The following is a 243,793-nucleotide window of genomic DNA, read 5'->3' on the forward strand; positions in this document are numbered from 1 at the left end:
AGTTTTTAATGTTTTAATGGTTCAATTAGGTATGAAATTGAATACATTTATTGTATTAGCTTAAACTAGAATATAAACAACATTTTTAACCTATCGTTTAATAGTTAAAGGTATTATGAATAGGTCGGACAAATTGTAATATTATGATATTAATTATCTTGATTTTATTGATACTACCATTTCATTTATATGTATTAAGACGTTGAGGACACTAAGATTAACATTCAATTAATTTTTTTAATTTAATAAAGATATAAATATACTTACCTCGGACGAGAAACCACTGCCAAGTACTGTCCTAACTGGTCTAGGTACGAACGTAATTCATCTGGTGAACCGAAAGTTTTAGGCCGTGTTGGTCGAGCTATGCTTTCCACCTCAGAAGACGTTACGGGATGACAGCAACACGTTGTGGCCAAGGCCATGACATAGACGACAAATCCAATATAGACAACTACTCTGACCATGTTAGAATTGTTATTTTGATGCATGGTTAAAACGCCGGATGTAATTTAAGAACTTATTCACGTCTGAGAAAAAAAACTATAATAGATAAGATAGAAACTATAAGCAAATGTATATTTTATACACTGTGATATAGGCATAATGTCTTGTTATAAAATATAACTTACATTTGTACTGTTAAATGTAAATAACCTTTCATGTTTCATTGATAACATTAATAAAATTAGTGAAAGTTATTAAATTATAACATGGACTATAGACTATATGAGGATAAGATTGAAATTGATTGGTAAGTTACAAAATGCCTATAAGGGGATTCATTAAAAAAAGATCATTTAAAATTGTCTCATAGTTAACTATACAACTCATACAATATAAATAAAATAAATTTATTTATAGATTCTTTTATTTTTTGTAACAAATGAATAAAATCATAAATATTCATAACAGGGTATATTTAGTTAATAATGGTTAAGTTATGTTTGGTTGGTTTCCAATGTATTTGTTTTTATCATATTGTATAATGTTTTATTATATTAAATAAATAAATAAACTATCAAAGTTACTGTTAATTAATTTTAGTAATAATTGTTAGATTGTATTGTTGTTCTACTTTCTATTGACGTATTTGTATTGGCGTAGGTATATAGTCTTATTGTGTGATGTAAATATTTGAACTTCGGTGATGAATGGTTTTGGTAAATATGTATCATTAAAAATTATAAATAAAGATTTCATTTTTATTTTTGCGATAAAATAATAAGCTGTATTGTTGATTTATATTTAAATTTTAAATATAACTAAGAGAACTCAGTAATGTAAAGTAAAGTTAAGTTGTATACAACTTGTAATTAATTAAATAATGAATTATTCCTAATGTTCTTATTTTGATGCTTTCATTTCAGCTCTTTACACGATTACAAAACTATTGTAGTAGAATATATTGTGAGGAACCGAGTTATTTTTACTTTATTTTGAAAGTGGCTAACCCCATTGGAAGTCTTATTAAATTGACATGTGATTTGCTTTCATGAGTATAAAATAACAGTAGGTAGGTGCAAACCAATTTAGTTTATTAACTTCTATTTTGTGAACACTTAGTGCCGGACTTATTTAGTCAACCGTATATTCAAAAGTAAACTGTAATAATCACGAATGTTTTTTTTCAAATTATCTTATTTCTATTTTATTTTATTTAAATACTTAAATATTTATATTGTTAAATCAAATATTATTGCCTCTAAAATTTTGATTATTTTGAATCATAAATGCCACTCATCGTCAAAGAAGCACTAATATATTTTATGATTTTAAATAAGAATTGTTTAATTAACTTATAACTTTAAATGTAAATTTGTTACTATTATTGTAACTTGCAACTAATAACTCAAAATTATGATCAAGTGAATTGTCCATCCTTGATTAGAATCTGATGTAATGTTTTTTAAGGATTTATCATTTTGGTTATACCTTTTAAAGATACTACAAATTAATTTTAAATGGAGGATGGTCTAAACCATTCGAAGAACGCGTTAAGCTTAGAAATCTGCACACGTCCATTGGTTTATATACTGTTTCATTATTAGGAAATAGGAGTAATTTATTTAATTGCATACTAATTGCGCATAACATTAATTAGGTGTGGGTGAAATTATAAAATATTAATAATATATTTATTAAATTAGGTTAGGTTAGGTTAGGTTTTCAAATCGCTATTTATCTAGAAAATGTGTAAAGCTGGTTTGTTAGGTATGATGAAAAATTCACATTTTTTTTTTTAAATTTGGTTTTTTTATTTTATTTTAAAAAGCGTCCACGAAATTAGTGGTCAATAGAACACCAATATAATATGGCAGCGTTCCGTGAAAGTTAAAAATGCGTAGGGGGCGTCATTTGAGACTGTTAAAAGTGTACGTATAGTGATTACATAATAATCCAGAGAAAGAAATACCATTTCAAACATGTCAACAACGACCAATACGTGCTAGAATAACAAATTAGTATGGTGACGCTGCAAACCAGATCAGATTTTTAGTATCGACATAGTTTTTTTTTTTTTAAATGGAAAGTTTTACGTATGAATTAGTATGAGGTGTATAAAAGGAGCTCAATTCAGACTAAAAACATTTATTTTAATTTGTGTTTAAATGATAGTATCACCTGGATAAAAATAATAACAATATATTCCAGGTTGAATTGAAAAATTAGATGATTTCATGTGAGGTGTGAAGTTAACCAAATGTTTATTAAAATAACCAAAAACAACAATAATAAAAAGATAACAGTTATTTTGACAATATGAAATATTTTTTTTTGCATTTTATGTTGTTAAAATAATACATAATCATATTTTATTATTTTTAAACACGAATTATACTATTTTTTATTAATCCCAAGAGTCTCTAAAACGTTGTTTTAGAATATAGGTAAAAATTATGAAAACATTTGAATGAATGAAAAAAATAGTAGAAATAACAAGTTCTATTTACCAGTTATAAATTAAATTTCACGGTAAAATTACTAATTTTATTGAAATAAAATAAAATACCTGTTACTTTTTAGTATGTATGGTAAAAAATAGTTATTTCTTTAAATGGTTTGGTAATACTTATGTACAATATACATTAAAACATTTTAAAACGTAAAATTGTAAGTATTCGAAGATTTATGTGAATTTGTGTTTAACCTTGTTGTCATTTTATTTTCATGCGATTTAACTTTTATGAATTGAAGATTTTACAGACAACTTTTTAAATCGCAAATAGTTATTTTATATTTAGGATAAAATTGTATAAATAAAATAAACTGATATACACGTTAAAATGTGTATTTTTGTATTTTATTACACATATTATATTATTATAGAAAATTATTCTTTAAAGGTAAACATTCATTTCCTGGAAAATAATTTACGTTTTTGATATAAATTATAATATATATTTTATTCTATATTAAGAAGGAGAACAATTTTCTAAAAAAATGTAGTACCTATATACTTATTTAAAAAGTCATTCTAACTGAAAAAGGTTATGTGTGTACATTGTACTTCAATATAGCGTAGGTCCCTGTGATGGATAAGTTTTTAAATTTAAATTTAATGATAAAACATTGCGATGAAAGAGCGTACATCAAAGGATAATTTATAATTTACTGATATTATTAATATTATTAATATTTGTAATTTAATTTTTGTTAGTAATTTGGTAGTTTGAAATGTATTTTAAAAAACCTTGTATATATTTTGGAATAATAAAATTATCATGGTGTAAATTATAATTATTAATTTTTAATACAACCTAACTTAACTTACGAAAAGCGAAGTAGGTACCATGGTAGAACAGTGTGAATAAGTTTGTGTGATAAATAGTTTGAAAAAAGTCTAACCATGTTAACATTTTTACGGGTCGTAGAAAATAATTATAATATACCTATGTAATGGTGAAAGATATCAAGTTCTTACGATAAATACTTTTTAAATTACAATGAAATATCTAAAATCATCGAGGAATGATCGGTATTTTGAGTTTAAATATTTAAGTAAAATTTTGAACTTCAAATATCTATAAAAATGTGTGTACCTATGTAATTTTATACTTTTAGATTACTGTAAGAAAAACATACTAGAAACTTTGTATTAAATTGTTTAGTTTAAAATTGTTTTTTGCTTACAATTAAACATTTTATCAACTAAGACAGAAAAAGTCCTAAAAAATTCAAATGACTAAAAATAGTACAAGAAGAAACAAGATATTTAAAAATGTATTTGTATGTTCATCATATTATGATATAAATATTTGGAGAAAATTTAAATTGTCTACTAGAATAAAAAATAACCAATATATCATCACAAAGCTATTAAAAATATGTTGTAGAAATATATTTATTTTGTAGGTACCCAACATTTTATATAAACGTTTTAATTATGCACAAACAAATATATTCTGACAATATTTTTAATTTTAAGATCGTTTATTATAGGATTGGTTAAAAATAAAAAAAAGAAACTTAAGAAATGCTAAGTTAAGTTATTGAATCGAAAATAACTTGCGTTGAGGTATTAGTTAAAAATAAACATTTTATTTTTATTAAACAATTCTAATTAAAATATAATAAACAGACAAATAATAAGAATTAAAAAACGTTAATTTTTCTATTATAATTAGATGAAGAATAAGCTTTCAAAATTTATATTTAAAATTAATTTAAATAAATGTTCGCAACATTAGCTTTTTTAATAACTTGATTATGTGTTAAAATACACACACACACCACATATAATATTAAGTTTTTACTTATTATTGTTCTTTAAGTGCAGTGCTATAAATTTTAAAATTATAAATTATAAAAATATAAAACAATAAAATTAAACAAATATTATATTTAAGTTGAAGTAAATACTTAAGGTTAATCGTTTATTATAATATATGCACATATTTATTGAAAGTAAGTGAAAATTCGCAATCATAAGTACAATGTATTTTTTAATTTATAAATTTTTTTTATTTTTTGCGCTCAATATGTGCAACATTTATAATGTTTATTATAAATGTACTTATATTTAAAATTTTATTATGGATCAAGGTAATCCACCAACATTTATCATTTTAATCTACCTATAGCATAAAATATACATTCCATCAAATGCATATTATTTAATATTAAAATATCTTACTAGACTTCTAAGACATAGCATTATATACTACCTATTATATAAACTTATAAATATATATACATGAGAACAGCAAAAAAAAACAATTTTTTATATTGTTATTACTTATAAAAGATATGCAATTATAATATATATATATAAATATGAAATAGGTAATGGTCATAATTGTAACGACTTTTTTTTAAAAAAAAAATCTAAAAAGCCATAAAAAATATTTAATTTATATTACATAAATTATTTCAAGTAGTTATACGTAATTTTTTATACTCACATTTTAGTAGACTTTGTATAGGTACCTATTTAGATATTATTGTCAAAACGGTAAATATATATTGAATTTTTGTTAATAAGTACCTATCGGAAGTTTCTACTCTGCTGACGATGGTACAGGAAAAGATGGTTTTCAGTGATGACTTGGGTTTATATACCCTTTTGGGTTCGAGTACACATACACACACGCGCAAACACACATACTCGCACACATACACCCACACACACTAACATACACCCACATACATAAATGGGCGCTCCGAGTGTTCGTTGGCGATTCTATGAGGGGTGTGCAACAAGTCTCTCCACCCATTATAATATGTAATATATATATATATATGTATATATTTGAGTAATATCAAGAGATCGATTTTACTGGAGAAAAAATATAAAATAAAACTAAACCACTTTTTTTTAATACCATATACCATACATACAAAGTAACAAAATAATATATTGTTTATACTATATGATATCATATAAGTATCATATGATACTTGTCTAACAACAATAATTATTCAACTTTTTGGTTTATAGCGTTTATAATGCGGCTCGTAGCATAAAGAAGTTTAGGATGTTTTAATGTTTTATCAGTATTTATATTTGTTTAAGAATTATCGACTTATATTAATGCATATGTAAATGTTTTACATTGATATATTTGGCGTTACTGCAATATTACTTAAGTATATACATTATATCAATTCATATTATGTTAGTACTTGTATATAAAAAAGCTTTATATTGCTTATTGTGAAAACAAAATCTATATAGGCTTAAATCTTTTAGAGTAAATATAAGTATTTTGTAATCTTTACAGTAAGTTCGTATCTAGAGAATTGAAATTTTAGCTGAGATATTTTATAAACAACGGGAAAATTCAAAATATTAAGATAGCTATACAAAAATAATATAATATTATAATGCGCACGTATAATCTATTGGCATTATACACACATTGGATGTATTAGTGTATTACACTAGTGTGTGATTTTATGTATTTATCGTTTCTGAATTTAAAACTTTAGTTAGACAAATCCTATTGTTCTGTGAATGTTTGTGAGGTATTTCATGTAAGCATAATAATATAAATATGGCAGCTGTTGAATAAAAAAATATGGGAGTCAGATTTCATGTTCAGAACGGGCATGCTAATAATTTAATGACTTTATTTTACATTTGATATTTGAATTTTTTCTAGATATATCATATATAAATATTATTATTATTAACTTTAAATCAATACCTATGTACATTATAGAATGGTTTGAATAATATCATATGGTATCAATGGATTAAAATTAGTCAAAATATTTTTAAACCTCCTTTTGTGTAAAGAAAATAATACGAGTGTAAAAAGTTTCAATATTAGCTTAATAACTAAAATCGTTATTTTTCGTATATGTATCCGATATTGTCATTTATCAATATTAGAATTTGATTAAAATTATAAAAAAAATATTGTAATTATATATTTTTAATATTTTTAAATTTTTATTTAAGTATTAAATACAAGTTAAGAGAAACTTCGTAATAAATTGTAAAATTTACCGGATAAGAATTTTTTTTTATCAAAAAAGGATAAATTAAAAATTTTAAAATGAGTTTAAAATTAGTCTAAATAATTTAAAAACTTCACTGGGTAGACAATTGTAGTAAATTATAATAAATAATAGCAAATTTATTCAAATGTCTACGATTAATTTATTAAAATTATAACAAGTAACTAAAATCTTTAAAGGAAATATCATTATTATTTAAATACATGTTCAATTTTATATTATAGATTGGCATTTTATATATTTTTAATTACTGAAAAAAATTTTTTAAGCTTATGAGGAACCTTATTTCAATGTTAAAAATTCCTATTGATTTACACTATCCTATTAATTTTTTTAAATTTCAGTTTAATAATAGCATGCATTGAGGCTATATAATATTATTTGATTTTAAAACATAATATAATATAATATTAATTATTTATTCATTTATCTTTATAGGTAAAATTTTGGAACCACAGTCGGAACCCAGTACACGGGCTCTCTTACTTACAAAACCTACTATGTCATTTGTGATAGATAAATTTGGTGAACGTTACCACTGAGTTCAAACAATTTATGGGCTTAAAATTTATTTAAAATTTGAATTTAAATGGACTAAAAAGTATTTAAAAAAAAATTATTACATTGTATTTTTATATGTTTTAATTAATGAAAGAAAAACTTATGAGGAACGTTGTATTACGATAAATTGTTGAAGTTCAACCAAACATTGTATTCATAAATTGAAAAATCTAAAAAACTTCGACAATATTTTAAATATATTAAATAGCACAAAAAGACAATATATTTTGAAAATTATATTATGTTTAAAAAATGGACATTAAAATTAATATTTTTTCAAAATTTCATGAGTCTATGATTTTTTATTTTTGAATCATTACAAAAAACAAATTGATTTTACTCATCCATATCGTGGGAAAATTTTGCTTCTAAACGTGATATTAAAAATACTGAAAAAATACATAATTGTAAAACTAATTTTCTTTTCTTTCATTTTTAGTGAAAAATCTTATACTAAAAAATAAATAATTATATTTATATATATATATCTTATTATATCAACTGTTTTAATGACATATTGATAGATCAATATTGCAATATTTTAGAAGATAAATTTAATTTTCTTAAGGGTATTGAGTGTATTATGAATTACTTACTAGATATTGCAATTTGTTATGATTGTTTAGAAATTACTATGTTGGGATAGTTAAAAGAGAAATTTTAATTCTTAAATATATTAACATATAATACTAATAAAAAATATTACTTACGAAAATTTACTTCTCGTAGTTATAATTTATACATTTTTTTATTTGTTTATTACTATAATTTCTACTGAGTTCTGTATATTAACTGTTTTTATTTCCTTAAAAAGAATAAAATGTTTATGAAAATATAATTGTGGGATATAAAAATGGTTTCAATAATTCCTTTTAATTGAGTCGTTAATATTATTTGTACATTATTTTAAGGAAATATGTATTTTTACGAGTAAAATTGATTGGTGACATTTAAAAATAAATATTTAATAATTTATCATAATTAAATGAATACACCATAATTTTGTGATGAATTTGAAATTTAAAATCAATCGGAAAATGTTCATGACTAATTGACCTCGTCAAAATCATTCTCAACCATTTCAAATCTCATATTATTGACTGTTTATAATATATATTCAAAAGTTGAGTTTGATATTAATTGTAATATTTATTAAGTTCATCCTTTTAAGTGCCTACATTTTTCTTTAAACTATATATTTATGTTCAAAAAAGTTTATACAAAAATACAATGAATCTCCTCACAAATTATAGTATGTTTCTAGTATATGATAAAAATAAGTAAAAATTCTAAGCTCAGTTTAATTTTGTACATTTATAATTATCATTGTATAAGGTTTAATATTATACTATAAATTATATAGTCTATAGTTTATATAGTATGATTGGTTTTTCTGAAAAATAAAAGTCATGTATATTTCTGTGGAAAATTAATTTGATGCGACTTGAATAAATGACGTATCCGCATGTTATATATTTTTCCAGTTGGTTAACTATGATATGTCATTATTTAAATTTGTATAAAAACTGATATTAGTTTATATTTTTTTAAATTATTACATATGCATGAACATAATGAAGTGAAAAATGTTTTGAAAGTTCATTTTAATTATTGTCTGTTAAAAATAAACACAACATACTCATAAATTATATATTTTTTAAAGTGGTTTATTTTTTTAATGGAATGTCAATCCTAAAAAGTTAATCAACATATTTCAATCTATATCTATTTTTAAAATTATGACGAATATACTAAAATATAACTCTTTAGGAAGACAATTAGATACTAGAATTTGTTGAGTGGTTTTTTCACACGAAATCGTGTTGGAAATGATTGATTGGCGTGTGTCATCCGTTTGTATATAATTTAAGAAATTTATTTTAAAGTTAAGATTTTTTTTTTTAGTTTCAATTCAGTATACTTAAATTTTTTATGTTTGAACTTAATCTCTGTGTTTCGAAAATCTGTTTCAGCTTATAATTAAATATTTAGAAATTTAGAACAACTAAAAACTAAAGGAATCATATTTAGGTCCGTCAGCTTGGCACCTCGAAAGTGAATTTTTGTAATTTTTCTTTTTTAAATGAATAAAAATCCTAATAATTTGTAACTTCTAAATCAGAATTTGTAAACTAAGATGTACCCCATAAATAAATGTTTTCCAATAAAGGATGCTTAGCGAAGTCATGGTTAATTTCTGCGAGACGGGGTTTTTATATTATTTCAAAATTATTTTGATATGGGATATTACTTTGTTTGATATAGAATAGATACACAGAAGTTTTAATAAATCGCTTTCATAATTTATAAACTATGTATATTAAATTTATGAAACTATAGTACTTACTGTTAAACCAATTAATAAACATATGTGTTAAATTTGATGTTATACTAATTATTGTAAAACAATTTTAATGTTAAGTATTTAGTTTCACTGTTTTTCCATTTATTTTTATAATATAATAACTCAACATAAATATTGTTTCCAGATTTTACGGCATAAACTAATTTGATAAATATTGAAGAAGTACTTACTTAAAGTAAAACAAAATTAGGAAGAAAAATTTACAATTATAGTATATAGTGGTTCTGTAGAAAAACATTTTCGATTACCCAATAGTCACTATATTGCTTTTTGTTTGAGATCAAATTATACTTGTGAATTCTACAAATACACAAAAGATCAAATTTTTAGAAAAAATGAAAACCGAAAATTATATTATAATTATTATTATGTATAAAAATTCATTTTTTTTATACCAAAATAAATGATAAGTGTACATTAATCTTGAAAAAGTTGGTTTTAAATTTGACAGACTTATTTTCTAAAATTTAAAGTTTTTTAGTTATACAATTAAATTTAAACGCTCAAGAGTAAAGATGATAAATGCATTTTGTATATCAAGAAACTGATTTATTCAAGGAAGTAAATATTGAATTTGATAATTAGTTAAAAATAATTTAAAAAAAAATGATACATGACATACTATTTTTCTAGTTTGATTAGAAGCCCAAGTTTTGAATTCGGGGTGCTCATTACAGCTGAGCATCTCTTACAGGGAAATATTTATTTAGTGGTTAAGTTTTAGGTTAAAAATTAGTTACTAATTAGTAATTTTTTAATTTGGTTTGAAGTTGAAATTTCACTTTCGGTATGTCAGGCTGACGGAAATCATATAATTAGTGTATTCATTTTTTCTAATAAGCCTAAGTATTAAATTTATATATCCTAAATACTGAGCGAAACTTTGTTGAAGATTCAATGTTTTAGGTAATTAGAAAATTTCATATTAGTATTTTATTTATAATATAATACAATATATACATATATATGTATATATATATATATATATAAATATATACATATATATGTATATATATATATAATAGAAATAATCACATAGGTTAACTTTTGAAGTTCAACTTATTTATTTGTAATTGTTGTTAATCTAAAAAGTAAAAAATAATAACTTAGATTTCTATATTCAATACACCGTACCTAGACAAGTCCTGTTCTTGATAGTATAATTATGACGAGAAAAAGCGTGAAATGTAAACCTAGACTGTGATATAATGTAGACACTATGTATTGTCGTATCGGTGTACATATTCTATGTTTAAATTATTATTATAAAAATATAAAAGTGAAAATTATATTTCCACATGATGGTTAGGTTATTGATGTATACAGACAACTGTATTGTGTGGTCCATAACCGCGGGTGCAGTGTGTCGTATGTGTCATTATTACCACGTTTGGTGCAGACAATGGCTACAATAATTGACGTAATTAGAGTACATCGAATACAATTATCATTAGATAAAGACATACAAGTAAAAAAATGTTTAATATAAAACTGTCTTACCTGCAGTAGCTCAGCATTACATGTCATTCTAAAAATGATATAAGCAGCGTAAAAACAGCAAAGGTGACATCTAAAAGTTCAAAATTATTAAATACGTTTTTTACTCTTAAATAATTTTTTTTTAACTTTTTAATATATATCTTTAAAAATCTTCAAATAAAAAAATGGCTCAATTCAATTTATATATAATAGAAATACCTCTTTAAAAATAAAAAGTCACGGTTTATATATAGAAACTGATAAATTGTTAATATGTTTAATTATTAAATAATAGTAATAATAAAGAACAAAATTAAGTAGTAATTAGTAATTAATAATTAATAATGCAACTGAAGAAAAGAAACTAAGCACTTAAAAAATTATTAAGCTTACCTACACTATTTATTATAATATAATTATTGCATATATGATATATATAAGTATTTGTATAATACGAAAAATATAATTTTTAATAAATTAATTTACTATATTAGTAAAATATTTTACAATTTAATACAGCAATAATTATTGAAAAGAAAAATGACTGGAGTTATTCACTCAATGAAAAATTTCAAGGATATAAAAAAAGAAAATATGATACCAGCTTATCCAACTGTAGAATATTGTAATATTAGACGACAATGTGTATTTTAATTTATATGATTCCAGATTATAATTATGCATAGTTCTTAATCAAATTTTCTTTTTAATTCTTGAGAGACTGTGATTATTCATATTATGCATATTGGTATGTGGGAGTGCATTTTTTTAGCCTTCTACTTTTTTCATTTAAGTTCATTTACAATTCATGGTATTCAGCTACTTAAAGTTTTTACTGTTAGTTTTATATACAACTATATCAACTATCAAATAAAAATGAAATAAAGTGGAATACCTGTAAGAGTTGAATTTTTCTAAAAACTATATGGAAATGACTTCTTTAAAGTATAATGTGTGTTCAATTTTCTATCTATATAATATAGAATTGTTTGCTTGTTGAGTATTTTTATAACACTCCTAAAAAGGGGATCGTGGTGACATTTCTTATAAACATACGCTAATATTATATTATAATACAGTAAATTCATTTTTATCTTTTATCAAAAAATGTATTTATAACATAAAATATATCAATCAATTTATGATTTATAGAATATTATAACTAATTATATAAATTTGATGCAAATTATGCATAAATTGTAATATAATAATTTTAAAATTATATTTAATTTTATTAATTTTATCGTTACTAAGAGATACATATATTTTAATACTTTTGTTTTAGAACTTAAAATAAAAACCTTTCTGTATAGTGTACCACCTGTGTCTAATTCTCAATTGAAACTAAATGGTACTTTTGTTTAGTTTTAGTTTAATCAAAAGTGTTTTTTGAAAAAAAAATAACACTTACCTATTGTTGTAAAGTCCACAAGCTATTCTTAGTAACCACTCGGAACTAAAATATACTTTTTTTTTATTGTCCATCTCCTTATATATTATTATAAGCTTAGTAGCTTTATTTTAAGCTCATGGTAATGGTATTAGAAGCTAACAAGTCAAGGCTTATTTGTTATTTTCTTCTAAGTTGTAAGTGTAAGGTATAATGTTACATAGTTCCTTGAACTGCACACCTTGTTTAGTGTGTGGGTGGAGTTGATGTTAACTGTACGGTGATCAGTGGTGAATCGGCTGAACATTTTATGTAGTTACACTTAGGTGAAATATTTAGATTTACAGTACCTATGTAACTGGTTATGTAAGTACTCTACATCACTTATACTATGATAATGTAATTTTTTGTGAAGTTCCCCCCCCACTATGACATGACCAATTATATAAAATTAAATACTAAAAAGAAAATTATATACTTATTTTGAAAATAATTCGCAAAATGATTTTTAGAATTTGTATCATTATTTCCCACCTCATTATAAAAAAATAAAGTGGAGGTGGTAACTTCACATAGCCTCCTCATTAGTAGCTCTACTAACTAGCGACTTCAAAGTAGTACCAATATTTTGTAAATTAGTTTTTTTAGTTTAACAATTAATTCCTATTCTACTAGCGGCTGGCTAAACTCACGCAGTCACCTTTTTGAGGTCCATTTTTCAAAATGGTTTTAAGTTCTTTTATATTATATATAAATATATGAAAATTATTAGTAAAATTTGGTTAAGCAAAATTTTGCGTTTTTTATAGGACATGAAGTTGTTGATAGGTGAGAGGTGATATTGGGAATATCTTAGCAAATTATTTAATTGCCCCAACGTCGTTAGCTTTTAAATAGAAACAAATATATATTGACATTTTTGATTTCACTTATGATGGAGTATAAATAATTGTATAGGAGTATGAAATATTTGCATATATTCTTATTTTTAATCTATATTTAATGTATTCGTCAACGATGGGATGAAGGATAATCGGGGGTATTAAATATCAATATTTAACTTATACTCGTAATTACGCCTATTGCAGGTTTCAGGTACTTACTTAGTGTACCCGTATTTCAAAGATAATAGAAATATTACGAGACTATGATATTAATTTTGAATGCATTAATATTTGTATATTTTCTGAACAAATACATTAGTATTTGGATATAGCCTTTATAATCTATTTCTGTTCACGAGGTGAGTGTTAGCTTCCACATAACGTAGCTTGCCACTTCAACGAGGAATGTCGTTTTTAATCTGGTTGTATACGTTTATCCATTAACGAATATAGAGTTAATAATGCATGAATATGAAACTGGTCAGTTCTAAATAAATTAGGCTGTTTCTATATGAGTTTTTATAGACTTATATATTTATTTATACATGAATTAGAAAAAAAAATAGAACATAAACCTTATTAAGAAATTTTGTATTAATATATTATGTTACGTTATCAATGTTTATCATCACAGTTCTTCGATTGTAAGTAGGCACTTGTACACACTATTTAATGGTATGAAATATTTTCCTCGAACATGACAAAACCAAAGGAGAAATGCCGATTTTGTATACGTTGAACATACGTACATCCCATTTATTGAGTATCACTTTCACCCGGCAATGGACTGTACGTCAGCCCAGTAAACACATCAACAGCTGATACACATGCTGCAGTACCCGTGTAGTTTATACGCGGGAATGTCTTCTCAACATTATTTATGAGTATATTTTTACATTCGCAGAGCAATTATGCTCGGATATTAATAAGAGTTTAATTTTAATCGAATTACCTACGTATTATGATTGGCTTTTGTTCGACGTAATTAAATCAAGTTATACCAGTGCTATTTTATAATACGTATACATCAACAAATGTCAAATTATTTTATTACAAAAATTATAAACTTAATTATATAGTTCCTTATTTAATGTCATTACTGTCGTGTAAGTACTGTTTATAAAAACTGGTTATCTTAATACTTTCTAACTAAATATTTTAATTAAAAAAACCGGGTAAGTTGTTAAATTAAAAATAATAATGCATAATATTTTGAACAGAGAGCATTGTAACGATAGTTATGATTTACTATTGAGTTCTTTATTATTGTTTTAGTAGGTATGTATTTGTAGTACAGTTTCAATGCATAATTATACGGTCTGATAATTCTCACAATGTGTGCATTATTTTCATGTAAATTACAAATTATATAAACACTTCTTTTTTTTTTTTTTCATATTTTAGGAATTAGAAATAGTTATTTGTGTTTATGTTGTTGTCTTGAAAAACAATAATAAAAATCAAATATTTGTTGTTTTTAAAACTAAATAAATATAGATATACACTTCGATGATATTACGAGTAATTTAATTAAAAAAAAAAAAACAACAAATAATTTATATGCTAATTAAAATTGAATAGCTAAAGTGACATTAAATAAAAAAAAATTATTTGCCTTCGCAAATCGCAATGATTACCTGTAAGGATGTATTATGTGATACATTTTTAATTGATATATTTGATATAAATAAATTAATATCAGTCGTTAAAGAATACTTAATGTATACCTATACTATATAGTGAGTGTAAATAAAGAATAAGTTGTTTATAAATACAACTTTCTTGTTTATTTATATACTATATAGTATTTAAATTAAATACTCTTACATTATACATTATATTTTATTCAACTGACTTCAGATATTATAGACAGTTTCTTAAATCATGATATTTTATTTTGCTCATTACTCATTAGTACCTGTACAAATCGTATTAACATTATATTAATTAGTTTTGTTGTTATTTTAATGGATACTTTATGTGCTTACGACCTATGTATTATTACTAATTATAACCAAGTCTTACTCTTTAAAATGCCATACCAATTGGCAATTTGAAATAATTGTGATGCATTATTATGTTTTAAAGGAAACATTTGATGAAACTAAAACTATCATGCACACCACAATAATTGCAGTAGCTTTAGTTACTTTTATTATTTCAATCATCCGCAATTGCGAATCGGTAGCAGTTAGTCTACCAAAAACACATCGATTTAACAAGAGTAAATAATAATAGAGTTTATTTTTTGTAAAATGTTATTCTTTTGTTAAAAAAAATAATGTATTTTAGTGATGAAATTTGGCGAACATGATGTTATTTCCACATTACAATACAACGATACAGCAACGATTTTAGAATCTAATCATTCTATAACAACCAGACTGAAACAACAAGGAATGCAACATAAGATAAAAAAGAAGAAGGGTCGTTTTTTCGAACAATTTTGTAAGTATATACTTCATTACTCGAACTTATTAGTTATTATATTCACACGATGAAAAATTTGGCAAAAATGTACGATATAAAAATTCCTGATATCAATTTATTATGTATGTATTAAAAATTGATAAATTGCAGCATTATTAGTTATTACTTTAAAAAAGTTTCACTAGAATTTTTCTGAATACTTAGTGTTATTGAAATTGATAGAAAACATGTATTAATTATTGTACTTAATATTTAATGACAATCAATATGAAAAACTTTTCTTTTAATATTTTCCAATAAAATAAATTTTTTAATATAAACTGAAATTTATAATAATTCAAAATACATTTATAATTTGGCAATAGTTAGTACTTAGTAATTTCAAAAAATACTTTCGAAACCAATATTATTTTTATACTTTTGTTGTATCGTTCTGTTCTATATTATCATTATACGCGAAGAAGTTAACTATATCTTAGAATAAAAGGAATTCAACGAATCGTATAGTATTTTTTTCTAATTGACTAATGAGTAAAAAATCAACTTAATAACTCTATTTTTTAAATTCTAGTCGTTTTAATCAATTTATTTATTTAGTTTAAGATTTCGTTTAATTTGCAATTTTGCTAATTAATTATGGAGAAATTTTGAACATTCAATTTCTAAAAGAAATTAACGTATAACACAGACTATATATACATATATATATAAGTATATAACACTAGAACATCATGTTGTATTAAGTTATGTAACTCACTGTCTCACTGCACGGTAAAAATTTAATAACATTAATTATTAATTTCACAAAGTTTAAGTCGACAAAACTTACATATATTGAAAAATAATCTTGAATATTTTTATTTAAAAACGCATTGATTATTAGTTGTAATAAAAAAGTTTTATGTTGTATTTCAGACCGAAAATATTAAAATTATTGGAAACACTATTAATTATTTATAGACGTTGTATTATATAATATATTACCTACACATATATGTTATATATAATACTATAATATTATTATGTTGAGAATCGGTTTGAATTTTCAGTCACGTAAAATGTGCATGAATTTATTATATAGGTTTTACTACAATGGTGTTATCTATTTAATCAATTGGTATTTTGAAAATATATTAATATCCCTATAACATAGTATACGATATACGAATACCTATACATTATACACGCCTAAGAATCGTATGCAACAATATAGTAAAAGCACAGTTACGGCGTTTGAAAGAGTGCGATTCCTATTTTTAATCGTGGAGGGGTAAACGTCAAGTATACACTGAATAACAGCAAACCGATTAAGAGAAAGTTCGCGGTAAAAGAGCGGTTAGGCGGAGACACTTGAATATGATGATGGTGGTCGCTACGTTTTGTAGCAACTAGTCTTTTGTGTGCTGCTGCGGCTCTCAGTCGGTTTACTTTCTTAATATTTGTCTTTATTGTTAATATTGTTTCGGAGAAGAAAGAATACTTCGTTATTTATCTGTGGTGTATTGATAGTCGTGATGATAAAAATGTAAAAAAAAAAAAAAAAAAATAACCACCAATGTGATCTGCCGTTTTATCTGTCACTATATATCATCGTATTAAGTTATACAAAAGGACAATTTTCTCGCTTGCTTCTTTTGTTATCATATTTTTTTTTCATAAAGAAAATTTCTCATCTACGTATATATATATATATATCTATATTTATATATTATATTCTGTTGAAATCTGCTTTTATTTAACTATTTCAATAATAATAATAGTAATAGAATTATAACTGCGTGTTATTGGTTTTTTTTCACAATCATCGATAATACATTAAATACGACTGGAGACGTGGTAAGTCAAAAGTTACTGTACACCGGTTTTTTCTATAGACGGCTAGTCGTTTTTAAAAATATATGTTTTCAGTGCGATCGAAAATTACCGCGTAAGGTTAGATTTCAATTGTAAATCAGTTTCCGTTTAATTTTGACATTAAATATATTTTTTCGAAGTTACCACGTGTGGAAGGTACGTCTTTAAACATTAACGATACTAATATGTAATGATATCATATTGTTATTGTCGTAATTTTATTACACTTCACTAGGTAGTGTTGGATTTTTTATTTATTTACTTTTTTCACTTGTTCTTTTACTCTCAGTGACCGCGAGTGAAAGTGAACGTGTATGCGGCGCGTGTGAGATAGAAAATTTATTAATAATAATACTACTACTACTACTATTACTACTACCTACTACTACTAATAATAATAAAAATATAACAACAACGACGACTGAGCGGTGCGCGTACAGAAAGAAAGTGGATACGCTCGTTCCGTGACATTGTATATACGCGCAGGAATCCAAGGTAAACTGCTGCTGTTACTCCTGTTATCGAAGTGATAGTTTTTCGAGCGATATACGCGCGAATACAATTATTATTATTATATTATTATTATTATTATTACTATTACTATTACTATTTGCTCGGGCCAAGCCCTATTCGCCGTATTATATACACACACACGCACACGCGTACGCGCCGACTTCGCACACACGCGGGTGAAAGAAGAAAGTGGCGGACATTCGAGTGTAAGATTCGTGGCGCGCATTCCTCCGATATTCGTCGGCCGCCGTCAAAACCGTCATTCGTCATCGTCTTCACATCAGTCATCGCCGTTGTCACCGCATCATCATCGTCATCATCGTCATCAACATCATCATCATCATCATCATAATCGTCGGATGTTACGCAACAACAGCGATTGTATAGTAATCGTCGTGTTTCACCGCGGCCTTACGGGTCAATGTCGTATCGCCGAAACGCCACCGAAACACCATCACGGCATCAACAACTTCGTCGGATCGTCATCATCATCGTTTTGACGACGTTATAGTGCGCTTTAGTATCGCGGACACACCCGAGCAGACGACTGCAATATAACACATATAGTCTTATCGTTGACATACGCGTATAACGATAAAAATCGCGCGTTGATCACGAGCAGCGCGTTGCCATGAGGTCACACTCCATAATCGTCAGTGTCATAGTGATGCAGTTGTACTGCAGCGGCGCGTCGTCCACCGCCGTCGAATCGCCCGACGACGCGTATCAAGCGCCGTCGGCCGTCCGGTCCGGCGGCCGGCAACGTCAGCGGATAACCCGCGATACGGACGGAGGCGGAGGAGCCGACGACGACAGGTCGGACGCGTACGACGGTCTCCGTCGCACGGTGTACCATCACGTCAGCGACGGCACGTCTTCGTCGGCGACCGACGGGGGCGGCGGCTGGATAATCGGCGGCAGCCGCCGACGGGCGTCCGTGGCCGCGCACAAATACCACCAGGACAAAGTGGCGTTCGCGGGCGAGACGGACGACAAGCGGCGCGCGCCGGCCGACGACAAGCTGCAGCAACAGTGGCCGGCGGCGGGCGTCGGGTCGGACGCCGCGTCGTCGCTGTCCGAGGTGCAGGTGGTCGTGCACCAGCCGCCGCCGCCGCACCACAACTCGGTGGCGGACGGCGACCACCATCAGCAACCGTCGTCCGACGCGGCGTCCAAGTGGTACTCGAAGCGGCTGTCTTACGCGACCAAGACGTCTCCGGCCGTCGCGTCCGCCACCGCGCCGCCGTCGCTGCTGTCGTTGCAGCAGCAGCAGCAGCCAGACGCCGTGGGAAGCAACGCCGTGCTGTTGGCCGAAGTGCTCGGCCAAAAGTCCGGTTTCAACACTACCGCCGGCAAAGGCGGTTACTACGGCGCGCCGCCAACCGTCACCGGTTCCAAAGGCTTTCAGAACGATCTCATGGACATGTTGGGTAAAAGTATGTGTGACGCGCCCGTCTTTCCGGGACCTTTTTCATTTTAATTCGTATTAAATAATAATATTAGGTACTCCTCCGCGGGACAGGTGTATAATATTTTATTTTTTTACACTCGCGTTATTGTTGTATGTTATTATTGTCGTGTTCGTCCGTGTCGCACCAACGATGACGGTTTTAGTTTTTTTGCTTTTTTTTTTTTTTTTATGTTTTTTCGGTTGTCGTCGGTTCGTGTTTTTCTGTTTTCCGTCCGTTTCACTCGTAACAACTGTTACGAAAACCCGTCGTAAATTTGGGTAAATCGTGCGTATACATAACATTATAAAATGTGTAGATGCACGGGTCTTATGAGATATATATAGGGTATACGATTCGGTGCACTGCCATCACGCAATGTATTTGTATAATATCCGGAGGAGCTGTCGCGGAACTCGATTGCCGACGCCATGATCGGTGTGTTGACATTTCCGAGCGATTAGAGGAAGATGAACGAAAGAAGAGACGGACAGAGAGAGAGAGAGAGAGAGAGGATAAGAAAAAAAATAAAACCAATCGAAGAAAACGATACTCGCGACTCGTGTTGTCGGCCGGGGGAGTAAACGGGTGGTCGACTGCGTCGACGAAAACGATCGAAAACAAAAAAATATATACACAACAGGTATCATAGCCGGTATATACCTAATATACAGGTGTAATTAATCACGGTTCTGCAGAGATTAGTCGTTTTCGTTATAGTCGTTATATATTATGTTCTTAGATTCTGTAAAGAAATCATCGGTGTCGTGTATTTCTTCCTTGGTCTAATAGGTACGAGACACTATACATATATATATATATACATATATAATTCGTCGAACAGATGATTAGGCTTTTAATCGTCCGACACGCGACGTTTTCGTTAACGTCGTTATCGTTTCGATTTGTGTATCAACTATTACACTCAGTGGGGCTGCAGTGAACGAAAAGTTGATTGTATAGGCTTATTAAAAAATAACAACGCGCAGGTATATAATTACGTCTTGTCGTGCATATCCCCCTAATTCATATTCGTGATATTATGTACGCAGTACACTACAATTGTTTTGGATGCACCGACGTTGTAATCACGATGCGTATATACTTAGATCGTTTTTTTTTTTTTTTTACCAAAATGACCGACAAATGTACAATAATGTTTGTATTTTAAATTGTTATTACAATGTACGCGTTCCAGCTAATTATGATTTTAACGATTTCGCTCTGCTATAACACGTACCTAGGCATGATGTGTTCCTTACTTCAATTACCTGATAGCGATCATGTCATATTATAATATACTTGTGTGGGTTTTCCGTTTAGAATAATTCCATTGTATTTATTTACATCCTTCATAACTTTCTCTGAGATGAAATGAAATAAATTCAACCTTCGGGGCGTATTCTTCGTACTACTACAACCCATTTTTACAACATTATAATATTATAATATTATATTTCTTATACATAGTTAACAATCCTCGAAACACGTAGGTTTTGTATATGGGTGAATATCCGATAAAATAATGAAAAAGGCGACTAAACAATTTTCAAATGGTCTCGATTATAGTTAATATAATATGGCCATATTAGTATTACCTATACTTAGTTTAATACAGATAGTGCCCTTTTAACTGTGTTAATAATATATCATCGTATATTATTGCTTATCATTTAAGTTTATCACTTTTATATTATTTTTCTTTTAGTCGTGTTCAGACGAAATTATGTATTAGTTTGGCAGCTCCTCGGCCACTCCACTATTTGTGTCTATAGGTATAGGTATTATTGTTGGTATCACAACTCGCGTGAATGTTCAAAATTTTAAAAACGTATGTATAATGTCGTATTTGGTTGATTTAAGGACATACTTTGATTTTTGTTAGCGTCTTAATGAGCAAATTTCGCTTATATTTTTTTAGAATATTTAAGGTCGAAAACTTTCTAACTACATACAATAATATGATATTGACGAACTCGATTTATTAATAAATTACCGATTATGTAATTACTGATTACGTTGTAAAACCCGAAAACTATTGGGTATTTGTTTATGACCGTTTTATTAAACATCGCGCGAAAATGAAAATGAAATAATATTATCATTTCGCCATTCGTGTCCGGGATATTTATATTGTTTAATTAAGCCCCGGTAAATTTTTTAGCGACGTATTACAATATCTGTTACAAGTATAATAATATAATATTTTAAAAATTAATGCACGTACCGCCATTCTCGTTTCTATAACAATATTATTAATAAATTATACACATCGCGATTAGTTGTATACTATAGATAGGTAGTATAAACGAAAGCAACACTATGACCGTGATGTGGTTTCACTTTCTTCATCACGGCCGTCTGGTGTTTTTCCTTTCTTGAATTGCTATAATACTCGTCTGCAAACTTGCCACGGCCAGTGACTTTGTAAATTTTTGTACACAAAATAATATTTTAATACTTACTGTAGTGTAGGTAGACATTTAGTATTTACGCAAGCCCATACTGATGATTTGTGTTTTAAATATTTATGACCGCGATACTTTTGTTTATTTAAATTAGTTTATGTTTATTGAAAATAAAGAAACCAACACATTCGTATTTTTGTCTGACAATAATTTATTTTATTGTTCTAGTTTCGGAGTTTCGGTACACTTTAAAAAAAAAAACAAAAACTTCTATTTTAAGAACTAGTATTTTTGTAATATTTCTGAGATGAAAATGTTTATATTTCAGTTGATAATTTAAAATTATTTTAATTTGAGTTGCTTAAATACAAACCATATTTACATCGCTAAGTTTAGTCACTAATTTTATGGTGACGTCTATTAAAATCTAGGATTAAACATGTTTTTATTTTCTTGTGATCGTCTCCATATTATTATAGTTTCTTATTATTTTTTGAAAATGCAGATAAAAAGTTATTCATTCATTATTTTGACATAATTTGTTCATATTATACAGCTAATTACTGACTATAATAATTATACTCTCGTTACTTACATCTGATAGCTGAATACGGATATAAAAATCAATTTTAAATGTGTAGATACGTTAAATGATAGTATAAACTGATATTCGATTAAACGCATTTCTAAAAATAAAAAAATTAATAATAGTGGGTTGTAAGAAATTGTTTGGTACATAATAATAATTATTATTATTACTACTATTTTCTCAACACGTTTTACTTTTACAGAATTTAAATAATCGAAATGTAAAAGTAAATTTATGGAATGTCATCAATATAGAAACCTTTCCCCGTCAAAAACACAAATTAGTCGTTTTCGAATAATCACTGCGGCATTCAAAATGTATTCCACTTTAATACATTAATATTATATTACACTATAATATTGATTAGGTACTTATCTACATAATTTCTTTATTCATTATAATATTACGGATGTGCGCGTTGTAAACAAAGTTTTCGCATAAATTAAATATGCATATAAAATAAAACTTCATATTTTTTCCGTATTGTGTAAGTTATAGTCACTTATTATAAACGTATATTATACGACGAGAAGTAAACAATATTTGTAGAATATTTTCATCGAAGATAATTTTACAGAAATACAGAACTTAAAGCGATATAATTTTAAAAATCAAAATCAATTTAAAGTCATTTTATGCTGTAAAAAATCTCTATGTTATGATCAAATATGCGCATGTTTTATGACTACCGTCTATATGGATCTAATGACTATAATATTATTATTATTATTATTATAAAAAAAAAAAATGAATTTTATGATTTCGTCGAAAACGCTTTCTTACAAAACGTGTTTTTTCATTTTCTCGTTTTTCTAATCCTAAAATAACGAAAAAAATATTAAAATATAGGTACCTACCTATAAAACGGTAACATTATAATTACCGGTATTCACAATTTCCTTACATATTAATATAATGTAGCCTCTCTGTGCCATATACTCTTAAGTTTTCGTTGAATACATACGAGTGTGCGTAGTGGGTATTCTACAAAGCAATTTGCGCATAAAAAAAACTTATTCGACTTATTGACATTGACAATCGAATGATTGATATTAATGACGGCCGATTTGCAGTATCTGGATTAACCTATTGTAGTTAGGTATTAGTCTTGATAAAATTAGTACATCCGTCGCTGTCTATTTGATTTCATGTTTTCGTATATTATGTGTAGGTACGCATTTTAAAATTAAAATATATTGTATTATTATATTAACAAAATTCTTATTGACAAAACAATATTTAAGTAATACGTGCGTTTCAATTTTATTTTATTTTTTTTATTTTTATTTTTAGTTTTATTATGATTGTCGATGACACCTAACTGTCTAAGGTAAAATAAGTATAAAATAATTTTGGTCAGACACGTACGATGGTATAACATTTCTGATTATGGCTAGTATATTAGATATGCTCAATGCTCATAGCCCGTACATATAATACAATATGTAATGTTGCCACGTAGTAAATTACAATATTATATATTTTAACATTATAATAATATTAAACAACAGTGATAATATAATATAATATATTATTTCGGCTGATCCAATACGAATAATGTCCATACATATACGTATGTTAAGGTTTTTTTTTTAAAATATTTTTTTTTCACCGTATACAGTGATACCTCAGACTTGCTGGTATAACAGTAACAAATTCGATTGCGGGCTTAGTATTTCGTGCGTGCTCGAGGGTGGCAAACCAGTGGACTTGTGCAGCGGTGGTATGATATGGAGCTGTTGCGTGTCCAGAGACAAAATCCAGACATCCGGATCTTCTTCGTCGTCGTCATCATCGTCGTCATCGTCCGTGACGGCAGCGTCGAATTCGGTGGGAACAATAGAAAATGCCAGTGAGTTTTTATATTTTACTATGTTATTTTTATTTTCATTCTTTAACGTCTCATTCCAGAACGCGCGTTTGTTAAAATATATCGAAATAAACGGTTCAAAATAATAAGAATAAGAATAATGGTTGCATTGCACAATATTCACTTGTAGAGTTTCACGCGATGTTCATATTCATGTTATTACTTATTATTATTATTATTATTAAAGCGACACGTCGTTACGCGCACACTGGATGTGCGACGGCACAGTTCACTGTATAAATAATAATAGTAATAATAATAATAATAAACGCGTTAATTTCTCTCGTCTGGTATTATAATCAGAGCAAAACTTTTTATGGTCGCTATTATTATAATATTGTCACGGTTCTCGTATTTATTAAAATCACGGTGTACGATATATATTATATTAAAATGACGGTGAAGGACAACGGGAGAGTGTAGATTTTGTTTAATTTTTATTTCAACTTTGAGACAATTTCTACCATAACATAATACACCGAGACTACGCTATCCTCTCATCGTCATGCATATATTATTATGTTTGCTTGTTTAGCCGTGTAGACATTTATATTATATATGTACCCGTGTGTTTAATTATTTTAATTCTGTGACACACATGCTTATCAATACGTGCGTTTTGTATTATGACGATACGCGAATAGTGAATACGTTTGTACACCTAATTATTACCTACCTACCTACCTGTATTTACAGTGGTTGCTGAGTAAAACCTTAACATATATTATATTATTTATTTGTGAATCATGTTTGTAACATATTTTCTTTTTTAATTTTGGAACAAACATGATATCATTATTATCTAAGTAGGTATACAACAGGTGTATATTATAGTTTATTATATATAGTTTATATCTAATAAGGATCATCATCCTTGCAGTGTATTAACGATACGTATTTTTTTACCGTGCCTCCACTTTGAGTCTATTTAATATTTTAATGATAGGTATATAGGTACCTACAACATATGAAATGTTTACACAGTTTCATAAGCCTATATGCAAATATATGGGAAACGGTATGCTCCCGAAATATTTTAGTTATTGCGTTATATGTTGTCATATCCGTTTCCTCTTGTATTAAGCCATACAGTTCCTGATGCAATACCCCGAATTCCAACACCACTACAACATGTATATGCACCAACAACATCAGTATCAGCATCTGCAGCAACAGCAACTGCAACTGCAACAACAAAACCATTACAACCATCAACCCACGACGGTGCCTAGTTACGTGGACAACTACATCAACGACATAAGTCCGTCGTCGCAGTCTTTCGTCGCCGACCAGACGGCCAAACCATCGTACTATTACCAACAAGAGCACCAGCATTACCACCCGTATTACTATCAGCACCTACAGAGTGGCGTTGGCGGCCACTGGCAGCTCAACGGCGGGTCCGTCAGCAGCACGTCGACCAGCACGACTTTACCGCCCACGTCGCAAAACATGATGTTCCACACCGATCACGGGAACGTGTTTTATTCTACGCACAAACCACCGCAACTGGCGCCGTTCTCTCACATCACCCAAATCGGCAGCGGCATCGTTGCCGACGATCAACTGCAACAGCAACAGCAGCAACAGCAACAGCAGCAACCGCAACAGCAACAGAGTCAACTGTTGCACTACATGCCGTCCGGATATCGCGGTAAACTACAGTCGCTGTTTATGCATAAAGCCGAGCTTCTGGCCACACGCTTCACATGTACCTACCTACTATTACACTTATCCGTATGGAATAGATTAAAGCACCAGCAGTTTGGAAGACGCGTGTACACCGATTATTTACTGTATGTTCACGAGATGGGAATGCAAAAACCTTCGATCGGGCTGTTTTTATAATTTATCTTAACGCACGTTGTATAAACATTATATTCCGCAAGGAGAAATGCACAAACGCACGATAACAATTACACAACACAGTTTTCGTTCTCGAAACGTATCTTTATAGATTACAGCACGTCTTATGATTATTGCACTATACTGCAGCAGGTGCACACACATATTATTACAATGAGGTGCATTACGACGGTCGATAAAATACTATAGATATCGAACCATTTGAAGTTGATTCACACACATGTTTTGTACATACTATAACATATAATATGATACATAATTATATTAAATATACATAAAAATATATGATTACATAATTATATTATCATTCATTATGATGATTAAAAATTATAATGTGATTACCACGTTATATTCAATAGTTTTTATGAAATTATTATACTTACCTAAATAAGATGTTTATTATTGAGCTACATCTGATACTTTAGCGACCATTCTGCCTCCGAAATTCCGTATCTATGAAATTTTAATTAAATAGTTTTGATAAATCGTCATGTTAGAAATGTGTACCTAAGTGGCTAAGTATAATTACATGTTCTTTATATTATCTGAATCACATAATTGTTTTTACATTTCTAATCTACTGTTAGTTTTCAAAAAATTCTTCATCTTCTGTGTTAAGAGGCACATCCGAGAGATTATTTTAATGAATTATTGGATGATAGATAAATGTAAACACCCATTAAGTAATTATAATATGCCGTATTCACCCAACAATAAATTACAATTATTTTTTTTTAATCAAAATTAATATAACGTTTATAATATTTTATTTTATGAGAGAGTGTATGTATATTATACACATATTTATCTACTTTTTGGGATTCAAAATACATTAATAATATCTTCCGATCATATCAAAGTCCAATTAAATATACCTACACTTCAGGTGGATCTTAAAGTTTATTTTTGAATTAATTGGACTAAGTCAAGTTCTATTTTTTATAATTTTGCGTGTTTTACACTCTTTAATAAAAATCCTAAGGTTCGATGTTCACTCTTTTTATTTAAATACATTACATTTTACAAACTATAATGCATTGTCTCTACTGTCTTAAAAATGTAAAATATAGCAAATTTGCGTTTATTAAAATTAATTCTGTGTTATCAGCTTTAATACTAGAATGAATGTATCTATTATTAAGCCCAAAAATAAGAATATTAGGTTTGTTTATTTACGATATTTTAGTTTTTTAAAGTTATGAGCAAAATCGTAATATGCTTAAAAGTCAAAATATTCGGTAAAAAAGCAACATACAAACACAGATAATGTTCTTAACTTTAAGTTTCACACGGACCAGAGAAAAAAATGGTGCACCGAAATCTTCTTAAAAGATTTATCTTTTGTTGTTTAATGTTAGCTTTAATAGTACCTACAATAATTGACTTAGTATTGTACTTAAAGTTAATAATATATTTTCTATTTTTGTATGTTAATTTTTTTTATGGTTTTACAAGTTTTGAGTACTTTTAAATTGCAATATTTTACACTCATCATTTTCATAAGACTTAAAGTATAAACTGTAAAAATTCAAAGTACAAATAAAGAAAATGTTATTAACTTTGATAAAAAGAGCAATTCATTCTAATATTAATACTAATAACACAAACTTGGTTCTGCTGAACGTAAATTTGGCATGTTGTATGTATTTGTAAGACCTAGGTCCTAGGTAATGCCGTGATGTAGATGAGATGTTCTCTTAGTTAAGATAATACAAATTACTTATTTATTTACTTTATTATTTCGTATTATAAATAAAAATAGGACACTATGAGAGTTCTAACTACAGTTTATTATATTTTTAAAGTACTTCTTGGACGGACCTCTCTCTTTATTGATACACAGTATATTAGTATGCGTTTTTCAATAGTTTTATTAAAAACACCTAATTATCCCGAATCGCATTATTTGTTATCTGCTATATATTATTTTAAATGTACTTGTTCATTCAAAATACATTAAATTTTAACTTCTGAACGCAGCAGCTATTATATTGGATTTACAAGTGTTCTTATTTCTGTATCTACCATAAGCTTTTTGAGCAGTAAAAACATTTCAATATTCAGTTCTGAGGGTAGTTTTTATTAATAAATTTAATATAGTTGGTCAAAGGTAAAGAATTTCCAACACTTAAGTGAACAATTACAGAATAACGGATAATTTTTAAATTACCAGTTTTTGATGAAATTGACTTTGTATTGTTTGTAGTAATTAAAAAAATAATAATATAGACTTGAGATTTTACTTAATATTTATAGTAATATTTTCTACAAACTTCATGTTGACGTTTTTAAAATATTTTGGATCTTTCTGAGCTCTTTATAAATATATTTGAATTTGTCAACGTTTTTAATTTTTAATTTTTTTTTATAAATATTGATGCATATTTTAATGAATCAAAAATCATGAAAATGTAATAAAAGGTTTCTCGTAAGATATTCTTATAAAATTAGAAATATATTTAAAGAACGTAGTCAAAATTTTTTTTGAATCGCTTAAGTTCTAATACAGATATCAATTCGTCATTATCATCAAAATGAACAAATGATTTTGTTTTTAAAAATGTATAACATTTTCAATTTTAATACCTTTAGCAGACTAAGTTTGAAAATATAATATAAGATTAAGTTGTACACACTAGAATAATAAAAACATTTTGTGAACCACATTATTTTTTTTTATGTTCATTTGAAGTTAGAATATGTATGAAATTGGCATTTATGAAAACGTAAAATAACGTTCTTTGTTATTTTGTCATAATTAAAAACTATTAACTGTAGCAACTTAAAACATTTCAGTAATTCTCTTTTTTTTTTCTTGGTAAAAAAAACCATTTCAACAATTTAACATATTTTATATGAAAAAAATACATATTGATTGATTAAATTATAACAAATAATTACATTTTAAATTTTAGACCAGCAAGGTGGAACAAATTAAATTGTGAAAAAAATGAGATATTTTCGAAATGTGAAATATTAATATGTAAAAATATAAAATCAAAGATTAATTAAAAGTGTATAGGTAGAAAAAATGTATTCTAATGAGCAATGACGTTGATAATAATTAAAACTAATAAATTTACATAGTAATTGTTAGAATACTTAGAATACGGTCGATATTAAAAAATTTAGTATTTTTTAACAGGTTGACATATTTGAATCATCAAGTTTAACGATAATTTTTACCGACATTTCCTCGAAGTTGGTTTCGAAATGTTACTGATCAGCGTCATATTTGTTTTTGTGGCAGTATGGAAAGTGGTGTGGGACCAAGACTGAATGGTGTTTTTAATAATTTTCATGGGCTATGATGAATAATTGAAGATTGCGTAATTGATGGAATTATATTATAATTGATAGAATTATTATTGCCCAATGTATCATTCGAGTTAATCGTAATCGTAGCGTTATCGTATGCGAAATTATTTTGTCATTCATATATAATCATTTTAAGAATAGTCTGATTATCTATTATATTGAATTTGTAGAGTTTGTGAAATTAGATTACTGTGTTTGTAGGATGCATTTGAGGTTGAGGATTTATGGTTCTTTAGTTTTGAACATTTTAACCAAATGAAATTCGAGATCTACGCAAGCGTAGGTCTAATTTTACTGGTTCCAGGTTTTTGTCTGAGAAGGTGGTTGTTATCAATGAGAGAAAGGACGTGACGCGCTATAATTTAAATTATCGTTCCTTGTAAACAATGACATTTTCAAATTAATTAGACTAATTTATACATATATATATTTATTTAAAATATATACGGACTAGTGTCTGATAAATTTATATGACACAACTGCTTACACTTTTCTATGGCATGTCGGCATATTGATTTATATCTTAATTTCAACTTATAATTTTTTTTAAAAATAAACGGTATATGATACATTTTATTTATTTTTGATGATTTTGAGAAAAATCTGTTTAACCTATCGAAAATTACTTAAGGAAAAAGAATCACTAATAGTAATATTAATAAATTTTAAATAGTTACTGTTACATCATCTCCGTTTAAAATCGTTTTTCTTTCGCATTGATTACTGAATTCAAATTTAAGTTTTAACACATATACATCCATTACAGTAATCTAGTCAATGACGAACTATACTCAAAACCTACTACACAGCAGATAAACTTTTTACTTTTAAGTACGTTTGTGAGTAGAATAAAAAAGGGGATTCAAACACCTATCCCTTATCCCTATTCCTATCCCCTATCCCTATCTTCATTCACTATCCCTATTCGCTATTCCCTATTCTATATTCGCCCAACCCGTATAGTCACGTAACCGACTTATATTTTATCAGTGCAACTGTTATCGACTTATCAGGGCGCTGATAAAATATAAGTTAAATATAAGTTTATATCTAGCTGTAGAAACTATTTGTATTGTATAAATCATCACTTTCGTACTTAAATTTTTTTCTTAAAAAATGATGCTATTATAGATTTTAACTTATAAAAGAATTGACTCTAGAGTTTTTTTCTGGTTCTGAGTACGTGTTCTTAAAGTTTCTCGCAGCTTTCGTTTGGTCATATATAGTAATAAGAGTATAATTTTTACTTTGAAGTTTGAACGTTGATTTCTTTAGTAAATAATTTCTCTAAGAGCGAAATAATCTGCTTTTTATTTTGCTCAAAGCGTGGAAAAACTTTTAACATTTGATGTGGCTTAGAATTTTTTTTAAATAATATGATTCACGATTTATTGAATTTTAAAATATATTACCATATTGTATCAATATTATGCGTGAAGTTGGAGAAAGTAACACGAGTGCCTAACTATAAATCAATTATCTTTTCAGCTTTTTAAACATATTATAAATTCGTTACTTAAGCTTGATGTCAAGTCATATAGTATTGTTATAATATAGTTATTGAGATAGAGTTTAGATATAAGATAGGTAATATGAAACAAAAATGTATTTTACTTTTGTAATTGAAAATTATCATCTTGTATTTATTTATGATTCTATGTATTTTATATTGTTAACTGTTTTCCAAAAGTTGAAAACTTTTAATTTCGTATTAACAATAAGTTTAGATGACTGTATCAGGGAGATTTTATAAATAAAACTTTTAAAACAAAAACTTATGTAAATATCAAATTTAATTTATTAAATACTCAATGTATTTAACTTGAGCTATATGGGGGTGTAACCCATCAATGATAGACTTTCCTTGTCCTATTTAGCCAATTATTATTTTCTATGCGATCAAATTTATTTATTAACTTATTGTATTACTATTACGAAGTCCTGATTTTTAACAAATAAATAGTTTAAATAATTTAAAAAAATAAATTGAGCCTAAGTTACTAATATCACTTTTGTTTAAGGTTGAGTGATTTTAGATTCTTAACGGAGCGATGAATGTATTTTTAAATTGTAATTGAAAGTATAAATTGAAGATAATTTCTACGCACACTAACATTATTATAGTAATATTAAATGTATGGAAGAATACAAATAAAAAAAACAATTATTTAGATTTAAAATACGTAAAATAATAATAACTGTACATTTGTGATTATGTTTTTATTTTTCTAGTAGTATAATCTATAAATTAATATTAAAACACATATTATTAACTAGCCAATAACCTACATTTAATATTGGTTATGAATATTTGTGTTTATTATGAATACTTTTAATACAAATAATTAGTTAGATATATTTGTATATTTTTATTTTAAAGCTTGATATCTTATTCTTTTCTTTGTACCTAGCAGATATTTTTATAGAATAAAATGAATTACCAATATGGTTAGTTTATAGGCCATATTATAAATTGTTATTATGTGTATAAATATCATAAAAAATAGTAATCAAATTATTCATGATGAATCAAAAATCAAAATATAAACATAAAACTTTATTTTAATGCTTTTTTTTTATTTGAAATGTTATATTACCTATATATATTATTAAAATTTGTACTTCACGTTTCTACATGGACCTTATTCTTGTATAAAATCTATACATTTCTGTTATAAATACCTATATAAACATCGAATATACATATTTGATTTTAATAGGTTGTGGAGAATTATATGCAAGAAGCCATAGAATTGTGGGTGGACATGGATCAAACTTTGGTACACATCCGTGGCAGGTAAATATAAATATTTATATTATTATTCGAATTGAACCAAAAATAAAAATATGTTTATTTGTTTAGGCCGCTATCATTAAGTCAGGGTTTTTGTCAAAAAAATTGTCATGTGGAGGTGCTCTTCTGAGTAATCGATGGGTAGTTACTGCTGCACATTGCGTAGCCACGTAAGTATAATAAAGTTTTCATTGATGTGCTGACTAGGTAAATAAGGGTGGTTGAAGAGTCAAACATGACATATATCTTGTCTTAGTTGTTTTGATGTTACGCCATAAGAATAAATAAATTCATATTTTATGTAATTAAAAAATACTCTCTTAATTTCAAAAAAAAAAAAAAAGTTTAATTAATGATATGAATTGATGTCTAGCTACAAATAAAACTATGCTAGAATAAAGCTTTTCATATTACAGCTTTATTTTGGAATAACTTTATGATGTGTTAAAAGTATGAATACTAGGTAATGAACTGCCAACTTACAAGCTGACTCTTCATTTTATAATTATAAATAATTACGGTTATTTTAGAGTTCCGATTTTGCATTAAATGGCTTTACCTGAAAATGAACTTTACGTATGCGTTTACGACAATAATTCGCTTAATATTTTATAATATAGTACAACATGTTCATTTATTTACATTAATTTAAACATTTTTACTATATTAAAAAGCACGGCGAATAATAATTTAAAAGTACGGCTCGGTGAATGGGATGTACGAGATCAATCGGAAAAGTATGCACATGAAGAATTCAATGTGGAGCGAAAAGAAGTAAGAAATGATAACTAAATAGTATAATATATTGTTCTATGATTACCTTATTATTTAGTATGTTTTAATACATATTTTACACTATTTGATTAGTATTAATTTTAAAGAACCAAATTGATATTACTTTTTTGATATTATCAACATAAGTGTATTAATATAGGTGTACTGTACCACAGTGTATAATACACCGTGTGAATAATGAGAAAATAATTATTTGTTAAAAATTAATAATAGTGTATAAGGTTTGAATAACGACTAAAAAAATAGCGCCGAATAGCAAAAATCTTAAATATAGGTACGTTCTTGTTAAAAATCATAGTAGATAATAGACAATTTTTCACGTTTACTTACTGTTATAGGTCTAATTATATGTTATAATCTCTATATGATGTAGGGTTAATAAGCTTAAAATAAATCTGTTAATTCACATAAATAAAATTACCGTTATTACCAGTAAACTTTATGATAATTTATATATAAATCAAAATTAATTATTTAATATTGTTAATTACAGGTACATCCACAGTACAGTCCTACTGATTTTCGTAATGACGTCGCATTAGTCAAAATTGATCATGACGTAACATATAAACAACACATTATTCCAGTGTGTTTGCCAAGCTCAGCTGCCAAATTGGTTGGTAAGACAGCGACAGTAGCTGGTTGGGGTCGTACTCGACATGGTTAGTATATTTTCAATTATCTGTTTATTTAATGGCATTGTTAAACTAAACAAGAAATTAACAAATATGTACCTGACTACTAAAATATTGAATCATTGTAATATGTATTTATTTTACCATATATTTTCGAATGCCTATCAAAAACTGAAATTTCAAAAAGAAAGGTATTAATATTTTTAATTTTAACACCAGGCTTTTTAATACATTTTACTCAGCTTAAGTTTCAAACTTAAATCTAATAAAATTAATTTTTTATTCACGAACACTTCACATCCTAAAAACAATTTAGTCATTATAACTACCTGAGTTCCAAACTTTTTGTTATCAAATGTATTATAATTTACAATAAGTATTTATTATATAGTAATACCTTGTCGCCGAGTAGGATTAAATAATTTGAAAATACAAAATATAAATAATGCTATGTAGTGCTAAGATAAAAATATTCTGTAAATTAATATCATATTTTTTAAAAATGTTGTTTCTCAAACATGAATTTTAAATTGAAAAACATTTCTTTCTATATTGAACAGTTAAAAATGATAGAATCATAATAATACTTTTAAAACTGGTCAATAGATTATTCAAATATTTCGAGTAAAAAAGCTTGAACATTTTTTAATGAGAATATATTATGTATTAAAATAAAAATGTCCTAAAAATATATAATACGATAATATGTCCAAGTATATAATATATATTTCTATAGATTATATTTTATATTATATAAAATAACACTATTTAATATTTAATGCAACTCAATTTTCAAACCCAGGAGTTGCAACAGTTCCTACGGTTTTACAAGAAGTGCAAGTCGAAGTGATACCGAATGAAAGGTGCCAAAGGTGGTTCCGGGCGGCTGGTCGAAGAGAAACGATTCATGATGTGTTCCTGTGTGCGGGTTACAAAGAAGGCGGTCGAGACAGTTGTCAGGTTTGTGTAAATTTGTTTGAAGGCGTCATTTCAAACTTAATAATAGTTGTCTGATCAATTTGTTAAAAATTAGTCTAAATTGTCCTCCCGCCTTCGCAACTGATGTTAATGTTGTAGTATACACTAAAATATGTGGTGATGACTAATGTATATATACTAATGTATCTCTTCAAATCAAAATATAAAATACTTACTTTTATAATTATATTCAAGCAAAAACACGTGAAAGTGATTGTTATCCTATGGTCCACGTATATTGCTTCAGTAACACATATACTATTTGGTAGTTTTGTGGGTGGATGGATGTTGAATAATTAATAATTATATATTTTAAAATGACTCATAGTAAAGTACATTTTTACACTCATTGAAATGTAACACATCTATTACAGTAACTTACTCAATGACAAAATATAATCAACACCTACTAGAATACAGTTGAATAAAAATATACACTACTATATGGGTCATTCTATATAATAAACAATAATTATAATAACCCAATATCACTTAAATTTAAAATATTAATAATAATAAAAAAATAATGGTTACGTATCCAATAACGTATAAAAATAACAATTGATCATAAAAAATTTACGTAACTTAAGTAAAAAAAAATTTTTTAGTTTCTGTAAAAAAAATTATAAGAAATTTTCAATTAAATTCTAAAACTTTTTACTTACAAAAAATTATATCATATGTATAAATAAAATAAAAAAAGGAAGAAATATCTAAGTCTGCATATAGTAAAATCCAGTTAATATACTACATACCTATACTTATAAGATAATTATTATAATATACGTAACTACATTTTTTATATAATGCGTTTATGACTGAAAACATCATTATTGTTTCGATTTACGTTATAGTGTATTATATAATTCATAATCAAATAACTATCACTATTTAGGGCGATTCTGGCGGTCCGTTGACAACGATGCTGGATGGACGGAAAACTCTAATCGGATTGGTCTCCTGGGGAATCGGTTGCGGTCGTGAACATTTACCTGGAGTATACACCAATGTACAGCGTTTCGTACCATGGATCGACAAAGTAATGACGTAATAGTAATAATAGAGTTTATGATGTTATATTATGCAAATATATTGAGCTATTTAATTTAAATCTATTTAATGTTATTATAAATTATTCATATTTATGAGTTGTTGTAAGCAGGTACAATTTACCATTGAGTTAATTTATTTATTTATAAAATTAAACTTATAATCTAAGCATACTATTTATGTAATAAATGTATATAATTTGTAAGATTATTGCAATAAAATTAGATATAAAAATAAAAATCTAGTAATAATTATTTATCATTATAATTTTGTTATTTTCTCGATGTCGAATTGTGCTATTCTTTAGTTTAAACATTTCTATTTTCAATTAATATTCATCATTCATGTAAAGTAAATATGTACATATTATCACCTATATTTATATGTTAATGATATTACCTATATGTAAATAATACATTATATATAAATCTATATGAGTAATATAATATTAATCAAAATAATAAATGTAATTATTTTATGTATATGCGTCAAAGGTAATAAATATGATATATATATATGATGCATATATATTTAATATTTATATATAGTATAGAATATAGATAGGTAGAGCTGTATGCATTAAATAAAAACAAAATTGAAATACGTTTACTGTGTATGTTTTTGCATAAATATAGTGTGAATATAGGTTTTTATGTAAAGTTTTGCAACTTATTGCATACTAAGAAGATACATTAATTTTATATTTTATTTTTATTTTAATAGCTAATTATAGTAAACAACTATGATACCTCAACAATTATAATATAATAATGTATAATGTTTAATAAAAATAATCGGTATAAATGTATAATATTATTATGCGATATAATCAGCTGCCAAGTTCCAAAATAAAAGTGATCAAGTTTTTTTTTTTTATAGCAGATTCAGATTTTTCATGTTGAAAATAGAGTGGAGGTCGAAAGAAATATTTAGAGTTTCAAGGAAATTCATTAAAATTAGGCATAGGCTGTAGAGCAGGCAAATACATACAATTTGGAGTAAATAACAGATATTTTAATTTAAATAAAGTGTACAGAGTGGGATATTGTCAGATAAATTTATTATTTAGTATAAACTCAAATTATATTAAGTTATAACTACATTTTTTGGTTTTGTTATTTTTTTATTCGATGTGTTTTTTTTAACGTATTTCATGTTTTTACAGTAAGACACATTTTATAGTTTACAAATATACAATAATGCTGATAAATAATTAAAAACATTAAAAAAAAAAAGGTCGTAAAAAGATGTTTTATTATTATTTATGGTCGATTTCAAAATGAAATACTCTTTCTGTTTTGTTGTGTTTTTCTTAGATGTTTTTGAATTGGCTTATTATCCGTGTTGACAGGTGAGGTTCTTTGTGCCATTTTGTAATTGTTTACATAGGGGCTTTGAGTGTTATTCTTTGGAGTTTATTTTGGAGAGTTTTTAATTTTTTTAAATTTTTGTTTGGGATTTGGCTGCCCACACAGGATGTACGTAGATTAATAATGGTCTTATTATTGTTGCGCGTGTATAGTAATAGAGAGCATTTCATGCGGTGGTTTAACAACCGGTATAGGATTTCAATTTAATGTACCATCGATATATTTTTTCAAAAATAATAAATTCGTAACATAATGTAACATTTTGTAATACGATGATTTATACGGCTTGTGAACTAATTACCATATACTATATGTACTTTATATTATGTAATTGTATAGCACCTTCATAATAATGTAGTGGGGAGGTTTTCTCTAACATTTTAAGCGGAGGCAAATATATTATATTGCCCCGATGTTTAATGCTCTAATTTATTATATATTTCAACGCATTATTTTATCAAAGCATTATGACTGATTTATGAATATTTATAATTTTGCTGTGTTCTTTATGCAATTATTACATTACAACAATTATTATTACTTTTCAATATTATTATTATCGCAATATTATAATTGTAACATTTTCCTCCAGACTATTTTTAAACACAATACATTAAAAATATTAAACTTAATTCCAGTTCAAACAACTATTTGCGAAAAAGCTACTTCTTGGCACTAAATTATTATGTATAATAATTACAAAAAATGATGACTATCTATGTACATTGTACTTGATACAATCAATCACTAGACAGATAAATCACACATTATAGGTACAATCCACTATTATATTTATTTGAAATTATATGAAGATAGATACTATAACTTATAAGTAGCTAATTAGCAGTCATTAGTCACACTAAATTTAAATGAGCATATATAAAACAGATTAGACAGTATTATAATTTACAACCGATATTCCAAATCGAACGTAAACGTTTCATTAAGGGCACATTAATATGTATTATTAATATAATATAATACAGTAGGTACCGTAGGCATAAAGTATGTGTTCGACTACGAAATACTAAAATTGTTTAATTAATTTTTTTTTTAAGGGTATATATGGTATTTAATATGAAATGCAAACTTCATAAATTTAAAAAATTCAAAAAAAATTTGTTATAATTTTGAAAATATTTCATAGACATCCTTGTAATTTCAAATATAGCCTACCAAATGTTTTTTTTCGTAGCATAATTTTCCCAGTAACCACAAAAAATACAAAATATTGAAATTGGGATTGCAAGTTTATTAATTTGCTTTGTTCAACTAGTGACTTGTGACACTGCGGCAATTACATCCATTACGACATAAGCATACATTTTAGACTTTTCCGATTTCGTTGTCTTTGATAATAAATCTGTAAAATTAAACTTTTTATTGATTGTTCTATAAATTAATTTAAAAAATAGTAGGTAAAATTACTGAGCAAAGCTGCTAGGACCAAATAAAGACAATAGTTTAACTTCACACGCCTTTGACGACGTTTAAATTTGGTATAGTACAACATACATAAGTAAAACTAAGCCAAATACGTGAAGTATTTCCATAAAAAGCACAAAAAGAATATCGAATCATAGCGATTTTTACACGACTTGAAGAAACAAATTATTAATGATCGTATTTAATTTATCTGGAACGATAAATATTAGCATTAAACACCATATCCATTAAACACGTTCTTCCGTTTGAAGGTTGACAACATACAATTTATCATGACCTATGAAAAAAAGAGATGACGATTTGATTAAATATTTGATTATAAGCTGCAAGTGCTGCTGTGTATAATAATTACTTAGGTTCTTATTGCAGAATTTGACAACACGATCGGCCCTGATTCAGTGGCGTCATTTCAGTTTTTGTGAAGGAGGGGCAAAAGTCTTGACCGACCCGTAATAATAAAAAAAAAATCGCGAGCTTACAATTTATTACATTATAATTACATTTTTATATCAATACAAACAACCTTCTTACATAATTTTTATATACTAGTAAGTAACTAGTAGTTACTATCACGGTTATCTGCGATAACCATGGTTACTCTAGGCATAAATAACACATTTTTTTGAGAGATAACAATGATTATGAAGGAATGCGCTGCGGTCGCATAAAAAAAAGTCCATGTCATAGAGTAATTATTACTCTATGGTCTTTGTGCGGTCGATTATATTGATTATTAATGATTATTGTTATCTCGACTGACGTGATTTTCCACTTTTCATAAGATTTTAAGACTTTTCCAGAGTTTTTCTAACCCGTTTCTTTTCGCATATGCGTAATATGCGTCTTTTGAAAGTCCTAATACATGACTTCATGTACAGTTTTTTCGCCGTTTGCGTTCGTAGCGGTTGCGATCGCGGTAACAAGTACAACCGCCGCCGACGGTCCTCCGGACGTTTTTCTGCGTTCTTTTTATTTTCTTACACAGAATCGCGGATGTCAATCGACGTACGAAATATTTATTCTAATTTTTTTTTTTGCTTAAATTTACACGTATATAATTATACTACGTAGAGCACTGATGTTTGATTCGAAGTCCATTAATCGGTGTAAAATACTGTTTTTTTTTAATTCAATTAATTGCATTTTATCGTATTTATACATACCTATTGATTTGTTGTTCTCGGTAGGTTTAACGAGTTGTGCTACACATTATAAAAGTTTTTCTCGACGATGTTTGTGACGTTTGATATTTCACTCATGGTATTATAATATAGACAATAAGTGCAGACAAATATATTTAATAGTATGAAACATTTTTCTGTCGTAAGATTTATATTATGTAAATTAATTAGGCTTCTGGAGTGTAAATGTGTAATAGTTATCCAACGCTCAGCTAATAAAAATCAATATATAAACGTTATGATGTATGACCCAAACTATCAGAGTAAATAGATATTTAAATAGCTCTGTTATAAAATTAAGTGTATTTAATGATATCAGGTTTCCATAACTATGGCCAGTGGTGAAGTTATCTACGCAGATGCACCATCCGGAGAGATACCAAGTAAATTTGTACAGAACTCCATGACAATGACAAGTATTGAAGACAAGATTTATAATCATCTGCAGCATCTTCGCATTCATCAACATCAACATTTAATATGACTTCATCGAGGTACTCGTTGGTGAGTTCCTAAAAAAAAAAAATGTATTTTTAACATTTAGCTATCAGACCAATTAATCAAGCACATAGCTTTTTAGTTTTAAAAAATAGAAACTAGTTCATTTATATTTTTGTTATTTGGAATACTTGAATACATAAAAATTGGATTTTCTATAAAAAATTGAAGTCGTAATTTATTATGATTAAATTTTTATTTTTATATTAATTAAAATTTTGTTATTATTGAAATTAGATTTAATAAAATTATTTTATTTAAATTTTAAACTTTTTGATTGGAAATCAAATATACTAATTTATATTAATAAAATTAATTATTTCATCAATAAAAAGTTATATAAAGAAATAATCAAATAATATCAATAAAATGTCAGTATCAAGCTCCTAGTTCAAATCTAATATGATGAATATAAGAAAAATGAAGTTTAATTATTCGTATTAAATTAGTAATTAAAAAAATTGTTCCAATAATTACATGTAAACCGTGAAATCCTGTTGCTATATAAAAAGAAGAACCAAAAATTGAATCTGAAAATGTAAAAGTGGCTTGATTGTATTCTAATATTTGAAGTAATAAAAAATAAATACTTAAAATAATTGTTAAATTCATTAGTGTTTCAATAAATTGTCCTTTAATTTATCTTTGTCAATATCAGAAAACCGAACAACCTAAAAATCAAATACTTACAGTTAAATAAAATAAATTCAAACATTTAAATAATGTTGATTAGTTTTACCTTTGATTTTAGTAAGACAAACTTGGACACAGATTGAATTTTATAAATACAAGATGAACAAAGCGAACACAGTAATTGGCCCAGCTACTATAAAAACGATAAATTAAAAATTATTTAATTATAAATAATCTTCATTTTTTTTTCAAGTCACGGAATTTTGCTCCGGCTAAACATTCTTTGAATGGCTTTTCAATCATTAAAGATGGTGTATCTTTAAATTGCTTAATATTTCTTATGGCAACTACAAAATATAAAAACAAATATATAAATATAATTCCAAAGGAAAGGCATAATTATTATAAGTTATAAACCCAATGTTAATCGTCATTAATAATGAAGTAAAAGTAAAATAAATATTTTATTAGATAACATTTATTTTAGCTATTCAGTTTGTATTTTTAATTTATTGTATACATAGAAAGCGATGTTTATGTATTTGTTTTTAGTTATGTTTCGTAAATGTTTTCCAATGAGTATATAATATATATTGCAGATGCAATGCTTGATTTCTACAATTTTTATACTATTGAATTTTAATTATAAGACTTATACCTATTGGACTTATCGCGTATTTTTTAGTAAACGATAAATTTAATTATTCAACTGTTTTAATCACTTTTAGATTATTGTTTTTACCTAGTGTTACTACTTACTCTATAATAAACACTACTGTTAAGGTAAATATAATATATATTGCTTCTATATGATATCTTTTGTTGGTATTTCTTTATATTTTAAAGTAGAATATCAGTAATTTCAATATCATGTAACTTGAATAAATACTATAGAAACTACATTTGTCATTGATCATAGATAAAATTATAATCTGTAAAAATGTGTAAAATTTGAATTCAATGATATGATATCATTGTACACAAACGACGATTCTGAGCGGAAGACTGTTGCGGAAAAATGCTTTTTTTTTGTTAAATAAATTCGAAAAACTACCTATACCTACTGGCTACCTATATACATATTTTGATAAAAATCGATAATTTAACCTTATTTTCATACTATTTGATTATTATTTATTAATACAAAAATACCTATTATAATTTATTTCGTGTGGGGTGTGGAAATCAAACTATTTGTTTTATTTATGGTTGACATTGATTTAATTTACATAGACTTTCATTACAAAAACTGTGATTTTTTTAAAAATATTTTCACAGTTTGCATGGAAGAATAAACATTTATGATTTATTAAATATGATTTAAAAACTATATTATACTTATGTATATATACAATTATATTCTTGACTCATACGTGTGTCCGTAGACACTATTTATGTGATATGCAGATACGCTTCATAAATTTATTACATTTTTAACTCGACACAGATGCAACCTATCTATGAAAACCTATATACCTAATTGACTATGACAACTTTAATACAGTCGAAATTCACATCTCAACAATCAGTGATTTAAATTTTAAAGTCCAGAACTTATAATTTGTTCAGATTAGAATATGACTGAAGACAATTTTAGAAAATATAGCATCAGTACAAGCACGTTATACAGAAAGGTTTGAGCCTAGTACTTAATTAATTTTACATTCAGATTTTAGTATTACCTACCTATTTACGGTAATAGTAAAAGAGTATAGTATAGGGTTTATAGTCATAGGCGCAATTTCAATTAAAAATTGAGGGTGCTTAAGCTCTTCATTTTCCTGGCATAGCGTTGAATCGCTGCTGAATGTGATATTTTAAAAAAAGTATTTCAGGGTGCTAATTTTAAAATTAGGGGTGCTAATACACCCTAAGCGCCCCCTTAATTATGTGCCTATGATCAATAAGTTTTAATTTATGGCCTCGATAGTTCATATTTTATATTAAATATTTTAGTATAATTCTACAGGTTTTAATTTTTAATTTTTTTTTATATTTCTAAGTTAGAACTTATACAGTCTATACAAAAAAAAAAATGTACAATAAGCATAATGGATGATCTTTATTGCAGTGACTTGATTGACATGAGGGAGGTTTTAAATTTAAATTTAAATAATTATATTCTTATATTATTGGAAAAATAGGTACTTACCTAATGAAACACGATATATGTATTAATATTTAAAATGTGTATTGATATTAAACAGTTCATGTATAACTGTATAAAGCATTGATATTTAATTCTTTTAATGAATTTGATACATTAAAATAGTATATAATATATTAGTCATATTATGAAATATATATGTAATAATACACATAAATTGGTAATAATTGTTGAAATATGCATTAAAAAGACAATTAATACGAATATCTGTATTTCATACACCAAGGCCAAAAATTGTATTCTATATAATTTTTTTAATGGGTGATTTTACTCTAAGATTACTCTAAAACAAAAATAAATGATTCTGCGTAACTGCGTTTTATCTATGTTGTACATTGGCCAGAGAGATGATTGAAAAACGATAGGTTTGTAGTCAACAAAAATGTATAATAAAAATTTTCTACTTGACGAAATATTATTTAACGTCTAAGTTTTGAATACAATATAATGAATATTTTTATTTCATTTCAACATACAAAATATATAAAATTTGTTGAAATATGCAAAAATATACTTACAAAATGCTTGTTAATATATTAGCTTAAAAATTTACCGCCAAAATTCCCTAAAATATAAATAATAAAAAAATAAACAGTAAATTAAAAATCTGCTCTGTAATTATAACCAACATAGTTATGTATTATTTTGTGTATACTTACAAATTCAATTTCAAGTGAAAACGAAAAATGAAATAATAGTATTACTTTTACTATCCGTGTCTGGAATACTGATGAATTCAGCACTTAAAATCCGGAACATTTGTTGGTGACGTACTTATTACAATTTGTGAAATTTAAATATTCTCTTTATATTATATTATATTTATAATATTTAAAAAACCAACTCACGTGCCCTCGTTCTTGTATCTATAGCAATATTAATAAATTATGCATATCACGATAGTTTTGGTTACCTATTTAGGTAGTATAAACGAAAGCAATATTTTGGAAATTATGTGGTTTACAGCTACCTATACTGTGGCATATTTAAGATTTAAATGTGTAGTGACATTATAGGCACAGAATACTCAAGCACATACAGGCGTTAAATTCTATAAGGTTCCGCTTAAATTTTTTTTCAATAGGGTTGATACCTGACCTAACCTAATTTCGGTTTTTAGTTGTAAATATACTACCTATTTAAACTAAAATTAACTTAATACTAAAGAAGAATAAAGGATTCAAAAAATTTCTAAAAATATGTAACATTATAAACGGTGATTATAAAACGAAAGGAAAAAATGTTAATATTACTTTAAATCCTGTACAAATCACGTCATTTAATATGCTACAACAACATCATGTGATGTGGAAAGCAGTTTAAGCCAACATAATTTTTCAATTTAATCATCGGTCGTTCAAATTTGAAAATTTAAAAAAACATAATTTAATAATAGCATGTAATAATATTAACTAATATTTAAAAAAAATTATTTTTACATATTTTACAATTTTTTGATGCTTAGAAATCCTAGTCCTACAGTTATTACATTAGCTTAAAGTTACACTATTCACTAATTTAATGAAATTACACACCTATAAATACAATGTAATTCATATTATTTTTAATAGAGTAAGAATTATTTTTACTACTAATTATTAATTATTTTATTAAAGGTTATATAATTATATTAATTTTATGACAATTCGTATCTCACTAAATTTAAATTTTAAACTAATACCTACCGTAATATTAAATCTATAGTATTAACTTTTATGAATTAATTTTTAGTATAAAAACGTTTGTGTGTATTTAATTTAAAGAAATAACGTTATAAAAATCAAGCTGTATTTTTCTTTGAGTGTAGTTAAATATGAAAAGGAATTTTTTTATAAATTTCTAACTATAAAGTAATTTATATATTTTCGAAATTTTGTCAAAATTCTAACTTTAAACTTTTATACAAAAATTTATAACTATACATTTTCGAAATTTATTAATTGGTAAATAAACAATTTATGAGAAACCATATATTAAAAGCATTGTTGAAGCGTTTTTACGCAGCAAATACTTCAAAAAGTAGGTATCGAATATCGACATTTATAAAAAAAAATTTGAAATTTGAAATATGTTTAAATAGTACAAATATATATGTGCAGAGCATGTTAATATTAAAATTTGATGACATTTTGAAGTACCTGTCTAAGGTTATTTGTTTGTTGAAAATTGGTTGTGGTTTGGCATAAAAAAAATCCTATTTTTCCGGTTATTTTAAAAAATACTAAGAATTTTTATTTTTGACTTCTCTAAAGTACAAACTTGATCTAATTTTTATCTAAAAATTTGAAAGTCAAAATATTTTTTAAATTACTTATTGTATATAATACTGTATGTAGATACAAAAAAAACTCACTACTAATTATTTAACATAGGAATTTCACAAGAAGTGCGCAAGTCGAGATGATACCAAATAAACTTGTTCACATAGAGATTGGTTATGAAAAAACTATTCACGACGAGCTCGTGTGTGTGGGTTACAAAGAAGATCGTCAAGACAGTTGTTAGGTTTATGAAAACTGTTCAAAAGTGTTTGTTTCAAACTTTATTAATATTTGTGAGTTGGTATAAAACAGATTAAATGCAGTTGTCAGTTTGCACTCTCAGCAGGAAAATTCAAACAATATTATATATTATAATAATTCATGACTACTTATGTATACCTACTATACCTAAAGTTTGTATGACTGAAAATGTTTTCGATTCGCAGTTATATTGCGTATTATAATTCCTTATCAAATAACTTTTACAATTCATGGCGAATCCGTGACTCTGGTGGTCCTTACTCCTTTGATAATGACATTAAACGGATACAATAAATACATTTATAAATAAATATTGAATAAAAATAAAATTGAAATAGTTACTGTATATTTTCTATATAAGTATAGATATCATTAATTTATAATATAATTGTAATTATTTTATTAGTAAATTGTGATTTGATTGTCTGTGAATTTCTGATGAACATTTCCATACAGTTTATATGCACCTCTATATGTTTTTAAATGTATTCAATTCTCATATTGGTAAATCCTGTAGGAAAATATCTGCGTAAAAACATGTTAAATTAGTAGAAAACATATTAATTTATGTAGCTGGTAAGTTATAATTAAGTAAATGAAAACAATAATAATTATGTTTAAATACCATTTTAAAATATTAATAGTATTTGACATTTTTTGTAATTGAATATGATTTTAAACATACTTATTAAAATTTTCCAAAAAATTCCATCGATTGTCCATCATTGGGGAAGTGCTATAATACTGTGTACTCGTATGTCTGGCAGGAATGGCAGGATACTCTATTGCACTGTTTGCTATTTTATAATTTTCATGTTGTTTTTGATTTTGATTCGTAGGCGACTTTTTAGTATTTTTGACTCTTTGATATTTCTTTATTGGTTGTGGATCATTTGTTTTGAATACAGTTTTCCCATCATTTGACACTGATTGTGTGAGTACGTTATCCTCGGTAATTACGGATCCTTTATCGCTAAATTCGAATGGCAAATCTGAATCTGGCATTCTTGCGGCGGTTGATGTGAAAATCTACACACAAATCAATAAGTTTTTATAAAAATTAGCATGTTTTACAAGGGAGGTATAGTCATTATTTAAATTCAATTCAAATCATTAAATTATTTATTTTTTAAAACTAATATATTCATTACTTAAGGTAAATCTTTATAAAAAAAACGATTTATACGACCTGACCGACCTGTGTTTCAGTTATTATATAGTATATTGTACTATATACTATATATCATCTACTATTACATTTTTATACAAAATCATATGTATAATATGTAATGTGTTGGGAGGGGGAATTCCCACATGACATTTAAACCAGAGACGAAGATCATTATTTTATATTATTACTAAATATTATTTTTCTGGATGCTTTTATATAATTACTAGTAACTAACAAGTCTAATTGGTATGACTTTATATTTGACTCCCACTAAATAAGATGAAATAGTTGAAAAAAAAAATGTATATTTGTTTGCAGTTACAAAAACTATTTGAGAGGAACTAAGTACTGTCTATAACTATTTAGTGCTTGTACCATTTTAATAACCATAAAAATGCACTTAATAATTAGGAAAGTACTTAAAAAGGTCAGTCACTGGCCACTGCAACTAAATTTTATACTATTAAAACACAAAATACTCTTTCATAATATTTTTAATTCAAAATATTATTATAGGTAGGTATTACAACTTAAATATAGCTGATTTACAGTCACTAGTGACACTTCCGTACAAAGGGTACACTGTATACAACTGTACAATACCGATAATAAATTGTTTCCAAATCGAATGTAATAGATTAATTTAGTTCATATTATTAATAAATAATAGGTAATATCTTAATCTAGTACAATTTACTCGATTAAATTCGTTTGTAAATCAGTTGAACAATGTTGTCTTTAACTTACTATACACGATTAATTCTACAAAATATGTAGAATAAAGTTGACAAAGAAAGTAGCATCTAATGTTATATATTCATTGTTTTATACGAACAATTATAATTGTCCAACACGACTTTAAAATTATTAAAAAAAACAACGCGGAATAGTTGTTTAAATCTACGTTTGAGTAGATATAGTATCGTCACTCCTAATTTCTTTCCCCTGTGTAAATTGTTTATTTATTATAATTTACTCACAAATAAATGTAGCAAAATACAACCGAACAACGCAGCTATCGATGTAATCGTCGTCATCGCGTGTGAAATAATGATAACGATAATAATTATTATATATAATATGATTTATGAATGATTATTCCTTATGGACAGTCGACACTATAGCTATTATTGCAACCCGTTAGTACTCCTACAGCGGCTTTTATACGTGCGCCTCTCGCATAGAACGATATCAACAATGTGCGATATCAGACTTTAATCGTTTTAACGCGGCAGTTGGATTCAGTTTGTGCCTAACCAATAGTCAAACAGAAAATTAACAAAAAGTAAACAAAAATTGTAGATAGGTAAACATTAAATTGTAATATCAGACTATACAGATAACTAGCAACTATATTATTATATTATGGACGATACATAAATATCTATTATATTATGCGTATATGTCAATAATGTTAATACAATTAATATTTACTTATTTCATTATTTGATAATAATTTGAATAACGCGTGTTACGGGCGTTCTGCCGTATTATATGTTATTCAGTTCTTTCAAATACATACGACCTGTATTATATAGGTACCGTTTAAGTTACTCATAGGTAAATACGAATTCGTGTCATGTTTACCTTGTCGGATTATGTGCCCACTGTGACAATAAGGTGATGGATAACATAACATGTTTGTAAAATTGTTATAGGTAGGTAGGTACATTATGGGCAATAGTTATTAATTGCATATATAATGTATCTTGTTATTATATTATGCAATAATTGCATATACCTGTATTATTAATTACTAATTAGATTTTGAGCGGAACGATGAATGTATTGATTTTATTATGATATGTTAGTTTTTGTGTGTGTGTGTGGACGAGTACACCATAAAATGCCGACAAAATGCTTTGATTTTCATAAATAGGGGCGGTTTTTAATATAAAATTGAATCAAGTTTATATTTTGGAGAGGTTAAACTTAAAAATTCCCAGTACTTATTTTTATATTCGAGAATAACAAGCAACAAATAATTAAGGAATAACTGAAATTTTTACGTAAAATCCAATTAACGACAAAATCGAATTTGTTTTTTTGATTAAACTCGAAAACGAATAACCGTAAATCCTTGAAATGTTTATGTCATCGTTTTTATTTTCGATAATATTTTCAAAATGTTTCGAATAGTTATTATAGGCATAAGACATTTTTAATGTTTTTTTTTATAAATATCGATTACAAAATAAATTTTCTGGGTATAAATACTAGAAATGCTTGAAAATTTAATTCAAAGCACCTCATTCGTTGTTAATTTTTCAATTCAAAAATATCGAAAATCTTAATAGTCACAATGTTATTTTATGTTTAAAGTTATTATTTTGACAAAATTAATAATAATTACGAAAATCAACAAATTATTTTGTGGTTAAAAATGTATAATTCTTTTTTGTTATTATACCTCAGATTTAAAAATTTAATATAAGGTTCTTTTTAAGTTTTTTAAATCTTATGTATAAAAAAATTCTTTTGGAAAACCAAATTAATTTTTTATGAGAATTTCAAAATGCTGTTCAGATATTTTCGACATTTGATATTCACTCGTAAAATAATTATATCTCTTAATTAAAGTTTTTGATATTTAATTATTTTGATATATATTATATATCAAGATAAATAAATAAATAACAATAGATACTTGACGTTTTTAGCGAATGTTTATATTATCATTTTAAAATCTTAAAATATTGCAATTTTTTTTGTAATTAAAAATGTATAAAAACTTTTTTTTTTATCTGAATTTTAAAAATATAATACAAAATTCTTCATAAGTAGTTCAGTATACTAAAACCATAAAATCTAAAAAGTTTATAAAGACAATTACTTTTTATAGACATTTTAAGTTTTAATTTGGATATTTAAATTATATATAAATACCTAATCATTTTGTTATAATTTAAAAACATTATTCATGGGAGCTTAAACTTTTATATTATTATACCTACACGCAATAACATTTTTGATTTCTTTTAATATGTTATCTATTAAAAGGTACTATAAATCTTTTTCTACTGTTATACGGGATTTACAGAAAGATGTTATCAAATTTTGAGATATACTCAGTGCCGGATCTAGGACATTTGACGCCCGGAGCTAATAAAAATACAGTGCACTTACATAATATTAACTATGGCGGTGAGGGTGTGCGAGTTGTTAATAGTCAACACAAAACAAAATATTTAAGCAGGTATCTACAAATCAAAAGTTTATTTTTTAATTACAAATATTTTTATATAAATCGTTGTCTTGACATATATTATAGTATAGACTATAGTAAATATTATATTTAAAAACCGTTTAAAAATATAAAAACATAAACATAAATAAAATAGTATTAAAGTAAAAAAATTGTATTTTTGAAAATTTAAAAATAACTTTTCAAGCTTTTTTTTGCAGCGAAATCATTGGTTATGTCTTCATAATTGATTTGTCTTGCAATTTTATTTTCTATAGATAAAATACACGTGGTTAAGTCTTGTTTGCTCTGTAGTAGCTAAAGATAGTAAATATGTTTTTATTCGTTTAAATTTGCTAAAGCTTCGTTTACTCGAAACTGAAGTAACTGGCATTGTAAGATATATTTGGATATGTTATATCCATCTTAAAGTTTATTTTTATAAAGAAAATTTAACATTTTAAAAAAGATTGCTTTTTTAAAATTTCATCTATGTTGAGTTGTAATTTTGTAAACATGTTCTTTAAACATCTCTAATTCTGAAATGAATTTAAATTTGTTAAGGTAGGTTATTTTAATTTTATATATATTGCATAAATTGACTCCCGATCTTTTCAATTCTTCCATAGGCCAAAAATAAATATTTTTGGATCTAAGAATCTTGAGTAATATTTTCCATTGATTTAAATTTTTGACGTGGTCCTATTAAGATATTGTCAAAAACATTTTTAATAATTATTAAAAATGTATTTTCTTCACTTATGTTACAAAACTCATCTTCTGCAATTTTTCTGGGTAAAAGATTATTTTTTCGTAATCTGATTTGGAAATTCTGTTTCTATGCCTGATGCTTCACCTTTATTCTTTGAATCGGATAAAGCCTCATTTATTGGTACCTTGCTCTTGAAAATTTTCTATTATTTTAAGGAGGCTTTGCAGATATTTGACAGCAACAGCTGCAGTTGCTGATTTTGGTTTTTGTAAAATTAATACATTATTAATTTTTTCCCAAACCGTAAACATATTTGTTATTATTTTAACATGTATGCTGTAATTTATCCTATAAATTACAAAACACAGTATTTGATTTCATTTGAATTGTTCTTATTGACATTTAATTATTTTTCATACAAAGTATACTATTTTATTAATACAAATTAAAAGTAATATTTTATTTTATTTTTTTAAATTAATTAACGTTATCCAACTATTATATTCGCAATATTAAATTTAATTTTAAATTGAAATAACAATCATCTTTTCGTCTTTTTATTTTTATTAATTAGATTCTAAATTCTTAATAATATCATTTTTTTATTTGTATTATTATTTATTCCTTATTAGGCTTATTAAACACACACACTCACGTGCTCTTAATATCTAAAGCTATTGAGAGCAAGTCAAGAGTGCTTATTTATTACAAGCATGTAATATTATCTATAGTCATATAGTGTTGTCTTTGTTTTACACACGTGTAAAATTGTAAACCTATGTACTTATAGGTACCGGATTCTTACTACCAGTTTATTTATAGTTGATACCAGGGCCTGATTTAATAAAATTAGGGCCAAGTACACAATTTTTTTGGAGGCCCTTAAGTCAAAAAAATGTTATAGAAAAAATCTGCATAAGGGAGAGGGAATGTTGATGATAAAAAAAAATATATTTATAGTGTATACTCTATGGTTAAAAGTGTTAAATGCCAAAATACCTATCTCAAAACTCATAAAATATTTGTACGTTATTTCATGTACTATAAATACAATTTAGTTACTTGGTCTAGTAAATTAAGGACAATGAAAAGACAATACTAATTAAATAACATAACAAAATTATACTATATTAAAATATTAAAAATAGTAAAGGATTTTATTATATGAATTTAAATTAAAATAATTAATTTTCAGTCTTCCATAAAATTATAAAAATGGAAAATAACTTATTAATTTAACAATTTATATAATAATATAAATTAAAATTAAAATTTATAAATTTAAATATTATTTTATATAATTAAAATTAAATAAAAAATGACCAATTTCTATATTTTCTATTTTTATAACATTTTATCATAAAAAAGTTTAAATTAATTATTAAGTATCAAATATTTCTGATGTTCAAACAATTTTCTATAATTATTATTTTAATATTTTGTGATGGTAACTGATTAGCATTGGGGTATGGAATGATAAAAATAACCAAAATTCAACTGACAATTTAATGATAAGAATATACTAAACTTTGAACATTGACATAGTTGGTATTACATTTTAGAAAATACATTTTTGTGGAATTAATTTAAAAAAAAAACAACAATTTTTTACAACTTACAGAGCCCGGGGGTCCCCAGAAATTGTTGGCCAAGTGCAAGTGCTCCATCTGCACTTGCATAAGTCAGGGCCTGGTTGATACGAAAGAAAATTGGCATATTATCGAATTTGTATAGAAAAATATGAATTATGCTTGAACAAATAGTATTTTTTGAAATTAGTTCTACGTTTTTTGTCGGTTGCTCGAGCACAGTTTATATTTTCTTTTACAAATTAGATAATAATGTGTAATTGTATTCTAATAGTAATAAGTATTTGTAGGTACTAGGTAGTAAATGATTATTATAATAATCCGGCCGTGTAGATTTTAGAATCATTAGGATTTATATGTTATATGGTTCTGATCATTTTCATTTTGGGTAAGAGTACTTCATAACGATTTTTACTTTTAAATATTTTGGTCTTGTGTTGAATGTCAGAAAATGTTGGAGTGTGAAAGTGTGAGTTTAGAGAATTTGAATGTAATCTTTTGATTGGTTTGGCTGCAGTCCTGCATCTGTATTAGTTAATTTAATCGAGAGAGAGAGTTATTAAAACGACTGAATTGTTAATTTTTAATAGTAGATTGTGAGTTAAATAATTGTATTTTCGGACATGTCGATAGCAGGTACTAGGTAGCTAATTAAGAAAAAGATATTTGATCGTTTCGTGACGGATTTTCGGTAAAAGGTATCTACCAACACCGGTATACCTAAATGGCTAAATATGTGAGTTATGTAACACCGCGGCTCGTAGTAGATTAGTAAAAAGTAAAATATTAAAAATGTTAGTATTGACACTGTTTAATATGATTATTTAAGGTCTTAGTACAGACCAAAATATTTAAAAAAAATAGTATATATATATATAATGATGGGTGAATTTTTCTCGAAAAAAAGATCATAAATATGGAGCGAAGAAATACTTATAAACCCGTACTAGACTAACATCACCGTGGGACTATGTTTGTAAAAAATAAATAAATATTGAGTAAAATATCTTAAAAGGGTAGAATAATTAAGTATATGTCTTTATAACGATTCTGGGGTTTAAAGATTATGTAATATTAACAATTTTTTCGACTAATAATTAGAAATGTTCCTTGGTAGAAAAGATTAAATAGGTTTTTATGAAGACTCAGAAATGGTGAACTATTATAGTACATAATTAATCAAGTGAATTTTATTTATGAATGTTACAAAAAATATTCGTATATCATAAGTAAAAGTTACTACCTAATTTTGAAGGTAATTTACTAATTAATCATTAGGGATGTTTTTTTGTAGTACTTAACTATAGTAAATAATATTATCAAAACATTACATAAAATAATGTATCTTAATACCATCTGAACAGTATATAGGTATTTGTTACTCAATAACTTTGATACAAATTAATTTAAAGCATGTAATTATATGAAAATTACTAAATTAAACATGAAATACAAATCTTTTTAATTTGTATAAATATATTAATTTTAATTATAATTTCGATGTACATTTGTATACAGATATATAATAAATCGTTAGTTACAATATTTCTTAACTACTATGTATACTCAAATAATATAAAATATTTAACTGTTAACATTTTTACAAATACATTTAACAGTTGCATTGATATTCTATATAGTTATTATACAAAAAAGTTTAAAATCAAAATATAAGCATTAGATTTTAAAATTTTTGATTTTGACATCTGATGACACTTGTATTAAAAATAAAAACATTCAGGATACAAGAATATAAATATCAATACCATAAGAATTAAGAAATAACAGAACTTTTGTACAACTCAACAGTTTTTTTTTTTTATATAATAATTATTTCTATTCACTTCTAAATAAATCACATGATTGAAAAAAATGTATATAATTAAATATTGTATAATTCGCAAACATACTTAATAGTAATATTTTTAGTTTATTTAATCAATATAAATGAGCAACAATATACGGAACAGTCTCATTATTTTTTCAATATTTTATTATAATTTTTAACTATCTTAAAAAATTTGTTATATCAAATTGTTAATTCATACTAATTTATCTAAAATGTCATAAGTATCACAGGTTTGAAAAATAATTTGATTTTTTATTAGTATCATAAAGTATATAAGATGTCATTAAAATATTATCTTTATTAATACACAGCATGTTAGTCAACTGCTTATTTATATTATGTATATATTTATAAAAAAAATTGCTTAATAATGATCAACTACAATAGTAGAAGAGGCACTTAAAAATAATGCATTATACAATATACATATTAAATATAATATCCTTACTTTTAAAACAAGAATAAAATTTTCAAGATTCAACGGTAAACAGGTATAATAAATTAAAATTTTACTAAAATAATAAAATGAGAGTAATAAATTACTAGAGAATTAAATCAATTCTAGTATAAAGTTAATATACAATTAACTTGAGTTATATATGTTGTTTTACTACTCATTTAGTAAGAATGAAGAGTGAATAATAAAAAAGTATAGTTCTATCAATCAATATTTTTTAATTTAAAAATAGGATATTATTAATACAATTAAGTTCCTTTAGGCTATAATATTATTTAAAGCTAACAAATTTGTAAATGGATTATGTACAAATTGTTCATACTCAATATGCCTCTTTTACTACTAACAAATTATTATATATCATATTATTAATACACATTTTGTCTTAAGTTATTTTGAAATAATCAATTTATCATTCATAAAATATTGTTGATAAAAATAGCAAATATATAATTTAATTTAATATAAAATACAGTTGAATAGTTCATTATTGAAGAAACAAATTATAAAATTTGCACCAAATTTCATCTATAAGCAGTTGCGATGATTATTTTTAATGTTGAACTCGTGTAGTTGGTAAATCCCGCTCAGTAAAAGCTGTTCTTGATCGACTGCGATATAATAATGGAGCTCTTTTATCATCTATAATATTATAAGTCAGATATACAAATAAGTAATAATTATAATTAGTTACACATAATAATTTATTTAATATGTATGTGTAAAAATGAATTTAAAAATGTTTATTACCTCCGGTATTTGTGCCACCTTGTCTTCGTCGCCTTTGATCTCGACTAAATGCAGATCCTGTTTGCAATGCTTCAAACAAACTGTCCATTACACCTTCTTGTGTATGATCTGCATTCATATCAATTAGTGCTTTTTTACGTGCTGCTCGTTCCTTTTTTTCTTTCTCTGCTTTATCACGAGCATCTCGAGCGCGACGACTTTTTTCTTCTGCTTCTCTTCGTTTATGATTTTCTCTTTGAGCTTCCTAAAATTCATATTATTTTTATTATTACGTGTTGATAAAATATTTTTGTGATCAATATGAAATTAATTTAAACATCATAAGGCTTGAAGCAGATTATAATTACTGGTTTGATCTATGGAGAATGCACATAAATTATATACGTAATATTAATATAAGAAAACTATAAAATATCTAGTATAAGAATAGATGTTGATATAATTATTAAATGTAAATAAATTATGATGATTAATAATAAAAATATAGTCTATTGCTGAATAGTGTACTATTTATTTTATGGGATGTTTGATTACTAGATATTGAGACATCTAATTTGTGTATTTTAATTCATTATAAGTAATTATACAAACTGTACTTACATAGAAACTATCTTTGAATGCTTTAAGGTCGGTAAAAAATTCTTCTAAAGTATATTTTGACTTGTCAAACACATAATATTCAGCTAAATCATCATATAAAGCTTCCATTTTTTTACACATATTTTGTAACAATTCAAATTGTGACTTGGCTTCTTTTGCAAATGGCTGTTAATGTTATACAATTTTTAAACAAATATTATTAAAATAATTTACACATTTTAATCTGAAGATTAAATTATGAAATACACAAACAATGATTATCACCACTGTAGTAAGAGGAAAATAAAAAGAAACAAAGTCTTGGAGATTTGTCATAAATTATTTTAAAGCTATTATAAATAATATGTAATACAATATTTTCGAGATTTTATGTAGCTTTTTTGCATAGCATAAATTATTTTAAGACTTAATTTTTTTTACTTGTAACAATGAAAATAAAGTTTTAAATCTAATATTTATGTAATAAGTGATAAAGCTCTAAAATAATTTATACAAACATATATTTACTATAGATCTGTATGAAATACTTACAGTCATAACTTCTGAAAATAAATCATCTTCACCACATTGTTGTTTATTACAATTGTTAGTAAGATCTACATCCAAGTTACGTAAACTTGTATCCATAATGCGTAATGTCTTTTGAATAACATCAATTGATACTCTAGCAGCTCTATCACAGTGAGTTAGCTCGTCACCAAATGTAATTAAGTCCGGATAGTTTTTTTCAACTATATCGACAAGATAATGAAGAAGAGTTGACTTATTTTCTACATCTTTAATTGAAGTGAGCTGTTTGAATAAAAGGAGCAAATTAGATGTTTTAATATATCAATACATTATTCATTTATTTAACACGTTCACTGCTGTGACGACTACGCATCGTGATATGTTGTTGGTAATCCCAACTAATGGTGAAGCATTGTGGTCATAAACATACAGGTTTTCTGATATAAAATATTCAACTATTGATAAACATCCAATTATTTGTGTAGATATTCAGTACAAATTTATTTACCATATGTGCAGTTAATTTTTCCTTTTTTAGTACAGAAAAAAATTTAGCTTTAAAAATTAATAAATCAAATTATCTGCTATGGTAAGCGGTAAACGATAGATAAGAATTAAGCAGAGCTGAACGTGTTAAGAAGTACACTTACTGTAATAACAACACTTACTTTTGGCAAAAAACTTATTTCAAATCCATAAGCTTGTCCATTTCGTGAACCACTATTCATATAGTTTCCTAATAATAATACAAGCTCCAACATTTTGTTAAATTTAACACCACTTTTAACTTCTTCACAAGCAGCTGTACCTGCCACAATGGCTGGCTTAATATCTTGTACCATCTCAGGATGATGTTGTCGGTAACTTAAAGATTTTAGCCTAGGTAGCAGTCTTTTAATTTCTCCCATCTATAAAAAGTTAAAATTTTATTAAAAATTATGCTTTAATACATTTTCTAATATAATTAATATAAAAATATAATATGATATTAATAAAAATTACAATAGTTATTAAATTCAATATTTTAGACTATACAATTTCTAATAATAACTTATGTAATTTTCAAAATACTTACAGTTACAGCAAATTGTTCTGCTTCTACGAGATCTTCATAAGGACAATCTAAATCTCTTAGTTTTTTTAATTGATCTGGTGGTGGTAAGTAATTAATTAGTTGATCCAGTACATTTCCTTTTAGTACTACATCATCACATTTGAGAACACCGCGTTTTACATCAGCATAACTCAAATGTTTTAACGAGCCACCCAATAAAATAGATAAATTTTGTGAAGCTTTTGGTTCTAATACCTTTAAACATCTTACTTTCTTAAGGGTCGAAGTTCTAAAAGTAGGATAAAGAAAAAAATATTATTAGTACCAAGGTTTTTCTTAATCCAATAAAAAATTATAAAATATTATTATACTTGTCAGTGGAATCTTCTGGTTTTTTTCGAGCTGGTTTTGATGAAAACTTTTCTGATAATCCTTGTAATATATCATTGGATGCTAGAGATTCTTCTTGGACACGTGCCCAAAAACATTTGTCAGATACTTTTTGAGGTATTATCTAAAATAGTATTAACATAGAAAATTACTAAATATGTAATAATTAAGGATTGGAAACTAGCAAATACATATATTTTTATTTTTGGTGAGTAATAGAACATCAAAAGTAAGATATAAATTTGTTCTATGCTTTCCTGACGTCGTTTAAGAAATTTTATTTTGCTAATTTAGTTTTAAGGGCTATTTATAGATATATTTTTACACTTTAAAGTACCTAAATAAACAATATCACTTCAATAAAGTGTATAAATATGTAAACAAAAACATATATTTTGATTTTCAAATAGTAGATACATTTGTTATTATTGTTGAAAACATTAGATAATTTATTCCATTTATTTCCAACAACATGATTAATTTTAAAATAATCTCAAATACATTGTACTGCAATATTATCAGATTCATCAAATTTACATTCTCGTCAGACCAAATACCTTTAGTTTCTAAAATAATACCTACTATCATATTATATAAAAAAAAGTATTCATTTTGTAAAACTAAAAAATATAAAAATTCTTTTATAAATATTTGACAATTTTATTTTGCATATTTACCAATTTTTAGTGCTAATTTTGGTGTATTAAGTGCATACTAAAATGCTGAAAATGTACTTTTTTAGTGTTATTAACTTCTAAACCCTGGTAATAATTACTACCAAAAATAACTAATTATTAAATAATATTTTATTAACCAACAAAATTGACCATTAAATATATTATATTTAATTTACATTATAAATTTATTCTACTATCTCCTTAATTTATTTCTGTGAAATATGTATACTTACACTCTTCCAGTTCGCTCGTTTAATGCCTTCCACATGCCACAGTTTTTTGGGTTTAAGGCCAGGAGGAAGTTGATTTCCTAAATTACCAAGTGGAGGCGGTGGGCGAGGTATTCCACTTCCTGCCATGTTTGGAAATGGTGGTGGTGGTGGAGGACCACCTCCAGGCATAGGTGGTGGTGGTGGAGGAGGAGGACCAACAGAACCAGGCATGGGGGGCGGAGGTGGAAAGTTACCACCAATAAACATGGGTGGTGGTGGAGGAGGTGGTGGTGGAGGTGGACCACTGGTATTTCCATCTTGCTTTTTATTTAATCCTAATTTTCCATTCTAAATTATAAAACAGATCAATGTTAAAATAATATATGCTTAATAATAAAAAAAAAAATGAACATATTAAACTTAAATAATATGTGAACATGTGTGTTGAAAACTGTAATAAAAATATATATTATTTGACATCTAAAGAATTTATTATATTAGTATCTACCTTCTCTATGTATTTTTATGGCATTTGATTTTATTATAAAACCTATAAATTTATAGTGTCAAAGAAAAATATAAAAAAGATTTCATACATTATTTGAAAATTGACACAAAAATATGATTATTGAGAACAAAGAAGTATAAAATATTTAGATCTTGCTTATTTAATTTAATTGCCAACACAAAACCATAAATGTATAACGCATTTCCTACATAATATAAGATATCATATTTGTTTTACCAGAATAAATTACTTATGCTTTATTAACAGTATTAACATTAGCTAATTATTATTGATAAATATATTTGAAAAAATAATGATGTTTTTTATTATTAAATATTACAATAAAACTTACATTATCCATAGATGAGTTTAACATAAACTCTTTTATCGTAGTTTCAGCTTGAATTAATTTAGCTTCTGCTTCCTGGCGAGTAGCTACAGCATGTTCTAATTTATCTTTTAGCTCTTCAACTCTTCTATCTTCTTCAGCTTTAGATTTCTCTGTTACCAATAAATAGTTGAAATTAATTTAAAAGAATTAAAGTACAATAAAGTTCTACAGAACTGATAATTTACCAACAACAGTGTCAATTAATGGTTGTACATCTAATTGAAAACGCTTAGTTGCATGAAAATCCGGATCACAGCCATTACGATGTAAAACAATTTGTGATACACATTCTTCTATGAGCTTGTAAAAAGCAGGCCTTAGTAAAAATAAACAAATTATCTATAAATATTTTGTTTTCACCTTACTCTAGTAATAGCATACAATAAATTAGAAAAATGTTCAAATGAAAATGGTTTAAATAAATGCAATTATTTTTAATTGTATAATTTTGAATACATAATAAGTTATTCTTATATTAGTTACTAAAATAATTTTTATTTAACTTTATTTTTATATACTACTAACTATTAAAATATTGAAAGCTGTGCTATATTTTTGGTTAAATCTTATGTAAATTTAAATATATAAAAACTGTTTTTTTTCAGAGAAAAAATATTTTGATATTTATAAATATAACTTTATGAAAAATCCAGCTATAAAAAAAAATTAAACAATAAATATAAAGATTGTATACTAATTTCTGGATAATTTTCAATTACCTACTAGAATATCCTTGAAAAAATTCTATAAAGTAAACATAACTAAAAAATGATAACATAGATCAGATTATTATAATAAATATACATTTTTAAATTAAATTAAATTAAATATTATTGTTATTACATAGATGGTCTCTTCAATTAATAGTAACAATTTATTTTATGGTTATTATTATTATTTCTGCTAATCAATTTTACCTGATAGAAACATCATCTTTAATAAATAGAAAATGTTGAAGTATAGACAAAAGATAAGGTTCAGCAGGTGTATCTGCCACAATGTTTTTAATGACATCAAAACAATCTCCTACATCATCAAAATCCATGCGTACATTATCAAATCTTTGAACTAATTCTTCATAATCATCTTCTTTATGTACATTAAATATATTTAATTGTCTACTAAGATCTTCACTGCAATCTTTTTCTAAGCTCTAAAAAATATTCATAGTATTAATAATTTAATACTTTAACTTAGTTAATATTTAAATATAATTTAATTAAAGATTTACATCAATAACATCATACATGCCGGCTCGCATGATTTCATTTCGTAAATGACCACGAAATTCTAAGTCTTCAGGTGTAGATACAATAGCATTAATAAACTGTAGGCAAGCTACCTAAACAAATTTAATAAACTATATTAGTGAAAAACTAGAAAAATTACTAAGTTACTTTTCCTACCACACTTTAATATTAATTATTTTTTAAAATTAAATAAGTATATCATATGTATACAACTTTATACTATATAAAATATTAATTTTATTTATATTATTTGATAGTTTTAAACAAAATAAAAACATTAAATACCTATTTTTGAATACAAAATTGTTTTAAATAAATTACTTACAAAAACAAAAGTATATTAACTTACTCTTAAAGCTTCATTTCCTATACTTTTTAGACCCTGGACTATAGGTAAAAATCGACAACGATTTTCAATATCTGCACTCATAGTTATGGCTTCAAGAGCTTTTTCATGACCATTTGGAGGTATTAAGCTAACAGCTGCTAGGACTTTTACTGCCTCTAACATAACAGCAGGTTTATTGATATCTAATGATCGTGCAATAACAGTCAGTGCTTCTTTGTGTCCAAACATTTGTTTTAAACCAACAGTGCTATTCATGATTGCTTTCAAACATCTGATACATTCATATTGTATACGAGCAAATTGAGCATTTTTCCCATCACTAAAAAAAAAAACATTAATTACATTAATTGAAAAATCTTTAAAATATATTATGTAGTACATATTTGCATATATAATTGTTAAAAGTAAGAAAAAAATAAAGCATAAGTTTTAAAAATACTATACAGTAGTAATACCAAATTATCACAAATCTAATGTTAACAAAACACAACCTCAGAAAATAATACATTTATTTAAGTGATATTAATTATGTACAAACAGAACTTGGAAAAAATAAATAGGTTAAAAGTAATAGATCTAAAATAATAATTTCCCTTTTTATTATTATTTAAGACGTATACATTAATATAGACGTGATATTTTTAATGCAACAAGATTTTGATACTTTTTTTTCAATGGAAGTATTTAAAATATCATTGCCAATGTAACAATAATTTATTGATTTTTATGTTTGTATAATGTTATTGTACGAGGTATTGTATATTCAAACCACATGGAGAATATCGAATATATGCGATGTGCATCAAATTGTTAACACTTTACCTAGAATTACAAAATTTATCCCTTGCAAACTACTTTTTTAAAAAACTGGAGTAACAAAAACAAAATCTATAAATTGCCTAACCAGTTCTCATCTTCAAAAATTATTACTACTGGTCGATTAAACAAAAGATTAATACTATACTGTCTATACTACAAAATATCAATTTATTCCTATAATTAACTATTTTATACCAAAATAATGTTATATCTAATGGCCATAGATGCTACAAGGACAGATTTTCAATAAAAAAATGAAGTAAAAGAAAAGAAGATTTGGTGTTGTATCTGAAATTATTTATTATTCATTTTAATAATTGTATAATAGTGTAACTATAACGTAAAAGACTGTAAATTTCAATATTCTTTTATACTAATAACTATTTTAGAATTAATTAAATGTCCTAAAAATTCTAACATAAAAAGTACACAGACCCCTCAAAAAATTGTTGATCAAAAAGAAATTAACATGCACATTAAACACATACAACTTGTATGTGGTTGTTAAACTTGACCTTGCAGTTTAATCATCCAATACTTACCCATATCATTATTTTTCTTTCAAAAAAATCAATGATATCAATATAAGTATTTGATACCCTACACCTATCCTAATTTAATCTATAATTGCTTTATCTTAACTTTATAAATATAATATGATCAGTATAAAACTAGGTATAATATAATATTGTACTTACTTGCGATAACATTCATTGAGCACAGATAATACTTGACGTAATCCTTCGGTGCCAAATTCACTAACCCAGCTTAATGGATGGTTAGTTAAAGCTATACGCAGTGATACTACACAATTATATGTCTTATTGGCACTTAAATCTGGTTGTGAAAGATATTGAATATACTCTGTAGGTTTGTCACATGTTTTTTTATTTCCTTCCTATTATGATAATATACATAACAATATTAAAATTTGTAATTTAAATGAATAATAACATATTTCAGAAAATTATAACTTACATTACTTGATTTTTTATAATGCATCATTAACATTTTTTTTTTATTCACAACTGATTGATCTCTTATTGGGGTTTTTTTCTCTTCTGTTAAATTCATATCATCCTAAAATATATATAAATTTACATCAATTTAATTGAAAATTATGTATAATGTAAGTATATTATTTTCCAACAATTAAAATATTGTTTAAATTTATGAAAAATAATTAGAATGTATCTTAATATTTTTTGTTACCAGCATTTCTTCAAACTTATCGTTGAGTGCTTCTACATCTAAATGTTCAACAAACATTTCACACTCATCTGCATCGTTGTGACCGCCTGATGAAATATCGTTATCCGAGTTAATGCGTGGCAAAGAGCGGCTGCCAACACCATATGTACTTCCACTGCTGTAGATACCATTGCCACCGACACCACCGATGGGCGATGATGCCGCTGACCCATATTTTTTTGGTCGTCCAAACAATGTATCTAGCTGTAAATACATAAGTAAAATTAATGCTAGATAAAAATAAGTAGGTAAGATGTAACACTGAGATACTAATAAACAAAAGACAATTTTTATATTAAAATATAATTTTGTTTTGGGGAATTAAGAATATGCCCCATAATTAAACATTTTTAACACCATAAATATAATTGAAAAGAAAAAACAGAAATATAAATATACAAATATTATTAATAATAGTACTTACAAAACCAGTGGTTGGTTTGGTTTTTTCTCCGCGAGACATGTTTATTCTGTTGAATATTTATTACTTTCAACATCTGAAACAGATAATAAAAACATGCAGTTAACTCAAAGTACAGAAAAAATTAGTTATCTTATAACACACTTAACAGGCCCGTAACCTGTCAAAAAATCTCAATATTATTATCATTTAACGAAGCAACTGAAAAACATAAAGTTACACAGCTAACGGTTTTAAACGGAAAAACCGATAGAATCACAATTGATTTCGGACATTCTTAAACGTTTTAAAAGCGCGTACGATAACTATTTATCAAATGATATTTACTTAAAAACCTGTTGAATGTTACCACTATACATAATAGTATGTATCAGCAAATGAAACAGTGCAGTGGTCGCCACAGCGCAGTAAACGACGACGGAATATACTAGTGTAATAGCACCGGGTTGTACATTTCGACGTGTATACTTTACTCGCCAAATGACTTTTCACGAAAAGTTGCACGAAATATATTCTAATAAGGAATATATTATTATCGCAGTAGAACACTTAAAATCGAGTTAAAAACAACAACAACAACGATACGAGCAATTAAAATAACTTGCGCGTTATCACTTATCTGCTTGTACCACGGTCTCGGGTCCGATAAGACATTCTAAAAAGATAACATCTCCCACCAACACTGTCAATACCCGTCGTTTGTAGTGCGTTCGGCGTATGCTATTACGTATGTATTATCGGTCGATTGGGAGTATTGAGACCAAATAACTATTGTAAAACCGCAAAATCTTTAATATTATCGCCCTTTTTTTTTTCACATAATTTATGTGCATCGTCATTATCATTCGACCATCTCATAGGTGTGCGGAATATTAACGGCCCTAATTAAGAGTAAATACACGCGAGCGCCGCACTCGTTTCAATAGAGTCCAGATGTTACGCTACGTTACGTTACGTACCTGTGTCTTACCACCTACCTCCAAACTGCCGTTAACGTTCCGGCCGTTTGCGCAATTATTTATTGTGTAACGAATAAGTGCCTATTATCGTCGTGTAAATTACATGAAATTACATTATTTGATTAAGATGCTTAGAAAAAAAAAAACATAAAGTGCAGTTTACACTTTCAGAACGGACGTTAATACGTTATGATTTCCTAAGACAATATTTGGTACGTATATTGTATTTATTTTGTTTTTTTAAGCTAGTCCGATTTTGTATTTTTCGTTACCGCGCGTTGGTACAGTAATTATATTAACACAACGCTAATGCACTTTCACGGGACGCCATTTAACTGGTGTGTCTTATTTTAGTGGCTGAAAACGATGATGTCAGAATTTGTTGGGCCTTGGCAAATTTAGTTTTGATCTAAAGCCAACAAAAAAAAACTGCGAATACCCACGTGATTTACGTAAATATACGAGCTACGGAGGTGGACCTCTGCATACCCCTTCCTAGTCCAAGCGACTATAAACCATAATTTATTTTCGGAGAGAGTTAGAGTAGGTACATACTTCCTAAATTTATTTTGAGAAAAACTATACCGTTCCTTAGTTACTATTTTCAAAAAAACGAAAATAATATTAGTTTAGGTACCATCAGAATATTTTTAATGTTATACAAATAATATGTATATACCTAGTTAAATTATCCTAAACCATATTATAAGGTATTCGGAAAAAAGTGCCGTTCCAATTGAATACATTATTCGATAATTATTATGATTTACTTTACATAATTATAATATGATTATATTTACAAAATATAATCATTACATTTATCTATGTAACACTTCTTTAATACATTACCTAAAAGTATCTATAGCTGCAGTCTGTATTTAACATTGCTAAAGAAGAGTTATATAGATACATGTAATGACTAATGATTATTTTTTATTATGTAAATCTTAATAAAATAACGAATAATTTATTTAGCCGGTGTGGGGCTTTTTTTTCCTAAATTCTATTATAAATAACTTAGATTTTACGGGTCTGATAACCTGATCAACACGTATTTTAAAAAAGTAAATAATTAATAATTTAAAAAAATTAAATTTTTCAAAATAATAATAGTGAGTTATTAAAAATATATTTTTTTTAATTTGTGTTATAGTTAAGATTTAAATAAGATTTCGTTAAAATCACCAACATTTGCAAATCATTTTATTGTTAAAAAAAACATAAAATGTATATAATTTTCAGATTTTGTGCTAAAACAAGTGATTAATAAAAGGTTTCTCTTAAGTTTTTGTTACTGTAATAAGAAAAAAAAGTTTAGCGCAAAGCTACATTTATTTTTTATAAACGGTTAAAATTATTAAGTATAGATCAAATTTAAACGTAAATAATAATTTCCCCTCAATTGATTGCGAAAACTTGAAACTTTTTGGTAAAAATAATTTATTATTAATAATCATTTTAAATATATAAGTATAATAGGTATAGACTAAAAAATTTGAAATATTTCAACTAATTTTATGCTATTTTTTTAAATTATAAACATATAGGCATTTGAAATTTTAAAAGATTTTTAGTTATTTCTTATGAATATTGATAACAATGTTTTTCGATCAACTAACTTGAAAATGTAATGCAAATGGTTTATCATAAGTTGTATAACAAATAATAAGTAAAAAATATTAAAAATATATATGATGCACAATTTGATTTTATAATCAATAATCTTTCGACAACATTTATCAAAATTATGAAAATTATTTTTAGTTAAAAATAATATAAAACATTTTCAATTTTAATAGTCAAAACTGAAAAATTAATACATGATTCTTTATAATTTTTTCTCACATAAATCTAAAATTCATGAAAATAATTATACTTTTTTCTCTTATAAATATGCAACGTTAAAAAATTCATGAAGTTGCATACTTAAACAAAAAATAATGATTTTTCCTTGATCTATTTTACTTAATACTTAGTTGTAATTTTTAGACGTTATAATAATCACAATTACTATTTATACCATGAACATATTTTTTATTCTACTGTGTACGACGATATTGACTTATTATTAGTTAATAATTATAATATATTATCATAATATACGGTAGAGTGATATACTACCGATGACGAGGTACACACACATTTACTCTAGTAAAACAGAACAAATTCTTCGGTTTTTAATTTTTATATTTTTTATTATAATTTTATATATTTATAAGAAATATGTATACCCAACAGTCAACATTATATAGGGGTCACAGTTCTTAAATTATTTTTGTCGCTTTAAGTGTAAATGTAATAACTAATATTATGCTTGCGGTGCTTTCAATTTCGAGGAAGAAAAATAATTCATGAAACAGTTTGAAAATTAAAATCAGCTTATAATTAAATTATTATTATCATTCTATCACGGAGCACGTGATTTTCAGCACACATTTTCATATAAAGTGAATAACCTTATTAACCTGCCATGTCTGCGGATCATAGTAGTTTATTTTCACCATAATAAAGTAAATGTATTATAATGTTAATCTACCCACCCAACCGAATACCGATTATAATTTTGGTATACTGCCGTTAGTTTGGTTAACAACCGATTTGGCTAAGCGACTCCATAAGTGTAGTTTATTAAATTTATTTAGTAAACATTAAAAATAGCATGTAATCGTACCTATACACTATACCTAATAATTATTGTTTTTTTTATTGCAAAATGAAAAGTTTAGTGCGTTTTAAAATCATCAACCACAATATAGTATAATACCTATAAAAATCTTAAATTATATTATCATATTTGTTCTACTGGAGAGTTTAATTAAAAATAAATATATTATACTCTGTTAAGATATTTAACATTTGATTTGTTAGCCTAAGAAAGTCTAATGAGAATTTAAAATAAAAAAAAAATTGACCAACAACATTGTTAATTACATCGTTTAATTATTGAATAAACTAAAATAACTATAAAACCAATTTGAATGTCAAAAATAATTGTTTAGGAGCAGTTATTAGTTTTTTTTTTTTATTAACTGCTGAAAATGTTCTTAACATGGACGGACTGGAACAAGTAAACTGAATAGGTAAGTACTTAATACTTAGGTATATAAACAATAAATTAGGTCGTGTACAATTTTTCCTGGTTATGCAAAATAATCTAAAGGAAAAAATTCTCTTAGTATAAAATACTTTTAATATTTGTTACATTTTAAGGAGTGTCGCCAGTGGATGGCTTCTCCAACTCAAATCTTCAATGTCTGTATTTACTCTTATTATTATTTACGCTTATTGTACTTAATTTGTATAGATTGTGTAACCCAAATAATAATAATAAAATATATTTGCTAAATAGGTAGTGGAAATTTGAAAACTGTGTTTATATATCTAATTATCAGGCATGTCTGCAGGTGTGCACTCCATTCTGTAGCCAATATGATACGGTACCAGCGGGTGGGTATTGATCCAATATATATTTTGGTTTATAGTGAAGATAGGTAGGTTAATCGAGAAATTGGTTTAAAATGTTTAAATGTAATTTGGTGACTCGGCCAATCAATTATTTTAATTAAAACAATCAATCATATTATGAAAGTATTAAGCATTTAGGGAGGAGGTCCATCAATAACAACAATTTTATTAATAAAACTCTTTTAATATTTTAAACATAAAAACTTACTTATATTAATAAGTTTCGAAAGAGTATTGAATCCGGATCCCCTGAATACGACAATAAAAGTATTTACAATATTTACATGATATAATATATAATACATTATAATTAAGTTTTGGGACTTGCAGCATAATATAAATCATAAAAATAAGCAATCAAAAAACAATGAAGCTCTTAAAAATAGTATCATAAGAACTAAATTAAGTAAGCACTTAAAATAATTAAAAAAAGAAAAAAGAAATATTAAAAATCTTAGAGATAATCTAGAATCCTTAAAATCCATTTATCCGCTTATATTTTTTTTCTTATTATAGAATATTAGTTATTTTGCGCTGAGTATAATTTTTAAAACTATAAAAACCAATTACATTTTGTATGTATCTACCATATTAGTGTTGTCTCAAAGTAGAAATAAAAAAAGTAAAAAATTAACACCGAAATATACAAAATTAAACCTTTACAAGTTTACGAATTAAAACCATAATTACATAATATAAAGCAAAAAAAAAAAAATAAGCAAATGTGTTAGGTCCAAACATTTGTTAAAACTTATAATAAATCTGAATACAAAAATATGGATAAAAACGTTACGTATTTAAGGTAATTTGTCGTTTATAATAATTGTTTACTCTTTCTTTGTGTATAGATAAAGGAATATTATTTTAATGTTATATATTTTATAACTATTATACATTTATATACTTTACATTTTCGAATCAGAATATTTTTGATTTATATTTATGTTACAAAGCAATCGAGTAACGTTATAATTGTATTCATTTTTAATGTTATATATTTTAATACACGCTATAATAATCATCACTAATGAATCCTAGATTCATTAGTAACATACTTATATATTTATATTGATTTATAATTTGAAGTACATTGGATCTGGATGTTATTTGTAAATGTGTATTAGTAATATACCATGATATCGCACAATAATATATTATTATGATTGATTATTTTCACTAATTGTAAATGAGTCAACGTATTATAAATTAATGGACTATAAACATATATTATCAATCAATCATTTTAGTATTTTTATCGATATGTTAAAGTATCAATGTTTAATTTTAGATAATGAGTTTCCTATGAGTATTGTTACAGTAAGTATATGCCGTAGTATATCTATTAAATCAGTAATTTACTTTTGAACTTTTAGTATGCAAGTATAAGTATGGTACCAATATAGATTTAAAATGTATTGGTAGTATAACTGTATACTCAATTATACGTAATTTTTAACGGACTTGCAGTAACTTCAAACAAATAAATTATATGGACAATCTATATAGTTAACGTATTTTTGGCCAAATTAAGCATATTAATAATAAAATCAAACAATTAATAAAACATATTAAAAAATACCTATAATTATATACATAACAATAATACTTTTGTGTCTATATGATGATGCATATAAGTATTTGAGTATTTTATTGAATACTTGATTATTTGAATATAAAAGCAAGCCGAGGGAGAAGATAGGCTAAAGAAAAAGTGGTTAGAGGTCAGGGTTATGATTAGGAATAATGAAGGCGCGTGGCATAGATGTAGAGATAATTATGGGTAGCGAGAAATGGAAGACAAATATAAGAGTAGTTGACCCTCGTCGCTTCGGATAAATAAGATGAATAAGAAATATCTACTTACAGGTATTATGTTTAAAAAAACTCAAATAATCCATCGGAGCCAAAAAAATTAAATTTATAGTATTAAAATCATTATAAACTCAAATTTACTAAATAAGTATCTTAGTTTCTTCTTATACAATATATTACATAAAAAAAAAACTTACATTTATTTATAATTGAAATAAACATATTTTTCTTGTATTTTACTTTGATTACATGGTGATTTTTATTTTTACGGTCTTAATAAATTTTTATATTAACAAATGTCAATGATGTTTTTGTTGTTCATTAACTTCACCATAATTAAGTTTCTGAACATTTACGAATCTTTAACAGCTGTGCTGAAAAGGACCTATTATATTATATCAAATCATAATACTTTAAGATATGGTTCTCAAATTATGTATAAATGTTAGACTTAAACATATCACTTACCTATAAAATTATTTAACTATGGGTATGTAATTAAAACCGATTTACATAAAATCTACAATTTTGAATTTTGAAAAATTGTAGATTATTATTTGACCACATTAAATTCTTTGGAATTAAAAATCACCGCTTTATCTAAAATTTCTCTCGATAATAATTAATTTAATTTGAAATTTAATGTCAACTTTTAAATATATAAGTTATAGTACATCAAGAAACTTAGTTATTTTTTAATAAAAAAAAAAAAACATGAGTGGTAATTTAAATCATAACTGGATTAACGTAATCATGTAATTCCGGTTAAATCAGTTATTCCACGTATTAGTCTACAGAAATAAAAATATATTTTCAAAAATTATAGGTACTGGGAGTTGCAAAAAATAAACATTAAAATATTGGTAAAATTAGTCGTTGCGCAGCATTTTATTATTTCTATCATTATTTGCTATCCCTTTATACGAAATGTTTGAAATATATGTATTATAGACTTAAGCATCATATGAGCACAGCTCTTATTATAAAATTTAGAAATAAAAATTATAATTTACCAATACATAAAATGCCGAAAAAATGTAAGTAGATACTATGCGTAAGTATATCGGTGCGTATATATACCTACATACCTATAGTATTAATCATTAATGTGTTATTCGAAAATGGACTTGTGGAAAGAATTACTTTCTATTCCAGCTATAACTGCAGTAGGTGCCTATAAAGGTATATTTGAACCAAATGTAATCGGTGTCATATCATTATTATTATATATTTACGTCGTCAAAATAACGCGTATATAGTATATAGTATATCCAAAACAGTTCAATACATTCTAAATTTCTCCATATCAAATCAAGATTTGAATTATTTTATTGTTTTAAACAAATTTTCTTAGAGTAGATCACTGTTAAAAAAAATTGCATTTGAATATATCATATTGAACTATCGCGGGGATGAGAGGCACTTACATCGGGCGACACAGGACTTTAGACACATACCGTATTACCTACATACCTACTGCAGAGTTTCGCGTACATTAATGCGTATTGCACGTCGACAACTGTTTTGTAACCATGAGCCGTAGCGAATATATCAAACCTATATATCGATAAATATTATTATGTGCCACGAGACGCGACGATTTCACACGCGCGTACCCGATGAGAAGTAGTATAGACATGGGAAGACGCAGACCGCATATATTGGAATATCATAATACACACATACCTCAATCGTCTATGCCCACAGTATATATTTGTTTAACCATAATAATAATAATAATAATAGTATAGCGATGCGATAGGTATGTCTGAATATATTAAAATATATTTTCCTTTGAATCCTGAGTGGAGGACTTCTTCGAGTAACATAACCGGATGTCTTATCATCGTACATACAAACGATTGGTATTATATATTTATATATATATATATAGGTAGGTTCCTCCTCCTATATATATATGTGTATGTATGTGTGTGGCTGTGTGTATTTATTATAAATTATATATAACATACTTGCGTCGCGCGCGCGTGCGTGTATATAAAACCGTATAACCCACTTACCACCGTGATCACGTGAAAGTATTCGGTCAAGGTTCCCCCCGGGTACCACGGCCATGGTCGGTCAATCGGATACCTGTCGTATACCTACCGGCATGTATATTAATTTTCTATTCGTTTTATACGTGTCGATGTAAGCGTACGGAAGGCATTCGTTTCAGACGTAGCGATCGCGTTTGAACGTCCTCTCATCATACACGTCACATATTATTATTATTATTTCTATCGTTTTATAGACAGTTAAGAGGCACCTATCGTATTATAACACCATACACTGTAGTTGTCTTAAGGTGCGTCGACGGTTGTCACCGGCGTCTCGTCTCTACACAGTCGTTCCCGTTCACTCGTGTCGTTCGGTCTACACAATATAATATCGTAATAATTTATTATAAAGTATCACATTTTCGACGCGGTTTTTCGTGTTGACACAAGGGAAATGTCACTTTCCACGTGCGGTTTAGCCGTTTTCGCGTGCGTTGCAATATTAGTATTGCAGTCTGTAGTCGATTTGACTAATGCTTTGCCGACCACAGATCAATCGCTGCAGTCGTCCACACCGCTGCCGCTGTCATCACGAGACATCGAAGACGAAGTACTAGGCACGAGTGCCCTAACTACTACAGCAGCCGATGTAGTAGCTAGTGCTTATGCGGTCAAGGATACGTTTTTGGGTGAGTATAAAGGAACAGTTATACTCTGATTCTGATACATATTAAAAATTATACGAGGTATGGAACACGCACGACAAACGCGATTAATACTATATTGCAATCCTATACACCAGACATATTGTATGTAAACATATATTTATATTAATCTTAAACAGCATTCATAAGTAAGAATAAATTAAATTATTATTATTTGGATGACAAGATTGAGACCTACATTTTATACTGTTTTTGAAATCCGTATTACATTTTCTAAAATTAAGACACCTCTATAATTATGTATTTCACGAAATTTACAAATAATTTGTTCTGTTATATTATAATAGGTTTAAATTTTTTTTTTTATTTCAGTGGACAGTGAAAAAGGCCACATTAAGCCATTAAAAAAAAAGAAACCTTTGGGCAAACACAAGAAGAAAAAGCATTCGTTTAAGGAAAAATTTTTGCCTCTCCTTTTAATACCATTTATTATTCAAACCATGCTCATACCGTTTTTCATAATGAAATTGAAATTGCTAGCTTTGAAAGCAATGGCAGTGGGCAAGTTCGCAATTCTGTTGATCGTTTTTAATATGATGCGTAATTGGTCACAAAATGCACACAGTACTTCGATTCGTGGCTCAACTGGGGTAATTATTAATTCTGTCTGACACTTAATTACGTTTGACACAACTCCTTACAGACCACATTAATTAAATATTATAAATCGTGTTTCAGGATTCATTGCTCATGGCTCAAAATTACGGTTTCAACGGTGTTCCGGAATTCGGAGCAATATTTAATGGTCGTTAGTAATTGTCCAACAGACAGTTTTTCTAATGCTTAATAATTTATTAAATTTATATTGTAATGCTCTCTGCACATGTTCGACGTAGTCGAACGTAGTGCTATAACATAAGACTATTTATGAACAAAATCACCAATGATGTATTATAAATTATATTAATGAATGTAATATCTCGTAAGGTACATTACCTACATTTTATTATATAGTATGTTATCATTAACTATGACTCAAAATTAGATTCAATGTATGTTATTTTGTGCCTTATATATTATAATATTGTCATGAGTACCATAAGTTATTGTAGAACTATTTTATTTTCATATTGTATATTTATTACCACCATGTATAGTTAGATAACTATCGGCGTAAATTTGGTAAAATAAAAATATTGAATAAGAACATAATAAAATATTGTTTTGTTAACCTAAAAAATACAAATACGTATATTAATAAATATAATTAGGAAGGTGTGCATGTATTTTTGTCAAATTTATATACAATATCTTTTTTTACGTAATTTGTTAAAAAAATATACATTTTGAATGGATTAGGGCCTAGCGTTTGTAAAATATATACCTTCCTAGTAAGTTTATATTATATCCTATAGTCATTGTAACTGTTTATGCTTATGTTATATAGTTTATTTCAATAAAAAAATATAATAATTAAATATATATAATAATGACGCAAGGGTAAATTAATAAAATTAATTATATTTTAGATAAATAATTATTAATAATCTTAAATTATTACTCCTGTATCGTTTTTATACACACTTACATTAGATAAATAGTTGCCTGTCAGCAGTTGTACAAGAACCATTTTTCAGTAGTTATAGTCTATAGCCTATATGTTTACTTGGAACTATTTAAGTTCAAACGATATACTAAAAAAATACCTAAAATTATATACTATAAATTAAAAATATTAAATGTTATAAATACAGATCTTGGTTTTAAAATATAAATACATTTTTACAAACTGTTCTTAGAGTATGGCTGTACTAAGGATGTAATGTAAATAAAAGCTAATTTAGTACCTAAATAAACTATATATTATATACATTTTAAAAATCTTTATGCATAATACTACTGTATAAAAAAAATTGAATAAATAGGTAATTTTAGTATCAAATAATATAATAATTAATGAAATTGTCTATAGACAATAAGCTATTTTAAGTATTATTAGTGTTTAACTTGTCAATTTGTATTAAATAGATTATAAAAAACATTTTAGTGGTTATGGCACGTATACTGTACAGTCATTTAAAGCATTATTTTAACGTGAACAAAGACATTTAACAGGCACGTTAAAAAAAATATTGGAAAATTAGCTCTGCTGTACCTATAGTAGGTGTCAAGTGTACCTTGTCATTGAGTGTGTCACTGACCACTGTAATGGATGTATTATGTTTTAATTAAATTATAAATCATTGTTTACGAAAAACGATTTTAAACGGAGATGAACAAGTCTATATTATATATTTATAAGGATATTTTATTATACATTTATATTGCTATTGGTAATTTTAGTAATACGCAGAAGCTGGACGTTGAACTAATTTTTGACAAAACAAATCGTATAATACATTATTATATACCTACTATAATTATTATATTATTATTACTAGTTGTTATTAACCGTATAAGTCGATTACGACGTAACAAAATTCGGCGTAAATTAGTTCGTGTTATGAATAACTATGGCTTAAAATTGATTTAAATATTTTGAAAATTTAATTCTGTAAAGTTAATAATAATATATTTAGTGCTAAAAGATTTTGGCTTCTTTCTATTAAAATTAAAAATAGTATACATTTTAAACACATAATAATTTTCAGTTAATTGCCATGATGATTCGGATGGATTATATTAAAATTGGAACTTGAAGTGCTTATAAAAATGTATTGAATTTATGCATTTTGAATATTTTTAAATTGTTACAAGAACAACTTCTGTGGAATCTTGTATTACATTTTTAATTTTTTTTTTACATAGCCAGCTTTTGTTTTTTGCTTTTTCCATTTTTTCTTAATTATTTGTTATCATATACGTAGACAAAATTAAAATACAAATACTTGTGTATTAGGATATTATATGTAATAAAATCAAGTTATAGTAATTATTTACATAAAATATTATCGTTGGTTTCAGATGAATTTAACTAAAAAAAATTTTTTTTGCAGAATTTATAGAAATTTAATTTTCGTTATAAAAAGTTAGACACTTTTAAAATAATTAATGCAATTACTTCAATTAATAAACAAAGAAGTTATCTTAGCATTATTCGAAAAAGCCACTATTGTAATGAATCACAAATAAGCTTGCGCGTTGTTACTGATGAAACTTTACCTTAATAATAACATATTAACCTAGATGTTGTGGTCGAGTACTTTTAACGAGTAACAATTGATAGGGCTAGGAGTAACAACAATCCTGACGGCTGACCTTACTTTTACTATAAGTTAAAGCCTATATATATTATTACTTCTGAGAACGTATCTTAGGGTAGTGAGTACAGATTTATTAAAAGTTATTATATATGTATTATATTAAAATTAACCCTTCATTATTTGTATAGATAAAACCTTATTTTTTTATCACACTCAAGGTAAGTTCTTTACGCTTGATGTTTTTTTAATAGTATGATCACTTATTTGTGTACTTTAAAAAGAAGTGATCCCTCTCTGTGCTGAATACAAAGGATGAAAGTCCGCAGAGCAGATGAAGGCAGAGCAAATAGTTACTAATTATACACGCAAAGTTAGTAGAATGGTCAATGACAAGAATGAACGCTATTAGCGAACATTCGTACACGGTGTGCGATTGTAAAATGTTGTTTATTTTGTAAGTAATAGGTACAAAATATGTTATTGTAAATGGTACTGTGAAATAGTATTATAGTATACTATTAATATCATTTTAATATTATAATTGATGATATGAAATATGAAGTTTAGTAGCGTAATATGAATACCATTAGGTACATCCACCCTAGTTTTTTTTTATTCTGTCCTCGTAATATAATATAGTTAATATGTAATATTTTACAGTATAAGAAAAAAATATTTTAGAGGTAGGTTTTGTATAAATTGGTTAAAATAGTTATATAAAATGGTTAATAGCTATATTGGTTAAAGTAGTTAATAGTTTTATAAATTGATTAATATGGTTAATAAATATGTAAAATTATTTTTCATTTGGTTTACACAGATGCCTTCTTGAAACTTCTATCCGGTGTATTTGACTATCATGTAATTGATTTTAGGTATTTATTTTTTGGTTTGATTCAAGCTTAATTGTGTTCTTGTGCTTAAAGTTATTTGCATCTCAACTTTATAGTATTCAAACTATATAATTTTAATTATTAAGTTATTTGGCCTCTAAGCTTAATAAAATAATAAATATATATTGTATTTTCTTTAAATATATATGCCAATCCGTCTCTAATGTATTTTTGTAATTGCTTTACATGATCATATTTTTTCAGCAGTTTGAAACTGCTTGGCAGTTATAATTTCTGCATAACGTTTGATGTATGTGTGATCAATTATATTTTTTGTTGTATTTTTTTTTTATATATACCGCCATATTATAGTATAATAGTATATCAATTATATAATAGTATGAATATACTAATTTTTTAATGTAGCACTTATTCGCCTTACTAAAAAAATACAACCAAAACCGCCACTGGACAATTGTTTATTTATGAACTAATGAAATATATAATTTCGAGTTTTTGACCAGTGCAGTATCTAATGAATGCATTATGAATGAAGGTGTCTTTTTTTATAATTATACATTTTTTTTTTTTTAATATAAATTTTTTTAAATTAAGTATGAATATTATATTATTATATTTTATAACGATAACAATAAGTTGTATAAGAAATAAAACCGTAGAGTGTATTGTCTTTAAAAATTATTAATATTTTGATTAATGTACATTCATATTTAATATACTTATTGATTATCTGGATAATATGGGTTGATTCTTCTAACATGAATAATGTCTTCAGTCAGGCAGGTATACAGGGGGGTTTGGGTTTCAACACCTCCCCCCAAAATAATTTTGAGTAACGAGGAAAAAAATTGTTTTATTATGTTGTGGCACAATTTGTATTGCTATATTTTGTAAACCCCCCCCCCCGCTCGAATTTTTTTTGTATACGTGTCTGTCTTCAGTTAGTTTATTATTCAACTTAATGTTTACTTTATAAATTAGATCAGTGATTTTTTTTATTATTTCAAATGGGCCTCTATATTTTTGTATTAATTTGGGTGATACCCCCACTTGTAAAAATGGAAATTTAACCGAGACTTGGATTAAAGTTTATTGTACCATATGAATTTTGTTCCTTTTATCGTTTAACTTTTTAAACAATTTTTGTATGTTATATGACTCATATGGCATGGCTTGAAATATTAATTTACCATCTATTGGAAAGTATGGTTCAAAGCCATGAATTAAAAAGAAAAGACTATATTTAGTAGAGGAATGTGTAGTCAAGTTGTATGTTAACGTATCTAACATATGGTAACCATATATATTGGTTATCGTCATATAGGTAGTTTTTTAATGAACTGCTTAATATACCGTTCACTCTTTCTACAAAACCCTGTATTTCCGGAGAATATGCTGTTGATAAAATTTGTTTTATTCCTAGACATTTTGTAACTTCTTCTAATAAATTGTTTTTAAAATGGGTGCTTCTATTAGATGAAAAGTGTCTAAATAATCCACTTGTGAAACAATCTGTATTAGAAATGTAACAGTTGACTCAGCAGTAACTGATTCAACTGCTTTGGTGAATACGTATTTAATAGTGCTACTATACTCGGCTACTAACATGTATTTCTTTTTATTACTCGAAATTAGTGGTCCTAGATAGTCAAAAACTAATCTATCCATTGGTTTATTTGTTAAGTGAATTGGTTGTAATATTTTCCTATTGGTTTACTGGGTAATTTCTTATTTATTTGGCATTGATGGCACATATTTATGTATTAAGTTGTGTCTTTAGATAATGTTGTCCAATAATATTTGTTTTGTAATTTATGAATGGTACGTGAAATCCCAATATGGCCGCCAATAGGTGATTCATGATACGATTTGAGTACCTCATTACTTAATATTGTTGATACACAAATTTGTTGTTTTGTCAGGAGGTGTGAAATGTTTATGATACAATGTATCATTAATTATTATAAATTGCCGTGATTTTCTTTTAGTGTTTTTATCTAATCTACTAACACCTCCAAACCTGCCTATTACACTATCCATTTCAATACACGAACATGTATTCACATTCATTCCGACTTTTGTTACTATTGTCGCAATATTATAATAATGTCTATTACCACATTCAAAAAGTACATACAATTTATTTCATACCTTTAAAAAAGTGGTTTTCTTTAAATAAACTCCTCATCAAAATACTTCAAACAATCAACATACGAATTAAGAATTAAGGTAATAAATTATTGTAAAAAGCTAACAATATATCTTAATATATTGTTATAATAATCTATAGTTAAAATCATATAATTAAAAGGCACGCAGACCATATAAAGAACTTAAGTTTAAATCTGTATTCACGATCTCGAATTAATCGTAATAATATATAGGCATTAATAAATAACAAACAAAGAGGTAAAAAAAAGTCGACATTCTTAGCCCCCTCACTTTTATTCAAAAACACCTAAACTAATACTCCATTGTCCATTAGTTAATATATATTATTGCAAGGTTAAGTCTTATGAATAGCAACGAATAAGCTTATTTTTGATTCATTACACTATAATGCTACAATAACGATTGACTTATATGACGTTACGTACTATCAAACTCTGAATTTTTGATATTTAGTAAGTACCTACTTACCAATAATACTACACTGAAAATTAGCTTAACTATAACAAAAACATATGATTAAGAAAATCTATCGACTTGTTTTTTTTTTTTTGTTGATATATCAATAAAAAGAATTTTTATGAAAAAGCATTTATGGCTTGTTTGTTTTAAATACTTAAATTTATTTATATAAATACAATTTTAATATACAATATATGCTAATAAATATATAGTAGTAATGTATAATTTTTTCATTTTAAATGAATAATAATACAATTGTTTTATCTCTTTTATATAAAAATTAAAAATCACATTGAATTATTGATATTTTAAATTTTAAATATCTATGTTTAATGTCTTATATATAAGCTCATCAGACAAAGATGGCAACCATTTGTAAAATTGAATTTAAAAGACAAAAATGTATTTTTACTACAACTAAAGTATTGCATTCATAAAATATATTAATATTAACGTTAGCTTAATTTATTATAGGTACCTATCAGTGGTGTAGCTAAGAATTTTAGTTGGGGGGGGGCAAAATTTCAAAATTGTTCATAATAACATGGATTATATAAAGTCAAATATACAAATATATAGGTAGTAATTAGTAATTAATTTTAGTAAATGAAAGTAATAAAATAAATGATACAATATAGAACTTAATACTATACAACTTCTTTTACAACTTCAATATACAGTTTTTTTTAAATTACCAAATTTTGTTTAAAAGTTAATTTTCAGAAGAGGTTGGAGGACAAGCGCCCCCTCCCCCCGTAACTACGCCACTGGTACCTATTTGAAATAGTAAAATATTTATTAATAATACTAGTAAAATACTATACGAGTAATAGTTTTGGTTTGTATATTGCAATGTATTTTTACATGCTGGCTACTTACACCTATAGGAATCAGCTAGTCGCTAGTCTAATAGTCTACAGTTAGTAATTCGTATTAAGTGCTATGTACTGATTAGTGCAATTGATAACCACAAGTATTTAAGTATTAAGCTTGAGCTGGCACGTAAACAGTATGTATGAGTAAGTGGTTGAAATGTTTTCGGAAAAATATTTTTTTCGAAACGGTCGTGTAAGATTTCATTTGAAAACTTTTTTTATTTAACCTCCCCCTACCGTCCCTTAAGAAATTAGTGTTGTATAATATGCCTGATCACGGTATTATTATATCTATGTAAAGTAACTATAAGTATAACCGTATTGTAATGCATATAAAATAGCAATGTAATATATACCTAATATGGATACGAATTGAAAGTGGCCAGGCACCTTTACACAACAAGTGTGTTGTACACACAATCGAATAATTACGATATAAATAAAAATAACTTAGTGAAGCCTCCTCAAATAAACTAAAAATTGAGCATTAGAAATAGCGGACAGTGCCCCCGAACGGTGGACAATACTTCAGTGACCGACAGTATCCAGTATTCAGAGGGTTCCCTGTATTATGATGTACCTAATGTGTTATCTTTATAATATTATCATCCTAACCACTGTTGATAGACACTGTTACTGGCAGTCGTAGATTCAGCGCCCAGTTGGTGATTGTCGCCGCGATGGTAATGATTCATCGCCGGGGCATTGTAATATTCCTCGCCTGCGCGATTCCAGTACGCTCCGCCGCCGCCGTTATAATAATAATTGTTGCTGTTGTAGTTGTTTACTTCGTCGTCGTCGGCCAATTGCGGCATTGGCGGCGGAGGACTTTTCGCGTAGCTCACAGCTGGCGGCACAGGCCCAGGCCCGGTGTGCACATGCACGTGTATGTTTTTGTCTTGCAAAGGCGACAGTGGTTGCTGTGGCGATGAACGGTCGTAAGGGTCGTGATGGTAACCCGACCAGCCCGAAATCGCAGGCATCGGTGCAGACGCGTAGGGATTGTGGAACTTTGACAGTTTGGCCACTATACTAGACAAGGCTATGATGAGCAGTATCACGCCGATGGTCACGCCCTTGAGGGTGAGCACAACCAGACCAGTCAAAAGCGTGGTAATCACACCCAACTTGTACATCACCGGTAACATGAAGAACATTTGCATTCGCCGACGTCCTACTACGCCAAAAGTCCGAGTAGCTGAAAAAGTATAAGGACACGACTATATAGGTAGGTAATATTCATGAGAAGAGATTAGGTAATATTATTGGTAGGAGCTAACTATTTTAACTACTTAAAATTAAATTTGAAAAAATGTATTGTTTTACTTGAATTATATTATACCTAACAACTATTATTAAATTGTCATGTAATAGATAAAGATTGATAAAAAAGATTTATTTATTTATTTATTTGTTTCTAATTCGTAATTGAATCCAGAAAATTATTTTGTATTTTAAATTTTAATATTTAAATTTTTATATTGAGGGTCTTAAAATGTTCCATTAAAGTTTTTTTTATAGCAACTTTTATTATAACTGTGGCATTATCAAAGCAAATTAGGAGTTTTATCAATCAAATTGTAATACTAATATTACTAAAAAAATATTAAATATACATAAGTAGTACTATTTTTTATATTATCATACTATTCAGTATTTATACTGGACAACATTTATGAAGGAAAAAAATACTAAAATTATTTTTTTATTTATTTTTATGGATCCTTGAAAATGTTTTGAGAGATGTCCCGATTTTTATCAATGGTTTATGTATATAATATATTATATTGTACTGTGTGTAATAAGGTCTTTCATTTAGCGAAATTTTTATTTACACTATGTAAATAATGAACATGTGAGTTTCAATATTGTTGATACGACGTTTCTTATATAGTTATAAATAAGGTTAGATTAGGTTATATAATTTTTTTTTGTGTTTATATTAATAATTAATAATTTTCTTTGTATATATGGTATACATCACATTTTTTCATGTATATTTTGCCTATTTTTTCCTTTTGTTATCGCCTCATGGGGGTGAACCGTTTGCACAATACTTACTCCATATTTTGCCTATTTAGCTCCTATAACTTCCAAATCCTAGTTATGCATATATTATATACCTACATAGTACACGGACAATCATGTTCATTTTTCATATTTGTTTTTTACAAATCACGTTAACTTTACAAATTATTATAGATACTTTTAAATATGTATGTGATGAATAAGGGTAACGTTTACAATAATTAAAAATCATTCATTATTAAGATGTCTTACATAATGAGTAGTTACTAGTTTGTACTATTATTTTTTTAAATACACAAATAAAATGAGTGGAATGAAGTTATCAACTTGTCGGCTGTCGTGCACGATGAAACGCAGGTCGTGTTAAGGGGAGACATTTACCCTGGAGCGCCTAATTTTGATAAAATTATAGGTTGCCCACATATATCAAACAGTAGGTAATTATTATAATTGATGAAAAAAAAACAATTTTAAATTTGACAATCATTATATTGTACAGTAAATTTAGTAATTGGTAGCTGGAATGTAGTATAGTTCTGTATTATATCTACGGTTACTACTTTCTTGAGATTCCGTTCTACAATTAGTACCACCGACTAAGATATACTAAGATATTTCATATATAGTACAGCAATTATTTATTTAATAAAATGGCATTTCTTATTATTATTTAGTTTGGAGGGTTTTTGATTGAACCACAACATTTCATATTTCATTGTCTAGCTATAAACAATATAGTAAATTATATACATTACATATCTACTATATCTATTATGAATATAATTTCTAAAATATTTTAATTTATCATTGTTGATAAGATGACTTTGTATGACGTAGTTAGAAAAAATGTCTGTTGGCGTGGTAATTATGTAAATTATTTCTTTTTAGTATACACGATTATCGAACGATTAAAAATATTATATATTTAAAGTCAAACGATTGATAGAACACTTAAAAATCTAAAGAACTCGCCACACACCCAAAAAACTAATACGATTAAGAGTACATTTACGTAGGTACAACGATTCTGTATATAATTTAATTAGCTATAATAAAATGATTCGACACGTTGAATTTTTAAAATTGAAAATTTAAATGTAACGAAAAGTAAAAATAAAATAAATTACAATAAATATAATACATAAAATATAAATAAAAAAATGAATAATAATATAATATATATAAATATGAGAAATTTATAATAAAAATATTTTCAATCCCAATCGTAAATAATTATAATAATTATAATTTTATAAATTATAGAAATATTAAAAAAAAATGAAAATAATAATAAACAAATATTACATTAATTTACAAATATTGAATTTGTAAACAATAGGTTATATGTATTATCTATGTGACAATTCTAGGATAGCAGGAGCAAACATATTATAAATATTAAATTAACTGCATCTTATACCAAATATTTTAATTAATTTTTATTGCTACAAAATGGTAAATAAATATAAATAGTCTGAACGAAGTGATGAATGTATTGATTTTACAATGATGTGTGTTTTTTTGTGTCTATCATCATGTTTTGGAGTAGTAATAGTGCTTTGATTTTTAACTTCAGTCCCGATTTGAGAAGGAAAGTTAATCTAGTTGGTATTTTAGTACTTACAAAAGTAAAAAATGTCCAGTAGTTTTCAAAAGCGTCAGTAAAAACCCTAAAAAAGGTAACGAAAAAACGGGAATTTTTACTTTAACCACGCATTTTTCGACAAAATCGATTTTTTTATTTTGCTGTATAGACAATTGAAATTTTCGATTTTTCTAATTTTTTTTTTTTTTTTGAAATGCATATAAAAAAAATTTAGCACTCAAAAAGATCTTTAAAATTGAATACAAGGTTTATTATAAGTTGTACTTATCGTAGTAAAAAAATCAAAAAAAAATCGTTATCACTGCAATTTATGTTTATAAGCATTTAAAGTTCAAATGTTTACAAAATTTATCAAAATCACGAAAATTTGCAAAGAATTTTGAAATTTAAAATTCATAACATTTTTGTGATTTATACCTAAAGTTAAAAAACTCAATATAAGGTTATCCATAATTTTTTCTTCAAATAACTGTAAAAAAAACTCCAGCGTCAACATAGAAAAAAATGTATGAACGCATGAAATTTAATTTTTTACAAAATTGCATAAAATAACGATATTTTCTAAAACGATTTAAAATATTTGTTGTTATTCAAAAAGTTTAAGTCATTGAAATTTACTTGAAACTTTCACTAGTAGTTGAAAAAATTAAATTACAGTTTAAATATAGGTAATAATATAATATATCCTAGATTGACAAATCATCTCCGTTCAGAATCGTTTTTCGTATACAATGGTACTTGTCATTGCATTCAAATTTAACACATCCATTATAGTGACCTACTCTCCATATCTACTATACAGCAGATCGATACCCACTTGACTACCCTTTCTTTTTTACCTTGTTCTACGTAACTCATTAACTCTAAAGCATTTCTTCAACTTCTTGGTGGCTTAAAAATCGAAGACTTAAGACTTCAAATTTAAAGACTAAAAACGACTTAGGCTCCTTTTATAAGGCATTAAACTTTTTATATACTTTTAAAATATGATTTCCTCTATTTATTTATGCCAGTAAAAAAAATATATCGCGTTCAATTGCTTGATAAAAATGATCAAATATGGCAGCGTTGGAAAAAAAATATATAAATTGAGCGTTCCCATTGTATTTTATTGGTAAGTTTTATACTATATTGAATTAAAATTTAGGATTTGATAATTTGGAATTTGTGAAGTTTCCTAATAGGTACCCACGCGAAATATATAGTAAGTTAGATAGTAGTAGTTACATAATAGTATGTAAGTTCTTATACGTTACACGATAAAATACATACCTATACGTATGTTCATATACACCAAGAACAAAAATAAATCAATACGTTAGTTCTTACATGGGGATAAAATTAAATGTTATACTTTATGTATTGTGTTAATGTATAAAACTTAGATTAATTTTATTATTTTATACAAATATAATCTGCGTAATTTTTTTCAATAAATAATTCAATGAAATGAAATATTGTACTAAAGATTTTTTATTGCAATACAAGAACAAACAAATTTTAACCACATAAACTATTTAAATTATTAGTTGTATAAAGTGTGAAGGAAATTTGAATTGAAGATCATAATTAATGGTTCATAAACCTCTGGGGTCCGTGGCAATATCGACGGTACCGGTCATAGAAACATACCATGTACGTACAATGAAATACTAGGAACACATTTGAAAGTATATTATTATTTTGTGTTCGAGTTTTTTTCTCTTATAGCTTATTTTATAATCTTTGTTAAAATTAGTTTTTTTTTTTAAATTGTATGAAAAAATAAAACGTTATTTGAAAAAAGATTGGAAAAAGGGTCCGTTGTTTTAAAAAATCTGTCATCAGGGATTCAGGGTTTCGAATACTTAAAACTTAAGAATCGCTTATGTTTAACTTAGTCACGACTCATGAACTCATACAATGAGCATTTATTAGAGTAATTATTCTTTATCACGTATTTATAAATACCACGATAAAAATAATTTATCAAACAGTCAAAAAACAACGTTAATCCAAGACAACAACAATAATTAACAAAACTAATATTAGTGGTTAATTGTTAATTACACTCGAAAACACGATGTACTAATTAGAAAGTAAACGCATCTTTGCAAGAGTAATGTTACAGCCAAATTTACATATAAGTTGAATAAACTATTGTGCACAGTAGGTACCTATATAGCAACACCAGAACAATGCTAAAGATTGCTGAGAAGTCGGCTAATATCGTGATCCCAGGTCAAAACAACTAAACCTACTTAAAATTATTAGGTTTATGATTTGAAAAATCCTTAATTATATATTAGAGTTTATAATATTGTGTACATCGCAAACAGAATATAATGTAACAAATGTATGTATTTTTTTATTAACTACATGCTTAAATGCGGTCATTTAAAATGAGGGCAATCAAATTGACAATCACAAGGAAAAAACACATTAGGTATCGAAAATGCGTCTTAAATATAATAAGCATCAAACATATACCTATTATTGATACATTTATTGAATTATACCTACAATATAGTAGTAGTAGGCGCTATAATAATATTATATATAGTACCTACCTACCAACGTCCTACACATATTAATAATAAAAACAATACTACCTAATAAGGAATACAATTTACAAAAAAATATAGGTGTGAAATTTATTAATGATTTTGCATATCGATAAATTGTATTCAAGAATCTATAACTAGCGAGATATAAATCTGATTTGAGTCGTAAACATTTAAATATTTTAGGTGTTAGTGAACATAACTGTTTTTTTTTTTTTTTAAATGCTTTTATGTATAATATTTCTATTTATGGTTATACATTTCTACAATACAGTTACTTGTTTAATATAAATATAAATACTTAAAAGACATGACGCTTTCAAGTTGTCACGCGAGTCCAATTTTTTTGTTTTCAATAAAAAAATGTAAAGATAATATTTAAAAAAACTAAATAAAATAAAATGATACAGAATTATTGGTGTATTATTAATACACATGTATTGCTTGCCACATTGTTAAATATTATGTTAAGAAATTTATAATTTCAATTTTTTTTTTATGAATACTATTCGTGTATCTTATAACTATATAAAAATAATTTCTTTAAAAAAGTAAAGCACAAAAGTAATTACTATTTTAAGATTTGTTTTGTTTTGGATTACAATATTTATTATTTATAGTTAAATGAAAAATATGTAGTGTAACCTATCGTATATGCATAGTAGGTATCATGAACTATATTTTGAAGACTTTTTGTTCATGAAACACATATTTTTGATAATTACAAATAAGTAGGTACGTATACGAGATATCTATATGGCTATATACATGCATTATATATGTTAAGGTGTATGACCACAGTAGGCGAATGTTGATAGTCACCGGTGTATGTTGACATTTACCAAAAATCGTAGTGAATGTTGACATAACGTAATGTTACTTAATGTCTTAACGCGTTCTTACACCTGTGGTTGTTCAAATTTACAATTAGTGTTGGCAAATGTTGACCACACGTGAAGCACGACGTAAATCACTATACTAAAAGGTATTTTCTTATTATTTTATAGAATTAAGACGCTATTGTCCAGTCACAATATGCGTTGAAGACGTTTTAATGTTAGTAATGTTATGGCATGAGACAATCCGAATGATATTATGGATATACTAATCGTCCCGTTAACAGTAAGTGAAATTAAAATTATTCATTATATAAAGAACGAAGAACTACTCGAAGCTCATATAAAAACTGGTCATAGAGAGCGAACCAGAATGATGAACAAATATTGCAGAACCAATTCAAAAATATATTGTAAAAAAATATAAAAAACAAACAACCAGAGCTTGCGCTAAAAAAATATTAGAGCTGCACACCCTGTTTGTTTTTCAGAAACGAAAAAATTTGATGCTCGCTTCGCTCGCGTTTAATACATAACACATACTATATATCATAAATTCATAAATATTAAATAACATTAATAAAGTATAAATAACAAAATTCCTTAAATTATATTTTGATTATCAACAATTAATATTAATCTAATTTTTAAATGTTTTTCACGAAAACTGACAATATTTTCTAATTGGAGATGGTTATTAATTTGAGCACAATCACAATATTTGGTGACATAACGCAATGGTCATGACTACGGTTTATCTTAAAGACCGTAGTAGATTTAATCTCTAGATATTCATAGATAAATTATCAATGTTTCAATCATAATTTCTAATTAATTTGAAAAACAGATTAATGTCAAATGATATCTATGTTATAAGCTCATAGACGTATAGAATTAATTATTAAAAATTTCAAAACATATTATTTTTTATGAACTACACAACATTTAAATAAGAACTGCATATTTTATGCACAACTGCACATTAGTGCAAGCTCTGATACAAACAAATGTAATTTTATAAGAATGGGGGAATACTTTGTAACAGTAAATGCCACGATAGTTCATCGTGTTAACTTAAAAAAATAAATACTACTTAAACTATAAATTAGAAAATTAATTTGTTAAACTACGAGTATATTTATTTATGAATTTAGTAACCTATACATTTGATTATACATGTTGTCAGGCACGTCAACATTCAGTAAATTACTATTGCGCATATCAACAAACACTGGTAAAAGTTCACATTCTGAGATATTTGTAAAAATTGATAACATTCACTAAAATGATCGGTAAATGTCAACATACACCGGTCACTGTCAATATTCACTGCCATGCGGTCATACACCTTAACATATATATACATAGAGAGAGAGATAATACTGCTTAATATCAGTGTGCGTCAAATAGATACCTATACTCGTATGCATGTTTATGTACGCTATGTATGACCATAATTATTTTTAAAACTGGTTGCGATTTTAACGGACACAGTGTTCAATAACATTACACATAATAATGTTATATATTATATATTTACCTTGCGAATTTCCCGTGCGCCGAGTTATGCCGAGTACGTATCGTTGCTTCTCCCGATCCTTGTACACGCTCAAATCCAGTCCTCGGACTACAGCATCGCGCCACGACAGCCGATGGTTGTCGAAGACAGCGTCTGCTTGGGCCGCGAGGTCGTCGGGCAGAGGCCCCGAAGTGGCCGTCGATCCGCCGTCTTCGGCACGGCCATCGGAATCGACCGTTTCCAGCCACAAGTCGCCCGCCAACCGGTGGTCGCGCGTCGACTCACGTACGCGGCTCAGCGCGCGCGAGATCACCGAGTGCAATCCCAACGGTCTCGGCGGCCCGCCGTCATTCCGGTTAGCCGCGGGCCGGACATCCGCGGCATCGCAACATCCCAGAACCAACGGCACGATCCAGAATCCGGTCCACCGCATGGCGATCACTGGCCGTCGCGGAAGTCTCGGCGCATAGTGGTGCAGGCGCACTATATACGAACAGCAGTCGTAGCAGTATCGCCGCGTCGACGTCGTAAACGAAATGTATTCAAAGCACTGTGACCGGAATCTCAGCGCGGACGACGACGATGCGACTCGGTACGGACGGACCGCTGCGGACTGCTATAACGTGTCTGCCGGCTTTTTGGCACTCGTCACTCCGCGCGTATTTATTATAAGCAATACAATATAGTCGATTATACGATTCGCCGCCGCCGCGTGTTTACCGGGTCATCGCCGGCCGAACGTGTACATTCACTCGAATCACTTTCGCGCACGTACGAATGACAAATGACAACAATAGCCCGCCGCGCGAAGAAGCGACAATCGTATATTACCTACGTACCTGCGTGGTGCGTGTGCGTATTCATGTACGAGTATGATACTCGTGCACTGCAATCGCCGCAGTATTGTGTGTGTGTGTGTGTGCGTGCGTGCGTACATGTGTATATGTTCGTCCGTCAACGCGGCCGATCGAGAGTTCCGTCCTCGTCTTCGGCCCACATAAATTAATTTATTATTATTATTATTTTTTTCTTATGATTATTGTCATCGCGTTATTAAATGCGCGGCGTGTTCACCTCTGCCCATACGAATATAATATTATTATGATAACTGTACTCGGCGCGTGTGCGGCGCGTCCGTGCGATGGCCACGACGTCGTATCGTTCAATGCGCGTGTTGCTCCGCGTCGCCACTGCGGCGGCGGTCACTACGACCGTATACGGTTTATAACATTTATTCGTGTGCGTACGACGTGCTGCTGCCTTGCCCGACAGAATGTGTGCCGGCCAGTGGTGTCTCCGCCACCGCAGCGCGGGCCGGCGGCGGGAATAACAACAATAATTGTTCCGCGCCCGCGCTTCCTCTTAGGCATACATCGTATTTATCACACGATGTATTTCATTTAATATACTTCCATGTGTATGCTACTTGCGTGCTCGCGCGTGCGTGTACATAAATATATATAACAGGGGGAGTGTATACGCTGCCTACGGACGACTGCGTCATTATGATCCGGATTCCTTCGAATCACGACTCGTACACGAGCTGTATGTTATGCGCGTGTGCAGTCCGAGTACATCATGCACGATATTATCTTCTTCATTTCGCTTTACACGCTGGTCTAGAATTATAATTAATATTTATAGGTAGGCACTAGGTATACGGTTTTTTCTTTTTTTTTTTCGAGAACCAGTTTCTGTCCCACCCCCACTGTACGCGATATTATACCGGCTCGGAGAGCATAAAATATCCCGCGCCGTGTGTACCTACGCACGCACACCCGTGAAACGTCCAAAACCCAGTTTACCGGGCACGCGATTTGGTAGCCCAACAGTCGAATAAACCTAATTATGCTTCAAATCCGGTTTCACGGTTTGTCGTCGTCGTCGTCGTCGGCAATGGGTCAAGCTTTGCATATCATATAGCTATAAGTACCGTAAAGCGTGGTAGAGTAGGAGCGATGTATCTATCCGAATATGAAATGTCAACCGCAGTTACAACTCGGTTGAATACCTACTTACCTGCAAATGACAACCGAAAATGATTAATTGCGACGAATTTGGTGATTTCAGGGGTTTATTTAAAACAAAATATGTCTTCTATTTTGTAGCCTGATAATTATTCATTTTTAAAAATATTTTTGCCTATCATTTTAATGTCCAGTTCTTAAAACGTTAACGTTTTGTTTTTACATATTTGATTTGCTTTTCTTTTACCCCTTAAGCACATTCTTAAGTCTTATGAGTTCTGACTTACAGACTTTCGGACATTGTATTTTTTTATTCACAATATTCTCGGTTATATTTCACGAATTATATGGGCAGACTGCAGATATAGTTTGGTCTATTTGGATTTTAGAGTCCACTCTTATTTTCCGATTTCTTTTTTCTCACTTTAATTATAGCTGGATTCACTATATGTATAGTCCTTCTTCAAAAACAATAACCAATCATTTTTCTAATTTATTGTTGTACTATAAATATGCCACATTGCATTACAAATATCTCTTGATTAATCTAGCTAATAATATAATCGTTATGCATTTTTGTTTTCGTAAATGGTAATTCGTATCTGTTGGTAAGCAAAATATACCCGATTATAAGAATACTAAGAATAGTAAGTGTTTAAAAATAAAATAATATATACACTACACGCTATACATGATATATTATTATGAAATATAGGTATTAATGCAAACATAAATAAGTATTAAATAGTAAATCATTCTTTATTCAGTAACTAGCAATAGTCGGGTATAAATATATTATACTATTATATAATATAAGCTGAAGCTAATTTTAAATTAAAACTTACGTAGCGAATGCTTTATGTTCTCAAACATTGATAATATGTTTAAATTAAAAAAAAAACCAATTAAAATACTTTAAACTTAAATAATTTTGTATACCGTGGAATTTTATTGGTGTAAACACCAATTAGAAAATACAATTACTAAAATATTATGAAATTTGGTGTATTATGATATAAACTTAAAATAAAAGCAGGAGATAGGTAACAGGTAATCCCTTTGCTGTATAGTAGGTATCGAGTGTACATCGTAATTAAGTCACTATAATGTATGTGCTTGTAATTTGAATTCAATGATAAGTCATTGCATACCTACGAAAAATGATCTGAACGGAGATATATGTGTATTTAAATATAATAATTTAGGTAAAGTCTGTCTTTATAAATGACTAAGTATATTTTATGATTTATTTATATTACTTTTAAAATAATAATTAATGACATAGTAGGTTGAATTAATTTTTGTCAAAAACATTATGTGTTTTGTTTTGAATATTTAATTTTGATTAAGAAAACCTTATATAGAACCTCGTTTTAAATGTTAAGACCTTAGGTATTAAATGTTTTAACTACAAAATAAATTCCAAATTTTGTGAATTTTGTAAAAATTTTAAATTTCAAAATAACTTAATGAAAAATATTTTAACTATGTATACCCAATATTTTTAAATTTGTATGTGAACAACTAACAATGAAGCTAGTAATAGATTTTTAAGTTTTTTTTTCCGAATCAATAATTGTATAATACATAAATTTAAAGATAACTAAAAAAAATAATAAATTTAAAATAGACATCTATAATCCTTAAACAGTAAAAAAAATATGAGATGAAATTTAAAATCAGTTCAGATCTGTACATTTTCGTCGTGACGTACCGATTGGCTGACAAATCAATTCACCGACACCTGATTTGCCGACACACTATATTATGATGAATTATATTTACTAATTATACTGTATAATTTTTTATTGTTTTAAATTATTTGTATATATCACAAAAATTGTTTAAGACAACTATTAATACTATAACTTAACCTTATAAGTTTCTGTTTTAGAAAACAGAAACTGTTATTTTTTTTTATGTTTATAATGAAACATTATTGCATCCAAATATTTCCAAATTACAAATCGTACAATTTTATAACCTAAAATTAAAAATTAAAATGTTAGAAAAAAATGTATTATTATGTGCCATAAACGCTTTGACATTATATCATTATTTGAAACTTCTCTGTGTATTGCTCGATCTCCGCAATTATCAATACATTTATAATAGTGGTTAGACTTAGAACCTCTTGTTCTATCAATTCTATGTATAAAATTATCCAAAACTAAAAGTTGGCCATCTCGCTCAGAATTTATTATAAACCACGACATTTTAAATTTAATATTATTACTAACTGATGATGCAATGATTACTAGCTGTCAATTAGTCTGTTCTACATCTCTGAATTTTGAATGAAAAAAGCATAATATTAGACATATTAATGTTTTATAAACATGTGCAAAATTGAAGAAAACGCTTATTAGGAGCAGAGTTAAATACGTATAACGCACGACGTAACCAATATACAGCCATCAACAAAAATATTTTCTACGTCATCTCATTATTTTACTCGCCTAAACACAAACTTATTTATATAATATTTGTAGATATTAATACTATAGTATAGTAAACTCTTCTGATTTTAATATAAAATTAAAATTTTTTTACTCAAACGAGTTGTAGTTGAAATCAAAAATACCCATAAAACGATTCCTTATAAAGTTGGATTTACCAAGGAGCAGTTTAGTTCTTAAGGTTAGATGTCACTGTTTTGGTTAAACATTTATAATGGATGATTTCCCTATAATGTAACCAGCTACCTAATCAGTAATGACTGTTCAGTAGACATTATTCGCTATAACTACTTATCTTTTGACATCAGTTTCCTACAATATATGCCTATATATGGGTATTATAAGATATTTATCAACGATAAAATAAATTCTTGCTTAAAAATTTCTCCTTCGTTTCTTTATTGTAGAACTCGTGATGATTTAACCAAAAACTATTGCAAAATTTGAAAAATTTGAAAATATCAAATATTGCAAGTACTAATCTACTATGTATATTTCAATGAATAAAGTTAATATATGACTTTTATGATTAGCAATCGCCACATTATATGTTCCGAAAATAAGAAATCAAATGCAATATAAAATCATATAATTATTTATATGATATAAAATCAATTATTAACAGTATATGAAATCCATATACGGACCTAGTTCAAAATAATTGGTGCCTATATAAATAAAATATATATACAACTATTTTGAAATATATTGTCAAAATAAAATTTAAACTCTTAAAAGTTCTTTCACTGGACAACCTTCTTCCTCGTACCATTTCACCATTATGTTAACATTATCCAATATCATATTTTATTTATTGTATTTATTATGCTATATAGATTGTAAATTGTTTTATTTTAATAAAAATAAAGTATATGTGTCAAGTACTATAGTGTGGTAGTACAATACGCAATAATTTAATGTAAATATTAATAAAATATTAATCTATGAGAAAAATCAGCCTTTGAATCATGACTATTTTCTTTTAATCATAATATAAGTACATAATACAATTACTTAATTACAGATTAAATGATTATTTATTTCTTAAAAGCTATGCTCGAGTTAGAGATAAAGAGTAATTATTATGTACAGAGTGTCCTGTGATGATTTACCCATTGCAATATCTTCTAAAATAATAGAGATATCACAACATTGTTTGTTATGAGACTCGCAGGAACAAAGACTACAAGTATTTTATATTTTAATTTAATTTAATGTTTTGGTAAAAAAGTTAAAAATATTTTTTTATTTAACTATTTAAAAAAAAATCAAAGATAGCCAAATTTTGACATTTCACCATTATATTTTCATTAATTTCATTATTTTTAATATTTTTTCTAGTTAAAAGAAAAAATTGTGAATTATTTAATACTGTAAGTGTCAATGTTATCACTTATCAAACATTATGTGTCTCGTTAGCTTGTGCCCGTTAATAGTACAAAGATTTTTCAAAACTAAAAAAAAATATTAAATACTACAATGCTAATGAAAATAAAAACAAACCTTCGTTTTTTTTTTTGAAAATAATTAAATAAAATTTTTTACCAAAACATTAAATTTAATAAAAATATGAAATATTTGTATTCCTTGTCCCCACGAGTCTTATAAAAAAAAAAACATAATTATGACATCTCCATTGTTTGGGTGCAATACAATTGTGAACGAATGTCGCTTATCATAGAATTTGTTTTTTAGCTGAAAAAAGAACGATTGCGAACATTTTAATAAGCTACGTTGCCAAGTTTATAATTTCTGAATATGTTTTATTTTATTCGGGAATCCATGTGGAGGTCAGAGGAGCTACAGTTTCAATGGACTACCAGATTGTTTTTGGAATAGAGCTTTAAGTTTTCGTGCACAAACGAAGCATAAAGTTCGGTTTAATCAGAAGTGGAGAGAGGCTATTGAAATGGACCTGAATCAAACTGATTTTCCATTAAATTAATATAGATTTAGTATTATAGATAATTATGTTATTTATATTCTACATCATGCCTACCTATCTAATCGCCCGACGTAATAGCAGAAACCTCTTATACTATTTAATTATTTTAAAAATTATTACTAAATTTGTAATTGACTTACACTAAATATGGCAACACCACACGATTAAAGGCAGGTAAAAAGTTCGTAATCGTATATCACTCCCATTGTTTCAGGAGATGTAGCAATGAGTAAATCTTCACGGAACATCCTGTATACTGTATAGTACCTATATTATATTATATTACATTATATTATTTTATTTAAAGTTGTTGGAATTGTATTTTATAATTTCCATAGCAAAAAACTAAATCATTGACAAATCTACCTTAAAATAAATAACATAAATATATACAAGGTCAGACATAAAAATATGAATTATTTTAATAATTATCGAAAGCAATGATAATATTTACATTCAAAATACGGTTTAGACTGTTCAGAGTAATTATAAATTCAGTATTCATGTGAATTGCAATATGTATATTTATCTGTATTGACGCATTGTTTTAATAGTATTGTAAGTTATAATATAATTTTTTTAACATTTTACTGTAATTAATAGTAAGTTCACCTCCGAAATTAGACAGTATGAGGAGAAGAACTTCACGTACATAACACACGTGAATAGGATTATGATAAAAAAATAAAATTTAAAATATTTTATTTATTTGTTTATTAAACATCAAACGCAAAATTAATAATTATTAATTATATATTTTTTTACATTTTTTGAAGGTTTATCACTATATAAAAATATTCATAGGACAAGATTATTAAAATAGTAACAATATTTCAAAACTATAGATGTATAGTTAACAGATAAATTTGATAAAATTAGTAGAATGGCCCAAGAATTAAATATTACGTATTTGCAGTTCGAAACAAACGATGCAGAGTATGGTTGTGCCTATAAAAACTGCTTTATGTAGGTAAGTACATATAATTGGGATTGGTAAAGGCTTCTAAAGGAACTAGGGGAACTCTAAAAGGTAATAGCAGTAAGGAGTCTAAAGAACCATTTAGAATTTAATGTAAGAAATCTAAATCTGCTTAATCGCAATGAGAAGCAAGCATAGGAATATTTAGAGCTTGTCTTATATTGAATAATCATGAAGTTCTTGATAAATATTCATTATGAAAGCAATGAAATTTAAAATGTATTTTAAACGCGTTCTAGTAGTATCCAGTCTTTAGGATAAGTACGGTTGCCATACTACTGATCCATAAGTATTCAAAAAGAGAACGAACAAGGGCGCAATATAAAGTATAAAGGAATCTAACAGATTTAAATAATTTAGTGTTATGTATGATGAATCCAAGAACTTCGAATGCTTTATTTATCTTCGTACTATGTAAAGAATGAGGACTAAAACAAAGATTAGTTGAGTATTTAAAACCAAGATCTTTAATGTAGGAAACGCGTTCTAGTTCTGTGTCATTAAGTATGAGGTTAAAGTGGGAGATGAGGGTCTGGAGAAAGAAATAATATTATACCTAAAAAGGTTTAAGGATAAGCCCAAATAAGATATTTCGTCGCTAAATGTCATCAGTAATTTAATAAATATTTAATTTTTTAATTTTTAATAGTTGTAACATTTTTTAGGCTAATTAATTAAACTTTAAAATTTAGTACAAGATCCAAAATAAGTTAATTTTATAGTAAATACTATAGTAATTTATTAATATTATTATATGTATGATACTTTCATGTTTTATTACTATATTTTAATATACAATTGGAATTTAAAAAATATTTAGACTAATTATTTATTATTAATACTACAAACCACAAACCTATTACTCGTAATATCATACTTTAATATTAATTTATGAAATAATATAATAATTATTATATTATTATATTTTAATAAATTCGATATTTTTAACAAAGAATAATATTCATATCGTAACTTATACTAAAATAAATTACCAAAATAGTAACACTTATATATAAATAATAATATATATTCAGTTAGTAGTAACTAGTAGGTATATAGGATGAAAGATCATTTTCGTTCAGAATTTTTATTTTTATTTAATGATTCATCATTGAATTCGATTTTACCACATTCATTATAGTGACCTACTCAACGACAAAATACACTCAACACCTACTGTGTTCAGTAGAGTGGTTATATTATACTGTTCGCCTTTTATATTTTGAAATTTCACCATGTACTTATAAATAATTATAATACATGCATCTAATAACAAAATGTTTCAATTCCCTACGATTAATATTTTGTTGAACATACACATAACAACTACAAGCGTAAAAAGAAAAAGTATTTTCTTATAATATTAAATGTTCTTTTATTTATAGTTCAAAAATTACTATTAAGATATACTATATTTTATTAGCTTTATATAATAATACATTAATATTTAATAATAATAAAAAAATCGTTTCCTTGTATGCAGGTAAACGCAGTTCGCATCATAAGTCTGTATCATGATGTTCGATATGTTTTCGTTTACCTCAATAAATAATCATATTTTTGAATCATAAGTGGTATTGATAGTGACACAGGTCATACGCTCTGTGAACGACACTGGCGAGACAGGTATATTGGTGAATAACCGGGCCACTAGAGAGCGTTAATAAAGGTAACTACAAGAAAATTGTTTTTTTTTTTTTATTTCTAGTGTCTGTTTAATAATAAATTATGTATGTATAATCATAGTTAACAATAACTGTCTATCGGTGAGATGATTTATATCCAGATTTATCTATAAACGATTGAAATCAAACAAATTCATAAGGTCTGTAGTGTTGAGTACTCAACAATAGTTTTTTTTTTTTTTATTCGAATTTTTAATGTTCACTAGGATAGCTTAACAATTCTACCTTTGAAGATTTTAAGTGTGAACGTGGATTGATTCATTGGTCCATTAAAGGTAAGTGGGTCGCACAAAATAAATAATAATACAAATATTGCCTGATAAATATGACCAAGTAGGTGCCATGTCTGTCCTTAGACAAATCTTTAACTATTCACTTGAATTATTTGTTTTTCTTTATCATTATTTTTGAGTACCTGCTAATATAAATGTACCTATTTCCCTTTTATTCTGCAATTGTGTTTATATTTTTATCTTAATTAATTAATACATCATTTCATTATTATATTAACGGATTTTAACTAAAAATCAGGTACAATAGATATAATTTTAAATAAATTTAATTTTTTTTAATTATATAATCACCATTAATTTTTCTTTCTCTCTCTCTCTCTAAGTATATATATATAATACACAGTATATGAATACACATACATCAGCCACCGTGACCGTGCATTTATTGTGCATCATTTTTTATTTTTTTGTTAGAAGTGACTGTAGGTCTATTTTCAACAACAAAATTGGATATGTAATAAAAAAATAAGCTAAAAATAGTATTAATATGTAAATATAATAATTAATAACATAATAAACCTAGATGCTTGATGTTTTTGACATAAACTACTGAATTACTATAATAGAAATAGAAATTATTAAACTACAAATTTTAACACATCCTAATAAAACGCCCACATATTGTCACTGCTCAGAATCATTTTTTGTAAGCAATGAGAGATCGTTGAATTTAAATCTAACACATCGATATCCGTAACCTACTCAACGACGAGATTCAATCGAAACTTTTTATACAGCAAAGCGTCAGAGCTACTTCCCCAGACTTAAATGATAGATTAAAAATTATAAAATACTTTTACATCTATACATTATTTTTTGAGGAGACAACTGCATATTCATACCTCATCAGCTGATGTTGCCTATAAACGGAACTGTAAAGGGATAAACCTATTTATAGCCTTATAGGTACCTAAGTATTAATATTTTTTAATTTTTGTTTTAGAAATAATACTATCTTAAGATATAAAATTTCATAAATTGAAATAGTTTTTATATTATTTTTTATAATATATTTAATTTATTGAAATCAATAATAAGTTTTTGAACGATCGTTCAAATTGTCCATTTATATGTATACTTTTTAAAAAGTATCATGTATACTGTACATGTTCATCATAATAACTTTAAAATTATTATACATTAACAATTATATATGAGCATAGGCTGAGTATATCAGTACATGACCAATCTAACAATCTTAAAATAAATAATTTAATTTATACTGTTAATTGACTGAATATTTTTATAATACTATCTATAGTATGATTACTGATTATATTAAATTACTTTGTACAATAAGATGTATGAAAAGGATTAGCTAAATTACATAAATATCTATAATTTAATTATTTAATTATCAATAATTAACTTCATATGTTGATTAAATACATGAGTAAATTTTGAACATTATAATTTATATGATACTATTATATTATAATGTCAGAGAAAATAAATTGTATTTTATAGTAGATTATAGATTATATATCATAATATATTAATGTATTCATAAAATGTATAAGTTCTGAAAAATAAATCTTATTTTTATAAATTTAAATTCAATCGAAAGGTTATTTTTGCGGTAACCAGTGGTATCCAACACATTTCATAAAGATACCTATTCAATAAAGTGTAAAGACCAAGCCTGAGCATAAAGTTAAAAAGTTAAAGTTAAGTTAATTTTAACTTTTTTTACATTTAATTTTCATTAACTTAATTTTTAACTTAATTAATTTTTATTGACATTAACTTAATAAATAACGAGTTATTTTAACCAAATCCAAGTTACGTTATTTTATAAATAATTAAATAATAAATATAATAAAATTATTATTGATTTACGATGCACATTGCATAAAACATAAACATAAGCATTTACTAGAATTAATTTAATTTAATTTAATTGAATTCTTGTTTCTATTAACTAGAATTGTTTAATAAAAATAACTTAATTAAATATATTATGTAGGTATAGCATTCTATACCGCGGTGTACGGGCATATTGTAATAATAATAATATTTAATACCTAGTTAATAATAAATACTAATAAAATAATAACTAATATGATATGGGTAAAAGGTACAACGCATAAATCACAAATATACAATTCTCAAGAAAGAAGAATATTATATTAATTAACCAATTCAGTTATTTCTGTTTTTGCCGTTTTTGGTAATGGTCATTATGTTTATTTAAAATGTTTATATTTATAAACAGCTAATATTGTCAATAGACAAAATAGTTCTTGGCGGTTCACTTTTCGTTCTCTGTTCTCGCAGTATGCAACTACTCGTGTATAGTAATTTTCTGGGCTTAATAATATTTATGAATATTATTATTTCAAACCATATTACTGGCTATTTATTACTTATAAGTTAATAAGTTAATTGAAAGTTTCCATAAAATTTCTAACTTAACTGAGTTAAAAAAAAATTAGATTAACTATTAACTATTAACTTATCAAAAAATTTGCTTTTAACTAAACTTAACTTAGTTAAAAATTATCATTAACTTGCCCCAGGCATGGTAAAGACCTATAAAATTCATATTATATTAGTTATCATTAATGCCACACAGAACTCAATTTTATCAAAAGTTAATCTCGCACAAAATTCAGTAATTGTGATTTTTAATCTTTATTTTCCGCTTAAAATTCAAATGCGAAGATTCATTAATTCTAATCTGTAGCATTATAAACTTATAACGATCGCCCGTACACTGATTAGTAAACATGAAGTAGAGTGAACACTAAGTAAATAGAACTATCGTATTTGTTAGCTGTTGTTTGTTTATTCTTAATGTGTTATTTAATACAAAATTTGTATACCTAAATTTTATTTTCTTGTTACAATAGTTAATAATTTTGAGACATTAGTAACTGGGCACTGAAAATGAATAAAACTCAGCATAGAAAATTTAGCATACTTAATTGTAAATAAGCCACTGCCAATAGGTGTAAAAAAGTGACGGTTTATCATTGTTGATAACTCTTTCAAATTGACTGAATCTATTAAATTTTAAAATATTAGATGGTGCAAACATACCTACTTAAATTCGTTGTTTCACGACTAAAAAATATGTTTGGAAAGCAATTTAAAATTCAACATAAATCAAATATTCTTAGCGTCATTAACTCCATTGGTCATTTCTCTAATTATATTACACACAAAACAAATAAACCAGTATTTAAAACTCCAGTAGCACCAGAACATCTGATTCTGGTTTAACACATACGAATATATAAGAAATTTGAAAATATATTATTGGATCAGATCGAACAGTTTCTCTAAATTTAAAGAAGACAACGTTACACAGCTGCTAATAAAACATTCAACATTTAATAGTTAACACTTATTAAAAAAAATTGTGGTAGAAAAATGTGGCTAAAGAAAATATACTTTTAAATATTAATTCATCTAGAATCAAGATATTTAGGTTCCTCTTGATTTTTATCAAAGCTGATAAAAAGTAACGAAGTAACTAAGTATTTATTAGCAAAAGTAAGAGCAAAGTTTTTATTAATGTAAATTGCTATGCAATTTTCAAACACTTGAGTTTGATGAACTTGAGACAGTATCGGTATCTACTTAATAAATAAATCAATAGCTTAAGGTCTGAAAATACCTACGTCTTGCGTAATGAACTAATTTCTCTGAAAAATAGAATTATTCATAATTTAAAACCAAGGTTCTATTAAAAGTTATATACACATATTACTCTAAGGTTTTTATCAGCATCCAGACAATCATGTATACTTTTCAAAATCAGCTATTATTTGTTAAGTAGGCAAAATAGTGGGTTAAAAATACCACTTATCCATCATCTGATATTCCTTGAGATACAATCTTTTATTTTTAGGTAAATAATAACTTTTACCGTTTTACTTCGTCCAAAATTACTAGTGTTAGTTAATGATTTACAGATATATTTATAAATATTCAATTTAGTCTTGATTTTATGAAATTGCTGGTGGTCTTATATTGGTTGGTTAGGTGAACTAATAGACTGCTTTAAACTGAATTATATATTTGCAGGAAAATGATATGTACCTTTTGAAATTGATTATAAACAAATCAGATTTTTGAAAAAAAAAACATCCAAACCATGGAGAAGAAAAATGAACAAATGCACGAGGAAAGATTATTTTTCCACATTGCGGCAGAGTTTGACTTTTAATGAAGTTGAAATCTCTCAAGATATGAAATCTATTTTTGAAGACCGCATCATAATTTGTTATCTAGATCTAAAAATATTTAAATAATTAAAACATTGATAAATAATCATTGATTTAAAATTCATTCAACTCCATTACAGTATCAGAATTCATTTTTACCTAAGAAGAAAGTCTGATTAAGTTATCTTGTGACAATAGTTTAAAAGCGGCATTTAGCAGAATTATCTGGTAAATACTACCGGTATAGAATAGACCAATAATTTTGTCTCCAATAAGTTATTGGTAATAACAGAAAAAAATCATTCTTTTAATTGATATAGCTCAACATATTTTAATTTCGTTTTTGACTTCTTATTTATATAAATATGTTTTCCGAAGTCACTGACAAAATGCAAGTATCGGACAAAAAACAATGTGGATAATGATTTATAAGTGGTTGTTGATAATTTTATTCTGAAATTTAAACATTCACGTAGTGATTAACAGACTCATCCCATTCATTTAATGTCTTTCACAACTCAATTTATAACTGTGTTATAAATCTTGATAATTAAATTAAAATATATATTATTATAATAAAACAAATATTTACATACAAATAATAGTTAATAGTGAAACAAGATACTAATGGATTATGTTTGTCAGTTTCAATAAACTATTAAAGTTATAGAAGAATTTAAGGTTGAGTATTACAGACATCAACTAAACAACTGAAAACAGAAAAAAATTCTTGGGTGATAATTAGTGAATTAAATCTTGATATAGTGACATTTAAAGCTAATTATCCAAACTTCAATTATTTAGGATATCTGTACATAATGTAACAATAATTCAAAATGAAAAAAAAATTAAGTCCAACAATAAGGGTAGTGTTTAGACTGGCGAGGCTACTAATATTCTTCATGTATTAGGACTATTTGGAATCACAATCACACAATAAGACATTTATGATTTTAAAAATGTTTATTGATACCCCGACTTTTAAAGACTTTTTCAATTTTAAAAAATAGTTCAAAATTATACTTTTGCGCTTTCAGATTATCCTTTGAGGGAAATACATCTACAATTTGAACTTTCTAAGCCTGACAACCATAATTTAATGTATTGTATTTTAGAAACAAACTGTCTAGTTTCTATAAATTATTCAATATTAATCTATTCTAATTAAAATATTCACTCACGACAATTTATAATAAGCACGGACAAAAAAAACGAAGTAATTTTTTTAATAAATAATTAAATTAGTACACATAACAAAATGCGATAGCTGTGGTGAGCTTGTTTTTATATTATATCAATATTGTATGAAATGTAATCTAATGCTTTAATTCATGTAGAATTTTTCACAGCTATATTGAAACAATCTCAATCCGCATTGAGATACGCTTATAAGAAAATTCCACGGTGAGCTATTATGTTATACTTTATACTACGTCAGAACGTTGGACGTATCATTGTGTATTGATCAGTCCATATTTCACAATACCATTTCACGCGGAATCTCACCCTACCCACGACCCGCAACCCTGCCTACGACCACCCAATGACTATCTCCCTAAATTTAGGGACGTTACAATGGGAGCGCCACATACGAGAATCAATTATTTATACGCTGTTTATGCTTTTACTCCAACCTATGAAATCATTCAACAGATATATTTGTATTATACGTCGGAGAGCTACCAAGAATCGCTTGTATTATTAAGATTTTCAGCACTAAGATAGTCACATTCAAATTAAATTTAAGCTCTCCAAAAATAAACAGTAAAAATGAACTCACCGCCGACGTTTGAATCATTTTTATTGTATGACGGGGAAAAAAAGTGAGTTTGCTAGAATTATTATTTATCTATATAACCATCATAACCATATTAATTTTTATTTTAGAATTGTCAAGGAATTGGACACAAAAGTCATGAATGCAGCAATATTCACTATAAACAAAGAAGATCACACATTGGGAAACATGATCAGAAAGTAAGTGATAGTAATAACGACTAAAATTGATAATTTACCGTTGTTATCGAATTAAAAAATTAATAATAATATACTTTTATTTTATTGACTAGTCAACTACTTAAAGACCCCAAAGTACTATTTGCCGGATATAAACAACCACATCCTTTGGAACATAAATTTGAACTTCGTGTACAAACAAAAAGTTCTGAATATACACCACAAGACGCTTTAACAAATTCTGTAACTGATCTTTTGACCGAACTTTCATTGTTTGAAGAACGTTTCAAGGTAATAAATTGTTGGAAGAGTTTTACAATTAATTTTAAATTCTATAAATATATATTTTTAATTTAAACACAATTGGTGAACACCTATTTTCTAAATTATATCACAAACTACAAATTAAAATGAGTAGATACCGTACACGATATTCAATTTTATATTTAATTTATAACAATCTATAGGGTAATTTTTTAAACGTGAATCACATTCTACATCTCAACCGATTATTATGTTTATTTAACCCTAAAATTTTACATATTTATAAATAAATGGGTACAAATTTTTGTAATGGTGATTTTTTTCAATTCAATTTTCTATTTCTATATATCTACTGGTGTATTTTCAAAAGATCATTTTAATTTACATTCTGTATGGAGGGGAATTGTATAACTTTAAAACTGGGAAGTGCTCAGCATACCCCAGCTCTTCTTAGTAATTCTTTTATGGTTCACAAATACTTTTTACTTGAAGAATTTTTAATATGACAATTTACATAAAATTATACAATTTACATTTTAAATTGATATGGTATTTCTAAATTAAGTACTTTTTTTGTTAAAAAAATAATTTAGTGAACTTGTGAACTATGTTTTAATTGTTTTAAAAACTCTTGAGTAAATTATCAAACTGCAATATTAAAGGAAGTCTGAAATATAAATAAATAAATAAAATTATTTCTACAACTAATTTAATATTATTTTAGGTATGAAATAAATACATTATAATAATGTTCTTGAGGCACTTCTGTGGCCATAAGTTACGCACATAAAAAGTATAATTAAGTTCTTATCAAAGTATCATCAATATGATTCGGGATTTATTGCATTAAAATGTTGATAAAAGTATACGCAATTTAAAATAACAAACGATGACCTAAGTTCAAAATACACGTTTAATATCTTTAATTAGCTTATGAAAAAAAATTTAAGATAAAATAAAATTTGAAAATTTATTATTATTAAAAATTAAAAGTATATTTATTATTAATCATAAAAATGCAACCGTCGCATATTTTATCGGAATCTTATAAGCCTACAACATGACAAATTTGCGTTCAGTAGAACCAATTGTGTGTTGTAGTGTGTTGTTAGCTTTAACATTTAATTGAATTGCACATCATCAAAGTTACAGGTAAGAATATTATCTATGCTTAAACCTACGATCATAAAGTTTTTTTTAGATATTTTAATTTTAAGTAATCTAGCTTAAATCATGAGCATTTTAACTTATAATATTTACAATAATATGTAGAAATATGAAAAATCCATCGTTGTACTTATTTTGTTATTTCACAAAATAAATTTATATCTTATCTTTATTATTCTATAACTACCTAGACCTTATATAAACATGCATAATGTAAGAAACATAAGCCCTAGTCATAAAAAATATAAATTGTTATTACATGTTTCTGTTCACAATATTATGTGTATCTAAAAAGTATTAATGTTTTATTTTTTGTTTTAGGATGCTTTAAAACAGAAAAAAGACGAAAGTTTCGAATGAAGATCAATATTGATGTTTATAATTACTATTAAAAACATTTGTACTTAATACCTACTTATTAAATTATCAATTGCTGATTGAAACTGTTTGTCATTGAATCATTTTTAGTTTTTTATTGTCATCAGATGCCTAATTTATACAACTAATACTGGATATACCTGGATATAATATATCGATGTAAAATCAATGTAAATTACAGATTTTTAGGAATTTAAAATAAATAAATACATGGTATAACATACATATACGAAATTCTATTTTATACACTAGGTAGTAGAAACTAAGAATCACTATTCACTATTTTTAGGCTAGATTCGCGAACTTTCACTAATTAATATTTTATCAAAAAATTCAAACAGTTGCAGTTCGATTGAAGCGTTTCTTTTAATATTACTTCTTTTGATATTTCGGAAATTCGAAATTTTAAGCCAGAATAATTCTTCCAAGATATGTCAACACTCGTAAAATTAAAAATATTCAATAAATTGTATAAGTATTGCGTTAAGTACTAACACTACCAAATTTACGGTACCGAATTTAGTAACCTACATAAATAATAAAATGTAATGTAAAGGGCATGAGTAAATGGTGACATAGTGTAGTACTGACAGTACTGTTATCACAGTGCCGCAACTATTAACTCTGAGGCCCGTGTGCAAAATTTATTTGGAGGCCCCAAATTAATACTATTGTTTTTTGTATTGCTACGGCAATTAATCAGTACTTTTTTAGTATTTTAACTTGTATGGAATAATTTCTGTTATTATACGTACATTATACTAATCAGACAAGAAGTGTACCCTACATTATATAATTTGATTATATTATTATATTATTAATTTGAAACTTTTTTCAAACCAGAATCAATATAAATAATGTTATGGCTAGATTAAGCACATGCATGAGATTTTGTAGACTTCATAATATAGTATTTATAATTAATAATTAAACAGAATAAAATAACTAATAAAATAAAAAAAAAAAAAATCCCAATTTAATTTTCATTTAGTCATTTTAGCAAAATATAATAGATAATTAATAAATCACAAGTATTTTCATAAAATATAAATTAGTAGTTAAAAATTAAAACATTATAAATAAAGTAGTTATTAGATTATATTAAAATCAAATTATTTCAAAATTTTTTTTTTCTGACTTATACTTTTGAAAAGTCTGTTATTATTTTTTCAATATTGAGTTTGGCGGTCCGTTTACTTTTAATATTCAAAACACTTATATTTTTCAGTCGATCTTGACTAGAAGAATTTCGAAGATAATTTTTTATTAATTTGAGCTTTGAAAAGCTACATTCTGCAGACGCGAATGTTATTGGTAAAAATATAAGACATGTTGATAATATTATATCTGGATAACTTAAAGACAACTTCATTTCAATAATAAATACACATAGAATTTTAATAGTTTTTAGATTTTGAGATAGAATTCTTGTTTTTATGCACACAATTTGCCGCGTGAAATATGAATTTATATCATCTTTATAAAATTGAATGAAATCATAAGAAGATTTAATTAAGGAAGACTTATCATTGTGAAAAATTGATTTCGGGCTTAAAAATGTAAAACGATCAGAAACACATTTCATTCCATTAAACCGTTCTTTGAATTTAAATATTATACAATATTATATCAGCGTTTTCACTTTGATTTATATGAGGTATTTGTCCTTGTATTGACTATTGATCCACAATGTTCAGGGATTTCAGAAACATCACAACCTAAAATAAGTTCTTAAGGTTCTAAACTGTGATTTATCTTGTAAATTAAAGCCCATATTATTTTTTTAAAATTCAATCAAATAATATACATGTTTATGCATATAACATACTAATATCTAGGGCTAGAATAATGGGATTTATATATAATAAAAATCAAGAATTTGTACATATATATACAGTTAAAATGGCTAAAATATGTAGTATAAAATAACAAAAATATGTAATAAGAAAAATTTAAAATTATGTTAACGTGTACAGTAATTAAAATAAAATTATAAATAATTTTTAAATAATATACAATTAATTATTTTTAATTTCTAATAAATTTAGTTTAAAAAAAAATGGTATAAATATATTTTCACAACCACGCTAACGCAAGTACTGACACTGTTGAAAATTTGTAAATATATTTTGTCTAATAATTGTTGAATATAAAGTATAATCTAAGATCATTAATGTATAGTTATCGAACAGAAACAAATAAGATAAACTATAATCAAGTTATTAATATTTAACTACTACTTTCTACTTTCATATACTTATTTTCCATATGCATTATACACTTACAATTTTTACGAGTACTATATCGAAGCATAAATGTATAATAATACTACTAAGACACCGAAATTGTCAAAATTTAGACATTTTATAAATAATGTTAAAACGTGTATTTATGATAAAATATGTAAAAACATGTAAAATAAAATATGTTTTATTTTATTACAAATCACTTGAAATTAATTTATCATTTGCAATACTTAATGTATCATGTTTTAGTAAAAATATGTATTCACATACAAATTTCAGCCCTACAATAATATCAATATAAATATAAAAATTAAATCAAAAATCATTAAAAATATATTTTATACATTATGCTATAATTTTTGGCATTTTAAATGCATTTTAAGGTTTTTAGAGCATTAAAGTTATAGCCCTACTCATCACATAAGACAATATATCATATATGTATAATGCATATAATATATCGATTATCGATACCCGTATAAAACTGATTTTTTTTTTATATTAGACATTATAAAATGCTTAATATTATTATTGTGATACTTGGCAATTGCATATTATATTTATCCTCTAATTAATAATTATGCCTATAATTAATTTAATTAAAAAGGAAAAACATAAAATCAATAAATATTTGTAGCACAAAAAAAAAACAAAAAAAAAAAATATTGAAACTGACAATCAATTTTGGTTGTAAAGGCCCCTTAGAGCTGGAGGCCCGTGTGCATTGCGCACCTTGCACACCCAGTAGTTGCGACACTGCTGTTATGTGAATATAACAAAAGGCTATAAAATATAACTATAGAGTAATAGTGGCGTAGTCAGGGGCGCAATTCCAATAAAAAAACTGGGGGTGCTTAAGTCTTTTTATTTTATTAAATAAAATTTAAATTTTGATTACCATAAAATAATTTAAGGATCTTAATTTCAAAATTAGGAGTCCTAATTACACCCAAAACCTCCCTCCAATTTAAGCCTATGGGCGTAGTATTTTTATAAGGAAAGAAAAGCGTAACCACCGAGTTGGAACTTCCTTCCGATCGCTTACGTTATATCTCCAATACACTAATCTATACATATAACATATTTATTATTGTGTTTTTACACGATAACTAAAAAAAAAATAGCGCTCCTTTAATCAGTAAGCTCAGGATAAATTTATACCTACCAACTCCTCCTACATAAAAAAAAAAATGTAATTAATATTATTTATATCTTTTGTAGTGACATTATGTGTTCTGTAATTTTATTATAAAAAATAAAAACTATTGATGGATGAAGTAAATTTACATTATGTTAGCGATCATTTTTAGAGAAATATTGTGAGGTAATAGATTAGTTGGATTAGAATAGTTAGATATTTCTTTGAATAAAATGAAAACGATCTCAGGAAATATATTTAATTAAAATAATGCACTATGTTCAGTTGTCGAAATCCATATGGATATTCGCATTTTGTATGTCTAATTTTCCTCAATTATTACATTCCACAAATCTTAGTACATATTTTCTGATTTATTGTGTCTACTAACTAATGTTAAACTATATTTATTAATAAATAAGTCGAGTATAAATTGACCTAATATGTAGGACGTACGTAGGTATGCTATTATATAATTTTCAATATAATAGGACTAATAGGAGTACTTACAAAAATGTAATAGAGATTCGCAATTATTTTTTTGAACAAAATTATAAAATTAAATTTATATTTTATTAAAACTCATACCAATAACTTGAACATTTTGATTATGAAAACTATCGAAAAATCGGGGAAAAAAATATGTCGTTCTTTCGAGATCAAAAACCCCAGAAAAATACTTTTTTTTATGCATTTTAATTTAAGTACTTATTATTTAAGTAATTAAATCCACACTCGTGACCGACCTACTTGACTTCATCCAATATAATTCAGTATTTTTTAATCTTTATATTAATTTTAATAATCTTTACAGAGTAGCAAAATTTCTAAGATAGTATCTAATCTAAAATCTAATAGTTATGATGCAAATTAATTAGATAAAGTTTTCAATTACAATTAGACTAAAGTCATCTTGTAATTTGCATATCACTCGAGTGTCTAAATTCAACTAGATTATCATTATCAACTAAAACAATTGAAATTACAAAACAAATAATGTTCTTCTTCTATTTCCTAACAAATAGTTTAAAAGTTAATTACACAATGATTAAATTAAATAGAAACCGACACGGTTAACAAAACCATCAGAAAATTCCTTTTCTAATATTCATAAAAGCCAAAATTCAAAATTACTTAGGATATTTTGAAAAAATAAAAATAAAATAGGACCAACTGATGAATTTACTTTTAAAAATAATATTAAATTACTAACTTAAGCTTAATACTGTCTCACAAAATACATACAGCGCTAGTATTATTATAAAGTTTTTAGAAAAGTCAAAAGTTGAGGTTCTTATAAAAGAAAATAAACTTTTATCAAACATTTACATCCCACCATACAACTCGAATATGTCACAAAAAAATTCGAAAAAACAATTTATCTTAGCAAAAAACTCACATTGTTGGCGAAGACTTTAACACAAAATATATTATCTATTTTGATTTTAGATAAAATAAACACATAAGCCAAGTTTTCTACGGTACAATTGTAAGTAATCACATCTCCTTTATTTTTTATTAAATTATTATTTACTAACGAGATCTAAATCATCAATTATATTTAAGTCTACAATAAAAGGATTGCGTAACCATTAAATAATTTTGAATAAGAAGGTAATCAAAATAATCGTCAAATAAATTTTTAAGTACATTCAGAAGGTGATAAATGTATATTTGTACGGAACTGGACAAAGAAATATTGTTTTTTGAAAAAAATGTTCAAATGTTGGGAAGTTTGCTGAATTTTCCTTTTTAAATCTTCTTTTCCACAGGGAATTTCGTTTAAAAATGCATTGTTTTTTTCAGATGCGTCCATAATTAATTGTCATTTTTAGTTCTTGAATCGATGTATTCATTTTGTTTAAATGACTAAAAATATCTGTTAAAGTGTTAAGTATGCCAATATTGCCAATCTATGATTAAACTCAATATTATCAAAATATTTTGACAGTGAGCTTTGACTTTTTTTTTAAAAATAAGGAAATTCTTATCGAAGTTCGTACAAAAGTTTCATAACTTGCCGTCTGGAAAACCAACATATTTCTGTATAGTAAAGCAGAACTTTACGTTCAGCTTCCATTTCTTGACCTAAAACTTTGAAAAGTCGGTTATGTAAGGCTCTAGCTCTGATGAAATTTACAGCTTTGACTGCAGTTATCTGACAATACTAAATAATAAAAAGAATAAATTTTATATTATATCATTAAATTAATCTTATCGTCAAATGTTATCAGTAAGACATATTTCATCCTATTAATACCTTAAAAAATTGTAAGAATCGTGTTTCCTAACTGATATTAATTTTTTTTTACATTTATTTTAAATTTAATAAAGATATTTGTTATTTATTCAATTGAAACTGATGAAAATAAAGTCAAACTTTTTCTAATGAAGAATTAGATCACCTAACCGATCTCGATATAAAATCGAAATATAATCAAGAACCAGTAAGCAAAAAAAAGGTATTGCTGAAAAAAACATGGAATAATAATTAAACAATGAATTCAAAAGTTTAAGATTAAATTTTAACAATGTTAAATAACGGAAATAAGTTATTTTGGTAATTCAATTATATTTGGTACAATTTAAATTTTCAAAAATATAATTTAATTATTCTTAAGTTACACTTTTATTTGTTCGAGATATGTACTTTTAAATAAAAAAGAAACTTCATTAAAGCTAAAAGTTACTTATTATTTTAAAAAATATCACTAGTGCTTAAAAAATTATGTTTTTAGTACATAAAAAATAAAATAAAATAAACTACTATATACCTAATTATGTATACTTTTTTATTGTATTTCAAAATAACAATGCATTTTACAAATAACTATTTATTAAAAATTACATTTTTTTTAAAATGCCTAATTCATATGATTTATTTATAAACTTAATACATTATTAATACTGGTTTATAATAAATTGTTTTGAAAAAAATGTATAACTATGTAATTCCATAATTGTATTTATTGAAAAATTGTATATTAAATTGTGCATAAATTATTTACAATAAAATGTAATTAATTTAGCATCAAATCACTTCAAAATTAATTTCATCACAATAATTTTTAACTTAAGCTATAAGTTTTTTCCCAGCAATGGATTTAAATTTTAATGAAAATCATAGGTAATTATTCTAGTAATAAGTATATATTAGGTAGGTACACTAGTAAAATAAATAAATAATAAAAGTATATTCTAGGCAATTTTTAGCCTTTAAGTAATATTCCATCATATTATACTGATATAAAATAAAGTAATATTATTAACATTTTTACTACATATTTTCGTACTCTTTTTTAATGTTAATTTTATTTTTTCCATATTGTTTATTTATTATGGATAGTTTTAATTAAGAAAATTCTAAGATTTTCTAAACATCGATCGAACATCAATTGAATTAATCGGCTGAGACTCGTAGGCCGTTTGGTTACAAACGTACAACGCCTAATACCTAAATAAATTCGTTTTTTGCGTAAAAATAAATCGAAAGGTATATTAACATCCCGAACAGGTCAGTCAGGTCACACACACACACGTCACTCGTACTGTATGATACCAATAGACGGCGGACATAGCATCGTGACCGCGGTCGGAACGACCACTGCAGTTTCGGTAGTGGCACCTTCGCAGTAATTATAATATTTCGTCCGCAACGGCGATTTCGGAGAGGCGACCGGCGTTTTGCCGCTCAGAGGCCCCGCAGTCGGCGGCCGCCGTCGGAAGCCGCCGGGCTTCGTCACCCGGTTCGGCGGCGCCGACGTTTTGCGCTTGCAGTGCGGCGGTCGCGCCGCGGCAGTGGCCAAATCGCTTCTCGGCGTGGCCGCCAACAGCAGCCGGGCCACGGCTTTGCGGAAGTCGCCCACCCGGCGCTCGGTGTCCCGAATGCTACGCACGGCGTTCACGCGTTGCTCGTGGACGGCGCGCAAGCACAACGTGACCACGTCGTGAACAGCACCGCCGCGGCGGTCCGCCCCGACCTGGACCTGGTCCGGCGTACACCGCGGGCCCGGCGCACCTGCCCTGTCCAGTCGCGCGAACAGCTCGAAACACGCTCGCTCGAGCCGTCCCGCGATTTCGGTGACCGGCGACGAACCGTACCGCAACGGCGCTCTTTTGCCGACGCACGTCGCGCACGTCGCGCACAACAGTCTCCGCAACGCGGTCTGCTCGCGCTCCACCTCGCCGATGGCCGCGTCCGTCAGCCGCCGTATCCGGTCCAAGTACTGTCGGCCGGCCGCCACCGTGCGCTGCGCTTCCGACAGCACTTCGGCTTGCGGACGTTTTCCGCTGCCACCGCCACCGCCGGTCTCCGGCGAATGTTGCTCGGTCCGCCCGGCCGAAGTCCGCCTGCGCACGCGCTCCGCGATCCTCGCGCACTGCTCCTGCATGACGCGAAGCTTGTCCAACACCTGTACCGGTTCGGCGCCGTCCAGCACGTCCGACGACGGCTGGCCGCCATCGCCGCAAGACCGGGACTGGCCGCCCGCCGACGTTTCCCGCATGTGACCGGACATGAGCCTGAGCAACGACCGGGACGTCCGGAGCGATTCGCGCCGGTACTGCGCGCCCACCTGGTCGGCCAGCGCGAAGAAACGGCGTCCCTGTTTGGCGGGCCCGAGCCGACGCCGCGCCGCCCCGGCCGGTGGCGTTGGCGGCGGCGGCGGCGGCGACGACGGCCGTCGACCCGCTTCCAACACGTCCATCGCGAACCCGCGGTACCGGCCGTGAAGCTGTTGCCACCTGGCGTCCAACCGGTACGCGCGCACCGTGCTGGCCGTCCGCCGCGCTCTCAGCTCGTTCTCCGCGCGATCGTGCACCGCCGCGCGCCGGCGTTCGGCCTCCGACCGTCCGTGCAGCACGGCCACCAGCCGATCGTGCGCCCCGGACTGCCGGTCGGCCAGTTCCGCCAACCTGCGCCCGTATTCCGCGACCGCCGAGTCCAGCTTCGTCCGGTCATCGGATATGCGCCGGCACAGGCGCTCGGTGGTCCGCCAGCACGCTTCCGTCTCCGCCCGGACCACCTGCAGCTCTCTCCGCCGACGGTGCGCCACCCCGTCCACCGGTTCCTTGCGCACAGCCGCGCCTCGCGCCACCGACGCCACGGTGAAGATTAGGAAGTGCGTACGGAGAAACGTAACATATTTTATTGCTCGCACCCTGTAAACGACAACGAACAATATTAAAATAAGATTAGGTCAACGCAGACTTCTACCGTACAACACACTACACTAGATCAGCGGTCTGTGCTCCGCGGAGCCCTTCGTACCACAATAAATTTACACAGAACACGGACAGATACAAATTAACGTTAAATATGTCTTGGGGGCTCCACGCAAACTTCTATATAAAAAAAGGGTCCGAGGCTAAGAAAAATTAGGAACCGCTGTACTAGATAATGAACCCGTGTGTGCGATCAAATGAAATCTGGTTCACCCATTTTCTTACACTTAGACAGACTTACACCGCATCATGATGTGTAAATAATATATGATGCGTCTTCGGTGCATATATCGCCTTTAGCTTGTACATAATTTATATATTATATAATTGTAGAAATATAGTTAATACCCAAAAATTGGCCTCCGATTAGTTTTCATTCATTTTATTGAGTGTTCCTAAACTATATAGTGTGGTATGGAAATGTATAAAAAACAGTATAAACGACAGTCAACGATAAACGATGGATGGAGTATAATTATTATAAATCACTACGGAATTCGAAAATTATACCGAGTAAAACAACTATAGTTGCGCCATTTAGCAAACGTGTATACGTAAAACGTACGAGTATAATATGTATTAGTTGTACTGGAAACAGTGGATACACGCTCACACCAACGATCATTTAAGTGATTATAACTAATGCGACGATGTATAGGTTCTATCCTCTAGTATCCGTCCACTTCATTTATTACAACTTTTAGTATTGACCTTCCGTAGTTTTGATATTTTTAAAATTATAATAAAAACCAAAATTGAGTCTATCAAAAACGGTTGTATTTAATCATAAATAATATGTTACGATTTGTTCATAGGTATACGGTATATTATGAAATCACGAGAAAATCAAAAGATCACATTTAATTCCCATAGAATGATCTGACTTACTGTCTACAAGAGATAAATGAACAAAAATATTTAAAAAAAAAAATAAAAACATAATTTTCTAAAACTTTACATTCCTTGCTAATAATATAATCGAAAAAAAATGTTAACACCAATTCATTGTATATTTTCGATTTTGTATTAAAATTGAAGACAAATGTATCTATCAAGACTACCAAGTAAATTTAATGTAAAATTATTTTATATTAAATTATTATAAAAATGTATAAACGTTAAGTGACGTTTTTATAGAGTTAAAACAAACTTTAAATAAGTGCCTATCTATAGACCTATAGTTAAAGTCTATATAACCTATATTCAATTAATAATCTACAACTACTATCTTACTGTGTCTATGCTTTATAAAAAACTTGTGGAAAATAGTTTTGAGAACTTAATAGTAATTAAAAATATTAATAATACAATAACGATCTTAAAACTAATATACTTTTAAAAATCCTTTATAAAATATAAATTATGATAGGTACCTAAATATTTTATAGTTTTTTTTTATTATTATTATTATCAGTTGTATACTAGTACTTAACAAAAAAGCACTTAAATCGAAAACAAATTATTTCTAAGCTCATATATACCTAACAATTATAACATATTATAGATATATCTGCTGTCACAAACACACCATAGAAATATAAAATAATAGATATTTTAACAACCGTTACACAGTGTGCACTTGATAAATTACAACATTTTAAATAAGTTTAGACGATGATGTAATCAATATTATTGTCATCCTCGACACAATATAAGATTGTGTTTTCGTTAACAATTACAATGATATGATATTATTGTTTTGATTAGAACAATGTACAATGCTATATTGTACCTAAATCTAAATGAGATATATAATATCAAAATAATAATAGAATGTGTAGATAGAAAGAACGTAACGTCGTAGTTTTAGTATATTAAATGAATCTAGATTGCCTCGTAAATTTTAATTATTGTCTTACATACGGTTGCCAATTAAAATTTGTACATTACTATAAATTCGTAATACTTAAAATTAAATATTATGTAATTTTAAGAGCGACGCCTGTTTAATAAACTACGATAATGTAAGAAATATTCAGTATGTATTATTGTTGATAAATAAGATTAATTAACGATTATTATTCAATATATAAATAATACGAATAATAAAAATTTTATAAATAATAAAAATGCAATAATTATTTTAAAACTATTACATTTTTAAAAATCTTTGATATGATATATGGTGCAGATTACTTATATATGCATATATTATAGTTTTGTTGTAATAGAACATTATTTTCGAGGTTTATTGGTTTGTGTATAAATATCCAGTATCGTTAGTTGTTTTTTTTATGAATTACAAATTTGTAAACTATTACATTGGATATGTAATATGCAATATCAAACCACAGCAATGAATTCATTGCTACCCTACAATGGTTATTGGTCCATATAAAAGAGAACAGTGATAATTAGTGCGCAACAATAGTATAGTATAATTATTACTGTAACCGTCTTGGTTTCACTCACGCGATAATTATTTACTCTGTAATGTATGTACATTATAATTAACGAGATTTTTTTTTTTGAGATTTAAATTTAATATAGCCTTTAAAAATCTCAGTTTCGTGTTTGTTAGTCACACGAACGATTTCTTTTCGTAATTTCATGTATAATTTAACTGTCTATAGTCTATGATAATATTATTTTGTTATATTTAAATGTAGCTATATTAGACAGCAATAGTCATCCTCAGAACTTAAAATATTTTAATAGTTTTAATTTGTAGAAGAGCGTTTCTTGACTAGCAGACTAGGTACCTAACTAATGCGTAATAAATTGCATTAAATAGTTTATATAACCTATTTATTGGTTTTGGTTTCAGATTTATTTGATCAACTCATTAGCACATGTTATAATATTACATACCTACCTACTTATACAGTTATTCACGAGTATATACCAAAACCAAACGTCACGTTTCATAACGCATTATTTTTTTTTTTTTTTTGTGACATAGACTGGATAATAATATATTATATGACTGGAAAAACGACAACTCACAAGAAAATATGTAATTGGTTTAATTATTTCTGTTCACTACATACGATACATTTATTTTTTACACATCGTGTAATTACTAAATATTGGAATTTGGATACATTTTCGCAAAATATAGTAAATGTACACGCGGTTTTAAAATAAAATTAATTTTTCAAAAAAATAATTACACAATCATTATTTGAAAATACACAATATTATATTTTTCGATATAATTTATTTCCTATTTAATAACGTAGTTTTTAAATCGAATATATTAAGTTCATGGACATCCTGGCTCCATTTAAAAACGCTCATGGAATGTGATTATTTATTATTACATTCAAATTTAAAATAAATAATAATATACGAGTATACCAGAGTACAATTCTGCACTAATGCTAGTCGATCGATATGAATGCCCAAGCCTCGCACTTGGTCACGAGAGGATTTCCCATCTTATAATTAATAGTATTATTTAATATATTAAACATTGTATACTTAAACGGTTTATTAGTTTTTGGTCTTATAACCTAACCTTTTAAAGTTTGAACAAAATAAGTTCCCAACATATTTTATTCAAATATATAATTTGCATTTAATATACATAGTATGAACTGTATATAGTAGGTATTGAGTTTTGAAATTTTTTAATAAAATCTTAGTATTAATTTTAGTTATTTTTATGAGCGATGATATTAAAAAGATTATATTTATAAAATAACTTTCTAATAATAGTCCGTGCAGATTTCTAAAAAGTAATACTTTTAAAACTACAACATCTCTAAGTATATACGAAGGACTATATATATATATTATACTTAGAATATAGATACCAAGATACATACGCATAAAAAAGGTAATGAAAGTTGCAAATTGTAACGATATAATCTGTAAATGTATAACAAATCTCTGACCTCTCTTTAGACAATAAAAATAACACTTATAATAAAGTACATCGAAATTTGATGCGGGAGATGACCAGCTAAACAATATGAAAGTAAAAACAAACAAAAAAGAAAATTAAAATTATAATTCATTACGCTTCAGTCGTTGTTTCCAGTGAAATACCTTCACGGATTCATGTGTTACACACAATATCTGCCAGTACAAAGCTTATACATAAATATTATATAATAATATATTACTTTATTCAGTTGGATTTTTCATGATAATTATGATAGTTATTGCCGTATTGATAAATTATTGCATGCCAATCTATTACGGTAAAAATCGTTAAGAAAACGTCGTAAATTCACGAAAAACATTACGATTTTAAAATTCTCATAACTTGCTCCAAAATTATAAAACATTAAAAAAAACATTCATATAAAAACTTACATAATCTTAGATAATATTCTTACTTTTAAATTTGTTAATAGATCATTTAACCGTAATATTAAAAATAACAGAGTAAAATGGATTCTTCTACACGTGTATAATATACTAAATTATGAGTTAATTAGACGGAGACGACATATGCGAGAACATACTAGTTATTTAGGGGTTTGTTTAAGAGAATTGTAATATCATATTGAAAAAAGTTTTCAATCTTAAATATAATTAAATAATAATTCAAAGAATAGATAACTTAAAAATGGCCCCATTTCTATAGTATTATTGATTGTTGCGTAGTTATAAGATTATATAGAAAAACGGTTTTATAAAAAAAATAACCAGCGCTGATAAAAGATTAAGTCATATATATTTTAGAACATTTAATTTATACGTAGTAAAAATGACAATATATTTTGCTTAGTAAGTATTACCATTTTTGTTTTTTGATATCATTTAAACAAATACAGCAAAAAAGTTATTAATATTTTTAAACCCATTTCAAACCTAACGTTATATTCTTTTTAACATTATGAAATTATATAAATAAAAACATTACGACATGATTAATATAGTTTTCTGTATCATGAAAATTATTTTACTTTATTTATTTTTTTCAAACGGGCTAGTGCATCTAATAACAGTTTTAAAGTATAAAATAAAATGCAGGAATAAGATATTAAATAACAGAAAAATTAATAATAGAATTATTTTATAAGTATAATTTTTGAACTATGACAGTAACCTGAGTGGTTCTTTTCACGCAAAATAGTTTTCACGAACAATTTATTGGTATGTAGCATCCATTTAATTTGTTGTGTATATATACAATATAGTAAGGTCGGTCATTAACAAGTTAATCAGTGTAAGTTAAGTTACTTTTAACTAATTTACATAACAAATTACTTGTTTCGTTTAAAGTAATTTCTAAGTTCTAACTTAATAATAAGTTGATTTTTTCCCATGATATACAGTTATTAATCAGTTAATTAATTTTATAGTCACGCGTTACATTTTTCCTAATTTAATATACAAAATACAAACTTCGCGGTTTATGAGTTTTAAATGTATATTCCAAGTACAAACTACAAACAATTGTTTGAAAATAATAATAATAATAGAATGTCAAATCGTTGAATGCACTATTTTTAAATTTCAATGACAATCAAATATCAAAAAAAAATGTATAAAGCTTTACACCTACTAAATATTATGTGAAATGACTAATGAATAAATAACGAATAGGTAAATATATAGTTATAGGTTCAATTATAATATTATATATATTAACAGAATATACCTATGTATAACTTATATATAAGCTATCGGTATGCATACCAAACAAAATAAGCGATACAACCAATAGGGCGCATGTATCTCTCTTGTGTATGTTTTATTTTTTATGTATTTATCCTTTAATCTAATTTTCTTATTGCGGTTTTATTGGATGGAATTTTAAATGAGTTAATTCTACATAATAGTTATTTTTATCGAAGCCGAGTAAAACTATTTTTCTACATTTAAAAAAAAAAAAATAAATAAAATAAGTATATTTTAACTTTAAACTCGACTTAAATCGATCATGTGTATCACCACTATCGCCTTAACTCGGCGAGTTAAAAAAATTAGTCGACTCGATTGCAGCTTTGTATGTGTAAGACGACGGTGTAACCTGCCTGCCCACGCTAAAACGATCGAACATAATAATAATAACAATAATAATCGTCTAACGTTTGACTATTGTAGTGTATAGGTACTCTGCTACGTATGTTACAAGAAAACAACCACCGCAATATAATGGACCACGCCTAGTGTTTTACTACGCCGAGACACGGCACGTATACAACAACGACGATAGTAATAATAATGATAATAATGACGCGATCATCAAGTATTACGCCTATTATGGTTTAATTTTATAATAACATATTATTATTGTATTATTATACGCACACACATATAATATGTACACGGATACACGGCGGCGAGACTATACACAACAATAGGAATAACGCGCGGAATCGCGTTCACCAGACCACCGCGTCCGTACTAGTACATCGTATATAGTAATAATATGCACTTATATTATATATTGTGCCCATACGAGTTGTACATAAACACGGTGCGTACCTATATAATATGTAATATTATAATAGCAGTTTTCACCGGAATAAAAGTCGACAATGCAGTACTATAATAATATAATATACTCGCGGCGTGCGTATTTTTTACGAATAAAAAACGTATACGTTGTTATTATGATTATTTGCGCAGCGATGAATACGAGCGGGCCGCGAATCGCGATGATTGAGACCGGTCGGTCTCGTTATTATAATGTATACTTACAAAATTATTATAAAATACGGCCGCCGTCGATCTGCGCCGGCAACATTCGCATTTGGCACACTAACCGTTTTTGACCGAGTCATTCGCCGTCTCCGCCGATGCAGAGTGCATTAAACCACGCGTTTATTATCATATATATATATATATATTATAATATAATGTACCTCTCTGCCTATATATATATATATATATATATATCGCGGCACTGTGGCAGCAGTCTCGCGCCGGTTGTGCGGAATATACACAGTCGGTGCGCCTAATAACCCGACCCCGCCCGTCCACCACTACCGTCGCCGAACTCGTATATTATTATATCGTAATGATACCATTATAATATTATATTATATTAGGTAGGCAGGTGCTTTCGGTTGTCGGACCGAACCGACGACCGTTAACCGCGTGTTATATACCTGTACTTGCCCTTACCACCTATATATCCAACGCAGTGCCGTTCAGAGATAGCTGTCGTCGTCGTCTCGTTACGTTCGTCTCAGTGGCGTATCTAACCTCCTCCCGCTCGCGCGAAAACGTCTTGAATTCCGAGCCAGTTCGCATAGTCCGCGACTACCAGTAGGGTTATTACCACCCGTGTTCACATCCTGCCAAAGTATTCGACCGCCGTGTCTTCAACAAAAGGTCTGTAACGAAATTTTCACAAAAATTATAATATATAATGTGTGTCGTCGTCGTCGTTGTTTGCATTCAATGACACGCAGGTATATACGGGTCATATACTCGTACGAAAACGTTTTCAACGCGATTTTGCACGCGTGTGTGAACCGCGATCCACCGATCTTAGGACGTTGGATACTTTTACCTCGCACGCAGACGGGTTTTGTCGAGAACGATCGATTGCTCTGTACAATATATTATTATATACTTAATAATTTAATAATATGGTCTTAAAAATTTATATTTCGAATATTATTAAAGCCGATCAACATCAACCAAATAATTTATATTTACATGTAAATAGTGTATTGTATGTATAATGCATAATATGACATACTAAAAATTTAAATTATATCTATAAAAACGCTGAATAAATCATTAAAGTTAGCGCGAACGCGGCATAATGGCACGAATGAGCTTTCATTAAATTATGGTATAGTAAAATAATGAATTTAAACAAAATATAATTTTACCTATTCCGTATATTATCGTATGGAAAACTGCGACTTTGTTGTTTGTACATGTCGATTAGTTTATAAAATATTTCAAAATTATTATATAGGTATCTATACGTAATAATTCACAATAGGTGGTAGATATATTAAAATTCGATACTGTGAAATGTATACTTGAACACTTTTATTGAAACAGTTTTACTCAGTTATTGTATTTTAATCATAAATCGGCACTAATGCATAGTATCGAGTGCGATGAAAAACTGAAAACAATGAAAACCGCTAACTCTATTAACGACCAATGGGTAGACAACAAACGTTAAATGGGACTCACTGACTGCAGGATATAATACGTTTGTACGTGATATTAGAGATACGGTAGAACAGATTATAATATATTGCAGAATATATAAAATTTAGTCTGCAATAAAACGATATTAAATCACTTTTCTTTTTAATTCGCCTTATAACAACACACTAATTAGACAACGCGCGCACAAAACAGTTATCCGCATTCAATAACGACACGAACACTTTATTACGATTATATTATTATTTCCACCGCGAACGTTCAAAGTTGACTGGGTAAGTCTTGCGCAGTTTTCGCTAACAAAGTTTTATCCATATTTCGTCTCACCTCGCCATTAGAGGGGGTGTTTGAATTGTGAACTTTATAGAAAAGTCACACGACTATAGCTATACTATAGCTCTTATTGTATAGCTATGTATACAATAAGATGCATTTAAGTGTCATCATCCCAGTCTTTACATTTTTTAAATATTATTTTCATATAAACATATGTCATTACAAATAACATTTTTACAATCGATTTTAATTATTTTACTTTTTTTTTAAATACATATCATGCGTTTTTATATAATAATATAATCTTTTAATATTCCTAAGCAAAATATTTTTCGGTGTATTTCAGTGTATAAATACTGCATTTTGAACGAGTATTTAATTAGTTAAAATTATTTAAAGTTAAAATAAGCGAAGCAGTAGATTGACATTTTGTTCGTATAAACTTTAAATTCGTATAAATTATAACTACACGCTTGAAATTCAATTGTTATGTATCGAAATACTCCGAAAATTACTGACTAAGAATATAAAATTAAAAATGAATGTCGTTGATGAAAAAAAAATAATAAAAACATAAAAAATGTAATTTTGTTTTTCAGTCGTTGATTTGTAACGGCATAAAATAACATAGAAAACAATATTTATAAAAAAGTTAAAAATTTTTCGAAATAATGAGTATATTATAGACGAATAGACGAATTCTCTTGCAGCATATCATTATACCACGTATACATGCCTGCATTCCTTTTTAACAACTCGCAAATCGATTATTCGTCATTTGAATGTAATAACTACGTGCATCACGCGTATGTCTGAAACTAATCGATGCAAATATTTTTTACTTTTCTAATAATATTCTGTTGTTTGTGCTGGTTTTTTTTGTTCGGCAGATGGCGCTAAAGATATGGACATTTCTGTTAGTAATGTCGCTGCCGGCTGCTGAGCGTGGACGCGGTTTCGGTTCATTGGCGGCTACAGTATTGGGCAATATCGATTACCACCGAATCCAACAAAAACTGTTCATTCCCAACAGCATCGGCGACGATGACGATATAATAAGTAAGTAAATAATATCATCATCGTCGCGTATTGCGTTAAACACTGGGTATTGTGTATACCTAAACAATAATGCGATTAAATTGGTCCCTTGAAAATCCCGTCTTGTCCAAAAAAATGAAATGACGTTTTATTGTAGTTTTGGATTCTTCATTTGTAGATTTACTCAATAAACTCAATTTCTCACAGTTAAAAAATAATTAACTATTAAGAGTGATGCAAATTATAGGAATTGAGAATATGTCTATTGCAACAAAAGTTTGGGTTCTGGGATAAATCGAGTTTCTCGAAAACGGCTTATTCATATTATTTTATAGATGTATGAACAGTGTTAAAAAGTCTGAAATTCTAATAAATTACTTTTCTATGGTTCCTATTTTCATACAAATAATGATTTTCTGTATAATTATTAATCACGATTAATATTGAAATATCATCTAATCATCATTGACTTTATTATGCGATACGAAAAAATGGATTTTACATAGCTGTTTGTTAATCATATTATATCCAGGAGCGTATCCCGGAAATTTTCAGGGGGTCCAAATTTGTAAAAAGTTTAAATTCTTGCTGTCAATTAATGGGAGGGGTCCAGACCCGAACTCCCCCCATGGGTACGCCCCTGTTATATCTATTAACCGCTATTATTGCGGAGTCGATATAATATTATAGACCTTTCATTCGTATTTTAAATAAACATTCAAAATTTATATATGTCTATTGTATGCAAAAATGTACAGCTTTGATCAATACCATAATTTATTTTCGATTATCATTCGATAACACATAAACAGATTCGAACAAATTATCGATCGTAAAATATAAATTGTTAATTATCGTGTTTGATAAATTATTCACAGTGACTTAAAAACTGGGGACATCGATCAAAATTATTCGTCGATGCAATTGGTCATCATCAGTCGGGTGATATCGTAATTGATTTTGATTTTCTCCGTTACAGTTCGGCCTCCTGCTGTGCCGCCGACCTTGTGGTGGACTGGCCATCGGATGGACAAGCGGGCCGCCCCTAAGATAACCAACAAGAATCCGTTCGCGGCGGTGGCGGCCGCGTCTTCAACCACACCGTTGGCCGACGGTCGGTGCATGGCCCGCGTGCAGTCCGCCCTCGGCGACATGATGTCTGCGGCGACTGGCGTTAAAAACGGAAACCGACGTCATACCGCCGTCCCGCAGTCGCTGTCCGGTTTCATGGACCTGTCCGGTTACGCGCTACACCAACGGTTGCGGACGGCACCCGGCGCCGAAATGTACGTGACCGGAATGCGCGCCAAAGTGATGCCGCCACGTGACGCCGCCGCCGCGGAGTCCTCGCCGAGCGGCGCCGACGCCGGCGGTGGGGCCGGTAGCGGCGGTGTGGGTGGCGACCGTTCGTGGGCTCGGGTTGACGGGTGCCGGTACGATCCGCTTGGCAACACGCTCGAGGCACGCATGCGGTTCGGCCGCACGTTGATGGTGTCCGGCTCGGTGCGGCTATTGTACGGCGGTGGCGGCGGTGGCGGTGTTGGCGGCGGAGGCGAAACCGGATGTGACATGACGCTGCGTCTCAGGCCCCGAGCCGGTCTGGGATTTACGGCCGCGCCGCTCACCGTGCCGGAAAAATCGCCGCCCAACCGTCTGACGGCCATGCCAACGATGACCATTCGCACAACGGCCACGTTCATAGATCCCGAACCCGCCGACGACCCGGCCGGCGCGTACGTGAGCGTCCACTCTTACAACTGCGTGGGCGGGGCGGCGGGATTCCCCGGCAACAGGGAACGGCCGGTGGCGATGGCCGCTTCGTCTGATCGCTACGAACAGTTTTTGTCGTCCGAATTGGGCGGCGGCACTAGCGACGAACTGCTGTTGTCGGCCGGCGGCGAAACCGACGTGGACGCGGACGACGGCGGCACAGAGTCCAACAGCGGCGGTCTGGGCGACGAGCGTAGTGGTCGGCGCCCGTCCACGTCGTCGTCGTCTTCGTCAGCGTCCGACGAAACCGCACCCGCCGATAACCCGCCCGTTTCAGTCGACTTCCCCTACGTCTCGGCCGGCTTCGTCAACCCACCGGCACCCAGCCCGGAACCCAGGCTCCACAGGATACAGTACCACAACAAACTACCCCAGCACCCACTGTTGACCATCGCGTCCTCCGCTTCCCCCGCTGCCAACGGCCCACAACACCAGCAGGCGCAGGCGCAGGACCAACTCCTCATGGAAATGGAAGACGTGTTCGTCCGCGGAGTTCGATCCCTGTTGGCCAAACACATGGAACGCACTCTGAAACCCGTCTTGAAGGACTCGCTCATGGCCAACATGGGCTACACAGTGTCGTACGGTTGACATATTTTATTATTGTGTCGTTACACTGCATGCGCAGTGTACATTACCCTAAATTTTTTAGTTTTTTTATATAATTTATATACACATATATATATATATATATATATATATATATATATATAAACTTTAACCGGTTAGTCAATATTATATAGTAACTATATATGACTACGTATTATACAATGCAATAACTTATTTTGAAATATTTATGTTTAACACAAAATATTTTAACGATCAATTCTGTTTGTGTTGCTTAAAAACAATACTAACGATGGAAGTCGTGTCAAACATATTATTATCATGTTGTATTATTTTTATAAAAGGTGTTATTTATATCATACACAAATATTGTTTAGATTCTGCCATTGAGAATGCATCATTAAATTAATATAATATATCACCATACTTGAGTATTATAAAAATAAACGAGTTCTGAAAACCGTCATATCTATATGTCATAACGGTTATTGAGGCAATAAGACACGATTATATTGATGTAAAAAGATTACTAGTAAAACTGCACTTTAAATATTTGTGACCAAATCGGTTTTTGTAATAATACATTATTAAACTATCAATATTATGTCAATGTGTCGAATACATTTATTTATATTTATTATTAAAATCAACGTCCTAAATCCTAAACTAGAATATCAATTATTAAATACTTTTACAAATACAATTACAAACACATAAAAAATATTATAATATATTTGAGATATATTCTAGACACTTTTTACATTTAATTATTTTAAAAGGTGATATTTATTCATACTAACAAGTCATTACTAGTGTCCAATTGTTCATAAGTAATAGGTACGTATTAAAAAATTATAAGTAAGACTAAAGACACTAATAAGAGCGAAAATAAAAATAAAAACACATAATGATTTTAACTACGTAAGTATTTAAATATAGGACAAGAGTTCAGAGCATACTCTTGGTTAAAAAGAATGAATAATAATTATTAATAATTCATATAATATTTACTTTATTATGTAATTTAGATGACGTCGTACCCGCATGTGTTGAATTCGTTTTACTAATGCGTGAAATGGTAAATGTTATATTCAGAAGAATCCAATTTACTTTACATTTAAAATTCTAAGCGACACGATGAATGTATATATTTTACGATAATGTTTATATAATTTTTTCTTTGTGAGTGTATAAGCTACAAATAACAAAAGTAGAAAAATTAGTAGAATATATTTCCATTTACATATTGATTTCTGGTACCAAATTGAATCTATAATTAATACTTTTAAAAGGTCAAAGTTTTAAATTCCCAGTATTTTCCAAAAACCAAAATTAAAGAAAAACAGAAATTTTTACAAAAAACTAGTTAGCCGTGAAATTTATTTTGATGTAATTTATAACAAAAACTGTAGATACTTTAAAAGTTCACCAAATGGTGAATATGATCATTTTCTATACGCAATATAATTATTAAAATATTTATTTATTTATAAACTATTTATTATAGGCAAATAAAATTTTCTAAAGTTTTGTTTTATTTTTTTATAAATACCGAAAAAAAATCTCGTTTGATCAAAAACATTTTTAAATCCAATACAAGGTATTTGATAGGTAAGCTATTTATAAATGAATTAAAAAATATCTAAAATGTGTCACAATTTTTTTTTATAAACGTTTTATAGAAATATAAATTAAAAAAATAAATCCTAAGAATTCAGGCTTACCTGCTGTCTTTACTCAGATTTGTTTTTTTATTACAATGATCCACTTAATGACAAGGAACACTCGAAACCTACTATAAAGCTGAACAACTTTCCCTAGTTGTTTTTCGATTATTTTGAAATTTACTGAGAATATTTTCCATTTGGTCTCTCAAAGTACCAAATAGATATAATTTTTCTACCAGATACTACCACAAAATTGAAGTTTAAGTATTTTCACTATTCCAAAAAGCAACAACAGACACAATATATTTTTTTAACAAAACATACAAAATCAATGCAGGACAACATCAGAGCGCATTTTTTTTAAATTGTAAATGTATGTTTTTGTATATTAAAAAAGTAATGTAATTTTTAACATTTTACTTTTTAAATGAAAAGGTAACGTAACGTGGTAAAAATTATGTCAGGTAACGCGAGAGTAGTTTTAATAAATATATTTAAAGTAACAATTAACGTAATTTTATTACCCACTTTTTAAAAGTAATTTTCCCAACACTACAATTATGTTAATTAAGGACCGCGACTTATAAATTACTATATAATAATGTTATTTTATGGGTCAAAATCTTAGACAAACTTTGCAAAAAAGACATTTAGGTTTCATAACAAAAAAAAAACAGTCTAAAAAGTCAGTAAACAAATATGGTTTTTCTATTAAAAGTTTACAATATAATATTTGAATTAAAATATTATTTCAAACGGAGTCCCATTTATTTTAATTATTGATAAAATAAATCAAAAACCTTTTTTTTTGTTTTTAAGTTGAATTGAGATAATTTTACAAGTATATGTAAATACATTTGTACAATTTACCATTTATTATTTATAAACTAACAGCTACAGTCTACCTACTAACATTTTATCATACAGGACATTAATAAGTATATTATATAGTAAAATATACTATGAATATACTATGAGAAGTGAACAACTTTTAGAAACTTGAATATATTCAAGTTTGAATACAGTTTATTAAAACAGTTTTACACGTTATAATTATATGAGTAATCATAATATATCAAATTAAAAAAAATTGGGAAAATGTCATACATATTAAATATTGATAGAATACAAGATTAATGATGTGAAAAATAACATAATCACATATTATATCGCTTTGCTGCATAGTACTATTTGGTAAATATGCAATTGAGTAGGTCATTAAATGATAATGTCTCAATGAATTAGATTTGATTTCAGTGATGAATCATTAAAATCTTTTGCAAATAGTGAATACGTCATATACAATCATTATCTAGTTTCTATTTCTAATGAAATTTTATAATTTATTTAAATTAATACATGAGTAACATATATTTCTACTTGGTAGGTTAAACGAATTGTGATTGTAGCCAAAAACATTACATAGATTCTAATTAATTATTAACTAATGTAATATTAATATAATAATATCTTATAGTCAACACTGACCTACCGTAAGTCCGTAATATACCTTATGATGAATTATGAAAAGTATATCAAAATATTTAAAACCGTCATTTTATTTATGTATCTGATTTCGTACAAATTTTAACTTGAAATGCCTATAAAAGAAGATTATGTATACGTAATTTTCGAGTTACTACAATTAATAGTTTTTGAAAAACACTATATTAAAATAAAAACGCTTGCCAAGTCAGAGATCAAGATGTAAACTTTCTCGATTTTCAATTTTTAGAAATTTATTAATTGTATGCAATATGTATGTATAATATATTTTATTTTCATTTTCATTTAGTGAGATAGATCTCTGAAACCGGAAAGCGGATTTTGTTGTTTGGGGTCTTGTTAGATTCACATTGGCTAGGAGAAGTGCAGTGAAGATTTTCAGAACCTTATCTTTTATAGCTAATTCACTACAGAGCTTCAAAAAAAAAAAATGATAACACATTTTATTGGGCGTTTTTGTGTTTTTCAGCTTAATAGCTTTGTAGTGAGTTAACGATTGAAGATAAAGTTCTGAAAATCTTCACAGCACTTCTCCTAGCCAATGTGAATCTAACAAGACTCCAAATAACAAAATACGTTCTCCAGTTTCGGTAATTTACCACGCTAAATGAAAATCAAGCAAAAAAATAACTATTTTTTTAACTGTGAAAAATTAAATATTTTTTTTAAACATTTTTAATCCCACGTTTTCTATCTACTTGTTAATCCCTTTTTAATGAGCTATCAACCAACTTTTTAGCTAAAATAGTTTTGGAGAAAAGTTAAAAAAATTGACATTTTGGTACTGTTCACGCCGACTTTTTTGTGGATTCAAATTGTTATACTGCTTGGGTATGATATCGGATCTCTCTCATTAATATTTTATGTTAAAGCTAGCTTCATTATCCACTTAATCATCACAACTGAGTTATATTTTTATCATTTTTCTATTTAACAAGAATTCTTGAAGTTTTAAAAATTCAGACTTTTTTTATTTCAATTACCATACTTACTTGATTAAAAATCAAGAAAGTAAAAATCGTTTGAAGATTAGTTGTTTTTTGATATTGCCAGATGAATTTAAATAATATCCTAAAATATTTCAATTATTTGGAAAATATGTAAATGGATTTTCGATACTTATTTTTTAATTTCAATAAAAAAAAAAAACGAAAAACATTGTACTCAATTATCAATATTTTTACTAAAAAACAAACAGTTTATTAAAGGTACGCAAAAAAACTTTGTTTGTTATTGAAACAATTAAAATTTATTGAGAAAATTAAAATGCAAATATTTTATAAATATGAATGAAAGTATCTTCGTAGTTATTTAATTTTTGAATTACAACAAAAATAAATCGATTTTTTTGTAAACAGGATTTATGTAGGACATTTTCTAGTTTTTCTTGATTTTTAGAATCTGAGCGTAGCGTTAAATTTATTGGTTTACTAGGATATATGTTTTGTTTTTTTTTTTTTGAGTAATAGTATGTTTCTTGTAATAACAACAAAAATTCTCCAATTGGTTAGGTTACTTTGAAATAATTTAAAAAAATTTAAAAGAAAAATGAAAAGTTTAGTTTTTGACATAATATACAAATATGATACAATTTTCCTTATAGATTTTCTTTTCGTAATAAAAAAATATCTAAAATAAATTTGCACGATTTTTTTTTAGCTTTTAAAGTTTAAATATCTTCCAATCTTATTATATTATTCATAAAAATAATAGCAGTATAAAAAACATATTGAGAAACTTAGCCTATATATATATCTGAGATAATCTTCACTCAGTATTATTTGTCATAAGTAATAATTTATCGTTGAATTCAAATTTATTACATAAATTGCAATAAATGTCAACATATATTATACTCTTACAAATAGTACATACTAAAACAACTTCCTTAGTTTTTATTTTTATATTTCCTAATTACTTTTTACTTTTACTTTTTAGTGGGTACTAAGCATTTTAACCAACTAGACCCAATTTGCTAACAGAAATCACCCTTGAAATTGAAGATTGAAACATTATTATTACCAATCTAAAAAATGATGATGGACACAAAAATTATTTTAAAAATAATATATATATATAAATACATAAATATATCATAATTATTGAATCTATTAATATGATACTGGAAAAGGCAAACCTCAAAATTTATCTATATTTTATCCGACAAATTTTTATCTTCCATTGCTATATATCCATTGTAGACTATTGTACAAAAATCTCGGATTATATATTATAATTCTTACATTATCCGCTTTATCCGTTTATACATTTGACATTTCATAAAACTTTGTTCAAATGTTTATAAATATAGTAAAATAAGTAAATATTATAAAATATAATAATCTGAATGGTATTGCAATTGCTTTCGTAAAAAAAAAAAAAAACACAATAATAACGATTTTTCAAATGGAGATACTTACTAAGATATCAACAATTTCAAACCTACGAATTGGAGAGGGAGTAATCTATTGGACAAAGAGAATTTATTTTTATATTCCTGTTCGAGTTAACTGTCACAGTGTGACTGCATCGTTTGAAATAATCTGTGTTGTAATTCCTCGTTGTTTTGATACTACCTGGTGACCGCTCTTAAAATAATTCGAAAATATGTTTGACAGGAAAATTGGGTAATCGATATCGACCACAATAATAACCAATCTATTCGTATAATATCGAATAATAATATATTACATTATAATGTTTAGTCGGCTGAAAACTAATAGAAATTTTTGCTCGATTTATTCGAGAATATGGACTCAATATATTACGTAAAAGCTTTGTTATTATAAAGCAAAAATAGCGTTTGCGTATACATGAAAAATTATTTAAATCGTGGTTTTAAGTGTCATAATATGAAAATCTATTATTACTAATAGTAATCAGTTATCAATCAAAATATTAATAATAATAATAAAGAAACAAAGGTTTCTATAAAAATATATACAATAGTTTACCCTATAATTTGAGACATAAATTATGGACTTGCATTTGGTAATATCTGAAGAACCAGATGAGTATTGAATGAAGTTTAAATTAATTGTGCATCAATATCTCTATCCCTCTTAGAACCATTTTTTTGGTTATTTGAATAAGACGTATAACATCAAGTTTATCAAGTTCTATGGTGGTAAGAAGATTGTTCATATTTCTATTTTAAATGAAAATATGTTTCATCCATTTTATGAAAAAATAATGGTAAACGTTATCTACAATGTTCGATGTTAATATAAATCAAAATTAATATTGTAATTATTAAAGAACATCCAAAATTGTTAGATAACCTATTTCAATTAAAGTCAACAAAACAGACCACTAACGATAGTTTAAAGTTAAAAGTTTTTTTTCATACATTTTAACTGAACCAGTTATTTTTAAGATGTACTAATTAATTAATTTAATGGTTTAATTATTACACAGGCAACTTTAACTTAACGGGTACGTTTTTAATATAATTTAAAACAAAAAAGATTATTTTAATATCTAGTAAGATTGTTTAGGTCCCTATTTATTCACTGAACATAATAATTATAATTCTTGATTCCATTTTCAAAAATATTATTTAACAACTAATATTCAATAAATTAAATAAAAGTAATATTTTAATATTCAAATCAAAATGAATAATTTCCAAATATGTATTTTGATTAAAGTGTTAAGCTGTTACACAAACGTACATTTAAACGATAAAATGCATTAGCATTATAAAAATCTAGATACCTATCTACATGTATTAAGTAATACATATTGCATAAAACATATGAACGGTACAATTTATTTTGGATTATTTTACATAGAATAATATGATAACACTTAAAAAAATAAATGTCATTTTAAATGTATTTTAAACTACTAGAGCTAACTTACCCATCGAAACAGATAAAATATTAATAATTTTAATGCTAAAAACAAACTTTATGAAACATATTTATAAGATTAATATTAACATATATATTTTTTTTTATTATTTAAAAAATATTAAAATTTTATGCGATAGGCTTTCAAATTTCTTAAAACTATCTTATCTAATATTTAATATTGACCATTTATGACAAAAAAAAATAATTTAAATTGAATAATTATTGATTTATTTTGTTTTCTGTGATACTGAATTGCAGATTATTCGAATTTTATCATTGTAAAATGTAAATGTTATGTATCTAAATGTAAAATAGTCAAAATGTCAGAACAAAATAAATAAAATGCAGTGCAGTAGATGCAAGTGCTGATGCCAAACATTTAAACAAACAATTTTTTTTTTTTTTTAATTCTAAAAAATAGAATTTTATAATCTTATTCAACATTTAAGCATTTAGTGAAAAAAAACATTAATTTAGATAAATTAAACATTAAACAAATAAATAAATATAAATAGCCCTCGACAGATAAATAATGCCTAAATACTAAATTTAATATTTTTATGTCTGAAAATTAGAAATAATTGAAATAAATTAAATTATGAAGACAAAAGGGATAATATACTTTCTTTGTATCTTGAAAAATAGTTATTTTATGCTTTTAAATTAGTTTTTTTATTTTCCTCCCATTTTTGATCATTTTATGTTTGAAAAAGTTAATTTATGTTATATTTTTATTAATTAAAAAATAAAAATTAAATTACAATATACATTCAATAAGCAAACTAAAAGTACGCTTGGTATACTTATAACTAGTGTTTGAAATCATAAAGTGAAACATTAAATTTTTTTAACAAAAACATTGATGATATTAATTCATTTATTAGTACCATATGTTAAACTAAACATATAACTATATAAGCATATAAAAATATTATGTAATGCAATTATAATATAATGTATAGTAATGCAATTTATTTTTATTACTCTATAATATTGTATCCTTTAAAAATGTTTGTATGTTATTTTTTTAATTTTAAACATTCAATATAGTTTTATAATATTTAAAAAAACAATTACTAATGACAAATGTGAGTAACAATAAGGCTTATTAAAAAATAAAAACAATAATAAATTTTATTATTATTTTATAGAAATTACTAACACTTCCAAAAGTAAAATTTAATACTTGATATTACTGTAATTGGTAGGATATAATAATAAGTAATATAATTACTAAGAATATTATACTAATCAAAGTATGAAGTAATAAAAGATCTATTAACAATTTTTATCACGAAACCTTGTCAATTCTTTTTAATTCTTCCACAAATATAGAGATTTCGTACAACTAGAGAATAATAAAGGTGTATTCAAACGTTTTTTAATCATTTACAAACCACAACAAAATTGTTTTAAAACGTTTTAATGAATAAAAAATGTTTTTATCGTAAAAAAGCAATCCTCTAATGTAAGTTTGGGAAAGGGGCTCTTATACCCGACAACGAATCTATTATGCATGATCTCATTGTAATAATTAATAATATATACTTAATTAATGCTACAGCCATGGCATTACTCTATCCAATTGTTGCTAAAATATTTGTGACTTCTGGGCTTTAAATACTTGTGTATATATTAAACAATATGTATATTATTCGTAAATATTTATGGTTTTGATTAACAACATTAAATAATTATCGGTAGTGGCGGTAGTATGAAATAACAATACTATTAGGTATATAAAAATAAATACTGATCTAATATGAAATATAATTTTTATATCAACGATTGTGCATATATTACATATATATATATTTAATGTTAAACTATAATATTCAAGATAGCTACAATAAATTTTTGTCGCCACTGCGACACTATACTACCTACTGAAAATTAAAAACGAAAATGTGCTTCTTATAAACACATACCTATAACTATATTGCTAAAATATAGGAATAATGCGTACAGTAGTTACAGTTTTCTGAGGCAACTCTGTACACAATATCGTTTCTGTTCAAAACATAATGCGGTGTAGCATAAAGGTGATATTTCACGGTTCGTTCGACTGCGTAATATAGCCAAAACGGCTAAAGGTACGACCAGTGACCGCCACCGCGTTAAAAGACGATGAAACTATACCTATGTGTGTGTGTGTATGTGCCACAATCAGTTTACATATACACACATTCGATACACACGTCAAACCGACCAACTCTAAACATAAAAATAGAAATAATATAGGTAATAATATATTGCAATATAGGGCTATACTTCCAATAATACAGCAGCAGCTGCAGCGTACCGTTATTTCTACACTTAGTTATATATACGCTTTATTCTAAAATATTTATATTATCTTTAGTGTAGTAGATAGGCAATTTATACGTTGTGCATTAACGTCGTATAGTGGTGTAGCACATTATATCCCTTTGAAAAAAAAATACAAATAAACAGGTCATAAAATGTTTATAACACGGATAGAAAGTAAATCGCATATTGCACAGTAATTAATTTAAAATTTAATTTTTACGAACAAAAAATCGGTTTCAATCATTTTTACAGACATAAACCATTAGCCATCGCTTTGAAAATGCACCTATGGTACATTTTAAAACTACTAACAGAGATAAAATTTCTCAATAATTTTACCATTTTATATATTTATACAACTCCACGGGTATTCAATATTGACTATTAATTAATAGTTAAATTGGAAAATATCGTAAATGTAAACATTTTTTATATCTAATAATAACAGTGAGACATCATTTTTATGAAATGTAGTTTAGTATTTTATTTTTATTTATAACTGCTTATTATCCATCGGCAATTGTTAACAGTTAACTTGATATACAAGTGCATAAATAATAATAATTATATTATTATGTAGTACTACTTACTATATAATATTAAGTTAGTGAAAACTTTATGTCAGTGATTTGACGTTTCGAATATTTCATATATTTTATTTTTATTTACTTAAACCTAGTATAATAGTTCTTGAGCACATTATTTCTATGACTATTTATTCACGGATTAACATAACTAAAATGAGATAGAGGAGATTAACATCCCTCAAATATTGATTTGACCTTTCCTTAAAATACTTTTTACAGATTTAAAGATTGTTTGTAATTTGTTTTGTATAAGTCACTATAAAACCTACTGTTATAATATCATTGTCAACGTTTTTTTTTATCGAGACAATTGTGCAAGTGACCAAATGAAAGTGATATATCAAATTCAATTAACAGCAGTGAGGACATTTCAAATAAATTTGCATCAAGAAAGTTATCATTCTATTAGATTATTTTAAACGAACAAAATTATTATTAATGTTAATTATTACAGTTTGGTCCTAACAATTTTTGTTTAATCTTTCTTTGTGTCTTTAGTTGTATTTATTCAAATGGTGGGTCGAGTAAAGCCCCCCGTGGATTTATATTCATATAAATACTTTTTTTTTATTGAGACTATTATAGCCACTTAAAATCTCAACCCTAATTTATAATATATGCCCATACAGCATCTATCTACAAATAATTATAAAATAGCAACTTTATCTTTTGATTAGAAATGAATGGTAATTTGTTTACTTTTTTTTACTACAGAATTATTAAAAATTTGTAACAATGCACTATTTAAATTTCAAATATTTATTTATATATTTATATTGATTTTAAACTTATTTATACGACAAAACAAAATTAATCTATTCTAATTAATCTAATGGTAAATTTAATTTTTGCAAAGTAAAACTAAACACGATCGCCTTATTTTATATTTAGTACTAATAGTACAATGTATTTTTTTAAATATTTTATATCAAATGGTATATTTATATAATACAATATTAAGCATTTAAATACGCTACCTATGCCTATACTTTTTAAACTTAAGTAAATAATAAAACGAATTCAGTTTATAGTTAATAATTAAAAAAAAAAAAATAATGGAAATAGGTTAGGTACCTATTTAATCTCTTGCAGAAGTTGTGACATTTATCATTTGAATTCGTTTTATAAAAATTATGTAATGTTAATGACAATAAAGTACTTAACGTGAAATAAATTGTTGTACAATTTATTGTGTAAATGTCATTCACAATGTTATATATTATTATTAAATATCTTATTAGATTAAATTTTAAATATATTTTATTTGAATTATTTTTAATATAAGTACCATATAATTATTGTTTATATTAAGTTTCTTTTTTATAATAAATATTTTGAATCTTAAATTACATAATAATAAAACGAATAATTTTAATTCTAATAGATTAATACGTTGTGCCTACCAACTTACTTGCCTATTATATCATTATAATAAAATAATAATTATTATTATTATTATTCTTTTCATTATTGTAGTATAATATAATAGAACATCATTGTCATTTCATAGTATTTCCCGCCACCTAGTTCAATTACAATAGGGTGATTGTAACGATCAGATTTAAGGTAGTGGGTAAATGGTGGGGTCAGTCTAGGATTGTTAGTGGTAATATAAAAACGAACGACAACAGGAGAATAAGTACAATAATACGAACTCTGCGACTAGTTTCACTTGATTATTTTTCATATCATAAAATCGTAGAATATTTAATTCTAATAATATTAGTAAATAATTATTTTGGTGTACCTATACATTTTGATCAAAAGTATTTTTGACAAAATTTTAGAAAAAATAAAACATATTTACTTAATCACAATTGTCACAATAGTATGATGAAGACGAATATCGTAAGTTATAAAAGTTACTTATTAAATACTAAGCTTATTTTAATTGTATTAATACAGATATCCATTAATATAGATACTCAACGTAGTACAATATAATAATCATTTATATTTTAGGTTATTATAGAATTAAAATGTAGTATTTCTGTACATATTACTTTATCATATTATTTGTATCTGACCCGATATGATTATTTAGTAGTTAATGATATAATGTTAATAATGTCCTCAAAATATTTAGATTCTACTGACTAAAAATCTATTTCGAATAAAATTTGAATACCTATCCTTTAATATAATGATCATTACAACAATATAATCTTAACGAGCAAAAAATGTAATTAGTATTAAACATATAAGCCATTAGTTGATTGAAAAGATTAAAAATTATTTAAATATGAAAATAAATTTTTTTATAAAAAACGACTTTTGTATTTTTCGTTTTTAAAGATATTTATCGAATTATCACTATCATAACATTTTTAAAATAATAATATTATGTTTGAATCGTAGATAAAAATACAAGGAATTTTATAAATTAGTTCAAAATTCACAACGAGAAATGATATAATAAAATACAACATTTTTATTATATTATTTAAATAGATTATATTATATATGAAAAATTGTAAGGGGTTTTCTTTGAGTTTAAACCATTAGATAATATTATAAAAAGCGATTTTTAAATTATTTTCCCAAAAAGTATTTATTATTTATTGTACCTATGTAGTTAATCAAAACATCGAACTAGATATTGGAAACACACGTGTCACCCATTAAAGTTAAACATTTTTTAAATATATACCACGGTATATTTGTGCTTACTAATTAATAATATATTGAATTTTGTTCAATAATATTCTTACGATAGTCATAGATTATACGATTTCATCAACAACAAAATATTAATGTTCTATCATGAATTATTATTAAATAGTATATCGTTTTAAAACATGTATTAGTACGAAGCAAGTAGCAACCCGCTGGATTCTTCGGCGCAAAGCAGCATTAAATTGATATAGCCCGGCGGTGTTTGCTAATCGTAACCGTAAGACTTAATGATTTAAACAAATCAATTTATTAGACTGTACGATTGATTACATAAGTACGATATTGTATTGTTATAAGGAACTCGCGCCAATGTATTCGACACACACCCAATCCATGTAAATGAAATATTATTTTCTGCCTATTGGAAAACTACCGTGGCTTTGTATAATATTGTACAATAATACAATAAATGTATATAGGCAGTATAATATTATTGTCGTTATTATAAACCACGACGACCACTGCCGCAATGTCGTTGCGCAAATTGTAACCGCTATCGCGCCACAAATACGCTCGCGCACGGTTCACTACACTTCTTTATTCGTATATATAATATATTTCGCGCCATTATCGTTATATTATTTCTAGTATTTCTACATACATGTGATAGTATTGCATTATGACTTTGTATTACGACAGTATATTTTTAGGTCTTAGATACTTGAGTTTAACTCGGAAAATACGTTTAATGATCATTATTTTTTATACAACCATAACATAACTGTATAAACTACTGCGAATTTGACTATATGTAGTCTAAAATACAATATTATATACGAATACAATTTACAATAATTTATTATTTGGATAGAACTAAACAGATTTTCACAGTTCCTTACCTATTTATATATAAATAATATGTACTACAATGATCATAGGCATTCCTAGACTATAGGCAGTCCACGTTTAGGTAGGACCCCTATTAGGGACGGATCCAGTGAGATGAGGCAAAGATTCACCCCTCTTCAGAATTCACACCACAGACATTCATAATACTAATTTTTTTTTTTTAGCTATATGTAATCTAATAATTTAATTATACAGGCAATTCAATAAATTTAAGAAATCTACATTCTCTATGGCTGTAGTTATACCTATAGCAGAAAGGTTTTTCTACTCCGTTTTCGTCTATAAGGCGGGTAAAACTTAGCTTCATTACTATAGACGCAAGATGATCGACTAACTGTATTATGTTTATTGAGTGTTAATAGATTAATCGATATAAATACTGTAGTAGAATAATTCGATCGCTTTATGAATACGTTCATATTTTTTTAATTTAAAAAATTACTCGGATCCTAGTAATATTTAATAAATAAATTATATTACATAAAAATAATAGATAAATTCAAAATTATTCCAATTATGCATTTATTTAACTATTCGTTTTGTTTTTACAATTATATAATATATTTCACCATCTCTAAATCGAAATCATAATTTAACAATATAAGTGCAAGTGATTAAATAGGTTATATTATATAATATTTAAAAATGTTCAAAAAAAAAAATATTTGATAATAAAATAATGTTCTTCCCCGCCATATCTTGGCTTTAAATCCGTTCCCGGACTCCTGCATTATATATAGGTACATAGACACAGTTCTCGCGAATTCATGCACACGAGCCCCATTTGTGTATAAATTACGTAATTTTTGAAAGTATTTCATTATGATAAACGTACGTACGCGGAAAGGATATAGCGCAGGCATACAGGTATATTTATGAAGAATATTCTCGGACAAAACAAAATAATATATATTGGTGTACGCCCGGTCGTTCTGTATAGATATACCATTATACTACTATTATAATACATGACCTATGGGGACAAAAAGAACGATTCAGGCACTATAGCTTCGGTGGGCGGTTAGTCGCCGCGCAGTATTACACAATACTACATATTATTATTATAATGTTATTATTGATATATTTTAATTGAAAACATTTTCGTACGATACTTATATGGCCGAGAAATACGACTAACGCGCAATTCAGTCGCATTATATACAATAAAATAATGTGTGTATATTATAATGTGATGTTTATAGGAACAGAGGGGCCCGGCGATGTCGATAGGTGTGCAGCTTTTGGTCGTCGGAGTTTTGGTGTCGGCGTGTGCGGCGTACAGCGGGGACGAGGGATCGGCAGACTATTTCCGCGGTCACGAGCCGCGGGGCGTGGACGGCAACAGACAGTTGCCAGTCATACTGATGCACAAACAAGCGCTGCAAGAAGACGGCGGGTTTCAGTACGCTTTCGCGGCCGACAACGGTCTCCGGCAAGGCGAATCGATCCGGCCGGACGGAAGCCGGACGGGAGCCTACTCGTACACGGACCCCGACGGCAAAGAAATCTCCGTCAAGTATACGGCCGGCAAGGACGGTTTCCGCATAATTCAAGGCGACCACGTGCCAAAAGCCCCGGTGTCCGTGGTGCCGTTACAACAGCAATCGTCGGCGCCCGCTTACGCGCCACCGTCTCCCGGCCGTTCGTTGGCCAAGAACAGGTATAATACTCCTCGTCTCGATAACACAATATTATAACATTAAAATATTATGATAATACTACGTTGTGCGCGTACGTCGTACAGTATTGATATACAGGGTGTTCGATATCATTTTGGCAATTGTCATTACACTAATTGGGACTAATAAACGATAATAATGATATTATAGTAATTAATGATGAGGTTATTAAATATTTTACATTATAAATGTACAGCAGTGTTATCTGTTATTGCTCTATGTGGGTATTAAAATATGCATACGGTAATTAAGAGTTTCCAAACTTATTGAACACCTTGCAATAAGTACCTACCGCGATCTTCCGCGGTATACGCCGCCAGCGGTGCACCGAATCGAAGGATTATCAATTCGCTAAGAGGTGAGGGGGGACCCCTGGAACGTGCCAAAAATCAAATAAATCAAAAATCAACATTTTTACAGCGATTGGTAGTATTTTTCTGATTTGGACTCTGTAACTGGTTATTATACACTATATCGCGACGCATAATGATATTTTATTTATATATTAAATAATAGATTTGTAGTTTCTTGTAGAATTCTTGATTGCGCCACGCCTGGTGCTATACACGACAGACGAATACATTTTGGCCAGCTGCTATTAAATAGAAATGATAGTCAATGATTGACGAACAATCGAATTCCATTAAATATTCACTCAGTGACGATAATGAATAAGGCATTTTAGTATAGATTTTGAACTGGATTAATTGGCCCGCACTGTCTTCATAATATAATATTGTATTATTTTACAAAAGCCACCTGGTCGATTGAGATATTTTCAAATTAAACACAATAGTGTATAATATGAGCTTTTGCCTGCATGTTGGTTTTCTATAGGTTTTTGAAATAATTATTCATCGATATATTCCATTCGACATTGATGATTTGATAACAAAATAATTTAAAAAGGCATATTACCCAATATCGCATATAGTAGCACACATTTTACATGACATGCAAATGGCTTACCCAACTAAAAATCTTAATTTATAGTGAATGCCTAGATAATATCTACTAAAATTGAAGTTATATAATTTAACATTGTATGTGCGTCAATTACTACAATTTTATTACATATTTTTGAATCTATTTTATTTGAATTTTACACCATGTTATGTTAATAGATAACAATTAACTGATAACTACCTGGTACCTACCAATTAGCCACATGTTTTAATAATGAAACTTGTATTTGGTTCAAATATAAATTTTATCCTCCCCCTATAACAAATAAAACGATATAATTGTGTGCTTGCGTTTAGTAAAATTAAAAAAAATTGATTTTCATCATATCAGCTTTCTTTATGTATACATATTATTATAATGTATGTACGTATACTTGTACTTGTAAATTATGTAGGTACCTTTAATACATTTATCTATTTTCCTTGATAAATTAATTTCGTGTTGCTCAATAATTATTATGTTATAATTCTACTTCTAGTTATAGAATTCTAACTTGATGTTTTGTACAAAAGAAAAATGAAATACATAATAACGCAATCACATTAATTTAATATCGATCTAAATTTATCAAAAACAATAATTCATTAAACTTCATTCGCTGTATACAAAAAAACATGTTTTTAAACACGTTAAAATGCTATTAAATTTTTGGGATAAGTATATAATACTTATTAACTCATATATCATACTTGTGTAACTTTTTCGTATAAATCTTTACATTTATGAATTAATAAAATTTTAAACTTAAATTGTTATTAGGTAGGTATATATTTAATATAACAACTAAAAAATACAATTATACACATCGTTTCACGTGTGCCATGCAATATTATATTATTACTTATACTTGGCAGATTGTTCGGAGCACCCGGTGGACCTGGATCTCAATTTAGCAGAGGCGATTTCAATGGCGGTGGCAGATTTGACCATAATAGTGGGGAAGCTTTTGGTTCACCGTCGCCATACAAATCGAAATATTCGAAGCCTCAACAACACTACAGAGTTCGCGAAGATAATAGTGCCGAATTAGCAGCTAGGTACGATGACGATGGATCCGCATTCGACGGTGCCGGAGATTATAGCAGCCACAGTCCGTTCAGGGCACCTTCGACACAGGCGCATGCAACTTACAATGGCGCGAGTGCTAACTCAGAAAAAGATGATGGCTCTTTCAATAGCAACGAGCGACAACCGCATTCGTTCGGTAGTGGTTATGCATTCGAATTTGGCGGTTCTAACAATAATGGTGGAGCGTCACCTGAATACTAAACAAATTACCTATATGTTTTCGTGTTTCTCGCGAACTTTGATGATTAAATGTATAAACCATAATTTCAGCAATAACTTTAAAAATAATTATTTTGTTGATAATTATTTATATTCTTTTGGAGATTGTTATAAGATATATAGTATATTATATACATATATGCATCATATATCATGATTATCTTCTAATTTTTAAGTTTTATAATTATTATATTATACTGTATATGAACGATGATACTAATTACTAATTAGTTATAAGTATTTTTTTGTTATGTTTTTAATAAAAATTATAATATAATTAATAAAGTTTATAATTTATTATGTCATGTTTATCAACGATGCGTTGATTTTACGACAAATCAGGTTTAAGCATAATATGAAACAAGAACAATAATTATAAATTTATAACTATTAAATAATACATATATATATATTTATATATACATACATTTTCCATTCTATAAACCCAACTGAAATATTTCTGTTATAAATTAGAATTATGCATCCATTTTGTCTTTTATTATTATTTTCTGTATTGATATTATTTTTTTACCATAGCTGCCAATCACAGAACCAATACTCCATAATTAATAATTATTTGTAATAATTTTGGGTTTTCTCTTTCTCTGTTAATATAATATGTGACCACTGCCGCATTTATAAAAAACGATTAATCAACCAGTAATCGGTATACAACACATATATGGTAAAATTATTACGTGTCTGTCCATCTATCTGTCTATATTGGGGCCACGACGGCGGTAATAAATAATATTTTTACTGGGTTTTCCACTGGAGGGGAATGTCATTTTTTAAAATTGTTTTTTTAACGTACCACCCACTCCCATCCTTTTTCCAATCGAAAAAAAGTCCTAATGATATAATAGCAATAATAATATATGGTATACTAACTAAAAATAATGCTGCTATATTTCGAAAAAAAAAACATATAATATTTCGGAGTTAAATTTTACTGTAATTTGTAGTTAAAATAAATAATTCAAATAATAAATATCATAATAAACGTATAAATAACAACCGTAACAATTCTGAAATTCGACAAAAAAATGTATTATTTAATAATAGGTGCCTAATATTATATAATTCACCATATTCTTGCAGAATTTAAAATACTCAACATATATACCTATTATTAGTCATATATAACATATATTACATTAATTTATTTTGCATCAGAGATCTTGTAATTATTTTCCTTTTATTATATTCTAGTTGAAAATATGCAGATTCAAAGTTTGAATCAGTTTGAAGAGCTTGTATAATATTAATTGAATTTTAAATTCTTCAAATAAAAAAGTATAAAGTACTTATAAATATTTTCTTTATAATTTTATTTTAGATTTGAAAATAATACATTACTTTCGTTTTTTCGTAATAAAAATATGACTTATAAGTACATAAATTATATTGTTATAATGATATAACTTATATATCGTGGACTTAGTGTATAGTGTTATACTATTATAATAATACCGTCTACCAACTTTAGTGTCTATATAGTCTATACATATATATCGAGCATTTATGTTGTTTTCTTAATATTAATTGAAAACCATATAAAAGACGTCTTATTTATTCGTGCATTGTCGTAACGTGTCAACGTCAATAGTCAATATAGGTACCATAATTGTGGTTAGTTATTAGTAAAAATGTATGTATTGTACAATATATATATATCATGAAGCACGAAAATCAATAAAGTTAAATATTATAACTCGTCATCATGTCGAACACAATTAATGATATTAAAACAATATGTATGCAAATATGCAACTTAATTTCAATACCGTTTTACTGATCGGTTTCTTTATACAGACTATTCGTATTATATTATATAATATAACTGCATCGAAATACAAAACAAAAAAATGTATTAAAATACGTTAGATTCGCCGACGGATTCTAACTTGGTATTTTTATTTTCTACTCGATCTAATCTGGATTTAATAACTTAATAATCTCCACTTACGTCGTACCCACAATTTAGTATAGCTATATCAACTATAACTAGGGTCTATAACTTAATTATATCCGGATGTATTTCATTAAAAGGTTATAAAGTTTCATTTTATGTACATAAAGGAACTAATTTAAAATAGGTAAAACTGGTACTATAATACTATACGTTACTATAATACGCATAATGTAATAATATATATTAATATGATATACATGTTATTCTGCTGCCGTTGAAACGTTTACATTTCTTTAATATGAAAAATAATCTAGATAATATTTATCGTATTGAATATGCATATTATTTGTTCGGAAAACGCAGAACGACTCAATGAGTGCGCGATACTGCGGTGGTCAGAGATAGAATCGCAACAAGACGGATTTCGCTGTTCGATAAACCATCGCATATATTATAATATAATAATATATAGGTGTGCTTACTGAAGAGGGCAGCGACAAATAATTAATTAATTAATTGGTATTGTAGAGCACACGTTTCGCTCTCAACACTGTCATCGGCACCGTGTATAGTATTCGGTAAGTGTGGTGTCTGGTTACTCTGGTGACTGGTGATGGAATGAATGAGTGTGTGTGCGCGCGCGTTCTGTTTGATTTAGAACAGCGTATAGTACGACGAAGAAGACAAAATATTGTTTATGAAAAAATATATATATTGTAGTCAACACTCGTCACGCGATATTCATTAAAACGAATACTGATATACTATATATAGGTATGCCTACACCGCGCTCGTATGTATATATATATATATGAATATAATGCACTTCCCTGCAGTTATATGTATATATATATATTATCTACCTATAATATACATATTATATAGCCGTACTGTCACCCATCACAATGAGTAATAGTACCTATACCGGCTATACACCTATATAATAAACATTACTGTATAATATAATAATAATAATAATAATAATATTATCATCGTCCATATCTACGCGTTTATTTCCCTCGTAAAATCGAAACATCGAAATATTTTATCGTAACGGTTATTATTTTTTATCATCATAATAATATTATAACACTGCTGCAGCGTCGATTCCTATAATGTTATATGGTACGTATGAAGAAGATGTACACACACACACACACACACTCATAGGATGTGCATACGATGTGTACCATATATGTGTATGTGTGTGTATGTGTGTGTGTGTGTGTGTATTATATTATATATTATTATTATAATATTATGTATTATGTACGATGTGTAGTGTAAAATACTGACGATGTGGCGGCGACGGGTGTGTTGCGCGCGCCGTATACATGCGCCGACGTAATTATAATTATTGTATCGTCTCTGCCGTCGTCGTCGTCGCCGCCGCCGCCGCCGCCGCCGCCGTCGCCGTCGCCGCTGCCGCCACCACCGCCGCTGCCGCCGCCGTCATCGGGGTTGTGTGGTAGTAGCAAGCGGCAGTGGCAGTTGATAGCGGTCCTTCGCCGCGTAATGGTTTGTCCACCGCTGCGGCGCCGAACGTGTATTATCATCGCCGTAACAACAATAATAATATTATAATAATAATAATAATAATAATAATAATTAAAATCGAAAAAAAAAAAAAAAAAACATTTTCGTGTCTCACGCTGAAAACGCACACACAGGCGCAGCATCATTCATCCGAACGGTACATAATATTTATAATATTGTTTTACTATAGTCTTTAATATCGTCGTAAAACGATCGCGAGCATATTATTATTATCTGCACACACGCCGTCACCCCGCGTCGATCGTCGCCGGCCGGTATTCGACGGTGGTCGCTTTTCTTCTGCATACTATAACAATATAATATCGTAATAATAATAATAATAATAAAAAGTATTGTTTCGAAAACAGAATTTCGTGTTTTCGGTGCCGCCGCGTGGCTTACATAATAATATTATTCGTGTAAAAATATATCGATCGTACACTATACCTTTAATTGTTATTAACTACGTTTTCTTTTCATTTTTTTTTTTTACCCGTCATAACATTGTTGTATTATTATTTACAATAATATCGCGGATGACACATGTTCGAAACGCCACGGCGTTACACAGTCGATAAAAAAACATAACATTATATTAATTACCGGTAATACTATCCAAACGCCTATAATAATCGCCCCGTGGCGTTCTACCGCGATTGGCACACACACAAATGTGTCGTTTTACGATTTTTCGTGCGATAATTATTATTATTAATAATTGTACGTTGTACGCGTATCGCGAATAACGACTACGTCGCTCTATATTAGAATTGATCTCTACGCGAGCCAAACACGTTAGCTCAGTATTGTAATACATATTAGTATTACTATTATTATTATTATTATTATTATTATAATGGTATATGTATTTGGAGGACATTGATTTTGACCAAGCAGGGGACTCGGCAACTCGGCGCCGGCACAATTACCATAATAATAATTGATTAATTAATTGACGACCACGGCCACGGCTTGTGAAACTATTTACACCGGTGAGTACACACACACCATCATCACAAAGCATGCTATTTTTCAATTTATAATAATATTTATCAAACGCTGTACCTATGTTACATTGATGATTTGTATTTTTTCCAATAATATTATTGCCGACTATGTATATTAATTACAAGTTACGATAGGTAACGTCGTACATCTTAAGAATGTATAGATACTTCACCAGTCGTACAAATTCTTTAGGACTACATGCATAAAATAAATTATGTAATCATATACCTATATCCCCTATAATATACAAGACAACAGAATGAAATAAAAACCTATAAATTGATTTTTATCACCGGTTTTATTTCCGTTTTAGATGGTTTCCACTTCAATAAGTAATATTGAATGTGAGTAAACTATATTGTGTATGGTGTTTTTTTTTTTTTTTATAGTTTTTATTTTAATTTCTATGAATTTTATTAGGTAAATATATGTATCGTTATCTTTATAGTTCTATGATTGTGTTGGTTGATCGTAATTATATAATTATTGAATAATAACCATAATAATTTACTTGGATTATAAGAAAATAGCAGCAGCAGCATGCCAGCATTAAAAATAATCGTATAGTATTGATGATTACAACTATTAGTTTGTTGAGGGTGTTTCGAGTTAAACGATCTATTGCCTTGCCTTCATGCATCGTAGGTATATAAACTGATATTTTAATCGCTTATACTACAACACGCCCTACCATATTATACATACGTGCGTTCGCACGTAGGTATCGATATTAAAATATTTGAATTATAATAATAATAATAATTATTATTTTATTATTATTATTATTATTATAATGACCACACCGCTGTACTATACCACTGAACTATAGGCTACTTAATTATAAACATAATGTTATTTATAATACCATCGTCGTAAAATAGTAATCGATTTCACATCGTTTTATAAGTTATAATTATAATTTAAAAATTACGAGTTTGGGAAGCAGCGTTCCTGCCTCCGGCTACTCACTAACCAAAGAGAAAATACATGTATGCGTGTGTGCGCGTTTGACTGTGTAGTGTATGTGTGTACAGTATGTATAATGGGCTAAAAATGACGTAGTATAATTACGTTTTCCATTAAATAATTAATTTTTACCAAAGATTATCACAGTAGGTAGATGTATACAAACTACTACCATACTATAATATATTATTATATATATTAGACGAACATATAATATGGTAATTCAACCATAAATTAATTACCGCAGTGGAGATTCGTAATATAATACGTGTATGTATGTATTATATATAATATATGACAATGGAAAGCTAGGTTCAATGGGGTAGTTGCTACTTAAATCATGATGAGGTGTCCGAGTATGGTTAAGGTCATTGTTAATAATATCGTGGCGATGGAGAGAAACAGCGGCGGCGGTGCGCGGAGGCAGTGGCAGTCAATTGACGTTATCCGGCGGCATCCGCTCAAATATTATTACATCGTCGATGCGTTATAATATTATAATTTATAACGACGACTATAAGTAAATGACAGTGATAATATAAGTAGAATAGAATGAAATTGGCATGTATTATCCACCAATAAAATTTTAAACGGACGATTATTAGTGTCGTATAATATATCAATGTATAAGGCGGATGCTGCATTAGCTACAACATATCGTATATTGTGACGTTTGTATGACCAATTAAAATGTATAGGAACTCGTTCAATGTTTATACGAGATGTTTCTATTTAATCGCCACGCAGTCGAACGATACAATTTATTGAGTGTGTGTGTGTATGTATGTTTCAGGACGTCGATGAAATAAATCCAAATCAAATTGCCTTACATCGAAAGTATATTGCGTACACCTGGGTATATATATACCGTCGCCGACAACAAGTATGAAGGTATCGCCACTGTTGCCGCAGACGTCGGCAAAAAAACAAGCAGAGGACGTCCCTATTCGCGACGACTCGGAAGCCGCTAATAACTGTTTGAAACGCCGTCGGCTCCATTCTCAGACGAATATCATAATCAACGGTCACTATCGACACCACAGCAAACACCATTACTCTCGGCACGACGACAACAAATCGTCGTCTATGGACTGTTTCGACACCATTAGCAATAGCGTTAACGGCAACAGCAATAGCAGTTGTAACAGCAGCAATAGCGGCGAAGACGCGAGCGATTGTGACGATTCACCGGCGAGGCCCAACAGTCACCCGAATCAACAATACCCAGAAGGGGGGACGTCCGCGGCGCCGTCGCCCGCACACAACAATGACAAAAATAAGGTACGTTATTTTTTTCTCCGATACGTCGTCGTGATGTATAATAATAATAATAATAATAATAATAATATAATAGCGTCGGCGAGCGTTAATATATCGCTTGTTGTTATACACCGTAATAATAATATGATATAATATTCGTTTGTGATATATATAATATTTATGTTTCTCATACTATCGATTCGATCGGTATTTATATTAAAAAATAGTCTATGTTATAATAATGAAAAACTACTATTGCAATAATTTAGCATCGATCGAATCGATGACGGCGGCGGGGGTGTATATATAAGAGCCGAGAGATTAAAAGGCCGCGGCGAGTAATAAGCTTTGAAAATAAGTTATTAAGCTGATATTGCTACGGCGGTATACGGCGGCCGCGGCGTGCTGGAGAATAGTGGTAGCAGTAGTGATGGCAGAGGTCGACGACAATGACGACGTAATTTTTCTCTGCTATATGGGGGTGAAACGGTATAGCGCGGCGAACGCGGTGGCGGTGGCGGCGGCGGCGGTGGCAGTATAGTAATAATATAATATGACGCCGCCAGCTTTTACGTTTACCTTCCCTGCACCTTCCACACTCAATCTTATTCCCCGTTGTTATGTCAGTGCCGCCGTATTTTTAAAAGGGTAGGTCAGTTTCGTCGGCCGTCTATTGTACACAATAGTCATGTATAGTAATAACAATAATAAACGTTACAATGCAAACTGTGTATACCACCTATGACTGTGACCTATAACAGTATCGCTATATAGTGCTCTATAAAAGTATATACATAATAGGTTACGATACCTACCTAGTTTACGATATGTACCTAAATATATTTGAAACAATATTATCATAAAACAACGATTTGCCAAATAAAATCGTACGACGGCTATAGACGGTTAGACGCGATTGCGTAATGAAAATAATTACGATTTTAAAATTGTTATTTTTAATCCGATTAGAAAATATGTTATTTGATATTAAATTATTTTATTTTAAAGTAAATAAAATAAACGTGTATATATATTTTTTTTAAATATTCAGTTGATTTGGTTTTAACTTTAATTTTAATGGAAATCGCCCTGTCCCGCCTTATTAAATCAAGCGTATACTTATAGAGTATATCGACATGTATTGCGTAGCGTACATACTGCATATTATAGTATTCTAGAGTAGGTACATTATTTTGCAGTTTTATTGAAAAATGATAAAATAGTTATTCAAATGATTACGACCTACGTGTACATATTATATATATATATATATTAAAGAATAGCTTTTCCATATACGTACACAGCTGCGTAAATGAGATGTATACATTGAGATAGTGCACGCCGGGGGTGAACACGCAATAAAATCGTGACGCGGCACGGGGTAAGGGGCAAAGAGACAAGTGGTAATAGTGGCGGTGCTGGCGGTGGTGGCGGTAGTAATGGCGTTGGTCTGCTGTTAGTACTGCAGCGTTTATAGAACCGGCGCCGGTGGGGGTGGCGAAAATGGTGAAAACAGTATATATATATATATATGTATATGTATAATGTATATTATATATATTATATAGGGAAGGGTACGATATTATAATTAGATGACGTAATAGTAATAGTGGACCGTATACGAGGGTTGGTGAACGGCGGTCGCGGTGGCGGAGGAGGGTGAATAATCCCATTTGCTTCGGCCCTGTACCCTGATTTCATACCGCCACGTCGACTGACCAACCCTTTACCACCGCCACCGTACACACACGCGCACATACGCCCACACACACACACACACACACGCGCGCACATGCATTCTCCCAACCGACCGACGCGTTCACCCCGTTCCCATATACCACCACCGCCACCGCATCGTGCCGACCTGCTGGCATACAACGCATAAACCCTCTCCTCCGCCATGCTCACCGCCCCTTATTCGCTCTATCCGTTTTCCTTTTGCTGTATATACACTATAATACTATATATAGGCATTCGTCGCCGTCTCCGTCGTCGTCACCGTAGCTGCCGCCGCCACGTATATGTTCTTCACTATGTATATATAATATAATATTTAATATATACATGGTAGGTATACGCACTATCCTCTGTTGTACACGACCGAACTGACAGACCTGATAGTAATTATAATTTCATCTCTTCCCGCTATCCTCGGTGCACACAACACTGCATGCTGTCACTGTTAACCGTCCGAACATCATCCGACCACCGCCGTACCGTCTTCACCTCCTTCTGTACCACCACCGAGAAACCGGTCAGTTCTAATAAAACCGCTTCGCCTCCCGCCTCATACATTTTTCCGGCCTCCGTCTGCTGCTACACGTTCATCGCGCGCACTACTAGAAACAACTGTTACCATATACCGAAATAGTATTGAGCAATATGACGTTTACGGCGGCGTTCATGTAGAGTATTCAGTGTTTTGTAAGTACCACGCGTACATAGTGCTCACTACTATACACGTATATTGTATACATATAACATGTATCACGGTACAATCGAATTTTAATCATCGCTCTGCAACTCCGAACGTACACAAAGTTTCACGCCCACGCGTTCTCGTTTTACGCAGTTATTCCGAATAATAATTCTGATACACGATATATTTTATATATTTTTATCACAGTTTTACGATTATCGCATTTTTTCGTCTACGGTTTGTACGGTACCTACACAAGTAATAAATTTTTACCGCCGCTGTCGTATAGGTATACATTTTATTCTAGGAAGTGATAATATTGCATCGTCGTATATATAAAAACGCGAAGAAAGTCAAATGCGTTTATAAATATTATTGCATTCTATCGAAACGTATAACATTTTCCCGGGAAGAAGAATAGAGAGTAGGATTTATTGAAGCATCGCCGCTATACCGTCGCCGCCGTTACGATGAGGGCTATATATATATACATGTACGTGTGTATATATATATATACATGTATATACATATATATATATAGGCAGCAAATATAAAATATAAGCAGCGGCAGAACTGTTGGGCCTAGGCAGCGTCGGCGGTAATCTTATTATTGTATTATAATAAATTTACATATATTAATCAACAGCGGCGGCGACTCGGACGGATTTTAATTATATATCCCGACGCGGCTCGGGCCAGCCCGTTCGACGGTGGTGGCGGCGGCGGCGGTGCTGCTGCTGCTGGGGTGCCAACCCGCACCGTCATCCCCACCCGGCCATCACTCCACCACCCGCCACTGGTATATACTGCAAACTATAGTATATAATTATATATCGTCGTCGGTACAAGGGAGGTGTGTGTACGAGAGAAAAGGGTACTACGCTACCCATCTACTCGCCGCCCGCCGACGATCTCTCGCCTCTCGCGCACATTATTCGTATTCCCGCTGCCGTATTATTTACCCCTATCCACGCCTCTGTCCATATATACAATATATATATATATATACGTATAGATAGATATGTGTGTTATGTGTGTGTGTGTGTGTGTGTGTGTACATACAAAAGCGAATATATACATATTATATTTATATATACATATACATATAAATATATAAGAGGAAAAGGGGTACGCCGTCGGTGCTCATTTACATTAATCCAATAATTGCTGCATGCAGCGGCAGTAGTAACATTGCTACGAGGAAAGGAGAGAGGTGGTGGTAATTAGCAATTCAAATAAGCGGCGCCGCCGATGCCGCCGCCACCGCCACCACCGCTGACGTCTATGGTGTGGGGGGTAATAAGCTCGAAGGCGGTGGTGAGTATAGTATATAGTAACGCACCCGCCACCAATAATATTATTTTGTGCCGTCGCTGAAATAATTGTACCATGTTTTTTTTTTCAACTTTAATAACATTATTATATCGCTCACATAGAAGTATATATTATACTAATATAATATATATATACGTATATTACGTGCGTGTTATACGGTGTGATGGAAAAACTCTCCGGCACATTCCGCTAAATCTATTCGCAGTGTTCGAAAATAATGTACGCGTCTATATATACCTACACATACATAAATGTATGTATGTATGTGTATATATATATATATTATGGATTTAATAGGCACCTATCTATACGGCGAATGTGATCGCTACTGCGCGATGGCAGTAATAGCGGACCCCTTTGTAACTGGCGTACCGTCATATATATATATATATATATTATATATACGTTTGTGGTTAGGTTGTATATGTATATATAATATATAGTGACCGTCCGGGTTAGAAACGCCTCTGTCCTGGCGCGATGAGGGGAGGGAGAAATTACGATGATGATGATGATGGAGGACAAAACAAAAATACGAGTTGAAAAAACAAAATAGAATTATAAAAAAAAAAAAAAAAATCGACAAAAAAATAATAAAAATTACCGACAACAGGAGCAGAAGAGGGCAAAACGAGGACGAGTGTAAGTGAGTGTGCGCGCGCGCAAGCTATGTGTGTGTGTGTGTGTGTGTGTGTGTGTATGTGTGTGTGTATATGTAATTAATTATTCCAACGGCAGCGGCCGCCGCCACGGCGGTCTGATATATTTTTTTTCATTTCATTATTTATTACGATTGTTTTTTTTCCGCTCACGTCCGTCCGACTGGGGCAAAACGTCCGTCCAAATACGTATACGTATATATAATATAATATGTATACAATATATACATATATACATATATTTGTGTTATTATTTTTATAATTCGCCGCCCTCTACAGCTCGTCTCATATAATAATATTTGTTTTTTTTTGCCAGAGTTTTATTTTTTTGTCCGCAGTGCGTACGTTATTATTATTATTTTATTATTATGATTTTACATGAACACAAAACTTTCGAAAATGACGACATACGTACATTGAAATGCTGAAAATAGTCAACACTATATTATATAACAAAAGAATGATAAAACGATTAAAAAAATAATTCTTCGTTCGATCAAAAGAAGATACGAGTGTTTTATAATTAAAAAAACATATAATGTTCCTTATTGTTGTGAATAGTTGTAAAGTGTGAGTATAAAATACAACATTAATGTAGGTAAGTGAACTTTTAAGTTTACAAAAACCAACCTTCATAAAATTTAATATATTTTTGTTTTTTGTAATTCATACAATATTGTGTACAAATCATACAATAATATATTTTAAAATCAATATTCAAAAGAACCTTAAGTAATTTAATAAATACTTCAATTTCAAGACTTAATCTAAATATTATTTTTAATAATAAAAATAATAAAATAATTAATTTATGCAAGAAATTGCAATATCAATTTAATATCTTTTTTAAATGGTAAAAAAATAGTGTTTAATAAACGTCATGAAGTCATTAAAATGTCAAATTAAAAAATATTTTTCAAAAACTTCAAAATGCATCCATGCATGTAAAAAAATACCTACTTGCTTTTAAAAATTGATAAATTTTAGTTATTTTGCAGTTATTATAATAATAATTCTCGATTTTATACCTTGATAAAAATTAATGCGAATTTGGTATTATCAATGTCAATCATTCACTGTTTGTAGAAATTAAAAAACGGTTGATTTCTATTAGGTGGAGATATTTTATAATACTTTGAAAATTGACACTGTAGTGTTTGATTTAATATAAAAACACAAGCTTAGGGAGAAAATGGAATTGATGGAATAGTTAAATAGTTGATAAATAACAAATAATATGATATACATTTTAATCTGTGTATTTATTTTGATAATAATATTAAATTAAAAAATGTATTAAAAAAAATGTAATTTATATGCGTAAGACTTTTGATATAGAACTAAAAAGCTACCATTGTTATTATACTGTTTATACTGTAGTTTAGTTTTCGTAAAATAAAACAACGAAATCGATATATATCACGATATATATCATAATATATCAATATCTTAATAATTAACAATGATAATATTTATTATTAAATAAAACGCCCAAAGATTGTTTGTACAGCCAAATAAGTAAAAAACAAAATATTTATTTGTGTTTTAAATATAATGTTAAACGTGATATCACAACCTTTTATAACATTTTAATAGTTCAATCTCAATAATTTTGAGATAAAATTTTATATGATTATTTAACGATAGTCAAATATTTGATACTTTCAAACTTAAAATATTCATAGATTTAATAATTTTAAGACGGTTTTGTTAAAATAATACAGTCATAATCCTAATGTCTAAACTTTATAATATTATGAGTTCAAAATAGATGATTATATTTATTACGTCGATTTTTTTTTTTATTATTATTATTGCCTAATTTGAACTATCTAGTTTTTAAGTACTGTAATATTACGATACTAAAACCACTATTTTCAATTAAAAATAATTTTTAAAATGCATTTATCAAAATTTCTATCCACTTTCACAGCCGCTCGTCTGGAATTCACCGAATTATTATTATCTACCAAAATCCGCTGGTAGATATAATTTTTACTGTGGTAAATATGTTTTTAAATCATCCTCGTCGTTTTAAATGAAAATTGTACTGCGACTTACTACAGTAAAATTGAATGATGAAAGTGTCACTATGAGTGATTTCTTTCTCAAAAACACATGTGAAAATTAATAACAAACAAAAACTAACTATTATTATTTAAATAATTATATCGATCGTATTTTAGATAAAACAATTTATTCATACATGTATATATATATATATATATATATATTATATATATATATATATATATATATATATATATATATATATCCTAAATCTCGAGTATTAAGAAAAACGATTTTCAATTATAGTATTATTGTGATATCAAAATAATAAAATAATTTTATATAAAAGTAAATAATATGTATAATGAGAAGGTGAAAAAGATATAAAAATATTTACATTTATAACAAAATAATATTATGAATTTACAAAATGTCAAAATTTAGTATTATTATAAAAACATTAAATTTTAAAATTTCTAAATATATATCGGATAAATCATTATTGTACCTAATTATTTCTAAATCTTAAATTTCCATAGGATATTTCTAAAATGGTATAAAAAATCATTGTTATTAAAAATATTGTTTTTAAATAAACATAAAATTCCAAAAATCAGATTAATAATTTCATTATTAAAGAAAAAATTAAAATAAGTATGCTGAGTGAACAAAATGTCGATTGCAATAGAATTTTCAGTTATTGTAGGTATAACTAAATATTTATCTAGATTTAAAAAACACACAAGAAATAAGCAGGACATTTTTTATTTTTATTTAAAAAAAATCTGACTGCCATACCTATATAGTTATCAGTAATTCAATAAACTTATTCGTATAGTTTGGAGAAAGCTAAGTTATTGGCTGTCCATAACAATATCCAAATCTTCTTATCTCACCAAAAAAAGGACAATATCTCTAACTACATTTAAGTAATGTATTTTAGTTCACGGAGAATCTTTATTTGAGTCACATCTTGTAAGTTTCGAAATGGTTACTTCGGTTGACAGAGAACAACTTATACATAAGTAATCATAGATTTTAATAAAACATTTATAATTATTCTAATTTAACACGATGATATTAAAATGGTTCGCAGAATAGTGACTTTTATTAGTAGGGGCCGTAACGCCCCTAACTCATATATAAAGATCGATATGTAAAATATGCAGTTTTGGAAATTACTTATCGTTATCTACTATACAAAGATTTGATAGGGGAATTTAAACATTATACCATATTCCCTTTATAGATAGGTTAAAAAATTTCACATAACATCAGATGATTTAAAATTTATAAAAAAAAAAAATACATATAGATACTCACTAGTTTAAACCATAGGTGTATTATGGATTAACTACCGGTGGCTTAGCTTCTACCCTCTCCCTATCATTTATATGCGATTAGATTACTCGGGAAATTAAATTAAATTAGATCCATTATTTAGTATTGTTTACTAAATGTTCGCACTATTTACCTAGGAAAATATATTTCAATCAATAATATATTAATATATTATTATTTATTATGACTAGAGGTCAGATTTTATGATTTTATATTTTATTTTTCTAGTGTAGCTATGTAGTTAAATGGCAATATGATATATTTTTCATTCATGAAACACAGAACTAATAGAAATAATCTTATTTTACATAAAAAAAAAAATCATATTCTAGAATCTAGAGAATATTTGAAAATAAAAAACAATATTTTTATTTTTGTAAATATTTTTCCAAAGAAAATAATTAATAATTATAGTACACATTTATTATTTGTATTGTAACAAAACACGATAAATTTAAACTGACTCATTTTAGTATTTTTTTTTTACAGAATATTAAAAAAATATTTTGAATTTTTAAGGACATAATAAAACATTATATATATAATATAATACATAATATAATAATATAATATATATTACCTATTTTTAACGACATAAAAACACCATATTTAAAGGATTTTAAGAGAATATAAATCCTACCTCTAATCTTGATTAATGTATATGTAAATTGTTATAGTATAAATTGTTTTATTTAATTGTATCTAAAATTTGATATTACCTTTGATTCAACAAAAACAAACTAAATGCTCAATATCAAAACCATTTTAATTATTATTTGTATGAAGACTATGAGTACATACAAAAGTGCGTATAGCTAATACGTAAATGTAAATGTATATTATTACAATTTATAAATAAATAGGAAATAAACTGTTTGGTAGATATATTCCGCATACGTGTATGTGTATATCATCATACATTTATATAATATTAACAGCAGAATTATATTTATTTATAGAATAACTACTTCACTTGTTATGTTAAGTAAAATATAAAATAATTACCAATTCTGATTGAAATCGTATTACGTACAATATCCTTATATTAATATAATGTACTAGGTAACTTTACGACTTTACGAGTGAGAAATGTCTTCCTAATTTCAAATAATATTCGTATGTTTGAATGTTTGATATAAATTAATAATACAACAATAAGCGCTTGCCTTTGATTAAATATTGCCCGTGGAAAATCGAAACGATTGTATCTGCAACCCGTTTGAATACAAAGTATAAGCAAATGAAAAACGCCAACATAATAGTATATATATATATTATATTATTTAGTAATATTAAATTAGTCTAACGTTGAAAAACGAAAATGAAACAGTCGAGTACAAAATTAAGTTGTCGACGTCATCGAAAATCCGACTGGGTTTTCCGTTTTCGAACTGTAGCCTATGCGGGTTTTTTTTAAGCCCTAGTGAGACCGTGGTCAGGGATTTGTAATTACAACATTAGATATAGGCCTTTTGCGCCTCGCTACGCCCGCGATAGAGCACCACTATAGTTTATTTCAAGCAAATCTAACGTGCACGAATCCACGATTATAATGTACAATAATAATAATAATAATAATAATAATATAATTATGTAGGTACAATATAAAATTTGCAACGAACTCGATAATCGCTATAATTATACGCATCGTGGTTTAAGCTGTAATAATATGCCTATAAATCATAATATATACGGTAGCTGATCCAGCCCAAGATAACTTGCAGGTGATGTATACATGTAATTAATTTTTACAGACAAGCAATTAGAAAATTACCTCAGTCCTGAAACTAGTTATTGCAATTACAAAAAACACTATGAGAGATGTTCAAGATAAAAATAACGATTCTTATGCGACCACGAATATGATGTGTCTGAAGTGTGGATTTGATTATTTAAATGGAAATTTCATATTTTTCGCTTACCCTAGAATTTGTATTCATATCACAAAATATATTCTTATTTACAATCAAGTTTTACATATCAATGAGATATAGGCACTAGACAACAGTTATTAATTGGTACAGACATTTTATTTGATGACGCATGTCAATTTATATGAAAATAATATATTTATAAAAAAAGAATTATGAAATTATCGGAATCGAAAATAAATTTGAAAAAGGAATGTGATAAGGTTAGGTTTGATTAGCTCAATAGTCAGTTATGCATTTTATAATCATATTTTACTAAAATATTTCGTATCTTCGACGTTTTATTGTTGATTTTCTATAACAGTGACAAAATCGAAAACGACCTCTTAGAAATATCAACTATAGTTCTGCTTCCAATCCATGGATAGAATATTTAAAACAATCGTCTTCTGTTAGTAGAAAAATAATTTCAAAAAATATCATTAAACAAGACCAAAAACATTTCTCGCCTTCACTCATTATCTAAAATACATAAAAACACGATGATGTTAAAATATTTTTTCATGTGCATTTTCTTCATTTATTATTCCGTTTAATCGTTATAGTGATGAAATTATAATTTTTTAACATTTTTAGACCATTCAAATCAGAGGACTTGTATAGAACTTTTATAGTTATATTTCTATTGCGACTACGTTATAATTATATTGTTATTTCAGTAGGTAATTATTATTTTTTTATTTATTATTAAACACGATGTTGAATATACCTATATATATACATTTACGTGACACAATACGAATATAAGAAATCGAATATAGTTTTATTACTATATATTATATTGATTTTTTTGGCGACAGCGGGGAGCAAGTGTCTAGATCTGCCACCGAATATATAGAGTATTATTTTAAATCGTGATACATGGAGCATTAATATTATCATCATCGTTTTCATCATTAAATTTTCTATTTGGTCTAAATTAACATGCAGATATAACTGCAAATGATAAAATATTACATTATGTGCCTAATGGATCAAAGTCCTAAATTATTGTACATACGTAAGTACACAATACACATGTTAGGTGTATAACTAGTTTATTTAACAAATAGGTATGAATGTGAGTAATAACAATAATTAGTATATACAACAAATACTCTGGAATGTAATACTATATACCCGTATTATTAATTTGCCATCAAAAATCGACTACTGCACCAACTCGCTTCATTGTTATCAATAACTAATAAGAATATAATAAAACAACTGAATTATTTTAAAATCTTTCATCTGTATTTCGTGCGAAATTATTTATGCATTATGTGAATAGCCACATTTTATAAGTTATAACTAGAGCGCGGATTTTTATGCACTAAAAAAATATCAAAATTTATCATATAATACAGAATCAAAATTGTAAGAACATGCAATAAAATTTTAATTATTTACATCACAATTTGTATATTTTAATATTATAAAAAAAGTATTGTAAAAAATACATTAAAAATTTATAAATTAATATTTTTATTCATTATTAAAATGAATTGTATTGTATTTCTAATTTATCTTCAGTTATAATTTATAACTATCTATTCTAGCATTTCTAGCTTTATTGATTTTAACTCGCTGAGTAATTCGATTTCATTGTTCCCATTAGTATATTTGAGTGGTTGTATAATATATATTAAGCTCGGGTATTTTCTATTTAAATCATAATTTTCATAATTCTGTAACCAAATCATATTTACCTTATTTTAATTTCAAAATATACTTTCCAACTAATTTTCATTGCGTTTATTTTCGACCAAGACTTTAAAATATATATGTATATATTTATTTAGAATAAAAATATTTTACACAATAGGTACAATATTATTGAAATATTTTCTGTTGTCATATTGCAACACCACCGCCAAGTATAACATTGATGCACCAGCGATGATTCCTGTTAAAAGTTTTATACTTATAAGACCCGAGAAATAAGAATAATTTTATATTTGGTACTGAATGTTTAACAAAGTTACAGGCGTTTTTTTATTAAAATAGTTATATTTACAATTAATTATTTAAAAATAACAACATTCTCATTATTTTCTGATAAGGACGTGAAACTGCATTTTTATTTTTATTAAGTTTTTATTTGTACTTATAAACTTTATAAGCTGTATAGTGTTTTTTTTTTTAATATTATAAAATATGTTTGCAATTTGTATTTAAATCACTCTACAATAAAATATTTAATTAATGAATACATCACATTCTACAATATCTTGATTTAATTAATATGTTAATTAAAGTAGAAAATTAACGTATTGACAGCAGGAGTAATTTCCTAGGACGTCATAATTTGTTCGGAGATAAGTTTTTTTTTATAGAGGGAGTTCAAAATGTTTTTCTTATTTATGAGTAAAATGGAGAGAAACTTCTGATTACCTACTATTGTGATCGGCAAAAAGATAAATCTATGTCTGTATGTTAGTTCCTACATAATATATCAAAATATAATTTATTTTCTTCAATATAAAAATAAATTATAAAATAACAACTTTTTTTTTAATATTGCTGATTATCCTATTCTTTAACATCAGTGACCATAAATGACATCGTCATAAGTACCATACAAAAGTTATATAAAATGAAACAATTTTGATTAAAATCAGAGTGTACATATACCCTAACCTATACTTCGAGAATTTATTGTAATGATATAATTTTTTATTGACATCAGGTAGAAGTATTTGCATGCTCTAAAATATTCATAAAAATCTTTCCTAAGTAAGAAATAGACATGAATGTTGTCAAACAATGAAGACAAATTACTTTCAATATAAACGAAAAAATCTTGAAATATATTTATCTCCTAATTTTTTCTTTTTACAAAATCGACTTTAGTAAAATTACTATAATTTAAAAGATAATAAAGATATTACAGATATTTTATATTGAAGAATAGATTATTGATTATTATTTTAAACTCAAATTAATTTTACGTCATAATTTTGATGGTTTATACACTTTTGGATTTAAATTGGATACATTTAAAAATAACAGATCTTAATTGTGTTTTACGCGAACTTAAAATTTGAAGAAAAAAATAAATACTTTAATATATATTTATACAGACTATTATTGACATTAGTTTTGTACGTATAAATTATTAAGCAAGGTTAAATTTGCATGACATTAAAGCACCTTTGTGACGAGAAAAGGGTTAAATGTATATGCGGCAAGTATGTATATAAATTGTAAGAGCTTTTAACGTGTATTACAATTTATTGTAGCTACTCAACGCTAAATATGAGATGCCAGTTTAAATATAAAAATAAGTGAAGGTGGAAAAGTCATAATGAAAATACACGTTTATATTTAAATAGTTCGCGCTAATACATTAAAGTATACATTTATAAAAGATCAATTGTTCTCACGTGCATTTTAATAATCAATCTAGGGTTTTCGGTTTTATAAGTATAAAAATATTAAATGTACACATTTTTTTTCTTGTTAATAGGATGGTTATCAGCAGACTACTGCAATTGGAAATAACAACAGTTGTAGTAATGGAGGAGATTGTATGACACCGGCAATAAGACATACTGTACAACAATTAGCTATTAATAGTGATGATAAAATCACATTATCGTTGTCAACACACTCCGAAAAAAATAACGACAGTGAAACCTACAACAGTACACGTAAATAATGTTTAATGAAAAATGATTAACTTTATTGCAATTAGTTTTATTAGGGTTCAGAAATTTAAAAAAAACAACCACGACCTCAGAAAAATAAAAACGAATAATGACCTTCAAGTACCCATATATAATATTATGATCTGCTTAATAATGGATAAAAAAAAAAATTATAATATTAAATAATTAAATGTTCTAATATACAATGAGCATGGAGCATCCATATTTTGTTGTTATTCCTTACTGAAAAACACTTAATAGCTTAAAAGTTATAAAGTTTAAAAGAATTGCAGTTATAAATCTATTAGATAGAAGCAATACAAAGCGTTTAGTTATTTTTCAAATTTGTTGTTCTACGAAACTTTTTCTGATTCGTCATGGTTTTTAGATGTGATATGGATATCATTACATTTTTTATTATATTCATCAGATATTAACTAACCTGACTTATCTGTACTCCATCAATAGAAAATATTATGAACATAATATACTTCCTACTTTAATATTAACAAAAGGGAACACGGGAACACCAATTGTTTTTTTTTTTCATAAAATCATAAAAAAAAAAATAATAATAATCAATATATTTAATATTAATAAATTTATTTTTATTTATTTATATTATCTGTGTGCGTGTGTGTGTGTGTGTTTTTATACTTTGTATATAAGATATTTCTGTACATTTCCAATTATTTATTTCAACATAAATTTATTATCTTAAAGGATACCTAGTTCAATATTCCCACGTTACATATTGCTAACAATTCTAATAATTACACTATTCAATTATACTTATTTATTTTATTTTTGCAATAGATGAACCGATATTATCGTCAATTTCAATTAAAAACTTAAATAAAAATGCAACGACTAATGAAAAAACTCCTTCTGTAGTAGACACTGATGTTGACGATCCTATGGTAACAGTCAATGATATTAACAGTGAAACTAGTAATGACGATTGTTTGTCTCAATCGCCTTTGAACTTAACCCGTTCCCAAGGTTTGTTGAGTTCCATTAATATATTTATAAATATAACGCATACAGCTGAGATTCAATTTATTATTATCACAAATAACTCATATATATATTTTAGGCTCGTCAGAAGGTGGTAACAAGAGTGGAGACGACGATGAAGAATATGATGACGATAGTGAAGAAAAAAATGGCATTGGTAATTCCATTAATGAAAATGAAAATATTGTCAAAACAGAAGTTCCATTTCCTTGGAATATTACCTCAGCTAATAATAAACAAAAGCAACAACATCAAGATGATAAAATCACAGCACCACCACCTCAACTTTTGTTAACCTCTGGTCAACTTACTACGGGATGCTTACAAGCAGCCCAATTACTAATACCAACAGCTCGAGGTAATAAGCACCAATACAAATTGAAAATTATAACTGTTATGAATTTTTGATTAAGTATATAATATAACTCACATATTTTATTACATTAAAGGTATTATGACTCAGACAATTTTGGCCATTCCCATTAATGATATGGTTTCTTCTGCAATCACAACTCCTACTTCAAATCAGCAACAACTACAGCAACAGTTATTATATCACTCAACAAATAATGTTCGACAAAAAAATATTAATCGACAACAGCTCAATCAAATTTGTCAACCGTCATTATCCTTACCACTAAACCGTTATTTTCAACAACACCAAACTACAGCTGATGATTCGACTACTGCCAGTGGTACTCCTGACAACGTCAATAATGATAACAATAATTGTAAGTATTATTTTTGTTTAACTGTATTATAAACTTTATATTTCCAGAATTATGCATGTATTGAATACATTTTTTTTCCAGACGATGGTAGTATGATTAATAATGACACGGTTACAGCAGATCAGTATAATAATATTCAACGACGAAAATGGCAGTCCCCTGACCTTAATTGCAAAAAGCACAACTTTTTAACAGTAAGCTCTATAAATAACAGGGTCCATTAGTTATTAGTTATTTTTTATTTTATGCACATATACAGTACTTATACAAATTTATTTATTAAGTAATTAACATTATACAAAAGACAAACATATACCTGACTTTTCCATTGAAGAACTTTAATAACTATTCAGGTATTAACATTTGAAATTAAATTTTATTTTCAATATTTGTCAACAGCCTCAACAAAAGCTATTACCTCGCACCAAGAACGAGGAAAGCAGTGATTCGATAAACGCACAGCGTTCAAAAGACTCGACTATGGTTCAAATACCAACGGGCACAAATGGAGATTGTCGTATTTATTCAACCAATAATGCTGCTTCAATTGTTACTGCTGCGACACCAATGTCACCTCCTACACTCAGGCGTAATGATGGTAGTAATGGAGGAGGTGTAGAAGTAATTCAACGTCAAACTGTATGGCCAACAGCAATTACAGCAACCGATCAACATAATGGTGGCGATGAAACAGAAAATGAAGGTAAACATAGAAATGTATTTAAATAGTTACGTAACAATAAATCAAAATATATTTGAATAAAAAAAGATTTGAAAAAAAATGAAATTAATGAAATATTTTAATGGAGAATAGCTAATGGATTACACATAAAGACAAACAAATTTTACTGCTGCCTAAGTGCCTATAGTTATTAACTTGTCACGATTTTTGCCATTTCTATAACTTTAAACTTAACTAATTACGTTTCAAATAATATGCTAACTAATTATTTTAACAAATTAATTTTGACAACAATCTTTCGTATGTAATACATAAATTGAGTAATTTAGAAAAATGTATTTTACAGTGATAGGTATGAACCAATTTAATACAATTTTTAAATTTTAAAAAACTATGCATTTATCTGTGTATATTGAACAATTTGATGAATATTTTTGAATCCCTATATTCATAATTGCTAATTGATAAACAATTTCCCTATCATTTATTTTCATTTACATAAATTCTATCAACATTTGTATAAAATTATTTTACTGTTTAAAGGAAATTATATCCAAATTAGTTAATACATTTACTAAGGTTACTTTTAATTAAGTTTGGCCAATTAATTTTTCTATTCAAATTATATACAGTAAATTTTTAATCAAAATTTGATTTTTCTCTTCAATTAACTTAACTTAAACTAAACAGTTTGCTACTTTAAAAATTAAATAAATAACTTATCCTATCATGCTAATTATTATAAGAATTTTCAGTTCTTAACCTAACCTAATCCATTAAAATGTACAAATTAAAAGTCTAAAATTAAAAATAACTACCTATTTATGAATAAACAATTTTGTATTCAAATATATATTATTACGATGAGTTACGGCAATCAAATCTAATAATAATAATAATAAATTAATAATACCTTCAAAAGTGTAGGCCAAACATATTATCATTAAATAATGTATTTATAAAATCAATAATAGTTTAGGTGACTAAGCAGTGGCGCCGATAGTAATTAAAACTAGTCTCGTGAAATATATTTCTTACAACACGACCATCCACCCGCCCAAATATACCTAGTCATCAGCTTTTCTATACACACACACACATAAGTATATATATATATATATCATTATATTCCAATTTATTCATACGACCCATCATAATTATGAACAATTATGTCCCCAAAACTTGAAAATGGACAACGGCGCCATTTCAAGTCTGTAACCAAGACAACGAAAGTCAAGACGGACGAACACGGCGCGATCATATATTATAATTTATTTGGTATCATAATATGAAGCTTATAAACTGAGATTAAAATTAAAATTAAACACAATTATTAATATTATATAGGTAGTATGTTTATACTTAATTATCTAATATCTATATAGTTTTCAACTTCAAATATAAGTATTGCATTGTTTTTAAATGCCTAAAAATAATTTGTAATAATGCATATTATATTATATAAATACATAAATCACAAAAGTAATATGTACAATTTAATTAAACATCCTAAGATCGACCTTGCACTTCTTTTATCATTTTTTAAATATCTACTCAATTGGCACAAAATAGTAATGACATATAGGATAGTCCACACATTCTGCATAATTAATTTGATAAATAAAATCATCTTCAAAAATAATGTTTTCAAACCAATATCAGTGACCTAACCAACTTCTGCATTTAATGAAATAGCCACCTATAACATTTCAAAAAGCTTGTAATAGGAAAGGTTAATGAACATAGATATATGATAATATGATACAAAATTGCGAACTTATAATTACATTTATGTTACTACTTGTATTATGTGCATGGTGTAACGATTTACCAGTTATGACTCGTCGTTTATGTCACGCTCAGAAAATTATGTTATGTAAATAGATTACAGAACACAGGGTCGTAAGAGTACACATACCGATTCAGTCGAGTTTCAATAGTTTCGTCAGCTACCTAGGTAAACAAAAATCAATTATAATATTGGCAACGGCCAATTTTGCGATTTAAAATTATACCTATTTTTCTGATTAATTTACTATTAATCATAAATCATAATGGATTACATTCATAAATTATATTAAGTTTCTCTTTCAGCTCATACTCCGTTATAGATCTTCAAACACTACTGTCTCAAGAACAGAGTTATTTAAATGATAGTGTACCTACTGTACTATATTATTTTATAACTATTTCAGACTTTAAATAAATCAATGTTTTATACTGTGTTCAATTGAGTTAGTTTTAAATTTATTTAAGTTATGTGTTCAAGGTTGAACTAACACAACCAAACACAAATAGAAACATAGATTTATCTTAAGTCTTAAATAGTAATGAAATAATAAAGTACCTACACTAACGTCTAAGTAACTCTATTCTTGAAAGTAGTGCTTGAAGATCAAAAGTGCCTAACTTAAAAAAGTCAAAATTTTTGGTATTTTATATTTTTAAAATAATAATAGTAACATCATTAATTAAATGTACATACCTATTCATAATTAATCAATAATGTATTACTAATATTACTTCTTAACCGTTAATAATTAGAAAAGTGTGTGAAAACCAATGTAACCATTATATTATTATACATATATTTATTCAAATCCATTTCTACTTAAGTAAATAAAAAAAAATGAACTTTTTAAATGTATTTTTATATACATATATTAATTATATATAATATATCAAGTAAATAAAAAAAAAAATTATCAATTTTTCTTTATTTTTTTTAATAAATACAAAATATATGACATTAAAATGATTTTCAATGTTAAAACGTTACAGCTACATTATTTTAAAATAGTACACGTCTTTATAACCGTATAGATGCAATCATTATTAAATAAATAACTGATTATTGAACTCTACTATGGTATACTAGTGATACTAAACTCTAGCACTATTATTTTTAGAATAACTGCAATAAACAACTAAGATCATTTTTATTAGGTAACAATTTTGTAACCTAACTGCCCTCTCGGTTTTTGAAGGAACCTCAATTTGTTATTGTGTTAACAAACTCTTATTTAAAACATATAAAATTCTAAAAATGACCTGCTAAAGACAAGCAGAGGCGTGTTTGCGATTTTGGCGCCCTAGGTGCGTCGATATAGATTACTACTACTTACGTACAACTTTTAGAAACTCTATAGTTACATTAAAATTATATATGCTTATTAAAAAAAAATTTTCGAAAACAAAACGAACACACTTACAATAAACTATAAATTATAATAATGCATTATTAATATTTACACTTTATTCATAACCGTAACGGGCACAATATTTTCAGAAGATAAACAGCAGCCACATCAACCTTCTCATGTAATATCTCCTGCGCCTCCAACGTCTTCCACCAACATAAACACTTTAAAGTCATTAGCACCTCCATCTTCACAACTCAACTGCCACATAAAACCATCCAAGGACGAAGACTCGACCTCGGCAGCTGCTGCAGCAGCGGCTGCATATAATCAGCAAAACGCTATTTGCACGTAAATAAAAAATAGTATTATAAAAACTTACCCGTGCAGATATTATTTTGTGCATTAAAAATTGAAACGTTTCTTTCACACTTAACTTTTCAGAGCACTCGCCACACACATGCTATGTGCTTCGCAACTCGCTGCTGCACAACAACCAATGTAAGAAATTTTAATTATCTATCGTTAATCATAATATAAATTTAGCTTTAACGTAAAATAATATATAAATATGATTATGAAAACTATTCGTTTATTATTAAACTATATTTATTTCAGATGTGTATTTATATTAAATTATTTAACTTTTGACATTCGACTAAGTATGGATGTTTATTTAGCAGTCTTGTAAAGAATACTTTTATTTTGTATTCGGAATATGTATTCGAATAAACTGTTAAAAAAGTATTCAGAATACGTACTCGAATAATTTTCAAAAAATATATTTAGAATTCATTCTGGAATACTCAAAAAATTATTCGAATACTTTGAAAATACTATTTATTAATACTTATTTTGCTCAAAATATGGATATTATCTACACTGGCAATAAAAAATTACTATCACTTTTTATCGGGGTTTTTATGCTAGTACAGTAATACCATACACCTTTTGTCCTTATACTATAAGTTGACGGAATATTGTAGTCGTATGGCTGTAGTTCCGGCGTAAAAAGTATTAACGTGACAGCGCTGGTAGGTAGTACATCGTACACCACATGTCCGCACATCAAGTCAACTAGTATAAGGTCTATGGGCTATGGCTAATACTATACTTTTTATTTTTTTACCACTACTCAGGGTGATAATTTATAAACACAAACATTTTTTTTTTCAAATTTAGTATTTAAATACAAAATAAAAATACTAAAAAAATATATTCAGAATACGTATTCGAATACTTTTATTCGAATACATTTATTTGAATACTTTACAAAACTGTTATTTAGTTATAAATTATTTGAATTTATCGTAACTATATACTATGTAATATGTATGTGTGTATGTTATTTAGATTTGAGAATATGGAAAGTGGCAATTCATCTAAAAAACCAAATAATGTATACAATAACAATAATAATAACATAAAAACAAATAACATGATGGGTGTAGTGAACCCAGCCGTATTGGAAAAATGGATGATGGAAGAGAGGTAAGTGATATAATTATCTTTAAGTTTTTACATTATACTTAGTTAAATTAATATTTTAAATAACTTAGATAAAACAAAACATTTCTTTAAAAATGCAATTATGCAATTAAATAAAATTAAGCTTAATACCATGATTAACTATGATGACAAAATAAAACGGTACCCTCTTAATAGGGTTCGAAAATAGCAAATAGTTTCAAAAATATATTTGGTAAACTATTAAATTTACCAGGTTTGAGTTTAACAATGGAAGTGAGTGGAGTTTATAGATTATTTATAAACTTTCGATTGAAAAATAGAACTAAAAATAAAAATGAGTTAGAAAAGTTGGTAACAAACACTGAAAAGTTCCCTGTGAAAATAGACATCAGACAAGAAGACGCTTTTAATAGCTTGCTTGCTTAATATTTTACTGAAATTAGAGTGAAGACAAATAAGTACATACAGTTGTAGAAGGCTTAAAAAATCTGAGGTAATCAGCAACTGGTAATAATAAAGCTTAGGTCGTAGGTATTTAAATTATATTATTATTATGAAACTGAAAAGTTTTCTGAAGTCTACAAAAGTATTTCTAAACAAATATATTATTCAGACACCAGCATGGCATCATACTACAAGAACATTTGTAAATATACAAGTACCTATACATTTGAAAGAATTGAATATTTTAAGTATTAGCTTGGGGCGATGGTAAATGAAAGAGTAGGCAGGAGGTCAATATAGATCACTTCGGACAACTGTGCACTGTCCCTGTTTAAATCCAAGAATTTATTAAAAAGAAAAAAGACAACAGTCTACAAAATCATGGTTTACAATGTTCATTTTATGCATATGAAACGTGGGCAACTACGTTATTGGACGAGAAACAACTGAAATTGTTCGGAAAAAAGTTCTTGAAAAAATTAAACCTATAGAACAAAAAATAAATGAAAAATATTTTTAAATTAGGACCATTGAACAGTTGTCAAAATAATCGTATGGATAACGTGGCATAGTGGACACCTATCACGATGAACAGGAGATTAAAATAGATCGGGTATATATACCTAAAGATCGAATATACTGGAGAATAACAGAATTGAAAATAGATTCGAAACGACCAAGAGGCAGACAAAAACAGTGTCAAAGTAGAGTAAAATCTTAGAACTGTTTCAAGTAGAAAATACAGAAAAAAAACAACAAAATATGAGACTTAAAGAATTGTGATTTTTAAAGCGGTAGACCTCAAATCTCTAATATACCACAAAAAAAATAAAAAATATTTATTTACTAATAAAAATATTGTATTTATAATAATTTTGAAACAAATACAAATATATAATTTAAATTAAAAACTAATTCGTTTATGTTACATTTATTGATCCTCTTTTTTTTTAGGTATTATTATAATAATAATAATAACAACAACAAAAATATTACTGGAGGCCACTCACATCACCAGAGGTATAACGCAGCCGCCGCAGCGGCTGCTGCAGCAGCAGCTGTCGAATTGTTAAGTGGTGGCGTTTCTGCATCATCAAGTGGTGGCGGTGGTGACAGCTTAGCTTCTTGTAAAAAACGAAAAAGACGAACTTCGTTTACACCACACGCCTTAGAATTGTTAAACGGTCATTTTGAACGCAATACACACCCATCAGGTAAAAAAAAAAGATATAACATAACAGGTACTTTTTCTTGACGTAACAATTTTTCAGTTTTTAATAATATTACTGACAATATAGAATTAATAAATCTACTTATTAATATCGTTCTAAATTTAAATATAAATGTCCATTGTTAACATAAGTTCGATACCTGAAATTTATGTTCCAAAACTATAATTAAAAAAACACCTACCTAATACTAAATAGTAAATACCAATAATGTTGTCGCCGATTTAACAAAGTATATATTTAAAATGAAACTATTATTAATGTATAAAGTCTATCAACCGAATATATTTCATAAATTCTCAAACGAATAATAATAATAATAATACATTTTACTTGTTTTGAGTGTACATTGTCCTATAACGAACTAGTTTATTATGACTTTATAAAATAGGTAAATCTACAAAAAAGCGAGTACAACACATAATATACACCCATATAATAGGATTTAAAACTTATATTATAATCTGTCGTCACGAAAATCGTGTGAAATATTAATGTAGGCAATTTAAGTTAAAATGTATACGATTAATTGTTATGTTATACCGACTAATTGAAATTATCTTAAGACGCCATTAAATCGTGTTACACTAGATTAAATTAGAAACACATTAGTTGAGTTCGACGAATATTATTTATCTAGTATTTTATTAATATATAAATACTTTTCCGTTTTCAGGATCTGAAATCACTGGACTGGCACACAGATTGGGCTACGAACGTGAAGTGATACGCATTTGGTTTTGCAATAAACGCCAGGCGTTGAAGAACACTGTTCGCACTATAAATGGTAGCGGTCCAGCCCATATGACAAGCACGAAATCTCATAATAATACAAGTGGTTATTAAAACACTGTATTATTTATAAAATTTACGTTGCATAAAATTAATGAAACATACCCGGTTTTTCCGACAATCACGATGTAGTAACTGGTCATGTCCATATCTGTGTTGCCTTTTTTACACAAAATCTCAAGCGGCAGAATTATTTTCTTTATTCATTCACAATACCCGTTGATTCATGAGAATAACTAGTGGTTAAAAGACCAAATATGAGAGAAAATGTTTTAAAAAATAACATGTTTAACTTTTTCATAATTTTTTAGTTGTTTTAAGTGTCTAATTATAATTAATATTAAATAACTAATAGATTTTAATTTATAATATTTAATATTGTTTGGATTTTCATTAGTAGCTTAAAAAAAACTATATCTATATCCCAAATAAAAAGAAGGAATAAAATATTTTTTGTGAAATAATACAAACTAACAAATAGTACCTATTTAATATGTGTAAATACTGTTAGTGTACAATATGGTTAAGTTTAAAAACTAATTTATATTTTGGTGACAACAATATAAGCTTAAATTAAGCTTTAAATGTTTTCACTCAATTATAAATTATATAATGCATGTCGAAGTATGAAATTAACTTTTATATCGAGAGTCAAAGTTACCAATTAATAGACTGTAACCAAATACTAGGTCTTTTACAAATAGCAGAAAAAAGACATTTCAAAGAAAATTACATTTGGTATAACAACCAATAATAAACAAAATTTGAATACATTATGTGTCAAAAATTTCATTTTTGTACTGCCAAAAAGTATATCTAAAAATTTGTTCGACTTATAAATAGTAATTATTAAATGTTGTTAATAATTACAATAATTATACAAATCTAGTCATGGGCACAACTTCAATACCATAGCCTGGAAACTAGATATTATTACAGTATGCTGTATTTACATATTTTTAGAGGAGACTATAGAAGCGCTCCTTAGAACTAGCTCTTCCATACTTCCAATTGCATAAATGCATCTAGTTATAATCATTTTAAAATTAAATGTTATTTGTCTTAATATACTTTAAGGGATATACTGAAAGGAGTATTTGGTCTCTTAACCATTGAAAAATAACTTACAGTTAATACCTATTTATTTTCTCATAACATGCCTTATAACATATATTTAATTTATATTTGTATATTATTTTTACTATATGTAAGCAGTATTGTAAATTTCCACATGTCAGTCTGCGTGTGTTTATGTGTATGTGTGTGTTTGTAAATGTATATGTGTGTATACTTACCCTATTAAAATGAGATAGTTTTTTTTTGTATTTTAACCGCCTCGATTATTTCATCTTGTGTCAAGACTGTTAAGTATTAAAATCGAAATAATTTATGTAAATGAGGTAGTAAATTAATAATAATAAAAAAAAAATTATATATGTTCTTTAGTTGTTCTTCTTTATTTGTCATTAAAACATGTATTTTTCTAAGTTAGTGTTACGATAAGTATTTCGATGTATCATCATTAAATAAACTATAAGTTAACCATATTATTTATGATTTTTTTTTTAATACAAACATAAACATGATTACATAATGAGTCTAATTTAAATATTTATACTAAGTAGTGCTCTTTTAAACTGAATATATTATTTACCTTATAATATAGAAAGTAAAGAATTAAAAATATATATACATATGACTAGAATATAAACAACAGAATACACATTTAGAGTATTTAGTACAATCATTCTGACTTTTATGAAATGGCTGGTATAGTTTTAAAATGTTGCATAAATCTTTATACATAAAAATTGCGAAATGTTTTAAGTACCTACATTACAAACATTTTTTCAATAATAGCCAAAATATTTAATCAGATACATTAAAAAAAAATTGAGCTTTTAGTTTTTGAAAAAATTTAATAGGATCATCAAATATCAAGACATATCTCTCTAAACATAAGTTAACTAATCGTTTTAAAAACAGGAAATTTTTTTTAACAAATAATTTTAATACAGAATGACTAAACTATTCAAAACATAATACACAAATAAGAAGAGAGAAAAATATTCAACACAAATAACTGTTTTTAGACTTAGTTTTAAATAAATAATTAAGTAGACAAGTTTAGTAAATAGTAGACTAATACTAATTAAAAAAATTGATATTTTTTTACGCTATCAGCTGCTACATCAGTTACTAATAAATAATACGATGAGCATTGTTGACTATCATCAATAACAGAATCTTGAACTTCGGAAAATGCTACCATACCAGCTGGACGACGTAATTTGCAGCCATTGGAGTCAACAGTGTTTATTAATTTTTCAGTTTCCATATCAATCAAGTCAATTACGTATGAGTTATAGTAGCGTCTAGTAGCCAGTATAAAATTATTACAAGTAGCCAATGAGCTATATGAATGTAAGGCTAATAAAAATTAAAAACATGTATTACTTAGAATTGCATTTAATGAAAAAAATATTAATACTTAATATAACCAAATGCTTACATTTATCTGTTGTTGTCGTAACTGTAATTGATCGCTCATAAGTACCTTTGCATGAATATATATCTAAACAGCGACATCCAGTTGTAGTTGCACCAGAAATTACAATAATCTGTGATTGTGGCCCTATTGCCATAAATGTACCAACACATTCAGCAGATTTCCCATTACTTTTCTTATTATTTATCTATAAAAATATTAATAAAATTAAGAATTATGAGTAAATTGTTGTTGTTATTCATAAACATGTCAAGGAAAATATTATGTTGATGAAATTCTCAATTAAAAATCAAATAACTTAGGTATTAGTTGTGTGGTACATAGAGAAAATATGAGAATTAAAAAATATATTTAAAACAAATGTTCATTATCAAACAATAGATGCATTAAATTAAAAAGAAAATTATTTCATTAAGCGTTTTGTTTTTAATTATTATTTTATATTCTTACTGTAAAGAGATGTTGCCCTGTTGTCGCTTTGAATGCATGTATGTTACATGAAGAATCACCTATTAATACATGATCATAAATTCTGTCCACAACAACACACATAGGTTCGATCATACTCGAATGTGTCCATGACTTAACTGTTTCACCACCTAAAGTCATTCTAAAAATAAAAACATAGTTATTGTTACCATGAGTTAAATAAAAAAAAATTAATAAATTAATAAATAAATAAAGATATTTTAAAATTATTACTGAGTCACTATGTTTGTACGCCAATTAACTGTAACTAATGTTTCATCACTCAATAAACCAATACCAGTTGAAGAACGACCACGCATAGCTTCAATATTTTGTATATCACAAATATAATTTAAATCTGTGTCAAGCACTCTTATTCGACAATTTCCTGTATCTAAGACATACACCTAGAAAAAATACAAAATTTTAATGATACATATTATTAACTTTTACATCATATTTAATATAATCTTTTGGCCTCTTACCCTAGTAGAGTGGTGATCTACAGCAATTGCAACAGGCTGTTGCATTGAAGGTCCTTTACTATACTGGCATATAGGGTCAATGTTTTTTGTTATAGAAAAGTCAATATGTCCAATACTACCATTACACGCTACTGGTCTACCTAGCACATAAATATGAAGTCGATATCTAAAATACATAAAAACAAAAATAAAATCAATTCATTTTTTTCCCTTACTAATTGCATTTTATATACCTGCCACAAATAGATAAACGTAGACGGATTGTGTATTGACCATTTTTATGATCAATAATACGCACTCTGTCATCAGTGGTATTGTTTTCATGGGATTGATGCCCTAAATTGTTTGCAGTTCTTTCTTGCTGTGTGTCATCTAAAGGTCCAATTAATTTCAGAGTTACTGGATCACCACCTAAATTGCGTCGATTACCATCATAGTCAATAGCTGTTAATGTAGCAACCCGTGCATCTACTAAACGAGGTATCAACAAATTTTCTTCTGGAAATACAAAGATATTTTATACCTATAGAAAATTGCTTATTGAATTGGCACTTTATTTAAATAACATTACCATTTGATTTAGCAACATTCAGTGTACAATTTCCAGGACAAGTAGTTGTAGTGCGCACCCGTCCCATTTGTCCTATTGCATTATTTACGACATTTTTTATTGCTGTTAGATCTAAATCCAAAGCAATAAAAGCATTTTCGCGAGGTTCTTCAATACCGCCTGTAGGTTTTTGCAAACGATCATTTAAAATTTGTATTCGTTGATTGATAGACTGTACATCCAATAGTTGATGGACGTTGCCACATTCGTCCATAACCTAGTCGTTATAAATTTAATAATATAATGAACATATAATGATTAATGGATTAAAAACTGTGTAATACACACATACATACACATATACATATTGATTTTATACATACTTTGGTTTTTTCAATATCAATAGCTGAGAGCTGTTGACTCAAAATTCTATTTTTTGCATCATATGCCTTATGTATTTGTTGTTGCAGTTGTTGCTTACGGACTTCTATTATGTTCATCAGATCATTAAATGTATCATCCAAAGTAGATAAACATTCATTTCGAGCTATATCTAAACGTTCTAATTCAGCACATACTCCATCCCTCGAATAGTTCAACTATAATTTAAATGAATTACAATTCATTTAAATTAATATGTATACTGCCAACATTGGTATAACACATAAATATCAGCGACACATACTTTTGATACACATTCATTAGCTTTATACAACATTATTTCTGATGTACGTTTCATAGCTACAGACACAGGTATTATTGTATGAACCAATGGCGGAGATTTAGATGAAATAAGGGCACTACTGCCAATTGCTGTCTCATGTTTAGTACAAATTGAGCAGAATACTTGATCACATGTTTCACAATAAAGCAATTCCTAGTAAATATAGAAAAATAAAATATATATTATAACCATTAATATTGCTTAATAAAGTAACCTAGAATTAGATGCATTTACATGATTATTTATAGTGTATGCAACATGCATCTGATTCGAAATGGCAATGTTTAATATCACAACAAATTCAAATACAATTTTATTTTGTTTATTTGGATGTATAAAGCATATTAATTGATAAATGCATATAATATACATGTTTAAAGAGAAATAAATAAAAAAAAATTTTAAGATATTTATAGTGTAAATGGAATTTCCTAAGACTCCCATTAAGGATATGATCATATAAGCAGTATTTTAAATTATTTCAATAAATAAAAAATTTCAATTTCAATTCTTATTTAAATTAGTCAATCATTAATCATTACATTAATTGTATTGGCCTTTTGTACATTCAATCTTAAAAATAAATCATTATTCTATTTTATGACTACTTCCACTCCATAATATGCTACAAAATGTACTAGAATGCAAATCACATATGAAGGTAGTCAAGGTAGGTAATTATATATTATGTAATATAGATTTATTTCATACATAACTCGGTAAATAAACAGATTCATTATTTGAATAATATTTATTTTATTGTTCATTCATTTTTTTTATTTTTTTTTTTTTTTTTGATATGTAACTATTACCTATTTGTTGTTTTATTAATTAAAACCAACTGACTTTGATTTAAATTATTATGGTTAGCTATATTTTAAACTACTTTTTTACATTATGTACCTATTGTAAAATGTATAATATTTATCTCTGTGATAAAGATTATTACTACTATATCAAGTATAAGTATATTACATATAACTACATCATTAGTCACTTTTTATTTTTGTATATTCATATTAAACATTTTTTAAATACTTAAAGCATCAAGCTTGAGTTAAAATTTGCAATACCTGATTAATATGTGAAGATAATACACCACCACCACAACAAGTTGGTATTAAAGTGCGTCGTCTATGAGTAGATATCAAATCAAGTAGTTGGTTGACTAGAAATGATGGAGGAAGAGCTGTGACTCCGCCATTTTGAGGAACAACTATTAGTTCCCTGCATATTGGACACCTAAAGGTTTGCCGCTGTTGTTGAGATTCCTGTTGTTGCTGAGATGATTGTATAGTACTACTATTGCCTCGCCCATTGTTCAAGTCTTGTGCTGTACGTCGATTGTTAGCCGCCGCAGCAATCCTCGTCAAACAGTGAACACACACGGTGTGTGAGCACGGTAAGAGTTTTGGAGCACGTTCAACGCCATCGTAAACGCCTTTAGGTACGAGAAAATTTAAAAAAAACTGTTATTTTATAACACACACATACCACCTCACAAACAAAACAACATGGTATAAAAATGCTCACACAGACAAGTGGCGCACGTCAAAAAGGCGTCGTTGAAGTCGTCATAATCGATTGACACCGTTTCAACTAATTGCGTTGAATTGCTGCTGGTGCTGCTGGTGCTGTTGTTGCTGTTGACAGTGACCATTTTTTCGCAAGTCCACACCGGCCACAGAGTCAACGCATCGTTAAGAAAACAAATTAATGCGCGTATCGAAATTAATCGATTTGCAAGGTTTGTAGTAATGAATCAACCGCCGCGGCGGCTGCTGCTTTTCGTGAATTAGCATAAGAATTTACAACCAAGAGAGGTTCCGTCCGAACGATCTGTCCCCGACGACAAGCAGGTAGCCACGGAGATTATTATTCCGTTCAGTCTTTGTTTCTTTTATCGTAAACAATGAATTATAAAATTATAAACAGTATTACAAAAAAAAAAAAAAAAAAACGTTATCACCATGAATCCATTGTTATTGTTACAGCGGCATCAAGCTGCCATTGTGTGATGCCGTAGTGATAACACCTTTTACGTCTTCACTATTGTATTGGTCTCTACTATATAGTAATAATAACATACACACGACTAACTGGCGCAGGCAGGTGGCGGTACGCGGGGAGACACAGGTGCCGTAGTGGCGCGACGTCCCGCTGGTGGTATTCCGACTGGATGGGAATCGATGAGAGCTGTTGTTGTAGACGACGAGACGATCGTAAAACGTAAAACTTGCAGGTAACGACGAGTCGTACTGACTACTGACGACTCGCGCACGATTAACGTCCGACCGTCGTAAAAATCGATCGTTTCGAGGTTTGTTGACCGGGCGCCACCACAACACGTCGTGTCTGGTATTGGACGCACGAAACGACGAAACCGACCACTATTATAGACTTATTAAATGGTAATGACGACGGTTTAATGTGCACACGTCGGATTCGTTCTCCCGAACCGACGAACCGTCGATGCTCCGCGGCGTGACAGACAAAAACATAAAAATAATAACAATATATATTTTTAAAAAGAAAAACCTGTTATTGTCTCGGTCACGCGGACATTAATCCGATACCTATCGTTTATCGAGTATATTACGCATAATAATAATTATTATAATATTATAATTTTGTTAAACGTACGTTTTACGTAAATACGAAATGCACAAACAGTACTAGAGAGCGCGCGGGCGCGCGTCCGTTCACACTGGTGCAGTGGTGCAGAGCATCGAGAAAGTTTCGTTCGGACACGCAAACGTCGTCTGAAACGCTCCAAAACTTTCCGGGCACGAGTGGTGGGTCCGCATCACACGCCGCCGCCGTTGGTAATGCGCACATGCCGGTGCAGTGGCCGTAATCCCTACCAATGTGTGGCTATATTTATGGTGCACTGGATGACTATTAATATATTATTATAATAACATAACACGCCACACGCGTAGTATGTACATAAAAAAAAGTGCATCTGTGCACTGCGATTTAAAAAATAGTGTAATAATAGGTTTATTTTTATTCAACATTTTTTTTTCTTTTCATGGACTAGATAGTTCTCATCGTGTGGTATGATGCCGTCTCGTTGACCGAGTCGATTAACGACAGATTTCCTTACATTGCACTTACTATATAGATATAGTAAGTACGTATTTAAAGCTTTGTCTAGGTAGTGTATTGACTCAGCAGTGGCAAAGCTATCCTAGGGCGGCAAAGTGGGTCAGTGCCCTGGGGCCCCGGAGCTTAGGGGACCTTTTCGCCTTGAGGGCCTTTGTTTAATTTTAATATCTATCCCACATGTACGCGGTAGATAAATTTGTATACGTTGTTATTCCAATTTCCAACCGAAGTATTATTAGGACTAGTGGTCCCAGATCTATATAAAGTCCATCGTAATTTCGCCAAACATTTTATACCTACAATTTATTAATTATAATTAGACTATTGTTAATAATTCCGTCCAAGTATTTTGTACAGAAATTTTTAAGATTACTGTTTTCAATAAAGTACTAGATATAGTAATCTCTCAATTGAATACACGTTTTGATGATATGACAATTGTGAGAACAGTATGAAAAATATTTGATTTTTAACACCAAAAACGTTATTAAACATAGAAAAAAGTTTTGTTGAAAACATGTGGTTAGTTTCAACTTAAATATTATAATGTGATTTAGAAAAACATTTTTCGCTTCAGATTCTTAATGTTTATCATTCACAGTTTTGTATAGTATTATTGTTATCAAATACTTGTACTCGAATACATAATTAATATTATTAGTATTTAAATACATTTTGAAATTTGAAATATTTTTATGGTATGTGAAAACATTTTAGAAATATTTTTAACAAAATTTAAATACTTTATTTAAATTATATAAATAAATCAGTTTTATCAATTTCTTATAAAAATAAATATAGTAACATTTTAAATATTAAAAAAAAAGATCAGATAAAAATTTCGAAAAAAATTGACTTTATAAAAGAACATATTTTAACTGTTGGGCCAACAAAACATCTTAAAAATGTTCAGAGAATTGATTGTAAAATTTACAGTATTATGTACGGTTTAGGTATATATGTCGCATCCGCTTAATAAAATCGCTCATTTCATGAAATGTATCGATTTAGTGAAAATGACTTTTTATCACACTATATGGACAATGTTTTGACCTTTTCACGAAGTGGATAAAATTCATTTTATCCATATTATATAAAATTACTATTATATACTTTTGGTATTGGGTAATAATATGATACAGCCTTAATGAAAATTAAATTACATATTTTCTTAAACTTTATTTTTTATTTTTACACGGATTTTCATTTTATTTTTAAAATTGAGTTGTTTAAAAATTTACCTGCAACATTTTTTCAGCAAATTTTTGAATGCCATCAAAGCCTTTTTTCGTTGAATTTTAATTTTTTCTTTTTTTTTTACATATGTTACACATAATAGATCCAGCTTCATCTTGATGTATGACTTCATTTATTTCAATTTCACATACATGACATGTATAGTTAACGGTTGAACATGTACATTTTCTTCAATTTCTTCTTCAGCCGTAATATTTTTTACAAAAATTAGTAAATTAAATTAGTAATTAGTAATTAAGTAATACCAAAAATTAATTGGAAGTCTTGAATTTGACAATCCGTAATTTGTCAATAGGTGCGTTACCTGTACAATATATACATTATACGTATAATACGATGATTAATCTCGCGATAAAGTGAAACACGATGAAATTAAATGAGCGACGTAGTGATCATGATGGAATAATCACGACGAAATAATATTCGCGATAAGATACTGTACAATTATTAAACATGTGATAATCGCGATGATCGCGCGATGAACTGTTGCGAAATCTATTTCAAATATGTCTAAAAAACAAAAAAACATCGATAAATGCACTAAAAGATGAAATATGCAATTTTTTTAATTAATTGACCTTAAAATAGAAAAATGTCGAAGGTTATATTAAATTAGGTTCATTAAATTATATCATAAATTATTACCAAATACCAAAAGTATATAACAGTAATTTTACATAATGTGGATAAAATGAATTTTATCCACTTCGTGAAAAGGTCAAAACATTGTCTATATAGTGTGATAAAAAGTCATTTTCACTAAATGGATACATTTCATGAAATGAGCGATTTCATTAAGTGGATGCGATATATATATATATATAGATTTATAAAAGTTAAAAATATACTTATATTTATATTCAAATACTTTGTGGGTATTCGTAAAATACATTATTTTATATCAGTATTTTTAATACTTTTTCATGTGAATACTAGTATTAGTATTTTAATACTTTTTTACAAGACAGATCATTTGATTCTACCTAAATTAACTGAGATGACCACTGTTCACCTATTATGCATGGAAATTATAATCAAATTTGGAGTGATTGAATGTGATATTACAGAAGGGTACACTGCAATGTCATTATTTCACACCATTCCTGTAACTCCTGTAGGAGCTGAAAAATCCTTTAGTAAACTTAAAATTATTAAAAAACTATACACCAATGTGTCAAAAACGTTTAATGAGAAATAGTTATTTCACTGACGAATATGCAATGTTGTTAAAAATTAAATTTAAAATACTAATATAAAATTAATTTTTTTAATACAGATTGAAAAACTAATAAAGAACAATAATTAAACTTTCAAATCTTAATAATAAAAATAATAATTTTAATAAATATTTAACGACAAAATAATTTGAAAATGTTCGATATTTTACGTATTTCATTGAAATTTAAAATTTAAACGCAAAAATATTGTGACTATAAATTTTTTATTATTTTTTTATTGGTATATGAAAAATTTATGAAGAACCTTATATTAAATTTTCAAGCATATATTTACCCAGTGAATAATTTTATAATTTACATTTATAAGAAATAAAATTTTAAATCTATAAATAGCTCAAAAGAGCCAAAATATTTTGAAAATTATAAACACATCATTGTAAAATCAATACATTGATCGGGGCGCTCTCATATTCTAAAAACATACTTATCATGAAATATACCTTAATAATATAGATTATATACTGATGGCCGCCATCTTCGGTAAGAATCGTGTTTCTTATACAATGATATATCATTGAATTCAAATTTAATACATCCACTAACAGTGACCCACACGGCCATACGACACTGAACATCAGATCTACTTGTCTATGTATGTACCTTTTTTATGTCCGAGTGTATACTGTATAAGTATTACATGCAAAATTCTGACATGACATCTTTGTCAATTTTTTAATCAAGCTATTGGTATACCTACTCTAAAACAGCGTTTCCCAAACTCTTGTTTTAGCTGGCCCGGTAATTAATATTTTTCCCCTTCGTGACTCACCAAAATAATTTATATTTATCATTGTGTAAAAAAAGACAAAATAAAACACATTTGAATGTCCACATTGAATTTTATAATAAAATTGAAGCGCTAATTTGTAACAACAATATAATTATGAATTTATTTTTACTAACAAGTTCAAATTATCAAACGAAATGATAAATAATAAAATTATTTTATTTAAACCCACTATTTTGGAAACGCTGCTCTAAAATAAGTATTCTGCTTTGGATTAAAAAATAAAAAATCGTGCAAAAAGTAAAACATAATAGTTAATAATAATTCTAAAATAGTTTTAAAAAATATTATTATGTACAACTTAAATTTTTGAAAATAAAATATTTAAAAACGTAATAGTTTAAATACTTTAAATTTACATAACCAGTGTACCTACCTACATACATTATTATTTTTTTTTTAAACAGAAATTGTACAAAAATATTACCTAATATATTAATATATTATATACAGTGGCGTGCGGTGGTAAAACATTTTGGACAAGCGCTAAAATAAGTATACCTACCTATCAAAAATCCAATAAAAATTTACTCGTGTTAATATTTTACTGAATATAATATATGTAACCAAACAAGTTTATTGTTAAATATGTACAATATAATATAATATAATAAGTAAACAAGTATTATAAGTATTTTAAATTTAAATAAAATTAAAATTAAAATTTTTTTATTAACAAAATCTAGTAAAAGTACACAAACGTCTGTTTCGACTCTAATTTGGATTTTTCGATAAGAATTAATAAGAATTAAGGCATCGCTGATGACCTGTTCTACCGACTACCAACGAACTATGCCATAAAAAAATTATCCAACATTTATGCAAGTTCTTCAGGTATCTAATAATTCTTCTAATTTCTACCTAATACCTATAATGATTAATGAAATTTGAATAGCTATAATAATAATAATATAATTACCCATATTATGTTTATTCTTAATATAAATTACCAATACAAACTAATATTATATTATATTGTAATATGAACATATTAATTATATTAATATAATATAAATACAACATTAGAGTACCTACCTAACAGTGTTGTAAAAAATATTTTAGAGTACTTAAAATAATCTTTAACAATTTTACAACAAAAAATATTCAATTTAATTCTAGGTATTTAGGTATATTAATCAAGAATGTTAGCACTGCATTTTAAAAGTATTATTTGTTCAAAATGTTGATCTATCGTGTTCGTTATTTATTATTTAATAGACATAAACCAAAACCGATATCGAATTGTTCATAAATTAATAATGATTAATACAATATATGTAATTATTTTATAACGTTGAAGCATGACAAAGACTGCACGGTATTTTTGTTTAATAAGGATTATAAATAGAAGTAAATTAAGAATTAAAGGAATAAGAGAATAAAAAAAAGTATTCAATAGTAAAAAACAGTATTTGAATACTTTTACTCAAATACTTTACAACACTGCTACCCAATAACTTAATATTTAAATATATTGATATCACGATGCAAAAATAATATATACTGTAGGTATACTGTATAGTACCTATAACCTATATAATATATTCTATACATTCGTGATTTATATACAATAAATTATAATAATTAATGCAATTACGTCATATAATTATATAATATAGTAGCTTTAATAGTTGTATCTAATATATTATACTCTATAGGCTATAATGTACATTACAGACGGCGACGAGAATTTATACATTATTGATGAATGATGTTTATTGCCTTATTGGCCCACATAAATAAATATTGTTTTTAGATAACTAACAGTTAGAGCAGGGGTCACCAGTTAATATTAACCATCTTAAGGGTCACATTAGGAATCTGAAAATTTTTCGCGGACCAACCATCAAAATTCTAAGTACATAAATTAATTAATAACAAATATAATGTTGTCGTAGTATATGTTATTTATTCTTTGTCTGTGGGCCGGATAAAATTAGTTTGCCATTTGTTGGTGACCCCTGAGTTAGAGTGTAAGACACAGACACGTGTAACCCAAGTTCAACTCTAACTAAGTATTCTAAATTCCAACGCAGAATACTAAAATACAGGATACATAGTACCTATCTACTTATCATAGTGTTAAAAAAAGAGAATAGCAGCCAAAGTAAGTAATCACTCTGCTGTACAGTTTAGATGATGAATGTACCTATACCTCATCATTGAGTACCTAAATCACTGTAATATTACTGTTAAATTTGAATTCAATGATAAATTAATGGATACGAAAGTAAATTTTCAGACGGAAAAACGGTCAGTCAGCCAAAATTACTAAAGACTAAATACATTTTTATGATATATTTAAATTGTTATTAAAGTAATTTAATACGGTAATACGGTAGCAGGTAGGTTAAATTCAATTTTGCCAAAAACATTACGTTATTAAATTTAAATATTATAATAGCATATAATATATTATTGTATATAGTATATACTGAATTACTGTAAAACAATATGAATAAGTTCGTGATATAAATAAACAATAGCATAAAATAAATCTAAACTATTTGAAATTCTGATTATATTTGTAAAATATGCATAATTATACCTATATTGTTATACGTAAAAACTTCAAATCCCCACTAATATTTTTGATTAACAATAAAATAATTAAAACTGTTATAATATACTTTGTTTAAAAATTTAATGTCGTCTAAATTTGAACTTATAATATCTATAAAAAGTTTGTAGGTACTTATGTATTTTCGTTTGATATTTTGACTTCAATATGAGCTATTTTTGAGCAGCCTTATGTTAAATTTTCAAATCTTAGGTACCTATGAATATTTTAAATTTTATACATTTTTAACTACCTACAAAATAATTTACATATTTTCATAATTTTAACGAATTTTGTCAAAATTTGTACTTCAATGTTTAAAAAAAAAAAAATCGTGCCGAAAAATATTTAATATTATTGAATACATTTAATAAAAACTTACGAGGAACCTTAAATTAAATTTTCAAGCTTTTTTTCCAAGTGAAAAATGATTTTATATTATACCTATAAGACAACAACATATTTTTATTTTTAAAATTTTTCTATTGACATTTAAAAATCTAAATTTCAAATTCTATCAATAACTAAAAAAGATTCTAGATAAATTATAGCATGAATAGAAAATGCTAACACATTTGGAAAAAATATAAATTATCTACGTTTATTTGTTTTTTAATTACGACAAAATCGATTTTCTTATTTTTTATCTTCTTGGATAAGAGTATAGAGTATATAGAGTTACCTATATGGCTATACCTATGTATAGTCGAAATTGTAAAAAAAAATACCTACCATCTTTTATATTAGCCGATAAGCACTAAATTGTAAATATTCTAGATATAATATTATAATTATCCTATTTAACTTTAATTAATCTAAATTCCTAAAAATAATTCAAGTATTAATTAAGGCCCGGACCTGGCAATAAAATAATTCATTAAAATAGTATTAATTTAATATCAGCTTTAACATTACAAAAAAACTACATTTGACAGCGATAAATTATCGTTCAAAAACAAAAAATTTAATTATTTTTTTTTCAATTCAAAAGTTAAAATAATCACTTTGAAAATTATAAAAAAAAATATTGTACATTTAAAATTTTATACTATCCTGTAAAATGTAAATAGTAATGTACAATTATTTTTTAATGTGGCGCCGTCCGGTCGTCGCGCCGATCATTATGTAATATGTATAGAGTATAAGTACTACATCTGCAGATGCAATACCTAATTTAGGGGGGTGGCGCTATGGTGAATAATAGTAGTCCGTAAAATATATAGGTTTATAAGTTATAGATGAAATACATTATACATATATAATAAATGTAAAGTGTATACTAATATATTGATATATATATTATACGTTATGGCACTATAGGTAATTTGATCTTTATCGATTTTATCAATACTTATTATTACATTTTACTTTTCATTATTTATGCTGAGGTAAGAGGATGCTACACACGCATGTGCGGTTTTTATCTTATAAACGTACAATAGGGCAAATTTGTTTCAGTAGAATACATTTTGTGGTGTTAACTTTAATATAAGAGTGATTTACCTATCATCAAACTTAAAGATAAAAATATAATTATAAGCGTAATTTAAGGGGGGCTTGGGGGGGCTAAGCCTCCTAAAAATCAACCATAAAAAACCACTAAAATGGTTTGTATGTATCCCCTTCCCCCTTTATATATCTCAGGGAGTATACACACAGTACATACTCATACATGCAAATTATAATAGCCCTCCAAATTTAAAACTCAAATTGTGCCTATGAATATAATCTAAGGTTTTATTGATATTAAGTATTATTTTAAAGTAAGTTATAGCTATCTACAATATTACAACTTAAAAATGCTTATAATTCACTTTAAGATTATATTATTAATAAACCCTATTAGATTCCCTAGATGATATTCTCACCGTTAAGTTTGATGATATTAGTATGTAAATTTACCTTAACATTAAAGCTAACAACATAAAATGAATTCTGTTGAATGCAAATTTACTATGTTAGTAAGGCATTAACAATACATACAGGTAGGACATCCTCTTAATAATTTACAGTTGTTTTAAATCAAACATAAGATTTAATATATTAATGAAACAAATCTATGCAAAGCAGTTTTATACCTTAAATACCTTAAATTTTTAATATAATATTACAATCACATATTTTATGCCAACAGGTTAACTTATCTATCGTAATTAAGTATCAGGTGACTTGATATTAAAAGTTGGCATTTTTTAAAACAAAAAAACTATACCTACATAGTACAGACATAGTTTACACTTTGCAATACAATACAAATATACAATTATCATTAATATTCACTAATGATTAAGATACTCTTTTCTGTGTTCTTTATATAACACACACATGATAAAATACATTAACTAAATATATTTATTATGAGTAATAAGAATTAAATTTCACATCTAAAAATTTTTAGCTAGTATTCAAATAAAAAAACCAAAAAATGTGAAATGCATTATCAGCAGTAAAGTATCAAATGGGTAGACCCGGTAGGCCTAATCTTACATTGTTTTTAAACCATTAAGGCTTAAATGTTAAATAGCTATCACTTTTATCATTTATACTTACTGATATTTTAAGAAAAATTATGATTAAATTATTAATAATATTTATACATAATAAATAGTATAAGCTTCCTATATTGAGGTAAAACAAATTTAAACTAAATGTATTATGTATTTAGAAGTTTGCTTCAGCACTTTATGCCACTAGATAAGACAATATTGACAGCAAAGAATTTGAAAAAAAAATTTAGAATTTAATAGTTAAACAAATAAGAAGTGATTATATAAATAGTCAAGTTGTTGGTTTTGACATTTATGCCTTGGTTTATTATTATACAATATCCATATTTATTATTTTATTTTATTTATTGTATTATATGAAAAGTAAACTAAATTACTATATAATTTAACACTTTTATTCAAAAATCAAGATGGACATTAAGTTATTAAATAACAATAAGAGTTTAATTTACTAACTAACTACCTACCTATAGTACATCAACCATAATAAAAAATATTAAAATTAAATGTTAAGAACTCAGTTTTTTATGTACATGTTCATTTGATCATTAGTTTTACATGTTGTAAAATATGTGGTTAACAATGTAGTTTCCAAAGTCTATGGTATGTAACATATTATATCTTTGGATTTAATATTTATATAATATTTATAGTTTATACAATAATGTTACTAATAAGTAATGTTATAAAGAAAATGTCTATATTATTATTTATTTAGTTTTATTATTATTAATACCTACTTATATAATTATAATAAAATGAAATAAATGATTAAAATATTAATTGGTTTACAAGTCATACATAGCCAGGCCTATCTTAAATATTAATCCTAGACTTACCTGGTTATAAGGTACTTGTGTAAGTTTTAAACAATATATTTATAACTCTACAGTTATATGTATGTATTATGTAAATATTAAAAATATTATACATTTTTTTTATTCAATTCATATAAATATAACTTAGGATATTTTAAATGTAATGAAAATACACCAACACAAATAATAAGTTTTAATTAACTTTAATTTCAACCGTTGAAAGAAAATAAAAAAAAATATACATTTCTTATTTTAACACTACAAAAAACAAGAGGCATGAACATGCAAATTAATGAAATGTATTCAAAATTCTAATATTTATTGACAAAATCAACTAAAAATACTAACTACTGTTCACATTTGTTTCTTTTGTATGAACATTGGTTTCGTCAAGATCAGATTTATTACTATCATTTATCGGCGGGGAATTGATTTTCTTGGATGAAGTTTTGTAATCTGGTAAAACATTAGTTTTTTTCAAAGTATCAATCACCTGATTCACAGAAAGTGATGGATCAGCAACTACCATGTTCACAGCTATATTTGTAACATTTTGGTTTTGTTGAGTCTCTTGTAAATTAATTGGTGGTAATTGGCCACGAGTCTCTTTTTGAAACATACTACAACACAAAAAGTAAGTAATCAGTCAAATTAATATTACTAAATCTAATTACAAAAAAATCATAACACCCACGCTCTGAATGTATCTTCTGGGTAAAATATATCTGGTATTTTCAGTGATTGAGACGGTTTTGCATAATGTGGCTCTGATTCAGGTGGAAACGCACGGTACACATCGTACCAAATTGGTCGATCATCAATTTTCATGGCACCTGACTTTATGAGGCCGTTAACTCTGTAGATATTTCAATCATTCAGATTACTTTAAACTTCGCATACGGCATTATAACTATGTGTTGTATTTTATTAGCAGTAAAACAATTATACAGTACCTCGTAAATATAGTTCCCAATTTTTCCAAACGACTTCCAGCCATAGTTGTTGTATTTATTAATTAATAATCGTAACACTTATATTATGAATCTTCACAATAACCAGTCAATGAAATCAAAAATGAAAAAACTTTGTTGAGATTCGGCATCGGCAATATTGAAATTCAGTATTATCATTTACGATAACATAATAGATACCAGATAAAAAAATTCCATTATCGAATCAACCGGAAAAAAAATTAGAAACATTTACATTTTAACATTGATTATATGGCTAAACTGATTTGGCGATAACGATAAACGTGTGATAAAATATAAATGTTAATAAAATATAATGTATACAATTACAATAAATTTAAATATTTATTAAACAACAAGTGAGTGTTATGAATAATTTGTGAAAAAATATGTCGAAATATGAGAAGTTCTCGTGTGTTTATAGTTCAACGCTTGTGAAAAACGAATGGTTTACAATCCGTAGTTAGACTATTCTACTTATATATTCAAATATTTCTTATTGTTCTTAGTCTAGCCGTCTCGGTAAAGTGTTTAGTCTTTGCTGTTCACATAATAATTCATAATTTCAATAATTTTCATATAAATTCATTGAGCAGATAATCAATCCGGCTACCTCTTATCTCAGAGTTTTTAGTTTGACTCATTTCTGTTACTTAGTTGTTTATGCCAATTACTTTTGACATGAAGCTTAATAAAACAAAACTCACACAATATCAAAATTTAATACTTTATTATTGTTTTGTTTCACAGTGACTGCATCAAACAGTTGTCCTTTTTTCCACTCCTATTTCTTACATTGTTATTAAAGCATAGTTTCTACCTAGTTTTCTATATTGCATTATTGCTGCATAATCGTTATTAAATTACTCAAACTTACTGACCATAAATATGTTTATGTTTTTACAAAACTATATGATATATTATTATTTCTAATATAAGTACAGAATGAAATTTTCAAAAAATGTAGGTTAATTTTAAGCTATTGCCTAGTTATACCACACACTTAATCACAACATGAGGCATGAATGAATAAAATAAAATTAATTCAACCCATTATATTACTAATTATTACTAATAATATAGTTAATTATTTTAATAGTAATAAAGATTCATTATAAAATGATATATAGGCTGACAAACTACTTTTGTTGAGAATAATTTTTCTTATAGAAAGATTAAATTATTTATCATTGAAAATAATTTACTTTCCACTTAGTGAAAGCTGTAAGTATAATTTGTGAGTGGGAGGACAAAATGTTTTCATATTATTATGTATCATATCATATAATTTTGTAAATATAATATTTAGGATTTGATGTTAGGTCTTATAAATATAATACAACTGTCAAGGACCTACCTCAGACCCCCCTTAAATCTGACACTGACTATAGGTAATGTATAACTGAACATTTTGTAAAAAATGTATCTAATATTATACCTTATTATTACACACTAGCAAAGTAGAACTGTATTGGTTTAGTTGGTAATTGACCTTTATGTCAACAAATACTGAAATACCTATGTATTTGTTTACATGTATCCATATATGTATTTAAAATAAATGTAAAGTGATTAAAAAATAATTATAATTAGTTTTAAAATGAAAATATAAATGTTTGATGCAAATTTCAAGTATCAACTATTTTTCGTTATTGAATTAAACAAAAAACCAAAATGGTCTGTGGAGAAATAGTTAGGTATTATATGAACAAATATTGAAAAGTCATACAAATTTCAACTCCAAGTTCATAAAAAATTAACATGACTCTCTGGTAAACTCGTTATTTTTATTATAGGTAGAAAAACAAAAGAAAAATGTTGTATTAACTTTTCAATTTTAGTTAAAAAAAAAAAAAGTTTGTATATTCTAATTGCAAAATGATGTGTACATTTTCAAGATTTTGTCTAATTTTATCAGTTTTAACTAATGCTTATAAATGGAAACTTATACAATCTAGATCCAATTTGCTATCCAAAACTACCTCCAAAGTTGAAAATTAAATCATTTTTTCAACTACTAATTGTATATATCACATAAAGTAATAAATTACTTTATACCGACACAAAAAAAAATGTACAAATTGTAAAATTACTAAAATCATTAGGTACATAATCGCTCAGATCAGAATTGAAAGACTTAGGCCTTAGAGCCGTTCTTACAATAAATATAATGTCCAGTTAATGTCTGATAATTAGGACTTAGATTTATATGTATTTATGAAACTAAAATATGTGCTAAAAAAACCAAAATATTTACTTTACTAATATGATTTATTTATTAATATTTAATTATATAATATATCCAAATGAGTTTCTAATGAAACAAATTATATTTTAAATAGAAAAAGATATTAAAAAATATGAAATATAAATAAAAAAAGCTAAAAAGAATAAAAATGTTGATTATCTTGATTACAATTTATGATAACATGCATTTTTAAATTTTCAAATTCAAAAGATTTTCGATTTGGTCGTATAATTGCCTTATACCGACTAAATGATCTTTCAACTTCCACTGATATTATTGGACAGTATTGCATTTTGACTATAGCACTATGCCTGAAGGAGTATGTTATATCGACTGTAGATTAAGTTCTTTCAATAATTGATATTATTTTGTTACTATTTTGTTCTTCTTTTGGAAATATGGGAAATTGTTTGTATTGAAAAATACAATCGTATATAATTAACAATTATTAAAAAATCGTAAATGAACAAATTGTCAAAATATATATGAAAAATGGAATTATTGAGAAATATATACTTTGGCAAAATATGTAAAATAAAATATAGTTCATTTCATTGGAAATCCCTTGAAACGAATTTATAACTCACCTAAATTAATTTATCAAGTCACAGTAAAAAAATGTATTTACATATAAATCCGAGCCCTGCTGATAATGCTAACCGTCAGAATTTCTTATGTGTTTACCGTCGAATAAATTTCTAATTAAAAAATAATCGACCAATTTCATCAACATTTTAACTTTAAAAGCTTATAAAAAAAATACTTTGACTATAATTTTTTTTAAATAGTTTAATTGTAAATTACTCGTAAAAATATATGAGAAATGTAATATTATATTTTAAAACTTTTTTCAAAAATATTATGGACATTTATACTTTATAGTAAAACAAAACTAAAAATAATTGAAAATTTCAAATGCCAATAAGGATTTATACTTTATGGCATTATATTTATAGCCATTTATTATTGATGCTTATAATCTATTATCTAATAAAAGCATTTGTTTTTTCGTGTATCTATGGTTATTCGTTCGTTTATGAATTATTATAAAAAAAAATAACAAATCCTACTGATTTTCATAGTTTTGAATGAAAATTCTTATTTTTCCTTGAATTGTTTACTTATGGAAATATCAATTAGATAGATCCAATATACTCCCATAAATTACTTAAAATTGAAATTCGAAGCAATTTTAATGTAGTCTAAAAGGTAAAGGGCAATGAAATAGCACAAAAAAATAAATTAATGAAAAAACAACCATTATTCAATTATTGTAAAATTAATACATTCATCGGCTCCGCTCAGAATTTAATAAAGTTATCAAATGCCAATACATAGCTCAAAAATAGACAAAGCATTTTTAAAGTAATAGCCATAATAATAATCTTAATGAAAACATTCAGTGAAACTTTCAAGTATTTTAAGTTATTCGTCTAAATCGCGAATACTAGAATTTTTACGTAAAACAAGTTTTCGACAAAATCTTTTTTTTTATTTTGTTGTAACTAAAAAACGAATAACTTTAAATACTTAAAATTTTCACCAAATAATTTATATTAGTATCATCTAAAAATGATAAAATTTTGAAAATATTTTAACTTTTTTGAACGATTTATAGACAATTGAAATTTTCGGTTTTTTAAGTTTTTTTTTTTAAGATTTGATTAAAAATATTTGGCTAAAAAATATTTTGAAAATCTAATACAAGGTTTCTTATAAATTGTTACTTATCAAATTAAAAATCGTTAATTAAAATTTATTTTAAAGTTCAAATTTGTACAAATTATGTCAAAATTGCGAAAATTTGCGTGTTATTGAAAATTCATACAATTTTAAGTTTAGAAGTGCAGCAATATTTCCTTTATTTTTTCTGCTTTTACTTGGAAAACATTTTGATTTTTTACCCAGACGCCAATGTTTTGTTTCACTTATTTTTACATAAATACTGTAAAAATTTAAAAAAAAATGATAGGTCACAAAAAACGAAAAATGATAAGTCAAAATCACGTAAACTAATCGTGGTCTATCGTTTACAACGGACTTGACATAAAAATAAAAAAAGGTGGACAAGTGGGTATCGCTCTGCTGTATAGTAGAGATGGAGAGTACTGAGAGTAGGTCACTATAGTGGATGTGTTAAATTTAAATACAATTAGGTATAATTTTATAGTTTGTAGACGAAAAGTGATTCTGAACGGAGATGATTTGTTAGTCAATGATAATTAATAAGATATATTATATAATTACATATATTTAAATTGTAATGTATCGTTATTTTACGCGATTTCGTATAAAAATTAAATTTCATACACTCATAAAATGTTTTCTTTATTGATGCGGGAATTTATTTTTACAGTTGAAGGAAAACCTATGGATAACCTTATACTGGGTTTTTTAATCGTATAAATCACAAAAATTTTACGAATTTTCAACTTCAAAATTCCTTGCAAATTTTCGTGATTTTGATATAGTTTGTAAACATTGAACTTTAAATGCTTATAAACAAAAATCGTGACTAACGGGCGGACGTTGCGTAATCGTGTTCACGCAGGTTAGGCCGTCATGCCACACATGTCAGCAAATTTAATTAGGAAAAAGTATTCTGTTACTTTTCGAGTATAGAAACATACCTCAGCTGTGACAAAATTGTGAGACTTTGGCTGGTGCGATTTGAATTCTGTAAAAATCCTAACATTTATTAACACCTCTTCTAGAGAACGGTCGAGGAATATTTTAGAAATACATATTTCTTCAGTACATAATCTGATCAAACAAAAATGTTGTAAAAACGGAAATTTTTATAATATTATACCAGTGTCAAAAGTTCAAACTTTAAAAAGTGCTTCGACGGTTCTTTAGAGGAGATGTTAAGAAATATTGTAATTTTTACAGCATTAAAATCGGACAGTCCAAAGTCTCACAATCTTGTCACTACGAAAGTCTAAAAACGAGTTTTTTTTTATCGACTAGAACCACCTTAACTATTAAATTAACTTTTAACTTTCTAATCTTTGTATTATACCTACTTTACGTATTTTTATCAATAACGCAATGTCGTAACTACACATCATGTTTATGTAAAAAAAAATCGAGTTTAAATGTCAGCTATATCGAAACATTCGTCGATTTGAAACGACCTCGATTATTAAAGCAAAAATTATTTTTCCGACGTCAGTGTCGGCGCCAGCGACGGGCAAGGTAGGGCCATGGACTTACTTGAAAATGCCTGGCCCTACCACTGGTCTAACTTTAGACATTATAATATAGTCATTTTTAAATTTTTTGTGGCCCTATATTATAACCGTTAGCCTCCCATTGGCCGTACCTAGAAAAAAATCTCGGCGCCGTCACCGTCCGACGTCTAAGAACATCAACACACATCTCATTCTTAAATTCGTGTAGGAACTCAGTATAATATATAGGTACGTTTCATGTGTAGGAATGAACGCGTGTTTAATTTTTTACCTGTTACTCTCGTGTTGGAACTCACGGACGCCGAAAAATCCGCCCGCTAACGAAATGTACATTATTACACGACGGCATGATAGTGCAATGTTTCCACCCGTTTAGTTGGTCACGTGCACGGTAAAATAAAAACTCGGCACCGGAATGACTATCGCGTGCCCGCCCGATATAGGTAACGATTGTATCGATGGCCCTAATACCTAATTTTCGGGCAAAACGCGGGAAAGCGTGTGACGGCGGTGGACGCGAATCACTTCGAACGTGAATCAATCATAAAATACCTTATGCGGCAGTCGGCGGAACCTAAAACCGTTAATTCGGTACTAGGAACCGATAAGGAAAACACTCCGTTCGACGAGTCGCCGACGTTCGCGGCTATCAACTGTATCAAGTAACAACACACACACACACACACACACACCCACAGGTATTATAATACCGTCGTTGTTGACGTTTCGCCGGCAGCGTCTGCGCCCGCCGCCTGGGCCCCTGGTACCGACGACGGTCATCCAACGACGAATCGTCGGATTTGTCGTTCGTTGTCCGTTCCCGTACTCACCATCTTTGATTTTTCTATACGGATTTTTACGTACGGTCTGCTAGCCGTATGGGCCCAGCCGGCCTTGACTTTGGGATCGGCCACAGTGTATCAGGAGATGATGAGCCCACAGAGAGTGTCGGGGAGAACATTATCATTATTTTGTGCGCTCTTATATTCCCATGATATTAATTCTTCGAACATTATAATAATGTAGTGACGTAGTCGCCGTATAATATGATATGATATGGTATTATTATTTTGTTTTCGCGTATTGATTTTCGCAAAAACCACCTTGAAATTCGTTTGGAACGACATGTTTTAGTCGTCGCGCAGTGGCAACGATACCGTCGATTAACTAACTAGTAGCCAATAGGTATATGCGTTACGTAATTTACGTATACACGTAAATGATATTTTATTATGTTTTATACACAGGCAAATTATTGTTTATAAATTATTTTAAACAAACGATTATTTAATAACGACGTGTCGATAACGGTCCTTAATTATTTTTGTACCTTGCAATAAAATGTCTGACGAAAAAAGACCTGGGGAAAAAAGTTCAGACAAATTATAATATATAACAACATCTGTTCTAGGAAAATCATTTTTTTTTTAAGTTTATTTTTATGGAAATTTATTACAAGTTTTCTTTAATACAAATATTGAAGTATTTAAAAAGTATAACAAAAAATATATATACTACGTTCGTACTTTGTATACACCATTACAAATTTACAAATTATTTTAAGATGAAATTCGCTCAGAAACTAAGACTACATCGTGCGTATTATAGTAATAGTAAATTATTATTTAAATAATAAAGAATATATTAAGATTTTACGATTTGTTTTTTTTTTTTTAATTAAATTTGAAATGCCCATAAGAATGTATGTGATTTTTTGTTACACTTTTTATTTAAATCTAAAAAAAACAATGTTTGAAATCTTGTGTTAAATTTTGAAATCTTACGTATTAAAATGAAAAAAAAATGTCATAAATGTAAATTTTAAAATAATTTAATAATTTTCGCGACCGACAAATTTAAAAAAAAGTTATATTTTAATAATAATGTAATGGTATAGCCAGTGGCGGAAGTAGGAGGGAAGCCGGGCATAACATTTTATTCAATTTTCGATGTTAGAAGTTAGAATACTATTTTTATTTTACATAATTTGATTAAGATTTGGTGAAAACCACTGTATAGGAATGAAAAACAAAAAATAAAACCATACACAGCGTAAAAAAATTTAATGGTTATTCCTATTATTAATTATTATTAGAGCGCGATCGGCGTACGTCGACAATCGACAGACGACAGTGTATATTACCATTGATGATTATAAATTATAAGGTACTTCCATATTATCTCGACTACCAAAATATTTCCAAGAATACCTATTATGATCACTCGTGTTATCTCGACAACCGCAATTTATTAAATAATTAAATAATAAAAAAGTATATATTTTAACATATTCTGAAACTCGATAAAATGTAATTAATAAAAATAGTGAATGGATGTAATAGTATAAAACATCTAGTAAAAAAATATATAATAGTATACAACATTTAGTTAGATTTAATATTTTATTTAGGGGGGAAATAGGTAATATCCATTAAAATTTTGTTAAATAGTAGATCGTTTGCAAGATTTTGTTGCCAAACAAATTCGGTTAGGATGAATCCAAATGAAGGCGAGCTCTTCCCCTATATTTTTTGTTTCGCCACTTTTCCGATCCCCAAAGGCGTTCAATCGTTTGAGTGAATTAAAAAAATTCATATTGACTAGACGTAGAATAAATAATATTATGGATAATAGGACGACTGTCGACTGGTTAACGAAATAAATACCGACATAAAATGGTTAAAATACCTAAACTAATTGGTTTGTAGTAAAATGTACATCGAAAACAAAATTAAATTGTACATTACGATGATATAGATCACAACGCGGGAATATACATTTATAAATAGATTCCTATGCGGAGGTATACGGTTAGGTAGTCTTAAAAATATTTGGATAGTCGAGATAACACGGAAGTACCAAATTATAAATACTATAAAAATACTAAAATAATACTAATAATACTTTTTTTATAGTATTCATAATCAATGGTACTAGGTACGAAACTGTTAAAGTGGGAAATATAATTTTTACACCTATTGACTATACTAATCAAATATTGCAAAACAGCCTGTCGTCGGACAAATATACAACAGCTCTCAATGGTTTATATATGAAATAAGTCATACTGATCATAAATCTGAAACGAAGTACCTACTAAAGACTTAAGTATTTAAAATAATTTCTACATTTTACGAGAAATGGATTTTCACTTAAATGATGGAATAGAATATATGTAGTTTTTATTTTTGGGACGCAATTTTGTTCAAGAAATTGAATAAATGTAATGCCGTAGCCCGTAATGGTTATAAAGTACTTGCTTATAAAAAACTAAAAACAATTAGGTGGTTAATTCGGTTGATGTACTATTTCTATAAGGATATTTTATTATAACGTATTAAAATTTCTATTACTTAATTAGCTATATAATTTTACGGTAAGCAGAACTACTTTTTGCCAATAAAGTAATACCAATAATTCCATAAAGCCATAATGTTAGAATATTAGATAGTAAGTACCTAATTATTATTATAATATTATTTTATACGTTATTTCTAGCAAATCCAAAGATGCCCGATTTCCCCCATGGTTATTTTAGTTAATATTTTTCATCATTTTCAAAGTTACGTACCCGTATTGTATTCTTAATTTTTGACTTGAGTATATTTCTGCAGGCGCCCTTAGAACGTATATATTTATAATCTATAAAATATAGCTTTTAAGTTTCAAGTTACGATTAATATAAAATATAAATATTATGAAAATTGCATTGTATATAATTGGTAGGTATAATAAATAATAAAATATACAATAGTAAAAATTTGAAAAATTTTTATTAAAAATATTTTTATTATTATTTAGTATTTACAATAATAAAAATCAGGATATATATTTTTTACATATATACATATTTCGTTAAATATTCAATTTCATCGAATTTGAAATTTAATGTTTTTCAAAAACATTGTACTTGTACTTGTGCATATGCGTTTTTTACATTTTAAAGTTTTTGTAAAAACAACTTTTTTCAAAAATTTCAAAGTATTACAAAAAACTAGAATAGTTTGAAATTTATATCAAGTCTGTCAAGTTTAGAATATACTATACTACAGTAAAGAAATAATAATAAAAAAAAAAGAACAAATGAGAATGTTTACGCAAAACTAGTTATTGACTAAACTTTATTTTTACAATTAAGTACAAGTTATTTTTACAAAAATAAAGTTAAGTCAATAACTAGTTTTGCGTAAATATTCTCATTTGTCCTTATGTTTTTTATTATGTACAAAAAAATATTATATTATATACTTATTGTAATAATAAAAGTAAATTATAAAATATCTTTAGAAATAATGCAATGATTTTTCGAGCTAGGTAAAATCTTGAAACCTACTAACAATTTTTATAGGAACATTAGAATCTAGTGCTAATAATATTTTAAATCCTATAATGCTACAAATTCCCTATTTCCCTATTTTTGTTGTAATGTTTTTAAACGTTATCACTTGTAAGTTCGTGACATACGTTAAAATATTTACCATTTTCGAACGGTATCAGTTTTTATAAAAAACTTGTTTACGTCACCGCTGGTCTACTGCAGACAAAAAACTCGCGCCATTTGACGGTTATTATATTGATAAGAAAAGTGTTGATTTCTAAAGTAACTGCTGAACACAGTAACAGAGTAATAGACTACACTACGACAGTATAAGTTTACAGTAAACCTTCGAGTGTTAAATGATAAATTATTTAATTTAAAATGTCAGTTGTTTTCAATTTTGTCGTCTGTCATATTAATTAGATTTCTTTAAAAAACATTTTGCAATTCCGTTTTAAACATGGACAAAGACTTAACAAATTTTAAGAAATGGTTCCAACACCTAGGGTTGGAAGTGGATGGAAAAATAGACGACGAGGTGTTAAAAAAGTAAGTCATCTCTTTTTTTCTCGAATAGTCAAATATATACAAATTTTTCTAATGGTGGTTACAATTAACAATTTAAACAATTTATTTTGATTCAGGCTGATGCCACCTCAACGACGAGACATGTGGAGACATATTATTAAACATGTACGTTCCAAAGAAGAGGTGGATTTAATTAAGAAATCTTTATTATTACATAAACTCCAAAAACGTCAAAAACCGTTAATGGTAAGACACATAAGAAAATTATTACTTCTAAATACATTTTTAATGAAATTATATTTTCAATTCATCTTTAAATGTTCATTTCTTGAAAACCAAGAAATTATTAATAATTTAAAAATATTTGAAACAATGGGTAGAATCAAAAATGAATAAAAATACCAATTTACTTAAATAACTTTTGGAATTTTTCCAAATAGATACACAGGAACTAAATGTTTGATTTTTTTTTTATTCTTGTATTTCTATAGCCAAATTTACAATCAATATTATCTAATTTCTTATAGTTTCATTTTTTCATTGCTAAAAATAATTTTGAATTTCATTATTGAGAATGGTATTTCTCCTCATATTATCATTGTTTACATGTATTGTATGTATTGAAAAATTATCATATTTCCCATTTTTCGGAAGCATAAATTATAATTTATTTTTTATTAGTATATTAAATAATATATTCTTTTTATAACTTATAAGTAATAATAAATATTAGAAAAAAATTAATAACTTATTATTTTATATTGTTAGTCAAAAGTGGAATCTTATAATGATCTTGATAATGCATTAAAATATGAAGAACTTGTTACAAAATATAATAAGCTTCAAACGGATATTATTAATGCCAAAAAAAATAACAGCAAATTAAAAATGGATTTGAATGAAAAAATTGAACACAAAAAAAATATTATTAAAAATATTGAAATCAAGCAAAATACATCATATGTAGCAAATCATAAAATCGAATATTATAATGAATTTATCAAAATGTATAGCGAATTATCAAATGTTTGTGACCATTTTTCAACAGAAGCAAATAAAGATTTGACTAAGGCTGATTATGAGGTAACATTTTTATAGTAGCTATTAAGAAAGTGATAAATAATTTATATTGCTTAATACATAATATTAAATTTTAGGATTCTTTGATTGTATGTTGTACTGAAGTGGATGATGCTAAACAATCAGGTATAATGAACGATAGTGTAAATATTGGGAAAAAGTTGTGCAATGCTATATATTCAACTATATGTGATAAGTCTCCTGCTGTTTTACTCCAAACTGTTGAAGAAAATTTAACAATTAATATAAATAAAAGTAAAGATACGGTTAAGGAGGATAAAGAAACTGTAATACATAACAGGTACATTTATTTTTAGCTTAATTTTTTTCATTATATTTTCATAGTCGTGTATGTGTTTTTATTTTAAAAGTGACAATGAAATTGTATGTGATGAAGTACTTAAGAAACTTTTTCAGAAGCAAATAGAGTTAGAATCAAATTTATCTAACTTATTAACTGAAAAGGAACATGTTTTTAAAATTTTAAAAGAGACAACTAATCTAGTTAAAAACGAAGTTATTAGTCAATACAAGGTAAATTTATTTAATAAATAATTATATTTTAAAACATCAATTAACCAACTATCGTGACATATAACTACATATTTTTTTATATTTATTTGTATACAGATCGATCTTTACTATTTTTTTATTTTTAGCTGAAAAATTTATCATGTACTGAAGATGATATGCAAGTGTTTAAGAAAAATGTAATAGAAACTTTCCAAATGTGGTTTAAAAACACTTTAGGATGTTCCAAGGTAACTGCATTTCAAGAAAATGTCATTGTTGAAGACGAGTCATTAAAAATCTTGGATCAGATTGTTGAGCAAACTAACACCTTAAATGAAGAAATAGTTAGTTGATAATTAATTCATCTTATGTTAAATAATTCTATACATTTTGTATTTTTATGTTTTAGAATCAGAAAAAGATAATTATAGGTGAAATGTTAAAAGAATTAAATGATAAAAAAAGTGATTTCGGATTAATGGAAACAAAAACAGTTATGGATAATTTAGCTGGAAATTATTTGAATTCAATAAATAACAGTAGTTTGATTAACAAATCAGTAATATCTTTAAAAGCTTCTGTAGTTAGTGATGTAAACAATGCAAAAAAAGTGACAATTAAGTCAACTCCGAGGTAAGAAAATAAAATTTTAGTTTATTAATAATATATTTTATTGCTATGATATTTGTTGAAGGTTGAATTTTATACATTTGCGGACTTTGAAAGATATGAAACAACACTCAGAAATAATAGATATTATTTGTGAAAAAGCAAAAAAATTTGAACAGATCAACATAGTAATTTGTGAGTTTATTAAAAGCTATATGTATAATATGTGAATAATTTTTATATGTATTTATTTGTATTTAGCTAATGGAAATAGTTTTAATGAAATTGTACAAAAAGAAAATACTCATAAATCAGAATTTAAAAGTATTATTTCACAAATTGAAAACAACATTTCAGAATTAAAGTTGTGCACAGAAGATAGTAAACTTGTTGCTAACATATTGTGAGTAAATTATTTTTATAAACCATGATATATGTATACCTAAGAGAATGTCGCACTCTCGTGTGCTGTCTTTGTCTTACAAATGTATAACATGGCAAATTTTTGTTCAGTAAGATCAATTTTGTGTGTTTAGCATATATAATAAAGTGAAATGACCTATTATCAAACTTGAAAGTAAGAACATTATCTGTGTTCTTTCTTCAAACTTTTTACAGTATTTTAGTTTCCAAGCTAGTTATGAGTATGTAAAATATTGTAAAAGCTGATGAGAAAATATAGATAATGTTCTTACTGTTCTTTTAAGTTTGACTATAAATTATTCTACTCAAATATTTAAACTGAATACACAAAATAATTTGTTCTATTGAACTTTGCCATGTAAGTTTGTGAGATGGATGTAACAAGCAGGTACATCATTCTCTTAAAATACAATATATAATAATAAATTTATTACAATAGTACTTAAAGTTTTGGTTTTGGTTGAATGAAAAATCTAAGTTTGGAAAAGTTTAAACTATATTAGAGTTTAATTTAAAAAAGTTATTCAATATTTACTTAAATAATTCTATTCAAATAAATAGTTTAAACTTTTAAAGTATTGCTTTCATAATTTAATTTAAATTTGTTTAGATTAACTAAGGAGTTACAAAATAGTTTAGCTATTAATTAGTTTATCAAGGAGTTGACAAGTAACAATTCAAGTTTCCAAAAAAAATTTCAAATTTGTAAAATTACAACAATTTTTTTAAATTTAAATTGGTATGTTAATAGTTATTATTTTAATTTTATAGTTAACTAAGTCTTATTGTTTTATTTTTGTAATTAAAATTATGCTTATTATTTTAATATTATTTTTATTAACAAATTATTGATTTACTTGGTTATCTTTTATACAATTTTGAATAGATAAATGTTGTACATGGTTTATTATTATATTTTCAAAAATCGATTAATAATTACATACAGTTTACAAATATTTCAAACTATTTGATTAACTAGCCTAAAATGTTACTTAGTATTTTACCCCAAGATTATGTAGCACAATATTATACTACAAAAACACATTAATAAATATATTTTTATTTCAGAAACTCATGATTATGATAATATTATGCAATATATCACATAATATCACCTTATATTTGGCAATCATAAAAATGCATATCATTTCAAATTGTAGCTAATATATCTATTATCTAATAACTAGTTTAAATACAAATAAAAGTATCAGTAATAAATTGTATATGCATACAATTTATTACTGATACAAAAAACTCAATAATTATATATTATAATATCATACATTTGTTCATGAAAAAAAACTAGAAAAGCATAGGTTACTTTAAATAACTTATAATAATGTACACATATAAAGGATGCTCATATTATGTATTATCATTAAAATTCACAATTTGAATGGATTCCACATTTCTAGTTCATGAAAATAATGATTTCAGAACGTAGATATCTCTAGTATTAGTCTTTTATAGTTTTATGCTGTATGACTGTAATTTGTTCATTTAAAAGAATAACTTGCTTCAATTAGTAAGATTATGAGATATTTGAATGTTTGGCATTTATTAATGCAATTTAAACGTTTAAACTGATTTTGCATTATGAATATCAATGAATGCACGCTTTTCTGATTCTAATTACTTACTACCATTTATATTAGAATATACTAATATATATATTAAAATAATTTTTTTTAATGCATTTATAATTTATTTTTAAAAATTTGAAAAAAAAAATAAAAAAATTATAGAATCAGTATACCATAATATAAGTAATACATGTTATTATTTGTCGTAGGTTAATAATAATTTGAATGATCCAATTTTTTTAAATAATCAGTTTTTTGTTTTATTATTTAACTTTATATATTGTACTATTTCTAATTATCATAAAATGCATAATGTTTTATTGACAGTAACTTATTTACAAACTAACTAATTTGTTGTAAATAATACTATATTGTAACTAATTTTGATGTTTGAACAGATGAACATGTCATATATACTTAAAAGTACACACATCATAGATTCATAAAATAAATTTGAATATGTACTAAATGTTCATACCTTTAAAACTCTTGCTAAATTTAAGTAGAGATGTTTTAACAACTAAACTTAGTATTAATATTAAACACTTGAATTTGAAATTATAAAATATAAGAGTAAGTATTATAACAGATATTATTAAGCAACATAAATAAGTGGCTTTCTATCATAAATAATATTAAAATACAGTAGAGATAATAATTTTAAATAGCATTTAATTCTCAAACAAAGTATTGCGCTTTAATTGAACATAATACACTAATAATAAATTATAATCATATTAATAAATTTCAAGTATAAAATACAAATGTATATTTAAATAGTTTTGGATTATTTTAGAAATACACAGTATATTTCATATTTTTTTTCTAGATGTTGGATTTGATAATAATTATAGTAATATAGTACTTAGACCCATAAATATAACAAAATACATATAAAAAGTTTATGTTTATTAAGTTGTACACAATGTATAAAGATAGATGATGCCGGTTTATTTAATAAAATATTAAAATGTTTATCTCTTCTAGTGCTGTTTTAATTATTGACAAATAGTTTATTTATTTATAAATTATAATAAGAATATAATTTTAGTAAGTATTTTATGATGAAAACTATTTATAATATAAATAAATAATAGCTAGTATGAACATTTTATGATACTTCATCATATAATTTATTATTACATAATAATATGACTTTCTTATGGTAGATAGCATATACTATTTTACAGTTGACTTACACCAACAACAAACTTTTTAAGATTAATGGTTTACTGTTCTACACAAAAATTGTAGTTACTAATTATAGAAACCTGGAATTTTACTATCAAAGAATATAGATTTATTTAATTTATTTTTAAATAATATCTAATAATAGTTACTTTATGGTATCAACTTAATTATTATTAGTTGACTGAATGTAAAATTGTTTAGCAGTCAAATATCTTATTGAGTGTTTTCTTTTTGACATAATCAATTATTAAAATGTAATACCATTTTAAAAACATTTAAAAGTATTTATAAAAATATCCTTGACATACACTTTTATAAATATATAATGATAAGTTTTTATTTAATTTATGTTCCCTACCAATACTTATTTTCATAGGCATGCGCACGGGGCTCGACTGGAATCTTTTTAGGAGCATAGTAAAATTTCAAATTTGTATATATTATATAACTCTATCAATATATTTGTGGAGATCATGAAAATTGTATTTGTCGGAATAGTGAAATATAATTAAAAATATTGGTGTGGTGTACCATTCATAATTTTTATTGATTTATTTAACTGACTAAAATATTGTGCACTAAATATGTACTAAGACTATTAAAGTGCTATAGTATAGACCAGCGTTTCTCAGCCAATGGGTCGCGATTGCCATAACAGGGAGTCGCGTAGGTCAAAAATAATAAAACCGTTTTACAAAATGAACCTTTTCATTCAAAATTTGGCTTTTCCAACGATATACAAATTTATACTTAATATAGATAAAGAGGGGGTCGCAAAGTGATTAACCATATAGTCTGTGACCCCCAAAAAAGGTTGAGAAATGTTGGTATAGACTATGGTTAATGGGAAATAGGAAAATTAATTTATAATCCTTCTTTAATTAAAATTATTACATAATTATATATTTATATGTATAGTTACATATAAAATGTATTAGGTATGTATTATTATAATATGCAATTTTATTTTTTATTTCAAAACTATACAAGTAACTATGTCCAGCACATTAATGTAGTGTGCACATACAACTTGATTCTATTTTTATATATAAATATTATATAGTTTTAAATTTACAATTAGAATGTATGTTTATGTGTTGAACAAAAAATTAGGGCCACTGGTCCCGGAAATTAAAGTCTGCGCACACCTATGCTTGTTTGATATTAGTAATATATAATGTTTACATAACTAATTTTATTGGAATATGCACATTTTTGTTTCAATAATACATGCAACATATGTTTTTTAGCCAACTTAATATAAAAGTATAATTTTGAATCAAAGCCGCAAATAGATATGTATATGATACTTTCTATTCAAATTTTGGGTAATATGTTAATTAAGATTTAATTTATTAAATATAAATATAGCTTAATACTAAACAAATAACAATTTATTTAAAAATAATTGTATAAGCATGCTAAATGTAAGAACTTTATTATTATTCTTATATTATATATTATTATTTAATGACTGTAATAAAAACTTATTGAATGTTTATAAAAGTTACATAAAAAAAATATTGGGTAATATTCTTTATAACAACATTTGAGAGATTAATGGTTTGTTTAAAACATTCTATATATAATTAAAATGTCATTAAATTTGTTAACTTTTCTTTATTTAAAGTATAATTATGGAAAATTATTATTAAGGAAACAAAATAACTCAAAAGTTCAATAGTTTAACAATTATTTAATATGTATATTAGTTCAATTTGAATTTACAGAATTAGTATTGTATTAGAAATTAGAATATGATAAAAGTGATGGAAATAAGAAAAAATTCAAACTTTAAAAAAAACTAAATAAATAAATAAAAGGATTTATATTATTTTATGATTGAGAAGGTTGTTGAGCGGTATTTTCTACTTCAAGTTGACGTAATTTTTCAGATTTACTAGCTAATTGAGTGGCCAACTCTCGATTAGCATAAGCATAGTACTCTAATAAATCTAATAAGCACCGACTATCTTGTTGTTCAGAACTGTAAAATAAAATCAACATTCAAACATTTAGTATTAAAGCTAAGTAAGTATATAGCTACATTTTGTAATAAACAAATTTACTTAGGAATTTCCTCAGGATTCGTTTGTTGACTTGTTGTAATATCATTGTTCTGCAACACTTGAGGTATCCATCGATCACAATAATTATTTTCTTCCCAACCACATACATCTGGTGGTGGTTTTTCTAGACTAAATTTTCTTATTGAATCTAAATAAAAATCATAAAAGTAAAGTATTCACCAAAAAAATGTTGTGAATTATAGTCAATTAAAAACAAAATATTTACTCACTTGCATATAGTAATGAAGATATTGTGACACATACAAACTCAATAACAAGTAATACAGCTATTCCATTTTTTGGTGACATCAACATATTAGCATCACAGTACGGTTGCATATCAGCAGCATCTTCTTGAGCATATACAGCAATAAATATAGCCAATAATACAGTCCCTGTAATTTAAATAAATAATTAAATGGATTTCTATAGATTTCAAATAAACTAGTTAATTTTTCTTACATAAAGATACTAATTGAAATGGAATAACTGCTAGGCGAGTAAGTCTTGCATAAGCACGCAAATGTCCACGAGATCTTAATGTTGTATGATGCATGTGTCGAGCAACATGGTCCAGTACCTATAAAAATAAACAATAATATAATATATTGTTTATTAAAATAAATACCTAATTGAATAAATTACTATATGCAACTTACCAAAAATAAAAACCATACACAACAATGAGCATAAACAAGAACATATAATGGTTCACATTTATCTTTAGGAGGTAGATCTGTTGGAGAAATTGTTGATGTGGTAGTCCCATGTTGTTCTGAAGGTGTTGAACGCCATACAATATCATCCATTTCTTTCTTATAGGCAATTTTTTCAAAAATTAAAACATTGGATTCTAAATAGACAGCGAATAATACCAAAATTGCCTAAAATTATAATAATAAAAAAAAATAATTTATAATTTTTATTTAATAACTTAAAAAAAATATCTTGTTTACATATAGGCTATTTATTTTTGTTAAAAGTATAAATATATTTTTATTTAAGTTAACTTGAGATGTAATTTATTCTTTCTTTGTTTGAAATTCACAATATAACAATCTCCTATCAATTATTATTTATATTTATTGAAATAATTCTATACTAGAGTAGATTGGCAAATCGGGAAATTAGGACCTTTCCTCAGGATTTAATTTTTGTATGACAAGAAATTGTATACATGTATTAGTATCTACTTTCAAATCGACTAAATTTACAAATGTTTATACAAGTACTCTGCTTAAGATATTTACTGATAAAAAGGGCTCGTAAGTTCATACATTTGCAGTATTTTTTGCTACATAGGAAAACATGTTAAGAGGATGCCATACCTGCATGTGTTATCTCTATCTTACTAATGTAACAAATTTTCGTTCAGCAGAATACATTTTGTGATGTTAACTTTAATATTAGAGTAAATTAACCTATTATCAAATTTAAAGGCAAGAATATTATCTAGGCAATGATATATGCTTTTAATGATGTTATTATTTTAAAGTGAGTTACAGCTATGCAAAATATTACAACTTTAAAATGTCCATAACTCACTTTAAAATGGTAATATCAATAAAATCACATGTCATTGTCTAGATAATATTCTTAACTTTAAATTTGATAATAGGTTAATTTACTCTAATATTAAAGCTAACATCATAAAATGTATTCTACTGAATGAAAATTTGTAATGATGTACGTTTGTAAGACAAAGACAACACATGCGTGTATGGCGTCCTCTTAACTGAGATACAAATCCATTTTATAACAATAGTAATAATTATATAAAGTTTAATAGTGCATGTTTTTGGTGTAAAGGCATATTTGTCAATTTGTCATATAGTAGATTTGTTAGGGTTATTAGTGCATATTATTACGTAAAAAAATATTTTATTTATTTATTTGAATATTTTTGTTCTTTTTTGTTTCTTATTTTATTTGTTTTCCTATTTACAAATATGATAGTTTTAGTTTATTTTAATTAAGTATATAAAAATTAAAAGGAATAAAATACTTTTAAAATTAATTGATGTTTTATTTTATTATTTCAAAATTTTCTCATGATTTTTTTACATAGTGTATATTTTACCAATGTTTAGAGTATAAATGCATGCTAATTTATGTATTTTTAGTGCAAGAACTTACGAGCCCTGCTGATGAATATAGATTTTGAATGAATGGAAAGGCTTGTAAAAAGTAATAGTGTATGTTTAAATTTTGATTTAACATGTTTGTTATTTACTAATTTTTATGGTTTAAAAATGAATTTTCCAATAAATTCTTAGATAATAGCATGAAAAAATGTTCAATAATATAGTATTGTTGGTACATAATTAGTGAAAAACTTTTATTTTAACTAAAAAGGTTATTGTGAGGGACACTTAGATTTATATTTTCCAAGATGCTTTGGGTGTAGAATAATTCAAAATATATCAATATATTGTGATTTTATATTTATATTATTTATCTATACTAAATATATAAAAATAATTCTTGTATAAAATTAATTCCATTTTTAAACTTTACTTTATAAATATTTTATCAAACTTTGTAGAATTGAAAATATTTAATACACTAATCAAATTTGTGTTGACATTAAATACTTACTTTTGAAAGTAGATATTGGACAAAAATATTTTTGAAATTGCATTATCATTTTAAAGCCCTAACTGTTATAACTTTATAAGTAATTATTGCATAACCAAGTATAGTATTTACTTTTTATTTAAAATAAAATATCCTATAACACCTTTTTTTGTAAAAAAGTTAATGAAAATTATTTCCAATATCAAAGAAAAAACTAATAATAGAAAATTTAATTTAAAATTTTTATATTCAAAGATTATTCATAAGCAAACATATCAATAATTATATTTATATGTATTTTCTAAATATTTTTTGTTCTTCTATGAACAACTTATGAGGATCATTTTAACTAAATAACAACTATTGTATCATACATGGATCTTGTCAAAAATATCTATAAAGAACACAAAAAGTCCTAAAATATGGTGTATATGTCTAAAATATGCTATTTATAAATTATTTATTAAGATGTCAAGTAGTTACAGTTATCAATTTAAGAAATACAACAAGAAACATTTTTTTTGCAAACAGAGTTAGATTTATATTACTTCTGTTTTTCCCAATTATTTTGAAAAGTACTAGAAATTTTTACTTTTTATTTTTAAAGTACTAACTACATCCAAATTGAGACCAGAAACCAACTTCAAAGTTGAAAATTTAAGCAATTGTACTGCTTTAAAAGATGATGACAGATAAAAAAAACACATTGTTGTTAAACCAATACAGTCATCACTTAGTTCAAAATCTAAAATTAAATACATTTCATTGAAAAGTAAAGTTTTGTAAAGGTAATAAATAATATAAACGTTTTATTCACATAAATATATAAAAATAAAATATATTTTATATACAAAGCAATGAAATATTTAAATTATAATTTATATATATGCAAAAATATACATTTTGTACTATCTGTCTTTGTTTATAAAATATTTAATGATAAAAATTAAAAATGTAATATGGATTATATTAGAAGAATATTAAATTATTTGTTATATTAAGCCTTATAATTCCAAAATATCTCAATATTATTAATTATTGGACTTAAACATTTTTAATACATACTCAAACACACATAAATTACTACTAGAAAACCAACAATTTTTATAAATATTTATATTTGGACTGATGTAATATGGTTTTAAAGGATATTTATTACTGAAATTAAAAATAGAGCAAAATATTTCCTTACAGTACATAATATATGAATGAAGGTTATCCATGGTTGAGAGTAGTATGTATTTGATTTAGATCCGTTTTCTTCCAAAAAAGAACAATGGCACTTGTATTTTTTTTTTACTAATTTGCAGTTTGATATTAAATTTGTATGATCATTCATATCAAATACATAATCGTTACTGTTGGTACTGTTACAGTCAATTTGGCATATGTTTGTAGATGAATTACAGCATTTTTGATGGCAACGGTTATTTGTGGACGATACATTATCACTGAGTAGTGTATCCATTTTGTAAGCCTAAAAACAAATAATAGGTACCTTTTAAGTTATGATTAACATTCTAATGTATTTCTGTAAACTTTATGATACAGTAAAATTATACATAATTACCTATTATAACAAAATTTCTTTAAGCATTAATTTTTTTATTTAAAATCAACATATTATTAACAATAAATTACATTTGTTTAAACTATGTGAATTTTTTACGAAAGATAAATTCAAAGTCATAATATTAAAGGTAGTCGATTATATGGCTGATTAAAAATAATTCTTGAAACATTTAATGTGTAATGTGCGTGGTAGTAATTTAATACTTTATTAATTATTTTCTGTAATAAATAAGCAATAATATTTCATCGTATAGACCATTTACTTTTGTTATCATAACTAAAATGATAAACATAATACATAACATATGATGATTGATAAAATTATGCAATAATATATCGATAGTTTTCGAAATATCGATTGTTATAAACTTATAACCAAACAAATCGATTCAATTATCGTATCGTATCGTTTAGGACCTACATTTTAGCCTTTAGTTTATTCTCTTTAGGTACATTGGTACATTAATAAATTTACGTAGTACTACCAGTACTTACTATCTACATTTTTTACTTTTAACCACCATCTATGGTCTACACCATCCCCTGTCTTCGATTTATTATTTTTCTTTTAGTAATATTGGTGGGTTGAACTAATTTTTCCTAAAAACCATTCACGCACTATATTCTAATATTATAATATTACTTATTATATTGGGTACTTTCCTGTTATACGAGACTACATATGTAGCGTGTGTTATGTAAAATACATTAAAAATGATTACTAGGTATTTAAATCATTTTTTTATGTATATAATTCGAATATAGCCATCCCAACAATACCTACTGATTAAAAAAATATCAAAGAATTAAATATTAATATTAAATAAGACTAAGGTAGTCTGTGATAATAGGAAAGTGAGCAAATTTTGGTAGTCTAACAGATAACAGGATTGTGGTGTTTCACAAAACAACCGCGGTAGTCTTATATAACGGAGGTAGTCGCGAAAATAGCCGTAGTCTCGTATAACAGGAAAGTACCTTTTATTATAATGTAATTGCATTTGTTTTTGTGGCTTGACTTTAAGGCCAGTAGAGTGGTTTAAAATTTAATGTCATGTTACCACGACTTAAAATATGGCATTTTTTAAAATTAATCTTTATTTTCATATCTTTTAAGCTTTATTTTTGTATACAGCATTTTACTCCGAAATGACGTAGACGGTAGCAACTGACAAAAATTCGATTTTACTATTTACCGATAGGCGGTTGAGTATGTCGCGCCGAACACGTCGACTACAAATTATTAAGATAATATTGAAATAATAATGTCTACATGGATGTAAATGTAGTTATTTTAGATATCGGTTGGTTCCTGTAACTCTATAAGAACAACTATGAGATACCTGCATACAGGCTTGCATACCAAAAAATATTTTGTGTGGGTTTTAAGATTGATAATTTTAATACTTATTAATTCTCCTGATATTTGGAGGGGAGCTGAACCCATAAAACCCCACTTGTGTACGTGTCTGGGTATATTTATTGACATATAGTATTAAATTTATAGGCTTGAATTTAAAAATATTATAAATTTTAAAAATTTGATCTTTAAACACTTATAAACAAAATTGTATCTAATCTAATTGAATGATTTCTAAGGATTGAGGTTATTGTGTAGATATTATAAATTATTATATGAGTATAAGCAATGTTTAATTTCTCTAATAGTAATCTGTAGTACGGTAGGTAGATTGAACTAATTTTTGCCAACATTAAATTGCATACATGATATATTATTTTAATAATATAGAAAACACCTATAATTGTTTTATAAGTTAATTCATGATATTGTATGCATACATGATAGGTACCTCAGGGGCGCAATTTCAATGAAAAAACTTAAGAGTGCTGAAGCTTCTCTACCTTTTTATATAATATTATCATGAAGTGTTATGGATACATGTTACTATTAAAATCTAAATTAACTTGAAACAATTTGTTGGTGCTAATTTCAAAATTGGGAGGTGCTGCAGAGCACACCAAGACCAAGCCCCCTCAAATTGCGCCTATGAGGTACCTACATGCGTAGATGTAGAGTATAGATGTAACGTACAACGATGTAAATAAGTTTGTCAAATAAATACTTCGAAAATTGCATTATAATTATACATAGAAAAAGTAAACAATAATATACCTATAGCATATAGGTCAGTGGCGTATTTAGGATTTTGTCAAAGGGATGGACGGGTGGTGAATATACTTTGGTAAATATACCATCACCATCACTGTTGATATCATCAGTAAGTACAGATATTGAACATATTATATTTATTATTTGTAAAGCTATTTCGTTTTGATAAAAAATAAAGAAGTATCAAAATATGTGTTAAATTATTGCAATTATTTAGAATGTCGAACAAAAATATATATTTTTATAAACATCAGAATAATTGTTATAACTTATAAATTATAGTTATAACATACTTATTGAGTATTAATTAATATTTATGCCCTATCCGTACAATATGTTTTGAATTTTTGATGTATTATAATATAGAAGTACTAAACGAGCCTAGTACTAAAAGTCTAAATTGGCCGCTCAGTCGCTGAATATTTAAATATTGTGTACTTACCTATAGTCTATAGGCTATACTATAATGTTTATTATTTACTATGGAGTACGGATCCACGAGGTATTTCCTTAAAAAAGTAACCAAATGCTTATTTTTTGAACTTAGAACTTAAAAGTATGGTTATAGCTAGATGATTATTGACAGTATTTTATATGATACGAAACGTATTCTCAATCATATATTCAATTTAGCATTATATAGCAGTAAGCAGCGTGTAAACTACAAACATTGATCATAATTTATAATTCATATTTAAAATGCTTAATATATCATTACGAATATTATAATTATTAGGTACAACAAATTACAAAATAACTAAAAATTTTGTTTTGTTTAAATATCTAATTTCATCAACATTTTTATTTGAAATATTAAAAAAATTGTGGAAAATTTGTAATTTCAACTACCAAAAAATGTGCAAAATGTCATAATTTTGACGTATTTTGTCAAAATTTGAACTTCAAATACTTATAAAATAAATTACCGTGACCATGTATTTTCGATATTTTTTAATTACTATATAAGGATAAATTATGAATAATCTAGCTTGCTTTAAATGTAACATTTTTTTATTCAATATAGTAAAAAAATAAAAATAATATCATTATATATAGGTATATTATTTATTTAACAGTGTACCTAATGTAATAATATCTATATAGGTACAGTGATTAACATAGTGTATGTTATTCTATGATTAAGCCCTGTGCGCTGTGCCCCTGTTCATGTGGTAAATATTTTATTAAATGTATTAAAATATTCGACCGTGTGAACAAGGCTTTACAGTTTCATTATAATATACATAATTTATTACTAATAAAGTAATGAGTTATAAGAACAATAATGTCCTTGTTTTGAAGGGTTGGTTCTTAGTTTAATAGTATTCAATATTCAAATATCATCGATTTTTTTAAAATTATTTTTACATTATTTTTATCTAACTTAAAATTTTACAAGTTTTTCTGTTCTAACATACCTACCTAACATTCAAAAACATTTTTAATCTGTGCTTATCATTTAATATTATAATATGTAGTCGTTTAATAATTTATATACTTGTACAAAGTTGTTGTGTCTATATTTATGATGAATTTTAATTTTGGAAACTAGATAATTATTTTATAGTTAGACTAGATAATTTTAATGTAGAAATTCAAGAATATTGTACAACAATACATTATGTTTTGATTTGAAGCACGAACTATAAATAGGTACCTAAGTATCCAATTACTGTAGCCAGTAGGCTGTAGGTGATAACTGATAGATGAGAAATTATTAAAACATACCAAGATTATAAATTAGCGGAAAAAACATATACCTATGTACAAATTGTTTTATAAATAATACTTTTCGCTAGAAATAGCATATTAAAAATTAACATACCTACACGTGATAAAGAATTAATGATAATTCTTGAACGAGCTGAATATTAAATAAATAAAGTTCCTATAATTAAGCATTGATTAAATATTAAGTATATTTAATCAATGCTATAAGTACCTAAATACCTACCAAAGTATTCACTAGCTATTGTCTATTCGTAAACGGTTTTAACTACATACTTATTACTTACTAAAAATATATTGCATAAGCATATTATGTATATCGTAGAAACTATAATTACATCATCTTTTAAGATATTGGAAGGTTTGAGTAAATAATACATTTTAAACTGTAGTTACTATATAGTTGAACATTCGTATAATTTTCCTAATTCTTGCATGATTTTCTATAACTTTCTTCAGCTATATTTTAAAAATAATAATACTTTATAATACTTTCATAATATTATTTTCAATATGTTTTTTTTTGTTTTGAGTGTAGAAAACATAATATTTATATTTGATTAAATATTTTTATAGGACTATTTGGGTGGTGGTTTTAAGTACCTATCTAGTATTATTTTAGTATAGTCAGTATATAGGTATCCACAGATTTTACTTTTTAATTACACCAAGGCATTTGTATTTGCATTTTTAATTTTCCATAAATAATTTGAAATTTTAATCAAATTTGTATAGCTAGTTTAGTAGTTATACTATTACTATATATGGTTCATGGTTGGATTCCTACTTATAATTTTAAAATAAAATAAATCAGAAATTATCTATATTTATATTTATACATAATATCATTAATATTGTTATAGATATCTAATTTAGCAATGCACGGACAATAATAAATACACTGCAGTTATAGTGTGAGACTGAGAGTGCTCAATGGAATAATATTAACTATTAAGGTACCTATCAACATTATGTAGATACGTCGTATAAGTACCTATTATAATATTAATAATTTTATAGTCTAACTTAATTTGTAGATAGGTTTATAAACATTTTTGATATGTTATACGGGCACACCGCATACCACAGACTACATATAAAATTTGTTTTTTTTTTTGATTTTAGTAGGTAGGTGGTTTAGTCGTTAAGTATGGCTGAACACATTTTGTGGGTACACATACAATATATCTCAATCTCATACCTCATATTATATTAAAATTTTATTTATGTGTAGACTAGCTAGATAATCAGGTGGCGTGATTTCTGTTTGATTAAGATTAAGGTCAAATCACCTATTTAATATTAGTTGAAAAAATTGATAAAGAATAAACTATATTGACTTTTATCTACCGTTGGTCATATTAAATGGACGTAAAAGTACATAGTACACAGAGTGATTGATTTATAAAATAACTCATTATTTTAAACTAATAATGTTTTTGAAATATTGTTTTTCAATTTTTTTAAGTTTTACCTAAACTAAACAATATTTTATTTTTTTAATTTTAATTTTTTTTTTGTGTATCACATGTAGGTATATCTTATTTCATATTCCAAAGCAAAATGTATTTTATAAAAGTCAATTATTGAACGAGTAGTTAGTAGTCAATTAATTATAAGTATTTAACGTTTAGATGAGCGGAGTATAGTTAAGTAACTTTTTAGGGTGTCTTTAGCTGTGTTACTCTGATCAGTCTGATCATCAAGCTAAATATTTACATAAATACTATTACATAAGGTGAATAAATTTATAACTCATAAACAAATTATCCAAAATATAATCTTTATATATTTAAATACTAAGTAGATATTCCAAAATAAATTTTCTGTTTTGTAGTAAAAAATAAAAATAAATGTTATCATTCAAAAACTTAAAAAAAATGAAAAAAAATATTGTAAAAATTATTTGCTAGAGTATTTTGATATTTTTATTTCGAATACATTCCTAAATTCCTAATTAGATCTAATGCACAATTTAAAGACTACTGACTACTATTTTATTAAAGGTGCTGATTTTAACGCTATACGTCTGTTAGTTTATTGACTATTGTTAATGTAATAATATTGACTATAAATTATTAATATAGTTATAACCTCGTAGAAAGGTGTAATATTGTAACGAGTGTAATGCATTATCTATAGACTGAAATATATATAACTTGAATAGGACCTATGTATCGATAGGTATGTATAATAAGGGTATAATATAATATTTTACTAAATACAAGTTTTTATTTTTGTAAAAATAATGTATGTACTATGGTTAAGGATGTTAAGGTACCTATAAATAATAAAAAGTTAAGTATCTAAGTTTAAAGTTAGTAAGTACATCTATATAAATATTAATTACTGTACAAAGCGTATCAAGCATGATGTAATTGGTAAATACCAAATCTATGTATAGTGTTAAAATAGAATTCAATGCCTCAAAAGACAATAGTCATTACTCATAAGTCATTACCATTAACATATTTTTGTCTGATATTAAATTGTTCATTCTGTATATGAATATACAAACGCACGAGATAACGAGAACATTATAGGTACCTATCAAAATGTTATCAACTTGTTATCATAACAATACTTGTTGCCTGTTTGTCAGCGGCAGTTGTCTACTTTTGTAGTAAGTTGTTCGGTGTTTAGCACTTCATCTTTGTTTATCTACGGCGGCAGCCGGCAAGAGGTTATCTGTAAATGTGTAATTGCAGTCGTTTAAGCGTGGTTTGAACGTTGATTACCATTTTATGATACGTCAATTTATTATTTAATAGTTTTCGTATTTAAAAAAAAATTATACTATTAAACGTGTAATTGTTTAATTTAATTATTTACGTGATTAGTGAGTATCTAATTGATGTTAATTGTAACAAGTGGACTATTTACCGGATTAAACAATTTTATGTTTTGGTTTTGATTGTAGCGTTACGATGGCAGATCCAGCTGTAGTATTGGCAAAAAAGGCGAAGATTGAAGGCTGTACTGGTTACGATTTAGATGAACATTTTGCGAAATTTAGGCCAGATAAAGATAGTCGGTGTACATGGACAAAAGATTCATGTCCTAAAGATTCACCTCATATTCACAATGATAATATGTAAGTATATTGTTATTTATAATTTCATTCACTTTTATAGTTTTTGAATTTTTAGAAATAATAAAAACGAAATCTTACCAAGTATATTGCATGCGATTGGGAATACACCTTTAGTGAAGTTGAATCGAATACCTCAATCAGAGGGCATTGAATGCGAGATTTGTAAGCATTTATATTAAATATAATATCTATTGTATTTTAAATAACGTTTTTATATTGATTATTACAAACATAATTTAGTGGCTAAATGTGAATTTTTGAATCCGGGTGGTAGTACTAAAGATAGAATTGGATGGAAAATGGTTGAAGATGCTGAACGTCAAGGATTGCTAAAACCGGGAATCACAATAATTGAGCCATCTTCGGGAAACACAGGTATTTTATTGTTTAGTGCTTTAAGTTTTTTTTATGTATGCACTTACTGATATTTTATTATAGGAATTGGGTTGGCCATGGCTGCTTCGGTTAAGGGATATAACTGCACAGTAGTGATGCCAATGAAAATGTCTCGCGAAAAGGTAGATGCTCTACGATTGTTAGGTGCAAAAATTATACGTACACCTACAGCAGCTGCATTTAACGAATTGGATGGTTTGATTCGTGTAGCACATAAATTACATTTGGAAGATCCTGAAAATACCATAATACTTGATCAGGTAAGATAATTTATAAGTTTTATTTATTACTAATTAATGAACCAAATTTATTTTTATTTTTTTGGTTTTTAGTATCGTAACAAATATAATCCTCTGGCACATTTTGATGGGACTGGCCAAGAAATATTGGAACAAACAAACTATAAAGTTGATGCAGTAGTGGCTGGTACTGGTACAGGTGGCACAATAACAGGCATTGGCAAGAAATTGAAACAAACTCTTGGAGATAAATGTCGCATAATAGCAGCTGATCCTTATGGTAGCATTTTATCACTGCCTGAAAGTCTTAATGAAACAGATATACAAGTATATGATGTTGAAGGGATTGGTTATGATTTCGTGCCAACAGTGTTGGGTAATAATTATTAACAATTAAATAATGTCTGATATTTTATATTAACATAGGTATGCCACAAACTTGTATGGAGATGAATTCTAGTATTTTATTAAATAACCCAATAGTTTTAAAAAAATAACTTATTTAAATCTTGACACCTTGTAAAATAACTTTTTAATAGAGTATAAATCATATTTTTTTTTTTACAATTAATTCATATATCAATTACATGTACATGTAAAAATATAGTTTTAACTTTTAATTAGGTATTATAGTATATAACATTTTTAAAAAGTTATAATCCTTGGTTAAATGGAAGCATATTCTTAAACACATTAATAATTTATTTCGGATTTATCTGCAAAGCTAATACAATTTTACTTTATAAATTATTATCAATATATACAGTCGCGTTTGCTATATACTGTTTTTGAATTTTGTTAACCAAATTTATTTTGGAAAAATTTTTTTAAAAAGAGCAACTAGTGACTACATATCCAACTATTTATGACCTATTTTATCTGAGTAATAAAAATACATTGTTACCCTTGGAAACACATAATCCATAGTAAAAGCATAATAGATAAATGCAATTTGTCTCATATAGTGTAATACAATATTTGCTCATCGACCTATTTAAGGTAATATCCTTAAGGCTATGAAGATATTTAATTAAATTCTTATATTACTAATGTTACCTTTATTAATGGTTATTTAAACCTCATGATTTATTAAATTGTAGTTTGGTAGTCATCATTCTATTTATAGAAATAAATAATTATTATACTGTTCCACAAATTTGTTATTGTCTTGGTAGTTATTAAATATATAAATAATTTTGTGGTAGATATCTTGAGTGTGCCATCCATTGATATTTATTTATTATATTACTTTCAATAAGCGAGCTTTATTTTATACTATAACTTTAAATATTTCAAATTACTGCTGTGTTTGGGAACCTCATGTAATAAAAAAATACATGTAGGATATCAAAAAAAGATGTGGGAAGTAACTTGGAATAACTGTATAATAAATTTATTGTACCTGTTTAAAATGTAGTGTTTTTTATAATATTATAATTAAACAGACCAGTGGCAGTTTGTGGGATACAAATATTTTACTTCATCATCATGACTTTATTGATAAAATAATGTTTGATATATAATGTAATGTATTATGGATGACAATAATAATAAGAATGTATAAAAATAGAACTTTGATGCAATTTATTTGTGTCCTGCATGGCCGTATCTCTGTATAATTACTCCAGTTAACAAGTGCAGTTAGTTGTATACAATACATATGGTACACAGCAGATTTATACTTGATATGCTATGCAGGAAGTCTAACTTCTATATACTTAGATGAATAAATAAGTAGAATTATATCAAATGGTTTATTGATTGTTTGAAAGTTGCAGCACAGTACCTATCTAATAGCATTGTATAATGGAAAAAGCTATATTGACTATACGGCTGATAAAATATTATGTTTTAATTTGAATTCTTTATAAATCATTTTTTTATTTATAGTTTTGGGTAGGGCACGGGGCACGATTATATTGCCACCAAACCATTTTTCAAGAATTGTAATTGATAGAAACCAAAAAACCATTGATTTGAATATATAATTATAATAAACCCTGTAATTTATGAACATGTTCCATATTTTTATCTAGATATTCCTCAAGAAGTATCGCTTAAAAGAAGTGATTTCAATAATAAATAGCAGTAATTCTCACCTACTTTTATCAGTGATGAGCTTTGTTACATAATTAATTTAAACATTTATTTACTAATTGAATTTTCTAAAATAGACTAAAATAAATATTAATTGTTACTTAATTTTAGTCATTAATCTGACAGTTTTATACAATTTTTGTTACAGATAGATCAGTTGTAGATGAATGGATCAAGACTGATGATAAACATTCTTTTCCTATGGCTAGAAGATTAGCGCGTGAAGAAGGATTGTTGTGTGGTAAATATAATATATATTATATTATATATATATATATAAAAAAAAAAACCATTAATATCAAACTGATACATTAATAGCATTTTATTTTATGTGATTTAGGTGGAAGCAGTGGTTCAGCTATGTATGTTGCTCTTCAGGTAGCTAAGACTATGAAGAAAGGGCAAAGACTAGTAGTAATATTGCCTGACGGTATACGAAATTATATGTCCAAGTTTGTTCAAGATGAATGGATGCGTGAAAAGGGACATACCCTTGTTGAAGATGAACAGAAATCATCTGAGAAAAATTAACAATAATATAAGGTACTTTCATTAACACATATTTGTATTATGTATTAAGAAAATTACACCAGAAAGGTTTGATTATATTTTAGAAATATTATAATAAAGTAATACACTTATAAAATGTAATACAGTATTTATAATTTTTTTTAATCATTATTCTTATTTATTATAATATTTTAATTATTAAAAAAAAAATAAATTATATTTGATTAATCATAACTTATGTTTTGTGATTTAAAATATCAAAATAAAAATATCTTATAAAATAAAATGTTTGTTGGTACTTAATATAATTTATTTCGATTACATGGGTGATATGATATTATTTTAGTTTATTTATGATTGAATAATTGCTAAAAAAAAAAACCAAGGTTGGTGATTATATAATATGTAATACCTTTAGTTTATTTAAAAAAATTGGCTTATCTAATAATTACCATGATAGTGTAGTTAAATTGTATATAATAACAGTAATAATATGGGTTTTTTCATAAAAAATAATTTGAGGAAAAAATCAAATTAAATTAAATCAAATATTGGTAATTTTTAAGCCTAAGAAAATATTAAATTAATAATTTCAATGTATATTATATTCAAACTTAGTTTTTAATTCTGACCACGTACAAAATATATCTTTGTTTAAATAAAATGTTTTAAAAAAATCAAGTTACCTATTTTATTTACCAGTTAATAGTTAAACATCAATACATAAAAACGTGCAATGTATGTCATACATATAAAACCAATCAAAAATATTTTAATTATTTTTAATTACATTTTTAATACAATTTTAAATGATAAAAAAAGAAGTTCTTTTTACATATCATAGATTTACTTACATATTAAAACTAAGGCAATATTTTTATCATACCAAACTATAATTTTTATGAAATCATAGACAATTATATTATTTAAATTGATTCATAGAAAAATATAATTATTATATTATGTTAAATTTTCCTGTGTGACTTAGTTAAGTTCAAAAATGATTCTGTAATATCACAAAACATTGTAATTTGTTGTAGAATAATTTGGAAAGTAACGTTCACTTATTATTTTTCGGATGTAAAGTGTTCCCTAAGCCACTCATTCAACCTAAAACTCTACTAGGCACTACAGCTTAGAATCAACTTTAGCGATGTTAAAAAAAAACAAGTACTGTAAATAACCTTTTAATTTTTAAATAAGTCAATATCAGTGAATGAAACCGTTGTAAGTCAATTACAAATATTTCGTATACAAATCATGTAATACAGTAATTTTATAAGCAAAATATAGTGACTCGATGACTAAATATGGAATTAAAAAAACTGCTTGACGTATGATGCTGAAATTTGGTTCGTAGGTGTTTTGTACTGTTGGGTAGGAGACTTAAGCTAAGAACCGGCTCGAATTAAGGGGGGGATTTTATAAAGGATAATTCGTAAGTTCATATATTATACGTATGATTTCGCTGCTAGAGAAATAAAGACATGTTGTTTTGGTTTAAAATTTAAAATAAATACAATGTAATACGAAACATAAAATTGATAGCAAACAATGTTTATATTATATATCGTTAATTATTGATGTATTTAACGATGTGCGCTCCCGCGCCCGCCGCTGCACTGCATTGCTGCACGCGTACGGCCGCGTTTTAATACGTGTTTAATCAGTGAATGACCTATCGCTTTTATACATATCTGTATAGTATATATTAATACACTAATACACTAATACACACACACACACACACACACACTTTATATAGCGGAATTGCCCAGTTTTGCCTGTGCGTAGTTTTAAATGTAAATGTAGTTATTTACAATTGCTGAATTATTCGGCGTTGCCCGTAAAAGAATTGTGATATTTTATTATATTACAATAGCAATGGAACAACGTTCAGTGGGCAACGGCTACCCGAACGGTTGAGTGATTGACACGTGATGTTAGTTATTGCCGTCGCACGTATCGCACGTAGCTGACATTTGGCAGGTAAAAGAGGTCACCTAAGAAAGGATTTTGCAAAGTTCGCGTTTTAAAGAGCGGTTCACACGGGGATTTGTTGGCTCATGAACGATTGTTGTTTGGTTTATAAAGGGTAGCCATTGGTTACCGAAAATAAAATAGTTATTATAATTGGATAAATTTTAGACCCACGTTTTATACTTGGTCAATACCGCCCATTTAACATCGCGCTCAACACGTAGGCTTAATAAATAGAACTGTCTTTATTCTATTTTATTAGTTTCAGCAACTTCCGGTTTCACACAGAAGAAAATAGTTAAAATATTTCACACTTAAAAAGGTTTTGCTTTCATACTGAGTTGCACGGGCAACGCCGAGTAATTCGGCTTATAATAAATATATACAATTGGTTTTGTTGATTTGTGACTTGTGTGTTAATTTTTGGCAACACCACGAGGATGAAAAAAATACGGTTATTAATTATTGTTTTGGCGAATTTATGTAAAATTGATATGTCGGAAATCAGAAAACCGAAAGTATTGTTTATCCACACGCGTGTTAAAGCTAAATGTTGGTATTAGACTACCATATATTTAACACGGATTCATTTTGCCGCTAGTATAATAACATATTTACATAATAATATTTATCTGGCATATATTCACAACGCGCGGACACAATGCCATCCGATTGTCATTCCGGGCAAAGATGATTATGCTTTACGACCACAGATATTCCTTTTCACCGTCAATTATTATATTTCGCATAATGATTTTTTTTTTTCTCTAATAATAATGCCGTTTTGTTATTCGCGTTATTGTCATAACTGTACCGCAATACAATGTGTACAAACACCTACGTATATACACGCGCATTATATATTATTATAATAATAATAATTCCGGGCCCCAGCGGTGGCGGGTGTACTAATACCATTTACGTCGTCGTTTTTACTCGGGTACAATGTATACATATTGTATTGTATACCCGCCGCAGCACGCGTTCCACTGCCGCCGCAGCCACCACCGTTTCACCACTCATACATTATTATATGACTTCTTCCCGTAATATTTGCACAGAAAACTTTTAATATAATTATTTTAATAATTCCGAACACCTGATGCTACGCCACATCGCTGAGTTGTTGTTTGTGCGCGCTGTGTGTTGTGAATAGACGTACCCACAGCTTTTGCAAACGATGACGACGAATGACGATTGAGTCGTAGAATACAATCCTATCGCGTGGTTAATGTTTTTTTTAACTACTCTCGACACGTATTGTATTCTATCAAATGCGCCGAACGCACATTATTAATATTATTTTTGTCGATGATACGATTTTTGTGTTCTTGTTTCTCGGTGGAAAATAAATTGACCACTCAGTTGTATGTCACGTAAATCATTAGGTATAGTATATATGGTCATAAAAAAAATAAAGACATTTTTGTGCATCGATTAACGACATAATTCATTTTCCTTACCTGTGTTTGGTTGGAACTAGGGTTAGGATTTCTATGCAGTAAAAAATTGTAAAATATGAATTTTATTTACCAAAATATGCAAAAACAGTTTTTTTAAAAATATTTGTTAATATTACACGCTATTATTAAATTATGTTTTTTTAAATTTTCAAATGTGAACGATCGGTGATTAAATCGAAGATTTATATTGACTGAAACTTGGCCTAACCGTTTATTATGTTACACATTTTTAGAAATGTTTTGAATCCCTTATTCTTCTTTAGTATTAAGTCCATTTTAGTTTAGATAGGTAGAAATATTACTACCTAGGTAGGTATATTTATGGTGATTTGACAAATAAACCAATAGTTATAGATGTTCATTAAATAAAATAATACCATTTAAAATTAACAAAATTCTCAACAATTTATATACATGCAATTATATGCACTATATTCAAAATATGCAAAAATATGCAAAAAAAAAAACTGTACTGTTTAATTAAGAATATAAGCCAAATTGTGGACATATCTGACAACTAATCAATTTGGACTTAGGAAAAAAACATGCAAATACATAGAAGTCCTAGCCCTAGTTATAACACTTATAACTATAAAAACTGTTATATTTTTATGAACAGGTCAACGGAGTGCTTATAACAGCATCAATGGTCAGGTGATTTTAATCTTAAAATTAAGAGAGTCAAAAAAGGGTAAAATCGAGTCTTATGATTTTTATGGTTAAAATGACGAATAAATATCTAAATTGAGTTCTACACGATTAAAAGCAAAACGTTATGCGTTTGATGTTTTGCGGCTAACAGAAATGTAAATGAAAAACGCTACCGATCGAAATCAATCATATATAATAATCGAGTTTGAGGATCGCGATGTTATGTGAAACACATGCAACGGCAAAGCTAATAAAACATTCGAGTACAAAAATGCATATTTGATATATTATGTATTGTACGACGAAGCGACGAGTCTATATTACTATGTATAATAAAGTTTCAATCGTTCGTTGAGTCAAAGGATCCATTCGTTCGACGTAAACTGTTTACGAAAAAATAAAATTCCGCGCGACTATAATGTAGTGCAATATTTATCGAATACGATAAAACTTTAAAATATACACAAGGACCGAATGCCGCCATCCCTCCACCGCGGCAACGCTCTCATCCGGGCCATAATTTATCTACACACACGCGATACGCACCCCTACACACGCTTAAAAGAACGTTGTGCATCTGTCCCGCGGGCGGTGCCACTCCGCCACCACTAATACAACACTAATAATACAATAACAACTTGTGAGGTGTCTTCGGTGTACAAGTACCTTGTAAGGCGCCTATACCCTAACTTAACCTGCACTCGTGTACACGTTCGCATGTACATAATAGATTACACAGTCACCTACTTAGTACTTTTACAATGTGTGTGTATATATATATACTGTCTAGGTGTTATTATTTTTGAGGTGTTGAACAAAACTCTCACATAATATTATCATCTTACTAAGCCACCGCCGCCGCCGCTGTCGTTATAAATATCGTTATTTTTCACGAACAAATTTGTTTATTATTAAAAGGGACGGCGACGCGAGGAAAAGCGTTAATAAAACGTCAACAAAACTACTAAACTACCGCGACGGCGACGGCATTTACCACGGCGAGTTTATTATTATTATTATTGTTATTATTATTATTACAATTTTACGTCGTCTTTCGGCTGGTCGGCCGGGTCGGGTATGGTATGTGTCGACGCGCGCCGCAAATATTATTATTACGACGACGACGACGACGACGTATTGTTATTGTTATTCGCAAACCGCCACCGCCACCGCCGCCGCGAAGGGTAGAAAATTGTATTATTATTATCGTAAAAACCAACTGTTGTTCGGCGGCGGAGGTGGCCAAGAGGTGTCGAGGGAGAGGAGAAAAAAGTACGCCACGACGAGCGACGCGTGTATTATAAAAAGATTATTAGGTACAATGTTGTTTACTCTCTACGTCTCTACGTGTATACCGAGTACCTACCTGCCTGCCACCGTCATCAGCTGGAGAATTTCCTCAACCCGTCGACACACCAGGCACAGTATACATATTATCGTCATTATTATTGTATTATTATCATAACCGCGCGATGATTATTATCATTCGTATACCCGTCGTCTCCGCGTTTTTTTATTAAATTAATATTTTTATTCACTATACAGAGTCGTTTTTAATTGTGTTCTATTTATTTTTCGCTGACGAATTTCGCGATCCATTTATATATTATTATTATTTAATTATCATATAGATCGCCGATTATATACACCGTTCGCACCGATTATCAACAAGCAGAATAGAGGTGTCGACTTCTTAACTCGGGAGTTGGTTTAAGATTAAATTGCTATTTATAGTCTGTGAGCCGGTGCTGCGTAGGGAGAGTTCTTAATAATCGTGTACGGTACCGGCGTTGTAAAATAAATTCACATTTTTATGATTTCCATTATAAAAATGCTTTCGGGGAAGCTGTCGAGAATTCTTTGACCGACAATGAAGATTAAAAGATAAGTGCAGTTTTTAATAACAAACGTGATCGTATAGTTTTTTAATTAATTTTCATTTTTGTTATTTCATATAAAAGCGATATTATTATTATGATTACACTCACTCGGAGTTTAAATAAAATATATAGTATAATAGGTTACAAGTGGCGTCATTTTAGTAGACTTGTTGGTTTATCTTAAAATAAGGACATTTTATTCTATTTTTTGACTGATTATGTGTTAGGACCTCAGGGTAATATTATTTAGCATACTACACCTATAATAGGTATTATAGTTAATATTATGTTAATATTCCTATGTTAATAGGAATTAAAAATACAGTAAAATATTTTTCAAATTTTGTTTCTTCACCTTTGGTAGCTACTACAGCTTCTATCAAAATATAATAAACAACAATTTTTTTTATAAAGAGTATTTCGAAACCTTTTATATTATTATTATTTAATTAATTATATTCGCAATCATCATAGACTACAATTTCGGTCTAGCCTGAGACAACAATAATTGTCCTAATACATGGTAGTGCACTTAATTTTTTTTTCATACCATTAAATAATTTATTTGTACTTTAAAACTATTATTTATAAATGTAAAAAAAATAATATAGTATTTATATACAATATTAGTATCAGAAGTGTAAAATATTTTATAAAAATGTGAAGCAATGAATTTTTTTAACAAAAATATTGATAATACCATGTATAAAGTGTTAATGTATAAAGTATTAAAGTGCATGGTCAATATATTATTACTACCTTAAACTATTATTTTATTTAAACATAAAAGTATATTATTATGCTATTGTAATGTAAGTATTTTACATAGTTGACCTTATGTAAATATTTAAGCGACGCATTGCTTGCTGTAAATGTTTTTTTATAAGATGCAGAACTTGTAGTTGGAACGGAAAGTGCTAAATGAAGCATTTTATTTAAATTTAAATTTAAAGATTAACTACTATTGGTAGGACTAGGAATTATGACAGGGGGCTAAAATCAAAGTTGGGGGCTTAGCCCCCTAATCCTCCCTAGTTATGCCTACGTGAATGAATTTTTAAAAGTAATTATTTTTGTGAAGATAGGCAGAGGGTTACTAAAATGTTATATAACAAAAATGTTTAATTGATAATTACCATGAGCCTATTGATATGTTATATAATAAGTAAATTTATATACGTATTTGCAATGTCCTCGGTAAAGTTTAGGTCTTTTTTGTAAGTGAAGATAAACATATGTGGATTACGGAAATAATTTTTTTTATAGAAATATTAATTTTTAATGCAATATATTTTAGGAGAATATTTTAACAAAGGATTTTTAAATATAATTTTTTTATTATTATTTATAAATACGTATCAACAGCCAGGTTATTAGTGTTTTTTTAAAATCAATTACAATCTATTACAATTTAAATACATAGATTAATGTATAGGTGTAATAGCTATATAAAATAACCCTGTGGTAAATAGCTTAAAAAAAATAGTACAATTTTTATGTGAACATTTTGTAAGTGATGATTTCTGGAATTGGTGCAAAAAATTCATAGAGATTTTATAAGGTAGGTATTATGTTCATTTCGAAATCCTACTAGTATTTGGTGAAAATATACGTGGCACACAAGTCACAGAAAGAGAAACGTACGTACAGAAAGATTGATTTTGTTTAGCCATTAGGCGATTGTGTCTATGTGTTAGGTTGGTGTACCCCATTCTCTAAGTTTATTATTTTTTACAGTCTACGTAGAAGCGATTTGTCGTATTCCCAAGGATGAGTGAATGATTTTATTTCTTTAAGTTTGTTGTTATCAAGTAGACTCCATTATTTCTGGCATAATTGATGTAAGTTTAGGTTTAAAATATTAATATTTTAGTTCAATATAAAATATGCAAATTAATAAGATAATTTACGATTAAATTAAAACATTTCAAAGATAAAATTTAACAATTAATCATTTTTGAAAATGTAGAATAATAAGGTCTTGCACATTTATCTACTTAAAATAAACCATGTACTTTCATATTCGTATATTATGTATGAATAAATTAATGCTTTTATCACAATCTTGAATTTAAAATATGTAGGTTATTTCTTTTTCATTCTATCGATTTAATTAAATTATAATCCTTAAAATTCATCATCTGAGTAATTAAAAATACTAAAAGTGGAATAGTAGACGTATATCCTTTATGAAAAATATTTTCTTTTTATTATTTTAGAATTCAAACAATATTTTATAAAAATATATCCATAATCTACAGATTGTAAAATATTGCTTTTAAGTATTTAATTGTTATAATAATATGTACAACTTAACATATATTAACATCTTACTGTACAAACCATACAACAGTAAGAATATAGAATCATAGTATAAATAGATAATATTTTAAAATAAATCAAAAATTTATCATTGCGTATAGTAAAATTCACAAAAATACAATATACGTAAAAGTTGTAAGTCTACACGAATAATGTTTTTATATATAAAAAATAATGGTGTTTGTATATTTTTTATATTTTTTAGTTTCAATATGAAATACTGATGTGGAATATTACCTATATTATATTTTTAAGCCTTAACTATAATAATTGAAGATTTTTTTAATTTTTTCACTACAAAATACTAATTGTAATATGTCATTTTCGTGATTTTGACGAGTTTTATAAAAATTAAAATCTTTAAATGCACATAAAAACAATTGCTCCTGTATATTTTTAATAGTTGTATACAGGTATAAGAAAAAGTAATGCAGGATTTTGTATTAAATTTTCGAGAATTTTGACCCATCGAATATTTTTTTACTGATATTTATAAAAAAAATACTAAAAATATTGAAAATTGTTTATGCCTATTATAAATAGCTATATAAAATTATACTGCATGTAGAGAAAACAATAATTTAAAAATTTGATGAAATAAAATAAAATAGATTTTATCAAAAACTTGGTTTTGCGTATAAATTTCAGTTTTTCCCGATTTTTTTGAGAAATATTGGTATTTATAATTTTGATCTTTCCTAAGTATAAAATAATTTCGATTTTATAATCAAAAACATTCTTAAAGCTCAAAATCGAAGTATTTTATCGGTTAATTATCATGTATACAGACACAAATAAAACAAAATATATGTATCTATAATAATAATAATAATTTATAATATGTAAATTTATAATTTATAAAATAATATGTATTATAAAATTAATACATTCATTGCTTCGCTCAGAAACTAATACAGATAAAAATGTTATGACATATTATTAATAAATGTTATTAGTTCTTTGATTTAATTTTAAAAAAAAATCATCTTATTCTATCTCTATACAATTTAGAGGGATATAGATCCTAGAGTATAATAAGCAAGTAATATACATTTATAAGTAAAAAAAAAAATGTGATATGAATTTCTTACCTTTTAATTCTAACGTATTTGTAAGTTATGATTTCTTCGTATGCTTATAGGAAAAAGGAAAAATTCATATATAATTATACATAATTCTGAGTTTTGACAAAAAAAGACTATAACACAGTTATTAAAAATTTAGAAGATTATAAAATCATGTATAAATCGACACTATCGAACGCTGAGGCCTATGGTCACTGGAAGAGAATTGGGTGGAACATTTTGTTTTCAATAGTATGGAATGAGTTTTAATTGAACGAATATTGAATACCTTGTGTTGTTTACTTAAGTGGTAGACTCCATAGTTCAATTATAATATGTAGGTATCTACTGTTTACCTTATGATTTTATTTGTTCCGTTATTGGCCTCATTTATCGGAAAGATGCCAATACAAAATATAAAAAGGTAGGTACATTGATTTTTGTACTTTATAACACACAAAGATAATCTAAATTATATTAATAGCTATAAATAAATACGAGTAGATAGGTAGGTTCTATGCATCTATACGACGTTATTGATCATCTGTTGTTCAATACTTGAGAATTGAGATTAAATTATGCAGGTAATAGTGATATTTATTACGTCTCTATATTTATTTTAGATTAAATTGAATTATCAATTATTGGGAAATTTTTTTTAAATAAGAAACATATCAGATCCAGATCCAGATGTAGTATAAAATTAAAAGATATATCTGTATATTGGTTTAAAATGTTACGGCTACGGTGGTTTCAAGTTGAACTCGGTCCGCGGCGAGCCGATCAGGTTGTATGGATATTGGTGGTACAGAATAACACAACACGCGATGTATGTACGAAATTTTGTTGACGCGGTTTATTGTTCGTACACAGATGAATACCGAATACCGATATGTATGGTAGGAACGCAAATCAAAATAAATATTATAGGTATTACTATGATTAATTATTTAAATTATTTTATTCATTGGTGATCACTGGTTAATCAATAACTATTAACTCTAATATTAACCATTACTATTATTAGTCATTATGTACTTAGTAAGTAACTATTGTAATAATTGCCGTTTATCGACATCGTACATTAGGTAGGGCGCGGCTAATATGCCGAGTGTGAGGTACGGCGAACGTGACCTAAGCAACAGACTAAAAATCACTATTTCCTTTTTGTTATAAAATTAAATTAATATTCACAATTTAAAACCATTTATTATGTATACTTTTGACCTACCTACTAAATTATAATTGTTCAGTTGTCTATATTTAATTAAATATAAGTGATGTAATAGTATAGTAGAAGGATTTAGTTTCAATTTCAATTTTAATCGAATTATAGTATAAAATGTTGTAGACAAGAAAGAACAATCAATATCCATTTAACAATCTTAAAGTTGTAGGTCTAAAAACAATGCAATAAGTTCCTTATTGTTATTTATAGTTTTGTGTTGGAAAATATCAAATAATAGGTTCGCACAAATACACAATGTATAATAATTATGAAAATTCATAAACATGTTAAAATTAATATTATGTTTTAATTTATAAGTTCTAACTTATAAGTAAGTACCTATTAAATTAATTATATTTAAGAGGATGTTTGCACACCATTTGTTTTTCTCTCTCTAAGTCACACGCAACATAGCAAATTTGCGTTCCGTGGATCCAACTTATGTTGTTAGCTTTAGTATACGAGTGAATTAATTTATAATTAGACTTAAAGTTAAGATTATTAAATGTGTTCTAACGTTAGATTTTTTACGATATTTCAATTTGAATGCAGAAAAGAGCAATTTTAAATTACATAAATTTCCATAAAAATTGATTTATCGCAAAAAACCTAACTTAATACAAAGAAAATATTCTTAACTTAAAGTTTAATATTAAGTAAATTCACTTCAATATTAAAGCTAATAACACAAGGTTGAAATGTAAATTTGTTGTGTTGCATGTTAGTGTGAAGGAGAAAGCAAATAGTAGGCTGACAGTTGACACTCTGACATTCTCCTAAGAGGCTAAAAACGAATATTGATTGACGTATTATTCTGCAGATTAATATAATTTCGAAAAAAATTTCAATATATATCATTATTTGTTTCATGTTATTGTATTTATTACATGCATGCGGCCCGCGGACAAACTATATCCGATCTACGGACAAGTAAGAAAAAAACGATAATTTTCTTATATTTGTACATTTTTAGTTTTTATCAACCGCAGTAGATTATACACATATATATTATATATATATAGGCGGTGAAGCGTGATATAATAAAATAAAATATTATCTTTTAGCCCGTATTATTATTTTTATTATATTTTGTATACACTGTCAAAACTGATATGGCACGTAAATCGAGCGATCACCAGAGAGTCAGTTATCGTTGATGTCACGTTGCCTAATCATGAATGTCCGTGCCGTTTTGTTACGTAGATATTTTGTTTGAATGCTTAATCTAATTTTTTCTATAACGTGTGATTTTTTTATAAAAGTTCTACATTTTTATTTGAACAAAAATGCTAAAAGATGAAAAGTTTAAACTAAAAATAGACATTTTTGAAAATAAAACAATGTATTATTTTCCGTATAGATTATTTAAAAAAATATCAAGAAAAAGAATTGAGTTTTTTTATTTATGAACAATAAAGTATTATGCGTTTATGAGTTTATGCGGTAAATTTGTTTTCTATTTATCGAAAAAAAAAAATAATAATATGATTTCTGGATATTTATCTATAGGTATTTTACCTAGTACATAATATAATAAGTTTAATTATAAAAATAGCAAAAATTCACATGAATTATTATTTATAGCCTTATAGATATCAATCAAATTAATTTTAATTACGAGAAATGATTGTGTTTGAATAATTTGCACCGATTAAAGTTCAGACCCATCTGTTTTTGTAACTATCTTTGTATAATATTAAATTGTAATTTTGATAACAATTAACAATGATTATATGTACCTATGTTAAACCTATGGTTTGTAACACTATTATATGATATGAAATACTATACGTGCTTAGATTATGCGTGGGCATACATTACTTTAATTGATTTTTGATAACACTTTATAACACCACTATTTGGCAGCGAATCATTGAGTTTTTTGTTAACAACCACCGCCTAAGCCAGGTTCACAGCTACGACATTTATCGTGTTGTGTTCAAACTTTCAAAGGCATGAGGTTGGTCGTTCAACACTGGAATTCCGAATTTCCCTATAGATTATGATTAGTGAATGATATCGTAATTATTACGATGGAAAATCATGATACAAAAAAAAAAAAAAAACGCACACTATACGATCGACGACGTAATAATTGTAAGCCCGCTAGCCCGGCTTAACTTGAATGGTCAATAAGGTATAGTTGTGCAAAATAAAGTAGGTATATGAATCATTTTGAAATTCAAATTCATATTTGGCAATGCTGGCAGTGGCATAGTATGAAACTTGGTGGCCTAGAGCCTATGTTTCTTTAATAAAGAAATTAAATTATAATAAAACTGTTGGTTAGGTATTAAATAGCGATTCTAAGAGCTAATAATATATTATTTATGTATAAAAACTATGAAATTGTTACATGATGTTTAAAAATTTACTTTTTTAGTTTTGGTTTGAGAGAACTTGTCAACGACGGCTCACGCTCAAAATGTTATTTGCATAAACGGCACACTTCGTATATATGCGTACCAACGATGGGTTAAAATTTTACTTATTTCGTTAGATGCCCACGTTTATTTCCGTGGGAACCAACCTACATAAATATATGGACATGTCTGTTTCAAAACAGAAAAAAACATAATGTTAAGTTAAAATGAGATATTATTAAACTATATTTTTAATTTAATGTTTAGTATGTACTGCTATTTATTATTTTATTTTAACTATTATAGACAGGAAAAATGAATCTATTTACAATATCAGTTGTTTTCGCATGTTTAGGTTTCATTAATGTTGTACTACTTATAATTGAACTTGAAATATTTTCAGGAGTATCACTATAAAAAAAGGTATATTTGCAGGAGAGCAATTTTTCTTTTTCAATGCTCTGTATTTTTATTGTTTTTAATTTATTTTTTGAATATTTACTTAAATGTACACGTTTAGATATTATTAATAAAAAAATCACGATATTTTCATCAATAGAACTGAAGCTAACATAGTCGTTGTCAGTAATCTTTTAATCTTTGCAATTACCAAGTAAAACAATGGTGTGAAAATCGAGTAAATCATTAGTTAGATGCATAAAAATCTATGTAAATACAGTTTTTTATATTTGTTATTTATATTGCTAATATTACTGCAATACTAAAAATTCAAACTAAAAATACATCCAAGGTGATTTTGCATAACAAATCTACCCGGTTAGGATTAAAAAAATATATATGTATATACATACCTACACTCGACTCAGATAAAAAAAACTCGGAAAAATAAATGTATAACTAAAAAAACGGCATTTGCATACATTTTCGTGTAAAACTTAAATACTAATGATTTCCGGATTTTTTCGCATTATAATTTTTAAAATTTTAAAATTATTTTCAATTTTCAAAATAAAGTCATAAAAGTTGAATTTTTGGTGTTATTTTCTCAAAAATATGAAAATATTATATTTGCATACACTTTCATGTATAATTTGAAATTTAATGATTTTCACACTTTTTTTTGTATTATTGTTTATAGAACGTTCAAATATATAGTTTTCCTAAAAAAATCCAAATAATTTGAGAGATTCTAAACTAGATTTGTTTTAAGATCAAGATTCAAAAACATGAGTAATCAATATATTTATATAATTCAATAATTGGTAATAAAATGTTATCGTAATTTGTTATTTTAACTATAATAATTTGTTACCTAACCTAACCTCCAGTGTCGGCCACAGGGTTAGAAAGTATTGTAGCATTGAAAAATAAACTGTATTTGATGCGTTTGTTGGTGTTTCTAATAAGTAAACTAAAGATACCTACACGTTTAGATGGATAAGACCATAATTTTTTAATTATATATTTAATATTCACTATATTTATTATTTAACCAAGTAAAGTCAAGTAAATTAATTAATTGTTTGAATTAATTTTTATGAAATCTAGCTGTTAATAAACAGAATTATATTTTACATATTAATAGCTTTATACAATATCATATAATTTTTCAAATGTACAGCTATTTTGATATTTTATGACTTATTAATTATTTAGAACTAGATATCAATAAAACACGAATCAAGCAAATTTAGTTATTTTATTTTTGTGTTAAACGTAAGTACATATATACTTTTAAAAATATACTACCTATTAATAATTTTTTGAATTACATGATTATTATTAGATATTGCAGCGTTTCATTTTGATTATACATTAATTTTTTTTGTTATTAGAATAATAAAATGATAGAATTTGTTTAAGTTGCTGGTTAATAAATATTATCTACATTTCTATTAACTATCAGTGTAATAATATTTCGTTACTTATTTTCATCTTTTCAGATTTTTTATTAGTAATTTAAAATATCTCCATACAAAATAAGAGTTAATTTAGGAGACTGAAAAAAATGTACAGAATATAATGGGTATGAGACGCTTTAATGTGTAAAATAAATTAGAGTAGACTCAAGTACTCAGCAGCACTTAAGAAAATTCAACCACGATTTTTTTGCTTATTAATTAATCCTGACAGAAAGTTGATGTACTTTACTTTAGCAAATTATTTTATCTAAATAAATTAGAAAATATAATTAACTTGTTGATTTAAATGGTTGGTGATAAATGAACATTAAATTATTAAAATATCTCCTTTGTCAATAAATAACTACAGATGTGTACAGTTGATGTAATTTTAAACAAGGTGTTCTACGTGAAGTTACTAATTTAAAGTAGTGAGATAATGTATAAATTCCATTATCACAAGTTTTTAAATAAGTACATTTTGGTGACTCACTGTATTTAAGTTGTTATTACTTATTTTAATTATTTAATTTATAGGTTTATCCATGTAAATAATATTTTTTTTCAACTATTTGATTTAAGAATTTAAAACGAAATGTATTATAAACTTATAAGTATATTAATAAATATTTAACTGATAAAATTTTTTAATTTAATATATGACGTTGTTGATCGTATATTTGAAATTTTTCTAGAAAGTCTTTAATATTATATTCAACGTTTAAATTATATAGTATAATTATTATACTAAAATATAATATTATCTGCATTGTACTTTTAACAATTTTAGTTCGGCGAATATAAAAGTTTTGTTAATTTATACCAATATATACATTACTAAATGATTAAATCAATTTTAAATTTTTCAATTATTTTTTAAATTAAAAAAATTAAATATTTTGATTTTAGTATCATAACTTTAATAGTGCTCTATCATTTAGCTGCATCTAACATTTCTGGATATAACCTAGAATTAATCCAAGTTTATAATTATTATTAATAAGATTTTAGCGGAGCAATGAATATATTTGTTTTATTATAATTATGTGTGTTTTTGTTGCGTCTGATGTCACCTTTAGAATTAGTGAAAATAAAAATGCACTGATTTTCGAATTGAGGATGTTTTATAAGTATATAGTTGCATGGTATTTTGAGGTTAAAACAAGGGAAAATAAATTAAAGTAAAAAGGGAATATTTAGGCAATAATGGTTTTGGTTAAAATTGATTTTGTTATTTCGTTATAATTCAAAAATGAACAGCTGTAGAGATTTGAATTTATCACCAAATATTTATATATTATACATAAATATTGACATTTTCAAGACATAATACAGTTTTCAAAATTTTCTTGGATCTTTTTGTAATATTTAAAAACATTTGAAACTTTTGACTAAAATTGTTTTTGCTTTATTTAGATATTATTGTTTTTACTAAAAAAGTTTCTTCAAGTTCTTATTACAGAAACCTAAAACTACAGCCACAATTGTTTGTTATAAATACTTATTTTTAATTTTTTTTCAAAATTGATCACTGATCAGAATCATAAGAATTTGCAAATTATTTTTTATTATATTTTTAACTATTAGACATTAGGTTTTAAAACATTTTTAAAAAGTTACTTATTGAATATTCGGCTGTAACAAGATTGTGTTCGTTTTACCTTTTTACATGAAAAAAACGCAACACGATAACGTTTCATGAAGTATAGATGTTATTCTTTTAAGAGTTTTCTAATACACTATTTACTTGTAAAAATATTAATGTTTGGCAAAATAAACATTTGTGTATTCCTAGTATGTATGAAATAAAGACATACAATTTTCAAAACCGATATTCTATAAGTTATAATATGATAACTGGGCATATGATATTATAAAGTACGTTTAAGTATGTGTATACTATATATAATATAAGTATGCATACATATATTATTTTGAGTGTACTAATTTCATAATATAAAATAATTTTAATAAATCCAAAAACTTACTTTTGTTGTCAGTCTTAACTTTCTAAGCCTGTAAAATTGGAAAGAAAATTATTAAAAAGATCAATGCCTGTATTTCATGTGGCGCAATTGTGTTGCAGCGTGATATTCAAACGTATTTAATAATTTTAATTAAACATATTAATTGTAGAAATTTTAAAAGATTCCATTATTATTTATTTTATAATTTTTTGTACACATTTTGATATATTCAGACTTAGACTTTATTAAAAAGTTTTAAGATTACAAAATTCCTTAAATAGGTACCTAAGTTTTTTTATAGCAATTTAAAAACATTAATAATTTTGATAAAATTCATCAAAATTATGACAATTTGTAAATTATACTTGGTAGTTAAGAACAATAATATTTTTAATTTTTATAATTTAGATCTGACAATTTAATGCAAGGTTTCTCATAGAAATAAAAAAATTTCAAAATTACAAATGTACAATTTTTTTTTATGAATTGCATGTTAAAATGTAGACAAAATGTTATTAAAATGTTATTTTAATTTTATTTTGCTTTTATTTCTAAATAATTATTAATATTATAGTCTCGAAACTTTTCGAAATTATATTGATTTACTTTACATATAAGTATAATGCAATTTTAAAATATTGATATTAGTCTTAAGCTATTTATACAACGAATCTGTTCAACCTAACCTAACCGGTTTGCAGTAGGCAGTAGCTGTGTTGGTATTGACTTATAAGTTAATAACAGCCAGGGACGGCCTGACCCACCGGGAGTTTCCCGCTGGCCTGATTTATTGGGATTTGTCATTGACCTGACGGCTATATCAAATTATTTTTTTTGAATAATTAGGTAGTTTTTAATTTCTTTATATTAAAAAAAAATATATTATTAATATTTGTAAACTACTATATTACAGTATAAAAATCCCGATTCGAACACCCGTAGCCCGTAAAGTAAATTATAATATAATAAGTTATTAGGCTACCTATTACTAAAAGATAATAACTAGAATTGCTCATTTTATATGGGTATTTTGGGATGCATAAAAGCATTATTATTATTGTGTAAGTTTTGTCGGAGAATTAATACGTTTTACAAATAATTGGGCATTTTCAAAAATGTCGATTGCAGATGATGATGAAATAATGAATTGGGAGATTGATATAGGAGGATGATTTGGAAGTTGACTGAGAAAATAAGTCAAGTTATGTGCAATAATTGTAAAAACTGTACACTGTGTTGTTACAAATTATTGATAAAATACAATTTATACAATAACGCTTATCAAGTATTAACAGTTGCTTATAAGTAAAGTTAGGATGTTGATGACCTAAAAAACACACAAAAATGCCCTAAAAGCTTCAAAAATTACCTTAAAAATGGTCTAAAAAACTAATTAAGTAAGTGAAAAAAATGCATTTATAAATAATAATTTTTATTGGAGATATGGACGTGATAATGAGTGTAATAGTAATTTAAAATATGAATTATAAATTATAATATTAATAAAATAATAAACAACAGTATACATTTACATTTTAAGCATTATATGAAATTATAAAAATAAATTAAATGTAAAATATAAATTAAATTACATTTTAAATAAATTAAATTTGTTTCCAAACTTGAGTTTAACACTTGCTTTAAAATATAAAATTGCTCCACATTGTATGAAAACTACAAAAAAATGACCTAAAAGATGAAAAAATGACGTTAAAAAAATGCATTTATAGCTAAAAATGCAATAAAATTAGAATATTCTGCATCAAGAGAGCATGAATCAAATTTTTAGCTAGAATAGCATTGTATAGAATTAAAGGAAAAAAATGCAAAAGTCACGAATATCCTAACTACTTATAAGTATTTATTGTGTCTTCCTGTTACCCAAGTTGCCTTTGATCCATCATTTTCTACATTATAGTATATAAAAAAAAAAGGTTAAGAAATAAATTTTGTAATGCAAATGCTGAAAAATAAATTTTGATAAATATTGATAATGATCAAATAATTGATTTATTGTCATAAAAAAGTAGCTTCTTTCAACATGTCTTTAAAATGTCATAATACTTATTATTTATATTTAAAATATAAAATTAATTATAAAAGCTTAATTTATTCTTTTTAGTTTGTTTATTAGCGTTTATAAAATATAATTTGTAATAAAAAATTCAAACTTATAGTGGTTAATTGAACTTTTTGTCCAATCGTTTAAAAAGAATATATAGTCATAGAGATAGGTGTAACTAGGGCTTCAGGCTTCGAATTGAATTGAGATGAACAGTCTTACTAAAATATTGATACTGATTGAATGTCTACTTTTTTTTTATATCCTCTTTCATATAATAATAACTAAAATATTAGATAAATATATAATTATAAAATAAATTGGGTGGTATTGATGGGGAGGGGGTAGAACATAAGCTTAGCCATCCCCCCACTAAAGTAACACCTATCAGGTAAACATAGATATGTGGCCTGGGTAATAAATTTTCCTAGCCTGAATTTATCTCCCAGGCCGTCCCTGATAACAGCTAGTAATATTATATGAAAAATATTATGATATATAATATTTCACAAACGTGATTTGTTTTTTTTTAAATTAGTTCCACCCACCGTATTACTAATAGAATAATAAATTATGAATAGTAATATGAATGTATAATAAAATATTCTAAGAAATATAAATTGACAGACGATCTCCGTTCAAAATCGTTTGCAATGATTTATGATTATAAATTGTAATATTGAACTTAAATTTAACGCTTCTATTACAGTAACCTACTCAATGACAAGGTACACTCGATGCCTATAAATATATAACAGAATGAGTTTGTGATATTTTTATTTCCATGTCATTTAATAAACTTTGCAGCGTAGTTAAATGTTATTGCTTAAAAAATATACATTATGCTTGCTGAGATGAAGCAAATTTAATTATAACTTGTAAGACAAAATATGCCTTTATAATTTAGTTGTAAATTAATAATTATATAGTATTATTAATACTAAAATAATTATTATATTATGCAGTACATAATACATATGCTTTTCTGTAAGAATGTTATTATGTTAACTGTGGTTAAATATTTTTGGAAATTCATTACAAAAATGTGTATTTTGAAAACATTGTCCCTATGGGGTTCTATGATCAATTTTTTCTCGTTGTTTGTGAAATTATAATGCTCATAAAAACCTTGTATTAAATTTATTTTTTTGTAACTGTTGAATAATTAGAATTTAATGTGATTTACATTTGCCTATATTTTATAAAATATTGTTTCCAAAATTAGGAATGGAAGTGTACGAAGTTAAAATTGCAG

General features: G+C 27.2%; 16 protein-coding genes across 26 annotated transcripts in view; 8 read left to right on the forward strand and 8 right to left on the reverse strand.

Annotated features, from left to right (window-relative positions):
* Nucleotides 1-5,519, reverse strand: part of LOC113557524 — a 7,005-nt gene extending 1,486 nt beyond the window's left edge. The window contains exons 1-2 of one of the 2 annotated variants that reach the window (XM_026963094.1): nt 5,406-5,518; nt 268-543 (exon numbers count right to left, since the gene is read on the reverse strand). In XM_026963094.1, the coding sequence (XP_026818895.1) occupies nt 268-491 (224 nt within the window). In that variant the 5' untranslated portion in view covers nt 492-543; nt 5,406-5,518. Of the gene's footprint in view, nt 1-267; nt 544-5,405 lie in introns of both variants that reach the window. The other variant, XM_026963093.1, reaches the window with a different exon arrangement.
* A 9,000-nt stretch (nt 5,520-14,519) lies between these two features.
* On the forward strand, nt 14,520-36,368 carry LOC113559457 (serine proteinase stubble-like). 4 transcript variants are annotated; one of them, XM_026965297.1, is made up of 10 exons: nt 14,520-14,751; nt 15,734-15,869; nt 15,938-16,093; nt 24,509-24,739; nt 32,662-32,738; nt 32,805-32,905; nt 33,410-33,509; nt 34,024-34,192; nt 34,968-35,125; nt 36,039-36,368. In XM_026965297.1, exons 2-10 carry the CDS (start codon nt 15,761-15,763, stop codon nt 36,192-36,194), a joined length of 1,257 nt encoding a protein of 418 aa, XP_026821098.1. In that variant the 5' UTR covers nt 14,520-14,751; nt 15,734-15,760; the 3' UTR covers nt 36,195-36,368. The 4 variants fall into 4 exon arrangements, with proteins under 4 accessions (XP_026821098.1, XP_026821099.1, XP_026821100.1 ...); XM_026965296.1 differs by lacking the exons at nt 14,520-14,751; nt 15,734-15,869; nt 15,938-16,093 and adding exons at nt 17,891-17,911; nt 17,984-18,085; nt 18,219-19,878; XM_026965298.1 differs by lacking the exon at nt 15,734-15,869 and having other exon boundaries at nt 14,721-14,751.
* Nucleotides 36,369-46,334: 9,966 nt separating this feature from the next.
* On the reverse strand, nt 46,335-48,362 carry LOC113558671. The gene is made up of 3 exons (XM_026964164.1): nt 48,162-48,362; nt 46,696-47,039; nt 46,335-46,535 (listed from the first exon to the last, which is right to left on the reverse strand). The coding sequence occupies exons 1-3, from the start codon at nt 48,216-48,218 to the stop codon at nt 46,490-46,492; spliced, it is 447 nt and encodes a 148-aa protein (XP_026819965.1). The 5' UTR covers nt 48,219-48,362; the 3' UTR covers nt 46,335-46,489.
* A 6,785-nt stretch (nt 48,363-55,147) lies between these two features.
* Nucleotides 55,148-65,130, reverse strand: LOC113555794 (protein diaphanous). Of its 2 annotated transcripts, none has more exons than XM_026960337.1 (18): nt 65,114-65,130; nt 64,158-64,230; nt 63,695-63,937; nt 63,461-63,562; nt 63,181-63,380; nt 61,664-61,982; nt 61,296-61,406; nt 60,982-61,217; nt 60,250-60,380; nt 60,026-60,174; nt 59,187-59,513; nt 58,258-58,400; nt 57,908-58,175; nt 57,501-57,740; nt 56,854-57,114; nt 56,323-56,487; nt 55,723-55,966; nt 55,148-55,614 (listed from the first exon to the last, which is right to left on the reverse strand). In XM_026960337.1, the coding sequence occupies exons 2-18, from the start codon at nt 64,194-64,196 to the stop codon at nt 55,526-55,528; spliced, it is 3,267 nt and encodes a 1,088-aa protein (XP_026816138.1). In that variant the 5' UTR covers nt 64,197-64,230; nt 65,114-65,130; the 3' UTR covers nt 55,148-55,525. The 2 variants fall into 2 exon arrangements, with proteins under 2 accessions (XP_026816138.1, XP_026816136.1); XM_026960335.2 differs by lacking the exon at nt 65,114-65,130 and adding an exon at nt 64,482-64,746.
* Nucleotides 65,131-72,517: 7,387 nt separating this feature from the next.
* On the forward strand, nt 72,518-74,345 carry LOC113557133. Its single transcript, XM_026962459.2, has 3 exons — nt 72,518-73,079; nt 73,428-73,705; nt 73,794-74,345. The coding sequence occupies exons 1-3, from the start codon at nt 72,845-72,847 to the stop codon at nt 73,866-73,868; spliced, it is 588 nt and encodes a 195-aa protein (XP_026818260.1). The 5' UTR covers nt 72,518-72,844; the 3' UTR covers nt 73,869-74,345.
* Nucleotides 74,346-80,015: 5,670 nt separating this feature from the next.
* On the reverse strand, nt 80,016-90,378 carry LOC113556067. The gene is made up of 2 exons (XM_026960792.2): nt 89,172-90,378; nt 80,016-81,816 (listed from the first exon to the last, which is right to left on the reverse strand). Exons 1-2 carry the CDS (start codon nt 89,581-89,583, stop codon nt 81,224-81,226), a joined length of 1,005 nt encoding a protein of 334 aa, XP_026816593.1. The 5' UTR covers nt 89,584-90,378; the 3' UTR covers nt 80,016-81,223.
* Nucleotides 90,379-104,420: 14,042 nt separating this feature from the next.
* Nucleotides 104,421-106,397, forward strand: LOC113558604 (DNA-directed RNA polymerase II subunit RPB11-like). The gene is made up of 4 exons (XM_026964098.1): nt 104,421-104,473; nt 104,538-104,627; nt 104,720-104,897; nt 106,359-106,397. The coding sequence occupies exons 1-4, from the start codon at nt 104,421-104,423 to the stop codon at nt 106,395-106,397; spliced, it is 360 nt and encodes a 119-aa protein (XP_026819899.1).
* Nucleotides 106,398-113,102: 6,705 nt separating this feature from the next.
* Nucleotides 113,103-121,747, reverse strand: LOC113556341. Its single transcript, XM_026961216.1, has 2 exons — nt 121,626-121,747; nt 113,103-114,959 (listed from the first exon to the last, which is right to left on the reverse strand). The coding sequence occupies exons 1-2, from the start codon at nt 121,706-121,708 to the stop codon at nt 113,339-113,341; spliced, it is 1,704 nt and encodes a 567-aa protein (XP_026817017.1). The 5' UTR covers nt 121,709-121,747; the 3' UTR covers nt 113,103-113,338.
* Nucleotides 121,748-121,987: 240 nt separating this feature from the next.
* Nucleotides 121,988-127,323, forward strand: LOC113556342. Its single transcript, XM_026961217.2, has 3 exons — nt 121,988-122,261; nt 124,229-124,397; nt 125,356-127,323. Exons 2-3 carry the CDS (start codon nt 124,229-124,231, stop codon nt 126,735-126,737), a joined length of 1,551 nt encoding a protein of 516 aa, XP_026817018.1. The 5' UTR covers nt 121,988-122,261; the 3' UTR covers nt 126,738-127,323.
* A 10,985-nt stretch (nt 127,324-138,308) lies between these two features.
* On the forward strand, nt 138,309-144,219 carry LOC113557383 (cuticle protein 2-like). The gene is made up of 3 exons (XM_026962866.2): nt 138,309-138,488; nt 141,368-141,825; nt 143,665-144,219. The coding sequence occupies exons 1-3, from the start codon at nt 138,471-138,473 to the stop codon at nt 144,077-144,079; spliced, it is 891 nt and encodes a 296-aa protein (XP_026818667.1). The 5' UTR covers nt 138,309-138,470; the 3' UTR covers nt 144,080-144,219.
* A 3,297-nt stretch (nt 144,220-147,516) lies between these two features.
* LOC113555537 (putative uncharacterized protein DDB_G0291812) lies at nt 147,517-175,158 on the forward strand. 3 transcript variants are annotated; one of them, XM_026959937.1, is made up of 13 exons: nt 147,517-148,540; nt 150,316-150,803; nt 163,926-164,109; nt 164,923-165,108; nt 165,203-165,481; nt 165,573-165,854; nt 165,936-166,048; nt 166,254-166,557; nt 169,826-170,027; nt 170,121-170,177; nt 171,030-171,167; nt 172,545-172,804; nt 173,496-175,158. In XM_026959937.1, exons 2-13 carry the CDS (start codon nt 150,408-150,410, stop codon nt 173,663-173,665), a joined length of 2,571 nt encoding a protein of 856 aa, XP_026815738.1. In that variant the 5' UTR covers nt 147,517-148,540; nt 150,316-150,407; the 3' UTR covers nt 173,666-175,158. The 3 variants fall into 3 exon arrangements, with proteins under 3 accessions (XP_026815738.1, XP_026815740.1, XP_026815739.1); XM_026959939.1 differs by having other exon boundaries at nt 165,001-165,108; XM_026959938.1 differs by having other exon boundaries at nt 147,517-147,705; nt 173,496-173,665.
* A 542-nt stretch (nt 175,159-175,700) lies between these two features.
* On the reverse strand, nt 175,701-181,147 carry LOC113555538 (tripartite motif-containing protein 2-like). Of its 3 annotated transcripts, none has more exons than XM_026959942.2 (12): nt 180,317-181,147; nt 179,881-180,244; nt 179,421-179,788; nt 178,309-178,500; nt 178,007-178,222; nt 177,645-177,900; nt 177,307-177,568; nt 177,074-177,239; nt 176,823-176,995; nt 176,571-176,730; nt 176,124-176,307; nt 175,701-176,041 (listed from the first exon to the last, which is right to left on the reverse strand). In XM_026959942.2, exons 2-12 carry the CDS (start codon nt 180,005-180,007, stop codon nt 175,764-175,766), a joined length of 2,382 nt encoding a protein of 793 aa, XP_026815743.1. In that variant the 5' UTR covers nt 180,008-180,244; nt 180,317-181,147; the 3' UTR covers nt 175,701-175,763. The 3 variants fall into 3 exon arrangements, with proteins under 3 accessions (XP_026815743.1, XP_026815742.1, XP_026815741.1); XM_026959941.2 differs by having other exon boundaries at nt 177,307-177,571; nt 180,437-181,144; XM_026959940.2 differs by having other exon boundaries at nt 177,307-177,571; nt 180,317-181,144.
* Nucleotides 181,148-190,809: 9,662 nt separating this feature from the next.
* LOC113558530 lies at nt 190,810-191,736 on the reverse strand. Its single transcript, XM_026964014.1, has 3 exons — nt 191,579-191,736; nt 191,320-191,481; nt 190,810-191,245 (listed from the first exon to the last, which is right to left on the reverse strand). The coding sequence occupies exons 1-3, from the start codon at nt 191,620-191,622 to the stop codon at nt 190,969-190,971; spliced, it is 483 nt and encodes a 160-aa protein (XP_026819815.1). The 5' UTR covers nt 191,623-191,736; the 3' UTR covers nt 190,810-190,968.
* A 9,888-nt stretch (nt 191,737-201,624) lies between these two features.
* Nucleotides 201,625-205,256, forward strand: LOC113558414. Its single transcript, XM_026963862.1, has 10 exons — nt 201,625-201,905; nt 202,001-202,130; nt 202,653-202,967; nt 203,042-203,265; nt 203,336-203,498; nt 203,624-203,821; nt 203,887-204,110; nt 204,172-204,281; nt 204,348-204,489; nt 205,120-205,256. Exons 1-10 carry the CDS (start codon nt 201,817-201,819, stop codon nt 205,157-205,159), a joined length of 1,635 nt encoding a protein of 544 aa, XP_026819663.1. The 5' UTR covers nt 201,625-201,816; the 3' UTR covers nt 205,160-205,256.
* A 3,744-nt stretch (nt 205,257-209,000) lies between these two features.
* On the reverse strand, nt 209,001-233,169 carry LOC113555620. Of its 2 annotated transcripts, none has more exons than XM_026960084.2 (7): nt 233,084-233,169; nt 213,122-213,406; nt 210,012-210,236; nt 209,815-209,932; nt 209,583-209,747; nt 209,353-209,500; nt 209,001-209,270 (listed from the first exon to the last, which is right to left on the reverse strand). In XM_026960084.2, the coding sequence occupies exons 2-7, from the start codon at nt 213,395-213,397 to the stop codon at nt 209,120-209,122; spliced, it is 1,083 nt and encodes a 360-aa protein (XP_026815885.1). In that variant the 5' UTR covers nt 213,398-213,406; nt 233,084-233,169; the 3' UTR covers nt 209,001-209,119. The 2 variants fall into 2 exon arrangements, with proteins under 2 accessions (XP_026815885.1, XP_026815884.1); XM_026960083.2 differs by lacking the exon at nt 233,084-233,169 and adding an exon at nt 213,500-213,725.
* Nucleotides 219,970-223,816, forward strand: LOC113555619 (cystathionine beta-synthase). Its single transcript, XM_026960081.2, has 8 exons — nt 219,970-220,199; nt 220,281-220,454; nt 220,510-220,616; nt 220,695-220,829; nt 220,893-221,110; nt 221,183-221,465; nt 223,335-223,427; nt 223,527-223,816. The coding sequence occupies exons 2-8, from the start codon at nt 220,288-220,290 to the stop codon at nt 223,715-223,717; spliced, it is 1,194 nt and encodes a 397-aa protein (XP_026815882.1). The 5' UTR covers nt 219,970-220,199; nt 220,281-220,287; the 3' UTR covers nt 223,718-223,816.
* Nucleotides 233,170-243,793: the final 10,624 nt, after the last annotated feature.

The sequence above is a fragment of the Rhopalosiphum maidis genome, chromosome 3, assembly GCF_003676215.2.
Source record: "Rhopalosiphum maidis isolate BTI-1 chromosome 3, ASM367621v3, whole genome shotgun sequence".
Lineage (NCBI taxonomy): Eukaryota > Metazoa > Arthropoda > Insecta > Hemiptera > Aphididae > Rhopalosiphum > Rhopalosiphum maidis.

Coding starts and splice junctions, on each gene's coding strand:
- LOC113559457 (XM_026965299.1), top strand. CDS start 19,074: ATGAGGTCACACTCCATAATCGTCAGTGTCATAGTGATGCAGTTGTAC. Junction 33,510..34,023: donor TCAATGTGGAGCGAAAAGAA/GTAAGAAATGAT, acceptor TGTTAATTACAG/GTACATCCACAGTACAGTCC. Junction 35,126..36,038: donor GCGGTCGAGACAGTTGTCAG/GTTTGTGTAAAT, acceptor ATCACTATTTAG/GGCGATTCTGGCGGTCCGTT.
- LOC113558671 (XM_026964164.1), bottom strand. CDS start 48,218: ATGACGACGATTACATCGATAGCTGCGTTGTTCGGTTGTATTTTGCTA. Junction 47,040..48,161: donor GTATTTTGCTACATTTATTT/GTGAGTAAATTA, acceptor ATTTGTGTGTAG/ATTTTCACATCAACCGCCGC. Junction 46,536..46,695: donor TTTTTGGAAAATTTTAATAA/GTATGTTTAAAA, acceptor GTTTTTACGCAG/ATATTTTCCTACAGGATTTA.
- LOC113555794 (XM_026960337.1), bottom strand. CDS start 64,196: ATGTCTCGCGGAGAAAAAACCAAACCAACCACTGGTTTT. Junction 61,407..61,663: donor TAGGAAATGAAGCTTTAAGA/GTAAGTTAATAT, acceptor AAATTTGTTTAG/GTAGCTTGCCTACAGTTTAT. Junction 57,115..57,500: donor AAATAAGTTTTTTGCCAAAA/GTAAGTGTTGTT, acceptor TTATTCAAACAG/CTCACTTCAATTAAAGATGT.
- LOC113557133 (XM_026962459.2), top strand. CDS start 72,845: ATGTCACTTTCCACGTGCGGTTTAGCCGTTTTCGCGTGCGTTGCAATA. Junction 73,080..73,427: donor GGTCAAGGATACGTTTTTGG/GTGAGTATAAAG, acceptor TTTTTATTTCAG/TGGACAGTGAAAAAGGCCAC. Junction 73,706..73,793: donor CGATTCGTGGCTCAACTGGG/GTAATTATTAAT, acceptor ATCGTGTTTCAG/GATTCATTGCTCATGGCTCA.
- LOC113556067 (XM_026960792.2), bottom strand. CDS start 89,583: ATGCGGTGGACCGGATTCTGGATCGTGCCGTTGGTTCTGGGATGTTGC. Junction 81,817..89,171: donor GCGCACGGGAAATTCGCAAG/GTAAATATATAA, acceptor ATACTTTTTCAG/CTACTCGGACTTTTGGCGTA.
- LOC113558604 (XM_026964098.1), top strand. CDS start 104,421: ATGAACTCACCGCCGACGTTTGAATCATTTTTATTGTATGACGGGGAA. Junction 104,628..104,719: donor TTGGGAAACATGATCAGAAA/GTAAGTGATAGT, acceptor TTTATTGACTAG/TCAACTACTTAAAGACCCCA. Junction 104,898..106,358: donor TGTTTGAAGAACGTTTCAAG/GTAATAAATTGT, acceptor TTTTTGTTTTAG/GATGCTTTAAAACAGAAAAA.
- LOC113556341 (XM_026961216.1), bottom strand. CDS start 121,708: ATGACTCGGTCAAAAACGGTTAGTGTGCCAAATGCGAATGTTGCCGGC. Junction 114,960..121,625: donor CCGTATTTTATAATAATTTT/GTAAGTATACAT, acceptor TGTCGTTTACAG/GGTGCGAGCAATAAAATATG.
- LOC113556342 (XM_026961217.2), top strand. CDS start 124,229: ATGGCGCTAAAGATATGGACATTTCTGTTAGTAATGTCGCTGCCGGCT. Junction 124,398..125,355: donor CGACGATGACGATATAATAA/GTAAGTAAATAA, acceptor TCTCCGTTACAG/TTCGGCCTCCTGCTGTGCCG.
- LOC113557383 (XM_026962866.2), top strand. Junction 141,826..143,664: donor CGTTCGTTGGCCAAGAACAG/GTATAATACTCC, acceptor TATACTTGGCAG/ATTGTTCGGAGCACCCGGTG.
- LOC113555537 (XM_026959937.1), top strand. CDS start 150,408: ATGAAGGTATCGCCACTGTTGCCGCAGACGTCGGCAAAAAAACAAGCA. Junction 166,558..169,825: donor CGATGAAACAGAAAATGAAG/GTAAACATAGAA, acceptor CAATATTTTCAG/AAGATAAACAGCAGCCACAT. Junction 171,168..172,544: donor AAATGGATGATGGAAGAGAG/GTAAGTGATATA, acceptor CTTTTTTTTTAG/GTATTATTATAATAATAATA.
- LOC113555538 (XM_026959941.2), bottom strand. CDS start 180,007: ATGGTCACTGTCAACAGCAACAACAGCACCAGCAGCACCAGCAGCAAT. Junction 176,731..176,822: donor CGTACAAACATAGTGACTCA/GTAATAATTTTA, acceptor TTTTATTTTTAG/AATGACTTTAGGTGGTGAAA. Junction 176,308..176,570: donor CAGGGCAACATCTCTTTACA/GTAAGAATATAA, acceptor ATATTTTTATAG/ATAAATAATAAGAAAAGTAA.
- LOC113558530 (XM_026964014.1), bottom strand. CDS start 191,622: ATGGCTGGAAGTCGTTTGGAAAAATTGGGAACTATATTTACGAG. Junction 191,482..191,578: donor TTGGGAACTATATTTACGAG/GTACTGTATAAT, acceptor AAATATCTACAG/AGTTAACGGCCTCATAAAGT. Junction 191,246..191,319: donor CCAGAAGATACATTCAGAGC/GTGGGTGTTATG, acceptor TTTGTGTTGTAG/TATGTTTCAAAAAGAGACTC.
- LOC113558414 (XM_026963862.1), top strand. CDS start 201,817: ATGGACAAAGACTTAACAAATTTTAAGAAATGGTTCCAACACCTAGGG. Junction 203,822..203,886: donor ACACCTTAAATGAAGAAATA/GTTAGTTGATAA, acceptor TTTATGTTTTAG/AATCAGAAAAAGATAATTAT. Junction 204,111..204,171: donor ACAATTAAGTCAACTCCGAG/GTAAGAAAATAA, acceptor TATTTGTTGAAG/GTTGAATTTTATACATTTGC.
- LOC113555620 (XM_026960084.2), bottom strand. CDS start 213,397: ATGGATACACTACTCAGTGATAATGTATCGTCCACAAATAACCGTTGC. Junction 210,237..213,121: donor TCATTCATATATTATGTACT/GTAAGGAAATAT, acceptor TTATAATTTTAG/GCAATTTTGGTATTATTCGC. Junction 209,933..210,011: donor GTGTATGGTTTTTATTTTTG/GTAAGTTGCATA, acceptor TTATTTTTATAG/GTACTGGACCATGTTGCTCG.
- LOC113555619 (XM_026960081.2), top strand. CDS start 220,288: ATGGCAGATCCAGCTGTAGTATTGGCAAAAAAGGCGAAGATTGAAGGC. Junction 221,111..221,182: donor ATACCATAATACTTGATCAG/GTAAGATAATTT, acceptor TTTGGTTTTTAG/TATCGTAACAAATATAATCC. Junction 223,428..223,526: donor TGAAGAAGGATTGTTGTGTG/GTAAATATAATA, acceptor TATGTGATTTAG/GTGGAAGCAGTGGTTCAGCT.